The sequence below is a fragment of the Neolamprologus multifasciatus genome, chromosome 10 (assembly GCF_963576455.1).
Source record: "Neolamprologus multifasciatus chromosome 10, fNeoMul1.2, whole genome shotgun sequence".
Classification (NCBI taxonomy): domain Eukaryota; kingdom Metazoa; phylum Chordata; class Actinopteri; order Cichliformes; family Cichlidae; genus Neolamprologus; species Neolamprologus multifasciatus.
The window spans coordinates 18793704-19073630 of NC_140448.1; the positions used below are offsets into that span (position 1 = coordinate 18793704).

Here is a 279927-nt window from a genome sequence, read left to right on the forward strand (position 1 = left end):
TACTCATTAGTGAGAACTAAAGATTTATCATATATAGTGAATCACTCTAGTTTTCCTGCATTTTAACCTGAAACACTAGTGGAATCCAGGGCACACTCACACTTCTGTCTTTTCTTAATGATTTGTGGAGAAAAACAAAGAAGTGACCCCCCCATTTTCTTCAAATTCATAGTCACTCATTCATCCCAAACCTCCCTTGCTCTCTCTCCCAAACTCCCACCCACCCTACGTACTCTCTTTTCTTGGCAGCAAAGAGCAAAATAAATGCATCCCAACAGTCTGGGGGGTTAGAACAACCCATTTGCTTTAATGAGGTGATCCAGTGTGTTTTCTCTCCCTCTCCCCTTCTTTCCTTGTCTATCTCTCTCTCTGTGTGTCTTTAGCCAATTACACACTGTCCTGTTTTGCATCCCCCTTCTTTTTTTATGCTCACACTCATTTTCCCTCCTTCTTTCTGAAGGCCTCGGTGAGCCCTGATAGGCTTGCTGGGGATAAAACCTGCAAGTTGGGAGAGAAGAGGGACATTTTGGAGCAGGATGGCAAGAGGGACGGTGGCCACATACCTGCATGGAGTCCTTCTCCTGGCTCTGTGGAAACCCTCGCTGCAAGGAGGTGGGTCCCCTTTACTGCATGTGTGTGGCACCCAGTGGAGATCAGGTGTCACATAAAGTTTCTTTAGCATTTGTAAAAGAAATGCATGGACAGCTCTTTTTTTCTTTTCTTTGTTTGTATGTTCTATGAGATCTGTGAGAGGTTTTGCATATATAAACTGGCTGCTAACAATTATTCTATTATTATACCGTTGATTTCCTCAGTGAAAGCACATTGTATTCAATGTCCAAAAACCTACTACAGAGCTAAATTTACTTGACTGAAGAAGCTATTTCTTAGCACCATGAGTGTAGCATCATTACCAACATGTCTGCAGCCTGTTCCCATCTCAATTCTGAAGAACTTAAAGTCTAAAATGGCTTTCTTAGTCAAATTCATTTTCAGCCTTCTGAAAATACTACATTGACCTTGCAGTCAACATGCCTTATATGTTCATAAAAAGTGCATTTTTTTCTTAACAATAAATCAAGAAGACATTGCTTTGTTGAGTGATTCTAAAATATTGCTGCTTTAACTTTCCAAATGCTAGTTTCCTCCCCCCTCATCTGTCTGGAAGAAAGTGCTGAAGCAGGTGAACGCGTAAATTAAGGATGACACACTTTAGACAAATAACTTCTCAAAGTCCAGGTGTATTTATTTTCTCACAGTCAGCTCCTGAGGCATGAGGTCTGGACAACAGGGTTATACTTAAAGCTTTTAATGAGGTGTTGCACCGTATTAAAAGGTTTAATTCAAACCGTGTGATCCAGACCTCATCCCTCCAAGATGCCTTTTCATTGTCTTGTCTGTTTAAGCTTTGAGCCAGCTGATCTGAAGAGGTTCCCCCTCAACTCTTCCTGTCTTGTTAGACGAGACATCCGCTGGTTTAAGAGCTGTTCTAGACTGTTGTGTAATTTGCATTCACTCGAGGTCAGGCTGAACCACTGCACGATCACTGGAAAGCAAGGAGATGGTATCTGCTGTTTAGCTTCTTTGTTTTGGTCTTGCTTGGGATCTCAACATCTGCATTCTTTGAAATGGTACCTCAAGCCAAAAATAAATTGAAAACCTCAGCACAGACTATTCAGGGTACAGCAAAAGTTAAACTGTGTGAGTTTTAGAAGCAGAAGCCAAAAATAAGGTAAGAATGCCAGATCGCTTTTTTGCCTTTATCTGATAGGACCACCTAACTCCTGAAGTCTGCATTGTGTGATGACTTCAGTGACAATAAAGGCCAGCATACAGAGAGCACACAATTAAGCTGCTGGATACAAGAAGTGTTACTTAAGTTTTTGTCTTTCTAAATTAGATAAGAGTCAGTGTTGCGCTGGCAGGAAATGACAAGTGAAAAGAGAATGACATGACAAAAGGTTTTCCTGCCTTGAGTGAAATATGATCACTGGATTTGGATGTTAAGTGAGCCATCAGACATACTGTGACTTTTTCTGAGTTTTAAAATAACAAAACTGAAGTTCAGACTCTGTGAAGTTATAACTCCTTGCCAATTAATCCAAGTTGTTGGGTGCTATAAAACAAGATATTGAACTAATTGAAACCCGATGATGGGAATAAAACTTGCAAAAACAACCAGCTCACCAAAGTGCATTGAAGAATATCCAAAACAATGAAAGACCACTTTTAATCTGAAGCTCAGATGTAAACCTGTTGATTGTAATAAAGGAAATAATCACTAAATTCAGCAGAATTTGTCCTCTGGGGTTCCCACAGTAAGGCTAGCATGGCCTAAAACAGTAATATTTGTATATGGACTTAGTAATTAAATGTGGCAGGCATTATTACTTCACTAATGAGTTATTAATGACCCTGAAGAAAAATCCCTTTCCAAACAGTGACCAAATCTCTGGTGAATTTGAGAGCATACCTGTCCTGTCCAATGTTTAATTCCAATAAAAATTCCTCCAAAAACAACAAAAGCCTTTTGGCAACCCTGTCCAGAACAATCTAGCCGGCAGAGCTGAATGACCGAACAGTTAAGTTATTTACTGTGTTGGAAATGTGCTGTACATGGCAACACTATGATGTCAGTAACCCACATTCTTTAGGAATCCCTACAGACCTTTACACATCTGGACTGTGGGATCTTAGAAAGCCTTTCCTTTTATAGTTGTTCACGCTCCCTGGTTCTATTTTTGGTTTTTGTGATTTGAAAACAACATAGGTGCAAAAAAGTGTGAGAATTGTGACCGAAGCATGCCATTTGTATGAAACAGCGTTTGTTATTGGCTGCAGAGAAACTCGGATACGGAGCAAAGAGATGATAATCGTTTCGGACAAGCGGACAAGCGCACACGTACACGCTTTCCACACTTTTTATCATCTCCCTGCTTGTGTGGCATTAGATTCTATTTGTTAAATGTAATCCTTGGTGTTTGGGCAAATTAAATGGGTTACATCCTGCAAAGAGGTGAAAATTATGCCGCATTAGCGCCGACAGATGACTCACAAATCCCACAAATTCTGCTAGGAGCCCGAAACATGGTCACCAATAAATTGCTGTGTTTGTAAGGTGATGTAAATGGCTTTGTCTGCTCATATAAAAAGAACTGTGCAACTTTATTTTATCAATAATACCCACTGTTTTTTATAGCAGAATATTTCTACAGGCACAGAAAAACCTACAATATTAAACACATTGCTTTTGCACACTATGAACAGGGGTATATGTACCTGCTGGAGGTGCGACTGGAGGAGTCGGGCCAGGAGCTGGAACTGGATTTGGACCAGGAGGCATTGGGACAGGATTTCAGCCTGGAGGAGGTGGACCAGGAGGCACTGGTACTGCTCTAGGAGGCTTTGGACCAGGAGCTGGTGGAGGTAGGTTTGAGAGTTTCTCCCCAAGTTTTACTGAATCTGACTGCAGCTGCACAGAAACACTGGCTGACATGTTTCAACTTATCCTTGAACCGCTACAGGTAATCAGCATTCCTTTCAGATGCAGTTGTTCTCATAAAAATAGCTAAAGATTTAAGATTTATCGTCAATTACACAAGCACTATTTTTCAAATGTTCTATACCTTCTGTTTAAATGAAATCAGTTACTGGAGGAGTTCCAGGTTACAAGCCATGAAAAAGCTTTAAAAGCTACGCTATGTTTTCATGTCTCACCAATAATGAATTCCTCATGTTGCGTTCAACAACAAGAACAAAATCTGGCCATAAATTTGCCTATGATGTTTGGCTGCTTTTCAGCTTTCTACATACATATGTCATCCACATCAATCTTTCTTTGCTTTCAACTCACAATCACTCTATTCCTCAGGGGGCTATGGGGGTCAAAGGCCAGGTGGTGTAGGCCCAGGAGTGGGACCAGGTGGAGTGGGACCGGGTGGAGTTGGACTGGGTCTGGGACCAGGAGGAGTGGGACCAGGTGGAGTGGGATTGGGTGGAGTTGGACCAGGTCTGGGACCAGGAGGAGTGGGACCAGGAGGTTTTAGGCCCAGCAGCTTTGGTCCTGGAGGACTGGGACCTGGAGGCGTTGGGACTGGTAAGACAAATATAGTCGTGAGATATTTTGTTTGCTTCTTGATTTATTGATTGATTTAATTATCTGCAAAGAGCAACGTTTTTCCTTCTGTTACTTTTCACCTAACTGTCCTGATTACTTTCCTCTTAAAGGTGTCAAGCCTCCAAAAACAGGTAATATGTTTGTTTTTTCAATAAATCTTCAAATGTCATGAAATTTATGCAACAAAAACTCAACTTATAGATCACTCTGATGGCTCTAAGAGTTCAAGGTGATTTCTCCTTTATTTAAATAGGAGGTGGCTATGGTACTGGTGGAACAGGACTAGGACCAGGCGGAGTCGGGACGGGTGGTTTTGGAGCAGGTGGTGTTGGTCCTGGTGGTTACGGAGCTGGGCCTGGAGGAGTTGGTCCAGGAGGTTTTGGAACCGGCACTCAAGGCATATTCATCATGATTTTTTTTTTTTGATTTTTTATTTTTTTTTTTTTGGGGGGGGGGGGGGGGGGTACAGGTAGCATATGATAAATTGTAGATTTTCAGCACAACCCCCAACATAGTACATGTTAAAGTTTGGGGATCTGGGATCTGTGTTCAGCCTCTGGTTAATTCAAGGCAGCAGGATAAGAACAGCATCGATGTACCTTCATTTCATATCTTCTGTCTTCTAGTTTACTGTTGGTGGGGACCCAGCCTGATCAGTACAGACACATACAGTGATAAAGGCTGATCCATTAGGCTTGGCAGACTCCCAATGAAGGAAAAAAGTCATTACATGAGTCAGAAGGACTGATATGTTTTGGAATTTCAGTCCATTCTGTTTTCAATCCCCCAAATCATGGAAGTGACAATATCCAAACTAATCCTAGACGTTAAACATCGGCTTTGTGTAACATTTTGAAATCCATCCATTGTGCCTTTATTTAGAAAGTGTAAACAAACCAAGTCTAGGTAAGTGTAAGCAAAGGAAACAGATTCACATATCATATTTTCCAGTTTCCTGACGTCTGGCCATCTCAGTGAACACATTTTTCATCCTCACTGCATGTTTATGTACACTAAGTATGTGCGTGTGTGTGTCAGTGTGTGTGTGTAAATGGTAAATGGACTGGTTCTTATATAGCGCTTTTCTACTCTGTCCGAGCACTCAAAGCGCTTTATACAGCTAATTCATTCACCCAATCACACCCATTCACACAAGCACTTCTAAGTTTAAGTGCTAAGTATCTAACATTCATACACATTCACACGCCGATGGATGCATCGGAGAGCAACATGGGGTTAGTATCTTGCCCAAGGATATTTGGCATGCAGACTGGAGCAGCCTGGGATTGAACCACCGACCTTCTGGTTAGTGGCTGATCCGCTCTGCCACCTGAGCTACAGCCACACACACACACACACACACACATCACACATCGTGTGTGTGTGTGTGTGTGTGTGTGTTTGCATGTTCCACTCTGAAGAGGTACATGTAAACATAGGCAAGCAATAGAAGGCATGCATTATGAATAAAAGTAAGTTCCAAAAATGGAAACCATTGCAAGCCAAAATTATGCAAATGAACACAATGATAATTAAATTATATTTCAAAGAAAAAAGTTCTTGTGTGAAGCTCGAAATGACCTAATTTGTATACGAAGCATGAACAGCAGCACCTGTTTTAACGGGAAGTTGCAGAATTCTTTTTATGCTACATGTTTTATTTTCATTCATATCTCTTTACAGGCTTTTGATTCCTCTCTTTGACCAGCTGTAATTGATTCAGTTACTGCCAAGAGGTTTTAGAGTTTATTACTCTAAAAACTGTAGTTTTGTCTTGGGAAGACATAAATGTGTAATAGTACAAAAGCATCAAGTTGCACAAAATTAGTTAGTGTATGATTTAATTTGTGTTTGGAAATTTAGGTAGTACTAAGTGCTCCTTCTTTACGTTTTTTCACCAGGGTTTGGAGGCCTTGGAGCAGGAGGTACTGGGACTGGTGGAGGACTGGGAGCTGGAACAGGTTACACACCTGGAGGTCAGCAGATTTCATATGTCTGTATCAGCGTGGCTCTTGCATGTATATCAGCTAAATACTTACCTTCATACATGCTGGATCTCTGTGATCCACATACCATAGGCATACTGTACATACCACACAAAGCATTGGAAATGACTGCAATATGATTTATTTAATCTTCTTAAGTTTCCATTTACCATAAATGTGTGGTAAACATAAATATAAGCTCCTTATCTTTAAGGATGCATATGTAGCAAATAACACTCTGGTCTAACACAGGTGGATATGGAGGTGGTTATGGACCAGGTGGAGGAGTTCAATACCCAGGAATTGGTGGAACTGGTCCCAAACCTCCTAAAACAGGTAGGTACTATATGTTTATGAATTAATATTAGATGATACTATATGACTGACCTATGATATCATATGGTTCTTTTTCATCTTAGGTGGAGTTGGGACAACACTTGGAGGAACAGGATTTGGGACTGGGGGTGCAGGGGTTGGGCCTGGTGGAACAGGATTTGGACCAGGTGGTGCAGGAATTGGGCCAGGAGGTGCAGGGGTTGGGCCTGGTGGAACAGGATTTGGCCCTGGCGGTGCAGGATTTGGCCCTGGTGGTGCAGGAGTTGGGCCTGGTGGAACAGGATTTGGCCCTGGCGGTGCAGGATTTGGCCCTGGTGGTGCAGGAGTTGGGCCTGGTGGAACAGGATTTGGCCCTGGTGGTGCAGGAGTTGGGCCAGGAGGTGCAGGGGTTGGGCCTGGTGGAACAGGATTTGGGCCAGGAGGTGCAGGATTTGGCCCTGGTGGTGCAGGTGTTGGGCCTGGTGGAACAGGATTTGGCCCTGGCGGTGCAAGATTTGGCCCTGGTGGTGCAGGAGTTGGGCCTGGTGGAACAGGATTTGGCCCTGGTGGTGCAGGAGTTGGGCCAGGAGGTGCAGGGGTTGGGCCTGGTGGAACAGGATTTGGGCCAGGAGGTGCAGGATTTGGCCCTGGTGGTGCAGGTGTTGGGCCTGGTGGAACAGGATTTGGCCCTGGCGGTGCAAGATTTGGCCCTGGTGGTGCAGGAGTTGGGCCTGGTGGAACAGGATTTGGCCCTGGTGGTGCAGGAGTTGGGCCTGGTGGAGGTATATAATATATATACATTTCCTCAACAATAAAAAGAAAGCTTTTGTGATTAAATTGTAATAACAAATTGACATTTAAACAGTGCATGCCGCATTTCCCGGTGTTTGTAAAACATACTATTCTGAATTTTCAAGTAGTTTGTGTCTTACTTTTTAAAGTTGATGAAACTTTTGTCTATAGAAAACATTTTTCCTCTTTCAGTTCCAACATTGCCACAGACTGGTACCACTGGAGGAGGACCTGGGGTAAAGAGTGGTGGTAAAGCATCAAAGCAAGTCCCAGGTAAACTTATCACAACACAAAAACAAGAATGCAAAAGGCTTTGCAGTTCTAAATTTAAACCAGAAACACTGATTTTTTTGGGTGGGGGTGGGGTATTGCGTTAATATGATGTCACACAGGCATTGACGTGCCTGGACTCTATCAAGGTGGATTTGTCCCAGGCCAAGGTATGTTGAAACATATCAAACATATGATAAATAAATACACGATGGTACAGTAAAAAAAACAATATATCACTATAAGAGATTTCGTTTACAGAAGAGGTTGCAAGTGTTATCCCGTCTTCTCTGATCAGGGTTTGGAGGCCGTGGTGTTCTCCCTGGAGTGGCTACAGGAACTGGACTAGGAACTCAGAGTGGTATGTACATGAACTTTGTGAATACTGGAAAATCTCATCTTCAAAAAAAAAAAACATGTTGCCTTGATCCCTGCAGGAGCCGGAGTACTTGGTCAGGGTGGCACTGGACCGGGAGGTGCAGGCAGTAAGCATCATAAAGCCTAAACCTAAAAGCTGTGTGATATTACAAGTACAGCTGTTGTGCATTACTTGGCTTTTAAATATTAAGACCTTAAAAAAATATTAGTGAATGGCAGCAAGTTAGAACCTTAAAGGGCTTCTGTGTAAAGTCTATCTCTCACCTTAGATGGGCGAGGACAGCCATTGCCTGGGATTTTTCGTGGTTATCCCCTCATATCACCAAAAACAGGTAAGAGAAACAGAGACATGAAGAAGATGCAGCATGTAGCGCTACAGGCCAGCAGGACAAAAAGGAAAGGAAAAATTCAACTTTTTTTTATTTTTTATTTGCAGGAGTGGGAAAATCCAAGAAGAATCCAGCCAAAGCTGCAGCTAAATACGGTACAGACCACGGTTGAGGTGTAAGCCTCATTTTCAACATTAATAATGCAAAAGTAACTGAATAATTGTGGTCTAATAGAAAAATACTTTGTTTAAATTTGTATTTATGGAGGTGGAGCTGGAGGCGCGCTTGGTCAAGGAGGCACTTTTGGGGGTGGGGTTGGAAGAGTTCCTGGAGGGGGAGTCTCACCTGGGTTAGGTGGTGGAGTTGGCACAGGAGGCGGACCTGGATTTGGAGGCGGAGTTGGAACAGGAGGTGGAGTTGGAACAGGAGGGGGACCTGGATTTGGCGGTATTGGAACAGGAGGAGGACCTGGATTTGGAGGCGGAGTTGGAACAGGTGGCGGTATTGGAACAGGAGGTGGAGTTGGAACGGGAGGGGGACCTGGATTTGGAGGCAGTGTTGGGACAGGAGGCGGACCTGGATTTGGAGGTGGAGTTGGAACAGGAACTGGACCTGGATTTGGAGGCGGAGTTGGAACTGGAGGTGTCCCTGGATCTGGAGGTGTCCCTGGATTTGGAGGTGGAGTTGGAACTGGAGGTGTCCCTGGAGTAGGTGGTGGCATACCAGGCTTAGGTAATTCCATACTTCTGTAAAAGTTACATCATGCATTCATTCAGAAATTTTCTGTTCATAGATGTTATTTATAAATTCTGAAAATTCTTCAACAAACAAGATTTGAAATTAAATATGTTTATTGGGGTTTAATGGGTCCGTTTGTGATTTGGTAACTTTGTATTCTGACATGGCCACAGGTTATGGCCCAGGTTCAGCCAAAGCACGGAAATATGGTGAGACACATTTCTTCATTTCTGTAAAATACCCAGATTACATTATGAATATGTGTTGTTTGCAACACTCAAAGTGCCTTAAATTTCTCCAGGTGGTGGAGGTTTCGGGACTGCAGGAGGGCCTGGTTCTGGAATTGGAACAGGAGGGGCAGGTGGTGGCTATGGTTTTGGTCCAGGTGGCTCAGGTACTGGCACATCTGGAGGCCTTGGAGGTGTGAGACCTGGCTCTGGAGTTGGTTTTGGTCCCAGTGGTACTGGCACCAGACCAGGTGGTCTTGGCTATGGTCCCAGTGGTACTGGCACTGGAGCAGGTGGTCTTGGCTATGGTCCAGGTGGTACTGGCACTGGGTCAGTAGGAGTGGGACCCGGGGGTAATTATGAATCACTATATTAAAATCTCATATTAAATATTAAAAAATATACATAAACTATATTGTACACTACTATCAATACTAACTTGAGAATGTGCAGTTATGAAACCAAATCTATGACATTATCAAAGACATACAATATACATAAATACTATAATTTTATTTCAGGGTATGATGCCAGTGCCAAAGCTCGTAAATATGGTAAGACATAATTTATCTATTTATTATAGATTATTCATCAAAATTAATCAAAGCAGCTAAAAGTTAACCATTTTCTCCTGAAAGGCATGTTAAGTGGGGCTCTTGGAGGTCCAGGAACAGGTACTGGAGGACTAAGGCCAGGTGGTGCTGGAACTGGTTATGGCCCAGGCGGCGTTGGCCCAGGCGGCGTTGGCCCAGGCGGCGTTGGCACTGGCTATGGCCCAGGTGGAGTTGGGCCAGGTGGAGTTGGCACTGGCTATGGCCCAGGTGGAGTTGGACCAGGTGGAGTAGGACCAGGTGGAGTTGGAACTGGCTATGGCCCAGGTGGAGTTGGACCAGGTGGAGTTGGAACTGGCTATGGCCCAGGTGGAGTTGGACCAGGTGGTGCTGGCACTGGCTATGGTCCAGGCAGCGTTGGACCAGGTGGAGTTGGCACTGGCTACGGCCCAGGTGGAGTTGGGCCAGGTGGAGTTGGGACTGGCTATGGCCCAGGTGGAGTTGGACCCGGTGGTGCTGGCTATGGACCGGGAGGTATGATAGAAGAGAAATAAGGAGCCATGTCAGAATTAAAATGGGTCCACCGTCTAATATAAAACTAATGCTGATGCGTTTGCAGGTTATGCTGGAGCCAAAGCGCGCAAATATGGTAAGAAACAACCTACTAAATGTCTGACGATCTTTACAGAAAATTTTCAATTTCATAAAATATATGTATAGAGAATATCAGAATATCCACCTGAACTCACACAACTATGCACTTCTAATGAATGTTACTAATCACACCTTTAGTTTTGACATCTGACAAGTCTGTGGATCTGACAAGTTTTTGTTTTCTCATAAAATCCTACTCTTTGCAGGTGTTCCTGGAGGTACTGGAGGTGCCCTTGGTGCAGGAGGCCTTGGAGGAGGAACCGGGCCTAGTTCTGGGTTTGGAGTTGGAGTAGGGGTTCCTGGACGGGGTGGAGTGTCAACAGGTGGTGGAACGGGACTAGGACTCGGGGCAGGTGGTATACCGGGGTCTGGTGTTGTGACAGGAGTTGGACCAGGCGGATTTGGACCAGGCAGTGCTGGAGGTACAGACATGAAACGCCTCTCTTATAGTTCTAAATATGATACACTTAGCTTTAAAGGATTTTTCCCCTCGTGCTTATCTCACAGGATATGCAGAGGGACCCAAGTCGAAATATGGTGCAAACTAACCTAAAATACATCACATGAACACATGTAATATACATGAGCATTAACATAGGAAGAGTTCAGAATATAATGTAATTTTATATTTAAATGAAGGCAATAATTTTAAGTTTCTTACATCAGATTTTGGTAGGAATTATAATCAGTCAATTAGAATGAAATCATTTTTGATATAAATTTTAAACAGCAACAATATTTAAAATATTTCCATGGTTAGAAATTGTTTTTCTTTTTAAAGATATTTTAAGCTTTTGTTATAGATAAACTACTCACACACTTTTGAACCTTCCTAGGTCTTCCTGGTGGTGGCACGGGCCCAGGGACTGGAAGAGGATATGGATCTGGTGGTTATGGGCCTGGGGTTGGCACAGGCTATGGACCAGGTGGAGGTTATGGTCTAGGACCAGGGACTGGATTTGGACCAGGTTTAGGAAGCAATGATAATTTTGTTAGACATTTCTGATTGTATCTCTTTAGAATCTTTAAAATGAAACTTTTTATGTGTATTTGCAGGTTATGGACCTGGATTAAAACCTGCTAAATATGGTATGAATGTTTTGTTTTTTTCAAACTGAATTCTCTTACTTTGTGAATAATGGTGAAAATATCTTCATATGATTTTGATGAAGGCCCAGGTGGAGCTGGCACAGGTGGAGTACTTGGAGTGCTCCGAGGGTTATTAAAAGCTAAAATATTAGTTGCTCATTTCTTTTTGTTTGTTTGTTTCAAAGTTAGCAAGGAAAATTAGGTACAAAAAAATCATTCCATTCAAGAAAAGTAATATACAACGAGCTACATACTCACTATTCCTGTTGTTTCTAATGTTTACTCAAAATTATGTTTTTTACTTCTTTTTTTTTTAACCACATCTGATTTGTTGTGATCCTCAGGCTACGGCACGGCTGGATCTAAAGTTGCAAAGTTTGGTAAGGTGTAGTCTGACAAGTCTGTGTCAAGTGGAAAATAATGAATAAACTTTTTAAGCACCTCTTTTGAATTTACCTCTTTTATAATCTGTAGGGCAACCTGGTGGAGTTGTACCTGGGACAGGAACTGGAACCAGCACTACAGGAGCAGGAACAGGGACCGGCCCTGGCGTTTCAGCGAATGGAACCACCACTGGCACCAATCAGACAACAACCAGACCAAGTGGTGAGCCTCTGTGCTAAGGATAACAAAAATCATATTACAGTTAACTATCATTTTCACAATTTACGAGTTCAATTGTCTATTGCTGGATCAGGAGGAAGACTTGAAGACACAAGAGGCACACCAACTCCAGCATCAGAAGGTATCTGTGCAGTGTTAGAGCAAACACACACAATCAATATGCAAACACGTTTTATTTGGCTATTTAAATTTATATTACTAATCATTCCAGACATTACATGGAGTGCTAGTTTCTAATCTCAGTCCTTTTATTATTCTGTCCTTGTTTCAGGTGATGATATTTACACTGTGATAGAGGGGTCTGGAAGTCCCGGTGGAGAGGGTGTGTGAAACTCTCTGGATTCTTGAGAACATTTTCTTATGTTGAAATCATCCACAGACTTTTGTGCATATGACAATTCTCACAATCAATCAGGTCAGGAATTCTGATGGTTGCTGAAGATGGTGCACAAACAAAGAAGCAACACAAAAAAACAAACAACAACAAAAAGAAACCTTTGTAAATATTTGTTCGAAATAAGCTTTCAGATGTGAAAAGATTCCTACATAATTATTAAAACAGGAGGTACCGGTGTCGGTGGCAGACCAGCGGGTACAGGGAGTGATGGAGATCGTCTAGGTGGAACAGGAATCCCCATCATTGGACCCAAGCCAGGTATTTTTGGCCATTCATGCTACAGAGATATAGATATATGCATATCATAATTACTTAGTTACTGGTTGAACCACGTGTTTCAGAAATACCAGTATTAGTTTAAAAGTTGTATATTAGTTGAAACTTTCTGTCATCTAAGCAGTATTACTTCAATTTATGTTATTTAAACTATCTGTATATAACAGGAATCAACGGGACAACAATTCCAGGTCAGAGATTCTGTATTTATCCATTTCTGTGTATCAGTAGCTGTGTCTTTGTCTTTCACTGCTTTCCTGTTCAAGTCATTATACAGATTTCAGCTACATTTGTTGTGAATCAAAAGAGCTGGATTTCTTAGATTTGGGGGTGGACAGTGCCACCATGTGGCCATTTGAAGTATACAACATGGTTGCCACAAATTCAGATTTTGACCAACATATTCAACCATTACTAAAACATTTTTAATCTTTTCTCCAACAAATTTCATCCAGTTACTAATCAGCAAATAAATAATATTACAGACTAGTAGATCTAAAACAACAAGCACTCCATGAGAGCAAATGTCCACCAAGCCAGCGCAGCATTTACTTTTGAGGGAATTGCATTGTATAATATAGATATCTATTTTGCTTTTTAAATTCTTTTTAAATGTACTTTAAGATGTTTGTAGTGCAGTAAAAATCAGGTAAGGGTATCCAATGTTAATTTTGATTGCAGAAACTCTGAAAATACTTTCTTGAAAGATAAAAAAAAGTTTGGGGTCAACTTGAAAGGAAAGAAGATGTAAAATATAAAACTGGGAATATGCCCTAAATGTTGCCAATGCAAACAAACGGCAGTAGAAAGCATCGTTTTAAAGATAAAAGACATTTTATGAAAGACTGACCGTAATTGAAGTTTAAAAAGAGCTCAGAGGTCCAAAATAACATGACATTTACAATCCCCATGTATTATCCCTATATGCTCTTATGCTGTCAGTACAAATGATGGCAGTATGAATCACTGTTTTAAATAGCTCTTTATAGCTTTACAGTCACTTTGAGTTTGTGATCAACCTATTGAAACTGAATGAGAGGTCAGAGGTCAAATGTGGGATGATATTTTAAATCTTTATATGGTACTCTATATGTTGACAATAGACACCACACTTCTAAGAGTTATGGTTTTTAAGTTATACAGCTTTTTTCAACTAATAAATCACTGAGTTGATTTTTAAGATCTTGGTGGATGCAAGCCAAATTTTAATGGATGGTTAAAATAACCCCACTCTACACTGAGCCATCATGTTTACGGACAGAAAGACAGAAGAGATAAATATATTCATATTATAGTAATCTGAGTGCGATGTGGTAAATAGTGTACTTTATACTTAAGATAATATTGTCTACATATAAAATTGTGCCCCTTACTTTGCTTTAGTGCACATTTTGTTTTGTATTTGTACACCATTGCTTTGTTGATGGTCTTGTGTGACACACCCAGTGTATGTGTGCAATAGCAAATTAAGTTCTTTTCTTTATTTCATGTTTTATTATTGATATTCTTCAGTGTAAACTGGCTGCAGTATTTTCACACCTACCAAACCTGCAGTAGATGACAACTCTCAAAATCCAAAAACTTGAATGAACTGATTACAGCAAGCAATAAATATCTTTGTGTCCTATTAAGTGTTACAAAGCATTAGGGGTGTGTGATTACAGATCAGTAAAGTGCCAATACAATTTCCTGATGTGAGATCTTTATTTACTGAGCAAAATTTAATGGTCACGAAGATTAGAGTTAAAACACTGGTGACATTTTAGGGGACATCGAAATATATTCTAACTGCCAAGCATCCAACATCTGTGAGGGAACAGCAAGTCCACTTCTCTTCTTTGAATTTATAACAGTTAAACTAATAGCTTTCTTCCTACATTCCATAGGATCCACAGGCGTGACCCCTGGTAAGTTAGTATAAATAATTAACACTGAGATCTTATTTGAAGGAAAGCAGATCTCATTCTAAACAGTACTTGACTTTAGAGATTGAAAAAGCATGTGCATTTGAATATAAAACTGAGCATGCAGTGACACACTGACTCCTTTTTGATGTGGCTCACGTTATTTCTCCACTCAAATGCTGTCACGGCTGTCACTGGTTTACCTGAGAGTACCAGAGAATACTGCATGGCAGAGTGACACCAGTTAACAGCTGCAAATTGAAACAAATTCAAAGCATCTGCTTTTGAAAATATGTTGCTTAACTTTTTCTGATTTATGCTTTTACAAATAAATCTGTACTGCTGTTGTTACAGTCGGTGGTGGAGCTGCGCAACCAAGTGGTATGTAAACCTCCATAAACTGTCAGGCTAAAGTTTAAATAAGTGCTGTCAGGATTTTACTTACCAGTGTTTCTGGTTTCAAACAGCTGGTGCAGGTGTTGGTAAGTAGGCCTATATGTGGCTAGCAGATTTCTGAAAGATACAAAGATATCAGCAAACACTGCTGTGTCATATTTACACTGGCAACTCTCTTGAACATTTCTCTTTAAAATTCAGGTGGGACAGGACTTCCCCCTACAGGTGAAAGCAAGATGCAGTGCACAGCATTTCTTTGATGTGTTTCTTGCAAAGTTATTCACAAATTAATATTATTTCTCAAATCTGGCCTTTTACAGGTTCTGGTGGTGATCTGACTGGAGTCAAACCCCTCAAACCCCCAGGTGATTAAAACAGGATAAAAATAATCAATTACAAATTAAGTTTAGGGATTACTTACTTATACTGATCACAGATTCAAATCATAAGATTAGCAATAGGAAAAGACTAGAAGTGAGACTAAAAGGAAAAATAGCTACCATTTTGAATAAAGACTGTAAAGAGAAAGGTCATATCAGCTGCAATGGTGGTGAACACGTCCGCACACCATCTATGTTCTGTCTGCAGGTGTCCCCAGAGGTGACACACCAGGTGAAGGTGATGGAGAAGGAGGCCCTGATGGATACAGGGGTGGTACAGCTGGCACAGGTGGACAGGGAGGAGTAGGAAGGGGTCCCACCAGTGCAGGAGTTGCAGGAAGTGTTTCAGGTGGTGTATCAACAGGAAGAGAAGGCAGCACTGCTACTGGAACAGGTGTTGGTTCAGGAGGTGCAGTTGGAGCAACACCAAAACCACCTAAAGGTGCCACTTGTGCCTTTTAACTAACTATCCAACTTCTTGACAGTGTGTGCAACTTGCCATGACTAACAAATATTACAACAAACAGTCATGAAGTATAAAAAACACCACACACTGAAGGAAAACATCTAATATGTCTTCACATTTTTAAACTATAGCGTATAAACCTATAGCAGGAGGCACAAGTGGTGGACAGGGAGGAGTGGGAGTAGGAGTGGGAAGTGGTCCTGGATCTGCAGGAAGAGGTCCTGGAGCAGTGGGTGGAGGTCCTGGAGGAGGTGGTTTGGTACCTGGGGCTGGTGGGCCTGGTGCAGTAGGAACAGGAGGTGAGCTGCACTCATGTTTTGGTCCTCAAATGTTTGTGTATCCACGCTAAACTTAAATTCCTAAAATACAATAACATAATGATTCCCAGTTTATGCACTTCACACATTTTTCTATTACAGGCTATGGTACTGGAGTTTTACCAGGGGGAGGTGCGCTACCTAAAACTATCTTTAACATCTAAATCCCAGCAAATTTAACAACCCACATTTGAGAATATTTTTGTTTTTCACTCACAGGCATTCGTTACCCTACTGGAGCTGGAGTAACAAAACCAGGCAAAGGTTTATAAACTGAGAAATTATGTTCTCCTTTTTTAAATGAAGACTTTTTGTTTAATCTTTAGCAATGAGAGATGCTACACAGTCCATTCAGTGTGTTTATTCTTTCCATCAGCATATGGGACTCTTGGAGCAGGGGGCCAAGGTGGGGTTGGCCCCGGTGGATATGGCACTGGTCCAGGAGGTTATGGCACAGGGCCTGGAGGTTATGGAACCGGTCCAGGTGGATATGGTACTGGGCCTGGTGGATATGGAACTGGACCTGGACGCTATGGTGGCGTAGGAGCAGGAGGAACAGGAGTAGGCCCTGGGGGAGGTGTTAGACCTGACGGTGAGTTTACATTGATCAAAAATATCTAATTTAAATAGTTTATAACTATTAGTATTAACAGTTATAAATGCTCTGTTAACCAGGTTCTAGATATGGCACAGGTCCAGGACTGGGTACTGGCACTGGAAAACCACCTAAAAGTATAATGAAGTGAACACACAGAGTAAACCTACATAAAGGAAGTATAGAGAAAACTGAAACTAAACATTTAAAATATTTGATTTTTAGGCTATGGAGCAGGAGCTGGTGGTACTGGGTTTGGACCTGGTGGCTATGGGACTGGACTAGGTGGAATAGGTTATGGACCAGGTGGCCTTGTGCCTGGTGGCACTGGTCCTGGTGGTGCCGGGACCGGAGGTGCTGGGACCGGACTGGGTGGTGCTGGAACAAGGCCAGGTGGTATAGGACCAGGTGGTGCTGGCACAGGACCAAGCAGCTATGGACCTGGTGGAGTAGTAAAACCACCTAAATCAGGTATAATAAGCAAGTATTTATGACTAACAACATTCAATAAAGTATTATATATATGAACCCGACAGCTGAGTGGTCAGAGGACTAGAACTCTAAAAAGCAGACCCCTGATCCAAATCCAAGCTGGGACAATTTGCTGCATGTTTGTCTCCTGTTTAAAATCCTGCAGTTTTTCTTTTCATTATGCTGATGTAAAGACACAAAATTAAAAATGATTAGGAAAATATTTTATAAGCTATACTCAAGCTGTTAACTTCTGTTGACAGGCTATGGATCATCCTCACTAGGTGGAGCTGGCTTTGGACACGGTGAGAATTTATACTTAATCACTTGTGAAGTGTGTTTTTGTCAGTTCTTTGTCTATATATTAAAAAAAAATCACCATCTGCTAGCCATTACATATATGTACATACTGTTGTTTGAAAGGCAATAAATAACAAGTGGTGATACCTTCACTGTTGTGTGTTATGATAAAATATGCACTTCATCTGTGTAGGTTCTCAGGCACCATGGTATTTTTAAGAGCTCGAAAGAAGACGACTGGACTTTGTTAACTATTTAAAGACGTTTCACCTCTCATCCAAGAGGCTTCTTCAGTTCTGAATTAACTTCTTTAAATAACTTAAAGAAGTCCAGTTCTTTCAAGTTCTTAAGAGTAAAGGAAGTACACAAATCTAAATGTAGGTTGTTATTAGCAAAACATATAGCTGTGACTGATGTCAATAACCCAATTCTTATACTCTCGGCACTTCTAATTAAAACCAACATGATGCTTTTTATTTCAGAGGCTTCTTCTCTGAGGCAGGTATAAATATAATAAAAAGAACTTTTAAACACAAAACTTCCAGATAGAGTACACCACATCCTGGTAAAACTATTTTTGCTTTCATTAAAAATGTGATAGGGTTACCAGTTAAGTTATGCCTGAATTTCAGGTACAGGAGGGTTTGGACCAGGCGGTGTTGGCACTGGAACTGGAGGGTTTGGACCAGGTGGTGCTGGCACTGGAACTGGAGGGTTTGGACCAGGTGGAGCTGGCACTGGAACTGGAGGGTTTAGACCCGGTGGAGCTGGCACTGGAACTGGAGGGTTCGGACCTGGCGGTGTTGGTGCAGGAACTGGAGGGTTTGGACCTGGCGGTGTTGGCACAGGAACTGGAGGGTTTGGACCAGGTGGTGCTGGCACAGGAACTGGAGGGTTTGGACCAGGTGGTGCTGGCACTGGAACTGGAGGGTTCAGACCAGGCGGTGTTGGAACAGGAACAGGATTTGGACAGGCAGGCCAAGGAAAAAGAAAACCTTATAAATCTGGTAAGCAAGGATTACATAAATAAGATCATTAGCTAGATCATATACTAATGGAGATACCTAATGGAGGTTTCATGATATAAGAAATGCAGCCAGCAAACAGATGTTTTATCAACGTTTTTTTCCTTGTTTCTTCCAGGTTATGGAGGAGCTGGTTATGGAACAGGTAAGGGTTTAGTTTGGAGTAGGGCGGTTAATGGTTGTTTTAGATATTTATATGGTTTATAACTGTGTAAATATATTTTAACTTTTCTTCTAGGAGGAGGATTAGGAGGAGGATATGGCCCTGGTGGAGCTGGGGGTACAGGTCCTGGAGGTTTTGGACCAGGAGGTGCTGGGACTGGTGGGTTTGGCCCTGGAGGTGCTCCAACTGGTGGTTTTGGCCCTGGAGGTGCTGGGACTGGTTTTGGTCCTGGAGGTGCTGGGACTGGTGGTTTTGGCCCTGGAGGTGCTGGGACTGGTTTTGGCCCTGGAGGTGCTGGGACTGGGAGCTTTGGCCCAGGAGGTGCTGGGACTGGTTTTGGCCCTGGAGGTGCTGGGACTGGGAGCTTTGGCCCAGGAGGTGCTGGGACTGGGGGCTTTGGCCCAGGAGGAGCTGGGACTGGTGGCTTTGGCCCTGGAGGTGCTGGGACTGGTGGTTTTGGCCCTGGAGGTGCTGGGACTGGTGGTTTTGGACCTTCTGGCCAAACACTTGGAACAAGAAAGCCGTCTAAATCAGGTTACGGCTCGTCGTTGGGTGGAGCTGGCTACGGACCAGGTAAAATTCTGAGATATACTTAGAAGCTTTTGATAGTAACTCATATATTTTCTTATCAGACCCTCTACATTCAAAGCACTACCATTTGCACAAACTTAATGTAAATTAATTCAGAGAGACACTTAAACTAATCCAATTTAATTTTTTGACTGGATCAACACCACATTAAATCATGCATAGGAGTAAACAGCAGCAAAAAGCAACAGGAACTGTATCATATGGTTTGGTTTGCTATGTGGTGGGATTCTATGGAGGGAGTATCTCACACTTTGTGTTTGTCGTTGCATTAAAGTCTTGTCAGAAAGTAACCTTAGACATAGGAGCTCTCTTTACAGTTACAAACTGTAATGTATGACGGACCATTATGATTATTTGAAAGACCAAATATCCTATTCCTTTAATAAACGTGGACTACAGCTCAGTCTGCTTCTCTGTTTAACTTGTTGTTTCACGTTGCTCTATGGAAACATATGTATTGTTGTATTATTTGTCATTTATGTAATTTAATCACATCACTGTTCATTAGGAGGTGGTGTCGGAGTTCTTCCTGGTACTGGGACAGGAGGCGTCACTGGTGGTGGCCAAGGTGAGGTTCCAGTTTATAAAGTCAAGTAAACGTTTAGCACACAGCACATTATAATAAAGAGACAACAGACATGTGAAAATTTGACTGAGATAAAACTTTTATTAGTGACTAACTTGAGGTGTGTCAGTTCTCTCTAAAGATCTGTAGTCTCTGGTAATAATACTGGTAATAAAAAATAAGATGGTTTATTTTACATTAAAAATTCTCCCAAGTGCCTCTAATCCACTGGGTACAACAGTGTTCATTTGGGCCTTTGTTTATATCCCCATGTTGATTAAAAAGTTAACTTGTCTCTCATTCATACCCATTTATCTGTTTAGGTAGCGTAGCAGGAGGTACAGGAGGGCTAGGAGGTCCTGGAGGAACTGGCCAAGGAGTTGGAGGACTACCTGGTGGGGGACCAGGTCAGTTTATATGAAAATATAGTCATTAGGATAATGAGAATGTGCTTTTAATATATTTCAAAACATCAAAATCAACAAAATTCATAGCACTGCACTGTAAACATGGCACAGATAAGAAGTGCTTTGAAAGCTGTAATGTTTTTATTCTTCCAGGAGGTGCTGCTGGTCCTGGATATGGTGGGCTGGGTATAGGAAGTTATCCAGGTGAGACAGATTTGATCACATATGTCCTCTTTTTAATACTCAGCATACACATTTTAGTAAAATCATACAAAAAAAAACCCAGAATAACAGGAAACAGAAAGCAGTGTTATTCTGAGATTTTTTTTTAAAAGTCCATTGTAAGGTATCAGTTGTTTGTTATGACTTTATCTTTCCTGTTATTGTTCTCTAGGGTATGCAGGGGCTGGACAAAAATGTAAGAAAACTCACTGTGTCCTCTGGAATAAGCACGTCCAAATGAACAACGCTGGTCTAGCATTAACACAAATATACACAGATCGGATGAACATATTACTTTTGCTTATCTTGTTAGTGAAATATAATATATCAAGGATAATTCTGATTGTAACATGCATGCTTTTTTAATATCTACTGACAACTAAGTATCTAAACTCGTTTTCTTGTTTTTGTTTGTTTGTTTGTTTTACTATCATGACCTTCAGCTAAAGCGCAGAAGGCAGCCAAATATGCAGCCATGCAGGGTTTACTTGGATCCAGGGGCTACAGAGGTAAAAGTCATAGACATATCATAACAGTCCTGATCACTGCATTTCCTATGCAATACAATATTTAGCCTCACTTCTGTTGATTAGATAATAGCGTTGACAAATAATAATAATACAAAGTTTTTATAAGGTTTTATAAGGTGCAAAAGGGCTAAAAAGGATCATCTTAGCCCTTTGCTAGATGGTTGCAAGGCAACATGATGACATTGTAATATCCGATATAGGTAAAGACCTTTGTGAGCCTGAGATGTATCTATGTGTCATGTTTAGTTGTTCAACTCCTGATTATCTAGCAGGAGTTTGCGGACAAAGAAACAAACATACGGATAGACAGATTTTCTATCATATAGTAAGAAGATGTGATTTACATTCATCTTAGGACTCATAGCAATGATATGTTCTTCTTCATGTGTTGCAACTTGAAAGGAAATTTTAAAAAAAAACATAAGTAAAGATTACCGCACCTCCCAATATACACTGTAATTATTTTCACACGCATACTAGACCGGATATTAAATGGTCTTTGGCCTGCCAGCTCCCCAGTACAAAGTCCTGTGATATCCAAATGCAACAATTTGTGTTGATGTGAGAATAGCACAGGTCCACTGAATCCATAGCTAAGTGGTTAGCTTGTGCATTGCTCATACATGCTCTGTTCAGGCAGCAACCTAAAGCAAACTGAACATTTTCCAGCAAATTACATTTTCCAGCAAATTATTTGAAAGCAATCTGAAGCTGACGACCTCCTGCCATGTGCTACATGCGAGGAAGGACAAGGACAACGTCCTCACCTGCTTCACCCGACACTTAACTCTGACCAGAATTATTCTTTTTAGTTAAAAATAACATTTTTGCTTCGCAGGTGTAAGCCTCTGCGAACCAATCAAGTTGTAGTTTACAACTTGGTCTCTCCAGAATCACAGTGAAGCTACATTGAGACTGCATTGTTGTAGGCAAGATAAGATTTCATGTTGATGTTGCTACAAACAAGCAACTTTGTAACCTAAATACAAACATAACTACAAACCACCTCTGGACTACAAACTAGCTAAGGACTCAACCAACTGGGAGATCAAACTCACCTTCTAGTAATACATTTTAAGGGTTTAAGAAAAGTCATGTCATGTTTTTTGTGTGTGGCTGTAATCTTTGTGGGATGGGATAGACTTTCAATTAATAAAAACACCGAGAGTAGCTTCTAGAGTAAATTGCCAGACTCCTCTGTGAGTTTCCTCTGATTTTTCTACAGAAGTGACATGCTCAAAATTGGCAACAATTGGTAACACCCACAAATACAGGAACTCTGTGTCTGTGTAGAAAATGAACATTTGACCCAACAAACTGAGGAAATATGTCCTGGAAGCTATTCTGAGTTAGTATAAAGTGGGATTTAAGGAGTTGTCATTTTATATTGGTCTGGATGAACAGCCGAAGTCTTATTTAAACAATCTGCATACTGCATGTAAAGTGAAGAATAACGCTGCCTTTGTTCCGCTTTTTAGGAGCTGGCCGTAGGAGGAAGTGAGAAAGACCAAAAGACAGGAAGTGACCTCATTAAAACAACAGTGGTGCTATTGCATGATCCCACACTGTAGATGTCTTACCTGCCACAGAAGCTGAAGCTTCAGCACATCCCGCTTTTTACATTTCCATTTGTTTGGGTTTTATAAAAGGTTGCAGTGGTTCTCAACCGGATCAGATTCACCGCCAGGTGAAGATTGCTGTTTCCCTTTGTTAAATACTTTTTTTTTCCTTTTTTGGATAATTAAGTCATTTTATTTTGGTCAAATTAGTAAATGTCAATTTCTCAAGAAAGTTTCAAAAATAAAATAACGTGCGTAGAATACCCCAGAAATTCCTGATGATCGGGTTGAGAACCACTACAGTGAAGAATCAGCATTTCTTTTCATCACTTTTTGTCTGTCTTTGCTGTGTTGATTATCATTTGTGTTGTTATGCAAGTATTGGCACAAATCCTCTGGGTTAAGACTGACACCAAGGACTCCCTCAGGGCAGCTCCTTCAGACCTGTCTGCATGCTGACGCAATGTGTAAAGAAATATAGGGCAACACTTTTACCCAGTTAAACTGGGATGTGTCTGCAGAATGGCTGAGCAGATAATTCACTGTTAGCATCTTTTACATCAGTGGACAAACAAGTAGTGTGTACAGACACAGAGACAAACAGCTGCTGTCACAGGAGAAGATGAAGGCAGTATTTTATGCAGCAGTGGTAGTCTTTTGATCCTTGAAAAGCAGTCTCTGGCCATGTGAGCTGTACTCAGGCCTCAGTAGTATCAGTAATGGAGCCTGAGGATTCTCACAGATACCACTTGAGGCCCACCTGTGAGATTCTTCCACTCATTTCACAACTTAATGGCACTGTTTTATAGCCACATTACACTCAATGGTATAAATGTAAAATATTGGTTAGCGTGCATATATTTTGATTGTTAGGAGGGTGTATTTGTCCTGACTTTCTGAATGGGCTTAGTTTTAGCTTTTACATTTGCTGTTGAGGTAAGCATTCAAGCTAAATGTGAGGTAATATGACTAGAGTACATGACATCCGAGGAGTACTGATTACTGCGTTTTCCTTCTGTTCATGAACCTCCTTTAACACTGTTGGGGAAACTGCTCACGTTTACTAGACTTTTTAAATTATGTTGAGAACTGTATTTAGCCTCATTTTACAAAGTCAAGAGCATTATTACAGTACTAAAATATTTGAATTAGTCATTCTGTGTGTGTGTGTTTTTACAGTTTTTAAACTCGTGTACTACTATGATGAGTATAAGTGCTTTGTTTTCTACATTGTCCTTGAATGTGTGCTGAATCACAGTGCAGTCTGTGATGTCAGTGGGTCAAAAGTGGGGTGAGTGAATCTCGTCTTGCATTTGAGCTCATGTGCATCTCGAGCTCAGTGTGATTTTTAACATCTGTGTTTCTTTTTTTTATGTGGCCTATGAAGAAAATTATGCACTTTTGTAAACTCTCTGACAATGCTCTCCGAAGTAAAGAGATGACCAATGACGACTTCTTTGTGTCATTATTTTATTGCTACTTGAGTACCACTTGGCAAGAGGAGGAAGCTCACCATCTAGAAGTAGATGTTGGTTTTTTAGCATATTGAACAGTGGTGGGTTAAGCCACAAGGTATGCTGTATTGAGAAAGGAAACAGACAACTGTGGCTTCGGGGAGTATAAAAAAATGCAGAACAGCAGTGAAGCTTTGTGTACGTGGTGAATCATATGAAGAGTGAACAATTAGTTGTTGATGCTGTACAAACTTTAAAAAAAGACAACTATTATGAAGAGCTGCAGTGCATGTTTGGGTGCTGATTGAGATTGGGTACTGCCGAGTCAACATCAGTTAGTGATAAAGTGCCAGCGTGACAACTCTGCAGACTTGACAAGTTATTTTAAAAGTCTCCGCTCCTTAATTTGGTAATGCAGGTCAAGCGTCACAACAAGTTGGTAATTGTCAGTGCAGACAGTCATTGTTGTGGGCTATAGACAAGGGTTTTGAGTGATGTTGGTTACATAACTGATTGGGCCTTAAAGTCAAATGAAGGGGGGCTTTGAAGCCATTTTGGCATCCCACTGCACTCTAACCTGAGTAGGAACAATGTGCATACAAAGCCAAGTTTCTGCTCTTTGTTTGGGTTAGAAATGAATTCAAGGACACTTTAAAGGTGCATTAGGCTGCTTTTCAATTACTAGTAAAATCTTAAAATGAAACTGTTGTTTCAGCTAATGGGGCAACTACATCAGTTTAGTTTAAATAGTAATAGGTATCCTAAAAGTACAGTTCAAAATGTGACTAGAATTAGGGAACATCTATTGGAGTCTTAGGACAGGAGTAAGCATTGGCCATCCAAGTTACCGGTCTATTGCACTGCTCATATTCTATGACACGAAGCTCAGTCACTTGTGAGTCTCCCTCATCATAGAAAGTCAACACAGCTTCTTCAGTTTAAACAGACCAATTTATTTTCCAGCGCCCTGCTGTCAAGCCAGGCTCAGTGGACGTTCTTCTTTATAATGTTCTTCTCTAGTTTCTCCCAAACCGTCCACACAGTACCTTCGCCAATTACTGCACAGCGTCTCCCAGCAGCGATTAGCTCATGCGCAACAGGTGTGTCACTCACCTCGCTTGGCACTGCTCCCTGAACCAGCTCCACCTCTCCCCTCTACAGCTGAGCTACACATTCAGCCAATTTGGAATCACAACCTAACCAAACATGCGTGACTTTGAACTGTAGAAGGAAACCGGAATACCTGGAAAGAATCCATGCTGACGCAGGGACAGTGTGTAAACTCCATAGAAGAGGGTCCCTGATGACGAGCATGTTGAAACCAGATACCCTCTTCCTGTGTGACAGTGTTAACTACCACAATACCGTGCTACCCTAGGATGGCACAATCATACTTAACTTATTTCCTTACCAGTGACGAGAAGCAACCCTAAAGTCTTAACAGCACTTTCTATAGCGTTGTTAGATAAAATTATTCTACTCGCAGCTCATGTAAGTATTTGCCTTTTACATGAAATATCACAAAAGAAGCAACATTTAACACAAACTAGCTTCTTTGGTTTAAAAAAGGAGGAGGACAAGAACAACTGGATATAGTTTTGTAGTGCTGTGCGTCATGCTGCCTGGAAGTTTTACAACACTGAAGCCTGGTAAAAATATTTATTATGAGCAATACTCAAACAAGGTTTTGCTGATTAATTTGTTCATTATGCAGCTTACAGAGATGCAATGACTAACTCGGGCATGAGAAAAACAACCGAGGATGCAAATGAAAGAGAAACGGTAACTGAAAGTCGCATAAATCTATGACAGTATCAGTTTTGTGACAGAAGGGTCTCCTCCATATATCTACACCTGTTTCTGCTTTTCTGTTTGCAGTGCAGATTTGCCTGGACAATTTACAAAAAAAAAAAATGCATATGCAGACATATAGCACAGCTAGTCTGAAGTTACTGAATTGACAGGACTGTTTGCAGGAAACCTACAGCAAAACAAATTTAAAGTACATTAGGTCATAATTTTGGTTTGAGAGGTTGATGCTGAACACTATCAATGGATTTGTTTGTCTGTTCTGAGCTGTTCCCCACAGTTATGCTTTAACTAATTTCTCCCTCTTTGTTCGTTGTGTGTGATGAATGGAGTTCTTTACTGCAGGATCTGGACAGTGCAGTAATTGGGGCATTCATAAAGAGATTATGCCTGCACTGATGGGAACGGGGCTTATTTCAAAACACACACACAAAACGCGTCTCAGACCACTTATCACATAAGCACTCATTTAGGTTGAGTTTAACTCTCCTAAACTTGCTAGACTCTGCAGAAGAGTGTAACTATATCTTGCAGAGGTCTACATGCTGGACATAACAGGAGAGGGGAGGGTGAGGGAGGGCGTCTCTTATCGGATTGGTCTGTTTCTCAGCAGCCAGCAGGGGGAAACTGGCCAGCTGGTGTCAGTGGGTCAGACTCTTTTCTCACACAGCTTCTCTTCGCAAAGGGAACTCATATTCACACATGGAGAGAGAAAGGCAACGCCTGCCATCAGTCACAGCGGAGTAGGTGTATATGATCCGCTCACAATCACATGCTGCTAACAAGCTCCTTTCTGAACTGGGTGGACTGTGTTTGACAGCTGTCTGTCGGTTAACTGGCAAGGCAGAATGTCACGACGGGACCAGAGATTTCGGCGAGGCACAAAAGGACGGTAAGGACTGAAATCTTTATTCAGTGAGATACGCGTAAGAGTGAGAGAAAGGGGAGGAAGCGTATGAAAGAGTGAGTCAAAGGAAGAGAAAAAATAAATAAATAAATAGGGAAACTTCTAAACGTCTGCATGTATACTTCCTCAAACAGAAGTCTGCCAAAAAAATAACACTTGAGGTTTGGTTTTTTTGGAGGTTGTTTTTGCTCTAATGTTCACAATAACAAAAAAGCATGTTGAAGCACATTTCCGCAAGTTACAAAAAAAAATTATAATTTGTTTACTCTGTAACCATCCCTGTTCCTCAGGCCAAAACCTAAGTGTTAGCGTTCAAAGTCTTTTATTTAGCATAAAGAAATATGTGAAACATCCAGCGTGACACAAGCAGTTTAAAAAAAATCCTTTTTAGAGCTTTTTTTTTTTTTTAAAGGAAGTCCGACATACCAACGTACAGAACATGGAGGAAACGGTGGTAGGAGAAAACGTCATGAGATTGTTAACATCTGACTGAGGTTCAGTTCTGACGTCATAACTTCTTTAGAGACACGAGAACAAAGGGGATTTTTATTAATGGCAGGAAAACACTCAGGTGACCAAAGAGAAATGTGGAGAGATGGATGAGGGGGCGGGCAGTAGAAACTGCTGAACTGATTCCAGGTTTTCTTGCAACCAGATGCTTTAGCGGAATCGCAGATGTGAAGCTGGAAGGTTCCACATCCGCGGCCTGCAGCACAGTAACAAAGACAGGAGGTCGAAAATAAACCTGCAGTGGTCTGATGGCTTTATTGCTTAATTATTTCCTTAGCAATGAAGGAGAAGCGAATCTTGGTCTCTAGCAGCACTTCCTACAGTGCTGTCAGAAAAAAAAAGAGATCCCACATGTGAGGGTGTGCGCACTGAAGAAGCAACGTGTTGCTCTATCAGCAACAACAAAATTAGCTGTTTGGTGTTGTTAACAAAAACACAAAGGGGAAGAGCTGCCTATAGTTTTCTGTGACGAAATACTAAAACCACAACAAAAACGGCAGAATGAATCGTGGCTTTAAGTTGTTTTGCAAGATTTAAGATCACTTTAACATATTATGAAGAAAACCTTTAAAAGAAACTATTGCAGGTATTATGCTTTATTCTCAATATGACACAACCTTTTGCTATTCTTACAAAAAGGGATTCAAAGCATTTACCACATGAGGTTTGGGGAGAGGAAACATGGGCCAGTACTCAGCCCAGGAAGTCACCTCCCACTCCGGCTGCAGTGTTGGAGAGATAAGGAAGCAGGGCCTTTATCGTACACACTATAGTATTATTCTGCTTTAGCAGGATAACGATGAGTCTCACTGTAATCTGCAAACTTTAAAGGCCTGAAAATGAACATCGTGCTCTGCATTTAAGGAATGCATGCTATTTTAATTTTTAACAGCTGTGTTGTGCAATCTTGAGTGGGTGTGTCTCTATGGGGAACATTGTTTTTGTGAAAACATGTGACTAGTCTCCTTGCATGAATAGTCTTTTTTTTGTAAAAACCAATATTAATGTCACCCCGGGCTGATTGTCATGGTGATGTCAGCATAGAAGTAAAGATAAGTGTATTTCCTTTGGGTGTATGCCGCAACGTGATGCCTCTTCGTGACCAGATCATATTGTTAACCAACATAAGAGAAGAAATTAGTAGAGTGTGAGTGGAATCGTATACTGCGTTCATAAAAAGGAGCTAAACAGAAGGCAATCTGTTGTCTCACAGGCCTTGAAATGTGATACTCTTTGTGAGGATTTCAAGTCCCACATCTTCCATCCGTGATTAGGCTCATGTTACTTTGTCTGCGTATCTAAATCTTTTTTTTTGTTTTTGCTCAGGTTTTGTTCTACTTTCTCACTCTGTTACGCCATATTCTCCCGTTTCCCTCTTGTCTCTGCAGGTGTTGTGAATGTGGCTGTATTCTGTCTCACTGGTACTATGAAAGAGAGGGGCAGCTGTATTGTAAAAAGCACTACTGGTGCCGTTATGGAGGACACTGCCACGGTTGCAAGGAGACCATTGCAACAGGACTCATAATGGTAACATCGAAATCACTCAAAATTTTAACACAAAAAATGGATCTGATGAAACTATCCCTCTGGAACACAAATAATTCACAAGTTCCTCACTGAACTTTTTTTTTAAATAATCTTGGCTACAAAACTTTAGCATACATGGATTTCTAAGCTCATAAGATGAAAGCCTGACTAGCTGCCCTCTCTGTTGTCTGACTCACTTAGTCCAAAGCAGTCTGAACTGTGTCAGCAACAAATCAATTGGACTAGTTTAAAAATATCCCACTTATTGATCATTCAAAGCTTACTGCTGTTCAGACTAACAAGTTAAAACGAGTTTTATATAATATTCAGAAACAGAATATGGAGTACCAAATCTCAGCATGCTCCACCAATTATTCATAAATTCAAAGCTTTCCCGACTTTTGGTTTCCTCCTGATAAGAAAGCATTTATTTTCTCTTTTGACTCTAAGCTAGAGGATATCCTCTGAAAACATCCTTTATGCAAGAATGAACAGAAACAGCTCGAGTGTTTCACAGTTCAGAGTGGCCCAAATAAATGTGTTCTGGTAAATCTGTATTATGTTTTTTATACACTACTTGCCTGCATATAAACAGGTTGCTGGAGAGCAAAAGTATCATCCTGAATGCTTCACTTGCATGAGCTGTGATATGGTCATTGGAGATGGAGACACCTACACGCTTATTGAACGCTCTAAGCTCTACTGGTAAGTAAGACTCTGAAAGGAAAAATGTAAAGAAGTCTTGTGTGTTAGCAAATGTGTAAGCTGGAGATGAATGAGTGAAATGGAAACAACCTCTTTCTGACAGATTTACAGTTATGTTAAAGGTTAGGGACTCTGGGCGGTCCTATGGAAATACTAAGTAGATCCCATGATTCAATAGCTTGTAAAACCACTTTTAGCAGCAGTTGAAGTAAATGTTCTCTGTATGACAAATTTGGCTAATTTTTCTTTCCAAAATTGCTTTAGTTAATTGAGGTTAGCAGGATTTGTTTATGCACAGTTCTCTTAAGGTCCCACCACAACATTTCTATCAGAGTAAGATCTGGACTTTTACTGGACACCTTGAGTCGTTTCTTTTCAGCCAATCGGTTGTAGATTTTCCACAGTGCTTGAGATCATTGTCCTGTCCCAGTTTCGGCCAAGCCTAAGGTTATAGTCGACTTAATGACTGTCAGGTGACCAGGTCCTGTGGCTGCTAAATAAGCCCAAATCATCGCCCCTCCACCACCGTGCTTGACAGCTGTTTTGAGACGTTTGTGTTGATATTCTGTTTTTGGTTTTTTACAAACATTGTATGTGCATTATGGCCAAAGGATGCTACATCAGAAATCTTTTAGGTCTGTCCAAATGCCACTTTGCCAGCCTAAGCTATCCTACCATGTTCTTCCGTCAACACTTCCAAACAAGCCATACTTGTTCTTTTTTTTTTTTTAACAGTACTGTTATGAACTTTAACCTTTAACATACTGAGCCCTGTGGATTCTGAGATGTGGCTCTTAAATTTCTACATTTTCACTGAGCATTGCACAGTCGACCCTGCAACAGAGGTTCTCTGCACTCTTGGGAAGACTGTAGCATTGTGAATGCTCCAGATATGCAAACTGTCCAAATGGAGGTGCTTACATTTGCTGAAGATTGATTAATAAAGTGCACTTGATTAGCAGGACCTGATGTTTCATTTTAATTCTTTTTGAAGCAATAAGGGTGTACTTAGTTTTTCACAGGAAGCTGAGTACACTGTGTAAACTTTTTTTTTTCCTTCAAGTGACTATAGTATTCATCTTTTGATTTGCCTCTGCAGTGGTCACTGCTATTGTCAGGGTGCTGTATCGGACGTGGAGCCAACTTCTCCAGTTACCAAGAGACCACACATGGTGGCGCTGGTCTCTTTCCCTCCACATGCAGTCGGACAACGAGGCCTGAGTGTAGTCATTGATTTCAGCAAAGACAAAAGTCCTCTTGTGACTGTGACAGAGTGAGTTTCTGAATTTAGCCATTAACAATTCTGACCCTCACATCTCGCCCACCTATTCAGTCACTGTCAATCTGTTCAGGCTGGACTCATCAGTCCTCAGCCCTGACCTGCTGTCCTCTGTCCACACTGGTGATCAAGTATTGGAGGTTAACGGCATCCCAGTGCTCAATATTTCTCCAGAGGAGGTAGGCCTCAAACTACCCACTGCTTCAGTTATAACATCACAAGTTTAAGAGAGAAGAGACAAAAATGTTAACGTGACCATAATGTTAAATGTCCTTTCCACTAGATAAACCGTGTAATCCAGAACACAAGCAGACCACTGCAGCTGACCATTGAGCACAACCCACAGGCACCTCATGACCTCTTTCACTCAGACAGTCCCTCGGATAACATCTCTTGTCCTGAGCCCCCTGTCCGCAACAAACTATCTTCAACCCAGAAACTCCCAAGTCTGGAGGAAGAACCAAGTCCCAGAGAAGAACCAGATGAGCAAAATGAACAAATTAGGATGAGACTCTCACCATCTCAGCACCAAGGGACCCCAGGAATCCGATCCAGAAACATTTCGTAAGTGATGTCAGCTGACAGCTTGCCTTAACTCAATACTCTCCCCTTTCTAAGTCTTTGTTTCTTTCTCAGGCGCAGCTGCAGTATAGATAAGTGCCCCCTGTCTCCTGGAATGCTGTCGCTTTTATCTCAAAAAAAAGAAATGATTCGCTCAGAGTCTCTTCGAGTAGATCCAGGAGACCGGACGCACCGTATCTTCAGACCTTCAGACCTCATCCACGGAGAAGTGCTGGGCAAGGGCTGCTTTGGACAGGCTGTCAAGGTGCCTTGCTGTTTCCATCATTTTGTTGCCTGACTGCAACTCCCTTTTAGTTGTAACGCTGATTTTAATCAGCAGCACTGTTATGAACTTATCTCTCTCTCTCTAAAGGTAACGCATCAGGAGACTGGGGAGGTCATGGTGATGAAAGAGTTGATACGCTTCGACGAAGAGACGCAGAAGACTTTTTTAAAGGAGGTAAGTGGTCGTGGGCGCAGAAAAGGCCACGTGTCTGAAGAGAGCATGACATGTTTAACCAGCATCCCTCTCAATTTTACAGGTAAAGGTGATGCGCTGTTTGGACCATCCCAATGTTCTCAAGTTCATTGGGCTGTTTTATAAGGACAAGCGAATACATTTTGTCTCTGAATACATCCAGGGAGGAACTCTTCGAGAGACTATCATAAAAATGGTAGGTTAAACTATGTTTTTATGTTTCTTCATGAGAACCATCAGCATACACAAACACAACATGGTGGTCATAATCTTTCTGTTGCAGGACAAGGATTTTCCCTGGAAAATTAGAGTTGGGTATGCTAAAGACATTGCAGCTGGGATGGTAAGTCTTTCAAGCCAGTACTCTAAGAATAAAAAACCTTTTATTGCAAAATTATTAAGCTGTTTTGGTAAACTTGTCATATATATATATATATATATATATATATATATATGACATCTCATCTCTCCTTCACAGGCTTATCTACACTCCATGAATGTTATCCACCGAGATCTAAACTCATACAACTGCCTGGTCAGAGAGGTGAACAGATGTTTTATAGCACACATGTCAAAAATTACAGTATCTTCCATTATATAGCTCCACTTGAAAAATTGCTTTGTTACTTGAATGTGTTACTATATTTAAATCTGAAATTATATTAACAAAACAAGCAAAACTTTGGTCCCGATACATTTCTAATCCAATTCCAAGACTTGTTCTTATTATTCTGCCAATGGTGAAAGATCAACAGTTCTTGAATCTTAATGAATTTTACTTATTAAAATTCATTATACATACCACTTTCAAATAAATAAAGACTTCACAGCTGATTGTTATTACTTCTTTACCCCTCTTTGGTTGTGTAGAACCAGTCTGTGGTGGTGGCAGATTTTGGACTAGCCAGGTTGGTAATGGAGGAGAGAAACCAGAGCAGAACATCTTCGCTTGAACGTCCTACAAAAGGGACGCTGTCAGAGCTCCGCAAGCATGACCGCAGGAAGCGGTATACTGTGGTAGGAAACCCCTATTGGATGGCGCCTGAGATGATCCACGGTGAGTACACAAGCTAGGACGCTACTACTTATGTTGAGGGGTGGTCAGATTCTGAATCAAGCTCCTAAACCTTCACGCCTTTCGTAACGTAGTTTGCAATAAACTTTTGGTATTGGTGGGTGCAGATTTAAAAAATGCATGCATGTATTATTTCTTATTATGACAAAATGAAAATGGGAATCACAGGACATTTTCTCAATTTGTTCAGGATTTATAAAAGCTGCTATCTTCAATATTAAACAGGGAAGATATTTAAATAATGGCCTGAGGATAAGTAGCTCCACATACTGAATGCAGAACCACTAAATATCCACGACAGGCTAAGAATGTCTTCTTCACATTTTCCTCCCAGGGAAAACCTATGATGAACGGGTAGACATCTTTTCCTTTGGCATCATGTTATGCGAGGTAAGAAAATCTGGAATGCTAAAAAGATTTCTGAAAATGCCACGTTTCTAAAACTTTTAACAGTTTTAAGGCTGAGTATGTCTCTGTCTCTGTCTTAAGATAATAGGGAGGGTGAGTGCAGATCCTGACTACCTTCCGAGAAGAAATGACTTTGGGCTGAATGTGGCAGGTTTCCTGCAGCAGTACCACCCTCCACAGTGCCCCTCTGCCTTCATGCCACTGGCTGTTCTCTGCTGTGACATGGACGCTGATAAACGGTAAGATTGCACCACAAGTAAATTAGATGGAGCTCAAGTATGTCTGTTTTGTGTCTGTTGTTGACAATTATAAGCTAATAGGCAAAGTATTACTGTTTTTGTTTTTTCACCAGTACATACAGAAACAATAAATACTTTTCCAGTGTTCTTTTTGCTACCCAAACAGTGAATACTTCACTGAGTAATTCAGTAAATAATCTAGCTGCTGAATAGCCTACCAGTGGCGAAAAGTTTACATCAACTCATCATTGGTGTGAATGTCATAATGATTTTGGGGCTTTTATTAAATTCTTTGAACTTTTTCCAGGGAAAAATGATCGTACAGCACACATCTTTAATGTCTCTAAAAAAAAAAAATCTATTCACACAAGGTCAAAAGTATACATGCAAGTTGAAATGTATACATACTCTCATTTTAATAAGTGTTAAGAAGGTTCTACAGTGTTGATGCATGCTGAGTCATCCAGGTAAGTAAATGCTAAAAGGTCGATTCTGTTCATCTGGACAAAATGTTTTCTGTGGGAGAAACGTTTCGTGACAAGGTTCTACAGTGTCTTTTAACTTGACAAAGCCTAGCTCTATTAACTTCTCATGAGCAAACATGATCAACTACAACTGTTAGTTTCTCTTTAACAGCATAAAAACGATTGGTTTGGCACCACTCATTGGTTTGAACAATACTCTAAACATTGGAAAAGATCAAAGCTCTAAGAAGGAAAATTGTAGATTCACAGAAGTTGGGAAGATCTCTTGAAGCCAACAACTGCAGATTCCACAATCCTCAACCTCATCCTCAAACAGCTGTACATCAGTACAAGTTATTCACATGTGTCACCAGTTTGCCAAAGAACACCCAAACTGTCACCCTCAGATGATAGGCATTTGATAACGATGTTCAAGAACAACCCAGGAACTACCAAGCCTCAAGCATGAATTGGAAACAGCTGGAAAACCACCATCACTGTGGAGAGTGAAGCCAGTTTTACACCACCGTGGACTGAGATGATGCCCACCAAGAAAGAAGCCCCTGCTCCAAAATGGACACCTTCAAGCTCAACTGAAATTTGCCCACATGGACTCGCCATGCCTTCTGGAGAGAACTTTTATGGTAAGACGAGACAAAGATTGCGTTATCTGGCCACAACGCCAAGAGGTATGTTTGGAGGAGTAAAGGTGAGGCATTCAAACCTGGGAACCCTGTACCAGCTGTCAAACATCGCAGTGGTAGCATCATTCTCTGGGGCTGTTTTGCTGCCAATATTACTGGTACATTGCAAATAGTGGCCTTTCCAAAGCCTCAACCCAATTGAAAATGTTTGGACTATGCTTAAAGACCAGGTCAGTGCCAGGGAACCAACCAATCTAAATCAACTCTACCAATTCTGCCAAGATGAGTGGTCAAATATTCAGTCAGAATTATGCCAGAAGCTTGTTGATGAGTAACAAAAAAGGGTTCCTTGAGGTTCAACTTGTTAAGGGATATTTAACTAAACATTAGTTTTGGGGTATGGATATATTTGAGCCTGTATGTGTACTTTTGACCCTGTTTGGGCTACTTATTTTCAAAATATTTTTTTAATGTCATTAAAGGTGTATGCTGTACAATCATTATACCCTGGAAACAAAAATAAATGATTAAAAGCCCATAATTACCATGACATTTATGCTCATGACCTCTGACAATATGTGGCAGAGCATCTTAAAACTTCTCATTAATGCAACTTTTGCCTTTCAGTCCGTCCTTTTTGAAGCTGGAGGAGTGGCTGGAGAACCTGCTGATGCACCTGGATATTGGTCTGCCTCTGCTCTCTGAGTTAGAGCAGCTCTGCAAAGCTTTTTGGCAGAATAATAACCACCAATGCTCTGAAAATACAAATAACCACACTGAGCCGAATCAATTTACTGAAAACAAAGACCAAAATGGCAGACTTGACAGCCACACAAACCACGAGCAGAACGCTCAGGCTGACCTTACTGTGAGGACTGGGTCAGAGGGTAGAAACCAGTCGTGCCGCAGGTCGATAAGCACAGACTCATGCAATAATGGCTCTGATACCTATGAACACAGTAACCCTGCAGAACAACTAGGAGCCCGGCGTGAGCAGTCAAGACCAGTACCAGAGCAGTTAAACAGGTCCAGGAGGATATACAAAGCATTGTGGGACACATCTACAGAGGATGGCTCATTTCTTTGATTGATGACCAAGATGGGACACATCTACAAAGCCCAGTGTTAAAGGAATAAGAAAGTTTGTGGAGACATTTGTGTCTTTTCAGTCAAGCAAATTAGTCATGAAACTGCATTTGTGAGAGGAATATGTAAATGCAGAATCATGCAAGATATTCAACATGCAAAGCAGTAAATATTTGTATGTTGCCCACATTGGTCTCATACTCCACTGTGAACCAGTATTTATGTGATTGCAGCTAGAGCCCAGCTGACACTGAGAATAGCAAATATCCAAATTGAAATCAACTGTTTCCATTTTTTTCCCCCATGAGATCTTAATGGAAACGCACAAAAAAAACCTAAATTTTATTTAAATTCCATAAAAATTGTCAGTGGACAGATTAAGTAAAGACAATCCTTTTTTATAATTTACCTCAATTGCTTTTTGGGGGGATTTTTTTTGTTTTTGTTTTGTGTACTGCAGCTGGTCTTTACTTATTGGCCAACAACATAAGCTAAATCTGGTTGTTTACCATTTGGGCTCTAGTTTCACTTTTACCAAGAAGCTGTGGAACACATGTCACTTTATGTCGCCTTATGTATTTGCTGCGGAAAAGTGTCAAACCGAATCTAACCCAATTGAGGACATTAAAACTACTACTGCTACTAAACTTATAATTAAGAAAATAAAGAGATGCAAGTCAAAATTTTAAACTACGATGTAGCAAAGATTTATTTACCAAACATTACACAAAATTAAATATAAAACTATTTAATATTTTAAAATGCTGACCTTATTAAAGACAAATTAGCCAGAATTATCAGCACTGTTCTTCTTAAAGGATTGCACACACATTTTTGTTATGATGGACTGTTTACACTCACCTTTTAGGTACACCCTTTTGCCTTAGTTCTTCATGGCATAGAGTCTGGAAACATTTCTCAGATCCACTCAACACACAGTTGCTGCAGATTTGTCGGCTGCATATCCATGATGTGGATTTCTCGTTCCACCGCATCTCAAAGGTGCTATAATAGATTGGGATCTGGTGACTGTGGAGGCCACTTGAATGCAAAGAAGTCATTGACATGTTCAAGAAACCAGTTTGACATTATTTGAACTTTGGGACAAATGATCTCATTCTGCTGGAAGTGGTGCACTGCAGTCATAATTCAATATGAGTCTCCCCCATTATTTATTTATTTTTTTTAAGATATATTTCACAGTCACCTCAAGGAACTTTATATTGTAGGTTAAAACATCTATAACATAAAACCCTAAAGGGATAGAAATGGTCAGCAGCTGTACTAAGGTAGGCTGAGGTATTTAAATGATGCTCAGTTGGGCCCCGAAGTATCCCCTGCAACATGAATACATGCATCCTTGTATCACCATTGATACAAGGATGCATGTATTCATGCTTTCATGTTGTTTGGGTCAAAGTATGACCCCACCATACAAATGTTGCAGCAGAAATCAGGCACTGTTTTTTTTTTTTTTTTTTGGTTGTTTGTTTTTTTTAGTTTTTTTATTCAAATGCAGTGATCGTGTACAAACTGTAGTCTGTTTCCGGGTTCTTAGCTGTGGCCTTCCAATTAAAGGTTCGACATGGTGTGCATTCAGAGATGCCTTTCTACGTACCATGGTTTTAACAAGTGGCTATTTGAGTTACCATTGCCTTTCTATCTGCTTAAGACAGTCTCCCCATTCTCTGACCTCCAGCATCAACAAGGCCTTTTCTCTTACAGATCTGCTGCTCAGTGGATATTTTCTTTTCTTCCCTGACAATTCTTTGTCAACCCCAGACATGGTTACATAGCAAAATCTCATTTAAATGATCAGTTTCTGAAATACTCAGCTCATCCCATCTGTCAGTACCAACCATGCCATGTTCAAAATCACATTTGTTCCCTCTCTAATCTTAGATTGATTTGAAATTTAGCAGGACTACCTCCAAATTCTTCATATTAAATCTCTTAACAAATTTGAATAAATTATAATATAATCCCATGACCTAGCTAATATAAACTCACCACCTGTAGGCTTGAGTGGTGGCCCTCTCTTGACAAAAACATTACTGTAGCCAACAAGGTGTAAAATCAACCAGCAATATTTGAAAAATAAAGCAGCTCAATGATGTTCAGAGTTGACATTAAGAAGTTTAGTCCAGAAATATATCGTGAAGACTTTTTAACCATTTGGAAGAAAAAGATGAACAAACACTTTAAGATTAGCCTCACACGTGTTAGCATAAATTTAAATCCAATCGTTTTTTCGCCTGCTTGTTTATTGATTGATTTATTGTCTAAATGTGACTACTTTACTATATAACGACATGAATGTGTACACACTTACCAAAATATTTAACATACTTTTCTTATACAAAAAAAGCTGTTAGGCTAGCTTAGTTAAACTGGCTAATCTTGACTAAATGTACCTAAATACAATAATATTAAAACATAAAAATGGCAGCAACTTTCAGACTCAAGCTTTCATGGTTGCCAAAAAAATTTAAAAATATTGCATAAATATAACTCAATAAGCATAGATAGCTAAGTAAGCCGAATTGCTTTCCAATATGAGCGCTAACCTTGCTTACGTCTACAGTACTATACATGTCATGTCTTTTTGGCTTCACAAAGATTAAACGAAGAGAATTTTATGGACTTTTAGTATTAACACTGGGCTCGCCCACATGTGATTGTGGACTTACTCAGGGAGCATACTTACAAAACAACTACCGGTAGTAGAAAATCCACAACACTGCTTTGATAGACTCCACTCTTCTTCATTTTAACACACTTTGAGCCACTCGATAGAAAAGCTGGAAATGTTACACACTACTAGATCTTTAATTATGGTATTTTCTACTGCTAAGATAATGTTTCCTTTTTTTCTTTCTTTTTTTAAGGTTTCTCCTATAAATAGGAAGTTATTTCTATCTTGTGCCACCTCAAGCTTGGATTACCAATCTTAAATACTCCAAACATATTTTTTGTGTAAAATTTACTCATTGTGGTCAGAGGTTTATAACAACTCATCATGAGCATAAATATCATGGTAATTTTGAGCTTTTAGTGGTTTCTTTGAGCTTTCTATTTGCTATGTGGAAGTATTGTACATCATAGATTTTTAATGACTTAAATAAACAATGGGTCACAAATCAGAATTTAAACAGTATTTTCTATAATCCACACAGGTTTAGAGTTATACATAGAGCCTCAGATTGACCAATACTCCAAACAATGAGGACGTCCAAGGATCTTAGTGAAGATCTATGACGTTGTACTGTAGATTTACACAAGTTGGGAAGAATTAAGAGTACCTTCTAATTCTTCAACTTTACCTCAAATCAACAGCTGGATGAATGAAACTTTAAAATATTGGGGATTTCCACCTGGACAATGATCCCAAACACACATCAAAACTGGTTTTGGAAAGAAGGCTTACATCCAGCTTCTGGGATGGCCTTTCCAAAGTACCAACCTCAATTCTATTGAAAATTTGTGAGCTAAGTTTAAAATCTGTGTCTGTGACAGGAAACGAACTAATTTAAATGAACTTTACCAAAACTGATCAAATGTCCAGCCAGAATTGTGCTTGAAGCTTGTTTATAGCTACTAAAAGCAGCTTGCTAAGGGATATTTAACCAAATATTACATTTGACTTCTGTATGTATGCTTTTGACCCTCTGTGGATTAGAGAAAATGCAAAACATACTCAAACTTTTGCACGAAATTCGTGTTTTTAAATATATTAAAGATTCGCAATCAATCCATTGACATTATTATAATTATGATGATGATGATCGCTGAGCTGTATTAAGCTGTTGTGTAGCCACAGAAAAGCGGTAACACTGAGTAGACATGGAGCAGGGTGCACCCGGAGCTGAGTAGTATAATTCAGGGACGTACACGCCCACAGAGCATCTGCAGCATTGTGCTGCAGCCATGCGCTGCCCTCCTCTGATCCAGGGACAGCTTGAATACCGGCAGCATGGAGCACATGTCCTCTCCCGTCAGATTTCGCGGCAATAAAAAAGGTAAGTCTATAATCCAGTTAATATACAAGTCTGCAGAACAAGGCTCCTTCAGAAATCAACTGGAATTGGCCTACACTGGTACTTTCAGAAGATAAAATTTGCTCAGCCAATTTAAAGCTCAATGAAGCTGCAGCCTGTGACAATCCTGCAAGGATTTGTATCTCTGTAGGTTATTGTATTCTTAAGCTAATGTTTTCTCAACTTATTTACTGTAAGTTCATCGTTTATCTGTTTGTATAAACAATAGGGGGTTATGGGTTATTTAGTATTTTTCTGCTATTTTTTCCATTTCAGTTCTGCATTTTATTGCAGATTTCCTTTTTAGACATCAGGGTGTGTAGTAAAGTTAAATTGATTACGTTTTTTTTTAGTAGCATTGTACAGGATGGATGCAGCAAACCTGAATAAATTATTTTTTAATATATATTTTTTCCAATTTTCTCTCCTCAAAACAAAGCTTCAACTTTCTCGGGCAAGGAGGTAGGGCAATTGTGTAGAGTAGCCTATAGATGTAGTGCTTGTTTGAGCTTATGTGTGTGTTTAAGAGTTAAATCTCCAAACCCCAACCCTGTCAGAGCGTTAGAAGCTGGATTAAGCCTACTGCAAAGTTTTGTGGGTAATGAGAGCTGACAGGTAGAGGAATGCCAGATAAACCCTGGTCAATCCAGCAGCACCGTGGCCGGTGCTTTTCTGCATTCCTTTAACCACTTTAAGAGCCCAGTGTGTTTATCTTGGATAAAGCAGGTGGAAATTCCCTATCCTAGCTCCTCATCATAGGGTACAGTCATATTGTGTGGAAGCAGGTGTGGAGTGAAGATTTGGAAAACTACAAAATCAGCATAAAAACATACAATTCAGGTTATTTTTAACTAGCTATAGATTTCATGCTGAACGAACCCGGCACTCACAGCCTTGTGGGTATATCCGGTTTGTCCCTATTGTTTACTAACCTCCAGCTTCAAACTGTCTCTACATCCTGCCTGGACAGATGGATGACGGCATTTGTAACGGTATAATGAGATCACAGGTCACACCTAATCAGTGAAGAGTTTAGTCCAACACTGCAAGAAAAGATACGTCATTATGCCATGTATTCAGAGAGCAACAAACAATCACACTTTTTAGTTTCCTGTTTTTTTTTAATTTATTTTAGTAGTGTTAAAGATATCTAAAGGGCGGGAGGAAAATTACAGTGGAACACCAAAAAATCATGGTTTTACTGTAATAGCATTATGATTCATTTACTGCATGACCGGAATACAGATCACCCCCTCATGGCCTCCTTCAATTACCATTGTATTAAATTCCAGATTCTATTCTTTGTTAAGTTACTTATATCTCCTTGTCAAAGCCTTGTGACACAGAGCTCCTGGAACAGGTGGCTACCCTGGAAATTTAAGTTATTAAGTTAATTCCTCTGAGGACAAAGACAATCTTATTGGTCTGTTGTGAGAAACCTTCTGTCTTCTCACAACAGGCAGTCTGGAGTGTGTAATGTTATGAGATTAACAGGAAGCCTAGTTAGTGCTTATCTTAGAGGAAAAACACCTCCAGTTATAGCTGTTAAAGCCAAAATATCAGCATTACCATTGATTCGCTGAGGTCGGACAGACAGTAGAGGTACAACCATGACCAATGATTGATACACGAATGACGAGTATTTTAATCATGGTGTGACTTTTCTTCAGGTTTTAGGGTTCGATGTTTCTCCAGCTTACCCATCTTTTTGTTTGACTGCAAACACGAGGCTTAGACAACAATCTTGAGTGAGTGTGGTGATAACCCGTCTATGTTGTGGACACATACATAGGCTGTGGACACATACACAAAGCCACAATGAGAAAAAGAGGCAGATAAGTGAGCTGGTTCCCCCTATCAGATGACCAAAATCAGCCTCAGCCCAGCATCACTGCGGTACCTTCAGGAGAGCGTGGTTATCAGCCACATATCGCCACACGCTCATAATTAGAGAGGGGCTTTCACAAGAGTCCTGTCAGCTGAGGTATATTCGTCTGCTGCGCCTAATTAAAAAAACTAATATCAGACAGAGGAAAAATCATGCTGCTCTCTGTTTTAGTTGTCCAGTCTGTCCATAAGGGACCAGGAGGACATGCAGTATCCTTATGCCATGAGGGATTTGCCTCTCATGTCTCACTCTGGTGAACAGCACCAGAGACCAGGCCACTATGGAGCAGAAGGCATTGGGAGCCCCATCAATGGGAGACACCTCAGCCTTCCTGGGACTCCCTCTCTGGTCCGCACCATCCCCTTCCACCCCGGGGGCTCTCCAGCAGTCCCTCCCAGACATAATCACATGGGACTGGATCCAGAATTTCAGCAGCTACCGCTGAGGAGGCAGATTGTTTCTCAGGTGTCTCTGGACTCGCCGCTCAGCCCTTCCATGCGCCCACGTAGCCCCTGGGGACGCTTTGACCCCTACGACTCTCCTGAGGTGTGTTTTTACTATTTTATATAATGTCTGGCTGTTTATGTCTCTAAATGTTTGTTGCCTGAACCTCTGTGTTATTTTGCTTCGTAGTACATCTTTAAAACCTTACACCCACTTTCAGTACCCATTCAACAGTTTGCAACTCCTTCATGCAGCTTTCAAAGAAACACAGTTTACGACATCAACTTTCACACAGGAAAAAAAAAAAGCGCCAAGCCAGTTTGGTTATCACATCTTTCTGGCCCTTAAAGAGCATATTAAGCTCTAAAGCTAAGACGCGTCTATGGTTTCCTTTCTTGTCTGCTCACCCTGTCTGTGCACCGAAGCTTCTGGGGCAAAGGCAAAGTGAAGTCCAGCTTGTGGCCCAATAGGGATCAGCCTGTGACGGGAGAGTCATGGCTGTTATTGTGACACAATATATGTTTATTTATTCAAGATAATAAGTGCTACAGTATCCATGAGGAGAACGACAGGGCTACTGATAACCAGTTTGGACATTTCAGACCCATATCTGACTGCTTTATTAACTAAGAAGCACTAAAGCTCGAGGATGTAGAGAGAATTTCTAATTGAAGCAGTAAATATCCCCATATGTGTATGTTATCTTTGTATTTTCCTTCTTTAGGATCAGGACAAGGAGTACGTAGGTTTTGCCACATTACCAAACCAGGTCCACAGAAAAACTGTGAAGAAAGGCTTCACATTCACACTCATAGTCGCAGGTGAGTCTGATTTCTCTCCTGAGAAGGAAGGATTTTACAAAAGGAACAACAAGTCAAAAATATCAAATATCAAAAAACTTAAGTGATGATAAACGAGTAAAACAGAGTTAAAAAAAATATCTTAAGTGGCGATAACGAAATCACTGCTCTGCCAGCGATCATTAAAACACGCCACTGATTAGTGGGAGCGTGGCGTCCATAAATCCCTGTAACTTTATCTGTTGACACAAATTCTTCCGAGGAAGACAGATGATTTATTACCTTACTCAAACGTCTCTGTAGGGGAGTCCGGTCTCGGTAAATCCACACTAATCAACAGTTTGTTCCTCACGGATCTTTACAAGGACAGAAAAGTTCTCAATGCTGAAGGTAAGCATTAGTTTTTCACTTTCTGTATTGGGGGGTAGACACACAATCTGATGTCACGTGTGTGATCTCATGCGTCTTTGAACAAACTGCGTGCGCTTACAGAGCGGATCAGTCGAACAGTCGGCATCATCAAACACACCGTTGGCATTGAGGAGAAAGGAGTCAAACTGAGGCTCACCATCATAGACACGCCAGGGTTCGGAGATGCCGTCAACAACACAGAAAGGTGAGGTCATGAACTCCTCCTCACAGTCAAACCAGCTTAACTCGAGCAAGACTTTGGTATTTTGGTGGCATTTGAATTGAACTCGTGAAGCACATACGTAGCCCTCGATTTCATCGCTCACATTGAAAGTGTGCCTCTGAAAGTGTTTCACTCATTCATTTTCTGTTTCTGCATCAGCTGGAGGCACATAGACGACTACATCGACCAGCAGTTTGAACAGTACTTCAGAGACGAGAGCGGGCTGAACAGAAGAAACATTCAGGACAACAGAGTCCACTGCTGCCTCTACTTCATCTCACCGTTCGGACATGGGTACACTGATGAAACAGCGATAACACTGTTCCAACAGCATCAGCTAAACTTTTGCTTATTTTTCCATATTTCTGTATGTGACTATTTTCTCTTATCAGCCTTCGACCTCTGGATGTGGACTGTATGAGGGCGCTTCATGAAAAAGTCAACATAATTCCTGTGTTGGCCAAAGCTGACAGCCTGACACCGGCAGAGGTCTGCAGAAAGAAGATGAAGGTAACAGCTCAGTTATACCAATATGTACACACGGCTGCTTCACTGGGTATTGTTCAACTCTCTGTTAACACAAATATCTAATCAGCCAATCACACAGGAGCAGCTTAATGTATTTAGGTATGTAGTTATGGTCAAGAGGACCTGCTGAAGTTCAAAGTGAGCATCAAAATGGGAATGAAAGATTATTTAGGAGACTTTGAATGTGACATAGTTTTGGGGGGCCAGAAGGGCTGGTCTGAGTACTTAAGAAACTGCTGATCTAAATGGGACTTTCCCACAGAACCATCTCTAGGGTTTACAGAGAATGGTCTGAGAAAGAGAAAATATCCAGCCCGCAGCAGTTCTCTGGGTGAAAAATCTTTGTTGATGTCAGAGGATAATGGTCAGACTGTTTGGAGCTAACATGAAGGCAACATTAACCCACATAGCCGTTCATTACAGTGAAGGTATTCAGAAGAGCATCTCTGAACACACAACATGTGGAACTTTGAAGCACAATGTCAGGATATCAGACCAGGTGGCACTGCAGTCAGCTGTGAACAGGAAACTGAAGCTACAATTTGTACAGGGTCCTGAAACCAAACACAAAAAGACTGGAAAAGCATTACCTGGTCTGATCAGATTGAAGCAATCTTGATTTCTGCAGTTAGGATCAGAGTTTGGTGTACGCATGGATCCATCCTGCCTTGTATCACAGCACAGCAGGAATTGCAGTGCACAAAGTTGGAATTATTCATGACTCCTTTAATTTCAAACTATGCAAAGCTATCCAGCAGGGCCAATTTGACCCTCTGGCAACCCAGTTCTGTTCTGTAATTGATCTCCAATCTCTGTTATATATTTTATCTATTTCTGTTACACATCTTCTCCTAATGAGTGTTCATGTGCTCCAGATCAGGGAGGAGATCAAGCAGTTTGGGATAAACATCTACCAGTTTCCTGAATGTGATTCAGATGAGGACGAAGACTTCAAGACACAGGAACAGATACTCAAGGTTCCTCATTTTATTCATAAGTTGTCATGGTTGAAATGTGTTGTCTGGTCTATTTTAAGGCTGACGGTTTATTTTGGTTTGGGGTTTTTTCTATGTTGTCGTTGTTGTTGTTGTTTTCTTGCAGAACAGCATCCCATTTGCTGTGATTGGGAGTAACGTACAGGTGGAGAGTAAAGGTCGAAAGTTCAGGGGTCGCGTCTATCCCTGGGGCGTGGTAGAAGGTATTACCCCAAGCCTTTTAATTTTAATTTTACTTCAGTTTTTTTTTTTTAATGTTTTTTGGTTTATTTTTACTCAATCATTACCCCTTAGAGTACATTTTGTGTCAGTTGCGCACCTGGCTGTTGTTCCATTTGATAACAAAGAATCCAGTATGATGCGGTAACAATGTTGCTGTTGCATGGTCAGTGGAGAACCCGGCTCACTCCGACTTCCTGCCGCTGAGGAACATGCTGGTGAGGACGCACATGCAAGATCTGAAGGACGTGACGCGGGAAATTCACTATGAGAACTACAGAGCTCAGTGCATCCAGAACATGACACGCATGGTGGTGCTGGAAAGGAAACGCAGGTGGGTGGAGACAGGATGCACAACACCACAAACCAATATTAAAAAAAATCTTTAAAAAAACCCTGTTAAGCACAGTGAGGTCAGATATTTTTTTAATATCTTTGTGTGTGTGGGTTTGGTCTTAGTTTGCGTGAGAAATATCGGGACAGTAGTGAGGCAGACTTTCCTCTGCCTCTGGCCGTCGCTGACACTGAGAAGGAAAGATTGATCTATGAAAAGGATGAAGAGGTGTGTTTCTCTTTGCTCATTCATTCATTCATTCATTCATTCATCAACTTAGCTTATGAGTAATCAGACCTGTATTTACTCTCTTATTTTGTTTTTAAGCTGAGAAAGATGCAGGAGGTGCTGGAGCGGATTCAGGAGCAGATGCAGCACAGTCATAGAGGTGGCTGCTGATTCTCACCGTACATCCCTGAAGCAGGAGCCAGATGAGGAGCGCTCAGAGTCACAGAGGAGGCCTTGGCAATTGGCAAGCTTGACACTGAGCCTATTTCTAATTGTTTTTACTTAGGATAACTTGCAGTGAGAATCACAGTTGGAATCATGACTTTCCAAAGATACTTGAAAAGATTTCACTGTTTTTTCCAGATCTAACTCCCGATCTAACCTCCTAATCCTAAAAGAAAAATCATGAACTTTATCCTAAAACATTCTATAACTATTATGGATACTGCAAGGACATGCAAGTCAAAAGCTCAGTATTGCTGTTTCGGAGCATCTCAGCAGGATAACTTATTTGGACTTTGGAATGAGTCACCCATTCGAAAAACCAGAGTGCTCCAACTGTTTTAGTCACATGCTAGCTAAAGAAAGGAACATAAGTCAGTGTTTTAAATAGAGTTTATAGACCAACACTATGGCATATGTAAATATGAGATGTGATCCAATGCAAGCAACTCCTGGATGTGTGGAAGAATTGCTCTCCATTCCTGGGTGAGCAGCCTGCAGCTGTACAATGATAATCGATTGTTGCTGTTCAAGTTTATTTATATAGCACCAAATCTCAATAGCAGTCGCCTCAAGATGCTTTTAATTAATTATAAGGTAAAGACCTTACAGTAATACAGAGAAAACTCCAACAATCAGAAAACCCCCTATTAGCAAACTTTTAGCGACAGTGGGAAGGAAAACCCCTCTTTTAACTGGCGGAACCATGCTCAGGGAGGGGCTGGTTTGACTGGTTGGGGTGTGTTCATCATGCAAAAGGCACACTGATGAACACGCTGACCCAGAATGTCCCAGAAATGTTTGATAGGAGACATATTGGTGCTAAATGATAAGGGCGTGTGTGAAAACGATTGTGATCCAGAAAGACCAGCTCTGCCCTGACATTGTCCTCCTGAACAGCAGGAGGCACCGCTGCCTCTAGTACAGCTTGGAGCACCTCGTCTTCAGACATCTGTTGCAAAGCAAAGACTGAAAACATATTTCACCACATAACACTTGCATTTCTTTTTTATGACTGGTAGATTTGTTTCTTTATCATGTGAACATAATCCCTTTATCAGCAACCTCGTTAATGGACCAAAGCTGCCACAAACAAAATAAATACATCATTCATTTGAGAAATTATTAAAAACAAATATGTTGATATTTATTTTACTTTTCTTCCGTATTTAAATTTGTAATGAGCCCTCACACTTCTAAATTACTGAAAGCAAAAAGGTTAAATGGTAAATGGACTGGTTCTTATATAGCGCTTTTCTACTCTTTCAGAGCACTCAAAGCGCTGTACACAACTTGTACATTCACCCATTCGCACAAGCACATTTTTCTAAGTGCTATCTACATAACATTCACACACACATTCATACTCCGATGGATGCATCGGAGAGCAATTTGGGGTTAGTATCTTGCCCAAGGATATTTGGCATGCAGACTGGGGAAGCCAGGGATCGAACCACCAACCTTCCGATCAGTAGATGACCTGCTCTACCACCTGAGCTACAGCCACCCCTGCGTCTAACACACGATCACTCTGACATGTGCAGTAGGTGAAAAGTTGCTCCACTTCAATCGACAACCTTTCTAATTTGCATAATGACGCAGAAACACATTACCAAAAAAAAAGTTGGTTTTTTTGGGTTTTTTTATGGTGTTTTTATTTAACAAGTTATTTGTTTATTTAATTTTGATCATGGTAGTTTTAGGCCTCCATATTATACTGCCATCTAGTGTTCGCTGTAGCAAAGTAAGTTTTTTTTAATGTTTCAACTTATATATATATATATATTAGGGGTGCAACGATACTCGTATCGATATCGAACCGTTCGATACAGTGCTTTCGGTTCGGTACGCATATGTATCGAACGATACAACATTTTTAATTTATTTTATCAACTTTCCTTCTGATGATGCTGTCTGTGTTGAGCGCTCAGTGGATCTGCGCTCGACAGTGCAGCCTAGGCGGAGTAGTCGAACACAGATTCACTGAGCGCAGGGCAAGCTAGCGAGACAGAAGCTAGGCTAGTTGCAACATGGCAAATTGAACCTCCCCCACCCTCATTCAGATCTGGCGTTTGGAACTATTTTGGTTTTCATGTGATGTATGACCCTGAAGGTAAGCCTGTCATGGACAAAAGTAAAACAGTATGTTGGATGTGCCAGCAATGCTCAATTGGTGGGAACTAGTGTGTTAGCGCAGTTAGCTCGTTAATGTGTTGACGTCTTCCAGCCCCACTCATGAGGTGATCCGCGGTAGCTCGTTAACGGAGATTTGCCGTGTTGTGACGTTAATGTCATTTCAGATTTACGCTGACAGCACTAGTGGGAACACAACCAATATGACTGCACATTTACTCCGACATCATCCTAGTGCAAAGACAAGTGGAAGCAGAGAAAAACAACAAGCAGCATGCTACAAACTTTACCCGAGTCATTTAGACAGCCGTTAGCACACGATTCTCCTTATGGGGACCTGATATGTTTAATATGCTGCTGAGAATATAGCCCAGAAGAAGCGTATAGTATAGCTTTTATTTTGGAAAGAGACATTTCTCCATAATAAACTCTCTTTTCCAAAGATGAGTGATTCCTCAATCAGATACAGGGCTCGCAAAATCGCTAGCCCCACGGGGCTTTTTTCCAGTCGGGCTACCAAAATCTATCTCTGCCCTGCCCGTCGGCCTATCCTAGGAAGGAAAAATATATGTCAATGCTTTTGCATTCTTTTGGAAATGTAGCTGGGTAATTATGTCATTGGCATCGGCCACTGTCAATATGTGACATACTGAAATCGCGTTTGAATTTGCGCTTGTTTTTTGCTTTCACTTTGCAATCGCGTGAACTGTGTATAGAGAGCGACAGTACTGATTGGTGAGTGATGATAATTTGCGCACCAATTCCTCTGACATCGTCTTATCAATCGTTAGCTTACTATGCAAACATGACAAGTGAAATCTCCCGCAGCTTAAACATGTGAGAGGTTGATCGCGCAGAGAATCGCTGAGCGTTATGTTAGTGCGTGTGTAAAAGCAGCAGGATATATATTTTAGTTCTGCTGAGCCAAATAAGACAGGTCAGCGTGAAGAAGTGACAGCCAAAGAAAAGCTTACCACAAAACGGAAAGGTTATGACAAATCAGACTATAAGGAAAAAAGAAAGTGCAGCTTTATGGTTTCATGGACAAAAGAATTTCTGTGGCTGCAATATGACGAGCTAAATAACCAGGGCTGCACATAAGTGGTCCGCAGGTGCGCATTCGCTGTCAAAATAAAAACCCGCACAAGATAAGAAGTTGCAACGCGTGTTTGCGTACATAAGATTTTCAGGAGGACAGACATTTGTTTAGAACTCTTAAAGATGTCGAAGAAGCTCCTTTAAGCAGTTACTGTGATGTTCCTCCACCTCCAAAGAAATGTCAGAAGGAGTCCGAACCACAAAAGAAGCGCGTATTCTCTGAAAAGTGGTTGCAGGAGGTGAGCTGGCTTCAAACAAATGATGAACGCACAGAGATGTGGTGCAGAATGTGCCGTGAAAATTTAATAAATGACAAATTAATAAAAAGGCATGAACATTTTTTTTGTATCGAAAAAATATCGAACCGTGACACCAAAGTATCGAACCGAACCGAACCGTGAATTTTGTGTATCGTTGCACCCCTAATATATATATATATATATATATATATATATATATATATATATAACAGTTTTTCATGCTTTTATTTCTTGTGAGTTGACTTTTTTGTAATTTTTAAAATCCAATTTTGCTGTTTTGTAAAGAAAGTTAAAAAAAAAAATGTTAAAAAAAACTGTCTTAAGCCCGTTTAAATTTTTCTTCTGAAAACCACTCACGCAGAAGCAAAATGTGTTGTAAATGTAATAAGATTTATTAAGAATCTTTATTATTTCATCAGCATAATTCTTCATTAATATGTTTTTTTAATCCATTATTATCATGGTTATCTTAAACAGTGGACAGTTAGATCTAAAAGGCAGCCCAAAGTGTACAGGCGATATATAACTTAAAACTTTCTCCATAGGGAAAAGATGTTTTTTATATTCATATATAATATCAATGTAGCATGAGGTCCAAGATTCTGCCCACGTTATATAGTATTGTACATGGTCCCAGAAATAAAACATTAAAACAAAACTTCTAATCAAAAGAAACTAAACAGAATCTACATGCAAAACAAAACCAAAAAAAAGAAACAAGCATTTTTAAAATTTTGAAGATACATACACTCATTTGCCAAAACGTGCATACAATCACAAATTTACAAAACTTTCATACATACATACAAATATTACAAAAACTCAAATATTAGACATTATTAGGTTATCAAGAAAGGATCAACAGCTTTTTTTTGCCCCCCCCTCCCCTACATTTCATGTCTCAGTCCAACTCACAAATATGGAAACCTTAAATGTTAAAAAAAAAAAAAGGAGAATAAAGAAAAAGAAAAAAAACGAGTGTGACAGTAAATCTTTGTCTCTTCCATTCGCTCGATGTGTACGTGTTTTGCCAGAGCTGTCACAGTGTTCAGGAAAACTGAGTAGAGGCACACACGATAGCACCCAAACAGGCTCATACCATAAATCACCTCTGTGTAAAAAAATAACCTGCTAGCTACACGCTCACACACACATTCAATCATGCACAGGGCAAAGGGTAAACACCCCCCTCCTGAAAAAACCTAAACAAAAAACAGAGCCATGCTACAGGTACAATAGGATTAGCTATAGTACAGAATATAAAACATACTTAATACAGTCACATATACATACGTAACACACGGAAACCAGAAGAGGAGGTGAGGAGCAGAGCCACGCAAGACTGACGACATTATACCGAAGAGAAATCTGATGAAAAGGCTGGCGAGAAGGCTGTGAGAATGCGCTCACACACAAACACACTTTCAGATTTTTTAATTTAAATACATTTGATTTTTTTTTTTAACAAATTTTCTGGACTGGGGCTGAAGATTTGGTGTTCAGCGTTTGTCGGACATCTCTTCCAAATTTCTCTTGGAATGAAAAGCTGTATTTTTGGCCTTGCATCGCCCTCCAAAACAAGTAGATAAAGTCATAAAGTTCAATCTATGGAAGGTTGTTTCTGCCACTGGAAGAATGTAATTTTTTTTATTTCTTCAAAATGTCATCTTGCTGAGCGAAACTTCTGAGAAAGCTGAAATTTTGAAATACTAACCATTTAAAGTTATGTTCTCAGAAGTCTGAACGGCAACATTGTGTTTTTTGTTTTTATTTTAGTGGCATAAACAAGCTTCCATACGGTCATATAATTTTGTTTCGTTTTAAGTTTAAAAAAAAAGAAGAAAAAAAAGCATTTTCACAATTTTTAAAAGCCTCATCGGAAACGTATGTGCTGTGTGTGCCTGGGTAACGACAGCAGAGGGAGCTGTTGCGTTACACTAAAGAGGCTGGAAACCTGTTTTCCCCACAGTGTGCTGAGGGAACATCACTCATCAAAGGGACAAAAGGAAACCTGCCTGACTGTTTGAGAGCAGGTATGCAGACAATTTTCTGCGTACAGTCTCGTTCAGGCCTTTGGTTGGTTTCAAAATGTCTTAGCTAATAAGCAATCCTATTAAAACGCACAAACACGAGCTTCGGAGCAGTCCTAGGAGGTTTCCTGAGGGCTCATTAAGCCGCTTTAAGCCTCAATAACCACCAGTGTGTGCAGACTTGACGGGAGTTGATGCACTCAAATGACCTGTGGGTAACTGGGCAACTTCTCAGGTTTTGAATCTGGCAGTGAAAGATAGCCGAGAGCCTTTAACATCTTTCTTTTAAAAAAAACCCAGCCGAAGGCAAGCTTTTCACTGTGGGTGTAGGTAACCAGATCAAAGCTGACTGCACTGCACGCTCTTCCTACTTTTAACTATTTTTTTCAACAAATAGCTGGAAAATCCCAGTTGCCAGCTTCTATCCTCAGCTGCTTTTCTGACTCAGCTCCTGCTCGCTTCAAACTTACTGCCCTACTTTTATTTGTGGTTAACGTGACACAACTTCTCCACAGGGCCATCAATAACTGCCCCAATTCTCTGGAGCAAATCTGCTGTTTTGGAGTCGCCCTCCAAAATAAAAGCCTTCTGAGGTAGTGGATAAAAAGAAAATGAAAAAATTAACTCCACTGCAGAATTTGCCTTTAAAAAGATGTGCCGTCTCCTTTTTTTGTATTCTGAACTGCAGCGTGTCAGGTTTTTTTTTATTGCACTACCATCCTCAAATTCTTTTCCTTAAACTATTTGCAAGATGTTTAAAGAATGACTTCGTCTGCCACGTGTCGAACTTAGATCATGGCAAAAGCGAAAGGGGAAGAACAAAAAACTTTCCTGTCGTGTTCCTGGTAGAAAAAACTAAATAACTGCATCAGTACGTGACAATGTTTTAGCCCTAATTAACTATGTAATGTTATGTGATGTAATTAACTGATAAACGGCCCTGCGTGTGATTTATCTGGATGAGACCACTGAATCCAACTCCAGCTCCACCCTTTAAACACAGGAGTGACGTTACACGTCCCACACGAGCTCAAAGTCCTCTCTCTGTCTCGCTGTAATCATTTCCCCTAAATGACTGAATGACCAGTTAAGGTAAATCCTTGATGCCTGAGTGCAAACTGAGCTTATTGTGTTAGTGCCTCTGGCGGTAAAATAAAGAGAAAAGGAAGGAAGATAAAAAGGTATAACAGAGTTCCTGTGTTTGCGGAGGAGACAAACGTCACAGTCGCATTTTCACAAACAATGGCCCGACCTGCTGACTCAGCTTTAATGTAATTGTTCACAAACTAACAGAGCTGTGACTGAAATATCTCAGAAGATATTCATCACACAAAGTCCAGAAACAGTTGATGCTCAAATGTTCACGTGTCTGTCAGAGACTCTGCGACTGACAGGAGATGAAAACTCGTTCTCCTGTCTCACATCCATCGCTCCGTCCTGTCTGTTATTGTCTGTTTCAGGCCAGTTTGAGCGTGCTGACGGGAAAGGTTGGGACTGTAACCATGGTGACAGGGTTCAGGACAGTAGCCTGTCCAACCAGCTGTGGGTGGGGGGCCAGCACTGCTGTGGGTTTCCCTAGCGACGGGCTTCCCTGGCTCACCACAGTCGCGCTGTTCACCTGGGCGCCGTTAGTGTTAGTTTGAGGATTGGCCTGGACGTGAGGAAGGGTGTGGTGGGCGAAGGTGTGAGCGATGTGGCCCACCATCGTGGGCTGGGACACAGACATACCCTGGGGGTAGAGAGTCGGGAGGTGGGATGCCAAAGGAGAGCCCAGGTGGGCCACCGGATGGACGGTGATGTGTCCGATGGGCTGGGCAGTTATTGGCTGGTGAGTGGCGGTGGCAGGGGCAGCCGGAGCCGCTGTGATCGGCTGAGGGGTGGAAGAGTTGGGGCCAGGTGATGGGGCGATATGCGTTAGGTGTTTGTGATTGGCGGGAAGGGCATTATTGACAGCCTGGATGACTGAAGCATGGGACACAGTGGCGTGAGCGATGACGGTGGGCTGGACCTGCATGGCTGGGGGCTGGATAGGATGAGGAGGTGGCAGTGGGGGTTGACCCGGGGCTGGAGCAGGGGCAATGGCTTGAGGTGGAGGGGGACCCACGGGGGAGGCGCTGGTGAGAATAGGCAGTGTGGTGTGCTGGATCGCCAGGTGAGGGGTGATGAGCGGCTGAGCTTGTAAAATGGGAGGAGCCGGTTTGGGGAGGGGCGTGGGAGCAGGAGGGGCGGGAACGTCCTCGTCCATGTCCTGCTCATAATTATCTTCTCCTTCTGCAGATTAGAGCAGAAACAGTGATCATGATATGAATGTTTACGTAAAAGTGAAATTCAAACCACATTTAAAGACTGCTACATCAAAAAACAAACTTCTCTGATCACCCTTCTCTCCTGCGATTCAGTTTGGAAAAGAAACTGCTGCAGTCTGCTCCCTTACCTGAGGCCGTGGACGTGGAGGCCTGGTCGTCCTCTGGCTGGATGGTCTGTCTGAGGACTCTGTCGATTTCTATGGCGTCCATGTTCTGGCTGAGCTCGTTCTTCAGCTCGGCCAGTCGCTGCTGCGTTGCGATCTTCTCTCGAGCCAGACGCTCCATCTCGTGCTCGTACTCCTTCTCCTTGCGCTTCAGAGTCTTAAAGGATGACAAAGAGAACAGGTGTAGACTGTTATAAAAATATAATATGTGGTCATATCCGCATTTATGATACAAAAAAAGAAAAATGTCTTAACCAATTACCAACAACAGGTGAAGTAAGACCAGGAGCCTCATCCTGCAACCCAAAGAACCTAAAGGATGCACTGGATCAGATTTATCTGAGGTACACAGGGGGATGCTACATAGCATCAGGTGGGTGCTTTTAATGTTAAGGCTAACTGGCGAGTAGCGCAGTCTCAAGTGAGGCTATCTAAAAAATCATTTACATCACTATGACGACGAGTAATCCTATTGCCGAGTTTCTTTTTAAGAAAAACCTGTCCTTACTTCATTAGCTCTGACTGATGCTGCCTGGTTTTAAGCAGCTGTTTCAAGTTTGTGCCTTTGAGGGAAGCGTGGGGGGATTTGGCTCTGTGAAACAGTGGAAGTGTGTTAATATGAAACAGACGGGGGACTTTTAATCAACAGCTAACAGCAAAGAAAGGTCAGAGAAAAGGGAAACTCCCTCATTTTGCCTCTTTTAACTAATAACCCGTGTGGCTTTTTCAGAATAAACCCAATACTGTAAATAAACAGCATTACAACACAACTTTTCTTCTCCCTGTACTTCTAAACAAACATTATCCATGCTATCCCAGATTCATACACCAGCGGGAAGTCACGCCTGCAAATTCAAGCATGTCCACACTGCTTTAGTGGCATTTAGTCATTTACCTAAGCTCCTCCCATTTCTTAGATATCACGCTAGTTTTTTTTTTCCAGTGGAGTGAGGCCAGAGTGAGAGAAAACACCCTCCTGTCTATTATCAACCCCAAATCACTTTGGGGTTGATAATAGTTCCTAATTACTTCTACAGTTCTGTCACTGGATTACTGAAATCTGTTAATAATAAATGCATTAATTTCTAGAGCACCGCCATGCAGCAAGAGTGAGCTGAATGTGTTTGTGGAGGAAAATGAAATGATTATAAACATGGCAGGAAACACAAGAAGAACGGAAGCTTCATGGAAAGATTTAGGAAGAAAGAGCAGAGCTTTCCCAGCCCCGCCACACCATCGTCGTGACCCAGTTTCTGTGTAGGTCAGCTGACGCATGAACTCCAAACACTATGACAGGCTAAGGACATTAAGGCAGATTACTGGTGAGGAATGACGCATGGGAGGAGGTAGAGGGGAAGGTACGGGCGGGGAATGGGAGGAGAAAAGTAGAATAGTATGTTGTGTGCAGCTGATTAATTCTGGAAACTAAATATCTGGTTGAGATGTTGAATAGCCAGCATGAAAACTTGGAGGGGAAAAAAGGCTTGGCAGAAAATGGCTTCCTGTCCTAATGAGGGTGCAAATGATCCTCAGTGATGTATCAGACTGTCTCAGAGCACCACCTCTTCCAGTATAACTGCTGAACAAATCCAGGAGGTATTAGGTGCGTGCCACTTGCACTTTATTCTGGCACCCACCACGAGGGTTTTAACTTTGAAAACAGAAGGAAAATCACAAGGATTGTAAGACGAATCCAATCTTAAGGTGGGTTTTAAATTACAATACTACAGCTAATCAAATGGCTTGAAATAACAGACTTCTGCTAAGTAAGGTAAATGTATGCAGACCTGTCATGATTATGTGTGCATTCACCCCCCGAGGCCCATTTTGAGCCAGCATAGGCTTGTTTGTGGTGGTCTGATTGCTGGTAATTGTGCCGCTGTTATGGAGGACATTGCTGATAAATGTATATCACGGGTGTAATTGTGCTGTCTTTTTTGTTGTGGCTGTGTTTATCTGACAATTAGCGCAAACACGAAGCGAACCGTCGAAAGGATAATAAACAAAAGGGAACTGAGGTAAGGCTGGAAATCCAAGCGATGATCTTACTGCAGGAAAAGCTGTTTACTCTCTGCAGGCACGTGATGGCCTCACACACGAACCCACCTTCCCCACAGCCCTCCTTAAACAGTTCTCATGGTGCAGGTTAGCAGCACTCAAATCACTTAACAGCTCAACACCGCTCACACCAACGCCCTCCCCTCTTTGTACGTCCACGCACGCAGTTGTGTGAAGCCTGATCGTGCGAGCAGTTTTAGAGGTCATAAGTGACGAGGAGGCAGTGCTAGAAATTACAGCAAATCAGTTCCAGTGATTTATCAGCATAGGACCAGGTTACATTTACAAATCACATGTAACCACACAGTTAAACAACACTGGTGCTTTTGCACTAGAGGTTCTCTGTGTACGCAGTGTAAAATTATTATTAATGATGTTAACAGGAACGAGCTGGCATCAATCAAAACATTGATCTGGGCTTCAAAGCAGGCCTTTGGGAGGTACTGGTGAATTTCATTTGATGTTGAGGTAACGATTTATGAGTTTCCAGCTCCAATTTTGAATTGAAGTCAGTTCAGCGCAACCCTACCGAACCCAACTCAGCAATCCAAGATTGACTGTTAAAGAAAACATTAGCAAAACAGTAAAACTTATCTGTAACCAATGCTGTGGCTAAATAAACCATATGCAGAGCACTGACCAGTTTGTCTGTGAATGTGCTCCAGCGGTGCTTTTAAATGCAAAAACAAACAAACAAAAACCAAGCACCGTATCATGAGTGACGCAGTAATAAGATTCACTGCACTACAGAGAAAACCAAAACCTGTTTTTCCATGATTTTCAAACTACTACTGGAATGTGAAGTCAGCTACGACATCCGACTTCTAAGGTGAAGGCATAACTACACACATAGTACAGACTCGGTGCCTTAACAAACGTCATAGAAGTCTGTGGATTTCTGTGTTTTTAGCCATTTGAGAAGCAAAAGTGGATCGTCATCTTTTTATTGATATTTTAAACCCCACTAACCAAAACATAAATGGTGATTACACAGTGGAAACATTACATGACATAATGTTTTATATGCATGCAGTGTAACCAGGGATTACTGTAAATACTACATGTCATGCTGTAGAGCAGCAGTGAGACCAGTATAAATACTGCATACTCATTATCAGTGTACTTACAACAAACTTGGACGTGCTGAAGCTATCCCCTCCATAAATATGCTTCTTTGCTAAGCTACAAGTATGCATCTAGCTAATAAAGTTATTTGAAAAAGGTTACCAGCTCCAGCAGCTCAGAACAATTAGCTGACCATTGTCACATAGCAAGTACTCCACTGGAGAAACTACCTGCTATGTTTGATACCTTCTGTGGTAGCTAAAATGAACCAGGAGAAAGACTACTCAGGCTCAGTTTTGATCCAGAAAACTAAAGAAAAGTCCCTCCATGAATCATAACGCTGTTCCCATTTTAACCCGACTTTGTTAACATTTACATTTGGCCAGAAGGGCTTCGCTCGACTGTCTTTAGCTAACTTCGTCACTGCATTTACATTAGTTTTTCTTTTTTTATCTTCACGAGGAGTCTCTGTAGTTCTTTGGAGCCAGTTGTTTATTGACATTAGTCATTAGTGAACTCCTTTAGCTAAAATTAGTATCCAAAGAAACATAAAAGCATCTGATACATAAAAAAAACTCTGAGTAGAGCACATTTAAGGGCAGCTTTCTGTTCTAATAAAAATGCATGTTGTCGTCACAAATTTGAAGCTTGTTTTAACACAGATTTTGGATGGATCAGCATCTCTGGCTGTGCAGTGAGAAACGTTACAGAAGCCAACCAAAGCAGATGCACTTGCAAGCGGTCTTCCCCTGACCCAGCAGCATATCATCTATGTGCAATACGCATAGATGATTAAGAAATGTTGATTCAGATGTTGATTGAGAAGGAAATTGAATCGGCATGGAGTTCACCAACATGGAGCTCAAAAGATGCCGGGATGAGAAACAATCCATAGCTGTAGTGGACATTTTTAATGCGCCTGTCTTCTCCACTACATGCACTAAACTAAAAGACAAACAAAAGCACGAGTAACCCACTTTAATCAAATGCGTCTGTTTTAACAGTATTTTCGACACGTCTGCAAAGTGTTACTACACACATACAACATGTAACCATGGTCTGCGGAGCTCCACGTAGCATTAACGCACTCCAGTGCTGGAGATGTGACACTTAATTGACACAGCAGACTCTTTGAAACACAAGGACTTCCGAAGAACTGCAAGTGTGTCCATGAACATCATTTCAAGGTCTACTCGCATCAACCCAGACACCATTAGTCCTGCACTAAATCACCAAGGAAGCAGCTGCCACCCATAGCTGTTTCCTTGGCAACCCCATTTGTGAGGATTTGGCTGCTTGAGCAGCAGTTTGTAAAAAACATAAGGAGCCCTCTAATTGGGTGAAGCGCAGGGGCAATTACATATAAGGAGTGATGCGACTGGGTGTTTGCCAGTCGGGTGCTCTTGGATCCCTCCCAACCCCCCTCCTCCTCCTCTTTCTTCCACACTTCCATCCCACACTCCCCTCTCCTCCTCCTCCTCCCCACATCCACCACTCCCTCAAGACCCTTCCCCCCTTATTCTCCTGTGCTTCATCTATCGCTCTTTTATCCATCCTCATTTCAGAAAGTTCCCTGTAATAAAAAAAAAGGTGCAAATGACTCAGGTGAGATGAAATTTGCCCTGGAAGGTTTTTTCTTAATCATATGCATCTGTAATCTGATATGAGGACAAGGCAGCAGGACTATCGATGTCTTGAAAGCACCCATGAGTGCTCCATCATCCATAACTGCTGACAGAAAGACCAATATGACCAGAATTTGACTCGTTTAGTCTTGCATCCGGCACACTCCCTCATGCAGACAAACATGGAGGAACGGACTCACTACAGTGCCCTGGCCACCTGCCGCCTGTTGCCATAGTTACCAAGTGCTTTAAAGGCAAGAGACAGTGGGGTGACACAGGACGAGACGGACACAGATGTGGATAAGAAAAGGCTGGGACAAAGAAGAGCTGATATAAGTGGATGCGCCGCTCCATTAGCGTAAACACTGAACCCATCACTGCACATCTCCTTCTCTCTGCAATCTAGGGATGCAAAGCTACTGGAGTGGGTGAGCTGTGGTGACATCATCGGCCTTGCGCTAGCCATGTGCTCAGGTCTCACATGGCTCCGCGAGAAGGAGGGGGAAGAGGTTTACAGGTTCACATGGGGAGAGGTGAGAAGAGAAAAGGACGAATGTGCATTAAGGTCCTGATTATGATTGCTGTGCATGGAAACACCATCATCAATCATTTGAGAAACCTGGATGTGCTACCCAGAGTACTAAAACACCATCTCCAGTTTCTGTTTTTTGGCTCAGAACATTGAAGCTGAGATGAAATCACGACTTGCCTGCAGGCAGACGATCAGAAAATTGAAAACTGTTATGAGCGTGCACGCAGGGATATGAATAATCAGGCTTTTTGTGCTTCATGGAGAAAGAAAAAAGAAAAGGGAAGACTGGGTGTTTGTACGCATCTAAACGCAGTCATTCACCTACAATAAAGCCAGCAAATATTATAAATCAGATGAGAGTATGCCACAATGAAAGCATCAAAGGAAAACAGAAGAAAAGTGAAGCAATTCATCAGCCTCAACATAGTGTGATAAAGGAAAAGCATCCCTCTAAGATATTACCCAACCAGCTCCGCAGTACAGTGTGGGCTGGGGAAAATACTGCAAGCAACGCTGACATACACTAGCCGTGTGTCTGTTAAGCTAATGATTACTCTGCTTCTCCACAAAACTTCAAATGTCTTGCTGTGTCTGACAAATAGCCCCAAATCCTACAATATCTCATTTATAATCCTGCAAAACGGATAAAAATCAGCCGATACTTAATGTTTTTCTGTTTGTGCACACCCCCTCGAATATACTGATATGGCTGAATGATTTTAAAATCACTGAATGTTACACGATCACCTAGAGGGATGGTCTTTAAAATAGTTCTGCAATTAAAATAATAAAAAAAACAACAACAAAGTTTATGCAACTTCTTCTTCCCATCAGTATAACTACTGCCAGAATATCGAGACAAGTTAAACTGGAGGTGAAAGGTTGCAAACTGTGTGTGCAGTGAGGTTAAACACTGCTGTACAAACAGGGCACACATGAAAGGTTAGACTACAGACATACTGACTCACCTTTCACCCATACTAACAACACACTTTTCACTGTATATTACCTCTAAAGCAAGAAACGTGTATCTAATATGTGCTGTTTGTGTTTCCTCAACCGCAGCTTGGCTCTGCCTAACAACCATCATCATCTTAAAGATGGCCTGAAATCCCTCCGCGCTCTGCTCCCTGGAGAGCAGCCCATGAACTTGCAGTCATCAAGTTTTGAATAAATTCCCTCATCTCACGCCCTAATTTAGCTCCTTCCACTGACTTTCCGCTGCGTATTTCATTGGACTCAAAATCTTAAAGCTTACACTGCAATAAAGTAACCCCCTACATAGACAGTAGTGCCAGCCTGACATCTATTTCTGCTAAAAAAAAAAAAAAAAGTACAGAAGTCCTCATTCATCTACTTTTGCAGACTGAAAACTTCCCTCTTGGGGCTATACAGTCGTCCCTCCACCCAAGTACCATCAGCCCCCTGCCTCGATGTGCAATGTTAGATCTTCTAACAAAAAAAAGTTGCCATTTTATCCTTTCATGTTATGTAGTTCCCACAAGATTTGCTGTGATGTGATGCAAGTCCAGGTGTGCTGTGGGACTTTGTGACAGCCATACATTATTACTGCAATATACACGAAAAGTTAAGAGTGAAATGTTGAGAGGTTGTACCAGTAGTTTTTAGTTTAAAGCATAAAAATAAGTTCATTCAGTTGCTGAATGAAGGGAATTAGAAGAAGACACACCAAAGGCCCTGACTGAGAGGAGGAGAGTAATAAGAGTGATGTTCTTGTGTAACTAACAAACAGTGCAAATTAGCCACTGCAAATGAGAAAAAACTAACTGTCAGTGAACAGTCTGGAGACAGCAACCCGTGTTACTTCAGCTGAACTGGAAAAGGCAAAACCCTGAGCCCAACAACGCCATCTGTCAGAGAAAGTGCTGGGTGTTAACACTAGGGATGCCACGATTTTTCGACTAGTCACAATTTTGTCGACTATCCAAATCGACAACGACTGATTTAATAGTCGACGCGTCCACCGCCGTCTTTCGCTACTCAGGTTAAATATATATAAGTCACTTAGATAACTTCAAAATGTTATTGTTTGGCCTTTTTTAGTATTTTATTTGTTCCTGAGTAAATCGGTTTGGCTGAGATTAAAGTTATTGTTTTTACACAGCTGAATAAACGTCAAGCAGACAACTGATTATCAGAAGTGTGAGATGCTGGAGAATATACTCCGGTGTCCCGTTATATTTTAGATAGCAAGGAGTTTATGAAACAATCTGCAAATTTCATTAAAATTTAATAAACTATCATCTTGTCTTTATTTTTAGTTAGCACATACCTTAAACACTTAAAGCTGTAAGCTAATGACAGTTATATAAGAGCAGATGCATGCTGGTGCAATAAGCTGTACGTTTTACGTCCAATGGATGCATGATCTGATTAGTCGACTAATCGCAAAAATAATCGGTGACTAGTCGACTATCAAAATAATCGTTTGTGGCAGCCCTAGTTAACACTGTGCCAAACCAGGCTAAAAAGACACTTGTAGCTCTTTTCCATTAGTACCTACTTGGGTCAGCTTGGCACAGCTCTACTCGGTTTTTAGGCTTGTGTCCTTTAGCTGGTACCAGATAGGTTTAGTCCCTACTCGGTTGAGGATCCAAGCAATCTGAGGTAATCTGAAAATATGACATTAACAGACTGCACGTCACTGACTGGCTGGACAGTGGCATCACTCGATGAGTGACAAGAGCGTCTCCGCTCAAAACCCCATTTTTTTAAAACCTCGGAGCGACAGAAATGGCTACAGAAAAAAACAACAGCGTGGCCACTGGGTTTGACAAAAAGCCACACACTGAGCAGCAGTTATATCATCCCCTCGATGTCCTCCTTTGTTGTGGTGTTCCTGTGGCATACAAATGACAGCACGGGACTTTCGGCCATGTTGCTATAACGACCCCACGCACATTAGGTGGTACTCAGTTGTAATGGAAACCGACTGAAACAGTCGAGTCGAGTCAAGCTGTGTTGAGGCAAGCTGAGGAGGTACTAGTGGAAAAGGGCTAATGAGAGAAACTTGGCCTACAGTAGAAGAGTGCTTGAGCTGAACCCAAGTGTCTGCAAAGGTGATTGAGGCAAGAAATATGTTAATAAAGTTGTAACACTGTTACATAAAAAACTGCAGGCATCAATCGAGGTCCAGTTGCCACAAATGAGCTTTAGATGAAGTCCCTTCATCTGACAAGACAATCTAAAGAAGACATCCATGGATAAAGGTGTGCCTTGAACTTTTAGTTTCCCCTCTGATGTGACTTGGAACAAAAACTTTGAAAACCACCAATTTAGTTCAGCCTGTTTCTTTTCTATCCCTACATGACTACAGGGCAGTGTTGGAGCAACTGGTTACCACTGTATAGACCAAGGTCTTGGAAACAAAGAAGCCTCCGAGTATTACATTATACTGACTGATTCACAAGCATGTAGCAGACACTGTATCACCGTCACAAGATACTAACCACACCAATAACACTGGACCTATGACCTATGAGGTCCCCAGAGCTCAACCAGTTAATTCAAGTCCTGACAAAGTAACATGAAGAGCTTGCTGGGGAAAGCTGAAACTGTCCTTACCTGTATGTAACGCAAAGCGCTGCGGAGAACACTGAGGTTGGACGTTTTCTTCTCATCAATGTTCGGAACATTTTTCTTCAGTGTCTCAAAACACTCCTTCAGGTGCGCTCGCCTGAAGAGGCAGAAATGTAAGAGTCGAACTTCATATGGTAGTCTTTGCTCAACTGTGAATATTCACCATTTTTAAGAAGGTCGATTCTTTGCGTGGGATTTTTACCAACAAATTTCAAACCTCCAATTTTGCATTCTTGATGAAGGATTTCATGGATTTATATTAGTTCAGGAACTGCCGTGACCTTTGCCCTCGTTAAATGCTTTCATGAAAAACACCCAGAAAATGTGTGTATGTGGAAGGCAAGTTTTCCTCAATTTCTTTCAACATGAGAGGGGTTACCATCATTTTGACTAACCTGTTCTTCTCCAGTTTATTGTGCACCTCTCTGGTCCCCGCCCTGGAAAAGCAAAATAAATAATCAACCATAAGCCGATCACTCTTTATACCTTATTTAACACACACACAGACAGACACACAAACAAACTCACCCTCCTGGTCTCCTCTTCCCTTCCATTCCCTTCATTTCCTCCATGGTCACCCCATTAGGCTGTGGCTGAGGTGTGGGTGAGGCCTGATGAGGAACCAGTGCGTGTTGGGAGCCATTAGTGCTGATGGGGGCCGGGTACTTGATCTGAACCTGAAGCTGTGATGCTCCAGGCTTTACATCTATCAGCTGCTCACTGGGTTCCACTTTGATCTGAGGGGAGCACAACAGTTGACGAGTCGCCGGCTGAGGTGGAGGGGAGGAAGAGTTCTTGACTGGCGGGGAGCTGTTGAGCGTCGCTGCTGCAGCAGCAATTGGCGTTTTGAGTGGAAGGGGCGGGACTGAAGGCGTCGCGGTGACAACCGGCACCATTGGGATGACGGCAATGGGGAGTTGACGAGTAGGTAGAGACGGGGGCGGTGGGACAGGAAGGTGATGCGGCTGTTGACGGTGAGTTTCATCACCCCAGGTGACATGGTTGGCTCCTACTGGCTGAGATGGTGAAGCCACAAGTTCCACATGCTTTGACTCCGCATCCCTTCTGATGAGCTCGTTGTCTTCAAGTTGCTCTTCTTCTAAAGGAGGAAAAGAAGTAAGTTAAAGTCAAATAAGGAATAACATCAAACAAGTAAGAAGAACAAGGATGGATGACTATCACTATTGGCTGATAACAGTCTTGTTGACTGTCGTCTACAATTACTGATGTCAGCAACTGAAATGCATCTGTTCTCTGTTCAAAGACAGTGATAAAGAGCTGAAAAGACCTTTAGTTACTTGATATAATAAAGATTCTCTGGCACAAAAGAAGAGTAAATAACTATAAAAATAAAACAATCAAACAGAATAAAATGCAGCCATCAGTGCCGACTATGAGCCAAGCTTTTATAACATCAGCCCAGGATTTCAGAATCAGCGTGACAACAGTAGTATGTAAGGAGACAAGCAGGAATGTGATGTATATGATAATCTGGCAAGACTGGCCTTTCAGTAGTTAAAACTAGTTTTCACACAGTATTTCTGCACATTTTACTCATTAACAGGCTGCGTCATTGTCCAAATGTAGCACACAACACAAAGTAGTCCACATCAGATTGGTTCTCACTACTGGAAATACTTCGTTTGGTTTAGGCGAGGGTGCTGTCTGAATAGAGCATGCGGGAGGCAGGACACACTACGCCCACTCACTCACTGTGGATTGCAACACAATCAGACGTCACACTGACTGTGTAGCAAGGATCTGGCAGGACAAAATCTGTTTAACGTTCACCTATGTCAGACATTTATCATATCTGAAACGCGCTAGGAGACCAGGACCTCTGTGGGGTGGGAGGGGTATGCTCCTTATCACTACTGGTTCACATACAATTAAGATGTTGAGTCTGGGGTGTCTGACAGAAAAGGAGGTATTGCATTGTCCTCTCATTTCCGGCCATTTGAAAAAAGAAATGTATTGAATGCCTGAGTAAATTAACCCCCTGTTACATTTTTATTACAGCCCTGGTGAGTTTCCTTTGATGAAAAGCCAATTTTATTCCCAAAATCTAGAAAAAAAAGTGATCTGTGTTAAATGCAGAAAGCACTCTTCATAAATTCTGATTTCATCAACCAACATATGACCTATGTTCCCTACAGGACCTCTTAGCAGCTTCACTGCTACGCTACCGAATCTGTCATGATGGATTTCACTTTGTCTGTATCATGCACACCAACACTTCCTGCACACAAACACGTACAAAGAATGATGTCATCAGAGAATGAGACAGTGAGGAGGGGCAAATAACCACATTAACTGTCTCTGAATCTATTGCCTGACTGGAGAGAACACCCCTCAGTCTGCCCTGTGATTGGACCGGTCCAGCACTGAGAGAGCCTCTCGCCCTGGGCTGCGTCAGGGCGTCTGACCAAGAGTTGAGGACTGTTGTGAAGGAGCCATTCGGCTGGGATAACTAGAGCTGGCAGCGTGACAACATACAAATGAAGCACTGTTGTGCTGAAAACAAAGGCAAAGACATCATTATGCAGAGGCAAAGAAACACACACACATACACACAGTGAGTGATGATATGAGTGAGTAGTTACTGCACACTGTAGCAGGCAGACTAGAAAGTAATGTGGAAAGCCCTCAGTCACCATGGAAACAGCAACATTAGAAGATCCCAGGGATTCCTCAAACCTGCACAACGCCAACACACATCCCAACGCCAACACACATCCCAGCCACCTCCAACAAAACAGAAACAGCACATGCCAAGATGCCTAGCTGTGCGTTAAGTAACACTTTCGTTTCCTCTCTGCGTGAGAATAAAAACTCCTGATGACGCAACCCGGGCAAAAGGACTGCGTAGTCAGTGATACGATCACGACCACAGACATATTTCTAATCACTTCTGGAAGAATATATTCCTTTGAACAATAGGATTTGATAACAACAATGTTGAGAGAGCTCCCACAGAGTTATAATCAAGTTATCTATATACTGAGAAATCATCCTCCGACTCCTGAACAGCACAGGCTGTCCTTCCTTTGAAGCAAAAATCACTAAATCAACTGCTGATTAGTCAATGTTAAAAAATTAAACTGTAACAAATATTTTGAACGTAAAAATATTAAAACATATTGCATAGTGGTGTCACATGTGAACACAGAAAAATTTGTATTTAAATGTTTGTTTATTTGCATCTTTAGTCACTTTACTCATTATATATATTAATAGCTTATTTATTTTGTGCATCTTATTGAGCTTTATTTCAGCTAATTTGTTAGAATTCTGGATAAAATAACAGGGATCTCCTAACTTATGGACTTAATAAAGTACCTACTACACATCGATTTTAATTCAGTGGAAGCTCATTTAGGCTCTATCCCTTCAACATATCACATAGAAATTAACATGCATAGTTGCAGTTTGAACATTTTCAAGTTTTTAGACAGCTTCTGAAATAAAAAAGCCAAATTTTGCATTAAAAAATTATATATCAATAATACAATAATTAAAACTAAAAACTGAAGTGACAAAATGTTTTTCAGTACAGTGTACTCTATATAACATAGAGATGGTGTTTATCATCATGATTGCTTTCACACAGCTGCTATGTGATGACAAAGACTGAAAGTGAAAGAGTTTTTTTTTAAGTTAAGATAAGTCACACTGTAACTCAGAAAATGGAAATCCCTCTGTTACAGGCATAATAATACTAATACAAAACAGTTTAAAAAGCACTTAATTATATTATTCATTGTTATTATTATATTATTAATAATAATAATAGTATTATTATTACGTAAATTATTAAAATTTACGTCGCACGCAAACGTAAATTACATAACTTCTGCATTGAGGCTGGGCCGAGGAGAAGGGCGGTGAGCTGCCCTACTTACCCCCCTTTTCTCTCTCTTTGACCCGCCACTGTCAGCAGACTGAATGGGAAGGGCGGGGACGAGGAGGGTGTGTGTGCATGCGCGTAAGTTTGTAATATTGGGGGGGATAGGAGGGGGTGTGCACGTGGTAACTGTGGGCGGGCCCTAGCACGCGGTAGGGTGAAGCACGCCGAGAGGGGGAAGGGGAGCGGGGGGCTGGTTTGCCTGACACGTCATCTGATGGGAGAAACACAAAAAGGCAGCCTCCCCCACCCCCTACACCCCCAACCCCCTTCATCCAGTTCAGTGAGTGATCTTTACGTCGATTGACAACTAATCGGAGGAGCACGAGCCAATATGCATAAGTTTGAGCACTGATATACAAATGAGGGCCGGGGTTAGCGCGAGGGCCCGCCCAAGTGAGTGTCATAAGATAGCTGAGCAATGTCAGGGTATTATGTAAAGAGCAGCCTCAGCTCGCCACCGCCCTGCCGGCGCTCGACGGACAAAACCTGGGGCAAACTGATCCAGGGGAAATTTTTCATTGGAAAAATATTAAAAAAGAAAATTATAATAAACCATTTCACTGCCGATTTTACAGATTTCCAAAAGCGCATGGGGGTATTACACAGTTACAGCGCGTGTATGAGCTGAACACACACATTAAGGACTTCTATGACAATCACACAATTTATAAATGGACCACGGTTAGTCACACAAAGTCTCCTGTCCCTGCCTCTCACCCACACACACGCGCGCTCGCGCGCGTACGGTGAGTCACTGGAGTGGTGAAACTATGACTGACACACACACTCCCGAGAGCGCGCAAAGTTGTTCGAAAAATCAACTTTAGTCGTTTCCGCATTAATGCGGGGGAGGCTGTGCAATAAGTAAGCACCTGGGGTTTGGTGGTAGTTTTCTGTGAATCCTTCTTATTTATTTTATTTGTATTTTTTTTGACAGGAACCCAAACAAACGCCTCATAGGCGGATCGATTACAAATACAACCCGCTGGTAGTAACGGGTGTCGGTTCCTCAAAAGGGAGTATGGTATTAAACACACACACTGTACACTGCCCTGCACGTTGAGCACGAACCCCCTGGTCTGCTGTTCAACTCACCACGTGTGGTCTGTTGTTGCTGCTGGGCTTGCCATTCCAGATATCTGGCCGCCTCCAGAAGTGTATCGATGCTCATTGCGCGTAAAACCTCACGGCAGGAGACCCGGTAGCCCGGGACGGAAGGAGGAAAAAGACCGAGGGAGGGGGGAGGGAGGTAAGTAGCGTCCCAGTAGTAAGCGTCGTATGCACGGTTCACACCAGCCCTCCCAAACCTTTCGTCCCTTGGGTTTCTCCTGAAAGCACACGGGCGATTTTTAATCCGGCCGAACGGAAAGTAGATCCTCGCATACGTAAAAAATAGGATGGCAACAAGATGGCGATGCGAGCACGGGAATACACACAACAAGGCGAGTCGTGTTCTCGTTAGGGCCCGCCCCTCCCGGATTACTGCCCCGCCCTGTTACTATGGCCACCCACAAAATCCGGCGACCGAACCACTCCCCATTCCTCCGCTCTCTAACTTACCAGCTTGTTAGCACCTTCCATTGTTCATTTATTAACATTCCTAATGGCATGAAGATGAATTACAAGCTCCGCGAACAAAGAGGCTCCTCGTGTAGTGGCGTTGTCCCCGCAGGATTCGAGAAAAGAAACCCCCGTAGCCGTAAACGTCCCTCCATGTTTTTCTTTCCGCCGCTGGCCCGCAGCGCATGAAGCCCGATCAGGCGCCAGCCAGCCAATCAGCACTCAGAACAACAAGGCATGGTGCTGGTCCACATGGGCACCCGCCCGGCCCGAGCGCAGCTCATTTGCATGGCGAGAACGTGACTGGCCACCCTTTCGTCTCCGGATCAGAGCTGTCAGTCAAATCACCAGGGGGCGGGACTTATCCGAGGAGAAGCAGCTGACCACAATGCACTGTGATGTAAAAAATGTTACTTAATTATTATTTAAAAAAACATACAAGTAGTTGCAATTATTTGCCCATAAAACCTCTTTTACAGTAAATTACATTCCCTTTCTGCCATTTACCTCACTTTTTTTAAAAGTCTCATCCGCGCTGTTTCTGTGCCACACACTGGAATAAAGAAAGGGGATGTTCCCTCTCTGTAGCTACATGCTCCTGCCCTTTGGTATGATAGATTTATGTCCATGTCTTTTGTTCTATAATGTATGCTTTAAGGTTCATGCAGTGTTTCTCTCAGGGGACCGATTAATAGTGTCATAGTGCTTGAAATATATTACAGTTACAGCGATATTTATGGATGTATGCTGTGTATGGATGCACATATGTAGAGTATGTGGCTGCATGGTAACTATCTTTGATTGGACACTGCTCAGTCATATATATTCTCCACCGCACCGAGGTCTGAGAGTATCAGCCAATCTGAAGAGCAGCTCAGAAATACATTTAGAGCTCACATTGCCACGCAATGTGCCCTTCCTGTACATACAAACCTACTGACATCATTACGATCCACACGGTTAAGAGTCAGGTTTGTGTGGGAAAACCACAATAACAACTAGCCAGCGTAAAGTGACTGTGTGTGTGCGTGCGAGGGAATGGGAGTCATTTAGCAACAGGCTGAGACACTATGACAGCATGCATGGACGAGAGAAAATGAATCAGGCAGAAAAAAAAGGAGGGGGCTGGGGGTGAGAGTGAGACAAGAGGCCGCAGCACATGAGCTGCATGGTGAAAAAACTATAGGAGTGTTTGCATATAGAGGGGTGGGAGGAAAGGAGGAGGAAGAAGAGGAGGGGTGACTTGAAGCGATGGTGGGGAAGGCGGGAGGGATGCGAGGAAGGCACAGGCTGACCCAGTTAGAAGTGTTGCATCATTCCTGGATCTACAGACTGGAGACCAAAAGGAAGCAACATAGGGGAAGAAAAATTACTCCTATGATAGAAATTTAAACTTCTATCTGGCAAGCATCTTAGAAAATTACATTATGTCGTCAGTTAATGCTGATCACCTGAAACGTTAAGTTTAATCTGAAACTTTCTTTATACCTTTTTGTTGTTGTTGTCATTGTGAAGACAAAAACAACCTTTAAAAGTTATTCTATTTCCGTTTTCCATTACATTTATGTGTCCCCTGCTTACTTGCTGCTGCAAAGTGCTGGGAGGCAGCAGTTTTCGCCTCCTCATGTATGCTACCACCAGAGGGCGCCACATCCTGTAACATATCCATTTCTGAAGCTTTCCCGAACGCTCTCACCGGGTATTGCAGGGATTATAACACCGGTCACGTAAACTAAAATGGGATTCATCTAAGCTACACTGAGCTGACACAGAAACCTATAAATTACACGATCCGACAGCCGCATGTGCAAGTGGAAAGTGCGGAGATCTTCAAATGCAGACAAATGCATGAAACAGTTTACTTCTCCGTGGTTGAATCAATACTGCAGCATCTGACGTGTCTGTGTTGTACACTGACCTTGAAACCTCTCCGCACTTTCTTATCATGCCAGCTTATTTAAATCGATGCTGGCTCACAGCTCCCTGTAGCTCACTGTCTCTCTCTGTGCCATGAATCCATATCAACAGTCTCGTTACAGAACTATGTAGAAATGGGTGACCTAGAAGCAATATAAATGAGAAAGTGAGCCTTCTCCCCCGTCTCCCTTCTTCTAACCATCTCATGAAGTATTCAGCTTGCACGAGGGAGAAAGCGTGCAAAAGCCATATATGAGAGAGAAGTGGTGGGGCGGATGTAGGCCAGTGTTTCTACTCCAGTGCCTCTTTTGAGAAACGCCGGTTTCAGACTGAGACAGGTTTCATTATTCTTTCATTAAATCCCACGAAGACACAATCACTGCATGAACTCGTGCAGTGATCAATCCCCATTTTGGCATTTGCACCTACCCTTTGCAGTCCTGTATAGCTAGCAGTATTTGAGTACCCTCACAGGTCTGCAGGACAGAGCAAGGTGTGGTGGTTTGCTCTTGCCATCCACGCAACTGTTGCTAGGATACCAGGAGGCGCAGAGGAAGAGTAATTGCTGTGTGGGTGAGTGAGCAGGTGTGTGTGAGAGAGCACAGAAGTAGGCTGAGGTGCCGTACATAATTGATTTAAAAAAAAAAAAAAAAAAAAAAAAAAAGGCCCTGAACTCTTCAGTGTAAGGAACTGGACTTTAAACTCCTTTACACACACAGCACCCAAACATCTCGTTTTTAAATCACATCTTGTGTCTCTCATCTTATCTTTCACTAAAGAAAATATTCGAAATTGATCTATTCCTTCTATTTGCATCAGCAACAGTGACTATATGACCTCCTCACTGGATGGAAGTCGCCCTGAAGAGGCTGCACTGCAGCGCCAGACTAACATCAGTGCTCCTGAGCCTGATAGTTATACATAAATAATACTGGCTGTCTACAGCTGCAGTTTTTCCTCGACTGACCCATTTCTTTCTTAAGATTTTAGTCTGGCGACCTAAAGTTAGCAGACAGGCTTTAAAATCTAAGCTTGCCGATTTACAAGCACCAACTGCTCTCCAAGAGCCAAAATACTTTTCGGATTAAACAACGCGCATGTTACAAATAAAACCAATAGCACAAACAAGTCTCTACACAATTGGTTCTTTGTGTTAAATCAATTAAAATCCTATCAAGAAAGCACTTAAACGCCTCTTCGGCACACAGACTACAAAGCTCTTACTTTGACATGCTTTTTTTGACTATTAAAAGCAACAAGTGCAGCAGTTGCAGCATCCAATCAGTTGCCTTTAATATCAAATGGACTGAACAATGTGCTGAAGCATCCAAACTTGCTCCTTGAGTTCTTGTTCCTCCTCCTCAAAGAAAGCACACACACGGGCAAGTTATATTTACAGAATTTTATTATGTTGCAAACAATGACATCCAGATATATTGATACACAACTTTTACTGTGCGTGTATGTGCATTTGTGAGTGTGTTTGTGTGTGTGTGTGTAAAGAGAGCAGTGAGACCACAGAAAGCAGAATGAAAACCCTGTGTGAGGGAGCCCTCAGTGGGTTAACAAGGCAGAGATAGCGAGCAAAAAAAGAGGGCACTGGGCGATTTCTCCAGGGCGACGTATACACACGCACAAACCTCAGGAAGAAAAAGGTGAGCCGGCTTATTTTCCTCTGTTAAACACACTTCTCGCTATGGGCTGTGTGCCTGTGCTCTCAGCAGCTTATGGATCATTAAGGTCCTGTGAGTGTCTACTAGAAAGCAAGTTTGTTAAAAGAGATGAAAGCGGCATGAATGAACACAGCGGGTGAGAAACTTTGCCTCCTCTCCCTCCTCTGACCATCAGAGCAGAGACGCTGGAGAGATTCTCCTGTCGTGACATACAAACACACACGCGCGCACTCACACGACGTAAACACACACGCTCACATGTGCACTTGCACAAAAAAACAAAACTCATGAGATTCATCTAGGGAGCCGCAGCCTGCTTCAGTTTTTCATCTTCATTGTCAGCGTCGTCTCCTGGACAGGCTCCACTTTTCCCCACCTCCCTCACACTTTCTCCATCACCAACCACACAGTGACAGACCACAACAATGGAGACATGGAGTAAAATAAAATTAAACTAAACCCCTCCAACAAAGAGGTGCTATTGGTATTCGTGCACTGTTAACCAGAACCCACCTAAGCCAGCACACAGATATTTACCCTTTGACCCGACGGGAAGTCATGAGAACGGTATGCAAATTTAACAGTAGAGAAATTTTTTTTTTTTGTTGTTGAATTAACCATGCAAGGATACTTCTTATTGTTTTTTTTTTCGAGTGTGTTTATGTGTCAGAGATTGCGTGACATTTATTAAGCGTACCCTACATCCAGAATAATTTACACAAAAGGACAATAGTCATCTTAATAGGGCTGGACCGATGTAGGGGAGGAGGGAGGGAGAGGGCAGCGAGGAGAGGGGAAAGCGGCCTTGGTCTACTATGGTTTGAAGTGCAGAGGGTTGGGGGTGGGCACAAGGAAGAGGGTGCAGGACAGGGTTGGGCTTTAGGGGTGGAGGTTGGGGGTGATTGAGGCAATCTCAGCGGCACTCCCACACTTTGACTGTCTGATCGACACTGCCCGTCACCACGTAGGGAGCAGTCTTGTGGAAATCTGCAAGAGAGGGAAACATCTGCTCAGACACATTCAACAAGTTCACACATCACAGAGTGAGCATCAGCTCCAGCTCAGGTTACAGAGCTTCATATACAGACAGCTTCATCTCTTGTCATATGTTATTTATTTATTTTTAAAAAGTGCGTCTCACCAAGAGAGGTAACAAAGTGTTCGTGGGCACTCAAGGTCTTCATGCAGCGTTTGTTCTTGTAGTCCCAGATCCTAATGGTCTTGTCATCAGCACAGCTTACTATGAATCTTCCTCCAGGGTGAAACAATATCCCGCGCACCCAGTTGTCATGTCCCACCTGCAGACACAAGACCGATTAGCTACCACACTCCTCACTATTCACCCACTGTGCAGCGACACTGGGGCTGACACTTCCGTTACTCACCAGAGTCATGAGGCAGATCCCGATGCTCACATCCCACATCTTGATCGTTTTATCTCTGGAGCCAGAGAGCAGGAAAGGCCCAGGTTTTCCACTCTTCTTATTCTATCACACAGACAGAGATAGGACGAGGCCATGAGAAACAGTGTTTGGTTGCAGCAAAGACGACAGTGAAGTTTGGTATGTGTAAAGATTCCTTCTAAGATATGAAGAGATCATTTTTCAGCTATGACAACATGATTTAAGGCAGGATTACGCTGCTCTGTGAGTCAGTCGGAGCCTGCACAACAGTCCAGTCCAGCCTAATGAATGTTTTTGCAGAGTGCTCAAATTGTAAATGAGGGCAATAATTCTACACTATTCACTAGAATAATTATGTAGTAACTCATAAGAGAGGTTGTCTGAATCATTAATAGCATCAGATCCTTCTTATTCACAAAACCCTGCTATACCACACCAAAGTAAAGTGGTTTATTACAGTAATTGTGCTGCTACTGAGGCAGACACTTTCATAGAACCCAATGTACATAAACATCCTCCTGGGTCCTGCAGCTGCCATATTCACCTCTGAGCCTGTAGCTTCTAGGATGGTGGGATGAGCGCTGTCGGGGGCCCAAGCGATGCACTCTACCACATGTTCGTGTTCCCGCAACTCAGCTTTGCACTCCTTTGAGGCAACCACCCAGACGCGCACCGTCTGGTCATTGGAGCAGCTGGCAATCAACGAGCCGTCCTGATTGGGACGCACCATCCTCACCCACTCCCTATGGCCTGTAAATGTCTTCACACAGTACCTACAGAAGAAAGTACAAGGTGATCTACAGAGAGCATGTTCAACTTATCCTAAATGCTTTACTACAGAGGGCTAAAACAGCATTGTTGGAATAAAGAATGAAATGTTTAAAGTTAACTTTAAACCTAGTTTAAGAACCTTAAAACATGCCTCTGTCTCACTTACCCAGTGGCCACCTCCCACATCTTGATAGTCTTATCTCTGGAGGCAGATACTATATGGTCACCATTTGGCATAATAGCTACAGATGACACATTGTGATCGTGGCCTGTAGGACAAAGTCAAAAGATTAGTTGGTCTGCTCTTAATAAGGCAGATACTTCCCAAATAAGACCGTCAATGTGTAAGATTTCTAAAACTTCACTAGGAAGAAAAAAAGAAAAGAAAATCAGAAGTGAACCCTTAGTGAGACTGTAAACCAAACATCTCAATCAGTCATACACACTTGTTAGAATTTTCTCCCAAAATGAATGGCAAGCCTCAGGCCACAAGGCCCAGATTAAACCAGAAACTTTCTGTTGTCTGTTGTGTTAACAAAACACAGCAAGATTAATAAAATACTGTGTGTAACACAAGTTACGATGGTGTAACTTAAAAGCCTTTGCAGGTGGTGTTTTGTAAATATTTCTTACCATGCATTGTTCGAATGCACTCAAAGCCCTGAAAATCCCAAAGTTTGATGCTCATATCAGCTGAACATGAAGCCAGAAGTTTTCCTGACTGGTCAAAGGAGATGTCCTGCACAGAGTCTGTGTGGCCTTTGAGGGTTCGCTCAAAGTCCCCTGCTTCATAGTCCCACACCTAAAATTACAGATGCAGGCAGTGAGGAACGCCAGTCCATAATGATCAAAAAGAACTTAATATTGAACCTAAAAAACACATGCACACAAAAGTGCATGTGTATTTAATCAAAAGTGATTAAATTGGTCATTATTGAACAGAATCATGACACAGGGTTGGGTTACAAAATGTAACAAAAATACTAAAAACAGAAAACATTTCAGCCTAATTAAAAAGTATACAATTTACTACCACAGTGTCAGTTAAATTCATTAAAACAAGAATGAACTTTGACGTTGGAAAGAAAAAGATTTGCACATTTCCCATAGTGCTGTGCTCTGGGAGTGCTCCCTCTGACAACACAAGCATCAGCCCATCTCCACATAGATGAGCAGTGACAAAGCAGAAAAAAATAAAACAGCGAAGAAGGGAGGAGGATGAAGGGAGGAGGGTGGAGGGGGAAGTGTGCTGAAGCCGAAACGCAGAGGATAAAAAGGGAGAGCAGCCTCAGATCTGCAGTACGGCTTTGATCTAAAGGGTCAGAGCTGCAGAGGATTCACTGTGCTGCAACAGTCTCCCTGATTTTGCTTATGAAATGCTGCTCAACACAGACACCACTGATTTGAAATCCCTCAGAGACATTTTCAAAGCAGTATAACTGACTTCAGATAAGGCATTTCAAAGATGTGAACAAAATGTGATGTGAACAAGAAGGAAAAAAAAAAAAAAAAAAAAAAGACAGCAGCAACTTATGACAGAAAAATGAATGCATAATTTATCAGAGTGACAGGTAGGACAGGTTCCAGCCCCTCAGTGACCTTGAATTAAATAAGCAGAAGAAGAAGATGGACAAATGTGTGAATGGCCGATACAGCTGTTAATTCTCCACTTTGATATGGTGAAAAAGGAGACGTTCTATTTTTCAGTATGGAAACTACACCTTCACGCTGCCCATATCTGTCTAATACAAGGTAAAAGCTCTCCTCTAAACTTGTTTTCTTAAACTGTGATAGAAATGTAAGGATTTAACTAACCATAAAATGAATGAAGTGCATGCAGGATTTGTAAGCAAGGTTCAAATGCAACTGACTGTATTTACTAATATTTTAACAGTATGCAAACGTTGTCTGGCAATACAGATGCAAACCTTAATGGTAGCATCCTCAGAAGCTGTGACCATGACCGAAAACACGGGGTGGAATATAACACGCGTGACCGGAGCACGGTGCCCACTCAAGGCGTATCTCTCTGGGGGGCGAGGGATCCACTCCTTGGGGTCGCGCTTCTGGCCCACAGACCCTCCGTGTGTCATCTCCTCTTTAGCCTCATTCAATTTTGACTCCAATTCCATCACCTGAAGTAAAGCAAGGAGGAGCAACAGGTTAAGAAATCCAGTGAGACAACACTTATCCCAATAAACAAAAAAAGTTTTCAAATTCATTAAGGCCATGGCTAAACGCAGCTATCACTTTACATAATGCATTGTGCTTACAAGTTTATTCCGCCATGTTAAAAATGTACAGCTAATCTCAAACGTGTTTTCATTTGTTACCTTCTTCTGTAATCTGATAACCGAGGTCCACTTCTTTTCCAACAGCCCTGCATACTTCTTATCTACTTCTTCATTCTGTGAACCAAGTAAAAGACAACAAATGTTCCCCCTCATTAAAATAACATGTGCAACTTTTTGGTCATTTCTGTGCATCGACCTCATCATACCATATCTAACTCTGCCTCTTTCTTGAAAGTGGAATACGCCTCCTCGTAGCCATTGGAACGAAGATAGTCAGCTATGGCCCGGTTTCTGACGAAAAAAAAAATTACAACACCACAGTCATTTTTCTTTTGTTTAAAGGTTTAATCTCAAGATTTAACCAACTCTTTGGAAATGCAGTTTCTGTGAAACCACTGGAGTCCAAAGCAAATTTCTGCAAGAGGAAAATTAAGTATATTGTATCATATATCATTCTAACATTTCTAATCTTACGTGACAAACATGACCTGAGCCAAGTTGTGCCAAATCAAACACATGTCGATAAAGTCAAGGTGATGTCGACATTTATTAAGTAGCAAGTCTACCCCAACCGAAATGCTGGTTTTTGAAAGAGGGCAGACTGCACCCCGTCTTATGATGGGGGCTTTGGGATTCAAGTTTCACAGTTCCCCTCCCCTTAAAAGTTGGGCAGTTTGAGCAGGTGCCAGAGGAAATTCTAACCCTTCATTGAAGAAAACAAAACGTAAGGACCCGATCACTGGGAAACTGTGTGTTGTGCTGCTATGGAAACCAAAGACTTGCCACAGAAAGAGTCCTGAACACCGAGTGTGGATGACACGAAGCCCATAACCCGCAAGCACATGGAAACGCATACCGAGCATGCAAATACACACATACAGAGTTATATAAATGATTGTAAGGGCTCTTTTATAAGATGAGGGGTGAATATTTCATGAGTAAGTGAGCTAAATTTAGGCTGCAGCTTTGGGGTTACTTCGAATGTCTGATAAATCCTGTCTGCTATTGCCTTTCAACAGGATTTCCACTGATTTCTTCGTTTCGGGGTTTTTCAGACCTTTATTGCAACAAGACAGCAAAGAGAAGACAGAAAAGCTGGGAGAAAGACCAGTGGGGGACAGAAAAACAAACAAACAACAAAACAAACCCCCTGCACAGTAAGTACTCTTGGGCCAGATTCAAACCTGAGCCTCTGTGTTGGTGTTATGGTATATGGGTCGCCCAATTAATAAGCATAGGGGTTTTTCAGGTTTTTCATGAGCTAAACCAGCCATGATCAAACCTGTTTTTTTTTTTTTAATGTTCTACATTTTGAAGTCCAATGGCGAGTTAAACTCCTAAAACTTTTTGTACTGTCTGGACTGTGAGATCAGACAGTCATTCACCACGGAAGAAGGCTGCCCACATTAAACAGCCATCACTTTGTTCAGTTCCTCCTCCTGGCACACCCCACTCATTTATTTGCTCCTGTCATGCGGGGTTATGAAATATTCACCAAGCAGCTAACAAGTGAAGCACCATAAAGTGCACATCTCTTCACACTTCCTATAATATGTTCTTGTAAGGCAGTGTTTTGTATCAGGACTAGAAAATACAAAATTTACAACAAAAAAAAAAAAAAGGCTCATTTATAGAAAGTGCCCCCCTCCCTCTCCTCAAGTCCTGTCAGTTTACATGTCCATTCTTGTTTGTATGTTTAAGAAGGCTGCATTCCCACATATTTACATCAGGGCACTCACAGTTCATCTCTTTGTCTCTGTGACAGCACCATGGTGGCTGCTGTTCACTCCCTCTCAGGGAGGTGAGGATGAGGTGATGTGGGAGGGGAGGGGGAAGTCTGGTTCGTAAGTGTCTGGTGGTGAGGTGCCCGATCCCTCAGAACTTTCTCCTCCAGAGGTGCAAAGGTGGGGAAAGTAAAGGTGCCGGGCAGAGCAAGATGATCTGGAGATACTGCCGTCACCCAAATGTCAGGATCAGGTTCCACGAGTTCTCACAAAGGTCCAAATCTGTCTCACTGAACAGATGAGCCCATCACCTGATGAAGAAAGGAGAGGGAGAAGAGCAGTGGATTAAACATACATAATACATAATACATATATGCAGTATTCAGACATACAGAAACAGGGGACACATGAATTACAATCTAGAAGAATTCTCCAACAGTAAAGTCAGTGGTAAAAGAATATGAAACTTTTCAACACCACATTTTGGAGCCAACAAACTTTCCAATATTTTTTTTTAAAGCAGATTTTATTTGTGATTCCAGAATAGGAATGTGAGCAGCTAGATGTTTAAATACTGCTGTTTGTAGTGATGCAACGGATCAAAAGTCTCACAGTTCGGATCGGATCACGTTTTTTTCATCACGGATTGGATCAATTTTCAGATCAGCGGAAGAAAAAAAAAGACGACAAAAATTTAACTCGCCATTTACTTATTTAAGTACTTTTTGCCTATTAAAAAACATTCAACTCAAGATTCATTCCTCGCTGTGATTTAATGAGCGGTCACTGTCACGTAGCTTTCCGTTGCCCTGGAGGTCCACCCATTTGTAGTTAGGGCAACAGAAGATGCCTGGGACAGCTCAGCCATAACTTTAAACTTTTCCTGCTCATACATGCTTGGAGCGATCTTGTCACTGAAGTGGACGCGCGACGGGATATTATAGCGTGGCTCAAGCGCTGACCATAGCTATCACTTGACAGACTGATCACGTGCACCATACACATACTTTTTTCTTCTTTTTTGAATCTTCGGATCACGTGTGTGCCGAACCGTGGAGTGGGATTGGTTCGGATTACGGATCAACCATGATCCATTGCACCTCTACTGGTTTGTTAATCAAATTACTCTAATCTTTCCTGTTATTAAGATGTTCCGATGGCACTGTTCCCACTCAGTGATGGGGAGTTGAAAACAACAACAACAACAAAAAAAAGATAGATTATAGATGATAACTGTGTTAATGAGTGCTGTTCTGCAGTAGTCTGACGTAGAACATGACTGATTGATTATACAAAGCAATGTGTTCTGCACACGCGCGTGGACGTTAACCTACAAAGGTGGAACGCACACACAGTAACAAATGCAATTTGACTTTTGCAGAATGCTAATCTTAAAGGCGCAATTTAGTACAGTGGAACCCCGACTTATGAAATTAATCCGTTCCCGAGGGTCTTTCGTATCTCAAAGATTTTCGTAAGTCGAAGCACCCATTGCGCGTTTTGAGTGAGGCGATGCTGAACGATAGGCTAATTGCTAACTAGAACAACAATACGTCGTTCAAGTGGAACAGCGAACCGCAAGTACGGAAGCCAAGGGATTGTCACATGATTTGGAAGGCATTGTAGGCTCAGCCAATCAACCACAGAAATGATTTTTGGTATTAATTTATCTTTATTTTACATGGAAGTCCCACTGAAATCAAATCTCTTTGACGTGACCAAGGTAACAGCCACGCGAGACACAGTATAGGATATACTATATACACAGGGGTGCACATAAGTGGTCCGCAGGTGCGCATGTGCTGTCAAAATAAAAGACGCACCATATAAGAAGTTGCAATGCACGTTTGCATACATAAGATTTTCTGGAAGAGGACAGACATTCGCTTAGAACTCTTAAAGCTGTTGAAGAAGCAAGCTCCTTTAAGCAGTTACTTTGGTGTTCCTACACCTCCAAAGAAATGTCAGAAAGAGTCCGAACCGCAAAAGAAGCGCGTATTCTCGGAAAAGTGGTTGCAGGAGGTGAGCTGGCTTCAAACAAATGATGAACACACAGAGTGCAGAATATGCTGTGAAAATCCCACTCTAGCAGACAAAAACAGTGCCTTTTATATGTACGCAAACACACGTTGCAACTTATTATCTGGTGCGCATCTTTTATTTTGACAGCGCATGCGCACCTGCGGACCACTTATGTGCACCCCTGGCTATATACAAATAGCCACAAAACAAAAACTTGACTCTAGTGACTCTAGCAGACCCTTGTCGTTTTCTTTTAATGCCTTTAAATTCACAAGAAATATAAGACCATTGAAGTTTAGGCCTTTCTGTAAACTACTCCATGTTTAATTTTTAAAACAATTAGCAGCTGATTCTGTTGATCTTACCGGCATCACTTTAGACCAACCGCCATGTTTACTGTGTCAGGTTAACACTGGCCTTTACCTTGTACAACATCTCTCTTTGTTCTTGCTTACAACATTACTCTGGATTTTGGAACCACATAACCACCCTGAAAAAAGAGTAAGTCAGCATCTTGTGTTTAAAAACAAAAAAAAAACAAAACAAAACCCCCCCTCACTATTCTGTGATTTTGTAGCTAACATGAACACATGCTTAGTGAGCTTCAATGCTGCTGGCACCTGGGGCCACGATAGCACTAAGCTCCTTAGTGGCCTAGACCAGACGACTTCAAGTTGTGACACAGACCACAAGTCCTTCATACAGCTGACAGTGCAATGTAAAGAAGAGACTGGATGGTCGCTAAAAGGATTAACCCCAGACACCGACAGAGGACCATAAGAGCATGTTGCCCTTGTTTATGTCACAGTCTGCTGCATTGTTCTCGTCCACTTCACCCTTTAGACCGCCTTAAGATAAATGAAAACTGCAAGGTGCCTCACTGGAAACTGTTCATAATAATATTTATATTTTACAGATGAGCATCTGCTTAAAACGGAAGCAGTCAACCACTGCAAACCTTTAGCCTGTAATATCCTAGAAGGAGCTCCTCTCTCCTGCCTGCAAACATGATGACTGACTGAGATGACAGGACAGAGCAAATGATTTTAGCTGATCTCATCTCTCACCATGGTGTAAAAACAGCGATTTGACCAAACATACCATGCTCCATCTATTACAGAACCAAGACAATCTCTGTTACTTCTGCACCTGCCCGACACTCCTGAACATCACCATTAAGGAGAAAATATTTTAAAAGAACACACAGGCAAAAGTTATTGCAAATAAATAAATAAAAATTGAAGAACGGTTTAAAATTCACAAACACCTTTTTAAATCTTCTAAGTTATTACACTGAGAGGCAAATGTGTTTAGTTACAAGGTTAGGACAAAAGGAACTCATGCGGGGGCGATTTGTTTGCAACCTTACCTTCTCTTAAATGAAAAAAAAAATTAAATAAAATACAAAAATTATTTTAATGAGTTTTCTACACAAAGATATAAACAAATAAAAAATGAAAACCATACGCACTTATTAGTGTATGAACATAACTGCTTATTTTCTAGTTAGAAACCGGGTGTTGTATCATTTGTAAACATTCACATAATCATTAAGCTATTAGAAACATGTTTATGCCACATTTATTTAAGACACACCTCTATTTCTACCACTAACTAGCCTCTATATGTGAATTCATGAAGTTTATGAATGCAGCTTGCTAACCAACTTCAGTAGCACTGGATAATAACTTCATAGTCTCGGTTCAAATATGTCAACTTATGACTTGAAGAAACCCAATAAGGTGGCTGAAAAAGCACCAACACTGAAGCTTCAAAATGTGTAGTCCAAACAGTGGGTGGATACGACCATCTTTTATACCATCTATTATTCTCCCTCACTTTTCCCAAGATCTGGTTTCAGGTATAACAAAATGACCAATGGGTAACTTCATGGTAGCGGGTCCATTTTTCATACTGTCTGATACACAGAAGTAGCTAGAGAACAGTTCAGATTAGATATGAAACTGAAACCGTTTCAGTGAGACGGTTAAACAAATAAGCATGCGTTCAAAGAACCAGCCCAATAATTAGTTAAGTGCATTTATGCAATCCTATAATCACAAGATTTAAGATTTTGATTTTTAATGGCTGAGCTTACAATAACAAAGGGAAAAGACAGCGTCCCCTTTCTTCTGTCTTCAAAACACACAGTTCCTACAGTGCAGGATTCTTTTTTTTTTTTTTTTACAATTATAGAAAGAAGGAACCTTTGAAAAGAAAAGTCAAATTAAACAACCTTGTGACTGCCCATAGGTGTGCAGCCATGGGTCACAGCAGCCAGCAACTGACTGTGGAAGATTTAAAGAATATCTGAGAAATGACACTTCTATGATACTTGGTGATTTCTGCAAGCAATTGATTGTGCATTTACATAAAAAGAATATAATCATACTATGATATTGCCCTATGTGATTTAATTGCTAAACCTTTATTATTAAACCAATGCCAACGTCTTTAGATGGACAAACAAGCCAACGTGGTGTCATCGGCACATTATCCATGACGCGATCAGTAGAGTGTACACAGCATACCGAACACTTTCAATTTAGCAGTCAGTGAAAAGGACAGAGATGTCCTCCCATCTTGCTCCCGACGCTCATCATCATCCACAAAGCTCTTCACGCCTCTCACCAAGAGCTACAAATGTACCCATGAAATACTCTCAAACCGTGAAGGTGAAAGATGACTAAGCCCCCAATAAGACTACAATAACAGGCAGTGATGTCAGCTACGCCTCAGCTCCTCCTGACTCAAATACGCGTTATGTTCAGTTTAACAAGCAACATGCACAGGTGACCCAGACCTTACCGCACTTGTCAAATGAACACTGTATAAACGCACCGCTATCTAAGCGATGTAGAAATTCATTACTAATTGTAATGATGCAATCATGAGAATAATTTCACTGAACCTGCTAGGCACTCCTACATTCACTATGTTCTTATCAACCAAACTACTTTACAATGATAAGGCAAGATTTTACCCAGGCTCAAAATGGGACTTTGCAGAAGGAGACTACATACGTGAGCAAGACTAGTCCACATACAGTTAAGGCCAACGTCTCAGCTACCCTACTTAAAAGAAGTCTATGCATTTCCCTGTTATTTCTTGTCACTTCACACAACAAAATCTATTCTATTTTACAACCAAGTAAATTAATCACCATTTACAAAAAATAATAACAATGAATGTCTATGAAGGTTCTCAGTCATCCAGGTCATCGTAGTCAAAGGAGCTTGACAATGAATAATAAAACTTTAAATTCTCTGTCCTGGGTTATTTTGCTTTGGAAGACAACTTAAAGCCTCTTTTTTTCAACTTCAAAGTATAGACAGGAAGAAAAAAAAATTCTGCACATTATAAAACAGGAAAATAAAATAAATACACTGGAGAAGCTGAATCAAAAGCATGATCTAAAAACTGACTTGGCATGGTCTATAGCCAATTTAAACCATCACTTTTTTTTTATTTGTTTGAAATTTGTTTAAAATAAAGACTTTCAGAAATGTTTGGGTTCTTCACTTAAGCTATTAGTTATACACCATGATAACAGAGCCTACAGGCAGAGATTAGAAACAGAACTAATCATGCCTTTTTAACTCCTTGATAAAATGTACAGCCTGTGGGTACACGTGTCCCGACTGAGTTTATGACTAGACAGAGGGGCATATGTTGTTTTGTTATTTAGATAAGACATAATTTCACAATGTTTACATGCAGACCCAATGAAACAAAAAGGTGACAAAAACCAACCAAACCCATTAGTATTTGCTCAGTTTGTGTCAAACTGCTGAGCAATGCCCCTCCTTATGGATGACCTTCAGGCCAAACAAGTCCCTTCTTGCACAGACTAAAGCATATAGCAATGTTTGCTTACTAACCAAACATCATGACAAAGCAATCTGTTTTATTCCACTTGCAAGCCCTGATACTTAAGATTTTTTTAATTATGTCATTTAAGTTTATTCTATTAGTCTAGAACTTCAGCTTAAAAGTAATTCTCGCGACCAAAGTGCTGCCAACAGTGACAGCCCATGACATAAAAAATCCAAACTATTTAACAATCTTAAAAATGGTACCAAAAAATACCCAAACAACTACAACAAAAACCTGCATATTAATAGATGCAGGCATCGCAAACATATTATAAACAAATCAGAAATGTATGCATAAATGTAGCACTGAATTGAACCTTTACCTTAGTATATAAAATATCATTTCACGCTATAAGATGGACAGTCTATTGAACAAGCACTGGCCTTCGCGTTCCGTGTTATGCAATAGCAACTGGTAGACAAATCAATAGTGATTCAATTAGCAAAATTGGGCTTAGAAGAGAGTTTTGTGCACAGCAATTTAAATCTGCATAGTATTTTTCCATCAGACTCCACTCTGAATGCAATTCCTAAAATGCAGGTTTAAATATAGAGGAAAACTACCAAATGTCCCAAGACTGCTTCATGTATTACAAATCATAGACGAGTTTTAAAATCTGGATAGGGTGACGTCTTTCTAAGCCTCTGTGGCCACAAGGGCAAAGTTGCAGTACAGCCTCAGCAACGCCCTTTCCAGCTAGCGTTAGCTTAGCACGACAAGTGCACCAAGTCCGCTAATAATCACACGCTGGATTCCTGGATCACCACACCGTCAACATAACAAAATATACAAAGGGCGTCTGTCCACACCAACGAACAGCTAAAACATCCAGCCGCTTGTTTGACAAAAAATAACTGCTACCCGATATATGTGAAGGCGGAGAGGGTATGAGCCCCAAGTTTGGGATGTTATTGCCAATATTCCCAATAGGAGACAACACAAAAGGCTTCAACTTTAAAATTCAGAACCTTAATTTAGGCGTTTTCCAGCCGCATCAGATCCTTTGCAGCTGACCGTGAGAAATATGACAGCACCCAGGTTAGCTCAGCCGGCTAGCACACCACGTTAGCTCATCCGAACTTCCATAAATAGGCGTAGCTAACGTTAGCTCGATCTACAGGGAGGGTTCACAACAAGCGCCCCGATGCAAGTCATGCATAGCCCGAGAGTCGCGACACTTGCTTTTAAAAATCCCAGTCACACTCGGGGGCGTTGAATAACCTCACCGTGAGACTGTCTCAACGTTCAACCTCCGAGTCGATGATCTTATGCGGGCGAACTTTTGCCACTTAGCTTAGCTCTCGGCCTCTCCGCCATTTTGAGGTTGGAACGGGAAAGCGCAGACACTGCAGGCAATTCGTCGTCAAAATAACAAGTCTCACTAAGTGCCAAAACAAAAATACACATTTGTTACAACTAATAACTTACCATAAGGCAAATCTCATTCTCATATCGTCTTTCCTGGCCCGAGCATGCGACGGAATACCCTGGTTTTGATGTGATAATGGGACTTTTCGCATCACCCGGCACGGACGGTCAGATTTTTCTCCTCTTGGTACCACCGCATTCGCCCGGCCCAGCTAACGGTCGCGGTTGGGTATCGGGAGCGCGCACGTTCACATGAATGGTGGTGCGCAGCGTACAGATATCACGCTCTAAATATCACGCTTTAATTTTTTTTTCTAAATTAAAGGAAAAAAAACATAGTCACCATAAGTCATTTTTATTGTCAGCTGCATCCATGTTTTGATTTGAATAGATGAAATTACACCGCCATGCTTCGGCTCTACAGATGTTTATTTATGCTAAACAACTCACAGGAAGCTATATCAGAAATACTCGGATAGTTTTCAGATGGAATGATATATAAAATATATAAAACTGTCGCTGTTTTTATGAAGTAGAAAGGCAATTTCAAACCCAATCCTCTCATTTTTAAGCTTTCTGTTATTATATAATAGAAGAATAAAAAAAATAAGATGATATTAATGACAACTAAATTGTGGTTCAGATCTAAATCAGTCTCACACAATAAAATGTATTCATTGAAGTGCCCCCAGCCTTTCTACCTATTCTCACTCGAATGTTACTTGATTAACACAAGTAACATAAATGTTGGACTTTCAGGTCTGTGGCCTATCGCACAATACAAAACACACACTTAATATAAGCCTATAAAATAGTTACTTTAAAAAAAATCTATTTCTTCGGCATAATGGGAACTCATCTACTCTACTTTGTTCTGAGAAATGCTCATGGCACAAGTGTGAAACCCAGTGGACACTCAGGGTAGTGCAAGAAGACGACATGCCATATCACAATCTGAGATATTAAACACTGTGGCTATATATATTTTTTCTCTGTATACGCAGTGTAAAACTTACTGTGCTTTTCCATTCATCTAGCAGCACAATTCTTGGTTTTATTCATCTAATTTCACGACAAAAAGGAAGTGAGTTGAACGTGTTTGCCATCACGTACAGTGCTGTACAGTTCGGCAAGAGCTTTATTATGGCACTGATAATCTATGTCTACTGACAACAGCAGAGCAAAGTCCTCTTTTAACAGGAGACAGGTGCACCTGGGTGACCTGCTTAATAACGGCATTGTTTTGCCTCGCTTTCATCCGCCATTGCTGCTCATTGTCCACGGTCACTTTCACAGATCATGCAGGTGTCCCATTGTGGTTGTGGTTTTAGTTTATATGTCAGTATTGTTGTTTGTACTCCACAGAACTTAACAACTGATTTTCAAGCTCTTCCGTTTTCACTTTTACTTTTCCTTTAAACTCAGCCCGGAGCTCGTCAATTTCTTTTCCACTAGAAAGGAAAAGGAAAAACATATATACAGTGAGAGGGAAAAACACATTTACATGAACAATTTTAATCAGGGAGTGTTAAACTGGGACATTAGTGCCTACTTTTGATCCTGTGTCTGTTTCAGTAATCACCTGAGGGGGATGAGAATGATTCCGCATGTCAGGTTGAGCTGCTGGAGTATTGTGGGAAGGCTCGGTGTGGAAAACTAGAGAAAAACAGAGAGTCACAACCAGAAATGCATGCATTGCATATCTGTGTATGTTCACATAACATCCAAACTGTGCAAACCTTTGGTGGTGGAATACAGGCACCAGGTGTGTTGCTGTATATTTGGTTGATGGCTTTCTGAAGGATCACAGCCTGCTGAGTGAGGCTCTGCAGGTAGTCCGAGCTTTCCTTAGTGTTGTTATGGTTCTCACCAACCTACACATGTTCAGCAACAGTTAAAATCCAGAGCAGAAAGCATGGACATAACACCAGAAAACACTTTATTCTAAAACACACCTGGCTCTTATATATTGAATAAGCTTCTTTCTCGTGGTGCAGAGCTGATCGAAACTCTCCTTTACTCTCATACACAGTGGCCAGCAGGTGATGACTGTGCAGAAGAAAGACATGGAAAGGCAGTTTTTTGGCAAAGAAAATTCAAATGTGAACATGAAGATCACAGCAGTTGTCTCTCAAACTTTCTGTAACTGAATCTATGTTTTTTTTTATGCAAGAAAAAGGAGTGTGAGGACAAAGTGTGTCACGTACCTGTGTGCGTGTTTCAGGGATGTGACACCGTGGTATTTTGAGGTTAAAGTTAAGGCATTCTGCAGGAACTTCAGGGACAGCTCATACTCCATCAGTCCATGAAGTACCAGACCTAGCATGCTCTAACACAGAGGAGCAAAACAGGGACACAAACGCACAAATGAGCTCTTACTCTTGAGTATTTCATGGATATGACCCACTTTGACCTTTTGACCAGTGCAATATCACATAGACTACCACTGTGTCACATAATATTGTAGTTCTTATATAATGTGTTACATATTCTCAAACTTTTACTTTATATTTCACTCATTAAAATATCAAAAGGAGTCAGTTGAGGTGGTTCGGGTATCTGATTAGGATGCCTCCTGGGCAAGCATGTCCTACTGAAAGGAGGCGCTGAGGTAGACCTGGGGTTTACATCTCTTGGCTGGCCTGGGAACACTGACACACCAACAGGTTTTCTGCTTTTTTCGGAGTTCTTATCTTCCTCAACTGTTTTGAATGTCCAAATAAAAAAAATCTTGATGGTAAGAGGGTTTTTTTTACATTAGAAAAGCAGCTCAATTGCAGCTGTCCCTCTGATGTACTCATATCTAATATTGTCGCTTCTGATTACGTCCAATGAAACCTGAGCATCCTTATCTCTGCCACCTCCAGCTCCACCTTGTCTTTTTGCTGTCTCTATACCGTACATCATAGCAGGTCTCACTACCATTTTGTAAACCTTCCCCTTCAGTCTGTATTGTCCCCACCTTTGAAAAGTTGACCTCAAGTATTTAAACTTATCTACCTTCACTGTCTTTACCTTTCTTTTTGCCTCCCCTCATTCACACACATGTATCCTGTCTTGCTTCTATTAACTTTCATCATTCGTCTCTTCAGTAAATACCTCCACCTCTCCAGGCTTTCCTCCACCTGCTCTCTAATCTCACTACAAATCATCTGCAATATCATCTGCGAGCATTATAGTCCATTGAGACTCCTGCCTGATGTCATCTGTCAGTCTGTCCATCACTATTGTCAACAAGAAGGAGCTCAGAGCCGATCCCCGACGTAGCCTCCACTTTGAACCCATGTGTCACTTCTACTGTACACCTCACCACTGTCTTAATTTCCCATCCCTCGCATACTTCTCTGTGACTTTTGACTTCCTCATGCAGTACCACACTTCCTCTCTTGTCACCCTATAATATGCTTTCTCTAGAGCCACAGACACAGTGAAGCTAATTCTGGCCTTCTCTATACTTCTCCATCAACACTCACAAAACAAACGTCACATCTGTAGTGTTCTTTCTTGGTCATCACGTCTCTTCTTAACCTAACCACAGGTGGGACACAAGTCCGTGTGTCTTTGCCAAACCAAACACGCTAATATACTTTTTTTTTAAAGATTATTTTTTTGGGCCTTTTAGCTTTTAAAGTATGTGGTCACCTGCTCAATAAATAAATAAATCAGGTGGGATCTCACTTACATCCAGTAATGCTACTTGTGGATGATCATCTCCACTAACAAGCAGGGTGAGGTACCGAGCACGATACAGCAGCTGTAGAGAGGTCAAGTGGCAGCCTCCAGCAAAGCAGTAGAGGGTCAAAAAGGTCTGAAGCATAAAATGATAATATATCAAAGACACATTTTAATAAATACAGTTAAGCATTTGGCTAGTTTTTGTTTTCATTTGTACATGGAAAAAATAATCCCCAGATCCAGTCGGTAACAGCTGCAGAACTGTGAGGCCAATATGAGCAAACTTGGGTTCTATAGATGGATTTTAAAAAACATGATAAGTGTCTTTATCCACATCACAGGGTCAAGACTTGAAAAACAAAAACAAAAATGATGCTGATGTTAATGAAACTATTCTTTTTTTTTCTTTAACTGCAGATCTGTAAATAGAGCACCACAACTGCTATATTCATTCTAGTCATAGTGATGTTAGGTATCCTAATCAGGGATTGTGCCACTGAAAAATATCACTATATATATTTTAATAAGATGTGTGGACTGGAGATCGTTAGGGTGGAAGACAACACAAATAACATAACAAGACTGTCTGTAAATTAATGAAAAAGTGACGAAACTCACATAATCTTGTATGGTCTGTGGATGGTCTATACCATGCAGTCTCTCAGAACTCATTACGGCCTTTTCTTGGTGGCTGAGGGCCTGCAATGCATGGACACATTACAGGAAACATTGCTGTACATTACTATGGTCTGCTTGATTCAGAAAGTTAAGTACTGGTTCATTGTATAAATTAACATAATGAATATTTACATCTGCGTTTTCTCCCAAGATGTAGCTGAGCCGTCCGAGGAGGCGCAGGCACATGCACACGTCCTCGTGCAGGACCCCACACACACTGCTGAATAGAGTCAGGGCCTGACTAATCAAGTCGTAGCATTCCTTGAGAAGCCCTAAAATCAAACACAAAATACTATTAATGCACAGCAAATAAACAGAAATGAATATCTGCTCCTCATATGAGGACTGGCCTTCGAGCAGATCCATTATCAGGATCTGTATTGACAATGTGCATCATACATCATGTTAAATACAAGGAACTGAGCAGCACAATACAGCACATATAGCATAAATGCAGTCATGTTTAATATGTGCACATGCTTGGTATAAACACACATTTTTAAGTGTGTCATAAAATCCTCCACACATGTCTACATGTAGACTGATGAGATGACTGCACAGGTTATTGATTGCTTACTCTTCTTATATAAGCTGTAAAGACTTGAGATGATTTCAATATAGGTGATGAGGTCCAGCATCCACCTACCTTGCTCTGTGGCCTGCACTATAAAGCCAGATGGGCTTAGCAAGCCATGTAGAGCTTAAAGTTGGCGTATGAAAGTGGCTGTCTCTTAACCTGGCTATATCACCATGGTAACTTATGGTGAGTGCAACATTAAAAGACATTTGCTTGGTTTTTGTGACTGACTGGCTGCTGAAGCTCCATATTAGATTAAGAATGTATTTTATTACAGAATGAGAAGTGTGGATCTTGTATCACTGGCATCAGTGTCGCCACTATGAACAGGAACAAAGAACAAATACTCTTTCAATTTGCATGTGAGAACTTCCTCACACACAGAGCACATTAGGAAGTTACTTTTAAAACAGTGATTTTTCTTTCTTGCAATGCAAATGCAAACAAATAACAAATAGCGCGTTAAAACTTCCTGTTGATTGTGCAAGCATACTGTTAACGCTTCTTCCCACACCACACATGTGCCCCTATCAGATGTGTGATATTTTTAGTTAGTGGCATTTAGAGTTTGTGTTGATGTTTGGAGGTAAGCAGCTCCTGCTGCTGCAGGATGTTAAAATGCAGGGATCTCAAACTCCTTTTACATCGAGGGCCACATTTAATTTTACTGTAAGAAAAAGAAGAACACATACACTGTATATCATGCTGTTTACGTCTATATTTGTGCTTATGTCTCACCCTGCTGCACTGCCAGCTGGGCTTGCTGAACAAGCCGCGTGGCATCCCACGACGTAGGCTTGAGATGCCGGACCACGGGAAACATGTTGACGATGTCCTCCTCACCAAATGCCGGCCTGTGTCGAGACTCAAACACATATTCCCTCAGCTGCACCTGCACACAGAGAAAGGGAATGGAGGAGGAAAGCAGATGCACCTTAAAAGTTGGACTTAATAACTTTGTGGTTTTTGGTCTGATTTTCTGCTCTAAGCACAGTAAATTGTGAACTTCAGCCACCAAAAACTCTGAAGCTTGATGTCAATATTCTATTTCTTGCGTAAAACCACAAGAAATAGAATTATGGATTTAAGAGAAAAACTAAAGTAAAAAACATTCACTTTTCACCCATGAATGTTATGATTAAAACTATTTAATAAATGTTAAATAAATGTAATAAATGCAAAAACAGCTCTATATGCCTCTTAAGTCACTTAACTTTAGATCCTAGACTGCCACACTGTTCATTAATACATTCACTGGCCACTTCATTAGGTATGCCTGTTCTATCTATCTAATCTAATATCTAATCAGCCAGTCACATGGCAGCAACCTGTGACGTGGGCAAGATCATCATAATGGGGGCAAAATGTTATTTTAGTGACCTTTAACATGACGTAGTTAATGTTGTATTTCAGAAAGTGCTGATCTGCTGGGATTTTCCTACACAACCAACTCTAGAGTTTACAGATCTTGGTCCGAGAAAGAGAAAATCTCCAGTGAGCAGTAGGTGAAAATGCTTTGCAGAGGTCGGAGGAGAATGTCTAGACTGCTTCAGGATAATAGGAACAGGATAGAACAGGATATGGATGCTATAATTCAAACATGTTGCCTGATTTCATGAATCTCGTTTTCCGCTGCAACATTTGGATGGTAGGGTCAGAATTTAAAGTAAACAACATGAAGCCATGGCTCCATCTAGCCTTTTAACACCAGTGCAGGCTGATGGTGGTGAAATGCTGTTGGGGATATTTTCCTGGCACACTTTGAGCTCATTACTACCGACTAAGTATCATTTAAATACCACAGGTTACCTGAGTACTGTTGCTGACCATGTCCATTCCATTATGTCCACAGTGCACCCAAAATTAAAATCTCTGAGCAGTGTTTTCAACACCTTGTTGAATCTATGCCACAAAAAATTAAGGTAGCGCTGAAAGCTGAGGATGTACCTAGCAAAGTGTCCAGTGATAATCTAGGTCATTATTTGAATTTAAATCTTTGTTAGTATGTTATCTCTTTTTTTTCTAAGGCTGATCATCTTGTTGATCAGCCTTGTTGGCTGAGAATCATCTGTCAACTTATTGCTATTAATAAAATCTAAATGTATTTGTCATTTAATTGTTATTGAAATTTAAATGTTTCAGATATTAAAAAATGTATTCTCTAATTAAAAAAAAATATTCTTGGATAAATGTGGGATAACATTGAATCCAGATCTTATCTTTTTTCCAGCCTCAGTTTATTTTCAAGGTTTTGACCTTGAAAAAACAGAAGTGTGGCAAAAAAATAAACTAGATTACCTCACGTCAGCTTCTGCAAAGGGGTAGAAATCTTGACTCATGGTCAGTGATAAGCATTTTTATGTATTTGTTCTCCATATTTTTGTCCCGTCTGTTATGTCTTGACCAAATAAAGCAGTGTGTTGGGTATTCTATGATAAAGCTGTTGTGATTTCACGTAGCATTGCCGGCATGGAGACTTAATTTAAGCTTATAGGTTGCTGTATTATGAAGAGATGTCTGACCTGGATGCCTGTCTTGATGGAAATCTCTCTCAGCAGGGAGATCCTCTGAAGGTTGTGCTTTTCTATTACTTCATCTATACTTTCACTGAACACAGAGAAGATGACAGTGTAAAAGTCTTGCTGCACATATCCAGGAACACATAGGCACACACACACCTGTCAAATGTGTAGTGATAATAATCTCGAGCCTCAGCCCTGATCCTGCCCCACAGCTCGCCGGACGTCAGCCTAGCCCACATGCTGTCACTCAACAATGCGACTCGACTCCCGTGACTCCGGCGTCGGCGGCTCCTGCGACGGGAGAGCAGCTCATCTGAGCAGGAGTCGGGGAAGCAGGAGGAGGAGGTCAGGAGGCAGTTTAGGAAGTGACTGACAGCTGCAGAGAAAGCCGCAGGTTCCACATCCTGGGAGAAAATAAGGTAATGAAATGAATGAAAAACAATGATAGGTTGCGTAGTGATTAGTACATGTGTTTTCTTAATCTGAGCACCTGCAGGTAGGTCCTGAAGATGTGTTTGGCACTTCTGAGGATGATTTCACTGACGCAAATTCTCTGTAAGGGAAGAGGAGAGAAGACTTTGAGAAAAAAATTGCCTTCATGAGATCAAACTGCAGCTCAGTCTTCACAATCCATGCGTGAAGGCTAATATTGAGAAGGCTGCTCTTGCTGCTTCACACTATATGAACAGACATTTAAAGGCTTGATGAAGGTTTAAACTTTGGATTTAAGAGATGTTTCTTGATTTCTTCATATGACAAATGCTTTTCTATTTTCTTGCAAAATTAACAAAGCTTATAATAATAACAACAATAATGATTAGGAATAGGTTTCTTATACAATGTGGTATATTCAGTGGAATAAAATGCACGCTTCACCAGCGTGCCTCACCAGCATATATGCCTTATGCATATATGCTGAATAATAGCATTTATGTGGTATGGTTATTAATAGCTGTATTAAGTGCCTGTATATGGCCGAGTCGTCTTCTCTCCTCCACCCTGCCGAGCTCCCTCAGTATGGTGCCCAGATATCGCACGTTCACACCCCGCTGATGAAGCGCTGAGGTCAGACTTGCGCCATCCATTGGCACTGCTGTGTGGTCAAGACAGTCCATCAACTATAACAGAAATGACACACACACATCATCTTACATTTTATGCATACGATAAACTTAAACATTATCACTCCACACACAACTGACCACTGCTGGGATCTGATGAGACAGGAGAAAAGCAGCTGCTTCCCACAGCAGGCATCTTTGCCTCTGAACCTCCTCTAAACACTCAGCAGGGAATCGAGCACCTGTAGGAAAGACACACAGTTCACCTTTAATTTGACAACATATACATATATATATATATATACATATATATATTATTCTGAGTATTTGTATGTGAGCACGAGGGTGTTCAGTACCTGGAGAGCAAACATCAGGATTGAAGCGGATGTCAAAGCAGGAGTCACTCACTGAGCCGACGGCTCTACAAGCTTTCAGGATCGCATTTCTTTTCCTTATTTCTACAAAAATCAAATATGAAAGTATTGTCAGACAACGTGAAGACAATCAGCTTTCTTTGCCCTCACACATCTGTTAACATTTAATATTTGCATTTTCATTTTGTGGCTCTATCATCTGATTCAGGCCTATGATAAAAATTCTTTAGTGTGTGCAGATTATTGCATGTGTTCCAGCTTCTTCTGACCTTCTGTAGATTTCTCCATCAACAGTTTAAAATCAAACATCACATCTGCAATGCTCTTTCTCAGCATGACACCTCTGTACATATGTCATATTCACTTGATTTACTGTATAAGGTCTTATTCACCCATGTCAGCACTGGCTGCAGGTCTCTCCCCAGTATCTGAATCACAGACGGGCTTCTCACTCCACTCTGTGGCTTCATCCTGTTCAGTAAGCTGGCTCAGCTCATGCGACACCATCTTCACGAAAAGCTCATACCTACATCATAAAATAAAAGATAAGAAGATGAGAAAGCTCATTTTCTAACATTGGCTCATCCTGCTGGTCTAGTAGTTCAGTTCTGAAAGTCTCCCTCACCTGTGCTGGATGAAGGCCTCAATCAGCTCAGGTCTCAGGCTGGCCAGACTGTGACAATGGAGACATGGGTAACCAAAGCTCTGGCACTCTTTTGGCACCTCCTCCCTCCTCTTCTCTGTCTCTGAGAACTGGAAGTTAAGATCTGGGGGGAAGGTTCGCAGGAGGTCCAAGATGTAAGGTCGTCCATCATTACCCAGGATGCCTATGGTCTCGATGCCAGAGCAAAGCTCCACCGGTCTGTTGTTGTGGTCTAAAACCTGGTGACGCTGGATTCTCAGCTGCTTACTGGTTTTATCCAGCAGCTCCAGAAACCTGCCATAAAACACACTCCTGCTCAGCTGCAGTAATAGTGTAAAAATAAAAGGGCGCGTCCGGCTTTTCGATCAAGATCTACACATAAGATTTCACTGTTTTGGCATGAGTTTGTAGGAATGTTACCTCGGATGAGTAAACACTGTCTTGCCATTGTCATTGGAGCCGTACACTATACTCTCCTCCTGATTTTTCTCAAGTATCCCAGGAACGATCGTCTGAGCAATAACTCGGACACCGCGATAATCCACCACAGCTGTGCCGATTGTGTGTAGCCCCTCTATGTCCACTGATGCATATGCCTGCAGCCGTGGAGATTATTTTTTGACCAGTTTGACCATTAATATCTTTATAACTACACCCTTAAAGATATCTGAAATGATAATTTCCTCCCAAACACCTCCCCGGTCATACCATCAGGATCTCTCACCTGAGCTCCTCTTAGGTCACAGATGGCAGCAGCGTGAGCAGCAGTGTTTCCCCCTAGTGGTCGGTAGTGCTCAGACACATCAAACCCCTGGCTGAAGAAGAGGTTGTTCCACATGAACATTTGCAAATGAGGCGACTCCCCTGGGTTTATCGGCATGATGTTGCCGTCAATGACAGCCGTAGCACCTCGTGTCGCAGCGGCCACAAAGTCACTGTTGGTCTGCGAGGAGGGATTCAAATACTGGTTAATGAGTTTATGTTTCAATAAAACAATTTGGTCCCAGAGGAGGAAGAAGAATAGAGGAAACATAAGAGGACTCTTATAAGAGGTCATGGCTTCTGGGCTTTAAATTGATTATCACAGATTTGCTTCATTAGTAATGAAGGACAGACTTGGAAAGATGATGTTGGGAATCCGCACCTTGAAAATGCTCCTCTCTCTGTGCAGTCGTTCCTGCAGGGAGCTCCCGGGGAGCTCCCTGCATCCCTGAAACTCCTCGTTCCAGTCCCGACTCTGAGATCATGACACACAACCTAAATATCAGCATCATCATCGCCATCAGTTGAAATGTAAAATCAAACCTATATTTTTACGTGTCCTGCATTTCCACATTTAGGTTGCCCCCTCGATCTTGCGTCCACTACCGTATGCTCATCCTGGCCCATGTAGCTGGCGTGCGTCTCCTCCGCTCTCACGCAGTCAAGAGTGTGGTCTCCGTGTGGCGCAGTCCAGGTGAACACCTGGAAAGGTGCTGCAATGCGCTCATAAGGGTGCTGCTGAACTCTGGCTCACAGCAGAGGATGGAAAATATTTTTACTGTCAAGCTTCATGCTAAAACAAGTTCTAAATCAATTCCAAACAGTTGGCTCACCTCTTCTTCTGCAGGGCGGTGAAGTTTTTCCTGAAAGCAGGGCTGACTTGACTCAGCAGCTCCACTAGAGAATGGCAAAGGGTTTTAGGAACTGCAGGTTTGGGGTTAAAGTTGAAGGCAGTCGACCTGGAGAAGTCAGAGAAGAGCACACGCCAAGTCAAGGCAAGTTTATACCCTTGAGTAACTACAGTACTCAAGGGGAAAGACCAATGTGTAATTATAATTATAACTATTAAACCTACTGGAAACATCTGAACAAAATATCTTGCCAGGATGGATAAAACCTTTTCATAGCATGTAAAACTCACTGGTTGAGGAAGAAACCCCGTGTAGAGGATGTAATATTGAGTTCTCTATCCTCCATAGTCAGGACATTCAGGTATATTAAGTCGCCGTGCATCTTCCTGTTTCCTGGAGGTGGGTTCCAACTGCTGAGGGTCAAGACCCGCAGGCACTGCAAAGGCTGTCATTTCACTGTTGTTTAACCACGACTAAATGCACATTTACCCAGCCTTAACTGCATGTAGAAAAACTGACAGCTCACCTTCCAGTCCTCTCTGATTGGCTGAAGTGGACACAGCGGTCGCTCCTTAGAGCTGGGGAGGATGTATTCTGGAGGGCTGCAGTCAACAGATTCCCTTTCAGAAGCTCGCCTCTTCCCCACATTCTGACCATCTGCAGGGTTGAATGTAAAGGTGAAAGGGTTGAGCGCTTTCTTACAGGGAAGCTGATCCTAATGTATGACAGAGCGGCGTTACCATTGTGTCCTCTGGTGTAGAAGGTGAGGTAAGACAGTGAGCTGCCGTTTACGCCGTTGTACGCATCAGTGGGGTCGAGGCTCCTCAGAAGATCACGTACATGTCTGAGATGAAGACGAGCATCACGCACCGAGTAAGATTCTGCAACAGGAGCAACAACGCTCACAAAGGATTCAAATCTATCTTGCATGAGTGCGGGATTAAATGGAAGCATTTTCCATATGAAGATGCTCATGAAATAAGATTATCAAGTGGAAATGCAGAAATAGTAATGCTAAATAATTTAACATCAGTTTAAGAAGGTATGGACTTTCACTCTAATACTATTTTGAGAAATGACTCAAATGGTGAATCATCACATGAAGACAAAACTAATGCAGAAAGAACAGGAAGAGGCAGTTACCCTCCACCACCTTGATCACCGCTCCGTCACGGATGCCCGGGACAGAGTGCAGCTCATTAAGGCTGTCGAGCGTGACACCACCCAGCTGGAGGGAAAAGCACGTGCGGTGGCAGGTGATCTCATGATCCATAAGCACCTGGTGGAGCTCCACAACCAACATTTGGCCGGTCACCTGATGGTGGAGGAGAAACATGAGAGCTGAAGCGAAATGAAGACACAGTGAAGTGAATCTTTGAGAAAACAGGGACTAACAACAGAACCTGCAGCTCAAAACTTTCTGTTCCCGGAGGCTGGATTCTGACAGTAAAACTCGTCTCTTGGAGATCAACTATGTCTTGGATACTGAGTTTTTTCCTTTTATCATCATCAGACTGCTCTGGGAGATCATCTTCAGTGGGTGCTGTAGCTGGATTTGGATGTGCTGTTAAACAGAAGAGAAAAGACAAAAATAGACCATTGAGATGAAACTGGCTGAAAAATAAATCGCTGTTACACTTTAATGTGAGTTAATCAGGTGGAAAATACAAATTCAAAAAGAAAAAAAAACAAGGAAAGTTGATCATACAGGAAGCACCCCGAGAGCACCCTGCTCACTCTCTGGGCAGTATTTACTTCTAAGGGCAGAGGATTGCAAACATACTTTAAGATGTTTGCAGTGGAGTAAAAATCAGATAAGGGTAGCATGGCAGATGTTTACTCTGATTACCCAAACATTATGTTGGAGTGGGTAATGGATAATAGATGCTGATTTGCGAATAACTGGACACGAACAACTTGAGCTTATTATATAATTTTATATTACAGTGTATTTCGGCTTTTCCACATTCCAACAAACACTACACTTATCAGAATCAGAGTTTTTAAGTTATAAAGCTTTGTGTCGATTTTTGGAGATTATATCGTGGAATTTCAGGAGCAGGACCACGCCTCCAAACACGCTCCTTCTGGTTGTCATCTATATAGGTTCCCTCAGTTCTGCAAGCTGTTCATTCTTGTTTACGTGCCCCACCCTCCCTCCCTCCTTGTTCTCAATTCTTTAACTTCTTCACTCCTATTAGTACATGGGGATCTGCCAAACCCAGTCCCCTTCGAGGCCTTCCCCAAACCGCAGCTCAATTCATGTCCAAGTATTCACCTTTACCTACTAAAACGCTGTCAAACCTAAAATGAGGACGTAGGCCCAGCTAGTGAATTGACCTTGAAGTCCTTGAAGAGCAGGATCTAGACCCCTACGAAATTTGACCAGAAATCTTTCAAAACTTTTTAAGTTATTGTTTTTACAGACAGAAACAATGACACGACCAAAAATACCAAAAATATGCCCTCCTTGACAGAAGTAATTACATTATGTGTCCGAGGAAGTGAAAAAAATCTAAAAAATGAAAAGAAAGATGAAGGAAGATATGGTGTTATCGTCCAGAGTTTTTCACTGTGATAGATTTCAGACTAAATAGATGAGTTCTTAAACACAGTCTTAGCTTAACCAGCAGTAAAACTGACTACAAAAAAAAAATCCACTCACTTTGGACATGTGTTGCTCCCAGAAACAGTCTGTCAACTAAAAAAAGGGTCATTCGATCAATCTCAGTCTCTCCTTCTTCTTCTCCTTCTGCCTGTCGCTCATCAGTCTTGATGGCTTCCTCTAACTTCTTTGGCAGATGTGACTTGTCCTGACTCTGAATATGACCTGCTGTCTGAACCACATGGTTGTTTGTTTCTATGTGAATATTATTATGTTGCTTTTCATTTGCAGTCTGCTCTAACTCTTCCATCTGTCCATTGTCCTGATTGCTCTGTTGTTTCAGGTTCACGCAACCCTCAGTGGGGTCAACGTTTTCCACATTTTCTGTGTCGTTAGCAATGTTTTCATTTGTGCCGCTGACCTTGTGGTCAGCCTGCATCACTGAATTGGATTCAGTCTTTTGTTCGTCTGGCTTTTTGTTGCACTGTAAGGTTGTCGGCTCTCTCAGGGCAGAATCTGTATGTTCCTCTTCAATTAGGTCAGTGTTTCTTTCTGTCTGCAAAGTTAGCTTTGTTAAGGTGGCCGTCACTTCGAGTTTGTCTTTGGCTGTCTGCCTTCCTACCTTTCCTGGCAGCTTCAAGTCAGCAGAAACTTCAACGTCACACCAAATGTCACTGCTTTTCTCCTCCGATGTTTGTGCCTCCAAAAGCAGCTGTTCCACACCTTCATGTTGATCCCAATCATGCATCTCTTTTCTAGTCTCACTATTAATGATCATACTTCCTCCCCTCACCACCCTCTTATTACCGAATTCGAGTGTTTCTGTTTGTGTTTGAACTTCTGTTTGCGACTCAGTCTGAGTCTGCACCCCCATACCAATCTGGGTCTCTATTTCAGTCTGAGTCTCAACCTCAGAGTACCCTCTGCCTCGCATCTCATTGCTCCTTCCTCGTTCTTCGCTTCTTTGCTCGCCCATCCCCTCGCCTCCTCCTTCATCTTCCTCAGACACGAGCAGACACACCATTGGCTCCACCAGAGTCACATCTCCTCCCAGGCTGCTGCTTAGGATGATGTCAGGAAACAGAAAGTTCTCCGGTTCGAGGGCCAGGTTTGTTATACTGTTTGTTGAGACGGTTAACACGTCGTCCTCCGAGTTGTCCAGCAAACTCGGTGACTCACATTCACTCTCTTCGCTGGACAGCAGAGGAGATCTTTCTGCTTCACCCGGGCTTGGTGTATCCTGACACTTAAAGTAGTTTGAGAGGGTCTGGCAGCACTGGAAGATGTTTCCCATGGTGCCTTTATGCGCTAAATAGAAGTAAAAACTGTGAAGGTGACCTAGAGAGGACCATAAAAAAAACTATGTTAGTGTCAAACCCCAGTAGAGTCCACTTATACTTTCATACTCGAGCCAGTGTTGTGTTCAGTTACAACAATAAAAGGGAAACAAATAAGTCAAACTAGGAAATCACAAGCAACAAGACCCTACAGTTTTGACAAAGTAAGAACTTTATTTAGAGATAATGAATGGTCCTAATTATTCCTCATTTCACCAGAAAACAATGCAATCATACACAAACATTAGACATTGTTTTCTTTTCTAGATAAACCTGACATGTTTGGGGCTATGTTTTCTATTTTTACATTGGTGGAATGAATTATTTAATCTCTGGAGGATCTCAGCCCATTTTATGTATAAAGCACATCCGTCCACAAAACCAGTTTCTCACCAGTTCCTCAACATGGAGCCGCATGCAAGAGCTTACCTCATGGGGTTGGGATGGTCATAAGAAAGGTGGCAGATTAGCCCACAACTTCATGGGAGGAGCATGTTAATGATCTGAAGGCAGCCACCAAGATAACTGGTGGTAACACTACACTGCAATTGATTGAAACATTGCAGCACCTGCAAGGTCCCTCTGTTGAAGAAGACCCATCTTTAGTTTGCCCACTCCTCTTTATCATTTACAGAAAACATGTAAATGATTCAGAGAAGGCTTAGGGAAAAAAGTGCTGTGACCAAATGAAACTAAACTTGAGCCACCATGTTTGAAGGATGAGAAATGCTGAGTATCACCCAAAGATCACCAAACCCCACAGTCAAGCATGGAGGTGGAAACATCATGCTGTTTTCAGCTAAGGGTACAGGAAGACTCCACCGCATTGAGGCACTATCGGACAGGGTCATGTACTGTAAAATCTTGGATGAGAACCTCCTTCTTTCAGCCAGAGCACTGAAGGTGTCTCATAGGATGGCTCTTTCACCATGACAGCTACCCAAAACATGCCACCATGGCAACAAAGGAGGGGCTAAAGAAGAAGCGCTTCAAGGTAACGAAGTAGCATAGCTGATCTCCAGACTTCTAGACCTCACCCTGTAGAAAATCTGAGGGGGGCAGCCTGAAAATTTTCACAGTTTCTGTAAAGAGCAGTGGGTCAAATTCTCTTCTAGGATGTGTGCAAAACTAGTGACCATCTACAAAAAATGTCTTTTGCCTGTGCTTGCTAACAAGCAAAACTACAAAGTCACGTTTTGCTTGGGAATGAAAAACCTATTTCAATCAATGACATTTAAAACAATTTATAACTTTTTTATAAGTCATTCTTTTGGACTTTTGGTTGATATTCTGTTTCTCTCTATTAGATTGAAACTACCATAAAACGAGAGTCTGATGATTTCATTACAAGGGAGCAAACTTACAAATTTAGGATTGGATCAGATAACTGTTTCCCCCCACAGTACAAATTCCTGACTGCACATTTGATAACGCTGTCTTATGCTACCCAAAGCAAACACACAAACAAAAACAAACTAATTATATTTTAGTATCACGTTTTAACTTCTCAGCTTGCAGCTGTGATGTACAGTCGTACTTCTGGCTGAGGTTAGTAGACATCACTGCGAGGTATGGCTACAGGTGCAAACCAGGGCCATTTACTTACTCAAAACTCAGAAGCACGCACTTTCAGTCTGGTGTGAGCGGCTAAGCCGTAACTGAGTCTAAGTTTTGACACTGCCACAAGCGTGCGTGTGTCATGTGTAAATGCAAGCAGCTTAGACGACAGCTGATGACAGGACAATCATGAAGTATTGCTGCAGAGGTGTCACCTTACAGTGGAAGGGCCTGGAAAACCTCAGAGACAAATTCTGATCAGACGAACTCAGCAGTGATGTTGGATGTGTAAAAATCCTGGAATGAGGAGGAGAACAGATGAGAAGGAGAAAAATATCCTCTATAAAGCTTCAAAAGAGCCAAAGTAAAACAGCAGAAGATCTGAAATGGACAGAGTTATGATTTTATATGTAACATGTAGCACACCTTATTTTGACCTCATGAGAACACAAGCACAGCAGAAAATGAACGCACATGTCTAAAAACAGAGAAAATCACATCAGTTCATTACAGATTAGTGTAGCAAATCTACAACCCTACCATCCAGTGTAGAAAGACTGAGTCTGTGAGTCTGTTTCATCTTCTCCAGATTCTCCTGCTCCTCGTGGAATCAGAAACGTAAGTTTCCTCAGGCTTTCCTCCAGAGCAGGAGGCTCCCCAGTCCTTACAGCGAAACCACATTACACAAACTATGTGTGTGTCTGCCCTTCAAGGGGAGGAGAGGAACTGTGGCAGGCCCTCTGCTCAAACACACAGTACCCGTCTAAGTCCAGAAGAGGGCAACCTTTCTGCCGCTCATGATGCAACTTCCTGTATTCAGATCGGCCCATGCTTTCTCTATCAATCTTGAACGTGTGAGCACGTGCAATGTGTATAAATAGCATCAGCAGGAGAAGGAGGAGGAGGACTGGGACGAGGGCTGGCGCCTTTTCACATTGTGTGAGATGTAAACATGACACAGCAAACACCTCCTCAGACACTCAGTGCTGGAAATGAGGCTCCAGTAGGTGCGCTGAAAACTCAGGCATCAGTCTGAAAGCAGCTCTCTGGTTGCCATGGAAGCGCTGCAGCGGTACATTTGCATTCTGAGCACAGTCACCAAGACAACTGTGGGAACGTTCTAGAATGGGACGTTTGCTAGGAGACAAGTGTCGACTGACAGAACCATGTTTGGGTTTTAATGAGTGATTTTTGTAAACCTAATTTCTCGCTATAGCTTATTTATATTTTGTTTTCTTTTTAATACATTATATATATATGTATATACATATATGTGTGTATATTTGTGCGTATATTACTCATGTCAAAATTTTATTTTATTTAAACTGCCAGCTTCACTAGAAAGTAATGGTTCATGGTTCAGCGGTCTTGGTCTCTTATGTGTCCTTCACCTTGTTTTAGCAGGTTAAAATTTGCGTATATGAAGGTGTAGAGTCCCAGTTTTCCGGAATCACATGAAGGACTAATTTCTGAAAACTGGACTATGAGTCGTCACAGTTTTCCTCCAAAGACTTGTCTGGACCCTGAATGCTCTCTCTGCTTTAATTTTTCAAGCCCAGAAAATCCAACTATGTAGGTGTTTGTGTGTATGATAGAGCACATTTTTTTAAAAAAATGCTACTAGCCTAATAAGGTAACTAATACGATAATGCCTTTACAGCGGTGTGTAAAGTGACTCTTCATGTGTAATCTATGACACTTATAGCAGGGCTCAAAGACTTACCCTTATAATAATCCCTCTGAAGACTGGGCTATACTGCCACCCAGTGCCGTAATTTGAAATAAAAGCTTACTTCAGTTTAAATTCCACTATTTATAATTTAACTTATAATCAAATTATAAAGAACACAATTACAGCAGTGCAGCAGGAGAAATTAACTGTTGACTAATAAAAACGTAAAATACCCTTATACCTGCTAAATTATAGTGTATTAACTATTAACTGTTTGAATATTTCTCCCATCCATCCATTCGCTTCCGTTTATCCTTTTCATAGTTGTGGAGGACGCTGGAGCCTATCCCAGCTGTCATAGGGCGAGAGGCGGGGTACACCCTGGACAGGTTGCAGGGCTAACACACAGAGACAGAAGGCCATTCGCACTCACACTCACTCCCGCATTCACGCCTATGGGCAATTTAGATTGACAAATTGACCTATCCCCACTAACTGCATGTCTTTGGACTGTGAGAGAAAGCCGGAGAGTACCCAGAGAGAACTCACGCAAACACGAGGAGAACATGCAAACTCCACACAGAGAGACTCCAGCCTGATGGTGGAATTAAACTCAGGACTTTCTTGCTGTGCGGCAACAATGCAACAATATTGCCCAAATATGCCCCAAATATGAATATGAAATATGGGGGTGCAGTGGGGTTACTCTTTTATAATTTATTTTTACACCCGGGTTAGTTTTGCTTCCATTTTGGGCATCTGTGAGGATATGGAGTGAGTCATCTACTACTCAAAAGGTTGTTGGATTGATTCTTGACTCCTCCATGCCAAAGAATCCTTAGGGAAGATACTAGACCTCCACGTTGCTTCTGATGCATCTACTGGAATGTCACAAAGTACCTATGCATACATAATATGAATGCACCATACACTGTATGAATGTGTGTGTGATTGGGTGAATGAGACGTAGTACTAGGAAGTGTTTTGAATCTTCAACTGAGAAGAAGGGTGCTATTTGAACACCAACCCATTTGCTAATTTCTTGCTGTTTCTACATCCAATAACTTAATCACTTTCACTAGAGTGATTAATGCCAGGTCATCATTGGAATAGATTGAGCTATTCACCTCAATTTTAAGATCCTTGTGTTTTCTGTGTTTGACCTTTCTATCTGTTTTATCAGCATTTCTTTTGCCTACTCATGTATGACCTAAGCCTGGAATAAAGATTTGGATGATGCACTTTCACTACCTTTGTGTACTTAAAGAATCTTCTAAGGAAACATGTAATGAATATAAAATAAATTATTACAGCTTAGTGGGAGACTTGACTAGGGCAGAGAACTCACTAATGTTATTAGAGGCAGCCTAAGAAGTCAACTATAGAACAAAAAACATGACCACATAATTTTTGGCCATTAACAGGCACATTGCATGGATTTAATAAAGTGCGAATGATTACAAAATGTCCCTAAGCCTTTCAGAGTGACTCTCCAAACCTGCAGTACAGCTTGTGCAGTGAGAAAGCAGACAGCCACTTTATCGGCACGGTGTCGGCGTTCATGAACCCAGAGGCAAGGCTACTAATTATAGGAAAAAAGCTGTGATCAACAGTGTTTAAATCAAAAGGCATCCATATGAAGCCATTAATCTTCTTTGCTTTTTTTGCCCTGTTTCTTCACACTTTCAGACTACATGCTGCACCATCAATGTGACAAATTCACCTAATAACGTCTACGTGTAGGTTGGATCACGCACTCCTGCACAACTTAACTCTAACCTCCCAAAATCTACACACAATCACAAGGTTACATCGCTCTCATCTGTATCTTTTTCTAGTATAACTGCATCAGACGTTAGCTGAGACCTGTTGGAAGACAACTCCACCTCCCTGTCTTCATCACAGAGCAGTTTCTCCCTCCCCTGCTCCCATGTCCACCCTCCTGGGCACCCTGCTGTCATCAATATCCTCCCATTCGTCCTCCAGCCCTTCTCCATCCTGTGATCTAACTGGCTGGTGCATGCGGAGGAGGCGGTACCTAAGTGGCACCAGGAAGAGGGCGGGGTCAGGCATGGGGTGTGGCTGCTGTGGTGATGTCACTCTCTCCTGAGGGACGCAAGCCCTGACCCTCTCCTCTCTTACGCTGATGCGCATCCTCTGCCTTGCCTCTGATTGGCTGGGAGAGACAGGAGGAGGTGGAGACAGTAGCCAGTCTGAGCTCTCCCCTTCACCATCTTCATCATCTTCATCCTCCTCTTCTTCCTCTTCCTCCTCCTCCTGCTCCTTTCCTCTGGCCTCCTCCTCCTCTCCCTCAGGAGCAGACCCACTGCCCTGCTGCTGCTGGAACAGTTTTAACCGTGCAGTGTGCAGCTCATGACAGAGGGTCGTGGTCATGACATTTTGCCGCTGAAGCTCACGACTCAGCAGTGTGATCTTGTGGCTTCGACGTTTCAGCTCCTCTAAGAAACGTCGCTCTTCTTCTCTGAGGCTCCTCCCGAGTGCCGATGCCCGTGCCCGGCTGGCCCGCAGCTCCCCCCGTGCAGCGACCATCATGCAGTGCTGGTCCTGTAGAAGTCGCTCCGCAGCATCACAACGTGCCGCCAGCTCTGCCTCCTCCTCTGCGAAGCATATATGAAAACACAAACACACAGAAATGCAGATTCAGTGGATACTAAAGCTATGAGATACACTACAAAGTATGAGGGGTTCACTGTTTACCTTCTAGTGCCAGACTTTGGTCTGTTTTTCTGTGCTTAATATCTGTTGATTCACCTACTTAACCATTCATTCTTATCTTATTCTGCATGAATTTCACTTTTCACTGTGTCTTTCTGTCTACTTTTGCTTATCAGTCGGTGAAATCGGGCCCAATAATTAAAAAAAAAAAAATCTATTATTTAGATCACATTTTGCATCAGAGCTTATGGTACAGGGTACAATCACAAAATTCCAAAACCTTCAGTTTGGCAGATCTCCACCTGCATGCATTATTGTGCATTAGGGACCATTTCCAGCACTGTGTAGTAGCTGTAACTCTTAGTTTCTCTTTGCCAACATAAAAAGGATTTGTTTGACAGCACTCAGCACCTCAGTTTAGTCCAAGGACTCGATTAAGATCGATCTAAGAAGGAGAATTACAGATTTACACATGTCAGGAATGCCTCTTGGAGCCAGTTCTAAACATCTGCACATTCCAACATCAGTTCAATCAACTGTAAGTACAGCTTTTTCAGAGAACCCACACTGTCACCCTCAGATTAGTGGAAACTGGTTAGGTTGATCAAGAATAATCAGGAACCAGCAAGGCTCAAGCCTCCCATGAACTGGAAACTGCTGGAATACCAGCATCACTGTCCACAGTGAAGTGAGTTTTATATCACCAAGGACTGGGAGGATTTCAACCAAGAAAGAAGCACACCTTCAAGGTCGAGGCCCACAGAGACGAGCCAAACGCCTTCTGGGGAAAATGTGATGGTCAGACGAGACAAAGATTGAGCTGTTTCGCCACAATGAATAGAGGTGTGTTCGCAGGAGTAAAAGTGAGGCTTTCAAACCTAAGAACAGTGTAGCAAATGTGAAGCATGGTGGTGGTAGCATCATGCTCTGGGGCTGTTTGCTGTGATACCGGTACATTAGAATGGAATAATGAGTGATTGAATGTTCCCACAGGATGATGATTACAAACACATCAAATCTGAATTTGGATATCTGGAAAAGCAGGCTAACATTAAGCTTCTGAAGTCCCAGCCTCAACACTATTGAAAATTTGTGGACTACACTGAAAAGCTGGGTCTGTGCCAGGAAACCAATTCTGCCACATGCAAACATGCAGCCAGAATTATGAGGCTGAATGTCTTGACTGTGATTTGAAAACCAAACTGGGGTTGTTAGTGGGAATGTCTACATTGTCAAAGGCGACACATCAGGTCAGAATCATGACTGGGGAACACCATGCATTAAAAACATGCTACATCAGCAAAACTGCCACTTATTGCCCACCCCACTCACCAAGTTTGAAAACTTTCTACTTTGTCTCCCTCTCCCGAATGAAATTAAAGATTAAGGGTAGCTGTTTTGACAAGAATCAAATCAAGAGAGACATGAGTCTAATTTGTCAGTATTATACTACAGTACTATATAGTAGCAGACACACTGGAAGCAGAGTGCTACCTAAGAGGTATATCTACAAAGTAAGGGGCGAAATTTCAGTGAGCTAGGGTCTTTAATTATTTTTTTAGAAGAGTTGCAAAACTTTATAATCTCACGTCATTTTGATAACTTTATTTGATATATTTTAAATATGCAACTCAAAGTGCTAACAACAAACCAATATCATCATGTACTGCTACAAATAAGTCAACACTGGGATCTAAAGACATAACTTTTTATTTCCCTAGGCTCATTTTTAACTATGACAGCAGCTAATCCAGCTGATAACTGAAAAACAAGATTTTAATCACGGTATTTAAAATCTGTTATCGACCTGTAGCTCTGCTTTGTAACAATTTACAATAAATATAGATTTTATAAATATTAGCAAGATTGCCCTGTCAGTGTAACCCTGTTAATTCTCAGTTGTCCTCTGCCCATCTTTTCTTTTTTAGATCTCTACAGCTATGATATAAAGTTTCAGCATCTCTCATATATCATTTTTCCCTTGCTCAGCAAGGGTTTGTAATTTCTCACCTGCTGTATTTCTGTCAGGAAACCTGGAGTCCAGCTCACAGCTCAGCTCTGCAGGCAAGAAAGGCAGTAGTACAACAGGCTGGCAGACAGACAAATATAAGACAAGTAAGCACATAATGAGATGGCAAGAGCAGTTCACCTGTACACTGACCGTGACAGCGCCTCTTCAGGTGTGTGATCTCCAGCTGCAGGCCAGTCAGCATGGCCAGGTGCTCCTGCTTCAGGAAGGTGATGCCTCTCTCCACACTGGCCACCTGCTGCTCGAGCCTCCCGGCATCCATGGCCGAACCCCTGCAGAACCTGTGCACAGATGTTGATGGCTGGTTTGTCTTTGGATTGGCTGCAAGATTTATTACCACAGCTGTTTATATTAGTGTCGCAGTTTCAATGCTGGCATTGAGTAATACTTGCAAGCGAACACTTAAAATAAGATTATATCACTCAATGATATCCATTAGTAATTATGCATTTGTCTTCATGCAATATAGCATAACTGGTGTTATATTACAATGCTTTTCTACATCATTTAAGGGTTTTTAATGCATTTCTATGCATCTGCTTCTTGGGTCATTTGACAGCAGCCTGCTCTTATTTAATATTATCAGTTTTATGAGCTTTCTCATTTCTGCATGTTTACTCAGTCTCTCATTTATCTCCATCACTGGCTGTGGCCTACCGTGATACTGAAGCGATATCCTCTCCAAAGCGTCTGTCATGGATCTCCGTATAGATTTGGCTCTTTATTTCCCGTCCTTGATGAAACAGAAACGCAGAAAACAAAAGGCCCGTGCAAAGCGATCAGTCTGCAAAAGGGCTCGCTTGTTTTCTTCTCCGGGAGGACATTCGCTCTCCGGGAATGAATGAATCCTACTGCAGGCTGAGTCGAAACAACCTCCTCGTAACCTTCTGGTTATTGGCTACGTGCAGCGCGGTGATGTATTCACAACAAAAGCACCACGGAGTGTGAGGTTGTCGGTGCCACGGAGCAGCACCAGGAGGAGGAGGAGCTTCCTGAAATCTAACCCGCTCTAAATGCCTCAAAATTCACCAATAAGCCCACAACAGCTCATCTTTACTGTAACGTGAACAGTGTCAGAAGTGTATTTTGCTTATATGACAGCAACCCGTGCTTCATACAAGGATAAAAAAAACTGTTTCACAAAAAATTCCAATCAGCAGCATTTTCTGTATTAAATTATATATAAGTAAAAGATTTGTGTTTTTTCTTCTATGTTCTGTTTTTATTGTCTTACATATCCAGTAAAATATATTTATTTTACTCATTTAATCAATTTACCTTATTTAATTTACTGTTATGGTAAAAAGAAAGTATGCCCTTTTTATTCTTTGTTAGAAATAAATATGGTTCTTAGTATTTACCTTAAAATTAGATACATTAGGTAAATACACCATCATATGAACAGCAAAAAAGTTGCTGATTAACTGATCATCAGCAGGTGGGAGGACCTCTGTAAAAGCAGATGTCAAAATTCCTCCAAAAATGATGTGAGAGCCAGATGAAGTCATACAGGAAAAGATTACTTCAAGTTATTGCTGGTATGGAGCTTCTACAAGATACTGAATGGGCTGGTTTACTTTTGTTTTTTGTAAGACCTTATTTTCAATGACAAGGAAATTAAAATTAAAATTTGTAATATGTTTTGTGGAGTGTTGGTAAAGAAAGAAACTAAAGAACCTAAAAAGTCCCTATTTTCTGATCTGTTCCTTTGATGTGGACAACATCCCGAACTGAATGAAAATAATTATATCTCTTTTAAAAGCTTGGACCAAAAAAAGATGGAAAATATATATTGTGTTTAAAATTACTGTAAAGTTTCTCATTCGTGCAGATTCAGAATACTTTCCTTTTGTGTAACTCTGAATCTTTCAAAAATGATCTAAAAAAATAAACAGCATTTGCTTTGGCAGGTGATGTTTTGTCTGACAAAGAGAAGTAACCAGTAATTGTTGCTTTAGCTAAGTCAATGTTTGCCTCTGAAATTAAAAGGAGGTAGCAGTTATATGAATATTACATATACAAAAACTGAAATAAAATTTAAGTCCACAATCACTCACACATTTAAAGAAGTTGTGCAAAGAAAGCATGTATGTGCGTTGTCATTTTCACAGACCAAGATGAACCACAATGATCTTCTTTTGGCTGCTCAGTCTCTCCTCTTAACCAAGCTTCAACAACTCTTTCTTATATCTCAATGGTATACCTCATCATGTTTATCCATCTTTAGGTCCTACGGTTCTGCATATAATCTTTGTAAAAAACCACAAAGGTGTTAATTTTAATATCTTTTCTGACAAATAAAAACATAAAAGCCTTGAACCAGTTCAGCTGTTTTGTTTAAAATGAGTAAAATATGATTGATCAACACTTCTAAAAAACATATAGTATATTTATAAATGAAAGTATGAACTTATTTTCTATTTAACACTAACAATTTTTATTGTGTTATAATCATCTTAATCCCACACAATACAAATATCATCAGCTAAAAGTCTGATTAATGATAATACTTAGAACATATTATTTTCCAGTAAGCCAAAAGCCTCTGTAAACCTCTGTTAAGTTTAGGTAACTTTTTTTCTGTAGAGTTTTGCAACATAATGGTTATAGAAGACACTCTTGGTATCTGTGCAGAATAACCTGGCCATAAATACATTTTTGGGGCAGGTGCAGCAGGGGAATTGTTGTCATCTGTTTCCTGTGAAATGGTTGACAAGGCTCGAACTCTTCTGGCTGCACCTCTGTTTCTCGTCCATGCTGGGGAGGGAAACCGGCTTACTGTGCAGGGAGACCTCGTAGTAGGGACAGACTTTCAGGTGAGCAGATATAGGAGGGATGTCAGCCATATGCCACGAATCCACTGAGGAGAAGAGATGACTGAACTCCCACACCTGAAGAGAAACCAAAACAGAGTCAGGAGAAGACCAAAGGAGGAATAATTGCCATAGTATGTGATGAACTAGCTGGCTTTGTTTCTATATCTCACAAGCTTGGCTCTCCACTTGGTTCTCCCGTGTGAGTAGGTTTTCTTCTCCCAGCGGAAGGTGACCATCCCTCTCTCCTTCAGCAGAGTGGAGCACACCTGCCTCATGAGGTGGGACACCAGAGCCAGCTGGAAGAGGGACAGGCTGTCCAGGAAACTGGCCATGTGGCACAGCACCTCGTAGGGAAGAGAGCTCAAAGAGTCCCCACTTCCTTCTGAGCTCGTGGGTGAATTGTCACCTACTAATCCTTCGAATGTTGGACGCAAGTTAAAACTCCTCAGCTCCTTACTGTACGGGAGGGAAAAAGGAGAGTGGGTGGAGTTAAAACTAAAATAAAGGAGGAGCATATGCAATAAAATCTTCCCTTTGCTGCACTCACTGTACTCAATGTTTAAGACATTCAGAGACTATTTTCATTAACAAATGAATCCTTGTGGATTCATATGAGTTGTGCTCACTTGTATGTGACGGTAGCTTTATGTGTGGAAGGATGAAACCTCCTCTGACTATAGGTGCACCCCAGATACGCGAGTGGACACCGCTGCTCGAACCAACCGCTCAGACATGTGTGGATGTCACAGTGCACATTCCTGGAAAAGGAACATGGCAGTTTATACATTCATAGCACACAACCAGGGCCATTCATACACATTTTATTTGTTTTTTGCAGGTTGTGTCTAAAAATAAAAAGACAAAAATGCGCTCATCCACAGTTGCTTCCAGTGAGAGCTTAACACTTATTACTTTAATGCTGAGGGCAGATTTTGCACAGACACCTGACATGTGTGGCGAACTCTCGTCGGTGGAAGGTGTGACCGCAGAGGAAGGTGAAGACACAGCTGGCTCTGTTGTGTCTGCTGTTCACACTTTCCGCTTGCAGCTGCAGGTGAAGCTTCAGCGGTCTGTCCACCATCACCTCAGCCAGGGTGGTCTTCCCTTTGAAAGGGGCTGAGCGAAACGAATATGTCTGCGTTCCCACGTCAATGTAGAGCCCGTCGTATGCTTTAGACTCGCTGATCTGCAGGGAGGGAAACCAGTAAGTTGTAATACCCGATTAACTATAAACCATATAAAGGTTTTCAGACTTTCCACTTTTTTTCCTGAACTGCTTGTGTGCTTGAGCATGTTATACCTTGTGACCCATGACCTCTTCCTCTGCATAGCCCAGCAACGTGGCTGCTGCTTCATCAGTGAGCCACTCATCTTCTTTGACTCCGAGGTCCGATGTGTCCACACCGCGAGGTTCACTTTGAACCCGTGTGGCCGTGTCGTATAGATGAACACGTCGCCTGTAGTGATAGCTGTCAGGGACCTGTGAGGAAGACAAACATCAAGCGAGTACAGTGAACAGAGAACCTTTTGTGCTTTCTGATGCTGGTGGATATTTTAAAGCCAGAATGGTCAACAGCAGAGGCTGAATAACTGTTTTCTTTCTGTTTAAAAGGCTACTAAAAGTTCAAATGTCAGCTTTAATCTCAATGGATTGCACATATAGACACAGATCACTGCTTCAGCTGTGAGAGTCTCACTAGTTTGAAGTGGGTGGAACTCATTTCTACTGAACACCAATTATGAGCACTTGAATCAAATGCAGTAAGCCACTTTAGTTTGGTGATAAAAAAATTCAGTTATTAGACTCACACTACACTGGAGGAGGTCAACAACTCATGGCTGTATCTCTGCTTACTATATATTATGTGACAATGCCTCTACAGTCCGTTCTATCTAAAAGTTAAAGCTTCCAGCAGGTTAAAGGACCATAATGGTGCATTTATAAGCTGCTCAGCGTATATTCAGTGAGACAAAACGTGTGACGCCTCAGTACGAAGAAGAGAGAAACTTTGGGAAACTAAAAGATGGAACACACACAGAGACATGTCAAATATCCAATATTCATTTTGTGTTTCTGTAAGTTAAAATAAAGCACTTTAGAAGTATGAAGTTTGTGCTATAACTGAACAACATCAGTAACATCTGTTTCTTCTGCACACCAGGATCGTTCACTGCTGTACAGAGAAAAACCCTGTCATGCTGCTCAACCCTGGAGGGCTGGCACAGGATACAATACATCACAGAGGGCAGGTAATGCTATTAAGTCATTTTACAGGACATTGACATGATATTTTTTTCTTATTTATGTGTTGTCCCATTAGCTCCCACTCCAGCAGTAGTGGGGATAATGTGATTTTGTCCATAAAACTAATTTAAAGCAAAAAAAACATAAAAAGTATCCCTCAAACAGCATTATCAAAGTTAATACTAGCATAAATATGATTATTGTAAGTATAATAAACCAGGAGAGCGAAACTTTTTTTAAGCAAATTAAGTCATATCACTGGTCTAAACATGGATTTATAAAGCAGTTTGTCTTCACACCGAACGCGATAGAGGCGACCAGAGCGTCAGGTTTACATGTAAAGTCAATGGAAAAGCGCGATGACAGACGATTTCAGGTCCCGCGAAAATTCGGAAGCAGATTTGCGTCGTGAAAACGCCAAAACGTGTGAAACGCGCGTCAGTGTACCGCGTCTGGCGCATTTGACTCGCGAAAGTTTTTGTGTTGCCATATGTGCATACGCGCATATCGCGTCAACCGCTCAGTTGGAAAAATCTGAACTCCAGCGTCAAATCGCGCCGCGACAACCAATCAGGAGCCTGGTGACGTGGCTCTGACCTAGGTCAAAGGGGCAGATCCAGCCAAAGCCCTTCATTCAGTATGGAGGAAAAGCTCATCAGAGCCGTGGCTAATCATCCAGAGCTATATGATGCTAGCTACTACTTCTACCGAGACAGGAATAAAAAGGACCTAGCTTGGAGGCACATAAGTGAGGAGATCGGGCAACCTGGTAAGTTCATTTATTCTTCTTTTTAATTTTCAGACTGACCCGATGAAGCCGCGCAAAAGCTAGCAAGCCCGCCTACTGCCCCGCTATTTTCCCACTGATGTACAAATACCTTTCCGCTAACAAGATAATGTGTTTATTCAGAGGACATCTGCAGGAGAAAGTGGAATAGCCTCAGGGACACCTATTATAAGGAGAAGAGGACAGAGAAGGAGAAGAGGAGTGGGTCTGCAGCAGGATCGGGGAGGAGATGGAAGTTCTTCGCGGTCATGGGGTTTCTGGACCCCTTCCTCACCCCGCGGGAGACAAGCCGGACCGTGGAGAACTTCCCCCCTGAGGACCAGTCAGAAGGTATGTTTATAATGAGTTAATGTAGGCAGTTAATTTATGCGTGTTGTCATTTAGGAATATATTTTGTTTATTAATAAACAGTATACAGTGGTCCCGCTGTTCATCCGTCACTGCCTTGCCTTTTCGCTGATTTTTTTTATTGCAGTACAGCATTGCATTCTGCAGCCCAATTGACAAATCTCCGTGTGTGTCTCCTGCGCTTGCCAAACTTATCATGTTTGGTTTTGATAACCATCACGTCCAATAGAAAAAGCAGCACAAAAACACTCATAACTATGACCCTCATTCGGAAATACACACCTGCACCGCGAGGGAAAAAGGCGCACAAAAGTGGCGCCAGAAAAAGCGTGGCATAATAATACTTTTACGTTTTAAAATCGACAAAGGTTTGCACTTTGAGAATCAACTTGTGAGAACTGTGACTACTGTTCATGTGCTGCAATAAATGAGAGACCACTGTATATAATTTCTCTATGACTATTGTCTTCAACCTGTTAACATGTAATATTGTCTCGATAGAGTCAACTGATTCTGCAGCAGAGTCATCCCCTGTTGCTTCTCCTGGCTCCCCAGTCCCTGGTCCCTCCACTCCTGTTGCTGCACCCACAGGTATGTACATGCGGGTGGCTGTAGCTCTGTATCTCTGTAGGCTCTGCTCAGGTGGCAGAGCAGGTCACCCACTAATCAGAAGGTCGGTGGTTCGATCCCAGGCTGCCTCCTGGCTGCATGCCAAATATCCTTGGGCAAGATACCAACCCCATATTTGCCTACTGGTGGTGGTCAGAAGGCCCGGTGGCGCCTGTGTCCAGCAGCCTCGCCTCTGTCCAGCAGCCTCGCCTCTGTCAGTGCGCCCCAGGGCAGCTGTGGCTACAATGTAGCTTGCCATCGCCAGTGTGTGAATGCGTGTGTGAATGGGTGAATGACTGAATGTAGTGTAAAGCGCTTTGGGGTCCTTAAGGACTAGAAAAGCGCTATACAAATGCAGGCCATTTACCATTTACATCAAGCACTGATAGCTTTTTACTCGCTTGGATACCCTTGTGATCACCTTTACTAAATATCTACAACCAATCTGTTTATATCCTGTTTTTTTTTTTTTTTTTTCAATTTTGAAAATGAAAATCTAGTAGCAGCCTTCTCATTACTTTGTTTTTTTTGTGCTGTGTTTTACAGGCCTACAGAGGAGGACAGCTCGAAGGCGGTCGAGGGACGGGTCCCAGGACAGTCCATCGGCGGTGGAGCTGGCCATCCTGGAGTCCCTAAAGAGGCCACGCCAGTCTCCAACAGAACATTTCCTCCTCGGCCTTGTTCCTGCTCTGGAGAGCGTGCCGCCTCAGACACGAGAATTCGTGAAATTTCAAATTTATAAATTAGTTTTTGAAAACAGCACAGCTGTGTTAAATTTGGAAACATTGGACCCTAATGATCAGTAGTTTTCTGATGAGGCAGCAGCTCTCCAGGGCAGAAACAATGTTATTTTTCTCCTCCTTCTCCCTGAGGCTCTTCCACTCCAAGCTGGGTCCTTTTTATTCCTGTCTCTCTGTAAATAGTTAAATTTTATATATTTATGTTTAATGTTTTTGTGAGTGAATTTATATATTTTTTTCCAATAAATATTTGTAATGACTGATGTCTCTGTTCTACTACACAGCAAATGTTGACACACAACTTCACACAAATAGAATTTATTTCATATTATACTAATGACAAAATATACCAATACAGTGTGATGCAAAAGTTTGGGCAACCTTGTTAAAAGTCATTATTTTCCTGTACAAATCGTTGGTTGTCACAATAAAAATTGTTAGTTAAATATATCATATAGGAGACACACACAGTGATATTTGAGAAGTGAAATGAAGTTCACTGGATTTACAGAAAGTGTGCAATAACTTTAAAAAAAATCAAGCAAGTGCATAAATTGGCAACACAAAAAAAGAGAAATGAAATAAATATTTAGTGTATATCAATGTGTGTGTCTCCTATATGATATATGCAAGTGACATTTTTCATTGTAACAGCAATTCATACAGGAAAATAATGACTATTAATAAGGTTGCCCAAACTTTTGCATCACACTGTATATAGGAACATAGTGAAGACAAGTTACTTAAGAGAGTAAAAAGAGGTTAGTTTATTTTGGAGCAGAGCTCCATTTATTAAGAAAAATTAAAAAAGATAGGAACACTCTTTAGAGGTTTGTGGGTGGCTCTTAAAAGAGCCGTTGTGGGGAAGTCACTCGGACTTCAAACAGGCTACTCCTTTGGTTGCCAAGACACAGCTCCCTCCGCCGAGAAGTGGGCCATGAATTTCTCCCTTACCAGGACAGCCTCTCTGGAGGAGTTGTTTGCTGCTACACGACCCAGGCCTTGCAACAGCTCCACCACAGCAAGTGCCACACCCCTCACAGCAGGTGCCCCTCTCTTGTCCAAACAGCGCAGAAAATTGTGGAGAACACACGTTGCCTTCACACACTTCTCCGCTTAGCTTTGAAGCCACACCCACAAATATTATATAAAATCAATTAGCCAAGTTTTGAAAGATTCACTTTGTTAGTGGGGTTTTGGACACATGTAACCACTAACTATATTATATATTATATATCATTAATATGTCTGCCAATTTGAACATGTGACAATTGTCCCAATCAAAATGAAGACTGGTCTGCAACCATCTGGCAACCACTGGTGAATTACCAGCCAGTTGGCAAAAATTTGTAATTGCTTTGGTCGCTAATGTATTATTATGGTATTAGTATGAATTGAAGTGATGGAGTTGTCTTCAAACACCGTCCAGCTACTCACTTTAAAAAGTATGACACAAATCAGAAATGGAGACTGTAATTTCTTTTGTTGATTCTGACCTCTTTTCTCAGAAGTTTAAGTGAGTAAGTTGAAATTTAGAAGTTTTAGAAATTTTGAACACAGTTTTTTGTGGGACAAAGAAACTTCCATAGCAATAAGAAACCTCAGTAAATACTATATATATTTCTTTTTTCCTGCAAACCTCAGCTTTGAGTGTTGGATACTTGGTAATAAAGTTTGGATTTCAAAGTCTGTTTGGATTTTAACGTTGTTGAGTGCAATTTGTCTTTGGTTGGAGCTTTTAGCAGCTGTTATTTGTGCTTCACTCTTAACGTTTTCATTTTCCACTTCCTGCTCTTAGTTAAAACCCAAAATCAGATGTAAAAGGAGCTCTTAAAGTCCAATTTAGATTTTGGACTGTTTATAACTGGTCTGAATGGTCATACACGGATGGAAATGACGTCATAGTGGCTGTAACTGCAAATCTATCCTCTTTTTAAAGTAAGGCAACAGTGGCACTTAAACATCCTGTTCTGTCCTATTTCTGTTTTACAATAAAAAAAATAAATGTAGTTTCGTCACCTTGAATGAGCGCAGTGTCTGGACTGGAATAGGCTCCAAGCTGCCATACACAAAGTCTTTCTCCCTCGGAGTACAGGCCTCGATTTGTCCAAAGGCTAGCAGCATGCGACCATGATGCACCACGTACATGTTGTACTCCTGTGGTGTAAGTTCCTGCCCCAAACGGTCCAGCACTCCCTCCTGCCACGGGGCCATCCCGGTCTTACTGGTGTCCACTGGGGGACAGTTTTTGGCAGCAGAGCTGTCATTCTCTGCATCTGTCTGGTCCTGCCTCTCAGTCCCTTTTGGATTTCTGCCACTCTGAGTTTTTCCCTTGTCACCAACGTTTGGGTTTTGTTTGGGGTTGTTCAGATTTTCCTGAGCGGCCTCACAGCCACCTCTGTCCATGCTGAACATCATCTCAAACAGGTCATATTTATCTTTGTTGATGCCTGAACCTTGCACAGCACTGTTTGGTACAGTCTGTTCAGCACCACTATGCTCACAGGAGGTGTTTTTAGGAAGACCTGGAGAGAAAAAATAAATGAAATACACTTTTCAAAGACAGAAACTGAACTTTACTGAGTTTCAAAAACATATCAGTTTTAATTTAGTTAAAGATGTTTTAGGTTAATCCAGAAATATCCTGTGCTGATAGAAGTGTTGAGGATTTATTTATCACAAATCTATTTTTAGAGTACCTGAAACATGATTTTAATCTCACAAAATTCAATTTATTTTTAATCTCTCACGGGTTTTAGGTTTTCAGTAACTCTTAGGCAGATTTTGTTAGGGAAAGCATCTTTTGAAAAGCACCACTATTACCCACCTTCACTGGTATCTTCAATTACAACACCATTGACTACTCCACCAGCTGCTGTTTCCTCTTTCATCTCATCATTTATTTCCTCCTCTTCCTCCTCTGTCAGCTCTGGATAGAGCGGCTTCATTTTTAGGCGGCTGTAAAGGTCTTTTTGATCGATTATGGCCATGGCAAGGTCCAGAGCCTCCTCCTGTCCCTCACTTTCTTTCACCAAGTTGTCCTGCAGGGCTTTGTGGCTGTGTGGGTTTGTGTCATCGGTCGGCCAACGGAGCCACTCCATGGTGCAGCACACCACGCTGGCTGGACACACCTGGAGGTGGGATGCCCGTGAGGAGCGAGGCAGCTGAACGGGGCATCCGTACGCAGCATTGATGCAGGGCACCCTCACATTAGGGCAGAGCAGCAGGTGATCCTCTTCTTTGCACAGGTGGAAGAGGGCGCCACAGTGCAGACGGCAGGGGGTGACCGCACAGCACACAGAGGCCTCCACCCGAGCCCTACAGCGGCGGCTGTAGCAGGAATCACAGTGGATGTGCTGCTGCATCCTGGAGGCCCGAGAACGCCGACTCTGATTTGGATGAGGAAAAAACCCAAAGTGAATCAATGATGACAAGATGTTTACAATATATGAAAATATGGCTCATTAAAGGTGCAATATGTGAAATTCCCTGGAATAAAGGGATGCTTCAGAACTCTATGTTGCTCTGGCATCATAGGCGTAACCTGTTTGCACTGCTTCTTGCTCTCATTTTAGCTCTCAATTTAGTCTTTAGATACAAACTGATAGCATGTGCTGTTAGCATGCAAACTTTGGTGGATATCTCTACAACACAATTCACATGATCTGTTGTTTCATAATCTGTTGTTAATTTAATAATATTTGAATCTTTTTTAAAAATAAAAAGATGAGTGTGCACCCTCACAGGTTGAGTGTGAGGGTGCTCATTTCTCTTCAGTCCAAAATAAATGCACTTAGGATGGGAAAAAGGGAATATAACAGTAATAATGATTGTAAAACTTCTGCAGAGACAGTCAGAGACTATACTCAGAGGGTAGCTGTGGCACAAAAGGTCACTGAGGTCAAGACTGATGGTTTGTAAGTGGAAATCTTTTCTATGGGGCGCATAATGCAGGAATTACAACTGTTACAAGTCCAGTTTCAGAGCTCTGGTTCACCCCCAGACCTGATTGGAGTCGGGGGACAGCCTCCTTACAGTATAAGTGGTTTGTTGATCATATCAAACTCAGAGGATCAGAGAATTTAACGATGAAAAGAGTGATGGGGGTTATCTCAGTTAGACTATATAGTTACTATATTCAAAAGGGGGTAGCTTGGAAGGGTGGGGAGTTCAAGTTACATGCATGCACGATTATTTCCATTATCTTTAAGATACAACAATGATAATATCATAATGATACATTACATAGATTTATTAGAGCTAGGCAATGGGGTTGTCTAGTCTTGATAGTACAATAGTAATAACACTGTCCTTAATACCACACATAAGTCATTATAATGAGTGGAGGACAGTGGGATGTCAGAAAATAGCATTAGCAGTGAATTATCTACATTATTCTGTATCTGAATAGACATATGTATATATGAGATGGAAGCAGGTTTGTCCATTGGTTTAAATAATCTTTAAAACCAATAATCTTACATACTCCACCTTTAAAGCTCTATGAGCTTCAATCTTTAATTCAACAGCAGAAAAAGTCTGACTCACCATATTAACGGGACTTCAGCTGGTTTTGTAACTCTGCAAGAAGAAATTACAAAGAAAATGTATATGATTGACATTTCTGTCAAGCATGATATGACATGATATGACCTTTCTGTGACATCTCCCAACACTGAATACTATAGGCCACATTTAATCCACATGCAATCCATCATCACTGGTCACGTACAGTATATCAGATTGTTAAAGACAAGTAAACAAAGCAAAATGAACAAAACCGAAGCTCATATGTTGTCATAAACCATTAAAATTTTTACTTACTTCATCTCGCACTCATTCAAACCCACAAATATGTTTCTGTACATTTGTCTGCATAAAAGGGTGAAAAACTCCAAAGTCACACAACAGAATCCTTTGGAGAGTTCATGCTTCTCAGTCTGGTTGCTGCCAAGATGTGTCAGAGGTGTTCAAACAAAAGACATTACTACCCTTTTCCACGACTTGAGAATCTAAATGTTTTCTAAACCTCTTGTCCGATCCCGAGCTGCAGAGGGGAAGTTGTAACTGGAATCTATCAAGAAATCGGTACAGACAGAGAAAGCAGAGCAACCTCTCGATTCAAACCCAGAACGACAGTCTGTGAAGCAACAGTCCTAACCGCTGCACCACCATGCCATCCTGACCGGACATGGTTTTAAAAACTGAAGGAACATCTGCAAAAAAAATATTGTGAAAGTCAAAACAGTTTCCTGTTCAGTAACAAGTAGACTCCCAGAATGAGCGATGGCCTGTGTGGCTGTAAATCTCGACACGTGCAAGTCAGACGAGCACTTAGATCTGAAATATTTCACATCTCCACTTTTATCACTTGTTCGAGCAGTTTCACTGGAATCCTTTCAAATTAGAGATGAAACCAGGTAATCTCAGAGAATTTCAGCACATTCACAATGGAGTCAAACCTTCTCGACGAATATCTTACCGGTTGGACAGCACGGACGAGTTGTTTTTTCTCTTTGGTTTTATAACGTTGCTTTCTGTCCCCGTGCTCTTTGAACTGGTAGGTTATAATTAGCCAAGCAGCACAAGCAGGTTCACAAGTAGAAATAACTCCCCGCTCAGCTTCTCAACATTGCTGCAGCGGGGAGCCACAGGTGCCAAACCTTATACAAGACTTCCTATCTCCGTATTCACAGCCTGAGTTTATGTGTCCGAGCACAAGTTTGTTAGTACAAGTACATTAGAACAAGTAGCTCAGCCTCTGCTGCAACAACTGCAAAATAAATTCACTTTGACAGTGTTTTGACAACACTTAAATATCCACTAGAGGACTCCGTTTGGATATTAAGCAAGCATCTGCCTCGTTTTGCTGCACGCAGAATGAAAGTAGGCAGATTTCTGATGCAAGTGTCTGAGACGACCAGTAACCCAAACCATGTCTCTGACCACCCGTATAAGATTTCTCAGTCAGTGCTCAGCTCTATTTATAACACACAAACACACATAACAGATACACATGGAAACACTTGGTCTTTAAAAGTACCAGAAGGAGTGCGAGGACTTTCAAACCTCAAACCCTCTTTGAATCTTACGCCACAGGATTCTGCTGATATCCTCTGATTGTCCATTTACATGCACTGGGCTCAGTCTGATTAACAGTTTCCTTTCTGTTCGCAGGGCAGACCTGCAGCTTCGGAGACCTGGCACCAGAGGATCTGAAAAAAATGGTATGATTTCATTTTTGCAACTGTCAGATCCCCCCCCAAAAATTTCAAAACGCTGTTGGTTGTTTTTCCTTCAGCAGCTTTACATTTGTCACATGAGGTGTGTTATGTTTGTCATCTCTCCATTGAACACATATGTTGTTTGCAGAAATCCAAAATCCTTTTTAAACCTGTCTTGTTATACATCTATTGTTTCTACTTTTAAAAATTGACAAAAGAAGCTGGCTTAGTAGACCTCCTGAAAAATCAATCTGGTCTTCTCTTAATTTTTCCAAATCAGAGTGATCGTTCTTGGGCATCCAACATGCAAAAGCATGTCCAGTATGATTGTGCAACAGCACAGATTTTTTCTATGATATCACTTCGTAGCTCAAGACGGGATAGTCAGTCAATGTAGCAGCCAACACGATGTGCAGAAAGAAAGTCAGGTTAGAAACGGAACGTGCGACATTGACTCCTTCTTCACCTAATTCTTCTACGTATTTCAGCTTTAATGAGTTGTGCCTTAATGTCCTGTGTTGCTTTTTGAGTAAGTCATCATTCTTGCACGGCTGGCTCCTCCTGTTTATTTTCTCATTCAAATCAGAGTCACCGTTCTCGGGCCTCCAAGGTGCGCGACCACATCCACTGTGATTCCTGCTACAGCCGCCGCTGCAGGGCTCGGGTGGAGGCCTCTGTGTGCTGCGCGGTCATCCCCTGCCGTCTGCTCTGTGGCGCTCTCTTCCACCTGTGCAAAGAAGAGGATCACCTGCTGCTCTGCCCTAATGTCAGGGTGCCCTGCATCAACGCTGAGTACGGCTGCCCGATCCAATTGCCTCGCTCCTCACGGGCAGCTCACCTCCAGGTGTGTCCAGCCAGCGTGGTGTGCTGCTCCATGGAGTGGAACCGCTGGCCAGCCAATGACGCCCACTCCTTCCCAAACATGGAGCTGCATGAAAACCTGCTCAGAGAAAGAGCGCAGGGAAGGTGTCTGGACCTGGCCTTGGCTCTGAAAGACCAGGACCGCCTCTTTCACTCCATGAAGATGAAGAAACTGTTCCCAGAGCTGATCCAGTGTGTGGAGGAGGAGGAGAGGGAGGAAAGGAGGATGGAGGAGGAGAGAAGGAAGGAAAAGGAGAGGAAGAAAAAAGCCATGTTGGAGAAGGAGGCAGCAGAAAGGGCAGCTGCAAAACAAGCCAGTGAGCTCGCCTGGGCCTCTTTTAACACATACAATTTGAATGATAATACCCCTGATGACAAAGAAGAAGAAGAAGATGAGGATGAAGAGGAGGAAGAGGTTCAGGTCGAATATGAGCAGGGGCTTACACAGGAAGAGAGAGAGGCTCTTGCAAGGGCATCAGGAATAGGGGCTGATGATCTTGAAAATTACAGCGCCTGGGAGCGAATGTTCAGCATGGAGATGGGTGGATGCAGGGAAGCTGAGGGGACAGCTGTGGCAGGAAGGGGACGGGGAGTGGCTAAAAGGAGGGGGAAAGGCTTGAGCACCGTTATGGAAGAAGATACAACAGATACCTGTGGAGGTGCAACCTCATCAAACACCTGCAAACTGCTGACCAGCACTCTGAACAAGAAGAAGTTTACATATGAACGCCTGGAGCCAATGAAGATCATCATTGTGCGCACTTTCAAAGTCCCGACCAGCTTTTCTGCCAAGCAGAGCCGCATCCGCAACCCAGGTTTCTACAAAAGAGAGAGCAAAGCTGTGGATACCAGTGACCTGGGGGTGGCGCTAGAGGCGATGCCAGTGTGGGAGGAAGTTCAGGTGAGGCAAAGAAATTGAACGGCATTGTAGACTTTTTGTAAAATTGTCCTTTTAGACCTGCAAAGGCTTTGAAAAAGTCACTAAGGTACAGCAGAAACAAGCAGTAAACACAGCACTGATTCATTCAGATTCATTCATTCATTCAGACCTATCAGCAGACAGCTGCTTATTGTTCATGTAGCGATGTTGCAATTCAGTGGTATTAAATGCCTTAATTATGAGAAATATACATTTTTAAATGATTATGATATAATAAATGAAATGACAAATGATATGTTTTGCTTGATTGCTTACTTGCTTTTAGCTTTATAGTTTTCCGTCTCTATTGACCCCAGAAGAATATATGTTGCATTCTGTTTCACAAAATAGTTGCTAATTCTGTGTGACCCATGAATTCAGAATGGCTGAAATGCTCCGTAGACAAGTCCAGTAAATGATTTCCACAGACTCAATACCTCCTTTTGCATTACTCATAATGATTTTAAGACTTTCCATGTGCATTAGTTCTTTCTGGGCTCCCATCCACAGTCCAAAGACATGTATGTCAAAGTAATTAAACATTATAAATGATTCAGCAACCTCATAGTGCTGAATCATTGTCCTGAATTGTAAGGTCACCTTACAACAAAATGCAACAAGAATAATATTAAAAGAGATTTAGGAATAATATGACTGTAAAACATATAAAGCATGATGGTTATAGCTGACACCCTGATAAAAACAGAGTCTTGCTGATGAAGGTGAATGGTAATACGTTTGAAGCGAGAAGACGTCAGGAGAGGAGCTCAAGCTGAGCGTAGGCCAGGTGATGGGGTGTACGCATGAAGGACGTCTGAAAGAGATAGATAGATAGATGGGCTTGGACTTTACTGAAGTTCTTTCAGGTCATTTACAAAAATGTATGTCTATTTTCATTTTTACTTTCTTCAGTAGGTTTTTGTGCTGGGACACATGCAAAAATTATAAAATAAACCACTTAAGTTGGTTATCTAAGAGGAGAGTATGGCTTTGCTGCAGGACAATATCAGAAAGAACTGGTTTTTGTTGTTGTTGTTGTTTTTTAGGGCTTTTGATTTCTTTTTACATTTTATAAGCCGACAGCGTGAGTGAAAAAACTTCTTTCATATTCTTGAGCAGGAATATATCTTTCTTGTACCTTCTTAGACTGTATTTTAAATCCTGGAGCATCACATGACGTTTTATGTCATATTTGTCTTATATTTAATAAATGAGAGTCGTTTTTGCTTTCATTGTTGTTTAATGCTCACCAGCTACGAAGCTCCCCGATTAAATATTGCTTTGTTGTTTGATTGGCTTCTCAGGCCTCTCTGCTGTGCTCCCTGGAGAGGGAGCTGAGGGGTCACCTCATTGCAGAAAGCGTGTGCACAGATGGTCTGTTAACAGACGAAGGCACGCAGACCTACAGCTTTCTGTCGGCTCCTTTCCGGAGAAACACTTCGCTGGCCGACCTGACGGCTGTCAAACCGCTTGAGCTGCACCTTCAGCTGCAGGTGGAGAGCGTCACCAGCCGACATCACAAGGCCAGCTCCGCCTTCACCTTCCTCTGTGGACACACCTTCCAGCGCAGGGAATATGGCAAACATTATAAGTGAGTTGTTTTTTTCTTAAATATTTAGGTTTTGCATCGGTTTAAGAGATTAAGACCTGAACAAGAAATACACAAAGCAGTCACGGACTCAGAATGATGCTCTAAACCCCATGTGTCTGGCATTACTGTGAGATCAAAGTGATCTATTTCCAATAAAAAATGTTCTGTCGTGTGCAGGAACGTCCACAGTGATATCCAGATGTGTGTAAACGGATGGTTCGAGCAGAGATGCCCGCTCGCTTACTTGGGATGCAGCTACAGCCAGAGGAGATTTCAGCCCTCCACACACGAAGCCACCATCAGCTACAAGTGAGAGAAACCACAGAGTTCATCTAAATGTAAACAAATTTAACTGTGAGCTGAAGCGTGTTAGAGGGGTACAGGGTACACTTTTTCCGCACACACGACACATTCTAACTGCACTGTGTCCCAGTTAAATTTCTAATTAACTTTTTGAGCTTTATAAACAATTAAAAAAATCTATTCAGAGTTGTGTAGAAAAGAAAAAAGCTCTTTATACAGTTATGTGATAAAGAAAGTTTACACAGGAGTGCATAGACTCCTGTGTAAACTTTCGTGCTGGCCAGAGAGTAACTGCAATAATCTGAAAAACATTTGCAAGCAACAGTGAAGTACATTTACTAAATACAACGTCCTTTGTACAGATGAGACCACAGTGGAGGTTTGGCAGAAACTAAGCAACATGTAAGCACAAACACCTCAAACTAACTTTAAAGCACGGTGGTGGAGGAGTGATGGTTTGCGCTTATTTTGCAGCCAAATGACCTGAGTGCACGTCAGCCACTGACTTGAACAAACAAAACCATATCAAAGTATTCAAGAGTCAAATGTGAGCCTGGGTCATGCAACAGGGCAATGATCTCAAGCGCAGCAGCAGATCTACAACAGGATGGGGGGGAAAGAAAGTACTTTTGCAATGACCCCGTCCAAAAACTGATTCAAATGCTGTGGTGGGAACTTAAGAGAGCTGTGCATAATCAAGCGCCCACAAACCTCCATGACACAACATTGTAAACAACTTGAGTGGGCAAAGATTCCTCCACAGTGATATCAAAGTCTGATAAAGTCTTGCAGAAAATGATTACTTCACGTTATTGCTGCTAAAGATGCTTCTGAATCTGAGCTGCTGAATCGTGGCGGGTGTAGATTTTTTTTTCACACTTCTCTTTATGTCAAAGCGATTCGTGTAAATCTGCAACAACTATTTGTAACCACTTGAGGGCAGCAGAAACACACTATCAAACTGACTAGTTAAACATTTTGCACATAGTTATCCGTTCACATATCCTGCAGATGCAGAGCACAGCTGTCATGTTTTGGCCTCTTTGAGTAATATTTTCTCCTTGTGGATGTTTGTAGTTTCTACAAGCACACAAATACACTATCTGTAGGTTTAGCTCTTAATGCTTCACTCTGATATTTCATTGCTTGCAAGGTGTCCCTGATTTTGGTTTTGGGCTGTAAAATTGAAAGCATCAAACTGAACAACGCTTCAGAACTTCAGTTAATCTTGTATTTCATCACAAGTCACACTTTTAACATCACACTTCGTGAAAATAACAAATATGATGCATAAATTAACCTTAAAGCTACTATAAATTTTATTTTAACAATCTATAACTCAGGTCAGAGTCAAAGCATTTTAATCCTCTGCAAATAAAAATCCAATACTCTTTCAAAGACCACAGTTTCGTCTGTACTTTCAGCGAGGATCTAGGCTGCTTCAGCCTGATTCCCACCACCTCTGTTTGCCTGGGTGACAATTCCCAGACATCCAGGAGCACGGATGCCTCCACCAGCTTTGCTTGGAGGAAGAGAGGCAGTCGAGCGGGAGGAGCGGATGACTCGCTGAGCTCTCTTCCCTACGAAGTGCTGTGCCACGTGGCCAGTTTCCTGGACAGCTTTTCCCTGTCCCAGCTGGCAATGGTGTCCCACCTCATGAGGCAGGTGTGCTCCTCTCAGCTGCAGGAGAGAGGGATGGTCACTCTCCACTGGGAGAGGAAGACCTACTCTCATGGAGGAGCCAAGTGGAGGGTGAAGCAGAGGGTAAGATTGGAGCCACGCTAACAGGACTCACAGTAGACATAATCCAAGATATTTCATGTTTATCAGAATCAGAAAGACTTTATTTATTCCCAAGGGGCAATTAAGATTAGAAGTAAATATTAGAAATAAAGGCAAGAATACAGCATAAAAGAAGGAAGATGTAAGGGACGAGTGCAAGTTTGGCTTTGAGCTGGAGGCACAAGAAATCAGATGATTGTTGATCTTGTTGTCATCATGTAGCAGGGTTGCCTTGATAGTAATCAAGTGATGCTAGATTTAGTTTAGAAAACACAACGCTGACGTTTCTTACCAGGCTGTTTAATTGTTGAAGGCCAAAGAAGTAAGCGCATGCAACATTTCACAGCAAAAAGCAAAAAGTCACTGAATGAATGCAATTTAACATCTTTGTAATCATGAGTCTTTTTTTCTGACTTCATGAATCACATAATTCATGCTGTGACCACTTGGAGCAGATTATATTAGAAATATTGACTTCACCCTAAAGAGCACCCTTATCTAAATATAATTGAAGCAACTTCAGAATAAATAAAAATGACAGATTGAATGGTTTCCCAGTTTGAAAAAGCAGAGGCCTGCAAATCACCTCATTTTTTAAACTACTGTAATAGTAACCATTCTGGACAATCAAAGCACTGAAAGATTTAATGTGAAATAAAATGGGAGATATCGCTCCCCCTTTTGCAATCAGGACCTTATATTTAGTTGCATCTCCATCGCTGTTCATCACTGCAGGTCTGGCAGTTCAGTACCTTGTTCTCTCCGGTGGATATGTGGTGCTTCCAGGATGTGCCGCCTATCTCAGAGCATCTAAAGGTGTGTCGTTATTATGAGAGGGAGTCCAGGACGGAGAAGATTTACCTGCCACGCATGCGAGAAGAAATCCAACACAACACAAGCTGCAAACCTCCCACTCTGGTTACCATGTTCCAGCAGAAGAGAATCATGATGTAGTTCACTGTAAACTGGTCTGTTTGGGGTTTTATTGCATGTTAACTTCTTTCCCCCCTCCTTCTATTCCTATATCTCCTGCCACTGCAGTTCACTTTAAAATTACAGGAGAAAAATCACAATAAATATAAAATTAAAGCTTACAGAGATAAGTTTTGGAGTCACATGTTGAACTGAATCTTAGAAGTTGCATATATTTAAAAATGATGTCAGAAGAGCACTGAAGTTAATTTTAATTATAAATAAATAAATAAATAAAGCTACAGATATCTGCTGTTTTTATTCACACGTTTCTTTCTCATTTACAGATGCTTTGCAAATGGTTATAAACTGAAATGAGAGGAATTTCATGACTAAATAGTATCACCAAACACTTTATCTTATGCATCCACATTTTATTTTATTTTGTGTTACGCCTGTAAACAAAACATATTTGCTTAGTCCGTTGCATAGCGTTAACCACGTGATGAGGTAGAAAACGGATTCAAGTCACTTGTGCAGGAGTAACACAGCTCTGCTTCCCCCTAGTGGTGCTCAGTGGTACTGCGCATGTTTTTGAGGATATCCGCTTTAAACATTTTATAAAACATCGCCACGTTCATGGTGGAGATGAGACTCAGGCCGGTGGCCCCCATCATCAGGACATAACGAGGAATGTGTTCACTGTGACGGGCTAGCCAGCGGCTCATCCAGCCCAGCGTGCAGGCACGAAACACCAGAAACCTGCAGATGAAACAGAAGAAACAAGCTGACAGATACCAGTCTACACTAAAGTCACCATGCAAGGCCCAGATAGTGAAAGCTTGGTATTCAGTATCTTGCTCAGTATCTGAGATATTGATGGGGGAGCAGCTGGGATAAAACTGGCACATCTGTGATTATTGGACAACAGTCTCAGGCAGATAAACACAAAACAGGCCTTTCAGGAAACAGATTAAAGAAGTAAAAGTAGAGCGCAGATGGTTTCCTGGAGGCCTCACAACTTTAAGCTCAAAAATTCTGGTTACACAACCAATTATTAGGTTTGGGGGGAAGTTTTTCGCACAGGGCCACGTCAGTTTGGACAGCTTCCCCCCCCCCCCTTAATAAACGAAGCCATCATTAAAAAAAATTAATGAGGCTTTATGGCTATGTTTGCATAATATTAACATTTATTTGATGTAACATATTCAAAAATGCTTCAAAATGCTTTTAAAAAGGTGTTTTATGATCTTTTCCCACCTCGCATACAAAAGATCATTTCTTCCTGCTAAAAAGAATTCCTGAACCACCTACGTTCCCAGGTTGAGCCAGCTGGTGATGCTGTAGGCGAGAGAGGGCTGAGGGGCGGTGAGTTCATTGCCTGGCTTGTTCCTCCGTCCTGAGAGGACGAGGAGCTGTCTGAGATGAAGGAAAACAGAGTTGATCTCTACCAGCAGAGACATCACTGCAAAACCTAGATAGAGGCGGGACGTCACAGCCAAACCGAAGCATGAGATCACCTGAGAGAAACGTTAAAACAGCACATGCAAAGAGACAGCAATACAACATTTTATTTACACGTTAATCATGCAAAAATCACAAGTTTTAATCATGGAAAATGTGAATTAGCTCATTTCAGACCCCCCAGAAATGAATGTCAGTAAGTGATATATAGAAACCTGGTGGACCACAATTAATAAAGGCTTTATTAATTGTGGCCATTCATAATTCATTCATAATTATGAATGAATTATGAAATTCATTCATAATTATGAATTTTTATGAATGAATTTTTACACACTATCATTAGTATTTGGAGGATGAATTTCAGGTTGTCAAGCTCCACCAGTCCCCTGAGATCAGCTGATCTGTGCCAGCACACACCAGCTGATGGCTCTGCTGATTGATCTCATAATTATCAGTTTTATATCGGATGTTATTGATGCGCGCTGTGAGGCGACGCTGCTGCCCTCCCACTATTGAAAATAATACAGCAGGAAATAACAGAATGACAACAGAAGAGAGTTTAAAATGTTACTAAATTGCTATAAATAAAGTTTGGTAAAAGAGTTATGTAACTAAACATTCTCTGAGATTTTTTTTTTTTGCATGAATTTAATGAATTAAGTATCTGGATAAATTAAAAACAACAGGAATGTGGTGACCCACTCTGAGAAAACTGGACGCAAACATATAAAACTTGAACCTTGAACTTTGATCAGAAAAGCTTGTGCAGGATTAACTATTCGCCACGTAAAAATAAATAACTTATTGTGTCTTTGGATAAAATAGAACCTGCATAGAGATACTTAGCAGCACAGTCAGGAGCAAACGCACCATGACACACCATGTGCTGCCTGAAAGCATGTCTGCTGTATGCGCTGACAGTAAAATCACAGCATAGAGCAGCACGACTGAGGTTTCGCTCACTGACCTCGTCGTTATCACCCGGATATGGGATGAGTGCTATCACCAGACTGACTCAACTACAGTGGGGCAAAAAAGTATTTAGTCAGCCACCGATTGTGCAAGTTCCCCCACTTAAAATGATGACAGAGGTCAGTAATTTGCACCAGAGGTACACTTCAACTGTGAGAGACAGAATGTGAAAAAAAAAATCCATGAATTCACATGGTAGGATTTGTAAAGAATTTATTCGTAAATCAGGGTGGAAAATAAGTATTTGGTCAATAACAAAAATACAACTCAATACTTTGTAACATAACCTTTGTTGGCAATAACAGAGGTCAAACGTTTACTATAGGTCTTTACCAGGTTTGCACACACAGTAGCTGGTATTTTGGCCCATTCCTCCATGCAGATCTTCTCAAGAGCAGTGATGTTTTGGGGCTGTCGCCGAGCAACACGGACTTTCAACTCCCGCCACAGATTTTCTATGGGGTTGAGGTCTGGAGACTGGCTAGGCCACTCCAGGACTTTCAAATGCTTCTTACGGAGCCACTCCTTTGTTGCCCGGGCGGTGTGTTTTGGATCATTGTCATGTTGGAAAACCCAGCCTCGTTTCATCTTCAAAGTTCTCACTGATGGAAGGAGGTTTTGGCTCAAAATCTCACGATACTTGGCCCCATTCATTCTGTCCTTAACACGGATCAGTCGTCCTGTCCCCTTGGCAGAAAAACAGCCCCATAGCATGATGTTTCCACCCCCATGCTTCACAGTAGGTATGGTGTTCTTGGGATGCAACTCAGTATTCTTCTTCCTCCAAACACGACGAGTTGAGTTTATACCAAAAAGTTCTACTTTGGTTTCATCTGACCACATGACATTCTCCCAATCCTCTGCTGTATCATCCATGTGCTCTCTGGCAAACTTCAGACGGGCCTGGACATGCACTGGCTTCAGCAGCGGAACACGTCTGGCACTGCGGGATTTGATTCCCTGCTGTTGTAGTGTGTTACTGATGGTGACCTTTGTTACTTTGGTCCCAGCTCTCTGCAGGTCATTCACCAGGTCCCCCCGTGTGGTTCTGGGATCTTTGCTCACCGTTCTCATGATCATTTTGACCCCACGGGATGAGATCTTGCGTGGAGCCCCAGATCGAGGGAGATTATCAGTGGTCTTGTATGTCTTCCATTTTCTGATGATTGCTCCCACAGTTGATTTTTTCACACCAAGCTGCTTGCCTATTGTAGATTCACTCTTCCCAGTCTGGTGCAGGTCTACAATTCTTTTCCTGGTGTCCTTCGAAAGCTCTTTGGTCTTGGCCATGGCGGAGTTTGGAGTCTGACTGGTTGAGGCTGTGGACAGGTGTCTTTTATACAGATGATGAGGTCAAACAGGTGCCATTCATACAGGTAACGAGTGGGGGACAGAAAAGCTTCTTACAGAAGACGTTACAGGTCTGTGAGAGCCAGGGATTTTCCTTGTTTGAGGTGACCAAATACTTATTTTCCACCCTGATTTACGAATAAATTCTTTACAAATCCTACCATGTGAATTCATGGATTTTTTTTTTCACATTCTGTCTCTCACAGTTGAAGTGTACCTCTGGTGCAAATTACTGACCTCTGTCATCATTTTAAGTGGGGGAACTTGCACAATCGGTGGCTGACTAAATACTTTTTTGCCCCACTGTATGTGCTTGTGTTCTCAGATTACACACTCAGGAGATGAAACAGTACTCAGATCCCGTATTTTAAATGGATGACAGAAATTAAGCCTATGTAAAAGTTCAATAAGGAAGATCTGTAATCACTCATCTGCCTGCTTTCCTGGCTCTTCGGCTGCTAGTCTGTTCATTTCATTACTACCACTTTCCCACGCTGGCTTCCTGGCTCCTTTGAGACGATCAGCCTCCACTCTGCGTTGTTTAAATCTGTGATCTCTTTTCAGACTCTCATCTCTCATCTTCACTTCACTCAACTCAGTTTTCATCTTCACCCCCACCAGCATCTCGACTCCGCAGGGTCTTGTCCAAAATCCTATCAAATCCTATCCTGTGAATAGCTGTACCACTCTACCTCCATATTCAAAAATGTAAAAAACAAAACAAAAAACAGCTCATTATGATCTCTTATGAGGTCATAATTTTCACTTACATTTGTAAGGACAAGGGAGAAGTATCTTAAGTATCTTATTAACTGAGATAGATGGATCTATTATTCCCTGTTTTTGTGTAAAATAAACTGATGTGTTCCCGTTACAAAAAGTGTATGTTGGTTCATGTTTTCACACTGTGTTAGCAAAAACACACCCAAGCATTAGACCCACAAAGGTCATTACCAAAGAGTGGTGGAGGAGTAGATCCCAGGACTGTTTGAAGGGCTGGTTCAAGGCCATGTCTAGGAAGTCGTGGATAAAATACCCTGGAGGAGATGTAGAAATATGTGTGCAGGCTCATGTATTTAAACAATGCTAAAGTATTAAACTGCTATCAAGTTATTTTTTGAAATGCAATGTATACACATTTGCATGTGTGTGTGTGTGTGTGTGTGTTTGTGTGGGCATCACCTGTGGATACAGCTACAAGACTGTGGGAGTGCAGGGAGCAAAAAGAGATCAGGTCCTCCATCATCTGAGGGTGACGGTAAAAGCTGCAGGGCGAGAGAGCCCACAGGAAGAGTGAATATCGCACGAGTAGAAAACAAACGTCCACACTACCCTGGCTGCTGCGCGCCTCTACGAACCATAAAACAGCCCCCGCTCCTGTCAGGCAGCTGTGAGCTAACGACGTGCTGACATTCCTCCATTTCCAGGCTTTCCTCTGTGCCGGCTGCGGTGTTGGCAGGACTCTGATGACTGCATTGAGCAGTTTGAAAGAGCCGGCAGAGCCTCCAGTGAGCAGAAGTGTTGATTTCAAATCCATAACAATAGTTGAGCGGAGTTCACCTCACGCATGTCCAGTGCATACCTCAGTGGAAACACGCTTTATGAAAAGAGAGCATGAGACGCTTGTGTCACTGTGAGGTCACTGTTATATATCATATATTGTTTCTAGTCTCTGCCCTCTAACACACACCAAGTGATAAACTCATAGCTGATAGTAAAGGGCCGTGGACACATAATGGTACGATTGCCTCTCAAGGAAAACAACCCTGGCTTTCATAACTCACTTTCGCTTCATCTTTATGACATCTTTTCAGCAGTACTGTTAGGTCTGCTGAACAGTTCAGCAGCTCTACTAGCCCCACACACATATGTACACACACCTACACAGCTCAGCTCCACACTCCTCACCCTAAGTTAATATGCTTGGCCTTTCTGTTGTCTTTTGTTATCACTGCGCACACCAAAAAAGGCCATTTGTAGACCTGATTAGAGTGATTTAGTGGAAGTCTCCCAGCAGCCTGAGACTTTGGCAGAAAGGTTAGGGATGGTTCATCATTACGTGATCCTAACTATACACCCCTGCGTGGTTTATAAATCTTGTAGGGTGATGATTTATTTTGTGCATCAATCTAATCCAACAGCACTGCCATGAATGCTACTTAAGTTTTCCAACAACTGTGATCCCAACAATGTTAAAAAAAGAAACCTTTTGTGAAAGCCGAGTTGATGACAAACTTGATGTTTGCACCGGATGTCCTTAATGAAATTCCTTGTGGCACATATGGGCTAAAATCTGATAGACGTGCAGCCTCGTGTGTGAATGTGACCACAGTGCCTGACTTCAGTGTTTCTGCTTTAGAGTGAATTATAACCACCTGTGGTTGAGTAAGTGTTGCTTTGTCGCCCCTCCATTCAGCGTTCAGCCTCGTCAGCCTTTCTCTGTGCTGCTGTTGTAAAAAAACAAAAGAGCAGGGTCTCCTTTCTCTGCGACAATACGGCGGCTGAACGTGAGCCGCCACAGTGCTCAAACTCTCCGCTCACTGCCTCACCGAAGACACTTTCCAGGGTGATTAGAGCCAAATCATCTACTTTTCACTGGACCAACTGGGATGCAGGTTGGGGATGGACTGGTTCCCTTGGAAATGGACTCCCATTGTTCAGCTGCTGAGAGGAAAGCAAAGTGACGCAGGACTCAAATTGTTTCCACCTGAGCGTCTGAATAACCTTTAATGTCCCTGGGGTTCGCCTGGGTGTCTGTGAGCTCTTACAGCTGAATCACAGAGATGTCGACCAAGCCGCGTGAGTAGCCTCAGCAGAGTGGTGTATGAAAGTAAACTGATGATCATTCATTTGATGACTCATTTATTTATTTATAATGTGTTTGGGCAGCCCGCGGAGAGCTCACAGACTCTGATTCAGAGAACCCATCAGAGGAGCTGACAGAGGTGGTTTGTCTGGAGTCAGACCTGCAGGATGGACAGTAAGGAGGGGATGGGGAAGCTGCAAACATACACCTGTGTGTTTTAACCACATAAACACTTCCTGCTATAAATTTTAAACTGGTCCCAGTGTGACATCTAAAACACTTGAATGGTTTATAGCAGGGATGTCAAATAAAAGGGACAGGGACCAGAAACGGCCCGGCAAAGAGTCCAATCTATTTCGTTTTTGTTGTTGTTTTTTGTCCTCACAAAAATGGTTAATTTCTGTGAATAAACCCTTTTTTCTATTATTACTGGTCAGTCTGAGAAATTGGACTTTTTTTTGTTATTTTCCAAATTTATTTCTTACAATTTAAGCTCAAAGAGTCTTGCTGAGAGATTTCTTTCTTTGCTAAAGCAGCATTTCTTGGCCTCTCTTTTTCTTAAATTAAGACATCTCAGGGATTAACCTTCTTTTCTTTGAAATAAAGGGGAATTTTCCTTGGGGCTGAGCTGTATGTACCTCACAGTGTAAAACGCATTTGACCACAAAAAACCCTTTATTTAGATTATTTAGACACTCTGTGGGGTCTAAATGACAGTGAGGGTCCCAGTAGATGAAAGGTCTGGAGTGAATATATGTCTGTGCCATCTGGTCTAAACTGTAGATCAGACAGTGAATACCAGCCTCATAAACGCGAGCCAGAGACACTGGGGCTATTGAACCTGTCTAAAACCCAACAATACTACGTCAGTTTTAGTGAAAATACTACCAGGAGGCCTTGTCATTGATTGTACCCTGTCAAAAACTCCCTAAGGTTGCAGTTTTATCAAAAAAAATACAGCCTCTGCTGGAACAGGGGAGGGGTAAAAGTGATTACAGTTTATAAGGAGGATAACACGACCACCTTGTCTGTGTGTCCACGCCCTCTGGCTGAACTGAAGCTCTGGTTTTCAGACTTTTTCTGGCACACCAGACTTCAAAATCAGAAAAAGGTTGATGGACCACAGACTACAGTTTTCATCGGGCGCTTTTTTTTTTTTTTTTTTTAAATAGAAAAGCCCAAAGTATTCAAAAACTATTTATGCCCAAAATGGTAACTTTATGTAATTTGATTACATGTTAATTTTTGTGCATAATTTTGTTGTATAAGTTCAATCTAAAACATTACATTTAATCCAATCTGGTCAACTAACTTACTTGATAGGTGTGCATTCAGTTTATACCCATTAATGATGAATTATTTTAATACATAAACCTTTGATTTTATACATTTCAGGTGCATTTTACTTAAAAAAAAAAAAAAATTTTCAGTCCAGATAAAGCCATCCCTGCAGACACGACGCTTCCACGGCTGGAGGAAAAGACCAAGTTGAAGTGTTAAACAAGCTTAGATGTACAATGAAATTTATCTTATTCTAAAAAATTAAAAACCTCTGTGTGTGTGTGTATGTGTGTCTGTTATCTCAGGATGATGGAAGTTGAAGTCGGACATCACGGTGTGCTGCTGACGCGCAGTGGGGGTAAATACAGTGCCATTGGGAACCAGTGTACACACTACGGCGCTCCACTTAGCAAAGGTATGAAGACAGGAAGTCTGAAGAGGAATTTCTGTGACATAGATGTATTTCAGTCTTGAGTCAAGTCTGGGTGCTTGTGTGGGCAGAAAAGTGTCATTTAAGGAAATTTACCTTGTCTGTGCACACTGTAAGCTATCAGACTGGTCTGAGCTTCATATGTGTTTCTTATGTTTTAATAATTTGTCTTCATCTTGTATTTTTCTTGTGCACATCTTTGTGTGTTCAGGTTTTATTTCGGGGAACAGAGTGCGCTGCCCGTGGCACGGCTCCTGTTTCAATGTCCACACAGGCGATCTCGAGGAATACCCCGGCATCGACTGTCTACCTTGCCACAAAGTATGAACCGGAGAGACAGACTGAGGCAAAGCTTATGAGCACATTTGCTGTTGTTTACATGTTTTTATTTTCTCTTTTGAAGGTCCATATTCAAAACAGCAAAGTGTACGTGTCCATAAATAAAAAGGTAAGTATGTTACCTTTTCTGTTTTAGTGATATGAGGCCATTTTAATCTCCTGGTATCGATCTCTTCAGCGAGGAAAGAAGGCCATACGCAACTAATTCTGAAAACCTTTGTCACTGAACACAGCTCCCCGCTGCATTCATAAACACTAGTTAAAACCCAGCTACAGAAGGAAAGAGAGGCTGAAATTATTGCCAGGGAGTAACTGTGGGAGGGAGAACCTGGATGTTTATGGTGGAGGCGATAAACACCAGTTGATGACCTGACTCCAACATAGCAGACTCCTGGTACTTCTGCAACCCAAATCTGTGACCCACTGAAACAGTTAGCACATTACAAAACTTAACAAAAGAGGTCCTTTGCAGTTGAAAACACAGATTAATCAAGAATGGGGAGCATATTGCTTTAAAAACTAAAACAGTTATCATTTTGTTGTTTTTAAAAAGAGGCGATGCTACAAAGTGGGATTTCCCTGCTTTTCTTAAGTGTGACGTGTCAATAAATTCATACTAACCACATTTTCCCCTTAAAAATCATTAAAATATCAGGTTTTATCTTGTTAGTTCATCACTGACACAAACTCTTATGTTTTATTTTGATTCACATTTTTGGAAACTAGTTTGTAGCTGAAAGTTGCAGTGAACAAATGCACTGAAGGGCTGTTTCATGTGACTGGCTGATTTGATTTGAACCTAAGAAAGCAACCGTGAGTGTATTTTTAGGCAACTGAAATAATATCCCATGTATAATTTTCTGTTTGTAAATATCACTGTTGGTACCTACTGATGACCTGACCACGTGTTTGATCCATGATTCAGACTCTCAGGCAGGAGAAAAGGATAAAGCGTATGGGCACTGCAGTCCCAGGAGTTACTCACACTGTTCTGCTGCTGGGAGGAGGTGAGTGTGGACCAATATGTGTGTGTGGTTGTGTGGCTTCAATAGGGCACTTAACTGGCATCTTCCACCATGTCCTCTCAACAAATAAGTAAATGTAACAATTTTGCCTTGGGATTTGAGTAAATGTGTCAGGAAAATAAGATGCTTCTCTGATCTTGCAAAAAAGTACGTATGCTGTACATGGATACGTGCAGGTATTAGATTGAGTTGCCTCTAATTTGCTTCCTTTGTGTGTGTGTGTGTTGTTTTGTGTAAGTGCAGGAGCCGCTTCACTCATTTGTGCTGAGACGCTGCGGCAGGAAAACTTTGGTGGCAGGATCATTATGGTGACCAGAGAAGACCTCCTACCTTACGACAAAACACGTCTGAGCAAGGTTCAGCACAGCGAATAACTCGACACAAACACATGAAAGTCTCTTTATGAATTTCCTTCACTTCACTGGAGTTTCGCTGATTTCACAGGTGATGAACGTGGAGAGCGACAGCATCCTGATGAGGAGGATGGAGTTTTTCCATCAGTATGACATAGAGGTGTGGCTCAGGAAAAAAGTGAGTACTTCCTGTATGACAACATCCTTCATGTGCTTGCATCTGTGTTTTATCTCATAGACATTGTGACCTTGAGGTAAATCTTCATCCGGACAGCAACACATGTGGGAATGACTTGCTATCTGTGTGATTGAGTCATGCTTTGAAACTGGTTGCTGATGTGTTTGCAGGCGCTTTCCGTGGACACAGACAAGAAGACGGTCACATTTGATGATGGTTCAGTCCAGAGCTACGACCAACTCCTCATTTCAACTGGCTGCAGGTACAGACAACCTCACAAATATGTGTACAAACATATACTTGGCTCCAGCATAAACACCTTTTCTAGCCTCAGGCAGGCATCAATTATTCCCCAACTAAAATATTATTGTTAGTGTCCTCTCAGTTTTATCATATATTTTTAAGTCTGCACATTTGATGGAAATGTTTAAATAAGAAATATATTATAATTCACTTTTACGATAAAACTAAGGAGACTTTATTAAGCTGAGTCTCAGAGTAACAACACCTTTTCTGAAAAAGCTGGGTTGCTGCATAAAAGGTACCTAAAACAGCATGCAGAGGTCTGCAAATCTCATAAACCGACAGTAGAAGATAGAAAACACATCAAAAATTTAAAACGAGAAAATTTACCACTTTAAGATATAATTAGTCGTTTCAAAAAATCTGAGAAAGGATCATGGTTCCTGCTGTGGAGCATCCACTTTACTTGACAATAGAGTGAGTTGCTTCTGATCCCTGTCCTTTAGAGCAAAGGGTCTGGATGTTCCTGGCATGAACTTGGGGAATATCAAGATGTTGGAGACGCCAGAGGACGCCCGGCAAATCCACGCAGCCTGTACGGGCTCCGATGTTGTCCTCGTGGGAACCTCATTTGTTGGTACTGATTACTATGGTTTAGAGCTGGGCGATAGAACGATAACAATATGTATTGCGAAATAACTTTTTCTCGATAGAAAAGTTAAACTATTGCGATAGGCCTCATCTCTCTTGTCCTCTTAAAAAAAAGAAGAACAGCCAATCCAAATTAACTAGCGCAGAGCCGAACCAATCACAGCCGCAGCGTCACGTCACGTGACTTGTTACGTACAGCACAAGTGCCAAGCCGTACGTGTGTATTTGTTTGGAAAGCAGCCAGCCGCCGTGCCGCCCGGGTAATGGAGGAAATGAGTGTGCCAACTAGAGAAAAATCAACCGAGAGCGTGACCGAAGGTTACCGAAGAGAAAACAGATGATGGTTCCAATGCAGGTGTTCTGGGAATCCATCCTACCTGACAAACCATCCTACCCGAAATTACACGAAATTCAGTGGCGTCCTACCTTTGTGAATATAAGCTACAAACATACTCTGACGGGTAAAATTATGTGCCAAACCATCCTACCTTTGTAAATGTGATGTACAAGCATACTTTAACAGCTAAAATTAAGTGGCGAACCCTCCTTCCTTTGTGAATATGAGCTAGAAGCATAAATTTACAGCTAGAATTCAGTGGCAAATCATCTTACCTTTGTTAATAAGAGCTAGAAACAGTCTGACGGGTATAAATACGTGTCAAACCATGCTACCTTTATGAATGTGAGCTACAAGCATACTTTGATGGGTAAAATAAAGTGGCAAACCATCCTGGCTTTATGAATGTGAGCTACAAGCATACTCTAAAAGGCAAAGTTAAGTGGCAAACCATCATACCTACTTACATTTGTGCTGGAATTACTCTGTGACAGCAGAAATGTGCATAAACTACTTACGGTAGGACGTTTTGTCAGAACACCGGAGAGATTGTCGAACGGAAGAGCCATAGAAGTTCCGTAGTGTGACGGTATTTCGGCTATTTCAAGTCTGACAAAAAACAGAGTAGCGCGCACTGTAAATTGTGCCGAAAGCAAGTCTGGAAATACAATAAACCGGTGCATGCTCAATCTCTGACTGAATCGCTAATTCGTCATTCGGATTTTGTCAGACTAAAGTAACTGTTAAAACTGTTTGAAAAACTAAGCTATACAACAAGGAGAGATTGAGAATTTCCTTTTAGTTCTCAGTTTATTTGATATTGACAATTTTGTCTGTTCTTCTGTAAAACAAACTAAGATTTATTTTTAGAATTAATATTTTGTTTCTAAGTGGAATTGACAATTTAGTAGTCTGTTTTGTTTGTTCTATTTTGAAACTTAAACGCTTTAGCGGCTGCCTTTTGTGTAGTTTGCAATATTTGCCTTTATTTATCTGAAAAAGTCTCATGTTCCTTAAGTACATCTACCCTGTTGAACTTATTATGGGAAATAAATATTTAAAGCAAAACAAGCTGCTGATTATTTCACATTTTACTTATATATATCTTACAAATATAGTTATTTGGCTTATATCGTGATATATATTGTTATCGCCTGAAATGAAAAAAAACATATCGTGATATGAAAAAATCTTATATCGCCCAGCTCTACTAAGGGTACTATGTGCACATTTGTATTGCCTGGATTTGTGTGGAAAACAAAGCTAGTGGAATTATATGCTTTATGTGAAAACTTCCTTTTTTCCTTTCTTCCCCATTTTTATATAGACCCAAAAGCCTACAAAAGAGAGGAAAATAAAAAAATTAATTTACAGCATCAACACCTTTTAGCTTTATTTTTCTTTTTCTCTTTGTCTTTTTGTTCACATCATATGTCAAATATTAAGTAAAATATATTATTCACACTGATATTCGCTCCAGCACCTACAATTACATGTTGCTTTCAGGCATGGAGGTGGCATCTTACTTGACAGACAAAGCCTCCAGTATCACAGTGATAGGCAGCAGTGAAATGCCGTACCAAAATACATTGGGTCCTGAAATCGGCAAACTCACCATGACGGTAAGAAAGATGAAGAGATGGAGATGTACGTGTTATACCCTGACAGTAGTTCATCTCCAGCTTACCTATTTGTTGTTCACTCTTGTTTCTGTAGATGCTGATTGAGAGAAATGTGAAATTCTACATGAATGATAACGTGACAGAGATCCGAGGTGTGAATGGCAAGGTAAAGTGAGGAGATAAACTTCATTCCAGTGTCACGATATGCACTGGCAGAACATGTGGAGGGAGGAAGAGGACCCAAATGCAGACACTTGGAGCAAAACTATAATATAACAAAAGGCGAGCCGTTTATTTGTGGCTGGGAAAAGGTACAAAACAAAAGGCAGATGCAGACTGAGGCGAAACTAGAACTAAACTGGGAAAAACTAAATGCTAAACACAACAGACAAAGAACAAAACCTTGAACATGACAAAAACCTGGAAACATAGAGGCGTGACGAGAACTCAACAGACGACCTGACAAGGAATCAATGAAAACACACAAAATGCACACAGGAGGTGATCAGGGGAAGTGGAAACACATGGGTGACAGCTGATTAGAATAAACATATTGATGCCACAGGGGAAGTGAAACTAAACACAACGAACACGGGACACCAAACCTCTTCAAAATACAACGGGAAACATAATGAGACGCAGACATGAAACGCATGAAGAGCAACGGAGACTTAAACACAGGCGTGAAGACACAAGGGAAATCTAATAAACAATGAACTATAACAGGGCATCATAGGCAAAATAGAAATGAACTTAGATAAGCTAATGAACTTAAACATAAACCATAAACATCAAAATATATTAAGACTCAAAACGCTGGGTCAAATGGCCCAGGATTGTGAAACCTAGTTTTAGATAAGAATATCAGCAGTTTTATCTTCAGTAATGAAAAAAAACACTAACACTCAGTTCTTCCTGTCACGTTCTGTTTTTTTTTTTTCCTCAAGGTGAAGGAGGTTGTGCTGAAAAGTGGAAAAGTTATCCCAGCTGAAGTTTTGATTGTAGGTATTGGTAAGTGGAAACATATCAGAGTCTTTTATGAGTCTTTTATTAAGTAACACAGAATTCTTGAAAGCTTTTATAGTCAGTATATGTATATATTCACTTATATTACTGTTGCCAGCATATTGTAAATATGTCTGATGTTAATGTTAAATGACTTGTTACAATTGTATACAAATAACTGAGTGAAATGACCTGATTAACTGCTCCTATTTTTCCTCCATTAGGCACAATGCCAAACTCAGAGTACCTAAAGGACAGTAAAATACAGATGACCTCAAAAAACTTTGTAAAGGTCGACAAGGTAGGCTAATGGTCAGTGGTTCACCCGATTATCTACAGCACATAAGCCTGACTTGTACTTTTTCCCCAAACTTGTGCTTTGGAACACTGATCATCAGTTCTGTGTGTGTATCCCTCCTGCAGTACATGCACACCAATGTCCCCGATGTCTTCTGTGGTGGTGATCTGGCCATGTTCCCACTGGCCATGGCTAAAAACAGGATGGTTAACATTGGACACTGGCAGATGGCACAAGCACAGGGTAAAGCAGGAAACATAGACTTAACTGGAAAGTTTCACAAAGAGACTTTGATGCACAAAATCAATGTTTGACATTTACCATGGGAAGCACAAAAGCTGTTAAAACGTCATCTATCGGAAGCGGGACTAAATTCACGAGAATTCTGGGTGAATTTATATTACTTAAAGTGCCAAAACTGACATCAACATTGTCAACCTTACCTTTGCTCTCTCCTTCAGGCTGGAGTGTTTACTAAGCATTCTGATGAATACAAACAATAACAAATTAAATATCAATTTGCATATATACATTTTCATTTGTATAATTTTTGCTATTGCTTAAAAATGTATTGTGCTACAAGGCTCGCAAAATTTCAAAATCTCTGGTAGCCCTTCGGGCAGGCATTCTTCAGTTTTTGGTAGCCCAAAATAAATTTAAGTAGCCCGAATAAAAAAAGAAATTATTTTTACGTTTTGTTTCCTTTACAATATTATACATTAAAGTATAATATTGTAACGGAAACAAAAATTAATCAAAAAAAATCGTTAAAATACAAATCACAACAACTGTATAAAAATTAAAACCATCAACTCAAATACTTGGTTCTAATTGAACAGAAATTTCTATGAACTTGTAAGAACTGTGTAGAACATGAATCAGTCTGTGTCAGATCCTGAATCTGAAATTTTCACTGAAGTCACGGGTAAGAAGTAAGTGGAACCAAGATCTAGGCCATTTGCTTTTTGAAGTTTGCAAAGACTGCTAAATTCTGCCAATGGTAGTTCACTCTTTGCAATATAGCACGCTGTTCTAAACAGCTTTTTCAGGAGTTCTTGTTGTGCTTGGTTTATTTGTAGTATGTTTTTTTGCAATTGGTGTTTGTTCTGGGAAAGATACTGCAGACTGGGCAATAATGCATTTCTTGCAGTTCTCATGAGTTCTGATGGGGTCTTTCTTAAAATGACTGGTCCCAGTAACAAAGGCGCTTGTCGACTCAGAAATCAAATGAAACTCACAACACACCTGGCAGAACATCATGTTATTTAGCTCGTCATATTCCAGCCACAGAAATTATTTTGTCCATGAAACCAAAAAAGCTGCGCTTTCTTTTTGCCTCATAGTCTGATTTGTCCAACACGTTCTCACTCCCAAAGCGTAACATTTTAGGCTAGGTGACAAATCGTCAACATATTACGTTTTCGGCTACCCACCACATTCTTAAATGACGACCTCGGAAAAATGAGGAAATGTGAGAACCGTATGGACTCAATCTACACATGTTCGCTCTTTTCCTTCAAATAGCTTAGAAACACGCTATTTAACATCATTTAAGTCCTGTTTAAGGTGAGGAAAAAGGTTATGGTTAGGGCTAGGGATAAGGTTAGGTTTAGGGCTGGAATACAGGGCTGGAACGTTGATTACCGCGGGGGCGTCATTGCACTGGATTTCAGCCATAACCCGCCGCGTACCATAAGAACGCCGAAAGTCTCCTTTCGCGTTCCTAAGGAACGCCGCGGGATGTGACAAAACGTCGCCATGTTACACCTCGGGAGTGAGAACAGGCTCGATTTGTCATATCTTTTCCGTTTTGTGATCGGCTTTTCTTTGGCTGCCCCTTCTTCACCCTGACCTGTCTTATTTGGCTCTGCAGAACTAAAATACCAGCGTAAATCCTGCTGCTTTTACACACGTACTTACATAATGATCAGCGGTTCTTTGCGCACTCAACCTCTGACATGTTTAAGCTTGCTGCGAGAGACTTCACTTGTCGCGTTTGAATAGTAAGCTAATGAGTGATAAGACGATATCAGAGGAATTGGTGCGCAATTAATCGTCACTCACCAATCAGTGCTGCCGCTCTCTATACACCGTTCGCGCGATCGCAAAATGAAAATGAAAGCAAAAAGCAAGCGCAAATTCAAACGCGATTTCAATATGTCACATATTGACAGTGGCTCATCGATGCCAATGACAATGACATTACTCAGCTACATTGGCGAAAGAATGCAAAAGCACTGACATATATTTTCCTATGATAGCCCGACGGGCAGGGCTGAGTTAGATTTTGGTAGCCCGACTGGAAAAATCGCTAGCCCCGGGACGTCGGGCTAGCGATTTTGCGAGCCCTGTGCTATTGATTCATGGTCTCAAAAACTCATGTATAAAATATGATACACTGGGTGTTACAGGGTAAAATCCCATATATGTCATTTACATGTTAAACTTTTTTGTGTGTGTTAAGGGAGAATAGTAGCTCTGAACATGCTAAACAAAACAGCTGAACTGAACTCAGTCCCTTTCTACTGGACTGTCCTTGTGGGTAAGACCATCCGATACACAGGTGGGTATACTCACACACGTAAATATTTATTGGAACACAAAAAATCAGGTGTCTTATTATCATTATTTATGTGAAGTTATTACATCTTTCTTTTCAGTCTTTGCCATCCAAACTGTTTATTTTACTGCTTGAAAACACTGTATATAAACCCTCTGTGATAGATTTCATATGTTTCTGCATGCCATTGTTAAATGTTTGCTTTGGCTGTGTGCAGGCTATGGGGAGGGATACACTGAGCTCGTGATAAAAGGAAAGTTTGAGGACAGGAAGTTCCTCGCATTGTACATTAAGTAAGTTGTTGTTGAAACTGTATTCAACTGTGATAGAAAAAATGTAACCATTAAATAAATACCCAGATGTGTATGTTTGGAATGTTTTTTTCCCTGTAGGGATGAGGAGGTCATAGCAGCAGCTGGCCTGAACTTTGATCCAGCAGTGTCGGCAGTAGCTGAGAGACTCGCAACAGGAAAAGTCATCACAAAAAACGAGGCCCAGTATGTAAAATCATTCTGTTTGTTTTACACTTGGTTTCTATATTCCCATCTTCTGATTATTTTAGTCAAACTGAATCTGAACAATATGACTCCAGAGAGACATGTGGGGACATTTATTTTTATGAAAAATGAGCCATGTTTCTTCCCTAGAGGTTGGTGGAGTCCAAAAAAAGATCTAACAGAGTTTCATTGTTTAAGTTAGACACCACAGGTGGTCAGGAACATGACTTCAAAGCTGTTTTGACACATGATGTCCAGACATTGTTCGGATAATCAAGCCATTACCTTGTTTCAAGCTGTCCTTTATTACACGTAGCATTCAAAAGAGATTCAGACAAATTCTAACTACACAAATATTCCTTTTGTCTCTAGTGATGGCTGGGATCTGGGTAGAACATGCATGCTTCTCACATGGGCTTAATCAAACCTTTCATAGGCTTTGTAAAAATCTCAGATCACTAAAATTTGAAAACAGTTTTTCATGGCATCATTAGAGAAGTCCCTGCATAGGTCTGCATAGGTCAGTGTCTTTTTTGCGCATGATATAATCTTGTTTTGAAACCAAACATGATGAATGAGGTGCATATCTGACTAAGAAATATGGAACAATTTCAAAATACAGCATATCCTGTTTAACGCTCAGAAAAAATGTTTCCTGAGACCCTGCTACTTCTAGCAGCAGTCACATCAATAAACAGATGATCTGGCAGCCATACATGCCCATGCCCTAATGCTGTCAGCATGTTTCAAGTTAATCTTGGTTTCATCTGTCCAAACATTATATTAGAGCTGCATTTTCTCTTTACATGTTTTCTGGTAAAGTCTAATCTGACCTGCTTGTTGTAAACGCGCTGTGTTTCCATTCTTGAAGGCATCTCTTGATTGTTGACCATAACAATGATACCTCCTTAAGAGTATTCTTGATTTTTAAATGCTGAATGTTGTGAAGTTGCTTTACATAGCCTCCATCATCCTGCACTTACAGTTTTAAGAATGAGCTAGAATGGTCATTTAGCCACTCCTAATTTTTTTCCTCTCAGGTTTGGTTTGGTTTGGTTTTTCAATCTAATGATGACTCACTCGCTCACTTGCTTTGGTATCTCTCTGGAACTCTTATTGGGAGTTCTGCTTAATTTCTGAATGAATAGCAAGAGAACAGACCTTCAAGGTCATATAAGCACCTGACAGTCATCTGTCCAATTAACTTTGAGCCTCTGAAAAAAGGGAGCTATGTATAAAAAAATGTTTTAAAAATGGATGTATCTGTTGCAATACATTTGTTAAACATCTTGAATTAAAGCTGAAAGTCAGCACATCACATGGTGATTGATTTAAAATTCACTGTGCTGGTGAATGGAGGCAGAAAAACACAAGATAAGTGGAAATCCACATAAAAGCATTTTTTCAAATATTTTTCCTCTCTCTGACAGATCAGACGACCTGAGCTGGCTGCAGCTGTCCTGATATTCAGCTCCTTACACTCGTCTGTCCAATGTTCGTTCCTCCGTATGTCTCTTCTTCAGCACGGCTCACAAAAAGGACCAGGGGGAGTTTGGAAATGTGGATTGAAACTTTTCAGTCGGAAGAGACAAACTTCACTTGTGGAGGGAAGGAGCACCAAACACAGTGAAAGCTGCAGTAACAGCTCAGCATCTAATACGGGCTGTGTGGAAGTGCATACCATGCATTCAGTGTTCCTGTGAGGGGGAGTCCAAATGTCAACAACAGATACCTCAAAAAGATGCAGCTTATAGGTCTTCTTTTTTAAATCGATTTTTTTTTGTCATTAATTTAACAGATTTTTTTTTTATTTCATGGATTTATGTCTCCAGGAGTGTTTCAGTAACAGTCCAGAGACATCGCTGTTTAAGATGCCTCAGTATGTTATCTGCTGTTAGTATTTAAAGCTGACTTTTACTTGGATGGGGCAGCTGGAAAAACATAAGTGACCTTAATGCCCACTACATCTGCGTTCGTGGTCCGGTCAGTGAGTTGGGGGGTGGGGGGTGGGGGATTAGGAAAACAGAGGCAGCAGTGTTCAGCTCTTTGAAACAGAGATGCTGAAACAGGCAATGGTAACAAAACACACCAACAGCAAACAATAGCCCTGCAGCAAACAACGAACAAAAGCACTGCACAACAGAAATGCTGCGTTTCTCTCTCTCCCCCCGCCTCAATCGCTCTGCTGCTATCTTTAATTCACACCTCAGCTTTTACTGTTCGCTCTCAGCAGGATGCCTCAGTTCACCCAGGACCTTTCAGGGCCAGATCCAGTTAGTAGTACCAGTACCAGTAGTGATATTTTAGGTGGTAGTAGGTGGTAATGGCTTTTTTTCTCTCTGTACTAATGTTGCATGTCAAAGATTTAGTTTTTTTTTCTTTGCAAAGGGCAGGCTAAACAGTTTTTTTTTATTACCATTTGAATTGAAACTTGTTGCCTGCCATTTTAACAGAATCGAAGCTCTTATCTTATGTAAGAGAAATAAAAATTGGCTAATTGTGCAACCCTAAATATAATGAAAATCAAGCTCTGGTGATGCAGGGGAAAAATGGCTAATTTTACGGATAATTATGGATAGAGCAGGTGTATTTCATTGCACAGGAGATGACTGACTCCTGTGATATTCAAGTTACCTCATTTCTGTATGTACAATGCATTTACAGTATAATGCTGTAAATTCACAGGAACCCAGTCACTCTGGTACAGCAAGTAATCTATGATATCCTCGGTATAAGAACATTATTAGATTTGTTTTCTTGAGGTGACAAGAAGAAGACACATTGATGAGCATCATCAGCCCTCTTGTTAGTAACAGCGTTGTTATCATTTCAAAGTGATTCTTGATGCCAAGAGTAAGAATAAAAGTGAAGTACTTGTCATTTAAACATTTTTGTCCTGTTTTTAACTTTGAATTAAAAAAAACTCAGGCATATCAGTTTGGTCTCTGTTGTATTTAGTGACTCATGAGAACATATGATTCACTCAGAGAGGGACTGTTCTGACATCTATTGTCCAGCAGTGGTAGTGTTCCTACACAGAGTGGACAGAAACAGGAAGTAATCTGTCCCACTTCATAAATGTACACCTATAATTACACTTAATTCTTTATGTGATTTGAAGGACATTTAAGATGTTGTACGTTACTGTATTTGCTCATCAAACATCTTAGAGACAGTAAAAAATCTATAGCACAAAGAGCCTTAAGCTGCATCCACACATGAAGTGATTTTGAGTTGTGTGGTGACCAGAAACCTTTGAAAGCCAATGAAACTTGGCAGCGATTGCAGGTTTTAAGAAAACCCCCCCACTAGTGACGCAAAGTGGGCGTGTCCTGAGATAACTTTCTATGCAAGCAACGGTGATAGCACAGGATACCTATGATACACATATGACAGGGTAGTAAAGAACATTAGATCAAGGGTGTCAAACATAAGGCTCAGACCAGCAAAGACTCTAATTTGGCCCACTAGACAACTATAGAAATATAGAAATGTATGTTTTTTACAATGAGGCTACAGTTAAAAAAATAATAAATACATAAACAATTAAATAAATTAAGGACATTTTCTGTGAATTAACAGAAATGTTCAGTTTCATCAATATTGCACAGTCTGGGCAATGAGCTAGTTCAACTTTTTACATGTTTATTTCTCATAAAGCCCAAACAGTAGTGTTGACAGATTTTGTTCTTATCATTTAGAAAAACTAAGATGTAATGTTGCAACTGCACTACTTTTTTTATATAATAAGATGTATCAGGGATTAAATGTCGTGGCTAAACGTCTTCACATTGACACAAAGGGGAGTGTCTGGCCCACTTATGGCCAAATTGGTTTGTATGTGATGCAACATGCAAAATCAGTTTGACATCCTTTCATTAGAGGATTGACATATGACAGGGTAGTAAATACATTATAGGGTTACCTAGGCAACCACAGCCTGGAACGTCTACCAGTAGCCAAACCTCTGTGTCAAAGTGATGCTTTACAGACAAACTGCTTCCTGTGTGGACGGGGACACATCATACTACAATTGGTTTATGCATATGTATGGATGTATGTTTGCATGTTCCCTGTTTCCTCATGGGGGAGTGGAGCAATCTTGATGAAACTTTGCATAAACATTGCTTAGGGAACTGCGAGTGCCGGCATCTATTATGCATATACAAACATTTTCCGAAAATCACATATACTGTTAAGAAAAAATGAAATGAACACTTTATATTTAGACTACAGCATCAAGTCAAACTTCTAGAATATTGATCTGTTCAGTTAAGTAATTGAAGGGGTTGTTAATATGTTTTAGCTGCTTTGACGAAATTAACAGCAGGTGGACTAGAGGGACAACAACGAGACAAGCCCCCAAACAGGAATGATTTTACCGGTGGAGGCCACTAACATTTTTTTCCCTTCTCATCTTTTCTGATTTTTTTTTCAGTAGTTTGGCATTTGGCTAAGGTCAGTATCACTACTGGTATCATGAGGCAATACCTGGACATTTCACAGTTCAACGAGCACTTAATAGAATGTCGGATTAGAAAGGTGTGTCACAAAATCACAGCATCATACTATAATCATAATAGCTTATATATGTATGTATATTTGTATGATCTTTATCTCCTGCATGTAGCGTGGCTACATAATTGTGGCTATAAAGTTCAAATGTGATAAACAGACACCCACTGCCATTTATCAGTAAGGGGTTTAGTGTTACACAGTTAACAGTTTAGAGGAGCAACAAAGAAGAAGAGAGAAATAATGAGTTTATGATTTTTCACATTAAATTGTTGCTCCATCGTGTCACCAACCAGCTTTTTACTGTGTTTACTGTATTGTGCTTAGTCTGACAGCAGAGCAGCGCTTTGTTACAGTCACATTGCCACCCCCTCTCTGCTGGACATCTTTCTTTGTGGTTCTCATGCTGTAATGGATCAGCTCCCCTTCACTTCACTGACAGATGTGAGTTGGGTTCATGTTATGTGATCTCGACCGGGTTTTTGCCCTGAAAGATCAACTTAACTTCTTAAGGTGTGCTCAGCAGGAGGCGTTCTTGTCGTGAAAGCTGTGGCATTGTGATCCTAAGCATTTCTGTTGGGGTGTTTTAAAGGGTGTTCAGCTGCTCAGTTTCTCTTTGGTCCAGTGTCTTAACAGCACCCTAGGATCTTTACTTTGTGTCTCACACTGCATAAATCTATTTTAAACTGTGAACAAATAAATCCCGAGGCCACTAACAGCATAAGGCTCTCTTTTGCTTCTTTAATTCAGTGTCTGCTCAGCTGCAGTAATGACGCAGCCTCCTGCTGGTCACATTTAGCTGGAACCTTTTTCTCTTTAGGAAAAGTCTGTCTTAAGGCGTCCTGGGTTTCTTTTAACAGAGCCTCTCTGTGTGCAATGTACCGCTGCCGCCTGTTGGCCCTATACTGCTCCAGTCTCTTTGCCTCAGCCTGGGGATCCTGCAGCACTCCCTCCCACCTCAGGCTGAGAGTCTGAGCTGGGAGAGAGTGCTGCGGGACATTGAGCACTGTCACGAATCCCTGAGCAGTATCTCCGCTTCCATCGCTTTTATGGTTCTCTGTCAGCGTGGCTGGAGAGTCCTTGCTGTGTTTTTTCCTCTGTCGTTTTCGTTTCTTCTTAGTGGAGGCTCTGAGCTTGGGAACCTGGTCTTGGGACTGACCCGGACTCTGAGGAGGCACAAGGGCCAGCGGCAAGATGTCAGGAGGCAAAGATACAGCCAGAAGTTTCTCTGTAGGGAAGCATTATAAACATGTAGGGAAACTAGCAAACAAAACTGAGGCCTCCTATTACTAATGACTTCCTATGGAGATTAAGGACTTTTGGCTTGGGTTACAGGAGAGAGCTATAATAGGTTAATGAGGAGGCACGGGGTCGATTCTCTAATGACCTATTCAAGTGATTTGAGGGATGAAACATGAGGGTCAGATGTTTTTCCATGCCTTTTCTTTTTTTCTCTCTGCAGCATGACCAATAATAGATCAATGCTGTGCTGTGAGAGAGTTTCAAGAGCTTTTTATTAGGTCACAGTTTATCATTTCAGAATGGTTTCTGTACTAACTGGTAGCATGGACTCCATCAGAAACATACATTTCATGGTCTGCTTCTAATATCCTTTCAATAACAAAAAATGTGGCACTGTAATTTAATTTCCTGTCCTCTAACGTGCCCTCGAGGCACAAATCTAATTTTCAGTGCTTTTCAGCACGAGGACTTCATTTTTCTAGATTTTGAGGTTGTCTTTGATTCAGAGATAGGCAGGTAGATCCATCACATATTCTTTTCATAAACTTTCAGTGTAGTGATTTTACTAGCTAAGGGAAAACACATAATATTATATATGAATCAGAACTTGAGTTCCACTGATAAAAAAAAAAAAAAAGAGAATAAAATACCTGCATTTTCTAGGGCACAGTTGGAAACAATGCCTTTGTTTCTTTTCTTCTTTGTCTGCATACTGGTGTCTCAGTGCCGATGAGTAGGTCTGCTCACGCCAAACCAACTGATGAACAGGATAAAATTCTTCTTAGATTATTCTTCTTACTCACTGCAGACAAGAAACCTCGGTGGAAACAAGTAGCCTGTCAGCAGCTGCCCTTCAATCTTATTTATTTAAAATAAATACGTTTTCTACAAACGGGGGGAGATGGGCTAAGTACTGCGAGCTGCAGAGCTACCTTTTGTGCCTCACAATCACGCTACACCGCCAAGTTGCCAAGTGACGCCTCTCCATGGCAACAGGACACACCTTCCCAGAGAAGAATGTCTCCGGGTCTCGTCGACACGTCAAACGAAGTAAGCCGAATTCGAGCTGCACGGTTCGTCTTTGCTCTGTGATCCTGACCGAGCTGCCAGCTGCCAGTGAATCAATCACTTTGACAATGAAGACATTTTAGAAACAGAAGGATGAACCTCATAGACTTTATTTGTTTAGCTGTTTTTATCTGACGGATTAAGTTTGCTGTTGATTTGGGAACCACGAGAAAGTTGATGGGAATCACGGGAAATCATGAGAAAGTTGAAATTGAAAACAAGTCTTATTTTTGCCTTCTGGGGAATACAGTGACTTGCATAAAGCGCGAATAGGAAACCAGTGACAGACAGATATTCTGTATTTGAAATCGGTACGTTACACACATCATAAATGATGTGATCGTTACCGAGGGTTAAAGTAGTTGACCCCGACGTGATTTGAACACGCAACCTTCTGATCTGGAGTCAGACGCGCTACCGTTGCGCCACGAGGTCTGTACTGTACAGCAAACAGGTAAAAAATAAAACACTGAAAGAGCTACGAGCATTTCTATTACATAAGATTTTCTATTTTTTCCATTTTTTTTTTACGGGGGAATTTTCTTTGTCTTTTGTTGAAAAGGTTATAAACTTTTATTTCTGTCTGGCTGACAGAATACAAATCAGTCTAGTTTAAATAGAAATGCTCAGACATGCATCCTGTTGTCCTGTGAAATGACTCTTCATAGCACGCACAAACTTCAGATGAAACCTGTTGGTCTAAACTATTTGAACTATCTGTGTTACAGCTTTGAGCTGAAGACAAAATAATATAATTAGACTGTCCTGTAATTATAAAAAAAGAAAGTCTTTGTTAATTCACAGTCTTTGGAGTCTTTGCCAGGCCGAATTTGGCCCCCCAGGCCTCATGTTTTATACACCCGCTCTATGCTTCATTGTTTACCACTTTTCCCAAACTGGGTACTTGCCCAAGTCTTTTGGGCAGTGGGGGCAATATAAACAAGCTGTGAATAGAAGACTGACATTACATTTTATCATTGCAGCTAACCCCTAACGGTGTCTGTGTTCTTTAGTGCTGTTATTTTAGAAAACAATGATGTATGAACATTTTAACCTCTGGGCAGTGACATAATCTTTAAAAAATTGTCTCTAGTTTCAAAATCAAAAGAAAAAAATCTTTGTCATTCTGATTATTTAAGTTTTTAAAAAGCTGGAAGGTAAAAAAAAAAAAAGTGTTTTAATCATGTTAAAGGGACTGAATGCCATCTGTAAAACTTTGGTCCTTTACACTCCTGCATGGGGATTTCAAAGCACTTCCACTGCATGCTGTGTGGTATTTTCTAGGGAGTTTCCATCCTTTTCCTGTTCCACAGAGTCGAGATCACCACTGGTTCCTTGTACTGCACACACATCTGCCTTTTCCCGTAATTATTAAGTTTTACATGCACTTTAACCTTCCTATTAATTTCCAAGTAACTAATTTTGGCCCCCGGGCACTATGCTTGGTCTGCTCTTAAACGCTAAACGCAGCAGTGCTAAAAATAGACTCAGTGCTGGATTTCAAGCAGGTCTGTCCTGGTTCTGCATTTCCCCCACATATCTGTGATCTTCCAACAAGAACTACAGGAGCAAAAGGGACAAACCATCTGCTGAGTCACAGAGGACACGTAGCATTTATGCATGCAGCAGTGACAAAGTTCAGAGTGAGACGTGATAGAAAGGTTTTTAAAGCCCTCTTTTTCCAAACGACACTGTTGGAACTGTCAAAAATAAAAACACTTTTAAAAAAACAGGATTGCATAAATGAGCAAGCAAAACTGATAAATCACAGCCAAAACAACAAAAGAGATCAAGTTTCCACAGCTAAACACATGAAACACTTGAACCACCTTTGACCCAGAATATTACATTTTCCACTTCTAGGTCATGTGACTGTGTTACATTTTATGCGTTTTGACCCATGCCTCTGTCACGTCTTGCTCTGGTGTGCTTACACTCTGGCGGCGGTGGAGGAAGATGTGACTCGCGTGCTTCTCCATCTGGTGCAGACATAATTACACAAACAGATTTTTACATGCAGTAAGTGCACTGGCATCTGCTTGTGAGGCCACTGTCAACAATAGCTCAAGCGCTTTTACAAACATGCCAAGTTAGATTTTTTTTGAAGGTGCATCAAATAAATCACAATCCTGTAACAGTAGGTGTTTTACAGATGAGAGTTCATTACTGGTATTTCCCCAGACACTCTAGACATGTATAGCAGTTTTCAGAGAGCACTTAGATCATTTTACATGCTGAACAGGGTTCAGGGTTGTGTTAAATATATAAGACACAGCTTATTCTCTGGGCTGGATTTCTACCTAAAATAATTATTTATGGCATACTCAACACTGGGAGTGGCACAGTAGATTGGCTTTTCTTTGTTTCCAATGCTGATCCTAAATAATGTTGCTTTTTAGTATGGCTATAAAAATACTGAATGATAATAATTTCCACCCACACAAATCCCCAAAAGGGAGATTGTATCTGAATCAGGTTACAGGTAATGAAGGTTACAGACTTCCAGCTAGCAATGATTTGCAGCTTTACAGTTGTTAGCATTTCCCCAAAAAATCCATATCTGAGTGGTAGGTCACTATGGTCTTGTAGGAACTCATGAAGAATTTGGGAATTTACAGGGGTCAAAATCATCTTAATACACCTTACTCGTATTCTGTGGGAAACGCCGTTCTAAAAATATTCAAGAAAAAGGAAGAAGACATTGGAAGGTGGCCTTGTGAGGATTTGCTGCGTGTCCTCAGTGTGTCAGGTGACAGTGAGGAAGCAGCTTTTCAAACTGCAGCAACCTTAAAGCTGCAGAGTGACAAGCCCAGGTTCACGGGAGAGAGACAGAAAGAAGCAAGGACTGAGAAGCAGTCACTGCTGCGTGAGCGTCTGTGTGCGTCAGCACTGACAGGGTAACTAATTCATCTCGACCTGCTGATGTCTCCGGAGACCTCTTGCAGACTTGTATTAATAGAACAACAGCACAACTTTTGTGCAAATAGTTGTCTGTCAAAAATGGAATCCTGCTTAATCAGCACTAACACTGAATTGTTCATATATCGACGGGTCATGATTCCTGTTCTTCCAGGGAGTTAAACTGAGGCAGAAGTGTAGCATAGCTTTTAAATCTTTTTTTTTCCAATATGAGAATAGTTCCTACTTTAAAACTGAGCACAACAAGGTTTGTGGATTTATTGGGGTAATCGGGCTTCTGGAAAGAGACGCTGCTTTTAAATGTATTTTTGTTGCATTGAGCAGAACAAGGCATGTGCTCTCCGGTTCCACTATATTCAAGAGAAGACACAAAAGCTGGGAATCTCAAACCAAAAAAATCTGGGATCAACAGTCCTGCCAGTCAGGGGGGAAGAAAGGTTTTTAGGTAAACTGTAGCTTTAAAACTTTAAACTTATGGTAAGTGCTTATCAAATTATGCTTTTTATAAAAATGTGGTAGCATTTTATAACACAGCCCATTAGGAATGAAATGGAATTTCACTGTATTTTGTTCTGAAATTACAGAGCAATGATATTTAACAGTATATTTTACATTATGATAAAAGGGTAGCAATTCAAGTTTTTACAGGAAAGAAAAACATAGTTAAACTATAGGTAATTTTAAGTCGTGCATAAGTTCTAGGTAATTTGGTGGAAAACCCAAACAATGTTTCTCCATCTGTAAATTTTGCATTATGACGCATTACCCGCTGCCAAGTATTCATAGGTAATTAGTAATTATATTGTTATTTCTAAAAGGGAATTACACCGTTGGTCACAGACCAGAAAAAAGCTGCCTGAAGTTTCAATAACTGTCGTATATTTGAGTGCAAAAAGAAATGTGATGATTTTGAGCATCAAATGTGAGGACTTCGTCATTTACTGTCCTAATTGGTTCTTTTTGTTTGTAATTAAACAATTAATTCATCATTGCACTATTTCCAATAACCTATTAGCTGCACTCTCATATGGAGTCCGCCCACTCAACAAACAACAGTAGTAAATGCATAAGTAATGATAATCTAATGGAAAGTGTGTCGTGTAATACAGCATGTGTGACAGCATCTATATAGTACTTATGTGCGTGTTTTCTACTTTAGGCAGGGAAATAAAACCTGACGTTTTAGCGTGAGTTACTATAAACAGGTCAATCTGCTGTCTCACGGCATGCACTTGTCTTGCGTGTACACGTCAGATCCGTGCAGGTTTTGACGTCCGTTTCTCGTGCAGGCCCACGTCATCACGCTGCCAGCTGATCGGAGTGGGAAGCCGGGTGTGTGTCTCGCCTGGGTGTGTGTGAGAGTGAAAGAGAGAGAGAGGCAGAGAGACACAGAAAGAGAGAGAAGGTGGGGTGGGGGGGCAGGAGTTGTGTAAAAGGGGCCGAAGTCCTGCGCTGTCTTCTCCGCTGCTGCTGCTGCTGTGTGCTCCACACACTTAAACGCTGTCAAACGTTTCCGTAGCGCGGACGCAAATTTTTTCCACAGACAGCGACACACCCAGGCGGACTCCGCCGAGCAGTGGGCGAGGCAGCCTGAACTCCGCCGGACCGTTCAAGATGTGCCGGAGCGGGCAGGAGCGACCCGGCTGCTGTTGGTGGTCAAGGTGGGGCGTATTACTCAGTGTGTGTGTGTGTGTGTGTTTCTGCTGGCTGAATGCTTGCTCCTGTCAGCCTGGTTTAGCCTTTGGCGGCTTGATGACCCAGTTTACGTGGAAATGGCAAATGGGGATGCGTCCTTCTCATACTTTATTCAAGTGTAATTCACCCCTGCGGCGGGTTTTCCGCGAATCGGCGTCGTCAGATTGAGGAGGGCATGGATTTGATGTTTTAGGAGTTCTGGTTGTGAAGGCCTGTGTGTGTGTGTGTGTGTGTGTGTGTGTGTGTGTGTGTGTGTGTGTGTGTGTGTGTGTGTGTGCGTGTGTGTGTGTGTGTGTGTGTGTGAGAGAGAGAGAGCAGGCCCTCTAACACAGGGGAGCTCATAGGATTTATGAGCACCCTAGAAATCTGACATTTGGCCATCCCACCATGAGAATTTAATTTCCATAGGTGGGCAAGAGCTTTCCATTTATTTTATTTATTTACAACCAGCAGCTGTAATACTGCATAAATGTGCAAATATTAGTCATCTTTAGTCCTACATTAATACAGAAGAGAGCAAAAAAGCCTCTACAAGCACACAGACAGTCTTAGTGAAAATGTTCAGAGCTGTTTTTTTTTTAAATTAATATTGATGTTTAACACATCTGCCATGAGTGTAAAACTAAAGCGCATCCATCCAAATCAAACGCTGGATTTGGAGGCTACAGCAACATGTCTGCATTAAAACTTAAAAAGTGTCAGCACTCAGAGCCTCTTTAAAATCTGCTGAGTTCATAGCAGGCCAAGGAAAAAGCCTGCGCTCAAGTAGGGGATAGGTGAAAACCAGGATAACTGAGGCCGAGTCATTTCTCAGAAATGCAGTGACACCCGCCGTCATCTGGCACAGATGGGAAGACTCTTCAAGTGGAAGATGAGTTTCTAAACACGACTTTGTAACTCTGGATGTTTATAAGGAGCAGGATAACATTCTTTAAGCTGCTGACGCAACAAAGCGTATGTAGGCCTTGCTGCCCAGACCCTCCAGTCTCCTCATCTCGTATATATATATATATATATATATATATATATATATATATATATATATATATATATATATATATATATATATATATATATATATATATATGTATGTATAGGGTTTCCCTTCAGCCTGCCTCATTTGTATAAAACATCTTAAAAGCAAAGTGCAAGTATGCATGGGATAAATGGTTAGAGGGCAAAGCTTGCTGTAGTGTCTGTTACATCGATGGGGCATGTCTTACATAATTGTGTAGCCAGAGTTCAGTGTGCCGGTAGGAATGCGCAATAGACTGTGTCACGAGCTGCATTTGTGCCATTGCAACCCAGAGTGTGACATAAGCTGCCCTGTCAGTGAGAATCACATGGCAATGACAGGATGTCCGTTAAAAAGCAACTCATCTGTGTTGTTTCCTTTGCATCCAGGCAAAAAAAAAAGAAAGAAAGAAAGAAAAAAGCAACCTCCCCCTGTGCTGTGTTGCTGCCTTCATTTGCAGAAGTGAAGCCATCTTGCTCAACTTGGGCTACACCCTTCATTCCTACTGCGTGCCTTGTAAAGGGAGGATGGGGCAAGAAGGGATGTGTTATGTAGGTTCACTAAAGAAAAAAGAAAGAAAAGATCCAGCGCTTTAAAACAAAATGGCACAGACTGCCTGAGGACAGGCTTACAGGCCTCATGCTGCACATTACCATTTCCAGGCAGTGTCATGAATTCAGAGTGGCATTCAGACACTCCTGTTAGCAAATAAAACAGCCTACACTCCTTATTCGTGGTGATCTCAGGGTTAAAGTCAGATAGCCTTTAAAGTCCGGCAAACGGAGATCAGCAGAGTGTAAGAACGGGCCCTCTGCTCTATGAAGAGCGCTGCCAAAGCCACCGCCCTTTCTCTGTCTTTGTCCTCATTCCCAGTCTGAAATGTTCACTCTGTATTACAGACTACAATCTGGGACAGTAAACACTCTCAAGCAGGGCCACACCCACAGCAAAGGAATGCACCTGAATTGATATATGCAACAGATGCATAACGTTTAATTATCCTCCGTTTTCAGTCACTGAGGTGTAGCAGCATTCAAACCCCCGTCGCTGTCTCTCCAAATGTGGAGATAACTGCAGCAAAGTCCCAGTCATGATCGGGGTAATCTTATCTCGACCCTGAGGGTAGAGGTCAAAGAAGTAGGCTCAAAGCATGGTAAGAAGTCTCTGTCTCACCTAGTCTCAACTTTGCACTGTATGTTTTTGTGTTTTCTCTTCCTCACCTTCAGCAAAATGTCCCACCCACATATCATGTAACTTCTCTTCTCTTCTCTTCTCTTCTCTTCTCTTCTCTTCTCTTCTCTTCTCTTCTCTTCTCTTCTCTTCTCTTCTCTTCTCTTTCTGTTTAGCAGAATTGTGGGCTAAAGTCTGATAAGAAAACCTCCTAAAGAGTTAAAATGTCAGCAGTTCCTCGGTTTGTACATGGTTCATTTACACCGTCCTGTTTACAAACCATCATTCCTATTTCTCATTTCCATTTCACTGTCCTGCCCATTCAACTCCACTGTGTTTTTCCTTTTTCTTATCCCATTTTGCTGTGGCAGAAAATGCACATCGACGGTCCCAGATAAACTCAATCCTTTGTGTATTAGGCTGTGTGTTATCTGTATATAAGCCTGTCTCAAGGCCTTCGACAAAACCCCTCGGTTCTGTCTGCCTCCCTTTCTTGGATGATGCAGCCAGAAATAAAGAGAAGGGGGTGGGGAGGGTCAAACCTGACAGTGAAGCCTCAGCCTGGACAGTCCAGATGTAGATGAGTGGAGAGACAAGCGATGGGTAAGGAATAGAGCGATGGAAAAAAAGGAGTGGAGGAGACTGTGCGAGTACACAGCAGCCAGATGGAATTTCTAACATACGCAGCTGGAATGTCAGGAATGCAGGACAGTCTGATCTGACCAAGGGAGAGGGTGGAGAGGACAGACGAGTCAGGAAAGACAAAAAAGAAGAAGAAGAAGAAGTGGAGATGTAGGAAAGAGTGGCACAGCAAAAGAGTCGGGAGACTCAACACTGGCTGGCTTTGTTAACATAAAAATACAGAGTCACTTTTTGTGGAGGGAGTGGCACGCAATGGAACAAATAAGCAATTCAGTTTCAATTTTGACGCTGTGGCAGTCATAGTGAACAGTTAACACTGCGAGTACTCCTGAGGGTGGCCCGGGGACTCGTACTGTACGTCCTCTTCACTGACTTCATTCAGAAACTTTTTTCCTAACTACTAGTGGCTTGTTTCCAGAGATGCCAGTGTCAGTTTGTCAGTCTGTCAGTCTGTTGATCCCGCACTTCCGCAAAGCCTGCAGTACAACAGCTGGCATGAAACTTGATGCGTGCATGCTAAGACGATAAAGTAAGGTGGTGAAAATTACTTTGGCTAAACGTCAGCACATTTGCATTGTCACTGAGTGCCTTTAAACATAATGGTTTTAGTTTTTACTCTTATGAAACACCATGGACCCCGCACGCATTAAGAGGAGTCAGACTAGAATGAAAGTTGCTCAGTTGCACCTATGGTCCAAACTCACTGACTAGCATAATTTGTGACTGAGTTATTGGCCAATTCCCACACAATTGGATAATCCTACTTCCTGTCTCTTAGATTAGAATGATTATACTGGTCATTCTAAGACCACATAGTACAAAATGGACTTCATTTTTCATTCAATGTGACGTGAAAGTAGTGATTAAGCCCAAAAAGTCAAAAAGAAAGCGTTGCAGAGTGCAGAAGTGGACGGCTGTTTTCCCCATAGACTTCAATGCAACTAGGAAGTGTTTTTGAAACCAGAGTAGTCGCTCTCTATTGGCCATTAAAAGAATGCAGGTTTGAGACACTATCGTGTTGGCTTCACTTTTTAGACCTGGAAGCTTCACTCATCTTTTATGCTTTTATGTCATTAAAGTCGTCAGTTGAGCTGATGGAGAGCATGTGCACAGGACTCCTGCCAGCATAGCTCACACGTTTCTTGCGGGTTTCCTAAACACAGAAATGGAATAAAAGAAAATAGATATATGCCTTCTAGTCTTTCCAAATCTTATTAACCCCAATTGATCAAATTCAGATAATATGCTGAAGTTACAGCGCAACCTAGCACTGTTCCTAAGGCTTTCTGTTAAAGGAATTCCACAAAGTGAGTTGCAGCAACGTGGCAACCAGAGACCACAGAAAATCAGCTAGAAACTTCATTCAAGCGATGCGGGCAAAATTACTGCTCATGACACAAAGTGGTTGGGTTAAACTTTCTCCACTTTAAGTTTCTGAAAGTGAAGGACACCTTTGACTGAAATATGCCAGGCTGATAAATAGAGGGCAACCTAGTGAACTGAAGCCTGTTCAGTACCCCAGCGATGATGACCAGCAACAAATACTAATGAGGGAACTTTCATCTAGTGCACTGTCTCCACAGTTCTTATGGAGAGTGAGTGAATTTGCCTGCGATTGTCATGATAGCTGCTACATTTTGCAAATGTTTCCAACTGGTTCCACCTCTGACCATGCATGCTAAATTCTCCTAATGCGATGACATCACTTTAACACCGATAACCATCAAACAATAATGGTACAACGCATGTAACACCGACTCGTGTTTAGCTAAAACCACTGGTAGCATTTAACATTTAGCATTTAGCTAGCATTGGTGCTCAGGATGTATCCTCCTGCTGCTGATTCATTCTCAGTGAATACACTTGCGCACTTGGAGCAACATGGATATAAAAGAATGTGGTTGGTTTTGTTTCCTGGAGGCCAACTATAGCACAGCACTAATTAAAAGTCCTCTGTAGCCCTAAAGAAAAATCAATCCCCCCAGCGGCTATTGTATCTGTAAAACTGATGATTGCACAATTTAAGTTGCACAAAACCTCTTTCATGACCTTTTCTGCAGTGGAATTTAGTATCTATAAAACAATTTAAGGGCTTAGGAAAGCCATTAAAATGGTCATGAAAAATAAATGTGAAGTCCACAGGTGGGGACAAAATGGAAGCAAACCAGGAAGAAGGAAGGCTTTTCTTTGCAATCGTCGCACTGCGTCACACCAGTCACATTGAATGTTTCATTTTAAATAAACAAATCAGACTGTTTACAAAAAAAGATAAGCTCGGGGTGTGGAGGTCAGCAATAATGTCAAATACTGAATCCTGAGAGATGGGGGTTGGGGTAGGGGCCACAGAGAGCCTAACTCCTGAAAGAGAGCAGAGGTGAAAGTCCTTTCTTTAAGATTCAAATGAACTAAAACCATTTCAGAGTAAATAAAGTAATCAGATGTCGTCTTTTTAAATCAAATATCTGACGCAGAATTGGGAAGGTACTTAAAAAAAGATAATACACTTCATTCCTCATACTTTTACCAGTGCACGTCATCGACGAGTCAGAACAGGCAAGCTGCTGACTCACCCACTTCAGAAAAAAATCTGACGTTTGACATGAGCATATCTGTCCTAGTGGCTGGTTTTCTGTGCACACCCAGTAGATTTCATGTCAAAGCTCTGTGCATGCATAGAAATGACCCCTCAACTTGATGTTTGAGTAAAATCCAACTCAGTTTGAGGCAAAATGATTTCTCCCCATGGCCACGTCTCTGGCATTTTCATAAATCTTGCTGATTGAGACCCGCACAGCCACACCGTGCACAGTCCACAGGGCCGTGAACCACCTGAGATTATTCTTGCCCTCCTTACAGCAGGAATGTGCAGCATGTGTTACTCATCGTCGACGGGAGAAGTGGAGCATGTCCTCAGTATCTTAAGATCAACACAAAATTGCATTCTTTGAAGGCTAGAAAAACACTGAGCTACTTTACTTCACATGTGTTTGGCTGCAAGTGGTTAGTTTTCAAACTCTCTGCATGTGTATTTACTTCTTTGCATCAGCTCGAAACGCTTTCCAAACCCTTGGGTCTGCATTGGAGTGAAATTCAGAAATAAGTTACAAACTGTCAAATAAAAACTAGAAGCAAAATTAAAAAGGAGAAGAAATAAAAATGTGGGGTAAAGGCTAGAGCCAGTGTATTTACTCAGTAGTGCTGCATAAAGTAAAGCCAAGGCATGTTTTTGGTTATGGCAAACCATTGTTTGGCCATTCACCCAAAACTACAAAGTAGATCTACAAAGTTCAGTAAGATTCAACCATTCCTATAAAGCAAATTAAAAAAAAAAAAAAAAGTATATTTAGAGAGTTTCTAACTACTGAAAATACTTCTTTTGTTTCTGGCAATAGCTGTCATCTGGTCAGAAGATGTGTACCCTGAATATCTGAGTCGACTGATTATGACATTCGTTTTCTCAAATGCGTATCATCTGGGTAACGTGAAAACAGCTAAAAAATCTGGCACACACTATTTGATAGACTGTACATAAAAGATGGCTGTCACACAATTGTTAGTGAAGTCACGTGTGAAACCTTAAGCAGCGTGTTTTGCAGTCTTGTTTTAGAAGCGAACATGACATTAGAAGCCAAAGTACTCTGGGTTTAATCTCTTTTGGGTAAGGGGACTAAGACTTGAAAAAAGTTATTAAGGCTGTAAATTCATGAGAAAAAGTATTACTATCATCATAGAAAAGGAAGCAAAGAATAATTTTTCCACAAACTTTAACACTGTTGCACTTCTTTTTTCGTAGCCAGTGGATCTGCCCCCTCTGGCCATTAGAAAAAATGCAGCTTTACTGGACGCTACATCCATCTTCTATATACAGTCAATCACCTGGACCATGCTTCTAGCAAGGCTGGAAAATTCTGTGTTTAGTTACTTTAATTTAGATATGAATCTTATCTTTGTTAGTTAGCCTGCTTAAACCGTGTAGTCAGCTGTACAGTTACAACATACCACTAGGTTAGATGACAGCTCTAATTTAGATGAGTTATAGTACAGGTGTTCTCTGGAACACACCTAAACTTTTTTAAAACTTCAAAAACAAATATTTCTTTGGACTTCTGCAGGGTCTCTCCTCTCTTGTACGGGCTGTCTACTCCTATTCAGCGCTTCTCGCTCATCCTTTGTAACCACGGTAACTGACAAAATTTCTTTTTTTTTTCTCGTTCAGGAGGCTGCTCTCTGAATGCGAGCATCCTGTAACTAAAAGAATGTCTAAGAATTTCTCGCTGGCACCGTATATCGTGCAGAGGCAGCTGAGCCGCTGATCCGCTTGTCCATCCTGGTGATCTGACGCATGATCTTGTGTGCATCTCCCCGGGCACTTTTTTTTTCTTTGCATATCAGCTCACTTCACCCACTTACTCACAGCTGATTGCACACACTGTGATTCGACTGCACCCACTTACTGTACGTGTGTGACTGGCTGTATGCCGCCTCATGCCCACGCTACTAAAGCAGGGAGTTTGTAGGGGAAGTTAAACAATCTTTTCTTCTCTTTCTGCAGAAATACATGCACCTAAAGCCAGAGGAAGAAAGAGGAAGGAGTCACCATTTGCGCCTTAAAGCGGATTGTGCATCACTGCAGGCTCTCTCACGCTCGCCGGCTTCATACCAGCTGATGCACAGCAGTTCTTCACTGGCAAGCTTTATGTTTCTGTACACATGCTAAAGCTGCCAGCTGAAGAACTGCTCTGGCCAGCTCTGCTCCCGGAAGGCTCAAGAAGAGGAAGCAGATGACGGGTGATGGGAATTTGGCTGAAGAGGACTTTTATAACCTGTAAGATTGGACCCAGAAACATTGTATAGATTATAGGCAGACATGTTATCTTTTTCCCACCAAAAACTGCTTGAATTGTGTTTTTTATGTCTTTCAATAAAGCACAAAATATTTTCTCAGATGTGTTGTTGCAGTCACGCTATAGACAATAAAGCGCATACCAGCACTGCATGTTCTCTCGTCCAAAAATAACAGCACACTCACAGAGAGGCACATGACTACGCAAAAATGTGTCACACCTAATGGCTTTTAAGTATCTGCTGATCCCATCAAAGGAGAGCAACAAAGGATCAGAGTAAATTAAGATGCTCTTTAAATGCTAAATTGTCAAAGCAAATTGGTTTCAGATCTGCAATAACTGCCCGGTCTTTGTTCTCATGTTAAGTCAACACGATGGCATTCAGTCAGGACTGTTTGTACCCTGTTGGATTGCTGTTACATATAAACCAGAAAGAGAAGAGAAAAAAACTTCCCTAATGTCTGTTGTTCAGAGCCTAAAGGCATCGCCAGCTGCTTTGAGGAATTCCTTCACAGCGTGTTCAAGGGTGAACTCACACGATTGTCAAACTGGGAGAGGCCCTGAAATTGAAAAAACTATGTATAGTATAGCAAACTACTTCTTTTTTTACGTAAAGGATAAAAATGTATAGTTGTTTCAGTTTTTCTTTCAGAGTTAGTAAGCTGATTAAAAACAAAAATCAGTCACATTATGCTGATGTAATTTTTCAGCAGTACTCCAAATATACATATGACTGGAAATCACATTTGGCAACTTTTTAAAGCTGAACGAGCTCTTGCGGTTTGTTGGGCTGAGAAATCCTGAGTATTTTGTTCCACACTGAGAAACAGGAATTTGAAAGACGAAAGTAGAAGTTGAGAGTTGTTAGCACAAACAACTTGATGATCTTAGTGCAGTGTCACAAAATCACCACCAGATGTCAGGATGCTCTGCAAAAACTAACATGGCTGAGAGCGACAGGGAGCCCGATCTCACTGTAGGACAGATTGACACTGATGAGGCACAGTCACCCATATAGTTTAAACAGTATTAATGAATTGCATCTTACTATGTTAGAAATTGCTAGAAGCAGATGATAGACGGAGAAGAGAGTAAGTGTATGAGTCAGGAGTGGCATAGAAGTATGTGAGGGTAGCATTTTTATTCCTCGTCCTCGTGTCCAAAATCTCGAGACAGAGTCTCACATTTTGATTGGTTCTCCAGGAGATCAGGTTAATCAGGTTTTTACCCAGCGCATGTGAAGGGGAGGCTTTTCGTTGTAGCTAGAAGAAGGTTAGCCATATTCATAAGGAAAAGTTACAAGATAACGAAAGTGACGAGCTTTGCAGATTTTATTCACCATGACTGAAAATAGCGCACAGAAAATCAGGCGGCTCTATACTCAGAGAAACAGGAATTTTGTGTTTTTTAATTGCTATTTTTTAAAGTTTTATTGGTATTTTGTTTGTTATTTTTCAGATTAGCAAAGGGGGTGGGGTGCGCTGTGAAGTGTGTGCGTCATAATTGGATAAAAATTTATTACATTGTCAAATGTGGCTCAAAAAAAGTCTGCAAATCTATGGACGTCCAAACTGAAACCTAAAGCCTGCGGAAACCATGGTGAGATGAAATAAAAACCGGAGTATGTTAAGATTATCGCATGAGACCCTAATAACAAATTTGAACTTCCTACTATCCTTATTGCATATACTTAGCAAAGGCACTGGAAATATATTTAGCCTGTACATGCTAAATGATAAACCAGTAACATGCACAATATGTTAATCTAAGAAGCTTGGAAAGACTAGCTGTCAAAAAACACAGTATTTGCTACACATTTATTTCTTGGTCACCCTGGCGGTGGTGTAGGACATGTATGAGAACAGCGAGTCAGAGGTGAGGTAAGCAGTAGGAGTGACAGATGGGTTCAGGGTGGGGATGGAATTATATCAGACATCGGCTCTGAGTCTCTTTTTGTTTGCAAGTCTTTGTGGAAGAAAGGCCTGGAGACGTGGAGGTATGGTCTGGAGAAAAGATGAATAAAAGTTAGTAGAAGCAAGACACAATACATGTGTGTGAATGAGAGGGAGACAGGTGGAAATCAGAGGGTTGGTGTAACAGAAGACGACCCGAGGGATAGTCATTTATATCATATTTCTTGACACCATTGTTAGGTTATCTGCCATGAGCTAATCCAGTCAAATCTGTTTGATCATTATACAGATTTATGTTTTTGCACAAGGTATGGAACTTTAAAACAGCATTAAGATATGATGTAAGGAAATCTCAGAAAGGTGTGAAAAAGTAAAGAAGTCATCAAACACAATGGCATATTTCTTTTTCATATTTCAACAACATGTTATTTATAGGTGATTAAAGTGGAATCAACTTTTGGGTGATTAATCTAAGATAATGAAATTTTGATGACAATTTGCATCATATGAAGAGAAATTACTACAAACTATAGTTAAGTACACCTTCAAAGAACATTACTCTATTTTTACACTGTTTTCTGAGGGCTCTTTAGAATTTCTTTACAAAGTATATTCTATAAAACATGCAGTATGTCATGATTATTACATGATATTCTTACTGTTTGTACTGTGAAATGAATACAATCTGAATTCAAAAATAATGTAATCATACATGCACATTCATAATATAATCTGTGTTAGACCCCTTAGATTAAGGTTAAAGTCAACACTTTGTGTTATGTTTGGACCCTACACCAATTTTCATTTATTGCACTGGCATACTTTTTATGACAAGTAACAGTTTCAGTTTTAGTAATGAGTACATATACTCAAGTACCTTGATGAAAACACCTGTACATCATCTCCTGTCTAACCAGCCAATCATGTGGCACAGAATCCTGCAGCTATAGGTCAGAAGCTTAGCATGGGGACAGGATTATTAGCACCAATCGGATTTAAGTATTTCTCATTTTCATGCCCATCAAGTCTGGATCAGGGGAATATCCAGACTTGATGGAGCTGACTGAAAAGCCACAATAACTCAGACATCTAATATTTACTACTGTGGTGAGCTGCCCAGAAACCATCTCTGGCTCACAGCATATGTAAAGGATGTGTCTAGCAGCAAATGGGCTAACAGCAGGAAAGGTTCACATCAGGTTCCATATCTCTGAACCAACAACCGAAATCTGAGGGTGCAGTGGGTCGACAGCACAGGTGAAGGCTGGCAAAACATTGCACTTCAGGATAAGCTCAGATTGCCAACAACATGAATCCATGAAGTCAATGTGCCTTATGTCAACAGTCCAGGCTTCTTTCCTGGCACACTCTGTGCCTCCGTAATAATTATTGCTTGAAATAAAAAGCCTATGAGTATTGCTGCAGACCATTTACATCCCTTAATGGAAGCTAAAGGGATACTTTGATGCTGCACTGTTGAGTGAAACAAAAGTCATCTGCAGTGGTTTCGTCAACACGACAATGAGTTCAGTGGATTCTCCAATTACCAGCTGTGAGTCCAGTAGAAAACCTTTGGGACGTGATGCAGTGCAACAATAGACTCGAAGGAGCAATGTTCAGATGAAGACTCTGCATATTGTTATCATTTCTGATGAAGCACAATCACAAAAGCACATCTCCAACATCCTGTGGAATCCATGCCACCCAGATCTGAGGCTCTCTGGAGAGCAAATGGACGTCCTACCCATTAATAGCTTAGCATCCATAATAAGTGAACTGCTTGTGCTTCTATACCAATGAGACACACACACACACACACACACACACACACACACACACACACACACACACACACACACACACACACACACACACACATAGCACATATAGAACATTTCATTATATGTAAACTCAATGTGCTTAACACAGAACATAAAAAATAAAAGTATAAGATAAGACATGAAAGCACTAGCACTTCGAGTATTGCTAATTTTATTTAAAAACACTTCAACTGATTCTTGACTGATCAGATGTTAAATTTGGGGAGCTCCTTGTAGGGATGCCGTTACAGGCTCTAATATGGCAGAATACAACCAGAGTCTGAGTCAGCAGGTCGTGTATGTGTTTAGAGGCTTGTGGTTCAATGTCCGCCCTGCTCCAGCTCCACTCATCTCTCTCCCCCACACACCCTCCATAGTGTTCGATATGCTGATCCAACTGCTGCCCCCATGCGCACATGGAAAGATGGAAAGCTTTTACGCACCGCGCGCGTTCACTTAAAACGGGTTTAGCTGTTGTTTCTGCATTGTCACACGCATCGCCTGGTGCATAAGTAGGCTTCGGCATTAGGGATGTGCTGTAGAAAAGTAGGGGATGCGGTAATACTTCACTACATAATACAGGGGGGTGGGGGTAAGAGACAAGGCGTGCGTCCAGATGCTCACCGCCAACTAAACGCGAGAGAAGCTCAGACATCAATAACATCTCGCTCATCAATAAGAAATTTTGATGGAGTTGGACTGCTTAATTAAATAGGTTGCCTTTACGCTAGCTGAATTTGTAATATTTAATCTGATGACCCCCAATGGACAAGATCTGAAGGAAGAACTCTTCAGCGTCTCCATCCACAGGAAAGCGGCTCGGCCAGACAGAGAATCCGACTTGGAGATATTTCTTATCTTTCAGTGATGGCTATTAACACTGATGCTGCCTTTGGGAAAAGCGCCCTTGGCGAGAGGGAAGTTTCTATACCCACCGGCTTCCAGGACACGGAGAAGCTACTGAGCACAGCAACCACCGAGCCCACCGGGCAGAGCAACATCAAACCATCTGACTCTTTCTCCCTGAACATCAGAGGGAGTGTCCGCTCCCTGGATGCGGACCAGAACGGACACAGATCACCTCTTAAATCGGGCTCCGTTGGGCAACTGGCCCCACCCAGATCCTCGTCCCGGCTTTTCCTGGGACAGCTGCCCTCTCAGGTGCCACCGGACACCGACCCCCCGAGTTACCTCTGGCTCGCCGTGCTGTCCTGTTTCTGTCCCGGCTGGCCGCTCAATATTTGTGCCTTGTGGTATGCAAATGTGGTGAGTGCCGCGCAGTTATTTAGCTTTTACTTTATCCATAGACATTTTTCTCCGGGCTTTAAATCACACTGTAAATCCAGGTGTTTTGCTACTGTTTTGCAACTGTGTTGCTCTTAAATAATTTATGTTTTATCTCCTTCCATTTCCCGTTAGTCGAGGACTGTTCTCCAGACAGGGGATGCTGAGGGAGCGAGAAAGTATGGGCGTCTATCTATGTTACTCAGCGCCCTGGCAATGGTGCTGGGTGTGGCTGTGATCATCTTCGTAGCGGTTACAATAGGTATGCGAGGAAGAAATGGAACAAACACACAGAAATCTCAGTGTAACTCTGTGTATATCAACTTTTTCCTCTGTCTGTTTTGCTCTCAGAGATGCAGCAATGAAAAGTGGGATGAAAGGAGTCTTCTTTTACGTCATCTCAAATTTTCACACGAGGAAGGATGTCAATTTGACGATGAAAAAGCACAAACAAGACAAAGAGACTCTCAAGTACGACTTAATGTTTTGTTTTTGTTTGTTGTGTTTTCTGCTACGGACCTAAAAAACAGAAAGAAAAAAGAAAGAAGGGCAGGACATTTCTATTTTTCTGGCTACACTCATGCCCAATCACGTCAGAAACTCAGGATCTGAGGAAAAAAGATAAAGACTGCACTATTGTGTCAGGCTGTCAGTAACTATATTCTCATAGTCTAAACTAGTGGTGCACTCCTGCCTTATGCAGACAGCTGGGTAAAACTACAATTTGCAAATAAATTAAAAAAAGAAAAAAAAAACACATATGGGTTCACTAAACACAACAACAAATACACAAGATCAGAAAAAAAAAGGCATCAGTGCACTTCTAGTCCATGATGTCGTCACTGCCTGCCCTGTTTCTCAAAACTAAATCTTAACAAAACATTAACTTTTTCTCCCGTTTGACTCGAGAGTTTTGTGGCTGTAGGAAGACGTATAAGCTGTTTTCGTACATTGTTTACATGAATTTTAGGCACATGTCTATGTATCACAACAATGCCTTTCTGCAGTCATAGTGTGATATCTTGCTTTGCGTGCTGTCATAACTGAAATGACTCCTGTTTGGACTCTACTGAACCTCATTATGTTTACAATATACTGCAAGATATGAACGGGGTGGTTGCCCCCCTTGTATGCACCGATCTTGGCACTCTGATGTTCATGTTTATACATTTATACTGTATGACTGGTTTACTGTGCCATAGTTCTGCATGTCTGAAATAAAACTGAATGAGCATGATCAACCTGGAAGTGAGTTTGTCACTTTTATTTAACAAAATAAGTCAATACAATACACAATCCCAATGAAAGGTTATTATGTGAATTTATAAGGAGTTAAAATAACAACAGGATACAAGCAGCAATATACAAATCCCCAGAAAATAAATAAACTCTCCAATCTGAGAAATTACATCTTATTCTCAATATTTTGTGTCAGTTATATTTTTGTGCCATAGAGAGAATAAAAACCACCTTGTATACATTTGGTTAGAGTTACAGTGCGTATATTTTGTCAGTTGATGGCGATTCATTGGAAAGTATAGAGCAACAAGAGTATGGTGCAGACACCAATAACCACACCCAGAATTATAGAGTCCCGCCTCTTGCGCAAATTGATTTTCTGGATGAGACTGTTGATGGCGGGGAAGCGATCTGAGAGGCGGGGTAGCAGGGTGAAGGAAAATAATTAAGACCCAAGCTGGGTTTCCCTTCCTTGCAGTAAGTAAATAAGAGACAGAGTAGCAGGAAAAAACATCAGCAAGGCTCCGAAACAAAAATGCAATCCAGCGGCGTGATTCAGGGGATCCAAACCTTTCCATCTTATATTAACCCACAGGCCTGTCAGATGGACTCGAGACTTTAAAATTACGGTCATTTAAGACTTAATAGCAAAAAAAATTTATTTTCTAAATATTTTTTCATTCAGTTCAATGGTCAGTGTTCATCTTAGGTCTGTACATTTTTTTATTTATTAGTGCAATCTAGCTATGCATTTATTATTTTAACTAAGTAAGTGCTTATGGCTCAGTCACACAAAGTAAAAATAAGACAGAAACATCCTCGTCACTAGGAAAGGAAAGAAAAAGGTGGTTCCCTGGTAGTTATGGTGACAAAGTGTTCACCCAGATGTGGGCGGTGTTCCTTTGTCAACCTCTGGGCAACCTTTTTTGATTGGAAGTCAGTCGCATAGGTCGTCTTTCTTCATTCACACCCAGACAGACTAGCAAACATTTATAAATACAGTCGTGGCCAAACGTTTTGAGAATGACACAAATATTGGTTTTCAGAAAGTTTGCTGCTTTAGTTTTTAATGAAGGCAGTTTGCATATACTCCAGAATTTTATGAAGAGTGATCAGATGAACTGCAAAGTCCTTCTTCTTGTTAACACAGGTGAGAATGTTGACGAGCACAAGGCTGGAGATCATTATGTTATGATGATTGAGTTTGAATAGCAGACTGGAATTGTTAAAATGATGGCGATGCTTGAAATCGTTGTTCTTCCTGTTAACCATGGTAACCTGCAAGAAAACATGTGGAGCCAGCATTGTGTGCGATCGTGGCTCAAAGAGTTGGCAGTTCGTCTTGTAACCGGAAGGTTGCCGGTTCGAGCCCCGGCTCGGACAGTCTCGGTCGTTGTGTCCTTGGGCAAGACGCTTCACCTACTGGTGTTGGCCAGAGGGGCCGATGGCGCAATATGGCAGCCTCGCTTCTGTCAGCCTGCCCCAGGGCAGCTGTGGCTACAACTGAGGCTTCCCTCCACCAGTGTGTGAATGTGAGAGTGAATGAATAGTGGAATTGTACAGCGCTTTGAGGTTCTTGAAAAGCGCTATATAAATGCAATCCATTATTATTATTGTGTTGCATAAAAAGGGCTTCACAGGCAAGGATATTGTTGCTGCTAAGATTGCACCTAAGTCAACTGTTCATCGGATCATCAAGAATTTCAAGGAAAGAGGTTCAAGTTGTTGTGCTCAAGAAAGTCCAGCAACGATGACTCAGAAACAACTGACAAAAAGATCTAAAAAACACTGAAGCAGCAAACTTTATGAAAACCAACATCTGTGTCATTTTCAAAACCTTTTTCCATGACTGTACAGTGCTGTGAAAAAGATTTGCCACCTGCTTGATCTCATAAATAACCTTTCCTTTAAATGACGATGTCATTTCACACTGGCCCTGTATGAAAAACAAAATTAAGGTTTTGAATTGGTCTAATCAAAGTCTGGGCTTAAATGTGATGGCAATGCTTTGGCATGACCTTAAACAGGCCGTTCATGCAATGTAATTCCTCCTGTGGTTTTGACTTACACATTTCGCCATATTATCACAGATTGCACGTAACTTCCTAATTGACTCCATTCGATCGCAAACTCATAGCAGACTGACTCAGTCTAATCGCCCCTAACTTGCTTTGAAGACAGCAGCTGACTGAGAGTGGTTGCACAGGCGTTGCCTGTCTTCACAAGCAGTTTTCTATTTTCCTGTGCAACAAGGAGAACTGGCATTTTTATTTTAACACAGAAAATAGGAAAGAAAGTCGAGTCTGGAGAAAAAGAAGAGAAGTGATATCAATGATAAAAGGATACTGGCCAAAGTTGTGACCCTGGTTTGAATGGACTTCAACATCCCACGCTGAAATGTGATGTTCTCTTTGGTAGTCATGGCGATACTGCAGGGAGACAAACCATTAGGGACTGGCGGCGGCACAAAAAGAAGCACACACAGTAGCTGTCTTCGCAGAATCACATTAAGCTTGTTTCAGCTAATGAGCTAAAAGTAGGGAGCTACAGTAGTCTGTTTTAATAGACTGAAATGTGCTGCATTTGCTTATGATGGGCACGTGTTGAGTGAGAACAAAGCAAGGGAGGAGGAAAGCAAATGAAGCATTAATAGAACTGACCTTATTGCATTGTCAATATGGCTGTCTGAGCTGTGAACATAGGACAAAAAACAAGAAAAAGGATAAAAGTAAGTCAACCATCTTCAGTAAAGTTAAAGATTAAAACTTCCTAAAATAACCTTATAAGATCATTTCAAATGTTCTCTATATGAAGTTATGGAATTATACAACAAGACTCAGAGGAAGCCTGTGCCATGAACCCACACAGCCCAATCGCTCTGTTATCATAAGAGAAGCACTTCATCTGATTCCTGCGAGGGACGAGAAAGTGCTGCTAATGGGCGATTTTGGGGAAAGTCCATTAATGTGTATAAAATTTCAGCTCTGAACACATGGATATATAATGTTTGGTTCTGATCTCTGATTTTCTCGAGGCGCACGTAAGGAAAACATACAGAGGGTCAACAGTGCACATACACACAGAGAAGGGCTTGCATTATCTGCTAAGATAAGTGATGGGCAGAAAAAGTCTGGGGCTGAGCGGAGCATATAAAGGCAGCTGCGTGCATCCTGTCGGACTTCACTAGAGACCAAAAATCAATACTGTGCTTTATACTTCCTCCATCTATTCGTCCACCGCTCCCACCATCTATCTGCTGCCGTCCTCTGCTTTTTCAGACGATCCTTTATTAGCCGGCAGAGTCAGAGGTGAGGCAGCTTCATGTTTAGCAGACCATACTTTTCTTTCTTTGCTTATTTTCCTATTCTTTACTTATGATATAGCATAACATTGTAGCTTAAATTTAAATCTGCCTGTGTTCAATGTACATAAATATGAATACAGCTACAATATGCACACAGACATGGTTTCCAATGGTTTTCCATTTCTGCATATCTGACCACTAGTCACACTTATAAAGTTAGAACCACTGAGTCTTTTTTAAAAATTTGGTTTAGTTGGCATCTTTGTTGAAAACAGAGCAGAGGCAATAACGCGGATCAATTCCCCACCATTGGACATTTGCTTATTTAACAAACACACCCAATAGATTCTTGTGAAATGAAATGAGAGGAACCATTCAAACCTAAATGTGTCAACAAGCCAACCAGCAAATGAACCAGTTAACCAACCACATCCCTCATTCAGGTCCAGATCTGGGTCCAGCTGAGAAATGCAATTTGTCTAGCATGCCTGAATCCGCTCTAGGACTTCCTCCCGGTGGGACATGACCAAACCACCTCGTCGGCCCTTTTGATGTAAGGAAGTAACGGCTCTACTTTGAGGCAACTTTGTCAATAATCACATCGATAGCACTCTGGGCCCCCTTTCTTCCTACTGTAAAACACATGTAAAAAACCTCAGTGTCTACCTCGATGGTTCTTTTAAATTGAATAAGCAGGTGAGTGCAGTAGTCCAGTCCTGCTTCTTTCAGTTAAGACAGCTAGCCAAGGTAAAGCCATACCTTCCGGCTAACGTCTTTGAACATTTTATTCACCTTTTCCTTACTTGCAGATTGGACTACTGCAATTCATTGTATTTTGGTCTCGACCAGGCCTCCATTCATCGTCTTCAAATGGTCCAAAATGCAGCTGCTCGCCTGCTAACTGGCACCAAACGGGGAGAGCATATAACCCCAGTTTTAGCTTCTCTACACTGGCTTCCTGTCTCCTGCAGGATCCAGTTTAAACTTTGACTTTTTGTTTTTAAGTCGCTTAACGCCCGAGCCCCTTCTTACCTGTCTGAGCTCCTTTCTGTTTATGCTCCAGGAAAACCATGAGGTCTAGCTCAAAATTAATGCTGTCCATCCCACAGACTTATCTCAAATCTCGTGGTAGAGCCTTCTCTGTGGCTGGTCCCAGACTTTGGAATAGTCTTCCCCTAAATATTAGATCTGCACAAACACTTGATCAATTTAAATCACTACTAAAGACACATTTTTAAGCCCTTGCTTTTAACACACTATGACCCAAGCATTTTGGTCTTATTTTAATAGTCTTAGTTCTTAGTTGTTTTAATTCTTTTATTGTCCTATCATTGTTTTATATTGTTATTATTGTATTACATTGTTTCTTTTTAATGGCATTTTTATATTGTTAAGCACTTTGTGCAGCATCGTCTATCTAGAAATGTGCTATATAAATAAATTTGACCTTGACCTTGAGTCCTTCGTGAATGACCGAGCTCCACACCCAAGATTGTGCCCACACACCCTCTGGAGAAATCTCATTTCCACTGCTTTCTTCCGCGATCGCTGCGATCCCATGCATAACAAAGTGAAATACTTTTTATCACTCACTGATAACATTACTTCAACATGTGTATTTACTATTGCAATATTACATATTAAAGTTTACCATAAAACACTGCAATGTGAATGGGACTCAGTGGCATAAGAGCAACTCTGGATCCACTGCTTCAGGTAACACATTTGTCTATGCACTGATTCAGCGAACTAATATATGTCCTAATATGAGATGTGCATTTCTAAAACTGCAATCAACACCTCTTTAAATTTAAGTGAAGCTGCAAATTATTGAGTAAGTTATTGAGTGCTTGAATAAAATCTCATAAAATAATAATAAGAAAAACACCAGCAGTCCAAAACTTTTATAAACTGAGCAGCAGCAAAGTGTTGTCTGTCGATCAGCTAATAGCTAAATCGAATCCTTTTAGTAGCCCTCAATACTGAGACGATGCCGCACATTTTAACCTCATTTCTTACATTAAGTATTGAACATTTGTTCATATAATGCATTTACCCCACCAAATCCTAAACAAGAATCTCCTCATCAATCACTGACATGTTCACACCTTCGAGAAGTCAAAGTGCAACAGTGGTTTCTCAGATCAGCCTCACAGAGTCTCAGATTTTATGTGCATTCTTCTTTCAAGCTCCATCTATCTAGATAACAGCACGCCCAATATCTCATAACATTGACAATAAAAACAGTTCCTCAACTTGCAGAGACCGTGTTTCACTGTTAAAGGTAAATTTAACTCCTGAATTTTCAATCTGAGAGTCTAAACTGTCTGAAGAGTATTAATAGTTTGTCTTTGCTGATGTCTGCTCCTCCTCCACAGGTGATACAGGAGGAAAATGTTTCTCTGGGTAAAATCAGCAACGCTTGTTTATCCGAAACAAACCAAGGATGCACTGGAGGAAGAAATAACCACACTGCGACAGCAGGTGGGCTATTTTTTCCTCATATGGTTGGGAAGGTGCTTAAAGTGGGTGGTTTATTTCTGAATCATGTTCAGTGATCACGGCAGCACGCATCTCAGCACATTTCTGGCATTTCAACAAGTCCAGTACTGGCACTGTCAATAATGTTACTGTTGGCTCAGGGAAGTGTATTTGAAGTACTCATCAAATACAACACAGTATTTAAAATGTTCATATAACACTTTATATAAAGGTATAGACTCTTTTCTTTTTAACTTGCTCTGACCTTTCTTAAAAAAAAACACTGCCTCTGTTAGGAACAAATAAAAAACAAAAAGATAATACAAATAAATACAAATCAGAATAAAGTCAACATGTAACACAAAACTGCTTTTTGCTTCATTTAAAAAAAAAGAAAAGGCATAACATGTTCTCATCATTAAGGCCAAATAGTGTGATCCCACAGTCCAAGCATGCCAACGAGAGTTGACTGTATAACTGTAGGCTGAGGTATCATCTAGGAAAACCAAAAACTGACTGACTTCAACAAGGAGCTGACTCACCGTTAGGGTGTTTTTTTGGGGGGTTATCAAGCTTTGGCACTAATCAACAGCAGGCATGTGAAGCCTGAAAGTGACTGTATGAGGTGATGTCTAAGTGATCGACCACACACAGATTAAAGATCAAGCCTGTGCTGCGATTTCTACTGTACTGTCTAGTAAAATGTTAAAGCAACAGAATATCTCCTACTTGTTTTGCCCTGATGAGGTGCAGACCCCTGCTGCTCGCTGATATTTCATTTACTGAAGACAGCCAAAGAAGAGCTTTTCTTTACGGAAATTGATATTCACAAAATCCTGCATCAATGTTGATTAGTAAGGGCTTATCCCTGATTTGCGACGTTCTCAGGAGGTGCACGTCAGGTTACGTTGCAGGTTACAACAACACAGATTTCCCACTAAAGCATAAACTGGGTATTACTGGCGGCCTTGTGAATACTTTGGTTGCTAGCGGATCGCTGGAGTCACCTGCAGTTTGCACAGAAGACGTCAACTTATCTGAACTCGCCGAGCAAACATGTTCAGTGAATAGTGATTAGCATGGTGGCTGCAGAATGGTCTCTAGACCTGTGTGACCTTGTTGTGGTTGTATTAATCTAACAGTTACAACATACGTAACAAGAATTTTCTAAATGGATATTAAACAAAACTGATATACTTCCACATTAAAGAAAAAATAAATGGGAAGTTAATAAGAAGTATTCAGCAGCAACCATGTAAAATACCTGAAAATTAAATCATACATTTTTAACTAAGGAAAATGTAAAATGAAAGGCACCTAAATGATGACTAATCATGTTGGATTCCCGGCTCGACAAACTGCCGCGTCAGTTGGTAAGTTCAAAAATGTGGTGCATATCTCAACACTGACACGGTGGATTTTTCACTGAAGTAGCTAAACACTTTAATGGCTCTCCAGACTTTTCAAACAAAACCATTATCACCATTAAAAAAAAAGTGTTAATTCCCCGACGGGGCGTCTGGAGATTCCCCAGGAGCATCTTCCTTGGAGGGCTCAACCCGGGGTTGCGGTCATGGCCTATTAAGGGCTCTGTTGGCTCTTAGGTGACGGTTTCCTCGTGGCTGCGTGCAGCGGGGCTAGGGGAGGGTCTGTGCTGGAGGATGGGGCTGTGGCTCCCCACACCCTCTAGCAGATCATTACATGAAGGAACCTTTTAAATACAAGCGCGCTCATGCTCACAGGTGTACACACGGGTGCTCACACACACAAACGACACTCTTTTTGGCTCCTACCTCAAAGCACACTGTGCGCTGTCGATATTACGTGCTGCACAATAATGTTTAATATTTAGTATTTACTGTTATATTCCCATAGATCATCGTGATGTTGTTTATTATGTTGCTCTTTTTTTTCCTTCTGCTTGTTTTCTCTTTTTTCTTTCTCAACAGGTGATCCAGGTGATTGATATATGTATTTTTTGTCTGCTTATTTTGTTGGTTTTTGTTTTTTGCCTTTAATCCCCGTCCCTCTTCCCCGCTGTTTTTCTTTCCCTCTTTCTTTCTCCCCTTTCTTTTCCCCAGTCAAATCTGTCCCGTATTTAGCAAGTGAAAATAAAATAAAATAAACAATAAAAGGTGAATTAAATAGACCATTACAGCAAGGCTGGGATGGTCCATTTGGTAAAGTAAATCCGTTGGGCATCTTTCTTCGCCTTTAGACAATAATTCTGATGGCAAAAGAACCAAACGGGACAAGCAAAAAAAAAGAAAAAAAAAGTGTTAAAGACTTTTATTTACAATAAAATACCTACGAAACCTAACGATAATTTAATCAGACTCAGATATTACATTAATCCAAACTGCCTGGAGAAACAAGTCTGACCACTTTCAGCCCTTTGAAATATCTGTGCAGTTATTTTACCTTTAATTGTTGCTGGAACAACCAGAAAACGTGAACGAGAACATGTGTTCATCATCAAATATCAATATATTGATCTAAACTCACAGCTAGGATCATTATAGCCTTCTAGTTTATTTTTCTAATATATCTAAATGCAAACAACAATTGTTTAAGCTGTTGTACAAAACATAAAATATACAGGATCTATGAAAAGTAAGGATTTGTAAATAGATCTCTGATAGGTGGGGCATTCCCTTGCACAGGAAACTGAATAATAAATGTGTAAGCAGTGCAGGCTCTCTGATTTAGTCACATTTACTTTAAAGATTAAATGACAAAAAAGAAAAACAAATGAAAACCCCTTTTGGTGTTTCCAATTCATTCTGAACAACTAACTCTGCTGTTTTCTGCCACCACAATGCTGACTCACAAGTTTCGGTTCATTGTTGCAACAAAAAAGTTTAAAGAAGTTACTGTTGACCACCTGACTCATCTGAGCACAGATGAATAATCATCAGACTGGACCTTCATTATAATCTCAACAACTCGCATGTTTCTACAGAAATTTTAATTATGAAGTTCAGCCATTTCGTATCCATCATTTACACCAGGTGATATGCAACCGCAGCACAGCTCTGTCCTAGAGTCAGACAATAATTACCTTTTTTATTTATTATTTTTTGTATTTCAAAAGGAGGAATTGGATCTCAGTCCAATGGCAACTCAGGGGAAGGAACAAACTGCGGATCCACTGCTTCAGGGAACAGCGGTGATGGGAGCGTGGGAGTTGTGTCTCTCGCTGCTAAAATAACCTAAACCATGTTTTCATTATCTGCAGTAATGCAGTCATTCCCATAAAACCAATATACGATATAGAGTCTGGTCTATCCACCCCCAGTTCCAAACTGGTCAAACCAAAACTGGAAGCCACTTTGCATTCACTGCCTCAGGAAGCACCGTCAGTGTGAGTCCCTAGCTCAATGTGTTATTTTGTTCAGAAGACACTAAAGGTGGGCTGTTTTGTGATTTCTGAATTCTTAGTCATTCTCTGTATTTTAAAAGGAGGAATGGGAGCCCAGTCAAATACTGGCAACTAATGTAAAACAGGGGGGTGGAAGCAACGCTGGATGCCCTGCCTGGGGGAATGCTAGCAGTGCGAGCGGTCTGTTTTCTCTGTCATTTTGCTGAAAAGTTAGCAGGAGTGGGCAGACTTCAGAGTTTAGAATCTGTGCAGTAAAATTAGTAGGTTGTGTGATTGTATCTATTTATTATCTTTTTACTTCTGAAGGGGAAAACACAGCCAGCACTGGCAACACGAGTAACACGACAGCTGGTGAAGAAGATACTGGAAGGAGAAAAAAACACCTGCAATCTAACGTACGTGAGTACTGTTAAGGCCTTTACACGCAGGATGGGTTTAAATATTTTTCACACACACCTGTTCTTAATGCAGCCGCTCACACTGACCACATATTTTCGCTGGAAAAAATTGCGGCATTAATTTTTTCAAACCAAGCACAATTTTTCTGATTTTGTGGATCTGAATAAACAGATCAAACCAATCAGGTCACTGCATTTGGCAACAAGTGTGCTCATGGCTCAAATCGTGCACCTGTACTGAATATACAATATGGAAATAATTTTTTAAAAGACACAGACGTTCAGTGCTCTGTGTCGATGGGCTCTTTCAAATGATTTGTCTACCTTCTCAGATGTGGTCCCAAGTCTAGAAACAAGCATTCAAGCTGGCCCACTGACATTCAAATTTATGAAAGACACGATACAGCTTCAACTCCTAGATCAAACCATAATCTACCTGTTCTCTTTTTCCCCTTTGGATAGCATTTCCACAACATGAAACCTGTTTGTCACCACAGCTCCGAACACGCCAGCACACACTGACACAAGCAAGACGAGCTTCTGAATAATAGCTGCATCGCTTCTTTTTTATAAATAGAACCCAACCGAGCTGAACAGAAAGCTATAACTCCAATCAGGAAGTGTCTGAGTTGATGCAGTCATTTTTTATTACATCAGTGGAAATACCGCAGACACATCACAGAGGGGGAAAAATAAACTTTGCACAAAGAATTCAACTCTCACATAAAGGGGTTGTAAACAATGAGAAATTTTGGAAAATAGCTCTCAATCTTCTTGTGATAAGTGTGAAACTGATTTCTTAAAGATGTGTCTTACTTTCTTAGATGCTCGTGCTCCTTCAGGAAGAGCTCTGTCCTCCTGTTATTCAACCTTGAGCTGCTTTTGTAGGACCTGAGTAAGAAAATGAAAGAAGTGTAAAGTCCAGCATCAGATTAGCACCAAAAACATTATTACAGCTGGGACATGAGTGTGTGCAGATGCTTAGACAATATACTTAACATCGAAATACGTCAACCTCCCTGTGACAAGAGAAGGATATGATTCGTCATCAGTGCTGCAGGTATTTCCCTCCATCCTAAAAACACATGACGGGATACTGATGTACTTCCTGCATTAAAGCTTCTAAGTGCTTAACCCAAAGCTCCATCCTCCATCTCTTATTTACACCACCACCATCCCATTTCTATTTGGACTAATAATCTTTTTAATCCATCATCTATTTTCTGTTCTGTTGGCCCACTCCTTTCACTGTTCCTCCACACCTCTAATCTCAGTGGGAATAATTAAAATTCACTCTCATCATTTTTTTAATCAATCAAAGTCAAATCAGGAGAAAGTCTCATTCCCTCTGTCTGACTGTCTTGCTCTTCCTCGCCTCTAGTGAAAAAGCATTTCTCTGCATCAGGCAGGCCAGATGTAACCACTCTCCCTCAGCTCTGGCTCAATGAAAGCCTTGTGGTTTGATTTACTGTAGAAGGCACTTAGGAAAGAGATCCCGGCGAAAGAGAGAGACATAGACAGATACAGAGAAGAGGAGGGAAGATGGCTAATAAGAGGTGTCTCTTATTAGAGGATGAAATATGATAGCGGGAATGCAGAGTATTAAAGGGTAGGGGAAACCAGACACTGAATAGACATCTCTGCCTCCTGCTGGTCAGGGATAACATTGGACGAGAGGAGGAGGGATGGGAAGAGGGCAGAAAAGTGGGACAAAAAATAAGGAAAGCTGAAAATGTTAGATTTGGTGAGAACAAAAAATAGGCATGGAAGGAATTCAGGAGGAAAATGAAAACTCTGAAGCAGCAGGGAGTAAGCAAGTGATTTAATAACGCATTTTTGTAACATTTTGGGACATATGGGAGATAAAAGAAATGACACCTAAAAAGATAAGAGAACTTCTAATATTAGATACTAGAGTTATCATCAATATCCATGAGAAGCCTAAACTACATTTGCCACCAAGTTTATTCACAAAGTACCACAATAAATAATTTTACACAACACTTGCGCTGTAAAAAGAAAAACCTACAATAATTACTTTCCATTAGCTTAAAAGTTTGACAGTATTCTTTGGCTCCACCTCCTCAAAGTTAAATATTACCTGTTTTTTTATTATTATTATTGTGAAGCACTTAAAATAAAAGTTGTGCCTTACTGCTGCAACCAACCCACTTCAAAAGGCACAACTTTGACTTTGAAGACAGGGTTGGCGAGCGAGTTGAATTTTTCTTACAAACTACAGCCAACCACAGCAGCACCATATATTTCTTTGTTACCAGTTTCACCAAGTGAGTGCCGACAAACACTTGCCAACCTTTTGGGCAATACACAGTTTTATCTAGCAAGGTTACCAGGGCCTCGCTGACCAGCCTCGAGGCCTGTGTGACTGACGCTTCACTCACGGTTGTATTTTCTAACAACATGAAGTTTTTTATTGATCAGAGAGGGAAGGGAACTCACTCGATGTCTCTGTGAACTGAGCCCAGAAGGTCCTCTCGCTCTCGCAGGCTATAGAAGTTGCTTTTGATTTTGTGGAACTCATGAGTGTAGTCCTGCAAAATAAAACACAATAAACTACAGCCAGTGTGACATGATATCACTAACAAACAACATGATTGGAAAACATCGGGGCAAAATACAGTACATATTTCATAAATGCATCTTCAAAGTGCGCAGAATGTTACAATAAATAGTTGAAAGATTTTGTCCTTGACTGAGGGGAAAATACTAATCATATGATCACTCAAAGACATGAAAAATTTGTTTTTACAATGTGGATTTGCCCAAAGTTCAACTGTAATTAATTATAACATTTAAAGTCTGGAGGGCTAAAAGTGATTATTGTGAAACAGTAATTATAATAAGAACGTCCCTGAACTTTGAACTCAGGACCTTCTTGCTGTGAGGCGCCAGCACTAACCACCACACCACTGTGCCGCCCGGCAAAACTGCAAATGAAATTAAAGTTTTATTAATTGCACAGCCTACAACAAAGTGAAGGAAGTCTATGTACCTGTAAAATGTCTCTGTGCCTCTGTAAGGTGTGCATCAATCCTGCGTTGTGTGACGAAACTCCAGGGGTGCTAATGTATTCTGCCATTTTGTCATTGACTGCTGTAAGCTGCAAAAAAGGATTAAATTCTTATCAAGTAGCCACAGAAGCACAGACGACCTTTTAAGAGATAATGTGATTTCAAAACAGCCCAGGATTATAATTTGAAATATTCGACTACTCGAAAAAAATTATTTAACAAATAGGCTTCAGGCCTAACGTCTGTTTGACTCTAAAAACATAGAATAACACAATTGTCTGCTACTGAAGGCATCCTATACGTGACCATACCGTGTGCCACATTTAACTCACATTGGCTAAGAGCTGGTCCAGCTCAGTCGTCATGGCCACAAGCGAGTTGTCGTGAGATGAGCCCAGAGAGTCAGACCTGATTTCAGACGGAAATAGAAAGGATGCGCAAGCTCAAATTTATTGTTTGACAAAATGTGGAGTGTAAAGAGCGGTGGAATTCACAGGCAACAAATACTAAATGTATTGCTCACCCAATTCATGGTTAATTTTTTATTCAGCAAAAATGTAAAAAAGAAAATTTAATTTAAATTCAATAATTCAACAATTATACGTTCTAAAGCTTCTGAAAGCACAAAGATTTTTTAATATCCAATAAGATTTCATTTGAGAGAGGGTACATGTTTAAAGTGAAGAGGGGAAAGCGCTGCCAACCTGCTGTCTCTCATCCGCTGGTCTGGGCTGCTGCTGCTGTAGCTGGTGCAAAGCTTACTGAAGGAGACTAGCTTGAGGTCAAGCTCATTCTCCAGCTGCCTGGCTTGTTTACGTAAATCTGATGGGGGGAGAAAAAAATGGAAAACAAATAAATTAGACAACCCTCAATATCATGCCAGATCTACAGGAGTCCAGTCAGGATAGAAAGACCCAGGCAGATCATTTTATGTAAACCCAGAGTGTCAGTGAAGGAGAAGCCCATCTCGGTCATGATCCATCATGATTCACAGGTTATTGTAAAGTGTGAAGCACAGAAAGAAAGTTGAGTGAACAACTGGATATTGTTCACAACACCAAGAGTGAGAATTTGGTGAAACTGGAAGTAGCGTGGAACAACATTATGGTGTGAAAATGTACAAGAGTCTGTAAAAGGACAAATGTGACCTTGGCCTTGAGCACAATTTTGTGGAAAACCCATTAAATGATCACTGTGTTCAAGTTTGGTTAAATTCTGGACAAATTCTTTAAATCTGCCGAAGGATTTAAAGGGTCACCTACTACACGTGGTTGGTGAAAGCATTAAGCATAAAGCCTCGGAAACTCTGGTGTTTTAAGATACCAGAAGCATGTTAAATTAAACTATTTATTTCACATTATTGTTGCAGGGTTAGTGTTTTATTTTCTAAGGTACATATTAGATTTAATAGAACTAAATCTCTGTAAAGTGTATTTTAAATAGCACAATTTAATTATCATTTACCAATAACACATTACAGCACATCCTTTACACTGAATTATTATGGGTTGCTGCTGACAGTGTGCTGACCTTTATCCGATGAAGTGAAACTTTGATTCTCTTTTACTGTTTGAGATGGTATCAGGGATCCAAAGTTTGATCTTGGATTTAAAAGTTTGAGAACCACTGATTTACAACAAACATCCACAAAAAGCTGATAAACCACAGACTACACAGTACAGGTAGAAACAATTTTTATGATTATAAAAATAGTTGTTTTTCATGATATTATGATCATCAAAACAGAAAATTGGGCTCACTTTTGATTTCAGCCAAATGTAAGGAGATAATACCTGGCAACCATAACACCACGAAAGCCTTCATCTGATTAACGAGGTGACTGATTTGGTGGTCAGCAATGAATGACCATATATGTGTAAACAACTATTAACTTCCTGTTTGTTTACACTTAACGATGCAAGACTTGTTTGGTTGAAATCTTCCTGTTATGTGCCTATGAACAGTAAACGGAGGATGAAACAGAAAGGTTTACAAACTCTGGTAGCACGTAAGCTGGCTTAAAGGAGGAAGCTGAAGTCTGACTACTGACTTTTGAACTATGAAGGCTAACACGCTAACAGATTAGCTCGAAACCGGCTAAAAACACCGTCTAACCGCGGATAAAATAAAGTTTCTGAACTGCTGAGTTTGTATGACCTGGATAACAAAAGCCTTACGTGGTGGCAGCTGTTTGTTTGTGTGTTTGTTTGTTTTTTTATTAGTACACAAAGCACCATTATTTACCTTCCCAGTAGTTATTGCTGCCTGCCATGTTTGTTGTTGACATGTCATCATCAGCCGTCAAGAAGATACAGTTGTCGCACTTGTCTTTCTATCCCACAGCGGCCTCTAGTGGTTTCAAGATGTATGTCGCTCCCAGAGATTACTAATTTTGATATAGAGTAGGCATCAGTAACGGTAAAGCTAATTTTAAAAATGTAGAAAATCCTACATTTAGAATTTTAGATAAATAAAATTCTAAAATCTTCATGTTGAAGTATAAACCACTGGGTATACCGATTTATTGGTAGCAATATGTACTTAAATTAGACTATTTAAGAGCTAATGTGGGGTTTGCAGCTGCTGTGGGTGTTTAACTTTAACTCTGTCAAAATTTGCATTTAACCAGCTATAGAATAGATAAAAAATGCCTACTTCTGTAGTATTAAACAGGTCATTAAAGACATGTTTGTTTGAGCTTTACACACTGCGTTTTTGTATTGGAAATTGCTTCACTCCATTTCATACACATTCACCCAAAATTCAGTCTCTTATATTTAGCCTCATGTAAACTTTGGCAGCTCTATCTTTGGCTCGGGGAGCCACTCAATAAGATGATGCAGCTTTACAGGCTGGTTTAAAGTTAAAGTGTATCAGAAGAAAAACAAAAAGCACACACAGATGTAACTGAGATATGTGTCAGCATTGTGATTCTCTGTCTTTTTGCTCATTCTCTTTATTCATCGTCTTGAACACAGGCAGTAATTATATCACAGTAACAGCGGCACTGGTGGTCTGGTTGATGTAGAAGACAGTGACGATGATGATGATGATGATGCCAGCAGTGGTGAAAAAGAGCAAAAAAGTCTGTGTTGTTTTTGCATTTCTGCAGCCTCGCCAGATGACACCTCTCTTTCACACTGATTCAGCTTTTTTTCTCTCATTTCTGTCATTCCTATTGTCTGTCTTTCTTACATCTTTCTTTTCTTTTATGATGTTTCTTTAAAAAAAAAAAGTGCTATGACACAACTGACGCCAGTAAGCACCTGAAGTCCAGTCCCAGATCCTGCTTTGACTAGCTGGAAGATGGAGGTTGCGGGACAGGAGGAGGAGGATAAGGAGGGATGGAAGCACAGGAAGGAGGGAGAGGGAGAAAGAGTGGAGCGATAAGGAGGTTTAAAGAAAGCGCTCCCCTCTTAGTGCTGGATCCTCCTGATGGACTGAATCTGAGGAGTCTGGGCGTGGGAGCCAAATTCACGGTAACACTTGTACTCTCCTCCGCGACAGTCGCACTCCATGATGTACTGGTGGCCACGGTAGCCAGGGTACTGGTAGCACACAAAGCTGCAGGAAAACACGCACACAGACACACGCTTGAATCAGGTAAGCAGTCAATGCTTTCTAGTGGCTGTGTGTTTCTCAGCTGTGTGAAGGTGATCTAAAGTGACCGTGAACTTACGCTCCACTCTGAATCTGCATGGATCCAACTTCGTTGTTAAACCAGCCCATGGCCTGCAGGGAGGGGTAATCATCACACATCTCGAACTGACGTCCCATCATGTTCTCCATCTCAAAGATGATCATGCGGGAGTCCTTGTGGTTCTGTGCAAAAGAGAGAAAAAAGAAGTCTCAGCAGAATTTGAGAATAAGCTGATGTCAGCTAATGGCCGTTATAGTGTGCTGTGTTAACCTACAGCACAGCAGATGGGCCTGAAGGAGATCATTCTCTCAATGCGGTAGGAGTTGCTGCCACTATAAGCCTCAAAGCGGGGGTAGTCGCCCTTCTCCAGGACAAACTGTTGGCCGCAGAAGCTGGAGTGCTCGTAGCCCACCCAGCTGGAAGCCAGAAACAAATGAAAAGAATAATGAGCGCACCTTCTATCTAAACCACCCAAAATCTGAAGGAAAGACACTCCGTTTTAGTTTCTTTAAACAGTTTAAGGGTTTCCAGAAGAGCAAGGAAGCTCATCGGATACGTACGCGCCACACTCCACCTTCAGGGAGCGGATGTTCTCCATCCCACACTCCATGATGTTCTGGCAGCTGGCGGTAAACTCCATACGCCTGCCCTGGAAGTACTCCTGATCGTACACAGTGATCTGCAAAAAGCAAAGAGGGTGAACTGAGTACAGCCTGAATCAGATATTACTGTACATAGACTAAAAACTTGTGCTGCTGCTTGCATCCCTGCAAGATGATGTGTAAAGCATATGCTTACCTTCCAAGGGCCCATGGGCATGGGGTTTGTCAAAGCCATGTTGTCCTCTTTTTCAGCAGTACCTGCAGAGTAAAAAAGTACATAAATAGTCGGGAAAGGATGTGATCACAAAACCTGTGGCTCACTGTTTGTTGTGCCATAAATTTAAAGCCCAGGTTTGTCACACCACTTCAAGCCTCCTGCTCGCTCTTCTTTGCTGTTTTCACTTGTTGTTTTAAAATGACTTCCTCATATTATAGTTAATGCAATAAAACAAGGTACACGGGCTTCCTTCTGTTCTCGTAATACCACCTGTTGTTAGTTGGATTGTTGCATTAGAGGCCTAGGCTACATTACATTCATAGACTGGGAAACTGTGCTGTATTGGTAACTACTTTAACAACTTGGACCTACCCAAACTGGTGAGCTGTGTGTCGCAGGGTTCCACTGAACAGTGTGCGGAGGCAGTGTGGACGGGGGGTATATATACACCCACGGGTGTCAGGGGCCGGGGGGGGGCAGGCATGCCTGGACTCATGTCAGCACTTTGCTTTGGACTCCATTGTTTAGCCACAGAGGGGTTAACACGCAGACACACGGTGATTCATGCAAACACAAAGAGGACCCACAGCTATACTGCGCTACATACACCTCTGTGGTATCTATATGTTAGAGGAAAAAAGAGAGGGTGGCTTTCCACACGAGCATGTGGGTCTATTATGAGATAGGCCCACATAAAAATTCAGCTCAGCGGTGAAATACTTTATGTGGCTGTTTTCTTTGATTTTCAAAGTCATGGTACAAAGGTGGAGGATTAGCAACAGTCTTGTGCAAACCACTGAATCCACTCAAAAGCCAAGTGATGTTTTCTATGATTTTAAGTGATATCAGGGCAGTGTGATTAGCACTACTAATCACACTGCCAAGAAGGCTTGAATCCAACGTCTTTCTGTGATGGCATGTTCACCCCGAGGTTCTCTCCGGGTACTCCTGCTTTCCCCCAAAGACATGTGCTGGGGTTAATTTGTGATTACACTATGAAAAGTAAATAATGGTGTTAGCTCTGTCTGGATGTACCCCGGCTCTCACCCTATAGCAGCTGGGATAGGCTCCTGCACCTCATGACCCTCAATTGGATAAATGGAAGAAAATGGATGGATCGAGCGATATCTCACAGTTATTACTATTATTAGACTAATCAAGCCAGTATAGCCCTGTAATAGACTAGCAACCTGTACAGGGCGTATCCAACCTCTTGCTTAACTAAACCACACTCACACCTAGCTCACACTACTGAAATTCATTATTATTAGGTTGGCCTTAAAACTATCTGAAAAGCTTCCAGTTGATCCAAAGTATTGCAACCAGAGTACTGACAGGAACTAGGAAGAGATAGCATGTTTCTCCCATATTGGTCTTGATGCATGCTCAGTCGTCCAGGTAAGCAAATCCCTGAAATTTGACTCTGTCCAACTGGTGGGAGTGGGTCTCCCACTAAAAATGCTAACTCCAGTTGAACAGAATGAACTTTCCAGGTTCTCCCATATTGGCTTCTCCTCAGTGGCTCCCTGTTAAATCCAGAATCAAATTTAAAATCCTATTTATTTATTAGTACAGTATGACTCATAAGTGTGTGACTACATGCCCCCCCTCCACACACACACACACACACACACACTATTAACATTATTACAAGTGCAGTGTGTTAATCAGATGTGAGAATTTAGTTGGTCAAGACTCAGATCAGGAATCTAACTGACCTACTTTTGATGATGGACACAAACTGGATCAACACTATAAATGCTGGATTTGAAACAGGAAGGTGCTGACATTGTTGGAAAGCTTGAAATCCCAGAAAAGCAAAGCTCTCCGCTTAACTGTTTCTATTTTTATTTTTATGTTTTGTTTTGAACGGCAGTAGCTATTTCTATTTTTAAAATATCTCTAAGACTGAATAAATCAACAATAAAGGTTAACCGGGGCCAGTGGCACCAGTTCAAAGGCCTGATTGGCAGGTCTGGCAGTGCTTTGGCATTGACTGGTGAGCTGCAACTGGCAGCTTCACTTTCAGATAGTTTGGTGCAGTTGGGTTTTATAACACAAGGGGAATATTATACAAATTGATCAAGAGATGAAGCAGACAGACTCTTATTTTAATAATTTTATTCTTCCCATTAAGCGAAGCATCTTATAGGTTTTTAGACTCTATTTACATTTATTCAAAGTGCCTGAATTATAAATAGTTTTATTTACATTATTTGTTCCTCATTGTGTCATTAAAAAAGTGAACAACACAGAGCGAAAACAGAGCGAGCAGCTGCTACTGTCCCCCCCTTCTCTCTTCTCTTGCTGCTCTGAACAATAAACATTTAGAAATGGCTTACTGAGGTCAGCACATTGTCCAGACTCTCTGTCTATGTGTGCGTGTGTGTGTGTGCGTGCACGCCTGTGTAGGTGTGTGTGTGTGTGTGTGTGTGTGTGTGTGTGTGTGCATTCATGTGGATGCCCATGTAATTTCCTGATTAAGCTTATGACAGAGCAAAAGCAAGATACATGTGCACTTTTTACACATAATACCACAGTAGGTCCATTTCTGTGAACTTATTTCTGATCAGAGTTGATTTATTGAGGTCTGAATGTAAGATGGGACAGGGATATATGAACATGTGTGCGTGTGTTTCTGCTGATGATAGCAGCAGCAGCAGCAGCGCAGACTTGACAAAGAGACGAGCAAACTCAGCAGGCTGATGTGAAGAGCCTGCCGTGTCCATATAGTCGACTCTGTGTCACATGCACAGATATCAAAACCTCAGTAGAGCCTTCAGTAGACTCTGAAACCACCTGCTGTCAGCTGTCAAAGACCCACACTTAACAGCCCCACAAAAAGCCTGCATATTGAGTGCTAATTACAAAGAAGGAAGCAAACACCTACAAATCTCCTCTGATATTTCTTGAGTGAAAAGTTTTGCCTAGAACATATTTTTCCAAGCTGGGCTTTTTCCAAGTATGAAATCTGGATATTTTAGATTGGACGTCATTTTATTCCACTCACCTGAATCTTAAAAAATAAAAACCTGTAACAGAAATTGTCTCTGCAGTGAATCCTGACTGCCTCTAGGGTGCAACATTTCCATATAAACTCTGAATTTAAAGGCCTTTTTAATATTAACTTAAAGAATGGTCACAATATTAACAACCCATCACAGTGCACGTGCACAAACTGACTCGGGCTCTTCCTGGATCAGGAATCTTTTATACTCTAGTCTCTCTGCTGGCATTTTTGCTGCTGTTGTTGTTATTGTGACTGCTGCTAAACTGCCGTTACGGTTGATTTGGCACCGTTATCGTCACACACAGAGTCACTGCAGAGCTGTGATGGATAGTCATGTGTGACTGAGATCTCCAGTGAGTCATGCAGAGACTTTACATGAATCAGTAGAGAGTGAAAGGAAGACAGAAATAGGATTAAACCCACCCAAGAATGATTTCATTTTTGCAGTTCAAACATCTGAAAACATCTGTTGTTGTTGTTTTTAACAGTAAAGTTCTGAGAAATTACAGCACATTAGAGCCACATTTTATGTTAAAATGTAGTACGCTTAATCAATGTGAGGAGAATTATTTAGGTCAAATTGCAAGACATGCAGAGCTGGAATAAGTAGATGCATCATTTCTTAAATAAAACCATAAAAAGCATGCTATTAAAATATTCTTGCAAAAGTTTTTTATATACATAACAGAACTAAAGTAGCAGAATCCCATTGTTGTGTTGAGATGAAAGCAGGCATTTATTATATACTGATATTTTCAGTTGTGAAAGAAATACTAAGTATCATCTTTGAATAGAAAGATCTATAGTTCCTCAGCATGTCATCATATGTTGGGTCAGGGGGTTTCTTTTGCAGCTAATGTTAGCTACTTTTCATCAAAACGCTTAGTTGTGAAGAGTGAACTATCTTCTTAACTGCTTTGCACAATGGAAACAGATCATGGGCCTTCAAGATGCCCTATCTTTCACACAGTGCAGCAGCTCATTTGGTGTTTTCTTCATCCAGACTGATGGTTTTTCGTCTGCTGCTTCTTTTCCCTTCAAATTTTTCCAGATGTAATATCACATTCCAGTCCTCCTGTTCTCATAGTGCGTCCAAAGAATCTTGCTTCTCTTGCTTGTCTCTGATGTTCTTACATAGCGATCTTTTGGTGTTTGCTCTTTTAAAGACTTCTTCGTTAGTCAGTTCAGGTCTATGATATTGTCTTTGCTGCATTGATAGCTTCAATAGCTTTCTAGTTCATTGTCCATGCTTTGCTTCCATGTGTAGGCATCTTCAACTCTTTCTTGTGTTGAAGCAAATTTGTCAGTTAAATTAAATGTTTGCTAGCTTAGATTCACTTCAGTTTTATTTATATAGCACCAAATCACAACAGTATTCACTTTAAGGTGTTCTATATATTAAGGTAAATACCCTACAATTATACAGAGAAACCCCAACAATAAGATGAGCAAGCAAAAAAGTAAGCAAGCACTTGGCGACAGTGTGAAGGAAAAACTCAGTTTTACCAGGATGCTATTGCAACCTGACCTTGATTTCATGCAACGATCTTTCATCACTACTCACAGCAGTGCCCAAATACTTGAATTTGTTGACTTGTTGTACGCTGGGATTCTTTGATTTCTTTCCTTTTTAAAGAAAAGTCAATTAAATTCCATCTTTAAAACTGCATTATTGTACCTACATTTTAATCAGCCCAGTCCTTTCTGGCCACTTAAAATATATTTATAGAACTATTATCCTATATTTGTTGCAGTTTCTGCTGCCTTCTTGTCCTGATCACTCTTTAAAAAAGAGATACATTTTTAATGTCAATGATGCTTTTTAGCAGGATAAAAAAACGATATATATGAAACCTACTTTGCCACAAAATGATTGCACCTTATTCTTTGTAAGGGTAGTGTTGTTTGTCGGTCAAAATGACGCCATATCATTCATGAAAGATACGTTTCACAGATTATATATTTGGCAGTGGCTTCGGATGTTGGTTTTAATTTATTTGGGAATCAAAAATCTGCATTGAAAAGTTAACAGCGAGCGTGTGTCTGCTGCAAATAAAGGTTAAAAAAAAGTGTGAGAGCATAATATGGAGAGGTTTGTTCTTAATTGGCGTACTTTATTTACAAGCGGCATGCAAGCGAAAAATAAAAACAATAATGCATTGCACTCTAGAAATTGATAAAAAAATTAATTTATTTGTGTTATTTTTGGTGAATATTCAGGCAAATTAGTTACTCTGGCAATTAGCCATTTCCTGCAAAGCAGCAGTCAAATACAGGCCTGCTGTTCGGTAAATATCTCCCCTGCGCCATCAACAAATAATCACATCACTAGCTGCAAATATCGGAGACGTTTTATATCAATCAGCTGTTTGTCGCGCTGATTGCCGCGCGCAAAGCTCGGTTGTAGCGCAGACTGTGCGCAGAAGCACGAGCCGGTCTCTGCGCCACTGAGACGCTCTCCCTCCCCTCCTCCTCCACCTCGTCAACGGCAACAGCCATCTGCCGCCTCTTTTAATTTCAAACCCAGCAGATTTCCCCACAAACGTCCAGCTTCACTTGACAGAACACAAACTGCGTTTGGCGCTGTGGAGGACAGCTCGCTCTCCGCACGTATTGCGCTGGAGCAGGAAGAGAGCCGGGGCACATTTCGCACACGAGACTCCGTCTGCGGAGACAGGCTGTGGGAAAGACGAAGCGGATTTGAATTAAGCACCGGATAACAGGCAGCAACTCTGCATCCTTCGGTGAGGGAGGGAGAGGAGGGAGGCAACTGTTTTGTAGCTATCTTGGAAGCCCTGGGTTAGGAGAGGGGGGAGGAGGAGCGGAGAATGAGCTATTCTTGCACCAGCAGAGGCAACAGCCAGGACCCATCAAGCGCTAAGAAGCCCGCCGGTAGTAATCCAGCCAGAGACGCCGGAGGCACCGACAGCGGCACAGACAGCACCAGTAACGGCAGCCCCAAGCAGACGGCGGCGATGAAAGTGAAGAAAGGCTGCAACTCGACCGACGTGGGGGTCCCGGTGACCACCGAGGAGCAACTGCTCGCCAGCACTGTGATCACTCCGGAGGATGTTCTTGGCTTGCAGAAGATCACAGAGAGTAAGTTCAGTGCTGTTGCTGCTGCTGCTTGTGTTGGTAGGTGAGTGGGAAAAGGGGGACAAAGGTGCTCTTGTATGAGTTATGCATCACGTCATTATCGTGTCCCCTTATTTATGTAATCCATACAGGCCCTATTGAATACGCGTTATTGATAAAGCGTCACTGGAGGTCCACTCTCCACTGAGCTGCTGTGTACGTTTTTTGACGATTTGTGCGCAGAGGAGCATTCAGCTCTCTCTGATGGCATCTCAGTCCTGCGACCTGTGGAGGTGCAAGCCCACCACTGTAATGTGGAGGTTAAGCAGTGGAGTTGGGTGAATGATGTGGTGCATGCAGACAGCGTGCAAGTGAAGATGTTGAACCGGGATCAAAAGAAAGACTGGACGACCCACTCTGCATTTTAATCTCTGTTAAATTAAGCAGGGCGTCTTAGCTGGAGACGTTTGGGTGACCCAGGGGTCATCATTCGAAGCAGTCTGTGTGGTTCCTCTGCTTCAGTAACCATGTAAATAAAACAGGAGGCAAAGAAAAAATATCCCATGCCAGTGTACAAGTTGCAAAATGTAAATATGCTATAACAAACAAGCTTAAAAAGAAGTATGAAAACTATATAAATACACTTGTTATAATAAGCTATCCCTATTGCTACCACTGTAATAAGCGTGTGCAGGCAGTATTTTGCTGTTTAAGCTGAAGCCAGTTTATAAATGCAGGAAACATCATGATTGACCCTCTGTAGTCACATTCGCCTACTGTTACATGTTAGTCTCTTTAGGTACTTTTAAACTCATGTGCTTATTCCTTTTCATAACCTTCTGATGAGAAATCTGCTTATGACATTAGCCTATTACTTAATGCATCTGTTTTTTTTTTTTATTATGTCCCACCTCTAAACATCCGAGAAGCAGGCAGGAAGCTCTTATGTTCACAAGAACTCCTACATTTATCACTAACTCGGGTTTTAGTTAGCTAACAGGTGGCAGCGGGACGTTTGACTGTTTAAAGGCCAGTGTAATACCTCACTTACACAACATACTTGCATTACATACTGAGTGTGATAACATGCAAATGCTCCGTGGGATGTTTTCACTGCTATTTTGAAACTTGCATGGGGATTTTTAGGCTCACCTCTGCATGTTCAGTTCTTCTCTATTTCTCTGAAAGCTTTCATGAGCAGCCCAACATTTCACATGCACCCGTGAGATGCCACAAGCAATACAGTGAGCGCTTGTCATTCCACTTCTCTCAAAAATATTCCTACAGTGGAGGAACCTCCACCTGTCTTCTTTCCCTGCTTTACTTTAACTTATTTTCTTGTTTCGCATGAGATTAACAGAGGACGATAAAGCTGTAATGATGAATGGGTCTTTGCTTGTCCAATCCAATATAATCACAGCTTACTGAGCTTTGGGAACATCCTTTGGCTCATCTTGCTCACAGCCATCGAAAACTCTAGTAGTTTCTCTAATTGTCCATTATGCAGTCTATTATTAGACACACACTAGGGTAATTTCAGCTTTGTTTTGACTTCATCGAGAACACGTGTGCGCATCTTTGTGTTTTTAATCGGCAAGTCTGTGATCCCATAAGTGAGTGTGTGATGTCTTGCTGCACAGGGACACGTAGGCGAGCACCATAATGATTCTGACTCCCACGCCGGACCCCGTTATGGTCTTGGAAACTCACTTTCCTATCTCGCAGCGTCATAGCTGGAGGCAAGAGGAGGCATGTGTGAATCACCACAGCAACGTGGATACACGCTTGAGTCACTACAGCAACGTGAAGCATCTCCCCTTGGTTACAGCCAGCGGAGCGTGCATCATCTCTGTTCTCCCACACACTTCCTCCTTGCTCTCCTCGCCTCCTCTCCCATGTTAAACAGTGTAGGTGATGGATTGTACGGACAGAATCGGATATGCGTACACTCATGCTTGCTTGGCCTCGTTTTTGGTGGTCAAACCAAGCAGGAGACATCCTGTGCTCTCCTGAGATGTCAGTGCCACCGAGGCCCTTCTGTTGTTTTGTGACTTGTCACTATTTTTTTCTGCTGCTGCAGATTGTTAGTGGCTGAAATTGAGTCCCTCTCTAAGTGGCATGGCAAACCAGCACAGCCAGATTTAACAACAGTCTTGAGTTAAAGAGGTTTTTGTTGTTCTTGTTGTTATTGAGTGGTTTGAACCTGTTTGGAGCTCTGACATCCCACGAGGGGAAACTAAAGATGCGTAAAGATGTCACTAATCGTTTTGCCCTCCATTCATAATCAAAGCAAGCTGCTGAGACTGATTGGGATTTGCATAGACAGAACGGGCTTTCTACCCAGTTGACTGATTTGATCCTGATTTTGTTCTTAACCGAATCCTAAACTTAATCCGTCGAGTCAGCATGGAGCCTCAGAGTGGCAAGAAAGCCCCCCCTGCTGACACTGTGATTGTGTTTTGTCTCATGGGGAAGCAGCTAACTGCTATTTCTGTTGTTTTGTTTAGCTCTGAAATAAAATTGAAAAAACACATCATTTTGCAGCAAGCATACTGAAAAACTGCCCAGTATTCTCTTTCCCAGCTTCTTATATGAGAGGATTTGCTGCATTTCTTTGTATATCATTGGGAATCAAAATGCTGTATTTCTTAATTATTACTTTTGCAGTGTAAAAAAAAGGAGAGAGACTATACATTCCTTAAATTGTCAGTTATTAAGTGATGAAAGTTCTTATTGGAACTTAATAAGAAGTTAATAAGTTCTATAAAATGTTGCAGCCACCAACATACATAACTGGTCTCTGTATTTCAACACTTTAATGTTAACATTTAGCCTCCTTCTTGGGTTTTTAGAGGGAGGCTTTTCATGAGAGGGTGACATGCTAAATTACTGTGCAATGCCAGCAATCAAGATCCATAAAGTTACTGGGTGTAATGCACAAACAGACTCATTCAAATTAGAAATAATCTCACTGAAACTGAAGCACATGCATCTTAGATTGGCCACACCTCACACCAGGATATTGTAATGTAAAGATGTTTCTCTTAAAAGTGCAACAACAGTTTGAACACACTTTATTTCAGTGGCTCAGTGAGTGACTGTCAGCGAGGGGAGGCCTTGCTAGAGGCACATCTGTTGATCAAAGTGGGCACATATCAAACTTTAAGCTTCAGCAAAATCCAAACATCTACATGTATCACCAACATGTAGTTGTTATGAATGGGGACAAATTGCTATAAATGTGAACACGTTATTGCTGTAGGTGGGGCATTTTAACCTAGGTGTCTGTGAGGACTGACTGGCTTTTAAGGCCTCAAGTGGCCATTGGAGAAACTGCAGTTTTTGGCACTTCTGTGAGGACACTGCATACAAAAAAACAGTTTATCAAAGTAACCCAGAACCCAAAGTCACAAAGAAAGGCAGCGAGTTGTTATTACACAGAAGCAGCAACTGCATAACGTCACAGTTTATTAAATCTAGCACACACCCATGCCATGTCTGTGGTTGCCAGGCAACACAGATAGTGTCACACATAAAGAAAGTTTTGTGGCTTTAAATTAGATGTTGTTGTCCTAAAATGAAAATTGTGCTTTTGTAATGTGTTATAGGTGCATTAATGCTACAAGTGCAACCACATATTAACAGGCTAATGTTATTATGTGGTTGCTAGGCGATACAGTTATGTCAAATACTTCACACGCATTGAAAGTTTTGTGTATATAAAGAAGTTGTTACTGTTGTGAAATTAAAAAGACAATGGTTTTAAAGAAGTTGAAGGTGCATAAACTTTGGTTGCTAGACAACCACCATATATGATATAGATAAGAACCCTCAGAGGCCTAAGGTATATCTGCTGTATTTTTCCAACATAATTAAGTGTTTGTTGATACAATTATTGAAACTTCACACTAATTGTTTTGGCTGTTACAAAAGTATTAAACTTTGAGTTTTAAGTTTATGGACTGCTTCAGTTTGGACTGCTTCAGTTTGGTGAGTGCAAACAATGTTGTGGAAAAACTTCCTAAATAGCTCCTAAATAGTCTTCACTTATTTTAATTTCTTTTTGGTTATTAGATGACGTGGATGATACTAAACAACATAAACCAGTCATGCCGACTGGAGTGAGTATTTGCTTTGAGTTTAGCAGTGGCAGTGTGACCGTGCAGAGCATTAGTTCGGTGCGGATAAGCTTGTTTTAGCTGATTGGCATCAGCTGTTTCACATTTGGGCAGCTCAATAGCACAGGCATTAAAACACTGACACCATTGTTACTCCGATGATTATACTCCTGTAAACAGCGTCCGTTACCTCAGCGCTCCACACCCAGCCTCCTCTGTATTTACTGATATTTTACAGAGTGGATTTAATGCTCATACACATGTTATTAAAGGGGGTTAGCAAATGCTCAGGTGCTGCTTGGAGTCTTTGTGAACTTCCTCAAAGGCTTTTCTGCCCCCCAATTTTTTTGATAACAACCACAAGAATATATTTTTAATGACTCTACAGGACTAGAATCATAACTTTAGTAAGAAAACAGTCTATTGTGCTGCTTCTAACGTTCTGTTTCCAGCTTCTCAGATGGGATGATTTTGCTGCTTGACTTTATCATATTATAGTAAATTGAGCATTTGAGAATTTTGGTCTGATGGAAAAACAAAATAAGAAGCTTGTTCTGATCAAACAGCCAATTAAAAAAGTGATCTGCATAGGAAAGATTGGGTGATTTGGCTTATAGTGCATCATTGTGGTTAATAATTACTCATCTATTTCCTAATAAATCATAAAAAGAATTTAAACGCCTGTGGCTGGATTTCAATTCTTTGTGCATGTTGGGGCTAATGTACATATGAGTTCTTTTTAAGGGTGGCACAGTCGGGTGGTGGTTAGCAACATATCCTCACAACAAGCAGGTCCTGGGTTTGATTCCAGTGACTGGCTTGGGTGAAGTTTGCATGCTCGCTACGTTCTGCCGGGGCTTCAGCTTCCTACCCCAGTCCAAAGGCGTGCATGTTAGGTTATCTGGGGGTTCTAAATTTTCCTTAGATGCAAATGGTTATCTGTCTCTCTGTGTTAGCCTGCGATAGTTTAGCAACCTGCCCAGGGTGTATCCTGAGTCTTGCCCAGTGACAGCTGGGGATAGGCTCATGCCCAACTATGACCCTGAACTGAATGATTCAGGATTAAATTTTTTATAACTGAAAGATTAAATAATACAGTTTTATAAACTTTGTCTCTGCTAAAATTGAATTTGACAGGAACTTTTTCACAGAAACCTGAGCGATAGTTCTGAGCATTGGTCGCTGTCTCATCCTGTGGATGACCTCCAATTCTGCAGCCAGTAACGATCTGACGTTTTCTGCACTCCAAACTCAGTGGAGTGGAATTGCAGCATGTGAACCACTTCCCCACTTGCTGCAGGTTTTCGTTTGAGTGTCTCTCCAACACAAAATAAAGACTGCCAATGTCAAATGACTTGAGTCAGTCAAACTGTAGGATACAGTCCTCCCTAGAGGATGAGTGGATGATGGGTTGAATCTAGTGTTAGGGTTTCTTATACAGACAACTTGGAGCCATTGAGCCATTAGTCAGCTCTATGCTGTGATGTTCATTCATACTCATCGATAGCACTAAAGCGGTTTAATAAGTATAACTTCCTGACTATCTTAAAAGGACTGACTGCACTGACATTTGACAGAAGCAGTCACAGAAATATGACCGTGTGAACCGGCCTGTGACCTGTGAAGTCTGACCGAGGGATGATTTGAATAAACGTTTTTTTAACCCACAAGCTCTGTTAAACAGTCAGCGCATAAACAACCCACCTTAGTCTTTTGGTTTGTACTATTTTAACAGTGCATCGGTGCAGGTGGGATGCAGTTAAATCCTCCGTACTATAAAGTTAAATGAGTTAGCGAGTGATGAAACCAGTCCAGTTTTGTTTGCCTGCAGAGCTCATTGCAAGATAATGAAGATGGGCTGTGTATTTAGAAAACATAATGCACACCTGTTGGTCATATGTTGGTCATATGTTGGTCATAGTTATAAAACATGCATTTACTTTAATACATGTATTAAACAAAGGTTAAAATTGCAAGCTGTTATATTTATTCAGATTTTTCTTGTTTCCCGATTTTTCTTTTCTTGCATTTTACAGACTTTTAGCAAAATTAAGCTCGTTTACATCTACTGTCCCTGGGAAGACCAGATTATGTTTAAATAACCTTAATCACACTGTTATCAAGGTTGTAAGATATGAACAACATAGCTCACTTATGTTTACTACAATGTAGTACAATGTTTTTGTAAATACTACATATATAAAATGCATTTTATTTAGTATAATAAAATAGGAAATAAGTGCCGAGGTTGTACAATTAAATATGACAGCTATGACCACCTTTATTCTTTAACACAGCCTGAACTCTTAGTGGGTTTTTCCTTTTATTTCATTAAGTAGTCTTCAGTAATACTTCTCCAGGCCTCTTGAAGGACATTCAGAGCTCTTCTTTGCTTCTTCTCTGCTTCAATATTGCTGGCTCTGGGGAGACCAATCCATGACTGATAGTGTTCCACTGTGTGTTTTTCTATCCAGACATGCTTTTACTGTACCAGCAGTGTGTTTCTAGTCATTGTCGAGCTGAAAAATAAAGCTGTTGCCAGTCACATGTTTTCCAGATGCCTGGTGGATGAAAATTTGATGGTATTTTTTCATTGATTTTGACAAGATCCCAACACCACTGGCTAAACTGCAGTTTTACAGACATCTGGAGACACTCAATGTTGTATCTCTCTCTTGATATCCTCCATACATACTAATGATGATAAATGTACACATTATGTAAGGAATAGAAATTTCACATTTGGATTCATACCTCCATCAGACCTGTTTATACTGATTTTAGGTCCAGTTCTTGTGTAATGGCAAACCTCAGCCTTTTCTCGCTGTTTCCCTCCATTAAGAATGGCTTCTTGACAGACATCCTTCAGCTGAGACTATTTTCTGATGAGGGTGAACAGTAGAGGATCAACTGAAGGGCCACATGTATCTCTCCGGTCCTGTGTCAATTCTTTACTGGAGTTTTTCTTTTTTTTTTTAAAGTAAGTAACTTAGAGATACTGCTCATCTGCTCATCACACAGTACTGTAGACATACTTTACACATTTCCAATAACCTCAGTCCCTCAGACTGAGTAATGATGACATGTCACTTTAGCACATCTCCTTCCTCTAGCTTCACAGCTTTTAACAGATATTACATCATCACATTGCAGGTTCTGGTCATTCAACATCTGCAGTCTCTTTAGCCACTCGTCTCTTCCTGCCTTTCTCTCCACTGTCCTTACAGCACACCTGCTTTGTCACCCCAATCTCTCTCTCTCACACACACACACAGTTTCAGCCCTGCCCCCTCTCTCTAATGATTAGTTGGATTTGCCTTCATACGAGTAACTAAACCGGATTAGTCCATGTGAGCTGAGTTGGGCCTAAGTGCCTTCCTCATCCCACCTACGTAACCGGCAGATTGCTGCTCACTAGAATACAAAGAGGTTGCTGTCATTTTCTTTGGCATTCACATGTATTATTATGTACTCTAAGTGCAGGATGATGCCCGATATTTTTTATGGCAAAAGCTTTTTAAGAAAAAAATGATTTTTATAAAATTTAAAACTTTAAAGACAAATAAAATGTAGCCATTCGAATATTTTTATCTAGCGTGTCACCCAAAAAAGGAAGAAAGTAAGCAGTTAGTTTTTGACTATTCTGATCTAATAATCATTGCTGTGCAGATGCACTGCGCAGACAACGAATGCATCTCTGTTCATGTTCATGTTTTTTTATGTGGCCTCTGTGGTCTGTCAGTGAAACAAGCAGCAACACATGAGAAAGTCTTCCCCCCCTTCAGCTGTTGCACAATTTCTCAACACTTGTTCTCTGAGAGATGATATGACATTTGTCACATGACCAACAATGACACATTAAACAGGCCTGTTTGCATGCTCGTTGAGCTTCTTCTTCTTTTTCGTTTTGTTGATTAATCATCAAAATCATTATCTATTGCCTAAGTTTTTAAATTTGTCAGTTTTCTTGTTGTGACATTTTTTGCTGTCATTTACAGGAAAAGGTATTTCAGTTTAACGGTGCTGTTTAATGAGCAAGGGTAAAGAAAAAACATAAAATGGAGCAATCCATCAGCATCTAAAGAGGGACATGCTGAACTAGATACCATTATTAGGATCAGCTGTTGTGTTTATGAGCCTTTTTATGTGCCACTGATACTGGAAGGTTCCTTAAATTTGTTCTGTCCCAGTGTTAACTGGGTGAACAGCTAAAACAAGCTCAGGACTGTTTATTTTGGTGTAACTGGGCCACATGGCGCAGTATGTGTTGAACTGTGAACCTGACCCAGTCCAACTCGGAGCTGCTGATCTCTGCAGGGAATGTTCAGGAGGACAGATATCTGAAATCACCTTAAGTTAAAATTATTAAATTTGGAGCACTTCTCTGGTTTACTGTAGAAGGCATCTTTTTCTGTGTGTGTGTGTGTGTGTGTATACTGCTGATTGAGGTCACTTTGGTAGATTTGGTGTTAACTTGCTAACCTTGCTCTAGCTTTAAAGGCTTTAATTAAGATATTACACCTGAGTTTACCCCAGATTACTTTTAATATTACAGCAAAAAGTTGTAGAGCAGTTACTTTGTTGGAGGTCTTAACAAGTGACCTAACAGTTCCCATCTTCATAAATACAATTCATCCTGTTTTTATGAAGATGCCGCTTTAAATAATTTCATTTTTCCTTTATCCATCATTAAACCTTTCTGGCACAACCGGGCCCACCTGTGAGGATATTTAATGGAAAACTCTCTGGGGGTGTGAGGTTTCCTCACTCCCTGAGGGCCAACTCTTTCTTGGATCTGTTGCTGCTCTCTGATGCAGTTGTTTCCACCCCCTGCTTGCTTTTTTCTCTCTCTGGTTTTGGTGTCTTTTCATGTTTACCTGTGGGGCAGGTGGCCTGGTAAATGTTAACCTTACCATGCCTTAACACAGCTTGAATTTTGGAGGGAGGGACATTAGAAGTATTTTGGCCAGTAAATTAAGAAAAAGAAAAAGATAAACTGTTTACAGTAATTTGATGTAACTCAAATAGTAGATAATATTTTGACACATGCATATTTTTGACAAATCATTCCAGTAAATTGTTTCAAATCCAGAGTGCCACTTCAGACCCCTCTGACCAAAGACTGAGTCAGCATTTCCTTTATGTTAGCTAACCCTGCAAGTGGGTGAAAATCTCAGCTCAACTCTTCCTCTACAGCCTTTTTTCTTTTTCTTGAGTCTGAGGCTTCAGACTGCTCTAAATGCTCTAATTTGTTCTCTTTAATATTGGAGAGCAAATATCGTCAATATGTGAGCATGAAAGCCCCACCCACCTGCTGGTCAAACTTAATATTTGCAAGTGGTATCCAATCAGAGCAAAGTTGGCCTGAAGAGAGAAGAAAATTAGCTTAATGGCTTGGTATGGATTGGGTTGAACTGAAGGGCTGTATATGATCAATGAGCATTGTTCCATACAAAGTTTTTCTACAAGAGTCCAAGAATAAAAATATAGATCTGAAAATGAAGTTGATAGATCCCCTTTAAACCCACGATTCCTAAAATGTGGGCTGGTGAACAAATGAAAGGCAATACTTCCAATCCAAACAGAGCCTGTTCACTGTGTGTATCTTTTCTAGTATTCATGTGTGCAGCGAAGCTGTAAAATAACATGAGGACATACTTTAATATTAGCACAAGGCATCATTCATGTGCACGAATAAGATGCACCTATAAGCAGTGGGAATAAGACACTGAACGCTCTGATCAGCAAACTTTTGTTTTGTGAAGGACGTGAAGTGAGAAGCCACTTGAGGATTTTGTTAAAAGCAGCTGACATTTAAGTTTGAGAAGTGGTTTGCAGATGAGTTTCCTGTTCCCAGCAGCAGAGCGAGCACTCAATGGTTAAGGTTTTTGTCATCTTCAGCACGTACCATAATTCAGTGTTGACTGTGGTGACCACTTCACTTCACGCTTTGAATTCACTTAAATTTGATCAGTCGCACAAACGCACATACGCACAAACTCTAAAAGCTTGGGACATGCTCTGTCTGGAGGTGTTCACAGCCCAGAAGAAGAGCTGGCAGTGATAAACTGAAGTCTGCTGGCAGTTTTTTCTGGGAGCAAGTTAACCTCAGATGTGACACCAACACAACCTCTGTGTGTGTTGGTGTCTGTGTGTGTTTAAGGCAAAGTGAGATCGTACACTTGTGAAAGGACACTGAGCCACAGACAGTCTCACACAACAAATCCATTGTCTTGCTTTCAGCCTCATTGTCCTCATGGGACTTAATTAGGAGGCTCAAAGGTAACTATTAGCAGTAGGTTAGCAAAAGGACAAGGACAACAGCAGCTGTGGCACAACAGACTACATTATACATGTGTGCAGCACACACACAGACACACAAATGCAGATCTGCTAATAAAAATCCCACACCTTGCAGGCACAAATATTGCATGTTATTAAATAAAATTATGTGGTTGCTGGGAATGTTTATGCTAGTGTGACTGTTTCATGCGTGTGTGTGTTGAGGCGGTTTGGATGGTCAGGTGTTGCGTGGTACTAAATGAAGCCGGGTATGCAAAGTTGATGTGTTTAGAAGAGCCGACCTCAGCATTCAGACTGACAGAGTAGCAAAGGCATCACAGTGTCACAGTGAATAACGTCAGCTCTGTCAGGCGCGCTCACCGCATGCAGTAAATGCAGTTGACAACATGCTGCGACTTGGGGGTGAGGCTCTTCTTTGGGGGATGCTTCATACATAAACATGAGGAATAACACACGGGGTGCATTGTGAATAATCCTCCATTTGGGATTAACGTTGAAATAAACAGACTCTCGGGCTCCAGCTCAGTAAAGTTCTCATCCTGACTGCTCCAGGCCAACACGTTAAACCAGGTACATTCATCATGAAGTCACACTGGTGAACTACTACTGAGCTACTAGTAAATATGTAGGTTATTTTTGGTTGATTATTTCCTACTCGATTCTTTTATGTGGGGGCAACTTGTTAAACGTCAGTTCAAAATCTTTTTTCTTTCACTCTTCATTTTTGTTTTTGTTTTTTACACACTACAGTTGTGAGCCACCCCTCATTCCTTCACAGCTGGATAGGAAAATGGGAAATAGGTCCAACGATTTATTAAAACGTGCAAAGATACATTGAAAGACATTATATAAGGTAAGATTTTAATGCATTGGCAGCGTGTTTAGTATCACCTGTCACTGTCTCTGCTTCTGTTGTCCTCCACTTGTCCAGTTTCCTCATTTTTATGAGGACACACGGCCTCTGAAACATGCCAAGTTTTCATCTGATAACTACGTTTTATGTCGTCAAATTGTTATCTTTGGCTATAGAAATGGGAGCAAATAATGTGTTTTTGCAACGGGTCGCAGCAATTTGGCTGTGAGCTAAATTGCCCGTTGTGTAGACAGAACACTGCTTCATCCTTTGAGTTAGGTGCCTTTTTATGCTTGAATGATTCATAGGTCAGTGTGAAGTGGCCTATAAAACAACACAAAACAGCATTCTTCTAGAAATGGTCAGATGCAAGGACTGGACAAAAAATGAGTGAGAAAGCAGCCGATGTTTAAAGAAAAACTTTGAAAGACCTTCAGACCTGAAAACAATTTCCAACAACTGTTTTTTTGTTGTTGTTGTTGTTTTTGTAGGTTGTTGCTTATTCAGTGGGCGTGTCAGAAGCATTACCTAAGTTATGCCCAGAATTAGCATCATAAGACAATACAGTGACTCACCTACCACAGGTGTAACATCTGTGTAACATGAAGCAGCATTCAGTGCGCCATTGTTTCAGTTTAAAGAAATGCTTTTTGGTCTGTTTGGTTTAAACATAGCTCTGGTTGTGTGGAAACCAGAGTTTAGACACAACTCTGGTGTCCGCTGACAGTGAGCCGGCCCTGCTGCTCGGAGGCACCATGTTGGTGGGAAACAGGCGCACTGAGTCTGTCTGCTGTTTGTGACTTAGAACTACTGTCCTACAGCGACCTCAAGCAAGGAGTTATTAGTCAAAATACCACCTGATTCCTGCAGCTTACAGCAGGCTATGTAGCTGTGGTCCTGCTATTCTATTGTCCCCGTCTTCCTCCTCTCACCCCAACCGGTCGCAGCAGATGGCCGCCCCTCCCTGAGCCTGGTTTTGCCGGAGGTTTCTTCCTGTTAAAAGGGAGTTTTTCCTGCCCGCTGTCGCCAAAGTGCTCGCTCATAGGGGGTCAGAATTGTTGGGTTTTTCTCTGAATGTATTATGTATTATGTATGTATGTATTAGGGTCTACATTACAATATAAGGCGCCTTGAGGCGACTGTTGTTGTGATTTGATGCTATATAAATTGAATTGAATTCAACTCATACTGCCTAAACTTTGAGTGGAAGCACACTGACCTCAGATGTGTTATTTGGTATTGAAGATATCCGGCATTTCTAGCTGTCAGTGTGTTATGAAGAACAGCTGGTGGGCTGATTGGTCAGTCAGAGCTGCCTCTTCAGCGATTAATCATCCCCAAGGCAGCAGCAGTGTCCCCACTGTTTCACTGCAGATTTGAGCAGGCAGATGTGGTTGGCTTATTGTCAGCTACACAGCAGATGAGTATGTGTGCATGTGTGTGTGTGTGTGTGTGTGCGTGCGTGTGAAAAGAGCATGCCCATCAAGAGAAACTGCAGAACATACAGCAACAAGTGCCGATCTGTTAAGATCAAACAAGGCAAACGCTGTGACATCTTTTAAACTTGCTGTGTGACTCTGGGTTTCCTGTTTTGGCTCCTCGGGCCTTCAATGATCCATCCATTAAAAAAATTCCCCTCATCATACATGCAGCCGATAGGTAGATGTTACAGTTTTGCCTTCCCGTGGTATCAGATCAGCCAGGAAGCAGGAAGTGTCTGCTCTGCTGGGGAAGTCTAATAAGCACTGACACTGCCTGGTAAGGGCAGGAAGGATTAAGGGAATAAAAATAACTCACTTCTCTTTCTTACTGGGTGCTTGTGGGTGTTTGCCTGCAATTGCAATTGTGAGGAAGTGGCTCAGTTTTTTAAGACATTAGTCAGTTGCTAATAAGTAGAAACCGAGCTCTTGTAAATGATCCCTTTCAGTTGTGTGTTCATGGAGAAATGGCTCTAATAAAACACTTGAGATTACACCTGGCTGACTGTTGCAGTCCTAGTTATTATTAAAAGACTAAATGTTTAGTGTTTACAGTTATGCACCAATTCTCCAAAAGGCACATCACAAACAGTGGACGTGACGCCTAACAAACATTTACCAGCTACAGCCGCTTGTGTTAGTACACCTGTCAGTCAGCAGTCATGTTCCTTACTGCTTAACCTTAATGAAAATGAGAGGGAAGCGGTTTTGTACCAGGCAGCAAACACCCTTTTCTCTGTTCTAAAGTTCTCTGTGGTTTTAGAGACAAACTCAACTTGACCTGTGAAGACCAGCAGACTGCTTTTTTTGCACTTTTACACTGATTTTGTTTTACTGCCTTGGAGGTTTCAGGTTGATTAAAATAACCTTTTACTCCTAAATAAGATGAGGAAACACACAATCTGTCCTCCCCTTCCATTGCTACTTGTGAATTTTTAATACTCTCTGCTTGCTGAGTCTCAAAAGGTATTGATTTTCAAGATTGTCTAATCTATAACTATTCTACCTCCTTTCTCTCCCCCTCTCAGATTATTTGTGTAGCCCAGAGGAGAACATTTACAACATCGACTTCACCAGGTTCAAGATCAGAGACATGGAGACCGGCACAGTGCTGTTTGAAATCACCAAACCCCCGTCTACAGGTCAGTCATCTGTCTTTTGCATTCATATATTTCATTGTCAACTATTTATAAAAAAAGAGAAATTTCCATCATGAAATGCTGTAAAGCGTATGAGTTTCAAACACTACATAAATATTTAAGAAATTGTTTGGAATACACTATATTGTAGCTACAGCTCTATAATCCCTTTGAATATGACTGTTGTGAGCTAATTAATCAAATAGAAATCAATATTGTTTATTCACCAGCTTCCAATCAGCAGCTCACGGGAGACATTACGTTATAGTTGTTGTTAAATACAATAATATATATAATAAATATTCTTTACATTATGAGATTTCAAAGTGAGAGCGTTGCAGGATGGGTTGATAATGTGTTTTGTACTTTCTGTAGTTTGAGTAGTGATTAGGCCTATTTACCTCTAAAAACAGAGTCAACCACAGCTCATCCTTTTAGAGGAACTAAGCTACAAAAGTAGGGCTCAAATTGAAGGAAGACAACAAAAATTATAAGATGCGTTAGGAAAGCAAATCTGTCCTTTTTCTTCACCAAATACTACTACTTGGTGCCACTACTACTTGGTGCCATCCAGCACAATATAAATCTGCCATTTCTATTAGGCTTCCATCTACAAAGGTTTATCTTGTACTTTAATGTGCTCCATGCAAACTGGTCTTCACTTCAGATAAAGGAAGTGAAAAGAGGGATATTGACCCAAATGCCGGCCGATTCGTCCGTTACCAGTTCACCCCTGCGTTTCTCCGACTGCGGCAAGTTGGAGCCACGTAAGTGAGAATGTGTGTGAATCTTTATTGACAAGGACACCGTTAACAAAGGAAAGAATGAACCTTGTCTGTGTATGTTTTTCCTTCCAGTGTTGAGTTCACAGTCGGAGACAGACCGATAGAGAATTTCAGGATGATTGAAAGGCACTATTTCAGAGAGAAGTTGCTCAAGAGTTTTGATTTTGAGTTTGGCTTCTGCATGCCCAGCAGCAAGAACACCTGTGAACACATCTATGAGTTCCCACCTCTGTCTGAAGACATCAGTAAGTCTGTGCACCCACTAGAATATAGGTCTTGTGGAACAAACAGCATGCACACATGCTGTTTACCTTCTTTCTGAACCTCCCTGAGCTTGGGGTTACTGGAGGTTTCTTCCTGTTAAAAGGGAGTTTTTCCATCCCACTGTTGCCAAAGCATTTGCTCAAAGGGAGTCCTATGATTGTTGGGTTTTCTCTATTTTCTTTCTATTATTCTAGCATCTTTACCTTACAATATAAATCACCTTGAGGCAACTATTGTTGTCATTTGGCACTATATAAATTAAACTGAACTTTTAAGGCTTTATATATATATATCATAGAAAATCATCTGGTCCTTAGCAGGTCTTAATCAAGTAAGAAGTTCCACGGGGATTATTAGGGCAAGGAGAAGCCAAGTGCTTAGAAAAAAATGCACTTGAATAACTGATGAACTGCAAGTATTAGCACCTCTATAAAAGCAGAGGTTTTTAACAGTTTGTAGGTTTGGGGCAATCAGGTGTGTGTTTGCGCAATGCCAAGGAGGAAATCAGCAATAATATCTGAGAAAAAGTTGTTGCTACTCATCAGTCTGGGAAAGAGTTTTAAGGTCATTTCCAAGTCATCATCTGAAGTCCATCATTCAGAAGTGAGAAAATATATTTACAAGTGGGAAACATTCAAGGGACTTGCTAATCTTCCCAGGCGTGGATGTCCCAGCATATTTACCACAAGGTGCAATGCTTAGATAAACTACAGAGAACCCAAGAGCAGCATCTCACTCTTTCACGGTAGCACAAGGCTTTTACGAGGCACTGCTGTCTGAACATGGGCAAAAAAATCCATAATCCTCAACCAATTTGAGCCACAGAGAAAATTGTTTAATTTTGGGTTAAGTTTTTTTTTTTTTTTTTTTTTTTTTTTTTTTTTTACAAAAGAAGTCCATAAATCTTGTTCAATAAAGGGTTTGTACCAAAGTACTCTCAACTTAAATGTGAGGCCATCTGTCTGGTAGCTGAAGCTTGGCAAAAACTGGGTCATGCAACAGAACAACGATCCAGAGCACAGCAGAAACTTTACAATAGAGTGATGGAAAACCAAAAGAATCAAGGTGCAACAATGGCCCAGTCAAAGTCCAGACATCAAAATCATAGAAATGCTGTGGTGGGACTTTAAGAGAGCTGTGAAAAAACAAATGACTTCAAACCTCAATGAACTAAAGAAGAGTGTGACAAAATGCTGTAATCTGCAATACCAGGCATTGTCCAGTGCGCTGGTCTGTCGGCCAGTGCCTGGTATGCCAGATTACCAGTCCAGCCCTGCTCAAAACTACAACTGGCAACCTCATGGTGGCAATAGAGAAGAAGCCACCAAAGCTTCCTGAGAATCAGGAAGTACCTGACAGCTTCGGTCAGGAAGGTACTCGATAAAGGTCAGGAAGCTTTATCGAGTAGCTACTCAGATATTTAATTGTCATTTAAGTTGGGTGGGGAGAAAACATTCAAAAATACTTTAGCCTATCATGTATTGTAATGACATATAAACTAAGTAAATGACACAATTTTAATGTAAGCAACATAGTGAATTTACTACAGGGCATATTTGTCAGTCAAACAAGTGAATTAAGTGAACTCAGTGTGTCTTGAATACATATTTACCAGCTATTTATGAATTAAAGTCACATTATGTTTACTTCTTTCAATCATTTTAGAATGACAGCTATACATCTCATTGGGTTTACACTTTTTTTTCTCTTAAAACTACATACTTTATAAAATTTTTAGCAATTCAGCTGCATAATAGGCCCAATGAAGGTGTTGCTTTTACTTTTTAAAATTATTTTCTGTTCTGACCAGAGTAGATTAGGAGCCGGTCTTCTAAAAGCTGCAATGTTTTCTGTCTGCTTGCAGTCAGAGAGATGATCCTGCACCCGTATGAGACACAGTCGGACAGCTTCTACTTTGTGGACAATAAGTTGGTGATGCACAACAAGGCAGACTACTCGTACAATGGCGGGACGTAGAGGTGGCACGCTAACAGGAGAGCAAGCGGAGTTATGGACTAAACCCGAGGGGCGATCAAAATACACGTGTGGGGTTAACGTCCTGTTGATCCTGCAGTCCCTCTCCCTGTATCTCTTTCTCTCCCTCTTTGTTTTTCCTTCTGAGAGGATGCCGTCAAGAAAAGGCCCACACAGATGTGACACTTATAATCTGTGAGAGAGTGTGTGTGTGTGTGTAAGCACATCAAAGCCTAACAGGAAACACACACACACACTGATGCACACAGCTCGGTGTGGCGTTGCTGTAACAAAGTGTGTTTGTAACATGATAAACTTGCAAGTAAGCAACTTTTTAGGAATTATCAAATGGTTTTTGCTCTCTAGCCACGTCATGAAGTGAAAAAAGAAAAAAATCTTTAATTATTGGTAGAAATTATTTACATTTTAGGGTTTAGAAACGCGTCTGAAAACGTGTTTTTAGGACTTAAAAACAGTCTTTTGGAAATCTGTTCTCAGATTCAGTGAGTCTGTGTGTTTTGTATGCGTGTGTGTGTTTGTATGCGCGTGTGTCTACCCTTGCTTTTAGTGTCTTTTTTATGATTGTCTGTGTGTATAAGTTTGAAGCATGATTCATTTAAATGTCAATAACATGACCATCTGGTTGGCAAAGTTCAAATAGATTTCCAAAACCGTTTAGTGCATATTCTACAAAGTAGGCAGTAAGTAGTTATTTGTATTTATAATTCCCTCCCCTGTCCCTTTATTCCTTTTAGTTCTCCAGTCATGTGACCTGTATCAACCGTAGGACTTGTGTTTATTGTATCTGCTCAAAGCACAACATTTTACAACAATCAGGAAACTTATAAAGACAAACTGAGCTGATATGAAATGTACTTTGTCATCTGTGAAAATTCAACTGTACTTCCAGCCCCATGTTTCGTTGTTTAAGTGATAAAGAAAACTTTAGAGAGGTGCAAATTATGTGTTTCAAAAGAGACGAAAAGGAAAACATGGGTTAGCAAATGTTCATGTTCACCCTGAAATGTTCTGCAAAAAAAGAAAGGTAAGGAATGTAGCAGCAGCTACTTAAAGAACAGGTCACCCTTAAATCTCTTCCATTCTGTTGTTTCTTCCTGCAGTCGTTCTCGTCATGTTTTGTGTGATGCGGATATTTTCTCTTTCTCAGTTTTTTTCCCCTGTAATATCTTATTTTCTGTCAAATTGTTTTCATTTAGAGACATTCCAGTGATTTGGACCCGAGTATTGTGATCCGAACACAGGATTGCTCCATACTGTAATATGCTCACTGTGCTTTTTGTCTGTTTGTGCTGAGACTCAAGAGCAACCACATAGTTTCCTGCATTTTTTTCCCCTCATCACACACTCTAATTTGATGCACTAGAGATTGATATTAGTTTATGTGACTGATGATTTTAATGAGTCTAAATTTAAAATGCAGTTAATTTAGACAGATACTGCATCGTATTTGCAAACACTCACAAGTCTATGAATAACAGGCCAGCTGAATCAAAGTTACTCAAAAGTACCTGCTGGGTGTTCAGATTAACAGAGGAAATTGTGGATTGATTCAAACTGGCACTGCTTTGTTGATTTCGTCCTGCACAACAGACAAAGTATGAAACATTTATAATAGTTGTGAAATGAACAGGAGGGGACTCAGATTTGACTTAATCAGAGATTAAGCCAATTAACTTGAATGTTATTTAAAAAATGTAATACAGATATGTAGAACAGATTTATATATGACTGTGACTCGTGCAAATTATTTTGAACTCGGGAAGTTTTTGACAATACAAATGTTGGTGTGACTGAAAAAAGTAAAAATAAAAGATTTTGAAATATTACTGTCTTGGCTGCTATTTGTGTGGGTGTGCCTGTCTATCTGTTGAGTAAATGAAGGTGACACTTTGTTGAAGTAGTGCTTTATTTCTACAGAATAGAAGTGGGTCACAAATCTTGTTCAGTTTGGAAAAGTACACATTTCTCTGCTGGGATGTTCTGCCTCAACATCTTCATTTTTTTCACATTCTCTTGTATAAAACAAAAAACATGGAGAGAACATGGACACTAACCTCTGCGACCGGTACATCCTGATGGCAGCCTCTTATCTCTGTTACCCAACCAACCAACATTTTCATCTGTAATGACTGGGCACAGTCTTGGTAACACCTTCCTGCCATTTATTTGTGCGCTTTCTTGGAGTGAATCTTTCAAAGGGAAAGCTTTTAAAAATCCTATTTGCTTTAATTAATCCTTCTGTTTAGTGTTAAGGTGAATACAGGATACAGTTAGCTTAGCTTAGAGAGTAGAAACAGAGGGAAACAGAGCCTGGCTCCATTTAAAATGTAAGGGTTAGCCTACCAGACCCTATAAAGCTCACTTATTAATATACTACAGCAGGGGTCGGCAACCCTGGGCACGCGTGCCACAGCTGGCACACGAAGGGTTAACTGATGGCATGACCATAGCGGGCCGAGGCGATTTTTCGTTTTTATGGCCCGATGGGGGTTTTTTTTGTAACGGTATAAACAATGAAAGTGGTGGATTGGCCACATGCTGGCCGATGTGTAAAAATAACTCAGTTGTTTGGTGGTGGCTATGGCAGAGCTTCCACAGAGGCCAGCAGGTGGATGAGGGAAAGGGGAGGCAGGAGGAGAGGAGACCCGAAGCGGCCGCTAGTCCGAGTGTCAGGTGAACTGTTATGACCTGCAGTCTATCTGGGTCAGATATAAACCAAGTTTAGGTGTAGTTTATTTTCGTTGTACTAACTTTTTACAGTCAGTTTAAAATAACTTGTACTGCGTATTAGCTAGCATGACGGAGTTTCTATACAGCTGGGTCGGTGCTATGATGTTACTGATAGTGAACTTTATTTTATTCATAAGGATAGTTAGTAGAGTTGCCAACCGTCCCGTAAAAAAATGGAATAGTCCTGTATTCAGAGAAAATATTCCGCGTTTTGTGTTGAGGTGAAAAGGAACAGTTTGTCCCGGACTTCAGCTAGAATGAAAGACACAAAGCTGGATTTATTCTGTCTTTACGCTGTCAGCTGCCTCTTCTTCTCTCATTCTCTCCCCCTCTCTCTCCTGTTGCTACTTCAATCATGAAACTGATCAATCATCAGCTGATCGGCTTTTCTGATGCAAGTCCTGTTTTTCTTGTTTGTTTATCGCCCACTTTGTGCCAGAAAGAGAAAACCAACTAAACAACAGCAGCACGTTTAAGGTTGATCAGCTGTTGTTAGAATTTATTTAATATTACTTCCTAGTATCAGCTGATGTTTGCTGGAGCCACAGCTGTAAAAGCTGCAGGTCATGATATTGGTTTGGTTATGTGGTGAGAGGGAAACATGAAGATGAAACCAGGAGATGTCCTTACTGAATAATCAGAGCTGAACAGGTGATGGAGAAACAGGTTTACCTTTTAGGTGACATGAATGGGTTGAAGGGAAGTTATGAACTGTTTCTGAGAGACAAATAACACCAGGATCCTTTTTTTTAACGTAGCTGACAGCTGGTAACTGCAGGGGCGGGTCTAGCAAAGTTTTGCCAGGAGGCCAGGTAGGGCATTAACAGGGAGATGGGGGCACAAAGACATACTTTTATTTCTTATTCTCATTTAAAATGTCTAGCTTATAATAAATAATTATCTGAATCTTAAAACCAAAGTTTTTATATAAGGCTTTATAGCTTTTCCTATAATACCTGGTGGGCCACTCTCTAGTCAAAATGCCCGGGCCGATTTTTTGTCCCAGTCCAGCCCTGGGCATGACACTCGGTGGATTAAAAATTAATGGCTGGGCCAGCAGTGCACATCGCAAATTAGCTCGCATAGTTGTGCCGCTTCTTAATGACGGTATCTTAGCTAACAACCCCAACTACCAGATTCAACTTGTAATTGGCTAAAAATAACTTAACCTACTGGTCAGAGGGACATTGCTAGCTGGCAGTTTTTTCAAGTAATGTTAAAATTTCCACATTCCAACACTTCAAATGCTTCAGGAGCTGTCAGTGCAGCATCAGCACCGCGGAAATACACGGATACATCCGTAGACTCGAGACAGAATGCATTTTTGGGACTATGGACCAATGTTTTCTTTTCTAATCAAACCAAAAAGCTTTAATGAGCAGCTGGATTTGTCTCACATTAACTGGTTGGACACAGAGGGCATCGAAATAAACTGATTGAACTGAAAAGCTCGACTCTGTGGGGTTTAAAGTTTGCAGAACTATGTACGCAGCTGGAATCTATAGCTGTGTGTGTTCATGGTGCTTGCATTTTCACCTGCTGGACATCACTGCCTGACAAGGTTAACTGTCTTTAAATCATTGCAGAGGTCTTATTGATAGTATTTGGCTCTACATATTTGTGTGAGCTTATTTTCTCTCACATGAAGAGTGTCCTCAGGTAGCCGTCTGAATGCTGGACACTTCTAGACCTGTGTCTCTGAGTGGGTGACCAGAGATCACATTAACATGTGTAAAAATAAACAGGGCCAATATGGCATTTTTGTTAATACAGAGATGTATTAACAAAAATGCCATATTGGCCCTGTTTATTTTTCTTATCATTGTTGTGAGGAGACCATAAATAGCATTTGCATTTTCTGTTGTACAGTTCATTTGCTGTTATGGAGTTCTAGTTATTGATAAAAAGTTATTCGCTGATAGCTGCCAACATCTGCGAAGAAATATAATTCTATAAAGTTCTTCTATATAGTTTGTAACTGTTCATATAGATCATTATTAAATTTATTGCTAATGCAATCATATGGCACATTGACTTCTGAGGAAATTTTAGATGGCACTCGTCATCAGAAAGGTTGCCGACCCCTGCATTACAGTATATCTAGCTTCTCTGCTTTTTTTTTAAGCATGAAAAGCAATGCATTTATTTCATTGGGTGTTTTAGCAGGGTAATAAAAATGGCTTCAGCTCACCAAAAATCTGTTTAACTTTCTACATTTCAGATCAGGGGTAGGTCATTTGTGTTTCCTAGGGCGCACATAAGAAACTGGGACTGTTGTAGAAGGCTGCATAAACAGCTGATATCAATTCTGCTCACTATTACTTTAAATTTTGGTTATTGGTGTATCCTGTCACAACAGTCCCAGTTTCTCATATGACCGCTTGGGAAAATTAAATGCCCAACCTCACTTTAGATAGCCAACACAAAGAAGATGTAACATGTAATAAGTAAGTTGCTGTAAGGTGGATTTTGACATTCTGCTTCTAAATAGGTTTTGCTAAGTTTCCGTTTTACTTTTTTGTCCATAACACATTTGGGGGCTCATCCGGGAGTCTGACCAAAATTTGAACCTGCAGTTTTCTTAGCAAGAAATTAGAGCACTTCCATTATTATTATTATATGAATTGTTATATAAACAATCACAACCAGAAAAAGGATACATTGGTATTTATAAATGATAAAATAAGTAAAATTCCTCCTTATGAAAAGAAGTTGTGACAAAAACACATATAAAATTAAATATGACACCCAAAAAAAAGTCCAACAAAATGACCACAGTAATAAGTTAACTGACACCATGAATTAGTTTTCATTTTTGCCTTTCAAAGGTAACTATGCTGCAGATAATGCATGCATTATCAGTAAATGATACACAGACTGATAAGATAACAAATTCATTGAAAAGTGTATGAGCAAATAACCTGGTTTAAACACTTTCTTTGGTTCTGTCACTGAAATGACGTCCTCAAAGGAAGTCCTCAAAGAGGGTCTGTATATAATAGTCTGATAGAGCTTAAAGTTTGTTTCAGCTGCAAGTGAAAATCTTTGATTGCTGTTTCTATAACCAAATTTAAATTGTCATTTAATCTTTGACTTATTTGTCTTCAGTGAGAGTGGAAAAACTCTGCTATGACTTTTTTCTTCTTCTTTTTAAAGGACCTGAAAACATTCTTATGTAGCTTTCCTGAGCAGCTTTCCTGGAACAACAACAAACTATTGTCTGCCAAAGGTAGAAAAGTTTTACCTCACACAGTGGATTTCTGAGCTTTTTCCTCATTGGTTTGAAGAAGAAGTTGGAAAATGTGATACTTTGTTCAGTGTCTTCTTGTGTGACTGTAGAATTGGATTTGTTTTTTTACAGGCTGTAAACAAATTCAAGGTTTACTATTTGTAGTGTTGGCCCAATCTGGAAAAGTGTCCAAGTTAAACATGGCTCTTCCCCAGGTGTTGATGGCTAAATTAATGCACAGGATCCCGATGATGTTGAGCATGAAACCAGCTTTCACCTGAAGGAACAAAATGTAATAATCAGATGATGACACAGGATGGCTAAAACTTTAGAATTTTATTAAAAATTCAAAATTATGCTCTGTGAGTTTGCATATTTGTCTGTCGAATAACACAACTAACCAAGATCTTATCTGTATTACCCCACATAGCAAAATTGGTATGGCCCAGATCTGGCCCACACAATGTGCTTACACATGGCCCACATACCGCAAAGAATGACGGCCCTTTGGTGGCCCAGATCTGGTTTGCCAGAGGTGGGCCACACATTGGCCAGAACAAGGCCAGTTGCATACACACTGGTGGCCCTGTGTTGGCCCATGTGTGGATTACCTCTGGCAAACCTGATCTGGGCCACCAAAGGGCCGTCATTCTTTGCGGTATGTGGGCCATGTATAAGTTGTGTGCAGCCACAGGTCAGTTGCAGACACACTGCTGGCCCTGTGCTGGCCCAGAACAGTTTCAGCTGTGGCACCAGATGTCAGCCTAATGTGCACCTTAATCAAGCCATGTAATAACAACATGTGCCGGAACATGATAGTGCAAAAGTAACAAGATGAAACTCTGTTCAGACAGTGAATGGACTGAATCTTTTATAGCGCTTTTCTACTCCACTTACTCAAAGTGCTCTACACAACATACCACATTCACCAAATCACACACACTTTCTCTAAACTGAGTGCTTCCTAACTACATTAATACACATTCAAACTCGACATACAGACTGGAGGAGCCAGGGAACAAACCACTAACCTTCCGATCAGTAGGTGACCTGCTTTACATACTGGGCTACAGCCACCCAGTAGAAAACATGAGTGAACCCTCACTAGGTTGTGGATAAAGTGTACACTCACAAACCTGCCAAACCTGCATTTGAAATGTTGGCTACCATAGCAGTATAGTATTGCAACATTGCATTTGGGTCCTCTAACTAAAATAGGAAAAAAGGAACATAAACAGTGCCATCATTGCCAGACCTGGCCCACATCTGGTTGACATACACCCTGCCATGACACCGGTCAGTCAGAAGTGCCAACTTGATGCCAGATCCGGGGGCTAGGCCTGTTTTCTATGAGCCTGGGTCACATATACCAAACCACAATCGGGCATTATGCATTTTATTGCATATTATAAAAATATTAGGTTGTTGTTCAATTTAGTCAATTTAATTGGGGGGGGGGGGGGGGGGGGTAGAAATAAGACACAACAATGCAATGTAGGCCACAACATCTGACGGGATCTTCTGCTGATTACTCATGTGTCCATGGGGGGAATTTTCACTACAGTCAAATTTTACTTGCTTTAATTTTTACTGCATTTTTTGTTTTTTTATACAGTTTAATAAATTCCCCAAAGGGTGATAGAGGTGAAAAACCACGTGTATATCACAACCTAACAATGAATCTAATAAGAAAACTTAGCTGGTTTTTCCCAATCTTCATCCAGATAAACTTATCTGGATAAGTTAAAATGCATGGAAAGCACTCAGAATGGATGAGCTACAACACATGTAGGTTGATTTAAGTGTCATGATACAGCTCAATAGTCACTGATTTTAAAGAGCAAATTGAAGATAGTAGCAGCAGATAGCTCTCTTGTAACTTTGAGAAGTGACAAGAAGGACAATTGTATTGCTTTTCCCACTCCAACAAGGCCAATCAAAGACAGTCTTATTAGCTCAAATAAACTAAAATCGCAAAGGCAGCATATGTTTGTATGTCATATGTATGCCAATCTTACCATATCTAGGACTTTGAGGTTTCCAAAAGAAAAGGCAATGGCATTGGGTGGTGTGGCCACAGGTAGCATGAAGGCCAGAGAGGCAGCAATAGTGCAGGGCAGCATCACGTAGAGTGGGTGGAGCTTAATATTTTGGGCCTAAAGGAGCGCAAAACACAACACAGTTAGATTTATGGAGAACATACGTGCGCACACATCTGTCAACATATGAGCTCCATTTACCATTGACGCCAATATGGGCAGGAACAGGGTGGTGGTAGCTGTGTTACTGGAGCACTCGGTGAATGTGGCAATAAGTAGGGAAAGCACCAGTGAGATAGCAAAGGGGGGAATATTCTGAAGAGGTGACAGGTTTTCTCCCAACCACTTGGATAGATTTGATGCCTGTAAAGGTAGCAGGAAAAATACACAAACAAATCTTTAGTATTTGAGAAAAGCTAGCACCATGGCTCAGAGGATGTCTGCTATCGGTCTACCAATTTGCCCTTGACTGAAATCTCTCCTCTACTAGATGGAATTGTCATTAATTTTCGTGCAAATGATAAGCATATTAACAAAACCTCCAAAATTCAATCACCAAAAACGAACAAGAGACCAGTATTTATTTTCTGATTCAAGCATTTAAGTATCCAGTAATCACCAAGACTAGCATTTAACTGCCAAAATTCTTTTTAGATATTCTGTAAAGGAGAATGAAATAATGAAAAGTGATGACATGGAGTCCAAGGGTGTTTACCTCACTGCCAGCAGCAAGAGCAAAACCTCCTCCCAACAGCAGCACTATATTCCAGGGCATTCGTTCATGAACCACATTCCAGGTCAACAGAGCCGGTGGAGCCTTTATCCTCTTACCTGTGGGACACAGATGAAGTTTAAACATCAACAAGTAATTAGTTTGAAAGTGCAACATCAAGCCTGCCAAGCAATCTTCACCCAGTGCTCCAGTAAGCCCAAACTGAGTTCACATGAACATTTTTAGAAGCAGTGTGTTACACCAAGGTTAAAAATGAATACTTCACCTTCATTTGTGTATCCGTAATTGCTAAACGGCACCTGAGAGGGGATGACGAAGAAGAGCGATGACATTAGGATGGCAACCGTTCCGTCTGTCACAAACCTGACAGACACGAGAGAACATGATTATATATGCTGCCTTTTAAAAATGATGAAGAGAAAAATGTGTAACATCATATTTACTGTCAACTGTGGGGCAAAACAACCGAACTGTAGTTGAAATACATTTATGTTGCCATTTTTTTTCAGTCTGACCGATTTTTCTCTTTTATAAAAAACTAACAAAAAGAAAAAAGAAAGTTTAATAAAAAAAAAGAAAGAAAGAAAATGAGCACTTTAGCTACAACTTTGTTGCGCTTGTGAACATTTCCTGCAGAAATATTACTCCAGTTCAGAAGTGCCCAAATTGCGGATACTCAGACGGGCATTTCAGCTTTTCATGTAGACTTTACAGCAGAAATAAATAATGAATGTTTAAAATGTTTGTCTGGTACAAAAATAACTGTACTGGCATTCGCTTTTCCTTTATAACTGGATCATTTAATGTAAATCTAATAAAATATATGCCTGTTCATTCTGTGCTCCAGTTTTAGTGATTGACATTCCACCATCACAAATTATCTGTTAACTTTATGTGATGTAAGCATGTGTTTTATGAATACAAACTAGGGGATGTTGTATAAGAATGGGTCAGAGCCAATCACTGAGATCCTCTGAGCAGGATTAAAGCAGCATCCGGGTATTTATCTGTCCGCTCATGTTTGCTACCTTGGTTAGCAATGCTGAATTGGCTCAATGTCCATTCACTTTATAGATCTTAATGCAGAGAGATCAGGTCACTTTTTATATTTTATAGCAAAAGTGTTAGCTGCAGAATCACAAACAAAGCTGCAGAATTGTAAAGTCAAAGCATAATTTTAAAATAAAACATATTATACAACTGTTACAGTTACTATGAACATAAAGCAAGTATCATAAATATTTATCTGGCATTTGTTTGAAAATTATTTTGTTATCTTATTAATATTATTATTTTATTTCATTTGTGTCTCAGTAGACTTCAGTGCATTCAGCACAAAAGGTGCCAGAAGACTTTGTGTGACTTTGCTTGTAAAATATGTTGACTCATCCTGCCTCAGAGGCATTAATGCAGGACTTTATAAACCACTGGGTGATACCACAAGTGCTGCATACATTTTAATGCGCAGGAAAGCACGTGTTGAATTGATCATTTCATGGCTAGCTGTTTGGTCTTTTTGTTGGTAATATGTGGCGCTTCACTTCATTTATATCTAAAGGTCATGCTTAAAAAAGAACTCACGCAGCGTCCTTATTGAACAGCACTGTGGCCCAGCCAGGCATGAAGCCCGGCTCTCTGGTAAACCACAGAAGCACGAGCAAGATAAAGAGGACGAGCACCGCCACCTCTGCAAACTTCATACATCCCAGCTTCTTGTACTCCACTTTCATCACTGTGTATGCCGCTCTGTCGCTTTCACTTTTCTCACCACAGCCAAATGACTTCTTCAAACTGAGGAGAGCAACAAAAAGATGCAGCATATCTCTGCAGATGCTAAAAAAAAGTCAGTTTTACTTACAGTGTAGATTAATTTATTTTGTGCTGTTTGAGCAGCTTTTCTGAGGATAGTTTAAAATACCTGGGTTTGTTTCTGGCTGATTATACTTACTTGAAGCCCAGGAATATAAAATGAAGCCAGAACCAGGCGAGCACCAGCATGAGCACCATGCTGGGAAAGCAAAAGCCAAACCAGCTGGCAAAGTTGATCACGTCAGTATTGTTAGGGAAGATCCTTCACAGAAAGAAAAACAAAGGGATGTGAAGAGAAGATACAAGTGGTTCAATGAGCAGTGACACACCTTGAAGATCATTTCTGTTTGTGTGTGAGTTGGGTTTTTTGCCTTACTCGTCTATTTGGCCCTTGAGGATGAGATTAGGCGTGGTCCCTGTGAGCGTGGCGATGCCTCCAATGCTGGAAGAGTAACACACACTAAGACTCATCCCTTTGGTCAGAAGGTCATACTTCGCTTCTATGGCTTTTTCTCTGAACTCTCGCTGTGTGTCATGTACATCTGGATCAAAACACAATAAGACAGTGAGGTTATTGGAAGGGTTTTCTTCTAGAAGCCCATATGTGTATGTAGCATTTTTACTTACACACAGGATCCTGTGTGTCTTTTTCGTGTATCGTCTCCGGCTTGGTTTGAACTTCCAGCTCAAATGCGTGGTTGTCCGCAGCTTGGGCCTGGAGATCACGCTCATTTGCCTGGGTCTCTGTATCTTTCAGCTGCTGTAGCACAGCGTGTGCGATGGGTAGCATCATGGCTGTGGTGGCTGTGTTGCTGATCCACATGGACAGGAATGCCGAGACGCTCATGAAGCCAATCATTAACCTGCGTGAGAGGGAATGGTGATGATGATAACGAGGAGGCATGAGTGAAAAATCCTCAACATCCTCACTAGTGCTCTGGGTGCATTGTTTTTTAAATGTTGCTGTACTGGGCAGCTCCATAAACTCCTGGAGCAGTTTGCGATACCACCCTGTCAAAATTCAAGAACCATGCAAGTAAAGACATAGCTATGTCTACATACGGTAGATGTTTCTGAATGAAAACAGAGAGCAATTATTTGTTGCCATCTTTATTGACATTGATTGTTTATTAATTTTATTAAATTTAATCTTTTATTCCTTTTCCTTTAGAGGCGACCACACTTGGCTTAAATTAGATGGCATTAGTGTTTGTGCTTGTTTGTCATCCTTATTAAACTCACAGGTAAAGTTTCTCATTATGGGAAACATCAAATGAACATTTTTTGCCATTTGTTCAAACAAAACAACGGTGATGCAAAGAATCTATCCGGTCGTTAAGTCTGACGTCACTAGCCGTGTCTGGGCCTAAACTCCGCTGCAGGTCCATATATCAAACGATCACTATGGCATTACTGAGAGTTGAAAAACTGTCTAAAGTCTTTCATCTTTAATAAAATGATCCGCGTTCTGCTTTACCAGGTGTAACAATTGAGTTTAACATCCAGGCATCCATGAAAAGTTAGAAGTTAGCAGGAAGTTAGCTCGCTAGCTTCTATCTAAATACAATATAGCATGTCCTGACTGCGGGGTTTTGGAAACAAATTAAAACGTACAGCTCTGTTATCACTTCCAACATAAATGAAGACAGAAAACTAAACAGCAGTGACGTTTGTAGGGTTACTGAAGTTTGGCTAGCTGGTATATAATGATGTGCTATGTGACCACTAGCGACACAGATATGTTAGCATAATATAAACAAGCTAACTTTTTTTCCACTCAATAAAAGTTAACGTGAGTGTTCTCGGTGGTCAGGAACAAATGTAATCGCATGGCAGGATGCTGTAAACGGACCAAACTTCAGCCAGGAGAACAATTGAGATAATCCATCCACAATACGAGGTTAGTCATTCATATACTGCTGCATGGGCTGGGCTGTAGTTACATCCTAAGGTTTTAAAAACTGAGCTTAAATAAATGATTAGCGGTAATAAAAGCCGAGGGAGGTCAACAGTGATCACTGACTGTTTTAGGAGCTTTTTGAGATTAAATAGAAGAAAATACAAAACATTAAACATGTTAACAACACAAAAGCCATATTAAATGCAGACTACTTTAGGCCCGGAAGTAGGATCCGTCACGTCATCACTTAACGACCGGATTCTGAAAGACTTGTAGACTTGTATGTCAAGGCTCTCTTACAGCGATGGACGAACACCAACCAGCAGCAAAACCCGGAGAGCGATTCGTTTATGGAGGTTCCAGTGTTCGACCGCGATGGCCACCAGCAGACCTCCGATGAACAGCATGTTCGAGTCTTTCAAATACTCAATACTGACCTGAAACAGATCACACAGTCGCTAACATTAGCACATGGATCAAAGGTAACCTGTGGACCTACATCTATCATCAAATACGCTTTATGAGCAATAAACGCAAAAAAACGGGATCAGCAGTGTTACCGTGCCAGTAGAAGTATGACGTAAAAGAAGTGACTGGGGGTCACATCACACTTTCAATAACTGTTGTCCTATTTAACTTCTATTTTTCACACTAAACTAACTGAAGAGTTTCTTCCATTGACACTCCTATATGCTTTCTCATGCGACACACAGTGTTGTATCAACACTTTTTAATTCAAGTTCCTTATAAATGGTCTTTCTGTTCTCAGTGCAATTAAAAAAAAATCCTAAATTATATTGAAAATCTCTGATTTTCATTTTATATTCATAAGCAGGAGCAAAATTTTCTTACGTGTGTCTATAACTCAGATTTTATATAGAATCATTTTAAAAAATAAAGACAATTTTATGTATAAGATACAATATAATAAGATAATAAAATAGATAATAAAAGGTCATGTGGTCCTGAGCAGGTTCTAAAATGATTTAAATAGAAACTCAGAAAAACAACAACACACAACATTTTACACAGTGTCATTATTAATTAACCAAAACTAAAAACAGAAGCAGTGAGTGAAGTGAAGTACACAATGCCATGAATCAATTTTAACAGTAATAACTTGACGTAATCCTTTTCTGCACAGCTTTATTGGTTTCTCACATAGTTCTGGGGGATTTTGGCCCGGCGCTGTTCAGAAATGGCCTTTCCAAACACTGACGAGCAGCAACAATTGCTTCTCTAAAATCATTGTGTTAACAAACACATCAATGCGCCAGACCAACAAACTGGCAAATCTTCTACTTTTTTAGAGGTGCTGATAATCCGTTAATCAAGTTCATTTTATTAGCAGCACCTGGCTGCCACTTACTCTATTATTTCCTGTTGAAGCAGTGAAGGTTTTACATAATTGCTGTGTTGTGTTATTAAAATATACTTATGAAGCACAGAAGTGGAAAAAAATGACCCTACATCTCCACCCTTCATGATGCCCATCATAGGAAAGAGGATGACTGGCAGTAAGGCAGTCACAGCCAGAGGCATGCACTCTGTGCACCAGTACAGAGCCATGAGGATGATCGCGTAGCCACATCTGGCTTCCTGTAAACACAGACACATAAGTATAACATCACAATCACTAACATGTTCACATGCATCAGCATTTTTGATTTGATTACATTTTGTGCAGACGCACACAGCAGCAGAGACCAACCCACAGTTTGCAGCAAAGTGCATACAGGGAATTTTCCTGTCCTTTCGCTTATCTTTTCTCTTTAAAAGGCACTAAGTCGCTATACATGCAGATAGCAGCAACCCTTGATCATAAAACAAACAGTTTGTTGTGTTCACATCTCACAAGATAACTTTTTACGATCCTCAATAAAAGTTATAAAATCTCTTTAAGCTCCCGACACAAAACATTCCAATGCAGACAAGACACTGATAAAGCTTAAGTTTCAAAAAGATTTCCTAAAACATTATAATGAAACGTACAAAATAATATTTGTGTTATTATCTACTTTATGGTTATATTTTAGACAGCTACACCGTTCTCTTGCAGCTTTTATGTAATGAAATGCATCGTATATTATAGAAATATTTTTTACTACAAGTCTGTGTATTTAAGCGTTAAATCTCATGTCTACATATTAAATAGAGAGCTCAGGATAATTACAGGTAACACAGGCTCTAATTTATTAACAGTAATAGGGGTCATATTGGGTAGTGTAGTTTGAGCCCACCATCTTTATGTGTCTTTAATGGCACTGTAAAGCACAAAGGTTCAGCTGAGCACCACAAAGCCCTCTTTGTTTCTTATCCATCATACATTAACAGAGCACTTCAGCACTTTCAGCAAAAAATGAAGATGATAAAATCAATTTAGTGATGAATTCAGTTGCAATATGTCAACACATAAGAGATTACATGGCTTGCAGGGAATTTGAGGTGACTGTGTTTAGTAATCATATTAAAAAACTGGCCCCGGATGTCTACGGTATCTTTCGATTAAATCAAGTCTTTCAAAGTGAGAGACGTGGTGACTGAGATAAGTGCACTCAAAAAATAACCTGCAGATATGTAATGTCACAGCAGCTTATGTTTGTGTCATGATCCTGGGTCTTTTGACCCAGCGTTTTGAGTTTTAGCTTATTTTAATGTTTTTGATTTATGTTTAAGTCCTTTTTAATTTTCTAAGTTCATTTCTACAATGCCTAAGTTTCTGTTATAGTTCATTGTTTTTTAGATTCCCCTTGTTTCTTCTAGCCCTGTGTTTAAGTGTCCCTCGTCCTTTATGCGTTTCATGTATGTGTGTCTTATGTTTGTCACGTTCGTGTTTTCATGTCTGCGTTCCATACTGTTTTCTGTTTTACTGTGAAAGTCCCTGTCCTGTATGCAGAGTGTTTAGTTTTGCTTCCCCTTGTCTCATCGGGTCTGATTTGTCCCAGCTGTGTTCCCACCAGTTCCCCATTTTCTCATTATCTTTTTGTGTACTTAAGTCCTTTGTCCTCCTTTGTTCAGGGTCAGGTCGTCTGTTGTCTGTTGTGCCATCTCTCAATGTTCCAGGTATCTTTGTATCCATGCCAAGTTTCATTTTTAGGGTTTTTTATGTTTATTTTTAGTTTCCCCAGTTTAGGTCATTGTTTATTCTCATCTTTGTTTGCCTTATGCATTACTTTGTATTTCTCCATCAGCCGTGTTAAATGGTTCACTTTTTGGTAATTCAAGTTTTGTTCCATGTTCCTTTGTGTCTGCATTTGCGTCCAGTATTCACAATACATACAGTCTGCTTCTGCATACTGTGACAGTTTTGTTATAGGCATAAAAATGCAGTCTATTAAAGAAAATCATCAATACTATAAAAGAATATCCTCTATGCTTCTCTCCAGACGGCCTGCGTCCTCACATGGGGACATTACATTTTGGCTTTTTTGCATCTTAAACTTCATTCTGTTCAACAAAGTGTTTCATACTTTGCTATACAATGTGTTTATTGTGTTATCCCATAAAAGAAAACTGGTACCACATGAGGATGTCACAACATTGTAATGACTTCCTGTTCAATGATTTTAAGATTTATCAGGGCCCGAGGTCAGGGAGATTAAAAATGAACCCCAAATAAGAGCCTGGGTATCAGGAGGATAATTGACCAATGTTGTAGTGTGAGTATTTGTTTATTTTTAGAGATAACCATCATTAGTCCACATGTTTTCAGCAGATTCAATAACTGCAACAAGAGAGAAGTGTTAATAAGTGTGAATAAAACACCTGACTTTAAAAGCTTTTTAGCCCTTGAATTCAAACAACATTCAAACACCATTTATGTTATCCACTACAGACAGACAAACCTAGCCTGTTTAACTGTGATTGACTGCACTTCATATAGTGTATAGTTCTAAAGCTGGGCATCAGCGTAGGTCAGTGATCAAACACTTAAATCATATATTTAAAAATAATTACAAGATGCCTGTTCTTTAAGAACAAGTGTGAGATTAACTGAACGGGTTATAGCCAAACTTCTCAAATTGCACGTGTACAAGATGCACACTAAAAAGATTAGTCCGGTCAGTCAATATAAATCTTTAGCTGTTTTTTTTTTAAAAACAAATATAATTTACCTCCATGCACAAACACACTCACCGATGAAGGATAGACGAGAGGCAGAGGAAGGAATACAAGTGGCGTGACAATTATGATGATATAGTTCCTGTGGTGCCACAGAAGATGCAGCACTCTCTCCCAGTTATACATGATGCTCTCAAAAAAAATGAACTAACAACTGAAAAAAACTCTTTCTTTCTAAGTGTTGCAGGTAGGTCAACGCTAACACAAACACTAGTCAGTATGAAGAAGAGGCACAGGGCAGCTGTGGAGCTGAAAACTGAGCTCAGGTGGGTTAACAGTAGAGGTCTGCTCCACAGAAAGCCACTGTGGTAAAGAGAATGAAATCAGTGCAATTTTCTGTCTATATCTCTGGTAGCATATCAAACATTAACTCAAAGAGATCAACATCCTTGACAGAGAAGCAGCTGACACTGTTGGGAAAGAGCAAAAAGTAGCTGTAAAAGCAGAATAAGGGGGAGGGACTGGAGACGGACAGCCAAACAATAGAGAGACTTTATTATGTGAAGGAGTGCAGTTCCAGTAACTTAACCAAAGGTCAATGTCTGTGTAAGTTTCACCTGAGATGAATTTCTGAATGATTCAAATTTTTAATAACTGATTCATTAAACAAAGAAGGGAGTTGATGTCAGTTGATGTCAAACAGCACAGCGAGAGATGAGGTGTTTTAACCTAAACTGCATCGATTTTGACAAAAAAAACCCCGATCATAGCCTCACTACAGCCATAATTAGGTTATATGAACATTATTTTATCTCCTGTCTGACTGTTGTTACTGCGTCAGATGTTATTTCTCATTGCTGCATAGCTCATTGTAGGACTAGAAAAGTATTCTAAAGTATGATTTCATACAGTCAGCAGGTTGCATGTGTCAGAATAGGATAGGAGGAATCCATACTCCTGCATCTGCCCTGTAACAAAGAACAACTTGAAAAAAAACCCCTCAACATCTTAAAACAACGAAATGATTCAGTGGATTAAAAGCTTGTGACTGTTGCTGCTGACTTTGCAAAAGTTCTGGCAACTAGGATTTTCTCGTTCAATTGCGATATTGCGATGAGATTAACAACAAAAACTTTTAGTTTGGCACAATTTTCCACACCTCCTGATACAAACCTCCCTTTGGAATTCTTGGGATCAGCAGTGGTAGTACAGCTTGTGTCGTCCCACTATGTTTTCTGTTTTTAAGTACAGATTAGGCCTTTTAGTGAAGTCAGTAAATCATGCAAACACCGGGTGGAGTATTGCATCGATACAGATGAGTGGTTTGTTCATTCAGTAGCTTGTGGGAAACAAAGGTAAAGTGGTATGTTACTGGCACTTGTTGTGGAATTAAGCTTTTTTTTTTAACATCGTGTTGAATGGGAAAATCTAACTTTAAGGACTTCTGCAGCTGTGTAAAAACCTCACAACTAGGACACAACAAAGTCTGAAGTTTACAGTAACAAGAATTTTTTATGTATATATAAGAGAGAAAGAAACGTAGCAAAACAAACACATGGCAGTTTTATAGCTGGGAGAGTTTTTGTGTCTAGTTTCTTCCACTTTTTACACTTTTTTTAATATAATTTTTTTAAAGAGGCAAAACGCTGGGAAGTGTGTTGTTTAAGAATAGCATTTAAATTGTAAACCATGTTATCTTAAAATGGCAAACACAACTTTGCCTTTAAACACAAACACTTCCATCTGGGACATTTAACAAACAGTGGCTGGTGATTTTCAAGGAATCCCAGTGAATCTTTGTAAAGACTTTATCACAAAAGTTCTTTGTCTTAAATGAAGATAAATACCTTCCATGACTCAAAAACACCATCAATATACACAGCAACTCAGATTAGAAGCTTATATTAGTCTAAAAACCAGTGATCGTATCATGTGATTAATACTCATATCAGTACTCATATCAGTCTTACACAGCACACTGGCATCACTGCAAACTCCCTGTTGTTTTATAAATTACTGCAGTTCATATAGGAAGTTAGATAATAAGAGATTGAGGCATAAAACGTCTATTAAAGACGAACACTTCTGTTGATCATAGATGATCATGTTGGTCTAATCTGACTAAATGTTACTGAGGATGAAACATTCTGGTATTAAACATGATGAAAACAAAAAAAGGGCAAATGTAGTAATTAAAACAAGAAAAAGCAACCAAAGCAAAAACTCTGGGTGACCTTTCTATGTTCATGTACAGCTTAGGAGTTTTAATAATAAAGGCAGTTAATCATTAAAGCACTAGACATAATATCGCATCCACACAGATTAGTGTTTTTTATTTATTGGGTTTACTGAATGATTTATGAAGGGAGTTTGGTTTGAAAGCACACGTACAGAAAATCATTGTTTGTGTTTTCCAAATCCTGTATGCAAGAATTTCAGGCTTCTTAAAATTAAAATAGCAATGAAAGGTTCTGCATCCAACTAAGTTTAATCTAACAAAATAACAATCCAAATGTTAGAATTTTAGATTTCCATAATCATTATACATCCTCTGACACCTTTATCAGGTTTGCCGCCTTCAGAACTGCCTTAATTAATTATGACATGGATTCATGTTGGAAATATTCCTCAGAGATTTTGGTTCAGACTGACATGATCACACAGTTTCTGCTGATTTGTTTGTTGCACATCCATGAAATTACTATCTTGCTCCACCACATGTCAAAGGAGCTCTATTGGATTGAGATCTGGTAACTGTGGAGCTATGTGAGTAGAGAGAACTCATTGGCAGGTAATAATAATAATAATAATGATGATGATGATGATGATGATGACAAGAAGAGAAGGGGAAATAAAGGGCGGTTGGGTTGCTGGGGGGTGCTAGGGTGGGATTACTCAGTGTGATCTTCATTATGAATACTATGGTGTTTCAGTAAGGGAGGGGTAATTAATGCCCATCCACATGACCACACAACAGGTTTTTGCATTTTCACCCAAAGAACTACTGCTTGCTGAATAGTTTCTCTCTCTCTCTCTCTGAGCCTAAGAGATGATTGTGTGAGGAAAATCCCAGGATATCATCAGGTTCTGAAATACTCATGCCAGCCCATTTAGCACCAACAACCATGAGATGTTGGAAGTTTCTTAAATTATCTTTTTTTCCCCTGTTCCGCTGCTCAGTTTGAACTTCTGCAGGGCATCATGACCCCATCTACACCCTCCTACATGCCTAAATGCACTGAGTTGGTCCCAGGTGATTAGCTAATAGATATTTGAGTTAATGAGTGAGTCGCTTTGCTGCTGGTTTTTTTTTTTTTTACTGCCTGAAATTAAAGAACAAGACTGAGCTGAACATTGTGTCTGTACTTTTTTTTATGACTGTTCTGTAATGAAAAGCTCAAAGGTTTTAAAGAGCCAGCCTCTTTTTTTCCAATAATGAACAGAAGAGCTGACTTGTTCATGGACCGGATTAATATTTGACACCAAAAGAGACCAACTGATAAAAACTGTGTATGGATTTAGATGTTCTGTCACTCTCACAAAATCCTTATTTGTTGGTCACACTTTGTGATAAATCATTACTCATTGAAGGTGCAATTTGAGAGAAAACCCACTGTAAAGACCTCGAAACAATCAGCACCCAGCTTTATGGATGAAGTTCCTCCAATTGTAATAAGGGTGAATAAGGCTGTTCTGCCAATACAATTTAGTCATACTGATAAGATAACAACATGCATCCTGAAAACAGTGACAAAACTTAAACTTATAACTACATAACAAACTCATATTTACTATTAGTGCTATAAAAATCACACTTTTATTCTATCAAGATGACCTTGGACACGCCATTGCACTGCATTTTGATGTTATAGTGGCAGTACAATAATAATCAAGTCATATAATGTTAATTTGTTTTTCTGCACAGGCCAGAGAACATTTCTACACCTGCTCCCCTTACAGTCATGGTTTAAACATCACTAAAAGAAGAATCTGAACCATTATTATATGAGGGCAGCATCCACATACATTTAAGGAGGGCTATATAAATATGATCTGTATTTTTCATTAGTGTAGAACTCACAATTCAATATTGTTGTGACTGAGTGCTTTTTAAGGGGATACTGTATATATATACACACCATCCTGTATATACACCTTTCCCATCTTTTGGTATATTAGCAACAACAGGAACGTACAGAGGTACCTTCCACTTTAAGCCCCCTTGAAACAAATCTGTGCAGTTACTTGTTTAGTTATTTTTGAAACATTATCTTTTATATCAACGTCACAACTAAGTTATTACCTTGAGTTTCATTGTTTTATTTGTCCTGCTGTTAATTTCAGGGGTTCTGCCAGATGTGTGCATTTCAGTTGATTATACTTTTACAACCATCAGCCAGAAAATTCAGGATGATGCTTCTGAGTCTTTAACATACTGCATGCTGTCCTTACTTCTGTCTCTACTGGCACTTGACAAGTTTGAATAAATAATAAATTGTAAATGGCCATCGAGGCAGACAAAAGCATTTTTTTTATAGTGACAGCATGCAGAGTTTAGCAATAAGTCAAATTTGTCAAAAAGGAAGTTCTGTGTCTCCACAGGAGTCCATTTTAGGTCCAATCTTCCAATTTTATGCTGATCACACACAGATATATCGGCCTCTTAGATCATCTGACCCTCCGCAGTACACTGAGCTCTCTGAATGGCTGCCTTTGCAAAGTGTTTTTCATGCTTTTATTTCCTCACACTGAGATTACTGCAACAGGCTGTTTATTTGCCTAAGCCAAATAAATCTATTGAATGACTGCAGACTGCCAGGATTTTAACTAGACCAAAGAGATGGCATTGTATCACTCCTGTTTAGGCATGTTTACATGTTCTCCCAGAATGTTTTTTAATTGATTTTAAGATTTCACCTCTTATTAGAATGTGCAGCATTATGTACCGTTAAATCCTCAGGCAGAGGTATTTTATTTGTTGTAGGGGTCCAGCGAAAACCTAACGAGGACAGAGCATTTGCAACAAGGCACCTGAGGAACTGTCTTAAAACGTTCTTTTTTTAAAAAGGCTTTCAATGATTTTAAGTTTTACATTTACTTACAGTTACTTTTTTAGTTCCTACATTTGTTACTTTTCCTTTTTTATTTTTAAATCTGCACTATGTGTCTTATTTTACCTTCATTCTTAATTCCTAAACCTAGATTTTTTTGTCATGATAAACTCCGGGAGGCTGTTTTCTGTCAGACTGGCTGCAGGCTTTTCAATCAGGCTCATGGAGTTGCACTACATCAAAGGAAGTAGAAAAGTCAGCAGGCAGTCCAACACTTTGCTGCTAGATCCCGAAATAGATCTTTGTGGATTAGATTCGGCACACTTTCTGTGGTTTTTCGGATTTGCTTAGTGATCTTGTTAATTGGACTCAAGAGCAACATAAGAACTGCCAAGTGATAAAAGCTTCACTGATAATCAAAGTCCACACATGGAGTGTTTTTGCTGCACTGCATGAAAGATGAGTACATTCCTAAATCCGTGGATTCCCTTATTGTTTGGGCAGTTTAAATCTTGACCTAAATTACCAACTTTCTTCAGCTGCGACTTTGTTCCTTTTAAACCTTAAAGAAAAAACAATTTTTTAAAACTCCTTTCAAATCTTTTAATGTTTAACAAATACCTGGAAACTTCAAGGCTAGCGATAAGGAAGCATTAATATTGCTCTAATCTGTCTGCAAGCTAACTGCCTTGTTCCGTGGTGTTGAATTTAGTCATCAACTCCCATCTTTTGGTCATAATCCAAATTGGAAAGGAGGGAATCCACAGGTTTCACCTGCATTTTTTCTTCTTCTCAGGGCTTAATTGGGGAAAAAAGTCATTGTGTGTGTTTAAGGATCAATAGAGAACAAAGACAGGCCTCATGTTACAATGTTTGAGCTTAGATATTATCCTAAATTTGCCCGGAAATTAAAAATACAGTGCACACACTTACTTTATGACTCAAGAGCAGTGTTGGGTAAGTTACTTTAAAATAGTAACTTAGTTACATTACTAGTTACTTCTATCAAAAGTAACTCAGTTACTTCAAGTTACTCGTTACTTTCAAAGTAACTAGTTACTAGGGAAAGTAACTTTGGTTTTACTCAGAATTCTCTTGTTAATGTGTTGCTTCCATAACTTTGCCAGTCTTCTAGCTTGCTTACTTGCCACAAGTGCACTGTGCCACCTACCAATAGAAAGAAAAAGATAATGTGCATATTTCCACGAGAGAAATCCCACGCCTGGACCGTCATTGACTGCTGCCATGATTCTAGCCTACGTCACAGCGTCATGTGCGCCTTTTACATCCAACACAAAAACTGCAGTCGCGGTGCTTTGATTGTACTCAGAACTCGGAAATTCTGCCTTCTGAATAGGAAGATGTAGGTAACACCACACTGCAGATGAGCTGCATACAGGGCTGGACTGGGACAGAAAATTGACCCGGGCATTTTGACTAGAGACCGGCCCACCATTATAGGAAAAATCTTAAAGCCTTTGAATGAAAACAAACGCTGTTGTGACAGTGATGTACACTGTCTTGATGGTATATATGCATCAATCTATCAATCGTTTGTTGTAAGATTCAGATAATTATTTTTTAAAAGCTAGATATTTTAAATGAGAATAAGAAAGAAAAGTATTTCCTTGTGCCCACCTATCCCTGTTAATGCCCTAACTGGCCCCCCTGGCAAAAACTTTGCTAGATCCGCCCCTGCACAGTTACCAGCTGTCAGCTACATAAAAAAAGGATCCTGGTGTTATTTGTCTCTCAGAAACAGTTCATAACTTCCCTTCAACTCATTCATGTCACCTAAAAGGTAAACCTGTTTCTCCATCACCTGTTCAGCTCTGATGATTCAGTAAGGACATCTCCTGGTTTCATCTTCATGTTTCCCTCTCACCAGATAACCAAACCCACATCATGACCAGCAGCTTTTTTGCAGCTGTGGCTCCAGCAAACATCAGCTGATACTAGAAATTAATATTAAATAAATTCTAACAACACCTGATCAAGCTTAAACGTGCTGCTGTTGTTTAAGGCGACATCGGCTGGTTTCCTCTTTCTGGCGCAAAGTGGGCGATAAACAAACAAGAGAGCCGATCAGCTGATCACTGATCAGTTTTCATGATTGAAGTAGAAACGGGAGAGGGAGGGGGGAGAATGAAAGAAGAAGAGGCAGCTGTGCAGCAAAGACACAGAATAACAGCTTTGTGTCTTTTTCATTGTAGCTGAATTACGGGACAAACTGTTCCTTTTCACCTCAAAACGCGTAATATTTTCTCTGAATACCAGACGGGACGGTTGGCAACTCTAATAACTTATGAACAAAATAAAGTTCAACATCTTTAACATCATAGCACCCACCCAGCTGTATAGAAACTCCGTCATGCTAGCTAGTACGCAGTACGGAAAAAGTCAGAATAACGAAAATAAACTCCACCTAAACTTGGTTTATATCTGACCCAGATAGACTGCAGGTCATAACGTCTTACCTCAAGTTCAGTTCACACTCGGACCGGCGGCCGCCTCGGGTCTCTTTTCCTTCTGCGTCCCCTTTCCCTCATCCACCTGCTGCCTCCACCACTTGCTAATGTTACAGAATCTGTGGAAGCTCCGCGATAGCCACCACACGAAGTAACGAGTAACGACCCTATCTAAATCCCAGTAACGACTAACGCGTTCCTGATTTTGGCATAATAACTAGTTACCGTGCTCGTTACCACAAAAATAACGTAGTTACTGTAACGCGTTACTTAATAACGCGTTAGTCCCAACACTGCTCAAGAGACACCTTCAGTTTGTAGTTGAGTTTGTAATTCTGTGTTTTAATCATTTTCATATTGAGAAGCATCCAGCTAAACCTATAATTAATAACATTTTCATAAAGTAAATTAAAGTTATTATAAAATTATACTGGGTGATAGGTTTACTAAATAACATCAAATTAAAGCCATAAAGTGTTTTCTGGTCTGTAGCATGTTTCTAGGACAGATGGGACAGAGATCAGCTTAATGATTATCAGAGTATTGACCAGTCAGGACAGCAGAAGCCTGCGGGGTCAACAGCCTCTAAAAAATATCTATTGATCAGCTGCACACAGTACTAAACCCCAAAGTGGGGCACCGAGCTCAAACCCAGCTAGTGGTTTAGGTTAGTGAGCAGGATTTTAGAATAGTACACCTTCAGAGTTTTAGTTTGGGGGATTTTTGCTGTGAGCCGACATGAAGCCAGCGGTAGTTCTGCTGGGCCTCGTCCTCCTGTTGGACACCGCCTTTGCTGCAGAAGGTAAAACTTTAACATTTTTGATGTGCAATTTGTATTATTGTTGATAGCAGTTGTAATTATTAGACACGATAGATCATATTTTTAAGTTTTGTATAATGTCTTGACTTTGATGTGTAGCTATTGATGTATGAAACAAAATGCACCATATTGTCAAAAACATTTGCTCATTGCCTTCACACATATATGAACTTGAGAGACATCCCATTCCTAATCCATGTGGTTTATTATGATGTCGCTCCACCCTCTGCAGCTATAATATCTTCAACTCTTCTGGGAAGGCTTTCCACAATGTTAGCAGTGTTTATGGGGATTTTTGAGCATCCTTCCACAAGCACATTTGTCAGGTCAAGCACTGATGTTGGATGACACGGCCTGGGTTGAATTCAGGACTCTGTGCAGGCCAGTCGAGTTCTTCCACACCAAGCTCGCACATCTATGTCTTTATGGATCTTGCTTTGTGCACTGGCACGCAGTCATGTTGGAACAGAAAGGGACCATCCCGAAGCATGAAAATGTCCAAAATATCTTAGTGAGCTGAAGCCTTAAGAGTTACTTTGACTGGAACTAAGGAACTGAGCACAACGCCTGAAAAACAACCGTCACACCATAATCCCCTCTCCACCAAACTTTACACTTGACACAATGCAGACACATACCGTTCTCCTAGCAACCACCAAACCCAGACTCGTCCACCAGAATGAGAAGGATGATTCATCACTTCGGAGAACACATCTCCACTTCTCTAGATCGAGTGGGGGCGTGGTTTAAACTACATTTGGTGATGTAAGGCTTGGATGCAGCTGCCATGCAAGATGGGACATACATTTGGCAGTATAGTGTATATTAGTAGTTTATCCTGGTGTTTTCTTAGAGGTTTGTTTTATTGTTTTCATTTCTAATTAAATCTTTTTATTCTTGGACTCTACTGAAAATGCTTTGAATGACTCAGTTTTAAAATATCCTTCTTTATCTCAGACTTCCAGTTTATCCTCTCTGAAACATGCTCCTCTCCCTTTATTTAATTCATCTTTCTTCCAATTGGCTGCCTTATGCATACAGAAGGTTTGAACGGGAGGTGAATCGAGCTTTTGTACTATAAGCCAGAGCTGTGTGACATCACACAGAGCCAAGAGTGAAAAAATGGTAGAAATAGAGCAGCCTGAGCTTGCAGGGACTATTTATAGCATCCACTATTCCACACCATAATCAATGAAAGAATCCCTGTCATAGGCTGATAGGTGCGAACATGTTTTTAGTAACTGTAACTCGCGTTTTACACATTTTCCCCTTTAAATATCTAAATGAATTGATTTCAATGACTCTTTGAACCCAAAACACAATTTTGTTCTTCCCTCTTATTCGTGTCCCAATTCAAATTCAGTTCACCTTGGTAAATAACTGTAAATATTTCAAACGTTGACAATGTGAAATATTTTATTTAGTGATGAATTAGGAAGAATCTAATCCTAACTTTATATTGTATCTTTCTGATAATTAATCTGGATGGTTTTACAGCTGGTGTGTTTAAACGAGTAAAGGGTCTGATTACTTCTGGTTTCACTGATTATTGAATGGTAAACTCAGACCAGGTCTACACGCTGCATGATATCTCACACTAAAACTACTTTCCCACAGAGTCCTGTGTAGGTCGCTGCGGCTCCTTCAGCCCACAGAGCAAATGTCAGTGTGACTCCATGTGTGTGTATTATGGAAGCTGCTGTGGGGACTTTTACACCATCTGCCCCAGAAAAGGTCAGTGCTGTGCTGTGTGACAGTTTCACTAAAGAGTCAGTTTGAATTTTCTTCTCCTTTGAAACGTCACCATCTGACAAAACCTCATGTTCTACCTTCAGTTTCTCGAGGCGATGTCTTTGAGGAACCACTGGAAGAGACGAGCCCGAGCCCGAGCCTGAGCCCGAGCACAGCAACTTTTATGCCAACCTCAGACACGGTTATACCGACTGTCACACCCAACGTCACACAGGGGCCCACACTACTACCGGTGGATCCTGATGCCGTGCCCTGCAGTGGGCGGGCATTTGATGCTTTTCTGCAGCTGAAAAATGGATCAATCTATGCTTTTAGAGGTAATCCTGATCACATAACAGGATTTCTATTATATAAAACAGTTTACTTCTACTTTTACTTTTGTTACTTTGTTGCCATTGTGTATGTAATGTCTCTCTTTTAAATTTCACAGCTCTTTTTAATTTCCTTAATTATTCAGCAATGCTGTTTTTTCCAATACAGAGAGGAGAAAGTTATAATCAGAAGCCTAAAAGTGTAAATTATGTTAAAAACTAATTTTAATAATGTCTCATACCTTAAAAGATCCAAACATTAAAGAAAAGGAGGGAAAGCCTTTTCAATTTCATCCAAAATTAAAATAAAAATGATAATAATTGTTTGAGGAAATTAAACGCTGAAGGAGCTTTTGCTCAATGAAAACAGAATGTGTTTCTTTAAAAAGTAAATGATAAATGAATACATATTTGCAGGCATTTTGAACACAGACCCAAAATCAGACTTGATTACACATTCATGGAAACTTTGTGGATTATCCTGCTGCAAGATTTGAAACTCTTTGAATGCTGATGTAAACACTGATCCAGAGCCTGCTCTTCCTCGTAGGTGTATATTTCTTTGAGCTGGATGATAAGTCCATCCTTCCTGGTTACCCCAAACTCATCGAGGACGTTTGGGGAATCAGAGGACCCATCAGTGCTGCATTCACACGCATCAACTGCCAGGGGAAATCCTACATCTTTAAGGTATAAGCTGCCATATTTCTTTGTGATGAGGTACACAAAAGGCTCCACCTCACACAAATGTGTGGTTTATTTTGGTGGTGTGCATGTGTTTCCAGGTTTAATTGAGCTACATTTATTGTTTATTCTTTTAAGCCTCTGAAAATTCAAAATGAGTCCCTACAGTTGTAAAAGCCATTGTTTTAAACCGTTTCTCTGTTACTGCGAAATACTCAAACAGTGACTCTGTTGCGTGCAATAATTCAGATCAAATACACTATCCAACATTATGGCAGTAATAAAGCTCTTCAGCCACACGCTGGCATGAGTGTTGCTAGAAAATGGTGTCGCTTCATTACTCATAATATTGATGTGTTTCCTTATTGATTCGGTTATTTGTACAGTGCATATGAAGAAGAATTGTGCATTTTTTTGTTGCTATACCCTGCCAGTGGTCTTCAGCTGGATAAAATGGAGTAACCTTACAAAAAAACATAAGAAACGTGGAGAGAAAGCGATGTTCTTCTCAACTAACTAACAAAAGTTTTTAATTATGCAAAGTATTAGCAGTATTTTATATTAGGGATGAGCTCTGGGCCTCTTCTTGTTTGCAGGGGGGATGCACAGGCTGACAGATGAGGTCAGGCAGGCGTCTCTATGGACTCTATGCAGATGAGATTGTGATCTATAGTGAGAGTAGAGAGCAGGTGGCGGTATGAAGACGAATTAAAGTCAGTAGAAGCAAGACGAAATGTGTGTGTGAATGAGAGGAGATTTAAGTGCCTGGAGTCAACAATCAAAAGTAAAAGACGGAGCACAATAGAGGTGAAGAAGAGACAAGGTGGCAGGGTGGAGTGGGTGGAGATGAGTGTCAGGGGTGATTTGTGACTGAAGTGTAGCAGCATGAGAAAGAGGGAATGTTTACAAGATGAGACCTGCTGTGATATATGGTTTGGAGGCAATGGTGAAATGAGTATATCAGAGGCAGTTGGAGAGGCAAGGCTGAGTTGGTTTGGACATGTGCGGCGGGGGGATAGTGGAAGATGGTGGAGCTGGAGCTTTAAGGCAGGAAATTACTGGATGTAGTGATAGAGGATGTGCAGATGATTGGTGGGACAGAGGATTGACTGAGATGTTTGCAGCGACCCCTAAAAAGAAGAAGAAGATGATGATTAGGAATGTTTCAGACTTCAAACCTTCTTTAGGGAGAGTAGTCTGTTGCCCTCATTAACACTCCCTCGCAGCGGTATCCTCAAACTTCAATGCTCTGGGCTCCATTTTCTCTCAGGGGAACCAGTACTGGAGATTTGATGGTGATGTCCTGGATGAGGACTATCCACGGCTTATTTCAAACGGCTTTGATGGCATACCAGATGAGATCGATGCTGCGTTTGCCATACCAGCACCAAGTCACCGTGGCAAGGAGAAGGCCTACTTCTTCAAAGGTATTTGTACTAATGGGTGATAATGTTTCTTATGATATACAAGTACAGCAGGGGTTTCTAAGTGTTGCTCGTGATCTGATAAAACTAAGGAAGATGACTTTGCATGTGAACATATAATGGCTTTTACAAGAATAGGGAAGTAGCACGCTATCACACAAAACAAGCAAATTAATAAACAAAGTTGTTTTCATGGTTTTTTGTGGGGGGGGGGGGGTTTGCTTCATTTTGTTAATAATTAGTTAAGGAGCTGAATACGTACTTACTTATATTGTAAATATTTTACATTTTTAGGAAATGTTTAACCCACCACATTTATCTGAAAGTCACGTTATTTTGTCTGTACTTGATAAAGTTACCCTCAAACTTACCCTTAAAGTGATGACTTCAAACAGAGCACTGCTATATTCGTTTATTATTTTAATGCAGTGTCTTCACTTGTAACATTTGGTGCTTTTCCTTCTACACTTCACCTACACTTCTACAATTTCCTTGCATGATCATTTCACGGCAAGTTGTAAAGATGAGCAAGTTATAAAGAGCAGTCTGAGGACACCCAGGCTTTCTGGTGTGGAGCACAGAGATTAAAGATTTCAATCAAAGCAGTCAGAGGCAAAGCAAAGAGTTAGAGTTACAGAATCTGATGGAAGCAAATGCAGATGGCAAGGTTTTATCTGCATTTGTATATCGTTAAAAATGTATCGGCAACTCCACAGACAGTTTCACTGTTTCTCTCTCATCGAGTAAAATCCTGAAATCTGATTTTTCTCTTTTCTTCAGGGGACCGGTATTACCAATATGAGTTCAAGCACCAGCCTTCCCACGAGGAGTGCATCCAGATGAGCAGGTCCTCCCCTTCTGTGCTGTTCACACAATACACAGACCTCTTCTGCGATAACGCATGGGAGGATCTCTTCACTGAGCTCTTTGGAGGATCCTGTAAGGACCTTGGTCTCTTTATGCTTGTATGTTTCAGATTTTTTTTTCTTATTCTCCATCTGCATGACTTTTGTATTTTAGCAGTTACCAGTTCCCAAACAGACCCTCGGTTCATCAGCAGGGATTGGCGGGGTATTAGGCCCGTTATAGATGCTGCCATAGTGGGACGAGTCTACACCACTCCCAAGCCAACTTCACCTCCGACCGCAAAGAAGTGGAAGAGTCGGAGGAAGAGGCCCAGTAAGAGGCGTGGACAGCGAAGAAGGCAGAGTCGCCACGATGACTTTTGGTTCTATGATTTGTTCGATCTCGGTGATTACAGTGACAGCTCTGAAGAGACCATCATGCAGGAGTACCAAAGCACCCCCGTTCAAAATGTGTACTTCTTCAAGAAGGGTAAATCAGACTGAAACAAAAATGAATCAAAATCCTTCCAAAAACAGCTCTTTATTCTTCCTTAACACCTTTTGGTTTGTGTGTTTCCTTTTTGTTTTTAATATCAGATAAGTACTACAGAGTGGATCTGCAGACAAAACGTTTGGATGCTGCTTACCCTCCCTATCCTCGATCTATCGCAAAGTACTGGCTGGGCTGCGAGCATGAAGCTGCTGCTCCTGATGCATCAAGGGCAGAAAAGAGATAAATACTTGTCTTGACTATTACCATATGGGGCTAATGATGACAACACCTTTGACCCTTGCATGTAGTTCAGGATAGACACCTCTCCAATGGCCTCTTAGGTGGATACACTGAAATTATTCAAAATTAATAAACTTTACATTTCAGTGCTTGAGTGCTTTGATATTTTTGACCACATGGCAGAGATTACACACACACACCTAATGTGATCTGTAGCCATGCATCATGTCTACATGCCCAACCTCAACACCGAACCTTTATCAGCGTTATCAGTGGGAGAAATGTTTCACCACTCATCCATCTTAGCTTACAGCAGATTTGCTCAATCTTTTAAAGACTACAGTTTCATACTGACCTAAAATAACACCATAGCTAATATATATATAAAATAACTTCAAGTGTCAATAAAGTTGTGCAAATAACTCATTTACAGAGTTAGAAGATGGTGAAAGATTTACTCCTTGGTTCAGTTGCGGTTCCTTTTACACATAAATTAGGGTAGATGTAATGTTTATAAGCTTAGGGAAACCTTCCTCCCCCTGAAAATGCTGTATCTAGAGGGACTTAATCAACCTTTTGGGGTATCCTGACCCTTTTTTTACAAATGCAACATACAACTGAATATGCGCGCACACATACAGGCCTCTGTTCAGTGAATTCATGAGTATCCCTACAAGAGGCTGCCGTAATCCTGTGCTGACCTCTTCAGGTAACTGGCACAGTTGTACAAAAAAAAGAAGTGAAAAAAGAGCGCCCTCTGTTGGGCAATAGGCCGGAACAAGGGAAAATAGATCAAAATAAATACAATAAAAAGCTGTGTTACAACTTTGAAAAGGCATTAGGAAATTTGTATTAAGGTTTAAGTGATTTATAAACCACTGCAGATGTTTTTAACATAACCTGATATTATCGAACTGTGCAACAGTGGGGAAAAAAAATAAAATAAAATACACACTCCCTTGAGGTTGTTTAAAAATGAATAGAAATTGATTTGCGTCAGTGTCGCAACATTTAATGTTATGGGAGTGTTTAAAAGTCTACTTTCATCAAAACGGAAAACAAAAGGCACCGCTGGGATTCGAACCCAGGATCTCCTGTTTACTAGACAGGCGCTTTAACCAACTAAGCCACGGCGCCACGTGATTCCTGACCTCGAGAAGAGTTTATGAATGATAACACAATCTGAGAGACTCGTTCAGGATACATTTATTAGTAAAAGATATGGTATGTAATATAATATAATATACATAACATTATGTTAATAGTAATATGCATTTTATTTACATTACAGATCTCCACGGCCTGCCATGAAAATCGTGAAATATACCCGCCCCAAAAAGGCGATCTGGTCATTCGTGTCCCATTTCCCCGGTCACAACAGTTGGCATACCTTGTAACATAACTCGGGTACAGAGTTTCAGTTAGAAACAAGTGTGTCTCATTTACTTTTTCCCGCTGAAGCCCACTCAGAAAGGACAGCTTTGAGTCAAGTGCTAAATGTTATCTTTGCAACCCCATTCAAAACAAACTATGTGCAAAAATAATAATAAAAAGCAAAAAGGACATGTGAAATCATCTGATGTGCATCATACTGGTGTTTCTTAAATAGATAACGAATAGCATAACTCACAGTTACCACTTCCCCAAGGTAGACTCGGCACCTTTGTCCAAAAAATGTTAGCGCAATACTTTGAAAGACCGCGACGTCACTGAATGGGTACACTAGTGGAGGCCACCACGGCAACTGGCGACACAGCGTGGACGTATGGGTGTGAGAACGGATACACTGATGTAGCAGACTTCCTGCTGTAGGCTGGCTCGTAGCTGTTACACAAACGGACGTGTTGTTGCACGTGGACCCATTCATGTCGTGGTCTTCAATATGTTGCTCTCCGTTTTGTCAGTCATGCCAAAAGATAGTCAATCATTGAGCTGTCCAAGCTGGGCAGACTGGGGACCATCAGGTCCTGGAAGCACAGATCTGACAGGTCGGCCAGGGTCTCTATAGAGCTGGAGAGAGCCTGGAGGCCTTGCCGACTCTGGATGTCTTCCTTGTGGACAGGATGGCCACGTTCTGCTGGCTGTACCCCCCGTGCATTGAGAAAAGCTTCAAAGTCCTCTGGTAAATCCAACTCATCCAGCCCATCGTATGGAAACATGTCTTGGCAGTAGCTGGTGAAGTCCTGGGATTGGTGGCAAAAGATTTGGGGAACGTCTGGTGACTTGGCCTGGATGTCCAGGATTGACGAGAGCCTGGTGGACTGAGGTAGACTGGGCACACGGTAGCCTGTTGGAGACGCAAAGCTGGGACTAGGAGGTGGAGGAGAAGCCACCTGAGGACTGCACGGTGTCTTGTGCCTGACCTGTGAAGATTTGGCGGCGGCTCGAGTTGATTTCTTGGTCTTGAAGAAGCGTGCGCGCCGATTTTGAAACCAAACCTGAAGAAAATTGAGAATTACATGAAACTCTTAGTCAACAAAACATGTGTACGTTGTCTAAATTAGCCTTAGGTCGCACGTGTCCTACCTGAATTTTAGACTCCGGTAGTCCAGTTAGAGTGGCCAGGGTTTTCCTCCCATTGATATCCGGGTAGGGTGTAGCAGAGAAGGCCCTCTCCAGCTGGCTCAGCTGCGCCTTGCTGAATATTGTGCGCTTCCGGCGGCACTTTGTCTTCGAGTTGATCGTGTATGGAACATGGTGCACTTCAGAGGGAGAGCAAAACGTTTTGTTAAAACTTACAATTACATTTTAATTCAGAAATTAATTTGCAGAGTCAACAGCCCACAGATTTATAGCCTACAGATGTTTGGCCTTAAATTATATCACATTTTAAATGTGCAAATATAAATAAATGTCCACCTACCCGTGCTGGAGCGCTGTGCCGACCCGTTGTTGTTACTGTCAGTCAGTGCATCAGGCCATAACTGCTCCGAGAAAAACGTGATGATCTCAGAAAAATTACCACTGGTAAAATCCAACCCGCACGCCATTGTGTCCGAAGCACGCAGCTAAAAGGGGAAATAAGTTTCCGTGAGTGAGTCCCAGGCGATTATCCAGTGAGCAGGCATGATGTCAGAGGGATTTTATACCTGAGTTCTGCAGACACAACACGACCCCCTGCGTGGCATCCTCTTGCACATCACAGACGCGATCAGGCTTTGCGAACGCGTGGCTTTGATGTGCTGCTCACCTGTTAATGGCTGTCTGGATAATAGGTGTCTGTTTGATTCCCTATGGCCCGTTAATGGGCCCCGTTTAGACCAGAGAGACAGCTTGTCTTCAGCTGCGGACAACGAGATGCTCCAGAAACCTTAAAATGGAAAGATGAATCAAAGACACCCGCAGGTGAAGAAATAAACTTATCGTGGGCGTGTTTTCTTTCATTTTAAGATAATTTTCGAAGCAATTCACTCTGATTTTATGGTAACTATTTTGGCCTGAAATTATGAACACGTGTGTTACTAATCAACAGCAGGGAGGGGGGCAAATTAAAATGATTGGAAACACCTTGAAGCGCCAGAACGGCTGCTCTGATCCGGGTCTAGTTTTGTTTTTAATAGTGCCCGTCATAGTGATATTCATGAACGTATACAGTGTAAGGCGTCCGCACTACGAGGAGCGAAGCGACACACCGGCACTGTTTTACTGATTTGAAGCTCCAGTCTGCGGCACATCCTCTACCGCGCGCTGCCTCCTGGTGAGCATGAAAGCGCGCAGTGGAAGCGTATTGGAGAAGTTGTGGGAGTGACGCTTCTGTCAGCTATAATGTGTGAAGGTGACAAATCAGGCTACTTCTTTTCCCACCCCTTTCTTCGTTGTCGGTTGTGTTTCCACCGAACGAGACATCAAAACACCGGATCACTCGTAGTCCTTTTCAGCCTGTTCCCAGGCGAGTGCCAGACTCGCAGCTCCTTCACAAACAGACAGAAACGGGCTGCATGTATTAAATTACAACACGTCCACTGATTTTGCTTATAAGCAGATTTTTTGAATGCTACAATATATTTTGTAGAGGCCGCATGAAATAAAAATTAGCCTACTTGAACTGAGACAGCGGCCTTGTTGATTGGGTCAAATTAGCTGTGAAGTACTCTACGTTCACCCTCTCTCCAGAGAACAATGCGCCATTAAAAAGATCATAAGCCAAGCTCACGTGATTTGATAAAATGCCATAACATAACAGATGTAGTCGAAGAGGTCCCAGCAAACTGTGGAGTACAAAGAGTGGCCTGTGTTTGTGTGGGACACGTTTGTAACGCTGGGAAGTGGTCTGAAAAATGAAGGTGCAGAAGAAACATTTTCAGTTCCACGAATAGCCATAAACGACCAAAGAACTTCTCCACGAAAGAGTTTGTTTTAAGTGGTGCTTATAGACTTGTAGCAGAAATAATTTCTGTAAGGAACCATTTTCGGGAAAGTTCAGACTGTTTGTTGTTGTTGTTGTTTGTTTGTTTTGTTTTTAGTAAATAAAACTCTTGATGCATTTAAATCTGTCATGTCTAAGTGTAACCGCGACAGTGTCTTCTAAAATAAAACACAGAAAGGATTAAAAGCTTCCTGCAAACACAAACTGCTGTTAGGAACACTTTGGTTTTAGATCATGGCCTAAAAATATGCAGCTACACAGTTTAAGCGTATGGAAGATAAATGCACTGTTTTATAAAAATGCAACTTTTTAAATGCTTTCTGTATGTAAATAATGACATAAAATTAAGTCGAGTGTTGTCTGTTCAAATTGTTATCAGTAATTGTTAATTAACTGATTAATTTGTATTTCAGATAATAACCTTTAGGTTTCACTGTAATGAAGATAGATTTGCATATATCTTATTAAACAACGCTTCATATAAATATTCTCCCCAAAAATGAAAAAACTGTGAATAATGAGAGGAAGAAGAAACTATATGAAAACTGCCTTCCTGTGGCTTCTGTCACAGTTTTTGGTTGGCCGTCACTGCTGCAATTCCTTGTGTGTGTGTGTGTGTGTGTGTGTGTGTGTGTGTGTGTGTGTGTGTGTGTGTGTGTGTGTGTGTGGTTTCATCTTATTCCCCAGAAATCGCCATAAATTATGCCTCTGAGCGGAAATTTTCCCTGTTGAATTTAGCATTGACAGTAAAAGGTGACACATTAACTTGTATGGCACCCACAGTGGCAGCTTTCCCAGCTCTCAGACTTAAGAAAAGTGCCCTGCAGTGTTGACTTTTGAATACTAGAGCCAATAAAAATTTGGGACACAGTTTCTATAAGTCTCTGTATGTGGAAAAGCAGGAAAATGCATTTAATATGAAAAGGCATGGTCCCACCAATCAGCAGGTTCTGCAGATGATTGAAACATGTGCTTACAACAAATGTGAGTGCACAGCTGAAAAGTTTGTGATGTGTTTGTGGTACAAAAATATCCGTTTTACTTGCCCCACTTTATTGTAAAGCTTTTTCTAAAGCTACAGCTGCAGAGATGAAATGATCCACTAGATGGCAGCATTTAATCGCATCTATCTATCTATCTATCTATCTATCTATCTATCTATCTATCTATCTATCTATCTATCTATCTATCTATCTATCTATCTATCTATCAGATAGATGTTAAATTAATTTTCGAATAGAGTATAGAGTTTGTTTGCGGGTTGCCAGAAACAATAAACTCTGCTCACTATTAAAGCTTATAAATCTGGGTCAATTGCACCGGACCAACCCAAACTGACTAAAGTATGACAGCAAGGTCAACTACATTGCTGGGTTAATAATACAACTTGAATGGACTTAATGTTCTATACAAATGTTGATTCATGTTAACTGGGATGTTGGGTCCACTGTATGTCATAAAGAGACATCTCGATGCATGCTCAATCATCCAGGTAAGTAAATCTCCAAAAGTTTATTCTGTCCATCTGGACGTAGCGTTTTTAGTGGGAGAAACATTTCGTCACTCATCCAAGTGACTTCTTCAGTCTCAGCTGACTGCAGGTCATAAAGAGACAAATTCTTTTAGCAGTGCATGACAGCTCACAAATACAAACTAAAGGCAACAGCTGCAAAAGATCATGGTGGAATAAAGATGCAAAGTGGACTCCTAAAAAATGATATTTCTGGTCAGATGATGTTCAACCCTCCTGTTATCTGGTGAATGCTGTTTGAGACTTTGTGTGTGTTTTTTCTTATCATCTGTCCATCTACAAAGAACATTAATACATTAATGGAGATTTCTTCTCATTTCATTTGTACTTCAATTGTTACTAATCATAAACTGACAGGGCGATCTAGACTTCATCTTTTCTTCTCACTCAGTAGTCGCTCTCTTCACTTTTCCACTCTCCTGCCCGCTCCTCTGCTCAGACTGTGTTCCCAACCTCACCGTGGAAAAAACACAATACGCAAACTGTCTTTTTCTCTGTGTGTGAATGCCTCAGTGTATACCTCACAAACTCAGGTGTGCACACAGAGAAACGCTGCACTCCTATGTCCACACTCCCCTCTAAGAAATCAGGATTGACACTCAGGCGTGAATGACGCTCTGACCTCCTCTCCGTCACCTCAGTCCTCGCTCCTTCCTTCACAATACACAAACGCCGCTCCTCAGTCCTCTATTTGATGTGGAAACTCATTCCACATTTCCTGTCAACCTGAGAGATTTTGGGGGCCCAATCTTGAATTCTGCATAGCAGAGGCGAGGGGGTTACTCCTCGCCTCTTGTCCCGTGCTTGTAAAGGCCCCTCTGGATCTGAGAAGTAGGAGCAAAGTGTGATTCCAGCTTGGCTATGGATAAAAGGACAACAGGCCAAGCAGCAAAAGCATCACACACGATTTAGTGCAGCTGGAGATACAAAATAAATGGGTATTACAGCTCAGATGGAAAGGAAGCTGAAATATTCTGTCAGCATTGCGATCCAACAGGTCGGTGTTACTTCAACTTGGCTTTGGATAAGTAAGCAAAGCATGAAGTCAGTGAAGGAGAAAACTGTGGCTGTAGATCACATTCAGTGAACTTCATAAACTGAATTAAATCCAACAAAGTAATACATAACATGCAACTATTATTCCTATTATTCATGTAGCTTAATGTTTTGGGTTTTTTGGGCATTTTTGTGCACTTAGCTACTGACACTACTGATGGTTTTTTTCCCAGTGAAATTAAAGAAATTAATTTCACCCCTCTTTCTGTCAAAATCCTGACCAAAGGCACAACCTGTACATGCAAACAGGTGGTGATTAATTATTGCTGCTGATTAACAGATGTTCAGATGTAACTTGTTTGCTCCTCCAACCTGGGCTACAGTTTCTCAAGCACAGGTGTCTGATGGACATTGTACACCACACATTATCCATAATAGCTTCCTTTGTAATATGATGGCTGCTTTTTAGTTTAATGTAGTTTAAGATTTTATATTTTGCCACTGTATGGGTTAGTGCTTATCTTTTAACCCCGCGCACTTCCACTGAATCACTGAGATCTGCTTAGCAAATGCTCCTGCCTGTCTCGAGCTCTTAATTAAACACAGGAGGTGAAATTGTGGAACAAACTGCGTCTTCACATCAGCATCTCCCATGTTTATTCTTTGGCTTTTAGATCAGACTGAATTTTGACTGTTATTTATCTATGTTGTTTTACTCTTTTTGCTTTAATTCTTTTTGCTTTAAATCTGTTGTTTTATATCACTGTTTTTGGTTTTTGGTTTTTTAGATGTGCAGCACTTTGGTCCACAGCTTTTGTTTTATATGTACTGATAAATAAATTTGACATGACAGTACATTCAATGAAGGAATGAATGAGTGAAGGAGTCTTGCTTGACTCAGGCTATGTGTTGGATTGTCGCAGTGTTTTTTGGGGTCTGCAGAAGCCTGAATGGGAAACTGGATATCATGCATAGACAAGAATACTATTCCCCTATTTCCAGGAATCACAGGGTACTGAGATTTAAAGCAGATGTGTGACTGCTGGCATCTGATAAAAGATGAATTCAGCCTCAGCAGGGAATTGATTTGGATATGAATATATGCAATATTCACACTAGGTTTTAGTGCATTGTTACTAACAATAGTATAATTTGTTAGATGTTACCAGTACATAATTTTAAATCGTCAATATGCCAAGTCTGAAGCTACAAAAATGATATCCTAACTGCAGTAGGCAATTACTGGCCACTTTATTAGGTGCACAACCATCTCTAGGATTCATAGAGAATGATCTGAAAAAGAGAAAATATCCAGTGAATGGAGAAAATGCTTTATTGATGTCAGATGTCAGAGGAGTGTGGTCAGACTGCTTCAAACTGATAATAAGGCAAAGGTAACTTAAAATAACCTCGTGTTACAACCAAAATATGGTAAATTGAATTACTCTTATTTGGTGATTTTTCTACCTGAGCACACAAAGCTCTTTATTCGACATGTCTCGCTCACACATTTTATTCTGCATCCTAGTGCACACTCACACTCACTCAGCCACCTGACCAGCAGGGTATGCAGAAGAGCATTTCTAAACACACAACATGTTAAACCTAGCAGATGGGCTACAGCAGCAGAAGACCACACCAGGTGCCAATCCCGTCATCTAAGAACAGGAAACTGAGGCTGCAGTGGACAACAGAAGACTGGGGAAAAGGCTGGATAATTAAGTTCAAAATGTGCTGTCAAACAACATGGAAGCATGGATCCATCCTCCCTTGTATGAATGAGCACACTGGGGCTCATTTAAACACCAGAGTCTCCCAGAGCAGTGTTGCTGTTTTCCATCCCTTTTTGACCTGCTTCTAGCAGGATAACACAGCATGATACAAACATCGAATCATCTCAAACAACTGTCTTGATCACAACTTAATATAAGTTCACTGCACTCAAATGTCCTCCAGTCATCAGATGTCAAATAGAGCACATATCGGATGTGGTGGGAAGGATTCTCATTGTGGACATGCAGACGAAAAATCTGCAACTAGTGTGAGAATCTGACATGTCAACATGGACCAAAATGTCTGAGGGATGTTTCCAGCACCTTGTTGAACCTGTGCAAAAATAAGGACTTGGTTATTTGTCATGAATGACTCCCAAAGGTAATATTTCCAGACCATCTTATTTACAGAATTTCTAAATCTCTGAAACATTAATATTTTATTAAGAGTAGAAAACCGTTATTTTCCACAGTGAAAAAGTCCATTAAGATATTTCTATATAAATACAGAGAGAAGGGGATTTGTTTCATGTGCATAAGGGACATTTGTAATTTTATCTGTTTATTTGTTTATTTTAGTTTAATTTATTTTTGCTTATTATGGCATTGTGAGCTCCTGGCTCAGTTTGAAAGTCGACTGCAGGTCCAGCGGTGCACTACATCTCTGTGACACCTTTACTTAGTTCCACTTGTTAAATTTGCAGACAAAATACAGAAACAGCATATCAACTAACATGCCTGCGGGTCACTAAAGTCAGATTTAACGTTTGGAAGTCTTTTTTATGACAAATAACCATGTCCATGTTGACATATTTCGGTGTGGACTATGAACTGTAGGTGTGGACCAGAGAGGCTGAAAGCGAAGCCCAGCGGAGGGAGTGTGGGGCCCTGCCCCCAGCGGGGGGTGGGATCTAACGGGGAAGGAGAGCTCTGTTTCTCTCGCCAGTGTGACCCGTCCGGCTCCTCCACAGCAGGTTATCTCACCATCGAGACGCTTCAGGATCTCCAGAATTTAACCGCACCTGATATTATAAAGGTAGGACTGAACAAAACCAGATCACAGGTGTTTTCGCCTTTTTAGTTCCTGACCTAACAGACAGAGAGCGACCCGCGGGAGCGATTTGTGAAGAGGCAAAAAAAACAAATAAGACTAACAATAAAAACACGAACTCTAATCAGCCAGACGGACACATTAAGAAGATAATGTATCCAATAAAGTTTGTGCAGAATAACCAACGTCAGCCGTGAAGCATTTAACGTGAAACAGGATACCGGATGTTGTATGTGTAGTTTCTAATTACTGTACCTTTAAGTGTGAGCCAGCCGCTGTAGCCTAGTGTTTGTGATGGTTTCCCTTTGCTGTCATTATCACGGCATACAAGCATAGAAAGCATCAGGCTCCCTCCCTAAAAAGCGATAATGGACAAATATTCCGCTTGATCCAAGTTATCAGGAGCATATATTGACGTATGCATATAATTAAAAGTACAGAGAGAAAAACACAACAACAGAAAAACGTACTTATATAATACTTAATTGCTAATATGCAAAACGATGATGTATTTTATCATTTCTGTCATTTTTATAATATAGTGGGTTTGTCTCAATAAAAGAAAAAGCAGTGCAATGCTGCTGTAGTCAATGAACGAAATCTCTCAGCACAACTATAAGAAACAAATTACAGAAAAACTTCTGCTCATTGCCCACACTGTCCTGTAATTAAGTAAAAGGTTGTTGTTATTACATTGAAAATGTCCTACTTTATTTATTTATTTATTTATTTATTTATTTATTTATTCAGTCAGTCAGTCATTCATTTGTTTTACTGCAGACACATCATTAAATTTAAAAAATATCTATAGTAGATAGTGGAAAAACTTTTTCTGTCATTTAACTGTTTATATATTACTTAATTACTTTGCAGTATGAGTGGCTGTGGGGCAGGTCTATATCAGTGTATCAGTAACACAAACTGTAAAATATTTGAAATTACATTTGAAACTTTCCTAAATTTTCCAAAGATGTTCAGTGGGCTGGACTGGAGTCTTAAGCTGGCTGATTTTGGCTCCCGAGCCTTAACAATCACAATTAAATATAACAGAAAATACTAAACTATCCTAACTTTTATAGCTTAAGTTACTAAACTACCACCAAAACTTCAAATTACATTATATAATTTAACAGTTCTTACTTTATAGACGAGAGATCAATAAAACTAGGATAGTTATGGTTATAACAGATCAGATGGTATTTAGAAAGTTTACCATGTAATGGGAGACTCCAGGCAATCACAGGTGAATGATATAAGGTGGGGAATAGTTAATCAGAAAGTTTGACCTGAGAGAGACTGTTGGTCTTGTGGGAAGCCGAAAGTCGGGCTTATTTTTTTAAAGTGTATGATGCACTTGCTCGTGCTTGGAGCGGTGAGAAGAGAGCTGCAGTAGGAGAGTTGTGTATTTTAAAGTTATCCACCTTTTCTTGATTTCTGCTTTCTGCAGGTTTGAGGAAATCTTTTTCATTTGGTCTCAAAAGATGTCCCGGGAGCAGCAAGCGGTGGCTCGTGCCAGGAAAGCCTTTGAAACAGGCAGGTCCAAATCTGTAGAGTACCGAATCAACCAGCTCAAGAATCTGCAGCGGTTATTCAGCGAGAAACAGAAAGAGATTGCAGCTGCCATTAAGAAAGACCTCAATAAGGTGAGTAGTGAGTACAAAACACATAGACTCCTGTCTGTGTTTTTACAGACTGGCTTCCGATGTTTCCCATTTTATTTCTTAGATAAGCACAAAAGCTCCCGGAAAGCATGTCCTCTGCCAAGGCCAAGGCACATCTTGGAATTCTAAACAAAGTCATCTGGACCCAATTAAATCCTGCATTTTTTTGTCTGTGTCATTAATGCCTTGGTAGTTGTGCATACTTGTGCTGACACACAAACAGTCTGACATAGAAAGAGCTGGATGGGATCCCTTCTTTCCTCTGGAAATCTGATTGCTATAAATAAATATATATGTATAGGACTGCTCTGTTAAGAAATCTGAATAGAAGTTTTAAAGTGGTCAGATCATAAAACCTATGAAATGTTCATAAATCACTAGATAAATATGAGATGGGGTTCAAAATAGTTTCATTTTATGGAAGCATACAGAAACTGAAGAGTATCCACCATAAGGAGATCCTACGTTCATCTTCTTCTTCCTCAGACCGAGGTTGGGGCGCAGTTTTATGAGACTCTGGGTCTGGAGGGTGAGATCAGCCTCTTCATTAAGAATCTGAAGGAGTGGGCAGCCCCTCGGCATGTGAAGAAGAACCTGCTGACCATGTCTGACACTGTCTACATCCATCCAGAGCCTCTGGGGGTGGTGCTGGTCATCGGGGCCTGGAACTACCCCTGGGCTGTGACCATCCGGCCGCTCATTGGAGCCATTGCTGCCGGTACTGTACCATGCTGAGAGTGTTTGGGGTGGATGAAAGGGCAGAGTGTGATGTAATGAGGTCAGCATTCATATTTTTGTGCCTGAGTAGCGCTTACATCTGTAACATCTTTTATGATAAGAATACCACAGGCAATTTGTGTCCTTGTGGCCACTTACTCAAGTGCATAAAATAGCATAAAAATCAAATTATATAAAGCATTAGAATTTATATATAATAATAATTATTATTATGTACATATTAAATAATAACTGAAAACAAAGTTACCTATATAATTAAGTACTGGAGTAAACCTATATGTCACCAAATTCTCAATTTAAAATATACAATTTACTTACAGTTTGTAGCGCCTGCCCCTTTAAGCACACAGCTTTATTAACTCTGATATTGTAGCATTTTTCAATTCAGAGTAAAATCAGAACCTATGTAAATGTCTTTGGATACGTTAGCAACAGACAGCAAAGACCATAACATTTCCACCTAAGATTTGGAAATCAAGGCGTGTATTCAGTTCTTTTCTATTCGTCTGTTTTTCAGGCCAGTTCTTTTCTTTTGTCCCGTGATCACAACCACTCAAGTTCCCCTTTCTATCCAGCCACTGCCAAGTGTTCTCTTTCAGCTTGTGATAAGTAGGTCAAAGGCCACTCTGTGAACTCTATACTGCAATAATGAGAGCAGAAGTTTTAGGAACGGCAAAAGATTCATTGTGTGTGTCCTTGTACGTTGGTATTTACTCATCAGATGCTGGGATCCTGTTTTTTTCTATTCTGGGGTGATGTGTGTGCACTTTCTCATACATTATCTTCATAAAGCTCAGCCTGAGTGGTCAAACTGTGCGACTCAGCTTTAATCACGATGTCATGAAGAGGTTTCTTGTGACTACACAGCATGATACTGCAGTATTTGTGGTTGTCCAGTGATAGCTTCGCATATCAGTGCTTGCATGTAGGCGGCTCATTTGTATTTCATTTGGATAAATCCAGTTTAGTGTCAAATACTGAAAAAGTGTAGCACTCGTCAGTGCAGTTGTGCAGCACTTTGTGCCACCATTTAATATTCTGTGATTGCTGGCACAACATGGACTTTGCTCTTTGCACCAGCAATATCAGATATTACACAGATGCTCGTATCAGCCCAGTGGGTCAGAAGTCTTTTCTTCTGATTATTTTCAGGCCAAAGGCAACTGTCAGTTCAACAAAACTGTTGAAGAATTATGCATTTAAAATATAATGCATTAATTTTTTTCAGTGTATTGTAATAATGTAATAAAACACTGATGTGCGTAATATTTTTTCATCGTGACTGGTTAATATTTAAAGTCACAATTTCAAGTTAAAATAGTAAGTTAGCATTTTCTGTCTGGGCAGCCACAGCCTGAATGTGTGTGTTTGAATGGGTGAATGAGGCTAGTTGTATAAAAGTGCTTTGAGTGCTAGAAAAGAGTAGAAAAGCAGGATATAAGTGTCATTTATTTCCAGGTTGTAAAAATAATTCAATTAATCTCAGTAAAACAGAGACCGATAAACAACGTATGTACTATATGTAATAAGCTGATAATTCATGATATATACCATCATGTAAAAACTCTGATATATATAATAATTGTTCAACTGAATCAATTAGATTTGCATTTCACATGTCAGTGATCCTCAAGGTTATTGTAGTTAACTAAAAATAAAAATAAAAAGTAGACTTGAAGAAAGGTTAAAAACAACCAAAACAATTGTGGCTAATGTGAAAAATGAATTAAAGTAAAATAAAAATGTAGATAATAAGTTAATATCCTTAGCTTTAGACATTGTTATCTGTTAAAATTTGCTATCATAACTTAGCTGTGGAGGTTTTGATGGACATGTTGGAATGCCTGTTCTAATTTTCCATAATCTTGCCTCTGTCGTGTGTCCTCCACACAATAAAAGATTAAAACTGACACTGAAACCAATAAAAACTAAAGTGAAACTACTGAAAATGTTTTCAAGCAATAAATAGTGAAGCAAGCAGCAGTACTTTAGGCACTAACTGAAACTAAACAGAATTAAAAACAAAAAGTCACAGTGAAATGAAAATAAAAACGAAATTATAAGAACTCTGTTGATCACCAATAAAAAAGCACAAAGGTGTAGCTGAGGCTGCCAGCACAGACAAAGGTGAACGTCTGGGGGTAGGCGTGTGATCTCAGCTGTCTTAGTGGAGATAATGATCCATAAATGTAAGATAATGATGCCAAATGCCTGCACACAAAGAGAACTGGATATTGTTTTGGACTTAAAGCCATGATCTGCATTCTGCTGAAGAGCTATCCATCCACAGGCTGTGTTTTTAGATCACAAATCAATAACAACATTAGCACATTTCATATTAAATGTGTCAGAAAAAAAAAGGGACGAACATCAGAAAATCAGAAAATGATTGAAAATAATTGTTAGATAAAGACAATATTGAGCTGCCATTCTCTTCTACTTGTGCAGGTAATGCAGCTGTGGTGAAGCCCTCGGAGGTCTGTGTGCACACTTCCAAAGTCATGGAGGACCTTCTGCCGATTTACATTGACAAAGTAAGGACAGGTCACATGACAGCAGCCTATGTCCAGCCAAACAAGGCTCTGTTATTAGCTGTTTATTCTTTACCAATTGCATCTGTGCTTACACTTATAGTTTTATGCTGTGCCATATAAAAACAAACTGTGACATGTTTCCCATGAAAACACAAGATGTCAGGGGAACTGTGTTTACTATATACACATGATGGGGGAAGTCGAGCAGAGAAAAGCTTTTGACTTGTGCTGTATTTGCTTTTTATAATCAGCTTCATTTATCTCTATTTATTCTGCAAATGATCTAAAAAAGAAAACTGCCTTGCATCTCAAATTGTTTAAATTACAGAGACGTGTTGTTTCCGGACCTTTTGTGATACCTGCGTGTATGTTTTCTTTTGTGTGTCAGGAGCTTTACCCTGTTGTAACTGGAGGAGTGCCAGAGACCCAGGAGCTGCTACGCCAGAAATTTGATCATATCTTCTACACCGGCAACAGCACGGTGGGAAAAGTGATCATGGAAGCTGCCGCCAAACACCTGACACCAGTCACCCTGGAGCTTGGCGGGAAGAGCCCCTGCTACATCGACAAGAACTGTGACATAAGCATAGCCTGCAGGTGAAAGTGTGTTATTTGCCTTCATGTTACAATTTTAATTTCTTTTTTCTTTCTTACATACAGTCACTCGGAATCTTAATATTTCCATTAAGGGTGTCTGAATATGCTGGGTAGCTTTGCATGATCACAGTTTGAGACAGCCTTTATGCTAGCCTTGTGGCCGCTGGTTCATCATCTGCAGTGTTGGTCAAGTTACTTGAAAAAAGTAATCAGTAACTAATTACTGATTACTTCCCCCAAAAAGTAATCCCGTTACTTTACTGATTACTTATTTTCAAAAGTAATTAATTACTTAGTTACTTAGTTACTTTTTAAAAACACAATTTACAACCTGAATAGGTGATAAAGTGATAGATCTTTCAGCCCAATTCTACTTTTTCTGCATAATCATCATACAAAATGTAATCAAATGGAAAAGTCTCTTTTTAAAACTTGTTTTATTAGTTTTAATCTTTTAACTTTATGCATCAAGCAAAAGTTTAATTATATGCAACATTCACTGACTGGAAGAAATTAGTTTAACATTTAAACCTATTTTCTGCACATTCCAGCACATAAAATAAAATATTTTGTGTGTTTACACTCAGTCTTTCAAATAGATGCAAGTAAAACACAGCAGAAAATAAATAAAGTCAAAGACTAGCGGTCCTGTTGCTCTATTTTCACCTGTAAAGCAGGAGTGGGGTAGGCGGAGGGTTACCCTGGTGCAGGTGTGCAGCGGTCAGTGGAAGAATCCGCGAGTTTCTCTGTGAGTTTCCCATTACGTCATAGCTACTCGGTGCTTGCTCAGAAGTTTAGGGGTTTTTTCGCTGTAAAAAGAAGTTTTCTTCCCACGCACAACGGACACTAATGTTTTTGTCACTTTTTATGGAATCAAACTCAAAGTAAGGTCAGTACTTCCACGCTTTAAACGCTGCACGCTCATACTCTCTCTGCACTCGATATATGATCCATTGTTGATCTGCACACAGCTGTTGTCAGGAACGTGGCACTCGCTTACGTCACTGTCATGAGACATTCTCGCAAAAAATCACGGTTTTAGTAACGCAGTAACGCAGCGTTCGTACGGGAAAGTAACGGTAATCCAATTACCGTTTTTGCAATAGTAATCCCTTACTTTACTAGTTACTTGGAAAAAGTAATCGGATTACAGTAACGCGTTACAAGTAACGCGTTACTGCCCATCTCTGATCATCTGTCATTATCAGTTTAAGCTTCTCTTCTTTCAACCACACTGCCTTAAAGTCAGCTTTTTTGTTGTTGGCTACTGCTCATAAACAAACAGCGGGTGGGAGGAGCTGTTGTGCTCAAATTCAGAACTGTGTACCCTAAATGAGCATAATAAATATATTTACTCTCTCTGATGTTAAGAGGAATCTAAAGCATGGACTTTAGAATACTTGCAGCCTTCGGCCATATTTAATATGAGCATCCACCTTTGTTCTGAGTGTTGGTCCATCCAGTGAGTGCTGTCAAAGCTTATGCAGCTGTGGTCAGATGTTTATATACACTAGTCGTGGACATGAATGTCATAGTAATTTTGGGCTTTTAATGATTTGAATGATTTTTAATTTTCTCTAATCCACATAAGGTCAAAAGTATACATACACACCATCAGTAATATTCAGTGTCCAAGCAAGTCGCACCTTGCTAAGATACACTTCTGGTGGTCATAAGTAAGTTTCTGGCATTTGACCACCTTTTGTAGCAGAATTGGTAGAGTTAAATTAAATAACTTGGTTTCCTTGCCAACACATGGGTTTTAAGAGTAATCTACAAATTTGCAACAGGGTCGATGTGTGTTTGGGATCATTGTCCAGGTGGAACACCAAATAAAAGCAGTTGATTTAATGTAAAGTTGAAGAATATGAGATAGTCCTCCTTCATTATTTCATCTACTTTGTGCAAAGTACTGGTACCACAGCTCCAGAAGATGATGCTACCACAACCATGCTTGACAGTTGTTAGAGTTTTCTTAGGTTTGAAAGCCTCACCTTTATTCCTCCAAACTTACCACTTGTCATTGTGACAAAACAGCTTAAATCTTTGTCTCGTCTGACCATGAAACTTTGAAGGCATCGATTTTAGAGCGGGGCGACACACTCTCAGTCCGAGTCAGTGTAAAACTGGCTTGACTGTGGACGCTCGTCTTATAACGCTTCTAGTTTATGGCAGGCCTGAGCCTTGGGGTTTTCTTTAACACCCTGATAACGTGATGGCACATCTGAATAATTTCAACTTGCCTACAGCTGTCCACTCTCCAAGTTAAAATACATTGTAGAACCTTCACCAGTACTTACTAAAAAATTTAAGTGAGTAGATGTATACTTTTGAATCAGTGTGTATTAGAGAAAATCCAAACGTAATTCAAGCTTATTGTCTTTAAAAGTAATTAAAGATGCTGTAAAATCATTCCACCCTGAAGGACAAAGAATTCAGAGAAATTGAATTCTCAAATTGTCTTGATATTCATGCTCATGATGAGTGTATGTTTAACTTCAGACCACAACTGTATATGACATAAATCCAGTCACCGGTAACACTTCCTCTGCTCTGTAGGCGTATCACGTGGGGGAAGTACAGTAACTGTGGTCAGACCTGCATTGCCCCAGACTACATCCTTTGTGAGCCCAGCATCCAGAACCGGGTCATTGAAGAGGTCAAGAAGTGTATTAAGGTACTTAAGACTGAAAAAAACATAACTTTGAGTTGAGAATTTTAAAACTAAGGAAAAAAAATATAGTCCTTTATTTCAATACAAACCTCAAAGAAATGTTTATGCTTCAAAGATTCATTATCAAGGTGGCAACACATTGCATCAGAGTGTGTGTGTGTGTGTGTGTGTGTGTGTGTGTGTGTGTGTGTGTGGGGGGGGGGGGGGGGGGTGGGGGATTTAATGTGTTTGCCCATTAATTCACTGGTTTTTAAAATAATTTCTGTAGGTGTTCTACACAGACAACCCAAAGATGTGCCCAGACTATGGTCGCATCATCAACCAGCGCCATTTCAAGAGGGTCATGGCCATGTTAGAAGACAGCAACATCGCTGTAGGAGGGGAAAATGATGAGTCAGACTGCTACATAGGTAACAATTAATTCATTTTTAAAATATAAAAGTCATTATTGTGTTTATTTTCTCAGGCCTTGACAGCTGCACCTTCTTCCTTTGTGGCTTTAGCATAAGAGACCCCATTTAACAGCTTATATCATTCCCAATCTCTGTTGGTTTTTATTTTAAGATTTTACTATCCCCTTGCTTGGGTATAAATATATAACAAGATGTATAACCCTATACAAGCCAGTTCACATCCTTAGATACAGGTGTGGCTCTGTGGCTCAGACGGAAATAGAAACATATATAATTTCTCTGACATTTCTCCAAGCTCTCTTTTCTTTCCTGTTCTTTCGTTATATTAAAATGGGCTCCAGCTGTCCTCCATTTATGGTGTTCTTTGGCGTTCAAAGCTGATAGCCTTTGACACAGTGTAAAGTAAAGTTGAGATTATTTCAACTCAGCTAACTAAATGTGAACTTGCACATACTTACACCACCCACAAAGAGGTTACATTTTGTCATAAAACATGTAAACAAGCTGGTTCAACCTTACTGAGGAGCTCAGCCTTGCAGAATTGTTTTTTTGGTAACTTTAACTGTTGTTTACTATTAGTTTTTCATGTTTTTATTCACAATTATTCATCTACATTTTTTGCATTTTTGTTGTTGTTGATACTTTCACTTTAGTTTTTCCTTCTATCTCTTGTTATTTTGCTTTTTGTTATGATTTAGCATCTGAATGTCCTGCTTTTGCCTTTCTATTAAAGTGGTATACAAATGAAGTTATTATTAGAATTTAACCAATATATCGGTGAGGCTGATATGTTAGCTGTTTGCCAATTTACTGATATTGTCATTTATGACTTCCCCAAAATAATTTTTTTTTAAAAAGTAGACAAGCATTGGAGAAACACCCCTCAGCACCTCAAGGGTGCTGATGGGTTGCATAGCTTGTCCACCAGAGACAAGCTATGCAGATCTGGTCAAGATCTGGTCAGATCTGATCTGACCAGAGCATAAACAAAAAAGTATTTCACGACTGCTTGTGACAGTAAAACAAGTTCATTTTTAAAATACAATGCGATATTATCTTGTTACAGACAGATAAATAACCACAATAACAAATGTTAGTGAAATCTGTTTATGTTCCATGTGTCTGGAAGAAAAAGCATATCAGCTGATACACCAGAATTTTAAATGTACAAATTTCAATACAAGTATCAATATTAAAACTTCTATATTGGTCGGGCTGTAGTTATTATTATAATTTGGAAAGGTATAAATGAGAATGTAGTTCAGGTGCCTTATTTGAATACCAAACACATAAATAGGATGGTGTTTAGCGTTATATTTAATAGCAAAATTCATAAAAGATAGCGACATGGATGACACAAAATAAGGAACTTTTATTTTAAGAAACAAACAGGGTGAAACCAAAAGAACAGCAAAGGCAAAAATGTCCAAAAAGTACAAGAGAAAAACAACTGAAAATGCCAAAACTCCACAATGAGAAACTAGTAAATGGGAAATGTGAGGATATAACTTCAGGGACCATATACAGAGTCAATACTCAATAGCAGGAAGATAAGAGGAAAATAGCAATAGAAGGTACAATGAAGACAATGAAGCTTTTAAACTAAAATATGAATCAAACTGAAATGGTTTAAAGAACAACTCAGACAGATAAACCAGAATATCTGAAAGGAGAACCTTCAGGAACAAGACGAAGTCATGCAGTGTTTCTGTGATGTGCTTAGCTCCAACAGTTCTACGGGACGTGAAGCCAGAAGCAAAGGTAATGCAGGAGGAGATTTTTGGACCTCTACTTCCTATCTTACCAGTCAGCGGCCTGGACGAAGCCATCAAGCTGATCAATAAGGGAGAGAAACCTCTGGCTCTCTATGTGTTCTCACCAGATAACAAGGTATCTACCAGCAGCCAACACAGCAAAGCAGTTAACACGTGGAAACCAGCGTTTAGGTCGAGACTTATTGTCAGTGTTTTTTGTTTTCTCTTCTCTGTAAAGGTGATAGAGAGAATGAGAGATGAGACTTCGAGTGGAGGATTCCTGGCCAACGACTGCCTTGTGCACTATTCTGTCAGCGCGTTGCCATTTGGAGGAGTGGGTAAGTAGAGAAACTGTGCAAATGGAGCCTTTTTTTAACCCCTTAGTGACTTTACTGTCTGTACTGGTTTATTGTGTTGATTAAAAGTGGTCAAACCTGATGCCAACATCTGTGTATGTTCCATGTGCAGGAAACAGTGGAATAGGCTGCTACCACGGCAAGTTCAGCTTTGACCGACTGAGTCACCTGCGTGGTTGTCTGGTCAAAAAGCTGAAAATGGAGGGGGTGAACGACATGCGCTACCCGCCGCACACATTGAAGAAACTGGGCTGGGCGCGCTTCTTCATCCTCAATACCGTAGATGTGGGCTGGGTGGGACGGATGGCGCTCCTAGCTGCTCTGGTTATGGTGGCTGCTGTTGTGATTCAGGTGAGTTGAAAAGAAAGAAAGGAATAACTGACACGGGCAGTATCAGTGGACGAGCTTCCCAGCTAGCTGCAATGTTCTAAGAGGAGCAGAGAAACCTAAACCTTTCTGTAGTTGAACACATCCTTTGAGTGTCACACAGTGCACATGTGCATTACTGAGTGGGACAAAAAAGAGCGATCGCATTACTCCAGTGTTGGCAGACTTGCACCTGCTCTCTGCGCATCACAGAATCCAGCATGAAGTGCGCTATTGTATTTAAAGCTTTAAATGGCCTTGCACCTGCGTTTGTGGTAGAGACTTATGCTGTTTCCATACTCTCTCTCAACATCATTAACCCTGCAAAGCCTGAACTATGCAATGACTGCCGGACGATTGTAATTTTTTTGAAACTTTTTTTTTTTTCACAGTTTCAAAAAAAGTTTTTGGAAAAAAGTGTTTATTGAACCTTCTGACAATTAAAAAAAAGCAAACATTAATTTCCATATATGAGTTTTAATTTGTAATATTTGTCTCACAGTAGCACTCCATGTGTCTGATTGCATACATCAGATTTTTCAGCCTTACAGGGTTAAGGTCTACTTCCTAATCACTCTAAAGTCCAGACCATCGCAGAGTCCAAGCTAATTTGCTTGCACCAAGATGCTGGAATGATCTTCCAAGTGACTTCACAAATGCGTCACCTACATCTGTCTTTAACTCTTAGCTAAAGACATCATGCTTTTTGTAATTTTATGTAATTAATGTAAATGCGTGTACCATGAATTTGTATCTTTTATTTTTATTTCTTATTGTAAATCACTTTTCTAAACATGCTACAGTATAGTAATATAAAAAATTTCCAGTCATGCTGCACAATTCAATTCAATTCAATTCAATTCAATTTTATTTATATAGCGCCAAATCACAACAAATGTCGCCTCAAGGCGCTTCATAGATACAGAGAAAAGCCCAACAATCATATGACCCCCTATGAGCAAGCACTTTGGCGACAGTGGGAAGGAAAAACTCCCTTTTAACAGGAAGAAACCTCCGGCAGAACCAGGCTCAGGGAGGGGCGGCCATCTGCTGCGACCGGTTGGGGTGAGAGAAGGAAGACAGGATAAAGACATGCTGTGGAAGAGAGACAGAGATTAATAACAGATACGATTCAATACAGAGAGGTCTGTTAATACATAGTGAGTGAGAAAGGTGACTGGAAAGGAAAAACTCAATGCATCATGGGAATCCCCCGGCAGCCTACATCTATTGCAGCATAACTAAGGGAGGATTCAGGGTCACCTGGTCCAGCCCTAACTATATGCTTTAGCAAAAAGGAAGGTTTTAAGCCTAATCTTAAAAGTAGAGATAGTGTCTGTCTCCTGAATCCAAACTGGAAGCTGGTTCCACAGAAGAGGGGCCTGAAAACTGAAGGCTCTCCCTCCCATTCTACTTTTAAATACTCTAGGAACAACAAGTAGGCCTGCAGAGCGAGAGCGAAGTGCTCTAATAGGGTGATATGGTACTACAAGGTCATTAAGATAAGATGGGGCCTGATTATTTAAGACCTTGTATGTGAGGAGCAGGATTTTGAATTCAATTCTGGATTTAACAGGAAGCCAATGAAGGGAAGCCAAAACAGGAGAAATATGCTACAATGGGAGCTGAACCATCCAAGTGCCACCAAGTGCCCCGTCCACACATCCACAAGTATTTTTTTAAGCTCAACTTTGGTCTTTCCATCTACATTCAAAGGCCTAATGAAAAGCTCCTTCTGGGTGAAGACAGATTTAGGGTTAAGGGTTACATAACCACCAGCTGGCTTGTCATACTGTAGGCATGCCCAGTTTTGTTTCAGTGCTTTCAAGCAGATTTAATTTATTCAGGTTTTGAGCTGTTTAGTGCTTGGTCCTGTGGAAGTGGTGGTGGTTCAGCCTTTTTTTTTCCTCCAAAAGTTCAAAGATTAATCAGTGATTCTGAGGCAGATTTGATGATAAATGGTCATCTGTGATCGACTGGCATAGCAACAAAGATGCGGAATGTTTTTCTTTCTTCTTCTTCTTCTTCTTTTTTTGGTTCACAATGCAAATACTTCACAGTATTTCTGTTTTTTTTATTGAGTATTCACATATATAAATGTTGAATGTGTGACATTTACTTTTTTTGCACTGTGGCATTTTTCTGTTCTGTTCTGTGTACTCCTTTTTACGGGGGCCCTGAGAGGCCAAATGGACTGCAACTTAAGAAAACACCAGCAATAAGAAAAACGCTGCAAAAGCACACAAAACACAACGGAAATAGGAGCAAACAAAACACAAATAGGAAAAAACTCATTTCCACAAGCACAAGGGAAGTGTTTGTGGGGAGACAATAACCCGACGGACCAGTTGCAGGAACCAAATTATGCTAAGAACTGTGCTGGGAGACACTTAAAATAATCTATCAGTTTTGTGATAAAAGAAAAGATGAGAGGTAAGTGTGTTAACCTAACTATTGGCCTAAAAATCCGTCATCAGTATTATATGAATCATGATAAAACACGCCTACCATGTTTTGGGTTCCTGCAACTGGTCCGTCGGGTTATTGTCTCCCCAGAAACACTTCCCTTGTGCTTGTGGAAATGAGTTTTTTCCTATTTCTGTTTCTGTTTTTCCAATTTCTGTTTTGGTTTTTTCCTATTTCCGTTGTCGTTTTTCCTTCGTTGTGTTTTGTGTGCTTTTGCAGCGTTTTTCTTATTGCTGGTGTTTTCTTAAGTTGCAGTCCATTTGGCCTTTCAGGGCCACCGTACCTTTTGCCCTCTACAGTCTGCAGACTAGTTTTTACCCTAACCTTCCTACTGAGTAACAACACAGGATTCAAATAGAAATAAAAACACTATTTCAAATAGAAATAGTGTTAAAACACTTCTTTACAGCTGCGTCACAGCTTACGTCTGAGACACCCCTCAGTCATTTTAAAAGCATTATGAATGCAGAGCAAATGTTTTGAAAAACCTCCAGCTGAGTCTTCTGTTTGTGTCTTTTGTTTTACAGAAGTACCTCCTCTGAAGCCGTTCTGCTGTTTCCTTTATCATCTGGGCTGCAGAAGAGGAACAAGGAGGATTCATTTGTTTATGCATGAACAAGATAGCAATGTTGTGTTGTTTCAGGATTGCCGTTTTCCATTTCACATTTCAGTGAAGTTTCATGGAGCTCACTGAGAGCCGTTTATTTTAATGAAGATAATTATTTATTCTCATCTATGCAAGAATCACTACGTTCCATTAATTCATCACCACATTTTTTAATACTTTTTAAAAAAAATATGATTTAGTTTGTTTTTTTAAAATGAAGTAATAGTGTAAGTGTAGAGGTATTGCATGATTCAAAGTATGATGTCCATTTATTCTACCTTGCATTTAAAAAACAAAACATGTTTACATGAAGGGCCATAAGATGAAGTTCATTTTAATAATGAAAAATGATTTTTTTTTTATCATTATTACTATTATTATGTAGGAGCTACCTACAGGGTATTTAGCTTGTTGTTTCAGTAATGGATCTGCCATTAATCTGACAATCAGCCCGAATGCACTTGATTTCAGCCCAGAGTAGTTTCAGGCTGTGTTTGGCAGGCATGAAGACAATCCGTCCAATCTGTGAGATTTCAGTGTTTGTTTTCAGCTCATCCGAATCACGCAGGTTCATGTGAAGGAAGTTTTTAATGATTTTTTTATGACCAAATGTAAAACATTTAAGTGACCAAGTGTAGTTGTTTCTAAATATTTGCCTATATCGCACCATTTAAATTTATAAACAACAATTAAAGAAATATATATGCATTTCTATTTTAATATTCAACTAAATAAATTGCTACATGTATCAGTTTGAAATTTAAGTTATTTTTATTCTGTATTCTATGTTGCATAATACAGAGTTGATATTCATCAGCTCTCCTCTGTGAGTTAGAAATAGATTCACAGTTCAGCCTCATACGTTGTTAAATTAGCTGTTAAAGGTCATGAAAAACATTTTTACATAAGTGGGTCAAGAACTTATGAAGAGTGTTGCTTAAAGTCAAATTTCAATAACTTTGGATTTTATCATCTGCAGTGACAAAATCTCCATGAATGGTAACATTTAAAAGATTCAGAAGTTCAGTTCTTGTGATCTTTGGGACCAGAAACCACACCCAACCTTCGCTGGTGCACAAAAGCTTGTTCTGACACAGAACTCTGGAAAACTCTTCTGATGTCAATGATGCTGCGCTGCTAACTTCCATAGACACTAACACTAACCGGACACTTTATTAAGTACACCCTACTATGTGGAAGGTAGAAGACAAGCACGCAATTTAGGAAAAATGCTGCCAATTTTAAATTTAAAAAAAAAATAGCAAAGCAAAAGCTCCAGGCTTAATTTTAAAGTTTTTCCAAATAAACACATCCACTTTTTTATGTGCACTAATGTATTATAGAAAATGGAAATCAGATGTAAATAATGACATTTTGTCCTGTGAGTTAAAATACTTTCTTGTTCCTTTTCAGTAAAATCCTGGTGCAAAATATAGTGTAAATGATACAGTGTAAGTTCAGTCAGTGAGACTGCATCAGGAGTCCCCCCCCCCCCGTTTTGAATAACTTCCACACACACACAAACACACAATAATCACCTCCCTCCCACCTTCAAAGGTGACTGAGTTGGTGTGTGAAGACAGCTGAAATTTAGTCTATGAGGAGCTTCGCCTGACTTCATCATGGGTTTTTCTCTCTACCTCCTGACTCTGCATCTTCTCCTTTCCCGCTGCACAGGTAGGGGACTCACACATAATATACACAGTATAACTGCATTTAAGCTAAAGCTTCAGTTTTCTGCGCCTATTTTTTTAGTTTGAACTTGTTCTTGTTTAAGTCAAAAGGGTGGATATGGCGATAAAACATCTGCAGCCACACTTGATTAAACATGCTGTAATTTGTGGGAAGACAAGTGCCATGAGATTATTATCAAAGCAGCAACACAACTATCTAAAACATATTTTGAATTTTCTTGCTACTTCTTCATGAATGTTTAAATATTAACTGGAAAGATCACGAGCTGAACTGCAAACAGCAATGATTTTTATTACTAATTAACAGGCTCATTAGTTTTTCTATATGATTAAATGACAAAGCCCTGCAAATTCTAGTGGAAAAAAGTGGACTAGAGGCAACATCAGATGTCTTTTTCTGTTGAAACAAAGTCCAAGACTCAAAAACAGTTCGTCTAGATCATGAAAGCAGTGGAAAAGCAACCAATTCTCCCATTTGTGGATGTGCAAATCTCACATCTGTGAGTTTTTCATTTTCCTAAAGTTTATGTAAAAAATTAATTGATTTTGAAAGTTTGCCGGGGAGCAGGTGTTTTGTCTTGTAGTTCACAAGAGTCACAAGAATGGAGCCATAAAAGTCAACAAACCAGTGTCTGCTTTGCAGCAATATCTTTCTCTAGTTTAAGAACACCTGCCACAAAAAACTCATCGCTACCAACCAGAACAAGTTGCAGAAGAACCTCTAAGTGTCCTGAGCTACAGTCCTATGAAAAGATCATTTCCACAGGTCCTAAGAGCAACATTTTAATTTAAAGCAACCATTTTCTTTATAGTTTTATCAGTCTCTCACATCACTGTGGAGGAACTTTGGGCCGTTCTTATAGCTTGAACTGAACATAGCTTCAGGTTTGTGGTCCTGCTGCATCTTTTCAATCAGTTCATGTCGACTAATTCACTACAAGGTGCTAAAGTTCTGTGGCTCCAAATCAATCACTTATCATCACCACCTTTCTGCCAAACATGGCCAAAGATCTCCACTGTGGTCTCCTCTGTCTAAAGAACATTGCTCCAGATGTCTTGTGGTTTCTGGTTACTGTAATGAACTTTAACATTTAGCCGAGGCCTGGAGTCTGAGATGTAGCGCTTGGATGTTTTTGCAGTTTCTCTGAGCGCTGCACAGTCTGACATATAAAATTTGCCAGGACTTCCACTCCTGGAAAGATTGTGACATCGTGTTAACAAACACCCGAGTGCTCCAGATCAGCAAACTGCCAAAACATCTGCTTTTACACAGGTGCTCACTCTATATTAAGTGCAACCGATCAGCAGCACCTGCTGTTACTTACCTTCTTAATTTCTGTCAATCAGTAAGAGTTTAATGATTTTCTCACAGGGATTCACGTTGTCATGTGTAAGCTCCAGGTTTAGGCTACATGGAGCCACTCTGAAAGCTCAGATGGTAAACTGTAGAAGATATTGTCAGTGTAAGGAAAGTAAAACTGGGAATTTAGCAAGGTAATCACTGCATAGACTTCACTCTGACTTTTCCCTGCTGCTCAGTCTCACACAGGTGAATAAGCCAGGTGGTGTAAAGCCAGCCTCCAGCTGTGTATTGTTCTCAGTTGGTGAGAACCACTGTCCCCTTTTCAAAGGACGGCATTGTGGGAGTCAGCAGGGCTAATCTGTGTTCCTATATTAGCTAAATGGTTCTCTATAGCGGCTTTCATTCCCACTGCAGAGTCAAACACCGGACTTTCATTCACATCAGAAACACAATACACAACCACGGCACAACTCTAATAACGTCATCAGCACCTGCTGAATGAACACGCTTAATGCAGCGGTGCAGAGGCAGTTAAGGAGTCGGATAAAGCCACTTTGCACTGAAAGCAATCAGTGTAATAACAACCAGCTGACCTGGGTGATTAAAATCCGCCTGCATCTCTTCCACTCACTGTCACACACAGACACATTTTCCAACATTTAAACTGAGTAAAACATGTTTGAAAACTAAATGTAAGCTGCTAATTTATTTTATTGTAAGACCTTCGGTCAATATATTTTTATACTACTCTCTTGTTCTGGCACAGCTTTTGTTGTTCTTGTAAACAAAGGAAATAAGTGTGGGGGTCTATGGATTTGACTGAACACATTTTTGTCTTTTTCACTTTTTGCAGAGGTCGGTTTTGTGCAACTTTTTCAAAGTGCACTGAGCTCAGCAGTCTGACTAAATTTGCAGGGAGGCAGGGTGATTCATTGTAATAAATCAATAAATCGTAAGGATCAGTAATTTGTAATCACACATCATGTTACTACATTCTGTCTGTGCTTTATCAGACAACATATTAATGGACACAGCATATTTTTAACACACTGAGCACATGTGTCATGTGAAGACTAATAATATGTCAACTGCAAAGTTCAGGTGCAGAGGACAAACACATGAGCAGATCAGCTAGTTGCTGACTAAGAAAAAAATAAACACTGTGTCTAATAGAGCATGAACTTAATTAGTATTCATTTATTAACTGCAGGGAGACTGCTGGCCTGGCACAGCGCAGCAGCATCCCGAACATAAATATAAGCGCTGTGTACACTGCAGGCTATATCTGTGTGTCTGTTTGTCTGTGTTTCTGGGTCTAATCTGAGTGTTTTACTTTTTCTCCAGCTAACTGGTGTTATCAAAACCAGAATGCCTGTGATGACCCATGCAGAGGTAAGACTAGAAAGAAAGGAACCTCCAAAATTTTAAAGGAAAATCCAAAAAGTGTCAAAGATCCTGCAAGTCAAGGATGTAAACCACTGCGATATGAACATTTCTTTAACCTTAGTGCAGAAGTAACCATTTATTTTATTATTGGGTTTAACCACAGAGGTTCTCACTGGCCTCCAAAAATCTGTTTGGTTAAACGTCATCAGTTTCAGAATAAAGTTATTTGTTTGTGAGAAGCAAAACCAAAGTAGCAAAATGAAAGCAGAAGAAAGTGATGTTCATTCTCATTGAGATCTACAGCACCAGCAAATATTCGTCATTCATGAGGTGAATTGGCTGAGCACTATTCATTTTGTTGTTGCTTTACAAATTGAGTCTGACCCGCAGGCCTTTGCTGTGTGTCCTCTCCTGCCCCCCTTCCTGTCTATTCTTCACTGTTCAGCTGATGAATAAAGGCAAAAAAGCCCCAAAATAAGTCTTTAAAAAATACAATATGTAAGCGTTTATATAAATAGGCAGGCATCCTGTCTTTTCAGCCAGCATGGGTGGGGGAGGCAGTCTTCATGGACTCTCTGAGAGGCAGCACTCTGTATGGTCAGTGAAGCCTAAAATCTGATGTTGCTGTTGCTTTTCCTGTTTGTGTCGCTTAGACCCCAACCACTGGGCTACTCAATTCCCTAAATGTGGAGGGTTACGCCAGTCACCGATTAACATTGTGACCAGCAAAGTCCACATCGACATCGCCCTGTCACCTTTCAACTTCATTGGCCACACCGAAACAATCAACATGACAGTGGAAAACAAAGGGCACTCTGGTAATGAAGAGCCGATCTTATCCAGTCTGACACACAGAGCGTGTTTTTTCCCTTAACGACCAAATATTTTCAACATTTTTACATAAAAATAACTGTTAAAGTAACATAATACCTTTGCTCAGTGACAACCTCTCGCCCCTGCAGCCCACTTTGCTTTGCCGCCGTCTGTTCGATTCATTGGGGGAGCTCTGCCAGGTCACTACAGAGCTGCCCAATTTCACCTCCACTGGGGAGGGAATGGGAGACCAGGATCAGAGCACACCATTGACGGAGAGAGATTCCCCATGGAGGTAAAGGAGTCATCATTAAAGTTATAAAAAGATTTGAATAGAGGTCAATAATTTTGTTGGCACATGGATTTGGTTTTCTGACATCAAAAAAGTTCAAACATGGCAGTTATGTTAGTGTGAATAATTTCATGTTTTATTCCCTTAAATCTGCTCAATAAGGCTAACAGATACACCGCAATGACACAGCAGGCTCATTGATAACATTTTATTAATATTGTTATATCCATTGTTGAAAAAATTATGTGACTGATCTGATCTCTGAAAGCAGAAAGGGCAGTACAGTACTCTATTCTTTATACAGATGCACATAGTCCACATTAAGGAGCCGTACAGCTCACTGGCAGAGGCCGAACATGACACAGCAGGTATAGCTCTGCTCGCCTTCCTGTTTGAGGTAATACACTGTGATGTTTTCACCTTCCTAATATAATGTTAAGATGTGACTTGCGACATAGTATTGATGGTATCTTTCCAGGAAACAGCGGATGATCATCCTCATTTGGACACAGTAATAGATGCGCTGGGCCGCGTACAAAACAACGGTATGTATGCTGTTAATTTGCAGCTCTTTGGTTGGAAGAAACTGATTTCTGTGGATAGGTGTGCTTTATACATATAACCAGTTGAGGAGTATCTGCAATTAATCGATTGATTGTAATCTATCTTCCCATCTGTGATTTGCAGGAGATCAAATACTTAAATTCAATAAGTCAGTTTATTGCTTTCATGTAATAATTTTTTTTTCAGGATTTTTGGTGGATAATCTGTTTCTCTCCATTAAAATAAAGTGAGGAGGTGATTCAGATTGGGATCAAATAATTGTTTCCCACATCAGGGCACAATAAGCTTTATTCAGTCCTGACTTTGCTTCTTTCTTTGTCACATGAAGGCAGCACTTCAGTGATCCCAAACTTTAGACTCGGTGACATTATCCCAGCTGCAAAGGACCTACAAGGTTACTACCGCTACGTGGGCTCCATGACAACGCCGGGATGTGAGCAGGCAGTTGCCTGGACAGTGTTTCACAGGAAGCTGGCCATCAGTAGTCGACAGGTGAGCAAGAATAAATATGTGAAAGAAATAAAAGGCTCACAGTAGAGAAACTAGTGCTTTTGGTTGCATTTCATCCATAAACCTGTGAACCTCCAAACGGACATTTCTTTACTCTTTCACAATGTAAACAAAAACAGCATATTTGAAGAAGTTATGGAGATGTGATATTAAAATGCAAAATAAAACTATTAAAACTACAAAAGTAGAAAATGCCTGGGGGAAGAAAAAAGCTTTTCAGAAACACTTTGCATTTAAGAGGTCAAGACCTACAACAACTTTCCTTCTTTAGACAACTCTTCAACTCCTCAAACACATTTTTTCCCTCTCCACTTCACAGCTGGATGCGATAGTTAAGCAGTGTCGCTTTTGGACAGGGCAGCCCATGACTGACATTTTCCGACCTACGCAGCCGCTGGATGGCAGAATTGTGTACTCCTCAAAGTCGGGTACAGCTCAGACAACTGCGACACATTTTTGGTGTCTGTTTTTATCATTTGTGACTGTTACGCTGGGTCTAGCACACTGAATGAGCAGCAAGAAATGGGCATAGTCTTCAAGTCTGAACAGCGAAGCCAACGCACAAAGTCTTAAATTTGCATTTTTTCTAATGGCCAGCATGGAGTGACTTCTCAAAGTCTGATTGTATATATACAGTTCTGTGAAAAAGTATTTGCCCTTTATAACCCCTTCCTTGGGTTATAACTTCAGTACACATTTTCTTGATGAATCTTAGTCACATGATAAAGCATGATGTATCGTTAGTAAGTAATGGTCCCTTTTTGAGTTAAGCAGAAGATAAGTACATAGAGCTAGATACATACAGCTCAGCCTTCCTCTGCAGATCAGAGGGTATGCAAAAATTAGAGATGCAAAGAAATGTTTTTATTAAAAATGCCACTGCTACCCTTAAAAGGGGCAGTTATTTTGCATTACCTATTGGCAATGTATTCATACTTAATCATTTTTTAAGATGATCCATTTTTCCTGACAAATTACCATCAATTAAAGTTGATCACATCAGCAGCAATGACCACATTTAGGTATTCATGACTGCCAGGCAGTGTCTCGTACAACCCTATTAGATAGTTTTCTCCTAGCACCACTATCAGCAGTGTCAAACTTATTTCCTTGGGGATTATTAAAGTGTTCTGATTCTGAAGGTATTGGATTGTTTGTCATTAAATCTGTACAGATTCACATATTGTACTGAGCAGAATGATAACAACAGCCTTTAGAGGAACTGGTCTCAGTCACCAAACTAATTCGGTAGTGGTGTGAAAATGATCCAGGCAAGTTTTGACCAAAATGTGAGTGCACTCAACTCCTGTAGCCTGATGTCCCAGCTATGGTGGAGCATGCAAAGAATGGCAGCTTCCACAGTAATACTAGTTAAAACAGCTAACTGGGCGTGTTTCATACATGCAAACATATATGTGCTATTTAAGAAGACCTTCTTCCTATATTTACTTTCTTCCTCCCCACCTTAGACATATCTGAGGTACATGAATGTTTTCTGGTGATTTGAAGGGATGCATGATGATTCTTTGGGATTTTTCTCTTTGTGGAAAGAAGATGAAACAAAGAAAAACAAACCGATCAACTGATTCAGACCAGACCAATTTAAAACATTGAAACCATATAGCAGCACCATCTTCATCTCAAACAGAAATGTGTATGATGATCAAATTTAATTAGCACATGCCGACTTCAGCTGAAGTCACCCAGCCGCTATCATGGCAGTAGATTTGAATTTGAAAGTATTACTGACTTCAATTATGTCAGTATTTCTGACCTAGGAAACAGAAAACCAACATAGTATGTGTGTGAGCTTTAGTACCCTGCAGCACTTAGGGCTTTAGGGGGGGAGGTCAGTTTTTAATATTCCTGTTTTACTGCTTTATATTAACGCTTATTTTCTCCTAGATGTTTTTGTGGACAAAAGTAATAAACAGATATATAGAATTAGAGGTTTAACATATTTTTCTTCCTTTTTCAAAACATGAGAGATTCTTTAAATATTAACCTTTATGCTACCATCTTTGTCTTTGCTTTTCATGTATATATTTGTATCTTTGTTGTTTAGAGAGTTTAACAAAGCATTTGGTAATTAAGGCATCTCATAAATGTACCTGTGCATGTTTTAATCAAGATCTAAACTCCAGTAATCCTCCAGCAATCCAATGAGCAGTAGGTAGAGTGGTCGCCCCATGATAGGAAGGTCGGGGGTTCGAATCCACTGAACGGCTACCCTGAGGTACCACTTAGCAAGGCACTGTCCCTACACACTGATCTCCGGTGCGCCTGCCCACTGCTTCCCTGAGTGAATGGGTCAAATGCAGAGAGTAATTTCCCCACAGGGATCAATGAAGTATACATTAATATTAATCCTCTGCCAGAGTAATAACTTGTTCTTGACTTCTTATGATGTGCAAAATCCAAAGCCAAAACTTCACAATCAGTAAACTAACAGCTGACGTCAGTGGATTTATCTGAACCCTTACTGTGAGTGAGACTGGTTTTATATTGAGTATTCACCAATTTGGATTTCTACAGATTCAATTAGATCAGTTTAAAATGAATGAAACTGACTGTTTTAAGCACCATGGAAATAAATCTGCCTTGCAGTTCATTCTGCCCCGGTCAGTTGTGTTTATCATAGCTGACTGTTAGTAACTTTGATCCTATACAACAGGAAACCATGCTTGCATTACATGACTTCACTGGTTAACGGCCACACTGGAGCATTTAAATAAACAGGCACCTCAGAGTTTCTCTCAATTGTCAGCGCAGGTGTGAATCCTGCCTAAACCTGCCATAAAGTAATGTTGGATCCACTTATGTGACATAAATAAATACACGTTCTTGTCTGTGCAGTAAAATAGGCTGTGTGTCTCTTTAGGATGGCTAGAGAGTAAAGTAAATCACATCAGATGTTTTTGTGGTGGAAATCAGACTTAATCAACCTGTCATGGCACTGTTTATTTTCTTTTCAGGTATTTAAAACTGGTCAGTTTCCAGTTTGTACACAATCAATGACAAACATCACATGTTTGCACAGGATGGAAAAGGCACTCCATATTAAAGAGAGAAGAATTAAATGTTTGGGAGGCAATGTGGTTCTCAAAGTATAAAGATTTCACTTCAGCCTCGCTCTGCAAATCTGATTCTAAAGGTTACACCGAGTGACACCGAGAGGTCACTGTGCGTGTTTCTTCAGCCAGTTCCTCAGATGCTCCACCTGTGCAGCGACGCTACTCTTAGCTGTGCCTCCAGGGGCGCTGTACTGCTCCACACTGCTCCTGTAGTCCCACACTGAGGACACGTCACTTCCAAACAAAGGGCTGAAGGTACAGAGCAGACAAAGAAAAGAAAGAGGAGTTTAAAGTTATGGTATGAAAAACATAATAGAAATCAAAGGAAGAGAAAATGATTCATTTGAAAGGTTTTAGGCTTTTAGTTTAAAAGTCTGTGTGTGTGAGAAGAAGACAGCCACCTTATAGCAGTGAGATCTTCCACAGTGAGCTGATTCAGGGCAATGTTTTTGGATTCAGCTGTAAACACAGCTTTGCCAGAGAGACCATGGGCCTCTCTGAATGGTACCTGCAATGCACAAAAACGCACAGCTACACTGTAACACACAAAATGCAGAAATGCGGGAAAGTATTTTGCAGTGAAAAATTCATGCAAATAAACTCATATTAAAATAAAATGAAAAAAATGACAAAACCGACTATTTGATTTGGAAGATTTAATACTGGATACCCTTGCTGACAGATTTATGTCTCCTTCCAGGATCAAACAGGGTAGCTTTCACTTGTTAGATAAACCACTACCCGAGACACTAGTTTACCTAGGACTAGTTACTAGGACTAATAAACTTGTATCCTAATAAAGGCTCTGAAGAGTGTTTGAATTCCTGTACAAACTGTAGACATTATTTGAAATCATTACTTCCTCAAATATTGTACACAACTAAACTACAAAACTGATACTCAGTAATTTGTTATCTTGTTCTAAATTTTCTTTTAAAAATAATAGATTAATTTTGTATTGTGAATATCTATAACATAATATAATAGTTAAAATATTATATTATGTAGATGTTAAGGATATATGATCTACTCACCCCCTTCCTCACAAGGTAGTAGGCCAGATCAGTAGCCAGCATGTCAGGACTGAGAGCAGCTTCCATCACAGTCTGATTGATCTAAAACATAAGCAAAAATTAAAGGACACCCTGAATGTTTGCAAGATTATTTGTACACTGAAAAAAGACTGAAGAAAAACTGAAATTTCTCTCCTTGTTTGGAAAACTGTCTCAACCTACAGCCTTGAGTTTATGGAGCCAGAACTTAAAACCCTACAAAATCTTTCTACGTTAATGTCGTTTGCTAGTCTCCACAGAGAATCAGCTCTGTCAAATCCTCAGCAGTGCTTGTAATAAAATGTTTAATGCTGCAAGTTGACTGACAGTGATGCAATTCTCATAATCCACCTCTGCATACAAATACTGCGGCTCAAACTGCCATGATGGCACTGAACTGTGGAAATGATTCAGCTTTAAGTGAAGCATCTCATTAACCACACAGGAGTTACGGTTTCCATATTAACTTTTTAACATAGTCTTTATGGAAATCAATTACCATCTACAAACCAAGCAATGTATTCGGTTTATTTTTCAAAGGAAACAGCAGTGAACTGATTGTCTGACCTTCAGAGTTGACATGACTCCAGTGGTCACCTGCAGCACAGCCTGAACATTATCATAGCAGTCAAACATGGCCTCCTTATCCTCCTGAAGGGTGAGCACGGTGATAAAGAGAGCTGGATATTAGGAGAAACTTGACTTCCTTCCAAGTGAAACCACGTGAAGACAGACTTTCATACCTGTAGGTCCTTGTTGTACGTGCTCGGTAGGCTCTTCAGCGTCATCATGAAGCCTGCACACTGAAATACAAAAAAAAAAAAAAAAAAAAAAAAAAAAAAAGCACAGGAAGAGTTTTGTGAGAAAACTGCAGCGAGTAAAGACTGAAAGCAGTAAAGACTAGGAGAGCACAGCACGTCTGAATGCTCATGAAAGGTGATACTGTTGTAGCTGCGAGGCAGACAACTACAATAAAACTATTATCACCCTCCACACTGAAGAGCCTCTGCTTCCTGTTCCCAGGTTTCATCATACAGAGCTCTGTTGATGATAAATTATGAAGGATCTATTGTATCACTATAATAAAATATTAAATTATTAGAAAATAGACTATTTATTAACATGTGTTTTTCTCCAGTTTGTAACTGTACTTTTATACTGAAACCAGCCAACTGTGATTCTAGTGATGGAAAACTAGTGACTGCTTTGGACACATGAGGGCGCTGGTACTGCAGAGGAAAAACAAGCTGTTATCCAGAGAGAAAAATCTACAGTTAGTTCCACTTTTAAACATATTATTTTTTTAAGAAGTTAAAATATGAAAGCAAATAATCAACTATTTACAACAGGAAGAAACAGGATTTAGGGTCTACACTTGAACTAATGGAAGTGATCTCACACAGCACATTACAACTATACCAAGATATTGAAAAGAGTTATTGTAGCATCATTGGTGTTTCTATATTATACTTTTTTTTTTTAAGTTATCTGGCAAAATAAAATTGCAAGTGTGAGCTACTGACATGCGTAGAAATACAGCATTAAAGCCAACCCTTCAGGCTTACCCTGCCAAAGGCACGACCTGCTTTACTCCTGATCAGCTCCAAACTGTCAGCATTTTTTTTCTGGGGCATCAGACTGCTGCCGGTGCTACACACAGACACACAAATATACATGAAGGGCAATGAAAATGCAGCATAAAATAGAGTAGGTCATAGCAGAGAGATCAGTGCTAAATGGACACAACTACAGAGAAAATAATGATTCAAACATAACTTTTCATTTCACTTTATTAACTTATAACACAGCTTCGAGACTGCAGCCTTTGCACTTTGGTTGCTGTAAATGTTGAATGATGAGATGTACACTTTTAGGCTCCGTTTTATTATAGATTAAATACCAAGATTATGCTCACAGAAATCCAGTGAACTGTCAAACCTCTACAGCACAGGTGTCGAACTCCAGGCCTCAAGGACCGGCGTCCTGGAGGTTTTATATGTGCCCTTGATCCAACACAGCTGATTCAAATGGCTAAATGACCTCCTCAACATGTCTTGAAGTTCCTTTTCCTTTGCTTGCTGCAGCATTCCGATCTCTGTCTAACTGTGATTGGATGTGTAGATTAGCATTATTGCAGTTTCTTTGTTTGTTGTTGATTTAGATTGTTTAATTGAATTATTAGTTTTACACTGATTATTGATTTAATTTGCCTTGAAACTACCTGTAAAATAGGTAATAAGAAACTTTCACGAAGTAAATAAACTCCTGAACTGCTCTCCTCTTATGTGCCAGTAATTTTTTTCCAATATGTAAATCACAGATCTTTACATACATTGATTTTATATGAAAGCGGTGTTTCATGTAATATTGAAGTTCATGCACAATGTCACAAATCTTGCTAAAGAACTGAAAAATAAAAGCATGAACTGACCTGTAGGCATCAGAGAGCGTGATGAAGGAGAACTCTTTTGTGCTGTACAGTATCAGGTCCTCGGCCATCTTACTGAGATGGGTCAAGCACAACGAAGCCCAGAACAAGAACTCAGCTAAATAAACAGACAAGTGAACATGAAAGGACTCAGAGTAGAGTTCATGTTTTTCACTGCTTGGATCCATTTTAGTCTGAAAACTTCCTGGTGTGTACAGTTTACATACCAACAAAGTCTCTTTGGCCTGTGGCATCCATGCTGTTTAGACTGATGCTATCAAACCCTAGCTCTGCAGATCCAGAGGACAGCAAATGTTGTAATTTCTTCTCATTTTTGAATTCATATTTTATAAAAAAAACAACAGTTAAATGACAAGAAGACATTGGTAACAAAAAGCCAATTGGCCTGACCTCTCTGCAGGAGCTCTCTGTCGATGTCGAATGGAGTCCCAGCGATGGCGCCACTGAAAACAACAGGATTCATTTTATCATATCTGTGAGACCAAAATGAAAGTCACACATGAGCGCGTTCAGGGCGTACCTGCCGAGAGGTAAAACGTTAACTCTTTTCTTGAGCTCCTGAAGCCGCTCCACATCTCTGCTGAGGGCAACAGCGTGGCTGGAGACAGAGATGCACGAGACTGACGTGAACACCACACTGTCTTATATGAAAGGCGGGAAAAGTGCAAATATGTCAGTACAGGAAGATCACCTCAGAATCCAGTGGCTCCATCTGATTGGCTGTGCCCTCTGCATGTGGGTGTAACCAGGAAAAAGGACTTCAATTTCTCTGAGTTTCAGAACAAAGTGATGGAAAATATCATTTTTTAAAA

At 40.8% G+C, this 279927-nt stretch overlaps 23 protein-coding genes and 2 non-coding genes across 41 annotated transcripts in view; 11 read left to right on the forward strand and 14 right to left on the reverse strand.

Moving 5' to 3' along the window:
* The first annotated feature begins 402 nt into the window (after nt 1–402).
* elnb (elastin b) lies at nt 403–24082 on the forward strand. Its single transcript, XM_085175500.1, has 51 exons — nt 403–612; nt 3268–3426; nt 3872–4096; nt 4228–4248; nt 4371–4535; nt 5992–6093; nt 6355–6438; nt 6522–7199; nt 7402–7482; nt 7602–7649; nt 7778–7840; nt 7917–7964; nt 8127–8189; nt 8294–8341; nt 8454–8918; nt 9098–9133; nt 9226–9504; nt 9673–9705; nt 9790–10236; nt 10322–10351; nt 10563–10778; nt 11193–11324; nt 11413–11445; nt 11790–11825; nt 11920–12051; nt 12143–12190; nt 12341–12391; nt 12632–12724; nt 12910–12933; nt 14629–14649; nt 15001–15027; nt 15114–15128; nt 15244–15267; nt 15363–15407; nt 15631–15864; nt 16020–16187; nt 16308–16337; nt 16425–16469; nt 16582–16797; nt 16881–16937; nt 17026–17271; nt 17535–17576; nt 18204–18578; nt 18715–18741; nt 18835–19332; nt 19859–19918; nt 20239–20322; nt 20476–20526; nt 20717–20740; nt 20988–21053; nt 22553–24082. The coding sequence occupies exons 1-51, from the start codon at nt 537–539 to the stop codon at nt 22573–22575; spliced, it is 6294 nt and encodes a 2097-aa protein (XP_085031626.1). The 5' UTR covers nt 403–536; the 3' UTR covers nt 22576–24082.
* Nucleotides 24083–25174: 1092 nt separating this feature from the next.
* On the forward strand, nt 25175–36472 carry LOC146510087 (LIM domain kinase 1-like). Of its 3 annotated transcripts, XM_085174501.1 has the most exons (17): nt 25175–25578; nt 26582–26639; nt 26717–26788; nt 28702–28840; nt 29436–29545; nt 30645–30818; nt 30898–31003; nt 31108–31388; nt 31461–31650; nt 31759–31845; nt 31928–32059; nt 32147–32206; nt 32342–32407; nt 32734–32920; nt 33273–33328; nt 33428–33585; nt 35321–36472. In XM_085174501.1, the coding sequence occupies exons 2-17, from the start codon at nt 26599–26601 to the stop codon at nt 35778–35780; spliced, it is 2319 nt and encodes a 772-aa protein (XP_085030627.1). In that variant the 5' UTR covers nt 25175–25578; nt 26582–26598; the 3' UTR covers nt 35781–36472. The 3 variants fall into 3 exon arrangements, with proteins under 3 accessions (XP_085030627.1, XP_085030628.1, XP_085030629.1); XM_085174502.1 differs by lacking the exon at nt 26582–26639 and having other exon boundaries at nt 25176–25578; XM_085174503.1 differs by lacking the exons at nt 26582–26639; nt 26717–26788 and having other exon boundaries at nt 25176–25578.
* A 104-nt stretch (nt 36473–36576) lies between these two features.
* Nucleotides 36577–47350, forward strand: LOC146510088 (septin-5-like). The gene is made up of 13 exons (XM_085174517.1): nt 36577–39798; nt 40256–40278; nt 41876–42250; nt 42873–42969; nt 43252–43338; nt 43441–43564; nt 43742–43876; nt 43975–44092; nt 44986–45087; nt 45212–45308; nt 45496–45658; nt 45784–45886; nt 45986–47350. Exons 1-13 carry the CDS (start codon nt 39753–39755, stop codon nt 46055–46057), a joined length of 1542 nt encoding a protein of 513 aa, XP_085030643.1. The 5' UTR covers nt 36577–39752; the 3' UTR covers nt 46058–47350.
* A 2620-nt stretch (nt 47351–49970) lies between these two features.
* On the reverse strand, nt 49971–71631 carry mntb (MAX network transcriptional repressor b). 2 transcript variants are annotated; one of them, XM_085174507.1, is made up of 7 exons: nt 70793–71631; nt 70365–70506; nt 63508–64078; nt 63375–63416; nt 62965–63076; nt 54064–54256; nt 49971–53900 (listed from the first exon to the last, which is right to left on the reverse strand). In XM_085174507.1, the coding sequence occupies exons 3-7, from the start codon at nt 63873–63875 to the stop codon at nt 53086–53088; spliced, it is 1530 nt and encodes a 509-aa protein (XP_085030633.1). In that variant the 5' UTR covers nt 63876–64078; nt 70365–70506; nt 70793–71631; the 3' UTR covers nt 49971–53085. The 2 variants fall into 2 exon arrangements, with proteins under 2 accessions (XP_085030633.1, XP_085030632.1); XM_085174506.1 differs by lacking the exons at nt 70365–70506; nt 70793–71631 and adding an exon at nt 67982–68190.
* A 119-nt stretch (nt 71632–71750) lies between these two features.
* Nucleotides 71751–78386, reverse strand: LOC146510090 (lissencephaly-1 homolog A-like). Its single transcript, XM_085174527.1, has 10 exons — nt 78244–78386; nt 76711–76795; nt 76544–76618; nt 76139–76345; nt 74844–75012; nt 74377–74479; nt 73984–74212; nt 73422–73523; nt 73178–73334; nt 71751–73023 (listed from the first exon to the last, which is right to left on the reverse strand). The coding sequence occupies exons 1-10, from the start codon at nt 78273–78275 to the stop codon at nt 72950–72952; spliced, it is 1233 nt and encodes a 410-aa protein (XP_085030653.1). The 5' UTR covers nt 78276–78386; the 3' UTR covers nt 71751–72949.
* Nucleotides 78356–102881, reverse strand: LOC146510091 (clustered mitochondria protein homolog). 3 transcript variants are annotated; one of them, XM_085174491.1, is made up of 31 exons: nt 102677–102701; nt 102357–102433; nt 99303–100580; nt 98041–98201; nt 97781–97952; nt 97378–97518; nt 97164–97294; nt 96928–97082; nt 96620–96745; nt 96393–96531; nt 96169–96261; nt 95749–95967; nt 95445–95620; nt 95007–95318; nt 94774–94907; nt 94364–94465; nt 94149–94249; nt 93912–94064; nt 93437–93499; nt 93103–93350; nt 92947–93031; nt 91163–91316; nt 89980–90119; nt 89788–89868; nt 89177–89302; nt 87702–87823; nt 87450–87543; nt 87234–87368; nt 87077–87150; nt 85555–86945; nt 78356–78539 (listed from the first exon to the last, which is right to left on the reverse strand). In XM_085174491.1, the coding sequence occupies exons 3-30, from the start codon at nt 100534–100536 to the stop codon at nt 86834–86836; spliced, it is 4983 nt and encodes a 1660-aa protein (XP_085030617.1). In that variant the 5' UTR covers nt 100537–100580; nt 102357–102433; nt 102677–102701; the 3' UTR covers nt 78356–78539; nt 85555–86833. The 3 variants fall into 3 exon arrangements, with proteins under 3 accessions (XP_085030617.1, XP_085030615.1, XP_085030616.1); XM_085174489.1 differs by having other exon boundaries at nt 102352–102433; nt 102677–102694; XM_085174490.1 differs by lacking the exon at nt 78356–78539 and having other exon boundaries at nt 86833–86945; nt 87047–87150; nt 99303–102881.
* A 601-nt stretch (nt 102882–103482) lies between these two features.
* LOC146510092 (uncharacterized) lies at nt 103483–109733 on the reverse strand. 4 transcript variants are annotated; one of them, XM_085174538.1, is made up of 4 exons: nt 109171–109733; nt 108634–108834; nt 108495–108542; nt 103483–106426 (listed from the first exon to the last, which is right to left on the reverse strand). In XM_085174538.1, the coding sequence occupies exons 1-4, from the start codon at nt 109208–109210 to the stop codon at nt 105708–105710; spliced, it is 1008 nt and encodes a 335-aa protein (XP_085030664.1). In that variant the 5' UTR covers nt 109211–109733; the 3' UTR covers nt 103483–105707. The 4 variants fall into 4 exon arrangements, with proteins under 4 accessions (XP_085030664.1, XP_085030666.1, XP_085030668.1 ...); XM_085174540.1 differs by having other exon boundaries at nt 108646–108834; nt 109171–109730; XM_085174542.1 differs by having other exon boundaries at nt 108634–108794; nt 109171–109725.
* A 705-nt stretch (nt 109734–110438) lies between these two features.
* Nucleotides 110439–121900, reverse strand: LOC146510093 (F-box only protein 40-like). Its single transcript, XM_085174505.1, has 9 exons — nt 121541–121900; nt 120607–120639; nt 118886–119447; nt 118078–118583; nt 112630–112809; nt 112274–112515; nt 111956–112087; nt 111500–111785; nt 110439–111404 (listed from the first exon to the last, which is right to left on the reverse strand). The coding sequence occupies exons 2-9, from the start codon at nt 120607–120609 to the stop codon at nt 111201–111203; spliced, it is 2115 nt and encodes a 704-aa protein (XP_085030631.1). The 5' UTR covers nt 120610–120639; nt 121541–121900; the 3' UTR covers nt 110439–111200.
* On the forward strand, nt 114060–117934 carry LOC146510094 (uncharacterized). The gene is made up of 4 exons (XM_085174556.1): nt 114060–114343; nt 114485–114691; nt 115211–115300; nt 115865–117934. Exons 1-4 carry the CDS (start codon nt 114214–114216, stop codon nt 116122–116124), a joined length of 687 nt encoding a protein of 228 aa, XP_085030682.1. The 5' UTR covers nt 114060–114213; the 3' UTR covers nt 116125–117934.
* Nucleotides 121901–122075: 175 nt separating the features above from the next.
* On the forward strand, nt 122076–128948 carry LOC146510095 (F-box only protein 40-like). The gene is made up of 6 exons (XM_085174504.1): nt 122076–122285; nt 122869–124044; nt 125367–125653; nt 125831–125962; nt 127381–127720; nt 128474–128948. Exons 1-6 carry the CDS (start codon nt 122283–122285, stop codon nt 128690–128692), a joined length of 2157 nt encoding a protein of 718 aa, XP_085030630.1. The 5' UTR covers nt 122076–122282; the 3' UTR covers nt 128693–128948.
* A 198-nt stretch (nt 128949–129146) lies between these two features.
* Nucleotides 129147–134619, reverse strand: LOC146510096 (TLC domain-containing protein 2-like). 2 transcript variants are annotated; one of them, XM_085174591.1, is made up of 5 exons: nt 133798–134619; nt 133632–133704; nt 133394–133506; nt 129965–130170; nt 129147–129412 (listed from the first exon to the last, which is right to left on the reverse strand). In XM_085174591.1, the coding sequence occupies exons 1-5, from the start codon at nt 133858–133860 to the stop codon at nt 129214–129216; spliced, it is 654 nt and encodes a 217-aa protein (XP_085030717.1). In that variant the 5' UTR covers nt 133861–134619; the 3' UTR covers nt 129147–129213. The 2 variants fall into 2 exon arrangements, with proteins under 2 accessions (XP_085030717.1, XP_085030716.1); XM_085174590.1 differs by having other exon boundaries at nt 133394–133476; nt 133622–134619.
* A 107-nt stretch (nt 134620–134726) lies between these two features.
* On the forward strand, nt 134727–147622 carry aifm5 (apoptosis inducing factor mitochondria associated 5). Of its 2 annotated transcripts, XM_085174509.1 has the most exons (19): nt 134727–135238; nt 135329–135419; nt 136832–136941; nt 137168–137277; nt 137360–137404; nt 138221–138302; nt 138564–138676; nt 138765–138851; nt 139022–139113; nt 139601–139731; nt 141589–141704; nt 141799–141870; nt 142652–142715; nt 142934–143010; nt 143133–143250; nt 145472–145570; nt 145785–145860; nt 145960–146064; nt 147495–147622. In XM_085174509.1, the coding sequence occupies exons 1-19, from the start codon at nt 135223–135225 to the stop codon at nt 147526–147528; spliced, it is 1638 nt and encodes a 545-aa protein (XP_085030635.1). In that variant the 5' UTR covers nt 134727–135222; the 3' UTR covers nt 147529–147622. The 2 variants fall into 2 exon arrangements, with proteins under 2 accessions (XP_085030635.1, XP_085030634.1); XM_085174508.1 differs by lacking the exon at nt 147495–147622 and having other exon boundaries at nt 145960–146266.
* LOC146510098 (uncharacterized) lies at nt 146154–152852 on the reverse strand. Its single transcript, XM_085174579.1, has 2 exons — nt 152472–152852; nt 146154–151807 (listed from the first exon to the last, which is right to left on the reverse strand). The coding sequence occupies exons 1-2, from the start codon at nt 152530–152532 to the stop codon at nt 151326–151328; spliced, it is 543 nt and encodes a 180-aa protein (XP_085030705.1). The 5' UTR covers nt 152533–152852; the 3' UTR covers nt 146154–151325.
* A 400-nt stretch (nt 152853–153252) lies between these two features.
* trnaw-cca (transfer RNA tryptophan (anticodon CCA)) lies at nt 153253–153324 on the reverse strand. The gene has a single exon. It is a non-coding gene; the product is annotated as a tRNA-Trp (tRNA).
* A 10334-nt stretch (nt 153325–163658) lies between these two features.
* LOC146510100 (Golgi SNAP receptor complex member 1-like) lies at nt 163659–186406 on the reverse strand. Its single transcript, XM_085174554.1, has 9 exons — nt 186272–186406; nt 184732–184849; nt 184360–184435; nt 184009–184116; nt 183456–183547; nt 181812–181886; nt 174091–174120; nt 173777–173859; nt 163659–171841 (listed from the first exon to the last, which is right to left on the reverse strand). Exons 1-9 carry the CDS (start codon nt 186312–186314, stop codon nt 171717–171719), a joined length of 750 nt encoding a protein of 249 aa, XP_085030680.1. The 5' UTR covers nt 186315–186406; the 3' UTR covers nt 163659–171716.
* Nucleotides 169775–170803, forward strand: trarg1b (trafficking regulator of GLUT4 (SLC2A4) 1b). Of its 2 annotated transcripts, XM_085174546.1 has the most exons (3): nt 169775–170173; nt 170327–170453; nt 170543–170656. In XM_085174546.1, the coding sequence occupies exons 1-3, from the start codon at nt 169775–169777 to the stop codon at nt 170554–170556; spliced, it is 540 nt and encodes a 179-aa protein (XP_085030672.1). In that variant the 3' UTR covers nt 170557–170656. The 2 variants fall into 2 exon arrangements, with proteins under 2 accessions (XP_085030672.1, XP_085030671.1); XM_085174545.1 differs by having other exon boundaries at nt 170327–170803.
* Nucleotides 186407–186952: 546 nt separating the features above from the next.
* Nucleotides 186953–188997, reverse strand: cryba1b (crystallin, beta A1b). The gene is made up of 6 exons (XM_085174555.1): nt 188859–188997; nt 188466–188527; nt 188228–188346; nt 187942–188083; nt 187707–187849; nt 186953–187591 (listed from the first exon to the last, which is right to left on the reverse strand). Exons 1-6 carry the CDS (start codon nt 188980–188982, stop codon nt 187444–187446), a joined length of 738 nt encoding a protein of 245 aa, XP_085030681.1. The 5' UTR covers nt 188983–188997; the 3' UTR covers nt 186953–187443.
* Nucleotides 188998–193916: 4919 nt separating this feature from the next.
* On the forward strand, nt 193917–213301 carry unc119a2 (unc-119 lipid binding chaperone a2). The gene is made up of 5 exons (XM_085174549.1): nt 193917–194595; nt 208352–208465; nt 209130–209229; nt 209320–209492; nt 211376–213301. Exons 1-5 carry the CDS (start codon nt 194325–194327, stop codon nt 211486–211488), a joined length of 771 nt encoding a protein of 256 aa, XP_085030675.1. The 5' UTR covers nt 193917–194324; the 3' UTR covers nt 211489–213301.
* slc13a2 (solute carrier family 13 member 2) lies at nt 212639–228476 on the reverse strand. The gene is made up of 12 exons (XM_085174511.1): nt 228084–228476; nt 225417–225545; nt 224247–224383; nt 222674–222909; nt 222423–222588; nt 222186–222308; nt 221819–222028; nt 220503–220600; nt 220220–220335; nt 219706–219867; nt 219484–219621; nt 212639–217742 (listed from the first exon to the last, which is right to left on the reverse strand). The coding sequence occupies exons 1-12, from the start codon at nt 228192–228194 to the stop codon at nt 217611–217613; spliced, it is 1758 nt and encodes a 585-aa protein (XP_085030637.1). The 5' UTR covers nt 228195–228476; the 3' UTR covers nt 212639–217610.
* Nucleotides 228477–236139: 7663 nt separating this feature from the next.
* Nucleotides 236140–242242, forward strand: vtnb (vitronectin b). 2 transcript variants are annotated; one of them, XM_085174954.1, is made up of 8 exons: nt 236140–236329; nt 237965–238081; nt 238183–238416; nt 238961–239100; nt 240365–240521; nt 241299–241457; nt 241542–241853; nt 241961–242242. In XM_085174954.1, the coding sequence occupies exons 1-8, from the start codon at nt 236266–236268 to the stop codon at nt 242098–242100; spliced, it is 1323 nt and encodes a 440-aa protein (XP_085031080.1). In that variant the 5' UTR covers nt 236140–236265; the 3' UTR covers nt 242101–242242. The 2 variants fall into 2 exon arrangements, with proteins under 2 accessions (XP_085031080.1, XP_085031079.1); XM_085174953.1 differs by having other exon boundaries at nt 236141–236329; nt 241539–241853.
* A 917-nt stretch (nt 242243–243159) lies between these two features.
* trnat-agu (transfer RNA threonine (anticodon AGU)) lies at nt 243160–243233 on the reverse strand. Its single transcript has one exon. It is a non-coding gene; the product is annotated as a tRNA-Thr (tRNA).
* A 53-nt stretch (nt 243234–243286) lies between these two features.
* LOC146510107 (uncharacterized) lies at nt 243287–245498 on the reverse strand. 2 transcript variants are annotated; one of them, XM_085174960.1, is made up of 4 exons: nt 245287–245498; nt 244960–245104; nt 244623–244798; nt 243287–244534 (listed from the first exon to the last, which is right to left on the reverse strand). In XM_085174960.1, exons 2-4 carry the CDS (start codon nt 245084–245086, stop codon nt 244001–244003), a joined length of 837 nt encoding a protein of 278 aa, XP_085031086.1. In that variant the 5' UTR covers nt 245087–245104; nt 245287–245498; the 3' UTR covers nt 243287–244000. The 2 variants fall into 2 exon arrangements, with proteins under 2 accessions (XP_085031086.1, XP_085031085.1); XM_085174959.1 differs by having other exon boundaries at nt 245186–245498.
* A 6166-nt stretch (nt 245499–251664) lies between these two features.
* On the forward strand, nt 251665–267040 carry aldh3a2b (aldehyde dehydrogenase 3 family, member A2b). 2 transcript variants are annotated; one of them, XM_085174950.1, is made up of 11 exons: nt 251665–251797; nt 253294–253455; nt 253960–254191; nt 256660–256745; nt 257134–257342; nt 259902–260019; nt 260285–260426; nt 262153–262319; nt 262422–262521; nt 262652–262890; nt 265899–267040. In XM_085174950.1, the coding sequence occupies exons 2-11, from the start codon at nt 253294–253296 to the stop codon at nt 265911–265913; spliced, it is 1470 nt and encodes a 489-aa protein (XP_085031076.1). In that variant the 5' UTR covers nt 251665–251797; the 3' UTR covers nt 265914–267040. The 2 variants fall into 2 exon arrangements, with proteins under 2 accessions (XP_085031076.1, XP_085031077.1); XM_085174951.1 differs by having other exon boundaries at nt 251683–251797; nt 253260–253455.
* Nucleotides 267041–267158: 118 nt separating this feature from the next.
* Nucleotides 267159–275384, forward strand: ca4c (carbonic anhydrase IV c). 3 transcript variants are annotated; one of them, XM_085174957.1, is made up of 9 exons: nt 267159–267429; nt 267536–267655; nt 270320–270367; nt 271015–271179; nt 271324–271469; nt 271771–271863; nt 271945–272011; nt 272359–272522; nt 272860–275384. In XM_085174957.1, exons 2-9 carry the CDS (start codon nt 267601–267603, stop codon nt 273046–273048), a joined length of 927 nt encoding a protein of 308 aa, XP_085031083.1. In that variant the 5' UTR covers nt 267159–267429; nt 267536–267600; the 3' UTR covers nt 273049–275384. The 3 variants fall into 3 exon arrangements, with proteins under 3 accessions (XP_085031083.1, XP_085031082.1, XP_085031084.1); XM_085174956.1 differs by having other exon boundaries at nt 267159–267655; XM_085174958.1 differs by lacking the exons at nt 267159–267429; nt 267536–267655 and adding an exon at nt 268676–269830.
* Nucleotides 275385–275486: 102 nt separating this feature from the next.
* asl (argininosuccinate lyase) overlaps nt 275487–279927 on the reverse strand; it is a 7107-nt gene continuing 2666 nt past the window's right edge. Inside the window, exons 6-16 of the mRNA XM_085174952.1 lie at nt 279807–279884; nt 279636–279713; nt 279506–279558; nt 279322–279384; nt 279098–279212; nt 278232–278316; nt 277410–277469; nt 277234–277317; nt 276649–276729; nt 276016–276122; nt 275487–275863 (exon numbers count right to left, since the gene is read on the reverse strand). Of these exons, the coding sequence (XP_085031078.1) occupies nt 275719–275863; nt 276016–276122; nt 276649–276729; nt 277234–277317; nt 277410–277469; nt 278232–278316; nt 279098–279212; nt 279322–279384; nt 279506–279558; nt 279636–279713; nt 279807–279884 (949 nt within the window). The 3' untranslated portion in view covers nt 275487–275718. The remainder of the gene's footprint in view (nt 275864–276015; nt 276123–276648; nt 276730–277233; nt 277318–277409; nt 277470–278231; nt 278317–279097; nt 279213–279321; nt 279385–279505; nt 279559–279635; nt 279714–279806; nt 279885–279927) is intronic.

What these genes read in the sequence shown, in the direction of transcription:
- elnb (XM_085175500.1), top strand. Translation starts at nt 537, where the DNA reads ATGGCAAGAGGGACGGTGGCCACATACCTGCATGGAGTCCTTCTCCTG. An exon ending in TCCCAAACCTCCTAAAACAG is followed by an intron (nt 6,439 to 6,521) that starts GTAGGTACTATA and finishes TTTTCATCTTAG; the next exon opens with GTGGAGTTGGGACAACACTT. An exon ending in AGGGACTGGATTTGGACCAG is followed by an intron (nt 11,325 to 11,412) that starts GTTTAGGAAGCA and finishes GTGTATTTGCAG; the next exon opens with GTTATGGACCTGGATTAAAA.
- LOC146510087 (XM_085174501.1), top strand. Translation starts at nt 26,599, where the DNA reads ATGGAGAGAGAAAGGCAACGCCTGCCATCAGTCACAGCGGA. An exon ending in CTGCCATCAGTCACAGCGGA is followed by an intron (nt 26,640 to 26,716) that starts GTAGGTGTATAT and finishes TGTGTTTGACAG; the next exon opens with CTGTCTGTCGGTTAACTGGC. An exon ending in GAACGCTCTAAGCTCTACTG is followed by an intron (nt 29,546 to 30,644) that starts GTAAGTAAGACT and finishes TTGCCTCTGCAG; the next exon opens with TGGTCACTGCTATTGTCAGG.
- LOC146510088 (XM_085174517.1), top strand. Translation starts at nt 39,753, where the DNA reads ATGGAGCACATGTCCTCTCCCGTCAGATTTCGCGGCAATAAAAAAG. An exon ending in TCTGCAGAAAGAAGATGAAG is followed by an intron (nt 44,093 to 44,985) that starts GTAACAGCTCAG and finishes CATGTGCTCCAG; the next exon opens with ATCAGGGAGGAGATCAAGCA. An exon ending in TCCCTGGGGCGTGGTAGAAG is followed by an intron (nt 45,309 to 45,495) that starts GTATTACCCCAA and finishes TTGCATGGTCAG; the next exon opens with TGGAGAACCCGGCTCACTCC.
- mntb (XM_085174506.1), bottom strand. Translation starts at nt 68,057, where the DNA reads ATGAGCATCGATACACTTCTGGAGGCGGCCAGATATCTGGAATGGCAA. An exon ending in GCAACAACAGACCACACGTG is followed by an intron (nt 64,079 to 67,981) that starts GTGAGTTGAACA and finishes TTCCTCCTTTAG; the next exon opens with AAGAAGAGCAACTTGAAGAC. An exon ending in GCGCTTTGCGTTACATACAG is followed by an intron (nt 54,257 to 62,964) that starts GTAAGGACAGTT and finishes TCATCCTTTAAG; the next exon opens with ACTCTGAAGCGCAAGGAGAA.
- LOC146510090 (XM_085174527.1), bottom strand. Translation starts at nt 78,275, where the DNA reads ATGGTGCTGTCACAGAGACAAAGAGATGAACT. An exon ending in AAGAGGCAGAGTTAGATATG is followed by an intron (nt 76,619 to 76,710) that starts GTATGATGAGGT and finishes CTTGGTTCACAG; the next exon opens with AATGAAGAAGTAGATAAGAA. An exon ending in GTGCATTCGAACAATGCATG is followed by an intron (nt 74,480 to 74,843) that starts GTAAGAAATATT and finishes TTTGTCCTACAG; the next exon opens with GCCACGATCACAATGTGTCA.
- LOC146510091 (XM_085174491.1), bottom strand. Translation starts at nt 100,536, where the DNA reads ATGGGAAACATCTTCCAGTGCTGCCAGACCCTCTCAAACTACTTTAAG. An exon ending in TCCTGATGTTTGCTCTCCAG is followed by an intron (nt 94,250 to 94,363) that starts GTACTGAACACC and finishes TCTTTCCTACAG; the next exon opens with GTGCTCGATTCCCTGCTGAG. An exon ending in TCCCTGAAACACGCACACAG is followed by an intron (nt 87,544 to 87,701) that starts GTACGTGACACA and finishes TCTTCTGCACAG; the next exon opens with TCATCACCTGCTGGCCACTG.
- LOC146510092 (XM_085174538.1), bottom strand. Translation starts at nt 109,210, where the DNA reads ATGACAGACGCTTTGGAGAGGATATCGCTTCAGTATCACG. An exon ending in CTGTCACGGTCAGTGTACAG is followed by an intron (nt 108,543 to 108,633) that starts GTGAACTGCTCT and finishes TCTTGCCTGCAG; the next exon opens with AGCTGAGCTGTGAGCTGGAC. An exon ending in TCCTGACAGAAATACAGCAG is followed by an intron (nt 106,427 to 108,494) that starts GTGAGAAATTAC and finishes TATGCTTCGCAG; the next exon opens with AGGAGGAGGCAGAGCTGGCG.
- LOC146510094 (XM_085174556.1), top strand. Translation starts at nt 114,214, where the DNA reads ATGGAGGAAAAGCTCATCAGAGCCGTGGCTAATCATCCAGAGCTATAT. An exon ending in TGAGGAGATCGGGCAACCTG is followed by an intron (nt 114,344 to 114,484) that starts GTAAGTTCATTT and finishes GTGTTTATTCAG; the next exon opens with AGGACATCTGCAGGAGAAAG. An exon ending in CCCTGAGGACCAGTCAGAAG is followed by an intron (nt 114,692 to 115,210) that starts GTATGTTTATAA and finishes TTGTCTCGATAG; the next exon opens with AGTCAACTGATTCTGCAGCA.
- LOC146510093 (XM_085174505.1), bottom strand. An exon ending in AAGAGGTCATGGGTCACAAG is followed by an intron (nt 112,516 to 112,629) that starts GTATAACATGCT and finishes CCCTCCCTGCAG; the next exon opens with ATCAGCGAGTCTAAAGCATA. An exon ending in AAAGCTACCGTCACATACAA is followed by an intron (nt 111,786 to 111,955) that starts GTGAGCACAACT and finishes CCTCCCGTACAG; the next exon opens with TAAGGAGCTGAGGAGTTTTA.
- LOC146510095 (XM_085174504.1), top strand. An exon ending in CAGTGTGGGAGGAAGTTCAG is followed by an intron (nt 124,045 to 125,366) that starts GTGAGGCAAAGA and finishes TTGGCTTCTCAG; the next exon opens with GCCTCTCTGCTGTGCTCCCT. An exon ending in GAATATGGCAAACATTATAA is followed by an intron (nt 125,654 to 125,830) that starts GTGAGTTGTTTT and finishes TGTCGTGTGCAG; the next exon opens with GAACGTCCACAGTGATATCC.
- LOC146510096 (XM_085174590.1), bottom strand. Translation starts at nt 133,976, where the DNA reads ATGGATTTGAAATCAACACTTCTGCTCACTGGAGGCTCTGCCGGCTCT. An exon ending in TCTTGTAGCTGTATCCACAG is followed by an intron (nt 133,477 to 133,621) that starts GTGATGCCCACA and finishes CATCTCCTCCAG; the next exon opens with GGTATTTTATCCACGACTTC. An exon ending in AGCTGGCTCAACCTGGGAAC is followed by an intron (nt 129,413 to 129,964) that starts GTAGGTGGTTCA and finishes TTTCATCTGCAG; the next exon opens with GTTTCTGGTGTTTCGTGCCT.
- aifm5 (XM_085174508.1), top strand. An exon ending in ACTGTCTACCTTGCCACAAA is followed by an intron (nt 137,278 to 137,359) that starts GTATGAACCGGA and finishes TCTCTTTTGAAG; the next exon opens with GTCCATATTCAAAACAGCAA. An exon ending in AGTTTTGATTGTAGGTATTG is followed by an intron (nt 142,716 to 142,933) that starts GTAAGTGGAAAC and finishes TTCCTCCATTAG; the next exon opens with GCACAATGCCAAACTCAGAG.
- LOC146510098 (XM_085174579.1), bottom strand. Translation starts at nt 152,532, where the DNA reads ATGCAGACAAAGAAGAAAAGAAACAAAGGCATTGTTTCCAACTGTGCC. An exon ending in CTGTGCCCTAGAAAATGCAG is followed by an intron (nt 151,808 to 152,471) that starts GTATTTTATTCT and finishes GCTTCCCTACAG; the next exon opens with AGAAACTTCTGGCTGTATCT.
- trarg1b (XM_085174545.1), top strand. Translation starts at nt 169,775, where the DNA reads ATGGCTATTAACACTGATGCTGCCTTTGGGAAAAGCGCCCTTGGCGAG. An exon ending in CCTTGTGGTATGCAAATGTG is followed by an intron (nt 170,174 to 170,326) that starts GTGAGTGCCGCG and finishes ATTTCCCGTTAG; the next exon opens with TCGAGGACTGTTCTCCAGAC.
- LOC146510100 (XM_085174554.1), bottom strand. Translation starts at nt 186,314, where the DNA reads ATGTCAACAACAAACATGGCAGGCAGCAATAACTACTGGGAAG. An exon ending in TGGACCAGCTCTTAGCCAAT is followed by an intron (nt 184,117 to 184,359) that starts GTGAGTTAAATG and finishes CCTTTTTTGCAG; the next exon opens with CTTACAGCAGTCAATGACAA. An exon ending in GAGCACGAGCATCTAAGAAA is followed by an intron (nt 174,121 to 181,811) that starts GTAAGACACATC and finishes CTATGTTCACAG; the next exon opens with CTCAGACAGCCATATTGACA.
- cryba1b (XM_085174555.1), bottom strand. Translation starts at nt 188,982, where the DNA reads ATGAGTCCAGGCATGCCTGCCCCCCCCCGGCCCCTGACACCCGTGGGT. An exon ending in CTGAAGGTGGAGTGTGGCGC is followed by an intron (nt 188,084 to 188,227) that starts GTACGTATCCGA and finishes TCTGGCTTCCAG; the next exon opens with CTGGGTGGGCTACGAGCACT. An exon ending in ATGCAGATTCAGAGTGGAGC is followed by an intron (nt 187,592 to 187,706) that starts GTAAGTTCACGG and finishes GTTTTCCTGCAG; the next exon opens with CTTTGTGTGCTACCAGTACC.
- unc119a2 (XM_085174549.1), top strand. Translation starts at nt 194,325, where the DNA reads ATGAGCTATTCTTGCACCAGCAGAGGCAACAGCCAGGACCCATCAAGC. An exon ending in CACCAAACCCCCGTCTACAG is followed by an intron (nt 208,466 to 209,129) that starts GTCAGTCATCTG and finishes TCTTCACTTCAG; the next exon opens with ATAAAGGAAGTGAAAAGAGG. An exon ending in ACCTCTGTCTGAAGACATCA is followed by an intron (nt 209,493 to 211,375) that starts GTAAGTCTGTGC and finishes GTCTGCTTGCAG; the next exon opens with TCAGAGAGATGATCCTGCAC.
- slc13a2 (XM_085174511.1), bottom strand. Translation starts at nt 228,194, where the DNA reads ATGTATAACTGGGAGAGAGTGCTGCATCTTCTGTGGCACCACAGGAAC. An exon ending in GTTGGTGTTCGTCCATCGCT is followed by an intron (nt 222,910 to 224,246) that starts GTAAGAGAGCCT and finishes CCTCTCACGCAG; the next exon opens with GTTAATGATTGGCTTCATGA. An exon ending in TGCCCATATTGGCGTCAATG is followed by an intron (nt 219,622 to 219,705) that starts GTAAATGGAGCT and finishes GCGCTCCTTTAG; the next exon opens with GCCCAAAATATTAAGCTCCA.
- vtnb (XM_085174953.1), top strand. Translation starts at nt 236,266, where the DNA reads ATGAAGCCAGCGGTAGTTCTGCTGGGCCTCGTCCTCCTGTTGGACACC. An exon ending in CACCATCTGCCCCAGAAAAG is followed by an intron (nt 238,082 to 238,182) that starts GTCAGTGCTGTG and finishes TTCTACCTTCAG; the next exon opens with TTTCTCGAGGCGATGTCTTT. An exon ending in TGAGCTCTTTGGAGGATCCT is followed by an intron (nt 241,458 to 241,538) that starts GTAAGGACCTTG and finishes TTTGTATTTTAG; the next exon opens with CAGTTACCAGTTCCCAAACA.
- LOC146510107 (XM_085174959.1), bottom strand. Translation starts at nt 245,236, where the DNA reads ATGTGCAAGAGGATGCCACGCAGGGGGTCGTGTTGTGTCTGCAGAACT. An exon ending in GTTGTGTCTGCAGAACTCAG is followed by an intron (nt 245,105 to 245,185) that starts GTATAAAATCCC and finishes TTCCCCTTTTAG; the next exon opens with CTGCGTGCTTCGGACACAAT. An exon ending in TACCGGAGTCTAAAATTCAG is followed by an intron (nt 244,535 to 244,622) that starts GTAGGACACGTG and finishes AATTTTCTTCAG; the next exon opens with GTTTGGTTTCAAAATCGGCG.
- aldh3a2b (XM_085174950.1), top strand. Translation starts at nt 253,294, where the DNA reads ATGTCCCGGGAGCAGCAAGCGGTGGCTCGTGCCAGGAAAGCCTTTGAA. An exon ending in GACATAAGCATAGCCTGCAG is followed by an intron (nt 257,343 to 259,901) that starts GTGAAAGTGTGT and finishes TCTGCTCTGTAG; the next exon opens with GCGTATCACGTGGGGGAAGT. An exon ending in TGTTCTCACCAGATAACAAG is followed by an intron (nt 262,320 to 262,421) that starts GTATCTACCAGC and finishes TTCTCTGTAAAG; the next exon opens with GTGATAGAGAGAATGAGAGA.
- ca4c (XM_085174956.1), top strand. Translation starts at nt 267,601, where the DNA reads ATGGGTTTTTCTCTCTACCTCCTGACTCTGCATCTTCTCCTTTCCCGC. An exon ending in GGGCCGCGTACAAAACAACG is followed by an intron (nt 272,012 to 272,358) that starts GTATGTATGCTG and finishes TGTCACATGAAG; the next exon opens with GCAGCACTTCAGTGATCCCA. An exon ending in TGGCCATCAGTAGTCGACAG is followed by an intron (nt 272,523 to 272,859) that starts GTGAGCAAGAAT and finishes TCCACTTCACAG; the next exon opens with CTGGATGCGATAGTTAAGCA.